At 32.3% G+C, this 253,504-nt stretch overlaps 6 protein-coding genes and 1 long non-coding RNA gene across 27 annotated transcripts; 5 read left to right on the forward strand and 2 right to left on the reverse strand.

Moving 5' to 3' along the window:
* Window positions 1-5,037: 5,037 nt before the first annotated feature.
* On the reverse strand, window positions 5,038-20,103 carry LOC148601118 (uncharacterized). The gene is made up of 10 exons (XM_088556875.1): window positions 19,988-20,103; window positions 17,115-17,198; window positions 15,240-15,385; window positions 13,971-14,099; window positions 11,003-11,183; window positions 10,086-10,256; window positions 9,109-9,231; window positions 7,705-7,833; window positions 7,077-7,229; window positions 5,038-6,271 (listed from the first exon to the last, which is right to left on the reverse strand). The coding sequence occupies exons 1-10, from the start codon at window positions 20,019-20,021 to the stop codon at window positions 6,111-6,113; spliced, it is 1,311 nt and encodes a 436-aa protein (XP_088413001.1). The 5' UTR covers window positions 20,022-20,103; the 3' UTR covers window positions 5,038-6,110.
* Window positions 20,104-26,134: 6,031 nt separating this feature from the next.
* LOC148601119 (rap1 GTPase-activating protein 1-like) lies at window positions 26,135-172,057 on the forward strand. Of its 16 annotated transcripts, none has more exons than XM_088556107.1 (21): window positions 26,135-26,246; window positions 49,595-49,792; window positions 56,046-56,385; window positions 106,157-106,189; window positions 150,889-150,973; window positions 151,368-151,454; window positions 161,115-161,171; window positions 161,523-161,714; window positions 162,262-162,444; window positions 162,825-163,063; window positions 163,632-163,761; window positions 164,051-164,206; window positions 164,836-164,907; window positions 165,149-165,235; window positions 165,773-166,003; window positions 166,596-166,675; window positions 167,079-167,189; window positions 167,695-167,812; window positions 168,765-168,852; window positions 169,352-169,437; window positions 170,114-172,057. In XM_088556107.1, exons 2-21 carry the CDS (start codon window positions 49,612-49,614, stop codon window positions 170,255-170,257), a joined length of 2,700 nt encoding a protein of 899 aa, XP_088412233.1. In that variant the 5' UTR covers window positions 26,135-26,246; window positions 49,595-49,611; the 3' UTR covers window positions 170,258-172,057. The 16 variants fall into 16 exon arrangements, with proteins under 16 accessions (XP_088412233.1, XP_088412235.1, XP_088412232.1 ...); XM_088556106.1 differs by lacking the exon at window positions 26,135-26,246 and adding an exon at window positions 33,295-33,523; XM_088556108.1 differs by lacking the exon at window positions 26,135-26,246 and adding an exon at window positions 33,304-33,523 and having other exon boundaries at window positions 168,777-168,852.
* On the reverse strand, window positions 96,948-101,386 carry LOC148601120 (uncharacterized). Its single transcript, XR_015917228.1, has 3 exons — window positions 101,365-101,386; window positions 100,292-100,396; window positions 96,948-97,241 (listed from the first exon to the last, which is right to left on the reverse strand). It is a non-coding gene; the product is annotated as an uncharacterized LOC148601120 (long non-coding RNA).
* Window positions 172,058-180,677: 8,620 nt separating the features above from the next.
* Window positions 180,678-191,431, forward strand: LOC148601121 (uncharacterized). The gene is made up of 14 exons (XM_088555941.1): window positions 180,678-180,838; window positions 181,952-182,074; window positions 182,365-182,459; window positions 182,595-182,755; window positions 183,627-183,756; window positions 184,177-184,303; window positions 184,801-184,895; window positions 185,369-185,529; window positions 186,095-186,212; window positions 186,747-186,825; window positions 187,227-187,318; window positions 188,119-188,288; window positions 190,293-190,398; window positions 191,290-191,431. The coding sequence occupies exons 1-14, from the start codon at window positions 180,781-180,783 to the stop codon at window positions 191,353-191,355; spliced, it is 1,581 nt and encodes a 526-aa protein (XP_088412067.1). The 5' UTR covers window positions 180,678-180,780; the 3' UTR covers window positions 191,356-191,431.
* A 2,219-nt stretch (window positions 191,432-193,650) lies between these two features.
* Window positions 193,651-218,185, forward strand: LOC148601122 (uncharacterized). 2 transcript variants are annotated; one of them, XM_088555146.1, is made up of 8 exons: window positions 193,668-193,785; window positions 195,002-195,057; window positions 199,642-199,987; window positions 201,655-202,086; window positions 202,713-202,838; window positions 207,888-208,661; window positions 211,282-211,584; window positions 212,126-218,185. In XM_088555146.1, exons 3-8 carry the CDS (start codon window positions 199,825-199,827, stop codon window positions 214,501-214,503), a joined length of 4,176 nt encoding a protein of 1,391 aa, XP_088411272.1. In that variant the 5' UTR covers window positions 193,668-193,785; window positions 195,002-195,057; window positions 199,642-199,824; the 3' UTR covers window positions 214,504-218,185. The 2 variants fall into 2 exon arrangements, with proteins under 2 accessions (XP_088411271.1, XP_088411272.1); XM_088555145.1 differs by lacking the exon at window positions 195,002-195,057 and having other exon boundaries at window positions 193,651-193,785.
* Window positions 218,186-221,006: 2,821 nt separating this feature from the next.
* LOC148601123 (techylectin-5A-like) lies at window positions 221,007-231,001 on the forward strand. Its single transcript, XM_088555179.1, has 12 exons — window positions 221,007-221,135; window positions 222,520-222,567; window positions 223,150-223,226; window positions 223,855-223,926; window positions 224,486-224,585; window positions 226,244-226,338; window positions 226,804-226,872; window positions 227,384-227,546; window positions 227,786-227,916; window positions 228,518-228,617; window positions 229,358-229,522; window positions 230,537-231,001. The coding sequence occupies exons 1-12, from the start codon at window positions 221,117-221,119 to the stop codon at window positions 230,788-230,790; spliced, it is 1,293 nt and encodes a 430-aa protein (XP_088411305.1). The 5' UTR covers window positions 221,007-221,116; the 3' UTR covers window positions 230,791-231,001.
* A 122-nt stretch (window positions 231,002-231,123) lies between these two features.
* LOC148601124 (uncharacterized) lies at window positions 231,124-248,297 on the forward strand. 5 transcript variants are annotated; one of them, XM_088555182.1, is made up of 14 exons: window positions 231,124-232,173; window positions 233,721-233,904; window positions 235,151-235,222; window positions 235,475-235,546; window positions 236,421-236,492; window positions 238,215-238,286; window positions 238,946-239,017; window positions 239,886-239,957; window positions 240,331-240,402; window positions 241,449-241,520; window positions 243,775-243,846; window positions 244,337-244,408; window positions 245,001-245,116; window positions 247,141-248,297. In XM_088555182.1, the coding sequence occupies exons 2-14, from the start codon at window positions 233,729-233,731 to the stop codon at window positions 247,149-247,151; spliced, it is 1,023 nt and encodes a 340-aa protein (XP_088411308.1). In that variant the 5' UTR covers window positions 231,124-232,173; window positions 233,721-233,728; the 3' UTR covers window positions 247,152-248,297. The 5 variants fall into 5 exon arrangements, with proteins under 5 accessions (XP_088411308.1, XP_088411306.1, XP_088411307.1 ...); XM_088555180.1 differs by having other exon boundaries at window positions 247,654-248,297; XM_088555181.1 differs by lacking the exon at window positions 231,124-232,173 and adding an exon at window positions 232,265-232,931 and having other exon boundaries at window positions 247,654-248,297.
* Window positions 248,298-253,504: the final 5,207 nt, after the last annotated feature.

Consider the following 253,504-nt stretch of genomic DNA (forward strand, 5'->3'; position numbering starts at 1 on the left):
AAAGGTCATAATAGAAAAGCTTGTAATATAAAATAAATAATATGCTGGGAGCAATATATAGTTTACTCCATAAAAAAGTACAAGTTAATTAGATTATGTCTGCCTATCTCTAATAATACACTCACTGTAAATGCTTTAAGCATAACACTTAATAAGTGTCAGACCAATAACTTAAGAAAATTATTTTCATGGATTTTAGTTATAGGCTACTGGTAAAACAATGTACTATGATAGTAAAAACTTTGAAACCTTTAGTTAGCAATACAATGAGCTTACTATATTCTGTTTAAAAATTTCGAAATCAGACCAAAAATAATTAAAAAATAGTTGGTTTCTTTTTTGTTTCATTTGACCCCTTATAATTCGAAAACGGTCCAAAACACATCAGATCTGCTGATACATTAGTTAACCAGATTTAAATAAGAAACACAATAAAAAGGAATTATCATACTCGGAAGAAAAACAACCATTCTTCAAACATGAAGGTTTTTATAACACTTATTATTACCCTTTTGAACACTTTTTTCTAAAATGGTAAAGGCCAATAACTACAAATTCTTTAGTGGTTAGTAAAATAATATCAAAATGACATAACAATTGGTCAAAAACAACTAAAGTTATCGCACGGAAACGAAGTATCTACCGACGACGACGACTGCGCCATAACATTGTACGAACGCAATTTTTTCAGTCGTATAAAAAGTACAGGTAGACTACTTTTTTTACAAATTTTGGATAGGCTATAGAACAGATCAAAACCAGTATAAACGTAGCCCATAGTCATCATAATACCAAAAATAATATGTCTGCATCCAGTTATCCTACCTATCTTATAATTTGATGCACTCCCTTATATATGGTAATTTTGGTTGAAACACTTTTAAATCCCCGTAAGCTCATTTCATGTGAATACAATATTAGAAAATATATGGAAAAATTTCCCTACCTACCAACCAATTTTTTTCTTACCGATAGCAGGAAACACGACTATTATTATTTAAAATGCAAAGTGAAAACAAACCAAACAAAGTTGCAAATGTAGTTTTCAAAGTTATATAAACTGCACAAGATTTGAAACTCGTGCGCACAAGTTTGTATCTTGTGAGCACAAGTTAGTAACTCGTGCGCACAAGATGAAAATTATTTTTTATTCAATAAATGGCACGTCAGGGCTTCCGTAACATACTAATAGTCAATTGTTTTGGTTATAAACTGAAAATTCAACCATGCAACACTGGGCTTCTCAATCTTACAATTTCTTAGCATTGTGAACAATAATGATCACAACTTTCCCCTCCTGACATATTTAAAATGTACCGGTATATAAAATTAAGGAAATTTACCATTATCTGAAATCAATGAAATTTGCAGGTATCTTAAATCAAGGACGTTTACCAGTATCTAAATCTACAATCATGCAAGGAATTCAAATTTAATATTATCTACTGTCAAGATTCTACTATACCAGAATGTTGTCTGAAATTTCCAGTAATTGTAGTACGACAGAAACAAAACTTTATTGGTACGGAGCGCGCCATTTCTTTTCACTCATTTGTGCTACGATAATGCACTTACCTGGTACAGTGGCCAAGCAGGTCGTCTTGAAACGCATGAAGTAAATTAATTTGCCACGTGACGTGAAATCAATCAATCAATCAATCTATGTGAAATTATATAACCCATTTATCGTGTTTCCTGCCAATTTTATGTTTTTTCAATGCTCGAATGCGTCACACGGAAAAAAGAGAATTCACAAGGTACATAGCCATGATAATGTAAGAGCTTGAATTGGAGTGCAACACTGACAGACAACAGGAGCGGTACCAGCATTTCAAGTATGGTGATGTAATTAGAATGAATAGACGAGGAAAGCGATGCTAGGCAGTTTGTGGGTAGAATAAGTGAAAAATCGACATAACATGCAAAATAATTCATTCTTTTTAGCCCCGTGCAGGTCCGGGTTTCAAAAGAATAGGCCTGCAGCAGCGCTAACCTTGTCGTAAAAGGCGACTAAATAGTGCTTAGAAACCTAGCCGGGGGGGCCTAGGCGCTCTGCCCACAGAACAACTGAGATATATGCCCCAGGTGGTGGAATGGGGTACCCCTGGCGTGTTACATGCTCGGGTTGTCAGGCTATAATACAGAAAACCTGACCGCAAACCATAGTGGTGTACCGTGTTGGGAAAGATGCCACGTTCCTCGCACGTTAAAGAAACCTGCTGTGGTATTCGATAGTAGGAACCTTTGTGCTCCGCCACAGAGGCTAAATTGTCCGACCCTACCCATCCTCCCTTTCTCTGGTGGCAATCGAAATTTGTCGACCCTATTATCCTTGTGTCCCATCCCTCTTTCCATTTCATCATCATCATCATCATTTCATGTTCATCGCCTGAATATAGCCGAAATATTGCTGCTCGGGCGTTAAACCCCAACAATCAATCACTTATTCTTTTTATATACACTGTTGTATGTAAATCTGATTGATAAAACAGGCAGTGATTTTCATGAGGAATCCAATAAAAAGTATACAAAATCGGACCCAAAAAATTTATTTGAGGCGTGGTCCCTTATTACCCCTGAAATTTCAGAGATATCTGAAATCTGATTGCAAAATGAAGGCATGAGGAATCTAATAACAAAAACTGAAATCTGACCAAAAATAACAAAAAATGTTGATTTAAGGTGTGGCCACTTATTACCCCAAAACTGTAAGAGATACCTGAAATCAGATTGAAAAAATGCAGACCGGGAATTTCATAAGGAACCTATTAAAAGAAAATTAAAGGTATTCTTTACGTGTCCCCATTTCGTACCTCTGTAACTCCAAAATGGTGAAAGATAAGTTTATTCATAAAACAATTCTTAAATGTACATTTTCGTAAGAATCAGGAAAAATGGAAAAAATCAGAAAACATGCATGTCGAAATCCTACTGATCTGACAATATAATTTCATTCAAGGATGCTTTTTTAAAGACCATTATTTGATCTCTGTATCACTAGATTTTCAATAAAATGTGAGAAAAATCAAGTTTTTGACCGAGTTATCTGCCCTTGAAATTTTCATTTTTAGTGCATTTCAATGAAATCATAATTCAGTTTACCAGTGCTATGAAAAATCTTGTCTCTTTCCCTTGATTTTGATAGTGGAAATAGTCAAAATGGTGGCATTTTCATACCATGTTTCACCCACTGCCTGATTTTTACAGAGACTGACACTTAAAACAGAATAAACTTACTGACATCAGAATCATCAAAATAGAATTATCAATCAGCTTTGTCTGGTAATTTTAATGACAACCCTATTTCCCCCCCCCTTTTTTAAAGGGGTTAGAGGGAAACCCTCCAAATACTATAGGGCCCTCTGCTATATCCCTAGGAACAATGTGTTAAAACCTCAAGAAAGTTTTACTCAAGTTATTGTAAATAATCAAAAAGTTGCAGATCCTGCCAACGACAGTGAAGCTAATGACAAGGTGATACCATTATAGGTCTACTAACTTTTTTTTGGTGATACCATTATACATGCAGGTCTGCTAACTTTTTTTCATGGTTGTATAAAGACTCAATCAGTAGCAACATTGACTCCCACCAAAGAGAAAAAAAGGTTAGCAATTAGGTAAAGATCAATTTAGTAAAACATGAAAGAATGTTAAGATAATAATATGAATAAGGTATTATTTGAATTTGGAATTATTTTGGATTTAAGAAAATAAGTAAAAAAATGATTTATAAAATTTACCCTACTAAGGGGGTTAGTCATGCCATCATGACTAAGGGGTTAGTACCGGTAAGTTTTCCTCGCTTTTTGTTATCCAGCTAACCTTACCCCTCAGCCATGCCGGCATGGCTAACCCACTTAGTAAGGGTTAGTTTTACAAAATATTTTTTTTTTTATCATTTTCTAAATTCCATATCAATTATTCCAAATTCAAATAATACCTTGTTTATGCAACGATTGAAGGCAGTGGTTCACAAGAGAATGATACAAAATAAATATGGCTTTTGTTTTCGCAAAGTTCACCTGTTCCTGTTGTACACTGACTTTCCTAATAGATGGAGGTTAGAGTCATGTAACATAAGCTTTTAAAGCAGAAATACGTTCAGCCCTTGTGCATATGGTCTTCAACACAATTTCATTGACTGTGATGAAGTTTCTATCTCATAGATGAGACAATATATCATATTGAGTTAGTTTTCATGTCTTACATATAGCAACAATGATGAAAGTAGTGCCATACCATAAAATGACCACAAATATTTTGCATCTATTCACCAGAAAAAAACAAGAAATCTGTGAGCGATGGACTAGTGATATCACCCGCTTTCAATCATGATATAAGGAAAATAAACAAAGTCCTCCGTGAACAGAAAGTTGTTGTCAATTTCTTCAGAAAAAAAGAATCCCACTATATAGCATACCTGCAGAAAGAATGTGTTAAGATTTCAAGCCAATGTGATGAGTAGTTGCTGAGAAAATTGTGAAGTAAAAAGTAGACTAAGTCCTTGGCAAACAAAGAGTTGTTGTTAAATTTTTCGAAAAATGAATCCCACCTCAAAGCATACCTACAAAAAAAAAATGTCTTAAAATTTCTAGCCGTTGTGATGAGTAGTTGCTGAGAAAACTGTGACAGAAAAACGTGTTACAAAAACATGGATACAAAGAAACAAAGACAAGGGTAAAATGGTATAAATATTTAATAACTCTGCGGGCGTTTTTAGAAAAGCAGAGGACACTTACCCTACCAGTGCACCTGGTCTATGCTCCCAGTTTTTAGTGGAGTCCAAGTTCCTCATTTGCTTTTGTTACTTTGTATGTATGATTTTAGTTACTTTATGTTCTTTGTTATGTATGTCCGTTTTCCATGTCTGGTCTTTGTCCCTGGATTACATTCTTTGATTACCGCTACAACCTTGGTTCCCTTGATTACTCTTTTGAAGCAAAACAATTTTTGGCCTGGTGGATTCTTAAGATAAATAGCAGAACACAATTAAAAATCCTTTAAATGATGGCAAATAAAAAGAAATTTGATTCATAATTCTATTCTTCTATGTTTATTGTTTCAGTAATGGAATTGATTATTATTTCATGACACTTCATGATTTCCATTATTCTAAAAACAAACATGATACCATCCATAAAATGAACTGTATTTACATGCACCTGAGCTAAAATTTCCCCATTATCCTTCATACATAAACACATGTAGATATTTTATTAAAAATACCTGAATTGATGGAAAACATTTTTTCACAAAGTTCAACACAACTTTACTGTTGTAATATTGATCTTTCTATTCACATTTTTTTTTATTGTGCCATTATTAACTCTTAGAGAATATGGATATATTGAACATCAAAAGAAAAGTACCCTTCAACACAAATCTTTATCTTCCTAGAACCTATTTATCTTTTTGTTTTCCACTTTTCAAAGTTAAAATTCAGTAAATTTGAAAAAAAATATAAGTGTAATGCATCAAATTGGATGGAAGTTTCTATCTCCAGGAAGCTATAATGTAGTTCTGTACCATATCATGAAAATGGAAATCATTCTGTCAATATACAGTGATTAGATCAATTATGATGATACATGAACATTTTTTTTAGTGTACCTCCTATTTCTATATACAGTAAAACCTGACTTAACAAAACCCTAAAACAAATTTCACAGACCCTTTCAAATTAAAGAACTAACCCATATCCACATATCTCAGTTCAAATATACTTTGTACCTGTATAAACTGAACACCTATATACACTGAACAAATTATTAAGTCCAAAAGAGATTGGATTAACTGAGGTTTCACTGTATTTCTACCACATTATAACAATATCTTTCTATGTTTTGTGAAAAGATAACTGTGCAATTACATATGTTTATATTTATTCTCAAAGTAGTACAAGGGCCAGGTTCAATCAAAACCCAAATTAAGATCAACCACTTTTTGAAATGTGTAATTTATAATGCATGTACATGTATGATAATTTGATAATAATGTTGAGGAATAATTACTGGAAAAACAAAATTAAGATTTTTTATGAATCTGGGCCCAGATATTCTGTCATACAATTGAACACAGGTTTTGAACGAGTCAACATTCCATCATATTCCTTATTCCCTAGGTGGAGGTGGAGGTCCTCGCATACTAGGAGGGGGTGGACCCCTCATTCCTCTTGGAGGTGGTCCCCTCGGTCCAGGTGGACCTCTATGTGGTCCTCCCATTCCAGGTGGAGGTGGTCCTCGCATACCAGGGGGTGGGGGTCGGCCACCAGCTGCAAATAAGATAAAATATGATAAAACAAAAGATTTCTATTCTTGGTGATGTAAATGCAATATTGTTCTACAGTAGCTGAATATAAAAAAAAATGAAATTCCTAACCATTTTTTTGACTGAAAAGTGGAAAAAACTTACAAATTAGAAAATTTCATAACAAAATTTATTCCTTAACAAATGCATAAAACTATCTTACTGCAAAAACAGAAGAAATATTTATACTTATTAATCATTTTCAATTTGTTTTGCTCTAAAATTTGCTAGATTTTGTTTAATTATTCTATAATTGGGTCCATTAAAAGAAGATAAGAATATGTTGGCTCAATTTTAATACTTTTGATATTGTAGAAATTAAGAATCTAATACTACTGAGATTTCAAGACAGGATGTTTGTGATTTCCTATTCATGCATTTTCTGTCAATGTTTAATTCTTTTTCTCACTAAAAAATTACTTATGGATAAATATTCCAACTCAGGACACCGTACTTGCCAAAATTCCATTGTACATTTGCATTTTCAAAACATCATAAAATGTTTTATCGTAACATCATAAACATTGTGTGTTTTCTCTCATCCGCTTTTTATTCAAGGTTTTTCAATTTTTGTAAGTTCTGCAAAGCAATCCTCTTACAATTCTAAACATTGAAATTTTAATCATAATTTCTTAATTTCTTCATTTATTTTGAATACATGAACAAATAGTGATCACAAGAGCCAATAAAAAAAAGACATCATTCAAAAACACAGGAAAAACTCTGGGACAATTAAATCATCCTTTTGTCAAACCCAATGAAATACTTACGGAATGGAGGTGGCCTCATACCAGGTGGTGGTGGTCCTTGCCAACCAGGAGGCGGCGGAGGTCTCATCCCTGGGGGTGGTGGAGGAAGACCACCTTGACCTGGGTAAGGGGGTCTCTGTTGATAATTTGGACCTGGACCTGGTGGTGGAGGGCCTACAATAATAATTCATAATCAATAATTCTTAAAAGAATTGAGAGGTATAATAAATCACATAAATGGTTATCATCTTCACAGCTATGGCAGGACGGCCTACCTGTGTTGTAGCAGGTAGTAAATTTAAATAAACAGGTGACTTGGCTAAAGGATTAATTCTTAAGCCAAATGAGTTTGTCACTGGCCTGTCACCAAGGACTCAAAGTTCAATCTTCAGTGGAATATGATAAATATTTTTCGTAGCAATATATTATCAGATTATTCAAACCCAAATCAAACCCAAGTTGACACACTTATTCTTCTTGTTTATTGAACAGAAAACTCACATAAATAGCACAAATTACATTAACTGATTTTTGCTACATTCACCAAAGCCTGGTGTGTGATTGGTCTCACACAAATTATCATTAGCAGAGGTAATGCAGAATTTATACACAGTACTTTTCATATATGTATACAAACATAATTTCTTACCTGGATACCTCATTTGTTGAGAATATTGAGGGGGTGGAGCTTGTGATGAGGGTGGGGCTTGAGATCCTGGAATCGATGAAGGGGGTGGTGGCCTGGGCATTGGAGGAGGTGGCAATGGCATCTGTTGACCTGCAAAAATAAATGAAGTGTGTCAATGCACATATTCTTCTTCACTGTAATAAAGTACTGTAGCTGAAACTCCTTAGATATGACTCATAGACATTGCATTAACAATATAAAAGTAATGTTAATTCAAAGTTTTTAATGTAATTAACAGATCAAAATGAGTGAAATTGTACTATTCAAAGAAAGGAATAACTATCAGGGAAAAATTGTGGCTATTAATGATCAGTGAAAAATAATGACCTCTAATAAACGGTTCTTCAAGAAAGATCATACATAAATCTGTCAGTTTTGTTAAGAAATGTGCTTTTAAAACAATATTTTCTTTTTGGAAGAGTAATCAAGAGAACCAAGGTTATAGCGGTAATCAAAAGAATGTAATCCAGGAACAAAGACCAGACATGGAAAACAGACATACACAACAAAGAACATAAAGTAACTAAAATCATACATACAAAGTAACAAAAGCAAATGAGGAACTTGGAGCTATACACAAAAATCTAATAAGACAAAAAAAGAACATATCCCACTCAAACATTAAATAATTGGGTAATATTCCTTGAAAGGATAATTTCTGTTAATTGTATGATTTATCTTGCAAACATGATTCTACTGCACCAATTTCAGTGATGTGTCAAAACTTTGTAAGTTCTTTCATTTCTGAATTCAAAGGTTTTGGAAAACATTTCTTCTATGTTAACAATGAATACTCCAAGGTAAGAATCAGGCAAAATGTGATTCATGGTTGGTAAGCCTATTTTCATTTTTGATATTTTGTTTATTGTTATAGTTAACAGAAATTACCAAGTGGCTTTACATATAACCCTTGTTCTTATGAGAAAAAATTAATATAGAATGTACTGTAGAATACAAAATTAAGGGAGATAACTCTTTAAATGACACTAAAATACAATAGAAACTGTTGGATTTTCAATGTGGATTATCTCCCAAGAGCAGACAAATTGGAATGAATGATTAAACATTTCACTATATAGACCCACAAAATAACTTAATATCAAAAAAAATATTTGTAGCCTTTTTTATAGGTGTATCACATTTTACAGAATTTGCATGACTCTAACAAAGACTGCTACATAACATTTTATTTGGAATTAGAATTTGTTGTTTTGAGAAATTCAAAGTCATGGCACCTCTGATAGCCTGCAATATTCCACTTGTTTTAGGATTTAACCCTTGTGTAAAAATATCAAATCTTTTTTTGGAATTGTAAAAGACTCTAATAGTCGTCACTTTGATGTTAATCTTTTACTAATAACTAACCTGGTGGTCCAGGAGGGAATGGAGGCATTCCCATTGGAGGAATTGGGGGTGGCGCCATCTGTTGAGCTGATGGTGGTGGTACTGGAGGCGGAGGCACATTGCCCATTGATGATGGAGGCATGCCTGAAATTCAAATATACATTAACTTGACATCCATATTTTAATGTCTATACATTACAAGAAATCAGTGTTTGGGTTCAAAATGTTGACTGTGGGTCATATTAGATGATCTTCAGATTTTCAACAGGCCATTCTTTAATATACTTAGTAAATATATCTGCTTTTAAATGGGACCTCTTAAGTTTGAATGTGATAAGTGAAGTACCTCAATCATATTATTAATTTAAAGCACACACAAATGTGCATTTACTTTTTTTTTCAGAAATTTATAAGAATTAAAAATGTACCTCTACCTTTCTTTCTTATAAGTTGGTCAAAAAGCAAACCTTTCTTTAAAGTAAATAAACTAAAATGATCATATGTATTTAAGAATTGAAGTGCAATAAAAAAATATGCACATGGAAAATTTATGTTATTTTTCAATAGACAAAATTTTTTTCATAGCCAATTCTTATAAATTAATTTTAAGATATTTTTATTTTTAAACATGAAAAAAAGTAGCTCTGAATTTAACTGAATAGGGGCGTGTCAATATTTTTTTTATCCATTGAGATATAACAAAATTATTTTAACCAATCAGATAACAGTATTTATCTCAAATTAATTTACTATGCAATAAAATAAATACATTTAGTTAGCTCTGGGTGGAGAATTCTATGTAATATTAACCCGTATATAAAGACTATTGGTTTTGGTGACCATATTCCAGTTCACTTACACAATTTTGTCTGTAGGACAAATACTCTTCCATTATGATTGTTTTTTAGTTGTACATAAAATGTTCATGACTGACAAATAAATCTGTATTTTTAAAGCCCTAATTCTTTTAACCAACAAAATAACACTGATTATATTACCTGGTGGTTGTCCTCCAGCTGGCATACCTCCCATTGGAGGAGGAGGGGGTGGGGCCATTGCAGAGTTTGGTCCTGGGCCTGGGGGCTGTTGTGGAGGAGGCGGGGCATCAGCAAACAGCTGATGTGGTCTGTCAGTTAGTGAAAGTGGATTCTTGGCTGCTAGCAATCTCTCTGAAAGGATAAATTATATGATGAAGAGATATGAAGATTATACTTAACTTTCTTCATGGCATGTCTACTTAAGAAACTTCATTATCAAAGGGAATTCTGATTTTGATATTAAATGCAGAGATTTATGTCTTTTTTCAATTATGCAGTAAACTGAACATGATTTTGTAGAGTTTTTAAGTCTTGATCAAATTTAGTCAGAAAATTTCAAGAATTGTCCAACCATGGCACATTTTTTTGTCTGAGATAACATTATTTTCAGCCCTTATCAGGGAGAAAATTTTCACAATGATTTACATAAAAATGTTAAGGTGTTGAGACATGATATAGATTTTTTCATATCACATTCAATAACATCTCCTTGACCAATATAAACCATTCAAGAAAGCTCTCAGCTAGTATGGACTATGACGAAATCAAATATGATATTATTTTTATGTGAAATGTCTAATCAAAATGCAAAGACCTATTTCAAGATGTGATTTTATGAAGCTAATAAAAAACAGTTAATTGACAAAATAGGAAATCAACATATGGTAAAAAGAAACAGAACAGTGAAATTTAGATATGAAAATGCAGAATTTTACTTTAAAGCAGAAGAAATTTCAAAAACTGAAGTATTGTAAATGAAACTTAATTGTATGAAAACAATATTATCAAATCCATTTGAATAGCAAGCAAATTTGAATTTTGCACAACAGCATATAAACATGAATAACATATGATTAACATATTCTAGTTTCCTATACCTGCAGCAGACCCATGTCTTTCTCCTTTTGAATCTTTTTTGAATGCATATGATATTGTTATAGCTCTATTACACAAGTATTGTCCATTCATAGCTTCGATAGCAGCATCAGTAGCCTCAAAACTGGCAAAATTAATAAACGCATAACCTTTAGAATTCCCTGAGTCTGGATCTCTCATGATCTAAAAAAAAAACAAAATGGATATGGTACAATTAACCAGGTAATGTAGGCCAAATATAACTTCTTACATTGCAGCAAATGGATTATCCACTTTCTGCAATCAAGAGAGTTCATTGATGGTATTTTCAGCATGAACTTCAGCTAAAGATATGATCATTTAAAATTAAGTATTAAGATTGCAGAAATCTAACAATCCAAGATGCTTTTTCTTTAATTTCTTTAATCTATAAAATTTACAATTGAATTTCAAATTCTCCCAACCTTTAAGTGTAAAGGGGAAAACAACTTTCTTTGATGATGTAAGAATGGAATTTAAACCTACCATCTACAAACAAACTTATATGTGAGATTATTAGTAGTTACACAGTGTGGTAAGTATTGTAAAACTGATAAGGTTTGTGGCAAGTTTTTATAACCCATACTAAACCAAAAAAAAAAAAAAAAAAAAAAAGAAATCTGTGAGCAATGACTCTCAAGTGATAGACCAGGTTTCAATCACTATATAAGGAAAATGAACAAAGGAAAATAAAGAGGAAATTGTTGTCAGATTTTTCTGAGAATAAATCTCATCGTATAGCAAACCAACAAGAAGAAAGTGTTTAAATTTCAAAGGTGCTGTGATGAGCAGCTGCTGAGAAAAGAGCAACAAACATTCCAACTTTCAAAAATATGAAGTAAAGAAATACAGATTCCTTTCGTAAACAGGAATTTGATGGAGAATTTTTCTAAAAATGGATCCCACTATTAGCATATACAGTATACAGGAAGAATGTGCTAACATTTCAAGCCCCTGTGATGAGTAGTTGCTGAGAAAAAATGTTGTAAACGGACACACTAACATACTGACAAGGGTAAAAACTGTATAACCTCTCTCTTTTGGAGAGGAGGTATAAAAATGCATTATATGTTTTCACAACATATGAAAAACATATGTTGTCATTTTTTTATATGTGTAGGTACAACACAAGAAATATATGAAAAACATACAATTTGAAACACACGTATAAATATCATTTGGTGAAATATGTTTACCATATGGTTTCACACAAGAAAGGCATATGTATTTCATATGTAATTCTTTGTTACATATAACACCCCATTAAATAACCTTATTTCAAAATCATATGAAATGTATATGCCATTCATATGACTTTCCAAATAAAGATATTTTAAAAGGAAAAATTGATCCCTCATCAGGTATAATAAAATGTAACTCCTAGTGGCTGGAAACAAAACCATTTGCATCAACATAATATATTTGTCAGCATATATAAAGTGTTTTCAATATGTTCATTGATGTATATAAATGCTAATCATGTTAAAAAAAACTATATCATGGGTTGGTTACAAATTTCTATGTGCAATGTCCTAATGATAGCATATACTGCTGAAAAATAACTATGTTCAACATTCTAAAAATGTAGAAAAAAATTACCAAACTTCTCTATAATAGGAGGTGCATATCTTTAAAATAATGTAAATAATCGCTATACAAAGTTTGAATAATATTGCTTTAATGGTTTCTAAGTCACAGATTACAACAAGAGGCTCCCAGGAGCCTGAATCACTCCCATGGTTGACTTTTGCCTTTCAAAGGCAATAAATTTAACAAGAAGTTGTCAAATAATTTTGACTCAAGAAGTCTTTGGTAGGACTTATCATAGGTATTATTTCAGCAATTGAAAGTTTCTTCCTATCTACCATAGTTCTAAAGATATTGGCTGAAAACTGTGAAAAACTCATCATTTTTGCCCTTTCCAGGGCAATAACTCTTACAAAGAGTTGTCTTACAACTTTAATCCATGAAGACTTTTATATTTCTAATAATAAGGATCATTTCAGCTACTGAAAGAATTTGGCTAAACCTAACGGTTTTGGAGATATGTGTGAAAAACTACTGACTGACCCCTATGTTCTATTTTTACATGGTGGCCATGTTTTTCGATGGATCAAAAATCCTCATGTGAGTTCTATGCAGGATAGCCAAAGGAACATTCATACCAAGTTTGGTTTCAACTGGTAAAGAAGTGTAAGAGGAGAAGATTTTTGAAAGAAATAAAATTAAAAATAGCAAAAAATGTTGAAAAAGGGCAATAACTCCAACATGGCTTAACGGATTAAAATGAAAATTTGACCGCAGATAGATCTCATCATGCTAAACACTTTTACCCACATCAGAAATTAGCTAAACCTAACGGTTTTGGAGATATATGTGAAAAACTACTGTCTGCCCCATATGTTCTATTATAAGTAATGGCAGCCATGTTTTGACGGATCAAAAATCCCCACATCAGTTCTATGCGGGATACCCCAAGAACCATTCATACCGAGTTTGGTTCCAGTTGATCAAGTAGTTCTAGAGGAGAAGAGTTTTGAAAAATTGTTAACGATGACGGACAATGACTACGGACACCAAGTGATGGCAATACCTCACCTGGCCTTCGGTGAGCTTAAAAGGTGCACATCTTCCATATGAATTAAATCACTGTGCAAAGTTTAACTATGTTTGAAATACAGATTACACAAAGTGATCATCCATGAATGTGACAGACAGACAGACAGAACAAAGAAAAGTAAAACAATAACCCAAGACACATAATGGCAAGGTAATAAAAAACCATCAAAATTCTTCTATTAAAAATATTGCCGAAAATGATGTTAATTTTACCAAACATTTGATTGGTTAATGCAAGCAATGAAAATATATTCATGTAGATCTTTTTCTCCAAAAACTGCAACAAAAATAAAGGACCTTCATGCTTCTATTTTAAATTTAATGAATCCTTACCTTCGGTGTCTGCAATATGACACCAAAAGCACTGAATGTGTCATACAAAAGTTTCTCATCCACCTCTGGATCCAAATTGCCAATGAATATGTTTGCACCTACATCTAAATTCTTCTGATGTGCTGAAGCCTGCAAAACACAAGGTTTTTCATAATTTTTGACACAGATGGTTTGAAACTGTATGATCCTGCAAAACTTAGGTTGGTAATGACTGTATTCTCCATAACATTTACAGATGAACATGCTGGTAACCTCTGAATTTCAATAGATCATCTTGCATCTAAAAATTATAGCATCACATTTGCATTAGACACTATGGGAAGTTCTTTTCCAATAGCATCCTGGTAAAAAAAATAAAGCATTCGGGCAATGCGATGCGATATGGCCCTAGGAGATTGCTTAATTATGTGTATTGTGGTAGAGCCAGCTGTCCGATGAAAACATGCTGCAAGTGTAATGATACACTTTCTTTACAATAAAATGTATATAAAAAATTTTTTTCATAATACTTATAGATTACTGCATTGCTTTAATTATCAGCCTGAGATCTTGATATCATCCTAGAAGGCTTTAGTCCAAAGCTCACGAGAAGCAGATATTGCCTTCATAGAATGTTATTTCCTTGAGGACATATTACGTACATAAAATAATGCCTTTATTACATATGATGTCATTTAAATGAAGTGTGTATTAATATCATTTTCAAAACAATACAATAAACTTTAAGCATTACTTAGTCTGCGAGATAAATAACCAATTTATTTATGGATACATGTACATAGTTACTCAATTTTGAATAGGTGGCAAAACTAGACTAGTACTTTATTTTGCATATGAAAAGTGACTTATGGTTTTAGATCCTGAATAAAACTAAAGCTAAAAACCTGCTTTATACATGCAACAAGAGTGAATCTTTTAGTACATGTATGTCATGAATTAAGGGGTTATTTTGATGAACTGACAAAGATAACTCCTCAGTGGATTTAATACTGTCATATTTAAAAAAATTACAATAAATTTTTTGGCACCCATTTTGGCTCCAATTTCTGATATTAGCGAAAAAAAATTGGCAGTTGGCGATTTTTCTGGCGACAGAATTTTGGAAGCCAGTGCAGCCCCTGAACAACAATGGAAAATGATAACCAATAACACATGATTATCCCATAATTAATGCATGCAAGAAATAATCATATTCTATTTACTATCAAGCGATAGTGAATTGTGCATACAGAGGTTAACCTTGGATTTCCTGACCAATCCATTCCATACCTTGTTAACCCGAACTGGTTTACCATAAAGTTTAATCATGTTCATGATTTTTATTGCGTAATCAGCATCTTCCTCTCCCATAAACTCCACAAAACCATACCCTTGATGACTCTGGGTCACTCTGTCCTTCGGCATGTGGACATTAACTATGAACAAAAATACAATTATTTTTAAAAGTGAAGCATATATTTACACAGATTAAAGTGGTAAATGTTTTCAGATTTAACTGACAGAGCAAAAAGTAAATTGCAATGCTCTATTGTCTTATTTTTTATTGTGATGTAGATTTGTATTTATTCCTAAGCTGTTTAATATGAACAAACTTTGAATTGATACACTTGGACTTTTACACTAGATTTATCTCCCCTTCTATAAATAACACCCTTGTATAACACAAAAATAAAATACAATAAACTTTTTATTAAGTCCATGTTTTCCAAAAAAGATGGTACACCTAGATACAAATATATAGTTCTTGGTAGAGATTCCTCATACTTTGTAAGAAATAATTCAAAATATGCAGAGGAAGATGTTTACAAAATGCTGGAATTTTTAATCGACAACATATTTGTCCAGTGTGGTGGACGTGTTTTTCAACAAACGGTCGGCATTCCAATGGGAACAAATTGTGCTCCTTTACTAGCTGACCTATTCCTTCACTCTTGTGAGGCTGACTTTATAGCTGATCTGATCAGAAAGAAAGAATATTGTTTGGCTAGATCCTTCAATCTCAGTTTCCGCTATATAGATGACGTGTTATCTTTAAACAATCCTAATTTCGGGGATTTGATACATCGCATCTACCCAAAAAAAACTTGAGATAAAGGATACTACAGACACTGTGAAGTCAGCCTCATATCTTGACCTACACTTAGAAATCGATGGTAAAGGAAAACTATTGACCAAACTTTACGACAAACGTGATGACTTTTCATTCAGAATTGTCAAATTTCCTTTCATCTGTGGCAACATCCCTTTGGCTCCTGCGTATGGAGTGTTCATATCACAACTCATACACTATACCAGAGCTTGCCGAAACTATGCAGACTTTTTGTATCGCGCTAGAATTCTAACAAATAGGCTTCTGGAGCAGGGTTATGTTGCTACAAGATTGAAGTCATTACTACAGAAGTTTTATGGTCGTCATCATGAACTTGTGGATCGTTATGGTGTATCCATCAGCACCATGAAAACTGATTTATTCAACGGGTCATAGTTTTCCTTTCCTCGTTTGTCTACCCCGGACTTGACTTTTTATGAGCAACTTGGCGGGTGTTTCTAGAAAAGCAGAGGATGCTTACCCTACAGGGGCACCTGGTCCATGCTCCCAGTTTTTAGTGGAGTCCGAGTTGCTCATTTACTTTTGTTACTTTGCATGTATGATTTTAGTTACTTTATGTTCTTTGTTGTGTATGTCTGTTTTCCATGTCTGGTCTTTGTCTCTGGATTACATTCTTTTGATTACCACTATAACCTTGGTTCCCTTGATTACTCTTTCAAAAATAAAATGCCATTCTGAAATTTATTCCATTCTCACTAATATGAACAGTAGATATACAATATCAACTATATGTAAATTTACTCTTATTCATCATGATTATAAATATTGGTAGATTTATTTTCAATTAGAAATACCAAACCACAGTAATTTGTGGGATGTTTTGTTTTCCTTATCATCAGTTTTATATGTTTATTTAGTTATTGTATTTTTATTCTGTTTGCTACATTGTGTATCTAGGTCATCTCTGTTTCCTGTTTCATGTCAAGGCCTTGTACTGGGATTTTGATGTCTCTGAATTGTTCTTTGGTATTTTTTCTATGATATTTCTAATGTCTAATGAATTTGAAGGTTTTTGTCAAACCAGAGATACAAACCAACTGGTCCAGCCTGTAAAAAAAGTTCCCATAATATGGCTTCTGTCACTTTATCATCTAACCCTCCAACATAAACAGTAGCATCTAAATAATGGAAATTATAAATAATTTAATAACAATATAAAATACATTCTTAACCTTAATTTTTTCTTTGTACTGTATCATCTGTATGTATATATAACAACCTTTACTTTTCATTACAATGAGTTCTCACAAGCAATAATTTAGACTTTTTGTCAATCTTTTTCGGGCTGAAGCAATACAGTTACCTCACAATACATACATATCATTTTACTTCCAAACAATATTACTACTTTCGATACAATATGATACATTTTGAGATTTTAACTATACTTATGGATTTTCTTTGTATCATTTTACTCTCCATAATCAATTTAAATCCAAAGTACTTCCTAACTTGTGATCAGAAGGTAGCAAGGAGATCTTTGATCTTTTTTTGATCAGAATTGATTAACCCTGGCTCAGTTGTGCCGTCCAAGGTCGCCAATTTGCTAATAAACTTAATTCTAACCTCTGCATTGAAAATTTCTCACTACCAAAAACAATGACTTCCAGTCCCGAGTATGTACGGTATTAAAAAAGTGGCAAGTTGCACTGTGTACCAAGAATGGAAAAAATATTGTTGTTTTTTCGGTACTTCAGAATGTTTCACCCTTATTCTGTTTTGCATTTTTTCCAGAAAAAAACATTGGCAAGAAAACTTATTACCATGTACATGTATATGTACATATACATATAGAGCAAATGTGCATGAAGATGTACATGACACATATATTTAGGCTAAAGAAAACACATTTATTTTTAATGTAAAGTTACATACTGATACCCTAGCACATTTTACTGGTACATGTATTATTTTTTTGGTGAAATGCTGCAATCAGCTAAACTATCATTTTTTCAGTGGAGACTTTTAAAGTAAAAAAAATCTTTCAAAGGGTGTCTTTATACAATAATTTAAAAAAAACAACATGATTTTACCAACCTACATTTACATGTACCTATCCCATTCCTTCATCCAATGCAACCTTAAACAGAAATGTTTTGTTTCCTTTGCCATATCTACATGTACATGTACACTCAACATTGCCTCAAAGGTCCAGGGTCTGATCTAGACATCGAAGACGAGGAGAAGTTTTAGTAAATTCAGTATTGCCACTTGTGTCTACCTATTCTGTTACAAAAACTTCTCTCTTTCAAAGACAAATGGGAGAAGTGAGGACAAGCAAGGAGAAGATTTAGCTTATTTCTTCGTCTAGAATAGGCCTAGGTCTGTTTATTTTATTTGAATAGTGATACATGTATGTTCGGTTGGATTTTTGAGTGAAATGATATGATGAGCTCCTCTGTCATACTTGGTTCTGATGAACCTACAAATCCATGAAGGTCCCATTAAAGCAAAGAAGCAACACAAGGCACGACTCATACCTGGGAAATTTCAGTTGAAGTGAATAATTTTCGAGAGGTGGAATATAAATTCCATATTGGAAACTTATTTTAAGGACTCAATTAGCTTTTGATTGATTTTTTTTTATCTTGAACTTGATAAATATACATTGATTTATTACCTAGAATAACTTAAAAAAAAACTTAAGTAAATGAAATGTATCTAAAATTATCTAGTTTTAATGGCAAAACAGGATGGGTATCGGGTGGTTTTGCCCTAGTTACATGTTCGCCCAGAGTTGTTTCGCCCTTATCAATTAACAGGTAAATGATTGATGTTTTAATAAATAAAAGGTATTGTTATTCATGATAAACTAATTAGTACTCTAAAGAAAATAAAAGAAATCGTTAAAAAAACATGTTTGCAGAAAAGAAGTAATTAATCCTAATTAAGGAGCAATTAAATGTAGGTATTTTATTGAAATTTTGATTGGTTTTTCAATTGTTAGGAAAATTAATATAACGGACATTGTTATTACAGAAATATTCTTCAAACAGTAATTGACAATAGATGTTATTTTCAGCTTTAACTCAGCTTGCAACCTTTTGATCTTCAAACAATTGCCGAAAATGTATAAAAGACATAAGTTCGAACTGGCATATTCATTCTTGAATTCGCATCTTGACATGTCCTTATGGCTGACGACTTATGTATTTCTTGTAACCAGATAGTCCGACCTCAAGACAAAATAGACCAAAAAAAAAAAAAAAACAGCAAAAACAAAAAACAAAAAAAAAAACAAGACATTATTTGGTAGATATTAATTGGTTGTGCAGTTTTACATTTGACTTAGTTTATTTCACTATCTAATTTTGATATACAAAATTCACCGTGAAACCACCAAGGGCGAACAAGATTTAGGGCGAAACCACCAAGGGCAAACCAGTAGTAGGGCGAAACCACCCAGGGTGAACCTGTAGTAGGGCGAAACCACTCAGGTGTGAATCTGAATTAGGGCAAAACAACCCGGATTCAACAGGATGGAGGGATCGGACAAGAACTGCAACTGGGAAAATGTGAGCCATAGGAGCTCTAATAGCTCAACATTGTTGCAATGTGTAGGCAAGTACAATGTACAATGATTTTCATGCTTTTTGTGAAGGTGAGCAAGAAGTACCAAGCTGGAAAATCATATTCATAGAAATATTACCAAGTTCAGTGGCTATCCACATAACTATAAATCAAGCACTTTCACAACACAGCAACCCTATTTTTGATTGTAAATCATATCAAACTCTAATTAAATATTACCTATTTAATTGCCAAAAATGGGGCTAAATCCCAAAACAATGGGTACCCTACCGTGTTAAATTAGTGTCATTCTGACAAGATTTTTATAATTCAATACAAACATGAATTCAAAATGGTTCCGTTGCTTAAAAATGTGTAAATTGCTACAATTGTTAACCTTGATTTCTTTCGGCAATCGGCCCTGCAGCCATCGTGCAGAGAAAACCGTGCACGTTGCGTCGGTTTGATGTTTTGTATAAACGTCTTGCTTCTTTCACCGGAAGTAGTTACAGAGTTATCTCTACCTTGTTTTCCCGCCACCACAAATTAGCTGAGGTAACAGTTATACTTCAGATAGTATAGAAAAATCTTGAAATTTCGAAATTAACAATCGATGTCGCTCTGCATATGTAATGAAATAATGTCATCTTGAAATGTTTAATGAGATGATTTTTTAACCTGCTCAAGACATACATGTATATTCATGAAAGGCAGGCATGTTCAAAACATACAATTTACATATATATTTACATTACTTCAAAACTTTCCTGCATTCTCAGACTATATAACATTCTCATCAATGGTATTTAGAAGATGCGTGTACCTTAATTCTTTTTTTGCAATTTGAGTTCAATTTTCAGCAGTCATGGCATTTTTGTATGCATAGTACATTTGAGTTTTACAATCTTTGAATAAAAAATCTTAAAAAAATCATTTTTCAAAATAATTCACTTTTTCAACTGCATTTGATTTTGTATAGTGCATACAAACACTTGAGAAATATTTTCAGAATTTCATCTCAGTAGACTTAAGAAATTCCCATGAGGCTTAATGCAATTTAACCTTATTGATATCATTAGAGTGTTGTAAACCTATCACATGTCATTAAGTCATACAAAAATGTAAACTTGTGAATTAATTAAAGTCTTTGCATATGATATAATTCTAGATAATCAATTTTCAAATGTGACCAAACAGCTGGGTGTTAAATGTTTGACCTTCACCTGAATTATTTTACTTCTTACTGTATTTCATTTCCTGAGTGGGAAATTCAGGAAATTGGAGATTCAATACTCCCAGCTTGAAGTTTGCCTGTATGGTTTAAGTTCAAAAATAATATTATTTAGACATATTGTTATTTTTAATATTTTCTATGATATACATATATCACTATCAGAGGACAATTTTTTGTTCTTTATAGGCCTGAAACAATAACCTGTGTTTCCCCATATCCCACCAAACCTAATTTTTTGTGCCTTTGTAACCCTTAAGTTTAATTTCCTAATTTAAAAAAAACGCTCTTAATTTCTAAATTTGTCTACAATACAAACCAGTCAAAAAGGTTTTGCCTACCATCAAATCCTAGTTAATTTAGAGCATGTTATAGATATTTTTGTAAACGTTTTACAACATGCGGCTATCTAAAAAATGTGGACAAGCTCCCATTATCTCACGATAGAAAAGGGTAGACATAGTAATGTTCCTGTTTCATAACGTTTGTGTAGGGTATGCAATTTAAGTCTTGTTGAAAATGAAGAACATTTCTTACTTCATTGTCCTCATTATGAACAAGAAAGACAGAAGTTAATAGATAAAGTAAATACTTTGGTTCCTGGCTTTACAGATAACAATAATAGATCCAAAATCAATATTCTTTTAAATAGTAAATCACAAAATATTTTGAGAATGTCTTCCACCTCCACATTTATACTGAATTGCTTTAAAATTAGAGATATAAGTCTCCAATAATATTGAATATGACAGAAATATTAAGCAATTATAATGTTATATCTTAAATTTATTATGTTTCACTGTAATGTACATTTATTGTTGTAATAGGCCATAACCATCCACTGTAATTGAGTTTGTGCCGATAAAGTATTTGTATTTGTATTTGTTAATAAAAGCACATACATGTATTTTATTTTGGCCTTGCTTTGTATCCCATAAAACTTTCACATGCATCACTATGTTACTGTAGAGCTCTCCTCTCTTGCTGTTGAACACTTCAGGGACTGGCAAGATAATTATATGCATGTGTAGCAAATGTACATGTATTTATGGGAGTTACAGTATTTCAAATATCTCAATCTATATATTTCTTGTAATACTTCTGTAACTTGGATTTTGACCAATCTGATTTTTTTAGATTGAAAATTTTCGGAAAAACTCCAGAAATTGAGGGAAATTACAATTTGAGATCTATTTATTCATGATACCAGTTCTAGCTCACAGTACTTCTAGTCTAGTATTTAATTTTTTGTTTATTTGCTTCAGTGTGTTTGGCAGGTTTGAAACCATAAGTTGATGAAAATGAAATAAGAACTGCATGATTCACAAATAATTCTTATATCCAAAGGAGAATAGGTAATATGCTAACTTTTCATTGCAGGATTGAAGAGCTAGTATTTCTTCACTTTTCAGACAAGGTCTTATAAACTTAGTCATGTTGGAAATCCTTTCCTCACTAAATACTGTGGTTTCATTTAATTTTGTGAGTATCAATTGTAATGGTTTGAGGAAAAAAGGCATTTCATAGGATACTTAAAATTAGTGGTTTGTGGGTATTTAGATTTTTTTAAGAATTGATGATTTGTCTGCATTCCAAGCAAAGCTTTTATCAAAAAGATTGAAAACCAAATCATTGTGAATTTCATGAAGTTTTTAAGAGGATACATGTTTTACAACATCATCTAGTGATCAGATTTAAGGGGAAATACTTGCTAAATTCAACAGTTATTGTTTGTGGTGTACCAATTTTTGTGGGATAAGTTGACCACAAATTTTGGTTCCCAATGAAAAGGAAATTTTCCATTCATTGTCAAATCAACGAATTTAGGAATCCGCAAACTCGTCATTTTCACTTAAAACCAGAAAAATTGGTACCCATGAATGATAGTACTTTCACAGAAAGTTTATTTACTCAAGTCATAGGTCATGATACTGACAAGTACTCAAGTAGTCTGACGAAACTTAGATGTTTGTGAACAATACTGCTTTTTTTGGGGATGTGATATTTTATGTTATTGCCTTTAATATACCAGTTAAACAATAATGGCGTTGATTTTTCTACATCTTAATGAAAGACATACAAATTATCCTGGAACTATAACTAGAAGACTAAAACCATGGCATGTGTATCGCTCTACTTTGAACAACAAAAACTAACCATGATATAAATAACCTTTTATGATAGTGATTTATTAGTTGTGTGATTATGTACCAAATAAGAGTGATGTCTAAAACCATTGTTACATTATTGAACTCCCAACTTACTAGTAATAAGCACAATTTATCATCAGATGTTCATGGGAAAGTTGCTATTCTGATTACTTGCTTTACAATTTGTCAGCAAAATATTGGACTTACTAAAGTGTATGTACCAAACAACATTTTCTCATAAACAGGGACTTTATATATTATCGTATTCTTCCATGTATACTGCACACTTTTTTTCAACTTTTTCTTTGTTTCAAGAGGGGTGGTATACACCAAAACATTGAGTTTCTAGATAGATTTTTTGCTGGAGACACAATTTTTGGGAATCAAGACAAAAGTCATCAACAAAGGGCAGAAATATAAAAGGTGAAAACTATTGTCACTAATCCTTTAATTTGCTTGATGAACTGTTTCCAGATGTCAAATAACAATACTCAAGCTTGGCAAATTAAAACATCTTTTTTATAAATGGTTGGACTTGATGCCATTGTTTTAGTGGTATACCTGATTTGCATACATGTACAAACAAGAAATGTAAACATTTCAGCTGACTCGTTGAATGGATCCAATACCTCACTGCATTTTAAACAATAAATGGCTTACAAACGCAGGGAAATATAAAAAAATATTTTTATTTAAATTTACCAGAAACCTTTCATCTCAACGTGGTCTTCTGCTGGTGATTTTTCCTTGCTTCCAAGTGCTTGTTTAACAAAGGAACTTTTTTGGTCTATTTCCCTTGCCAAGAAGGGGGTGCATGGTATACACAAATGCCTGTAATACATGAAAGAATGTGGTAATCAATATGCATTACCTGTCATGAAGTAGAGAACAATGAATGCATGTTCATTTTGTACCAATCACTGTGGCTTTTTGGTCAATGATCCATGTAAGTGTCAATCTTTGTACAAACACCTTCGCAAAAAAGTATCTAATCATTGGAGTGAGCTGTTTGTAAGTTGTTCATTGATATTAGTTAGTATTACATGGACATTTTGCTTGATTGGAACTTAATTGGGAACTTCATCAAAATGTTCATAAAACCCAAATGAGTATCCGAGCACATGTACCACATTGAACTGGAATATTGGGCTTTCCATTTAAGTACTCAAGTATTTGTTGATATCGCTATTATGAATAGAAGTTACATGATAAATCCTGTAATGGGAGTTTTCATTTCAATTATTACAAGTAAAAGTTCAGGTATGTCTAACTCTATTTTGTTAAAAAATTAAGGGCCTTGTTGAACAGAGTTTACTGAATGCCAATTTCAGAACAACTGTATACTTAGGAAAGATGGTAAATAAAGAAATAAATCATGGAAACTCCATTTTGTCATTGTTTTTACCACGGGCTGGTCATTAATGTCGCATTGTTTTACCGTGGGCAATAGCGTGGTTATCATTTTTTTTACCATGGCTGTGAGACATTAGAATCAAAGAATTATAAAAGTAATGCTACATCTAGGCTAAACTGGAATTAGTTAACCATGATAACTGGTAGCTTTAAGGCTATTAAGCACTAATAAACAATTGATTTGTCATTTAATTAAACAATTAAGAGGTGACTGAATATGGCTTTTTATGTCTGGTGAACAATTTAAAGAACTAATAAATTGACGTCCTCCTATCTGAGTTGATTTTCAACAGGAGTATGTTGCTACAAGAATTAAGTTATCACTGCAGAAGTTTTATTGTTATCATCATGAAAATGTGGATCGTTATGGTGTATCCACCTGCACCATGAAAACTGATTTATTCAACGGGTCATAGTTTTTCTTTCCTCATTTGTCTATCCCGGACTTGACTTTTTATGAGCAACTTGGCGAGTGTTTCTAGAAAAGCAGAGGATGCTAACTCTTCCGGTGCACCTGGTCCATTCTCCGAGTTTTTAGTGGAGTCCGAGTTGCTTATTTACTTTTGTTACTTCATATGGTTGCTTTATATTCTTTATTGTGTCTGTTTTCCATGTCTGGTCTTTTTCCCTGGATTACATTCTAGAATCTTGGTTCCCTTAATTACTCTTTCAATAACAGAGAGAATTGTTAGTTGAATTCTTGATTTCATGGTTCCAGAATACCCCTAACAACCATGAAAATATGTACCCTACACATAAAGTGAAACCACAGTAGACAAGAATATTCCTAATTTTAAGATTTCCTTATCTCGCCCATGGCTAATGTGTACCACGTTTGTGAAATCACAATTAAAATTTTTAAGACGTCTTGTTAATTCAAAGAAATTTCTGGAAGCAGGGCCTTTCTGAATTAGTGTACTAACACAAAAGCAATTTTAAAAGTGAAGAATCAAACACTGCCGGAAAATGCAAAAACTAGGAAATCTCGGACACCCTCGGTGAGATTTTGATGTTTTCTCATTTGGCAGAGCCTTATTAGAGAACTCAAATCTTTCCATTAAGTGTCTCTAATTTCCTTGTCTTGCACTTTCCGTGGTGTTAGATTCTAAATACATGTATTGCATTCACAGGTGCGATAAAACATGCAACATTTGTGATGTCACAGAATGACTATATATGATGTCTTGTAAATTCAAAGGAGTTTTGGCAAGAGGAGGGTTCTAGATTGGCTTACTATTCAAAAGGAAGAAAAATAATATAACACCACTAGAAAATGTATGACTAGGAAATCTCACACACCTTTGGGTAAGATTTCAATGTTCTTGAACTCAGCCAAGCTTCAATAGAGAACTTGAGATCTTACCCTTGGATTTTGTCTGTCTTGCATTCTAGTGGTGTTATATTTTATTATCTGGCCCATGGGGGAGATAAAAGTTATGATATTTGTGACATCAGAATAAATCATATAATGTTTTTAAGTGAGGAAAAGAATGATATTAAGAAGTTCATGACCTTTTACTCTTGTAAGTATATATTTTAACTGTTAAAATAGTATAGATATATATATATATATTCCACTCTGATTTTAATGAATTTTGCCTAATTCTTACAAGTACCAATACTTAAGAAATAACAAACATTTTTAGAATTACTAACTTTTTTCTCCAGTATAAATCAAAGATCCAAAGCCTTCACATTGCATTGTAGCTATATTTATTACATCAGCATGTTACAAAAATCAATTAGTGGTTTGACTTTATTATTTTATGTGAGGCATGCCAATATAATTAGTAACACTACAACATCTGTATACATTGTAGGATGTTCCATAGGGATGGGAAAGACCAGAGACAAGAATCAAGGTAGGTCCAAAATCTAGTCCTCTCAGTAGCTCATGGGATCCAGAATGGGGCTATTTAGACAAAATTATCCTGTCTGCAATAGTGCTAACAAATTTAAAGCAAATTTTTAACAGTTTAATGTTTTTTTTTTATTCAGTGGGGACCATGTTATAGGTCTGACCAATTTATACAGTGGAACTTGTCTAAGTTAAACCCTGGATGAACTGGTTACCTATGAAAACAAGACATCTGAAATTTGTTTCCTTTGAAATTGTGTAAAAAACGCCTGCCGTAACTCTATAATAATAGATGTTCTGTTTAGACAGGTTTTTCTGTATTATATGTATGTACAGGGGTAATGTAATGAAAATGAAATTAGCATCTTATATGCCGTAGAAAATTCCTATATCATGCCATTTGATTAGTCACTTCATAAGAAAACATAAAAGTGCATTTCAGTCTTTCTTGGATTTGTCACCCTCAATCAATTACATACTTATTAAGCTCTTCAGTATTTTCACAATACCAAGCTTTGATTGGTCAATTATGATAATATGTATACAAGTTGACCCCTGATGTGACCCCCAAATTAAACAATGGAATGTTTTGATCTAGGATCCAATATTAATATGACGGTAACAGTTGAGCCTCAGTTTTTATTAACTTGACTATTTTGGTCTATGCAGATGGCTTCAAATACTTATCTGCTAGATTTGTCTTTAAAAAATCCTTTAAAGATACTAGGTAATTAATTATTTATCCACTGGATCAAGTTTTGAAAAGCTGTGCCTTGACCTTTTAATTCTTTGATTTTTTTTTCTTTATGGAGAATGTGAGCATGGAAATATACAAGTTGCGTTATAACAAGTTTAGGTTGGCTGTACTTTCATACTGGTTTCTCTTTCATCCAAAAATTTTGACTCCCCCTTTTCAATATGATGTCATTAAATGTAAAAGGGTCTATTTCGGTTTCATCAACTTCCTGATTGACGATTTGGTTTATATTTTAACCATATCATTACTTGGGTGGGGAGAGTTAAGTTGCAGTTCAATATTGTTGGGAGAATTCAATCTTTTGATGGCATTCACTTCTTATAATTGACTTTTGTTATTCAAAATACATACAGAAATAGCCAAAACATTTGCTAATCCCTCTCATCTTTCTGCCAGTATTGATTCATTAGTGTTTTGCTACTCATTTAGAAAAAAATACTCCTCCCTATGTTTTTGGAAAGAAAATGCTCCTGCTTGGAACCAGTATCAAAGAGGCTTCTTCCAGTTTAGGTTTGAGACTTTATTACTCTTGCTCTTGCATATCACATCAAGGGGTGTATTTTCTACCACGTTTTGATATTTCATAACAGCACATATCAAATACCATTTCACTATGCTACAAGGTTATGAAAAACTTGTGGATTGCATTGACACTGTCATGTGACATATTTTTTTTATTACTACTTAATAAACTTTCTTCCAGTTTAGGTTTGAGACTTTATTTCTCTTGCTCTTGCGTATCACATCAATGGGTGTATTTTCTACATTTTTTGATATTTCATAACAAAGCACATATCAGATACCATTTTACTATGCTACAAGGTTATGAAAAATTTGTGGATTGCATTGACACTGTCATGTGACATATTTTTTTATCACTACTGGCTTAGAACTGACAAGTCCTATTTTTTTGAAACTGAAAAAAAAACTGTTTCTTTATGGTTGTACAGGGATATAAATAAGAAAATTTGTCCAACTGGTTATACACAAGTTTTTGTCCAAACTGAACTGACTGGGAGTTAAGGTTACTTGCCCTTATAATATGTTGAACAGAATAAACATCCAAAAATAAGCTGTTTGCCTGTCATTAGATTTGGTTGCCACAGTGATCATTTTGACTTCAGACTTGCTTGTCATGAAATTTGGTTGCAACAGTGATCATTTCAACTTCAGACTTGCTTGCCATGTAATGGTTGCCACAGTGATCATTTTGACTTCAGACTCGCCTGTCATGAAATTTGGTTGCCACAGTGACCATTTCCACCTCAGACTTGCCTGTCATAAAGTCTAGGAGGAGAGTCATCATTTTGACATCAGATATGTATATCATTCTGTCCATTCACACATATATATCTGTATGTATTTACTCAAAAATGCTTTGAATGGTTTAAATAATGTTTTGGTACAGTGTTTGTGTTGATTGAAGAACTTGTAAGTTTTTAATTCAAAGTAATGAGACTTGCAAATACTGAAAAAAGAGGATACAGGCTTACTTGTAACATGAGCTTAATTGGCTTGGCCCTCCTAACCTTGATTTCTATTATTCAAAACTTGAAAATATAAACAAATGATATAAAATCCTTTCAATATTGATCATATCTAACTATTAGATGATATTAGAGTATCATTCTGCTGCTTTAATATATTTAGTGACACCTTCTTGTACATTATACTATTAAAATCAATTTTCTAGAGGCTGAACTTAATTTTTGTTCTCACCATATGTTTGAAGATTTTGTTTTTGCAATATCACAAAACCCTCTTCTTCTGTGTTGTGTGAGCAAATATCTAAGCATTTAACATTGATTCAGTCTAATGGTATCTAATGAAAAGTTTTTTTTCTCTATTGAAATACTGCAAGTTAAAAGATAAATATTTGTACTAGAAAATAGAACCATCTGGTATTGATGCAATGTGTTGCATTGAGCAGAGATGTGTTTTTATTTGTCACACATATTAGTTAAATGATTGATTTTACTCTTTAAATAGGTTGAATGTATCATAAAAATCTTATTCTTCAGTATTGTTATACTGGTTTAGCTGATTTTAAGTAATATTTATACATGTATAACTGTTTAACTGGTGTTTTATGGGATATAATGTACTTTTGTTCATCTCTGTATATGATAACTCAGATATAGTTTGAAACAGTTTAATTACTTTTTGGTACTAGAATAGATTGAAGCCTCCTTTTGTATTTCTTGGTTTTCTATATTTTCTTTCGCTTTGATAAATAAAACACATATGTGACATTGAAAATAATCAATTGTGTGGCTTTAGTGTACCACTTATTGAGTATAGACACAAGTACAAGATTTGCTTATATTGGTCCTTAATATCATTGCAGTATCAGCCGGGATAATTAATTCAGTTTGTTGTCTGGGTGTATGTGACCTAAAAATGTGCAGCACATATATATTCTGTTTCCAAAAAATAATCTGATTTTCCCTGTAAGCACACTCCAGTTGATATGATTACATGTATACCTAAATACACCCCTTTAAAAAAAAACTGGGAATGGGCTGCAGCTTCCAACTTAAAAATGATTCTCTAATTATTAATGAGCAGGTGCCTTTTAGAGCTTTCGATTATATCATTTCTTTTATTGATATTTAATGTTGCAATATGTCAATATTCCCTGATTACAAAGTGCACACAAAAAATTAAATCTTGAAAAAATCAATATTAACCTTTTGTCAGTTTCCTTGAAATCTCAACCATTCATTTAGTGAACTTAATCCCAAGTTTATAAAACTGTTTTTCTCAACAAAGATAATTAAGGCCTAAAGTTCTTGACAATTAAAATTCTTTATGACTAACTATTGTGTTTTGTAACAACTTTATTGACTCTAGAGAGAATTGATTCTTGTCAATATAATGTTGTTATAGTCATCACTTCAGTTTTAAAATAGAAAGATTATGTGATCGTCTGAGGATGCACTGTATTGACAGCTTTTGTATACTGCAGTAGTTACTTCCTTTCCAAGTAATTTGCAGTCTAGGAAAAATTAAAGAATTTTCATGTTGGCTTGTATCTAGACACTGCATATAGACAGGACTGTATGTTTTCATTTACATGTTGTTCAGCTACATGACTGATGAAACTTGCATGAATTCACATTGAAAATAAGTCTACATTTGAAAGTATGTATTGTGTATTGGATTTTTAGGAGCTTAGATATTTATTTGTGGTACTGACTTTCCATTGATGATTTTTGCTGTCTAAAATGTCTTCATGTTGTGCTATTTTTAATGGGATTTTATTGTGATGTTTTCGAGACACAATCTAATATGTCAACAGAACTTTGAATGAAGTGTTAGAATCTACAGTACAAAGTAATAGGTAGGTGAAGATGTCATGCCACAATGTATGTGTACTTTATATCATTCTACTAAGTTTGGGTGGTGTATAAAAATAATCTGTCTGTCCATATGTCTGTCAACTTTGCTTGAAAGCCTATTTTCTCCTCAATAACAGCAAATTTTAATGAATTTTTATTTGAAGGTTATGTGTGACATGTGCATGATGGAATATAGTAATTGTGTAAGGACTCCAAAGGGTAATCATCCAGTCTCAGGGTTCTACATGCTGCCACCTTTTAAGTACAAGTTTTTGTTAACCACTGAAAGGAATTTGATGAAATTTGATAGAAAGGTTAGGCATCATATAAGATGTTGATAATGGCTGAGGACCACAAAGGGAGATAATCCAACGTAAAGGTTTAGCAATTAACTCCATTTGAAATGGGAAGGGAGCATTCTCTATGTGAGATTGTATTTCTGGTAATTTGACTGACTTATTACAATATACTGCCATCCATCCTTCTGTCAGCCTGTTTGTCTGTCTACTCATTGTAAAATACAATTTAAAAATTTGAGGTGTTGTAGAAAGAAATTTGGTAGGTTGTGCAGGAGTTCAAATTGGTTGTGATTCCAGTTCTGGGACCTCAATTCATGACCTACTTTAATTTATGTAGGTCCTACCCATTACATTGATACTTCATTGAGGACTTTTAGTTTTCTTCTGAGTGATTTTAATGTTTCAGTAATTTTTATATACCCACTATCCTTCCTTCCTTTCTTCCGTTATGCAGAGGTGAACCCATCCCTTATTACAAATGTAGCTCACCTGGCCATAGGCCATAGGCCAGGTGAGCTGTTGCTGTCACTTGGCATCCGTTGTCGTCTATCATCGTCATTAATAATTCTTCAAACATCTTTTCCTCTGAGACTAATGAATGGATTTTGATGAAACATCGTATGATTGTTCCTTGGAGTATCCTGCACAAAATCTATGTTTGGATTTTTGATCTGTTTAAAAATGTGGCTGTCATCACTAAAAATAGAACATAGAGGTCAGAAAGCAGTTTTTTGTATATATCTCCAAAACTTTAGGTTAAACCCAATTCTGACATTGGATAGAAGTGTTTCCCATGATGAGATCTATCTGTGATGTAATTTTTGTGAAGATCTGTTGACTCATGTTGGAATTATTACCTTTTTTTATGTTTTTTGCTGCTTTTGATGTTATTACTTTGAAAAATCTGCTCCTCAGAACTTCTGTATAGAATTCAATGAAAGTTGGTATTACTGTTTTTTTATGGTATCCTGCACATAATGACTGTTTGGATTTTTGATCGGTGAAAAATTTTGGCTTTTTTAGCTGTTTTTGATATTTTTACTCTAAAAATCTCGTCCTCAGAATCCTACTGTACACAAATTAATGAAAGTGTATTACTGTTTTTTTATTGTATCCTGCACAAAATTACCATTTTGATTTTTGTTTGATGAAAAAAATGGCCACTTTTACTGAAAATAGAATAAAGTGGTTGAAATACATAATTTTTATACTTGCTTTGATTTCAGTGATAATTTGTTTATATAGTAAACCTGGTCTGGATAGCGTGGTTTAACTTCATTTCATGTTCTTTTTTAGTAAATCTATACTGGGCTAATCCCCCCTCATACCTGGTGGAATAACAGGACATAGGGGGACCCCTGTCCAAATAATACTTTCCAGAGGTTCTAAAACATTTGAAGGCATCTCCAACATTTTACAGTGCCTTAGGTACTCTTTTGAACTTCTTTTGAAGCATTCTTCAATATTTGCTCTTTTTAGCATTTCTTTGTCAAACATGGTAACAAAGCATGATACCTTTACTTACTTAATTAATAGGGTATGGTTTGTCAGGTGACTGATTCAGGCTCTTTGGGAGCCTCTTGTCCATTTCCATTACTTCTCCTTCAACACTGAATGGAAATCTTGATGAAATATTCACAGAATCTTTTTTAGAAATTACCACTGTGCATCTCCTATTTAAGATGTTGAACCAGACCAATAAGGGGGTTTCACACTGCAAAACATTGACTTTTAATCTTTATGAAGATTGGTTACATGGGGTACCCATTTCTTATCTGTTACTCCTCTTTCGTCACTGTGTTGAATTTAATCAAACTTTCGCTGAATCTGTATTAAGAATTTAGATCATACCTTCTTTAATTTCAATCTGAAGCTTTCAAGGTCTCACATTCGCAAACATGGACTTAATTGTTCCTTGATGAGGAGGTATCCATCTGTAACTCATTCTGTACAACTGAATGGAATTCAATGAAACTTTTACAGAATTTTTTTTCATATTACCACTGTGCACCCTCTTTATTAGATTTTTGATCCACATCGGTTTGGAGGTCAAAAGGTGTATGTATCCAATGAGGGATTTGGGGATATCAATTTAGTGACTATTGCAGATTTTTTTTTGTATTTGCTATTTCATGAGAGGATGACCTGACCCTTGTACAAATGTCTTCCACGTTTAATTGCGATATCCTGGAGCAGGCTGGCTGTAATAACAATACATTTTATGACAGTGACTAATTTAGTAATGTAATATTATTAATTTCTTTTACATTAGGATTTTTTTTAATGAAACTTAATTCACATGTAAAGATCTTTTATGTTAAAGAAATAGATCTTATGTCATTGTGTGATGTTTTGTCAAATTTTTAAAAAGGTAGATTATTTTCCCAGCTGCTCTTGTTAAAAATATTCAAAGATATAAATCTTTTTGATATCTTGAATGAAGATAAAAGATTAAAAATGTCATCTGAAATGATGATAGCGATATATATTTATGAAGAGAAAATTGATCAAATCTGTGTATTTTCATAAGAGCTTTTGATAAAGGAAATTTCAACCTTATCATGTAAATCTGATAAATATGCATGTTTATTGCAGGATTTTTTATCAATTAACTGGCATTAGTTCACATCCGCTCATCACTTGGCTCAGTTCATTTCAAGAGTTTGCTAAAGATTTTAAATTACTTCAGCATGTAAAAAATTTTCCCATCATTATGCTCATGGAAAAATGATGACTTTTTTACCTCTACATTAGAGAGTCGCTACATTTCAGCAATTAAGTAAGCGACTGCTGTTTTGTTTTGATGGTTATGCCATCTGTTTTATTACATATTGGAATTCTTTTTTGTGTTTTGGATTTAACATTTGACTGACTGAGGCAAAAGGTAAGGATGCTATATACTTAAATTTAGAACTTAAAAAAAAAATGGAATTTTGTTTTTAATTTAACTCCCATTCAATAAGGTGTTGAAAACATATTAGAACTATGAAGTATGCCATTCAAATTTAATATTTAACTGAAGTAAACATGGTATAATTTTTGATTGGTGGTAGTTTTCATAACTAAGAATCCAGTAATTATACCCCCACTCAATGCGTAGTCGAAGTACATGTACATGTATATTGGAATCACCTTGACTGTCCTTTGTTCCTTCCATTTGTTCATCCTATTTTCATCACAATTATCTCAAGTAAAGTAATGGATTAGTAAGGACATGTATCATATGTTGTAAATGATTTTGGTACTGTCTATTACATGTATGTAGGACTGCAGTGTTGGGTACTGTCTATTACATGTTTGTAGGACTGCAGTGTTGGGTACTGTCTATTACATGTTTGTAGGACTGCAGTGTTGGGCACTGTCTATTACATGTATGGAGGACTGCAGTGTTGGGTACTGTCTATTACATGTATGTAGGACTGCAGTGTTGGGTACTGTCTATTACATGTATGTAGGACTGCAGTGTTGGGTACTGTCTATTACATATATGTAGGATTACTGTTTATCACTACATATAATAATAGAGTGATAGAGGAAATGTCTGTCACCAAAATCTACGCTGCTACTGGAAGGGTTGATTTTAAATGTAACATATGGCCTTATATATAGAACATTATAAATGATTTTGATTTCTGTCCAATATCTACTTCCTACAGGAGAGGGGCATGTCAGCACACTAATGTCAGCAAATTCATGTTTTCATGATCAAATGTCTGTCTTTTCTGAAAACTTACATAGGTGGGACTTTATTGGGGATATTAGCTTGACTGCATCAGATACAATCAGTTACATGATATAAAATTTTTCATTTTTATCACAGTGCTTCTTTTAATTTAAATCTTCTTTAACAATTGATATATACATTTTATTTAAATTGAGATTGTGTTTTCCAGACATTGATATTTAGTTTTTAGTAAATTTTGTTGTTGTTTCAAATTCTGAAAAAAATGAACAAATGATCAGATTGATGGATATGTCTGAATACAAGAATTCTCCAAATTTTGAGATCTTCTTGCAATATCTCAAACTTAACCTCAATAGTACAGGATCTGTTTTCCTGAAAGAATTCCATTAATTTTGGCTATCAACATTGATATTGCAGAATCTGTTTTTCCTGCAAGAATTTCTCAAAATTTTGCCATCAACATGCATTGATATTGCAAAATCTGTCTTCCTGCAAGAATTCCTCAAAAGAATAGCTTCTCTTGTCTGGTAAATAGAACATTGTGGTTTAGGTCATCAGCATGTTTTGTTCTTGTAAAACATTAATGTGCAATTCAATGGAAAAAGGGATAGGGGCTATACTGATTAAGTATATGGCAGAAAAAGTAGGAGCAAACTTGTGGTTAATAATATTAATTATGGGTTTGCAACTGCAATTACTAAAAGCTTAAGATGTTTTTAAACATGATTGATTATAAATACATGTCAGAACCACAATTATTGTGAAAGAGTAATCAAGGGAACCAAGGTTATAGCCGTAATCAAAAGAATGTAATTTCAGGGACAAAGACCAGACATGGAAAACAGACATACACAACAAAGAACATAAAGTAACTAAAATCATACATACAAAGTAACAAAAGCAAATGATCAACTCGGACTCCACTAAAAACTGGGAGGACCAGGTGCACCGCTGCTTTTCTAGAAACACCCGCTGAGTTGCTCATAAAAAGTCAAGTCTGGGGTGAACCAGCGAGGAAAGGAAAACTATGACCCGTTGAATAAATCAGTTTTCATGGTGCAGATGGCTACACCATAACGATCCATGAGTTCATGATGACGACCATAAAACTTCTGTAGTGATGACTTCAATCTTCAAAAAAACGAAGAGGAAACAAATTAGAACCCGGGCCCTATCTGTGTACTAGTACAGTAGATGTTCACCTAAAATGTGGATGTAAATATTCACCAATTGACTACAACAAGCCAAGAAATCCATTTTTGTAAACCCTAAAATTTTCGCAGCAGTTTTATTTTTACTTTTTTTCATGGCAAGACCCGTAATTCTAAAATTAAACTGTCGTGAATATTTCTATCAAAGAACAATATAATTCAATCTGAGGAGGGATTGCCATTTTTAAACTGCACAAAAGCAGATTGATTGCAGAAAGCACAAAAAGAAAGACAATTTTAAAATTTCAAAGTTTACAGTATGTAGAGATTAAAATGACAATATGAAGGTATCTACTCTATTAACAATGCAGAAAAGCCATCATTTGTTCTTCCAGTTGTAAGAATTTTATGAATGGAAACTTTCCCATTCACTAGTTCGAGTTGATAAGAATTACACCTGTTCATTGCAATCTGTCTGATTATTTATGTTCCCAGGTTATAGTTGTTTCAAGAAAAACAGTACAAGGAATTTGTTTGATTCTTTACATCTTTTTGAGGATATTTGCTGCTGTGAAATGTGATAAATGTATGGTGTACATCTTTCTGTGATTTAAAGCAACGGCATATCCAGTGTTGAAAAGGAGGGGTCAAGATGGTTTCAGATATAGAAGGGCGATCCAGTCTATTATATGCTCATTTTCATCAAAATCTGTGTGAATCAACAAAATTTTCAATCAAAAGTGGAGGTTCCAGCCCTGGAGCCTCTCCCATGTATTACATGGGGAGAATTAATAAACCATGTTTTTCTTTGAGGGAGAGTGCTAGGGATCTAGAATCAATTTTTTCCTTGATATTTTTGCAGATTTTAATATTATATCAGGACTTGTAGCAAGTTGGACCTATCTTTTGTTTTCATGAAACTTAGTATGCAAGTTTGCCATTATCCTTAGGTGGAGACCACATTAGAATTGACCCTGAATGAAGTGAATTCCTACATGCAGGCTATTGCTTTTGTGAACCAGCACAATAAACAACCAGCATTGTGTCAGACTGATATAAAGCAGGGTCTGTTTAATTGGTCAGACATTATTTCACTGAAATGCATGAAGTATATGCCTTAGGACATATAACATCAATCGACAGACTAACAATAAATGTTAGGTTAAAGATGTTAGATACAGGAGACAGTATTGACTAATACACTGCATTTAGTTATCTCTAAAAAAAATGCTTTCCAGGACCATCCACAATAACTGGATATTCAAATGAAGAGGGCTCCATTAAGGCTATCCTATGAGCTTTTAAATTGAAATTTGATACTTTCTCCCTCCAATGCTTCAGTATTCATAGATTAATCTCCATTAATCAGTAAAAACCCATTGATACTGGAAAATTACAATGTTACATGAAAATGCAGAAAATGCACAAGTACTTCAGTTGCCTTTTATCTCTGCAGCAGCTTCAATAATTAAAGTATATCCTGAAAGCATTACAAGTGCATACTTGAAATTCTATGCACTGGGAGTGTTTGATGAATGTGCTCTTTTAGTATATGATGTAGAGTTTTAATTCCAGAAAAAAAATATGATTGAGTGTGTTAATGTGTATTGGGCCTTAATTAAATTGAGCTTTGTTACATCATATAGGGGTTTGGGTTACATTTGACAGTTGATGTGGTGTCACTTCTTATGAAAGCTGTACATTAATACTGTTTGTTTATATTTGTTGCATTTCTTGTGAAATAGAGTCACCATCAAACTCTTCAATGTATCTTAAACCTGAAGCTGCATTTGTACAGTCCTTGAACCGATTGACTAATTGATCACTGATGAATCGATGACCAGTGACCGATCTGATCGCAGTTTTGTTATGTAACATGACATAAGATCTGTTTTAAATAAAAGAAATGTAAAATAAAATTATAAATTGATGTTTAAATCTTGAACATTTTTGTAAATATGTGTAAAATTGACAAAGAAAACAACAAAAACCGTATATTACATTGATCGCTTTGTGGTCATGTGATGTGATCACCATTAAATGGATCGGTTTGAAGGATTGATTACTGACCAGAAACTGATCGCTGATTGATCACAATTTTTGTTGCTCGGATAGGTTCAGGTACTGTACACCAAAGTATTGACAACTTTACTAGTTGTTATTGGTTTGGGATGTAATATCTCAATTATTGTCAGTGGAGGGGAACAAGTGGGGATACTTAGTTATATAAGTTCACATTATTGTGAGTATTTGAAGCATTGCAGTGTTTTTGCTTCATATAATTTATTTCTGAATAATGTGGCTGCTTCCCATAACAGTTTGCCACAATCAGTTATGGAGTGGAGTGGGGATGGAAAAATGTTAATTTGATCGACATCATATTTTCATTACTACAACTTTACTGAAGAATATCAGCAATAACAATGTCAGATTTCATCTTTTTAAAATGTATATAAATTCTAATGTGTATATATATATATGTACCTTTACAGCATATTAGGCCTAAATATACCTCATGAATTAATTGTCTTTTAAAAGATATACATTCAGCTTTGGTCATATTTCATTATTTATAAAACCATGATGTTGTAAAATTTTATATTGTGAAACCTGTGAAAATTGAGCCTCTTAGAGACAAAAATAGTAAAGTTTTCCATGAATCTCTTCAGGATACAATAGATTTTAGTTTTAAGTAACAGAAGATATTTGTCTTTCTGAGCATCATAAGAGATGTATATAATTGCATTCATGTGAACAATGTAATGATGGTTGAAATAGGATTTTATGTGTCTAATTTACCCAGAAAGTAAGTTTTTGTAAGTATTTGAATCTTCATTTCCTTTCAGGTTGTCTGTCCGTCTGTCTGTTTGTTAGTTCACATATCTTTAAATTAGCAATACTTCTCTTACACTATTCAGTGCATTTTAAGAAAGTTTTAATAAACCTAGGAATCACATACATGTATAAATATGTATTAATGTTTATCTTCAAAACAGTGATTATCTAATCATAGTAAGCTCTGTTACTGATTACCACTCAATGGATTTTGTTGAAATTTGATAGGAGGAACATATAATGTGGACATCATTTGATAAATAAATAAACTTGTCAGTGTAAGGAGACTCACAGGTTTAACATCATTTGAATCCACTTGAAGTAGATTTAGTTTTGTCATGTTTTCTGGTCCGTTGATCATTTCCAATGAGTAGATTTAGTTTTGTCATGTTTTCTGGTCCGTTGATCATTTTCAATGAGTAGATTTAGTTTTGTCATGTTTTCTGGTCCGTTGATCATTTTCAATGAATAGATTTAGTTTTGTCATGTTTTCTGGTCCGTTGATCATTTCCAATGAGTAGATTTAGTTTTGTCATGTTTTCTGGTCCGTTGATCATTTCCAGTGTTTTGTTTATTGAGAATTGATGTATTTTTCTAAAATTCAATTAAAACAGTTTTCCTGTTTTTTTGTCTAGTTCTTTAAACAGCTTTTATTTCTTTTTATACCAATAGAACGAAGTTGTGTCCATACGTCAGTCTGTCCATCACTTTGACTTTTCGTCAGCTCTCAAACTACTGCACATAAATTTAATGTAACTTGGTATGTAATAATTTAGGACACCATATTTACATATATGTAGTTGCGCTAATCAACAGGAATTTTTTGTAGGAGTTATGCCTCTTTGAACATAGTTGAGTTTTTCACAACTTAGTTAATACAGATTTCACTCTAACTACCCACATAAAGCAAGATAAGTGGTCCAAAATTTATGACCTTATTGCATAACATAACAAAATGAATATAAATGGGAAACTTATGTTAAACTATAAATTGTATCTGGCATAATGATTTTTGTCATGAATTGATTTAAATGACTTGAATAATTTCATCATTAGATAATTAACATTTTGATATAAGTATTAACAGGGTACCAGCAGAAAGGACCAGTGTTACACATTTACATGAGAAAAAATGTTAGTAGGACTTTTAGTAGAGAATATGAAACTTGGAAGGGTACTGTGGCATATATTGTATCATGATAAATATGCAAACTCATGCTGTACATTGTCAACTCAGATTAGATTTTTTAAAAACCTTGAAGATACTGGTAATTGAGATAGGGACAATTCCAGATTTGGTTAAAAATTATCAAGGACTTAGGGTTGAAGAAATGTAGATAGAAATATTGGACTGAGGAACCTTTTCATCAATATATCAATAAAGTTTGGATTTTGAAATGGCAGTAGAAAATTTTAGTTGTGTAAATGGTGAATGCTTAAAATAGAATCCAATAATTTAATTACTTGTATATAGTTAGAAGCATTAAGGAATTCCTTTTCGTAATGTATTTTCCATGATCTCAATACAGAGGATCATACACAGACAGATTTTCTAATTAGAAGAACCACAGCCATTCAGATAACAGTAATTGAAACTGTTTTGGAGTCAGTGTCATAGAGTTTTATGTCATTTGAGTTATAAGTATGATTAACGTGCTTTGATAACTCTGGATTTATGCTTTTGCTGCTTTATGTGCTTCTTTACACATTGAATTTGGATTTTTTGTAACAGTGTGGGTAAAGGTGAGGCTGCTGGATGTGCTTCTTTACACATTGAATTTGGATTTTTTGTAACAGTTTGGGTAAAGGTAAGGCTGCTTTATGATTTAGGTGTTTTAGGATTGGGGCTGATTCAAGCATCATCTCATTTTAGACTGGGTCCAAGGGTTGATCGGGAGATGTACAATAGGTGGATGAATCCATCGCTCTAAATTTGTCATCACGGAAGATGTACAATGGGTGGATGAATCCATGGCTCTCTTTGTCATCAGGGAAGATGTACAATGGGTGGATGAATCCATTGCTCTAAATTTGTCATCAGGAGAAAGTGTAAGATAATCATTATATTCACTTATGTTAAAAATTCAAATTGACTTGACTGTTTGTTGAATTATAATGCTTTCTGTTAACTTATCAAAGTCTAAAAAATCTAAAATCTAAAATTTTATTATAACAGACCCCTCAGTGCTCCCTTTAGATCTTCCTTTGCAGTGTTTGTACCCCCTAAAAAAAAAAGGAAATGATAAAAATAAAGAATAAAAATTAAGTTGAGATAGGCATAAATTTTTGTTCCATAATTGTAAAATGATTATGAAGTAATCAGGGCAAACCTTGAGTCCTTCATCTCTTTAGAATAATGAATGTATACCATGAACTAGTGAAAATCAAAACACTAGTATAAAGCAAGATAGGAAAGTTCAAAGGTTAATCAAGGGATTCAAGATTCTAGCAGAAATCAAAAGAATGCAAACCAGGGACAAAGACCAGACATGGAAAACAGACAAACACAATGAAGAACATCTAATAAAATATAATAATACATACAAAGTAACAATTGTAAATAAGCAACTCAGACTCCATTAAAAGCTGAAATCATGGACCAGGTCCACCGGTAGGGTAAGCATCCTCTGCTTTTCTGGAAACACCCACTGAGTTGTTCATAAAAAGTCAAGTCCGGGGTAGACAAAAGAGGAAAGCACATTAAAATGAACATTAAAATTATGTTTGTTTGTTTGTTAGGGGTTAACGTCTGAGCAGCAATATTTCAGCTATATTCAGACAATGAACATGAAATGGATGATAAAATGAACATGAAATGAAAAAGAAAAAAGGATGGGTCACAAGGATAATAGGGTCGACAAATTTTGATTGCCACTGGAAAAAGGGGGGATGGGTAAGGTCGGGCAATTTAGCCTCCTGTGACGGAGCGCAAAGGTTCCTACTCCTATCGAATACCACAGCAGGGTTCTTTAAAGTGCGAGGAACGTGGCATCTTTCCCAACACGGTGCACCACTATGGTTTGCAGTCAGGTTTTCCGTATTATAGCCTGACAACCCCAGCATGTAACACGCTAGGGGTACCCTATTCCACCACCTGGGGCACACATCCCAGTTGCTCTGTGGGCAGAGAGCCTAGCCCCCGGCTAGGTTTCTGAGCACTATTTAGTCGCCTTATACGACAAGCTTAGCGTTGCTGCAGGCATATTCTTTTAACACCGGGACCTGCACAGGGCAATATTAAAATTATAAATATGATTATAAAATTAGATGATACACCTTACAACCTTAGTTTTACAGTATGAAATAGATTAGAAAGTAAATATTCATATAAAAAAAGTTAGATTTTCAGGAAAGATCTAGAAAATTGTTAAAAATAAGATGACAGTTATTCTTGTTTTATACCTAATTTCTTATGCATTGTCATCCATCTTGAAATTTTATTGTGTTATGATTTGGAGATATATACCATTAAACCTGACGAAAGCATCATGCAGGGTATTTTTTCAATATAGAAACTGTTTCTGGTATTCCAAGTTGATGAATGAATAGTCAATCTAAATTGTACTGAAAGTGATTACCAAAATATTTTCAGTTTTTTTCAATGCTTCATTATCTTAGCTATTTTTCTTCTCATTGGTAAATTCTGAGTTTTTACCTTCATTTGACCTTAGTTTATCTGCAGGTGTTAAGTTGAAATGTTGTCTCTGATAATTGATACATGTTGGAAAGATGTGTGAATTTGTGATTTTATATTAATATAGAAAAATATGTTTTTGCCCAAATATAGACTGAACAATTTACTTTGGGCAGATTCAAGATTCAATATAAGGTTAAAGGGTATTAAAACCATTAGTTGCTGAGTATGGAGCTAATTTTGTCAAATATTTTGCCAAAAATCATATTTTCATGCTAAAAATATTATTTTCATTTGTTTTCTCCAAAGGGTAAGTCCACATATAGTACAACTGCTTACATGTACTATGTCTTAGATACAAATGTTGTTAAACTTAAGTTTTTTAACCCAATTTCTTAATGGACCTCTGAAATGAGAGGCATTTATGTTTGTGCTTGTCTGCCACGGACAGGGCTCACATATGTTAATTTAATTTCTAGTAGACATGTACATGCATAGATGGTGGTATCTAGAACAAATTTGACTTTGAGTGGCCTATTGCACATTTGGATATTATTTTGTATATCTTGCTATCATTTATGAAATTTTTGTCTGTGTTTTAAATTTTATGTGGTGGACATTAGAATCCATTTTTTACTTGAATTATACAATCTAAGAAAATCCAAAAATTGCTAATAGCAAATTGCATTTTGTTATGTTAAACCTGTTAGGGCAGAAGAGTTAATTCACCTGGTAGAAATCTTCGACCTAATCAGGCCAAGCTAATTAACTTATCTGAGATAAATAATGCAATAATTAGTTTTCCTGAGCACAGTTAGAAGTAACAATCAGAAATTGATAGCATATGGTGGTTGCTCCAAACTTAAAGTTGATTGAAATGATTATTTACGGTTCGTTTACAGGTATTTAGCCGTCAGGAGATCATAATGAATCCTAGTTAATGGAAAACATTGATCTCCTCCTTTTTAGCAGTTTGTCACCCTGAAAATTCTTGAAAGAGTAATCAAGGGAACCAGGATGCGGTAACTTGAAACCTTGAAACACGTCAGACAGGATAACCTTTTGTATCATTGAATATGAGATGGGAGATTTTGAGACCACAATATTTTTGATAGACAAATAAGCTGTTATAGGAAAAACAATTTCTTTCCCTAAAAAGGGAAAAAAATTAATTTATTTGACACTACTAGGATACTACTTACATTTTTGTAACAAAAATTCTATTTATATTGGACTTTTTTCTTGCTATTGTAAACAGTGGCTGGTCAAAAAGGAGGATTCTAGGTGTTTGAACCCCCCTAAAATTTGGGCAAAAATGAGCAAATAGTAGCATTGAACGCTTTTTTTTACTGGAATTCCTCTTTCCAAATTACATGGATGCCTCATTGGTATTTAACATCTTACATACATGTAAATGAGGGGTTTTGGGATGAGACTTTAATGTGAATAAAGCAAGTTAAAAACACTTAACTTCAGGGCATTGATTGAATGATTATTACCTGATGAATTTTCTGTGGTAGTTAAGTGGACAATTAAAGAGGAGATTTCAATTTCTAACAAAGATTCAAATGCCTATGGAATTACAGACAGTTTCAATCTGTTTTTAATTGTCCAATTATCTGCTGCCTAATGCAGCTCATCACGTAATGATCTGACCAATGCTTTTCCTGAAGTAAACTATTTTATTCGCTGTAAAATGTCTCTATCTTTTAACTGATCAACAACTTAATGACCAGCCACTTTGGACAAAAAACCTTATTTTTATAGCCTTCCACTTGCAAAAGGGGAGGGGGATGTTATATAGTGAAAGGTTACATAGAGGATGACCCATTTGTTACTCCTCCTACACTGCTGAATTGAATTTTGTGAAACTATTACAGAATCTTTATTATATATTCCTATTATTAACCTCCCATTTTTGGGGGATTTCACATAGAAAAATTTATAATTTATGAATATGGGGGCATGGAAGGACTCAACACTCATCCGTTACATCTCATACACCACTGAATGTAACTAAATAAAAATGTCACAGCATTTTTATTACATATTCCCATTGTGCACCTCTTATTTAGATTTTGAAACAAAACAAATCAGTTTGGAGGTCAAAAGGTGCATATTCTCCTTTTGGGGGAGTGGGGTATCAATTTAGTAATCCTTGCTCACAGTTTTTCTATATTTTATATTGGAAATTCACCTTCTATTAACAAAATTAATTTCTAATATTCACAAATCAAGTTTCAATTCTAAAATAAATCATTTTCCAATATTACCTATGCTTTTATTTTTAAATTTTCTGATATAAAAATAAAGTCCTTTGTCCACTTTAATTGGCTTGCCATACATCCTTACCAGGCTGTCTGCATGCAAGTACAGAACTTCCATGAAGACATCCTATTTATTCTTCCCTTTGTAATTATACATTGATTGCTAAAATGTCTCCTGGTTTGACATATATTGCATGTCAGTAATTATCTTTTATGTTTCTGTTAGAAGTTTTCCGTGATGTTGCCTTTGAAATAGTATTTACTGACAATTTCATATCTATCTCTGGGGAGTCCAGGGAAGTTGCAGGAAAATTGGTTGACTTTAAATGTATCATTCAACACAAGGATCATACAGATGTTGGCATATCCCATTTAATTAATAACAAGGTACTTTTACTCTCTTGGTTTTTATACCCTGCCACCTGAAGTGGTGACATATGTTGTGATACTCTCTGAAAAGTTGCATGTTTGTCTGTCTGTCTGTCTTAAAACAGTCTCAGAATGATATCTCCAGAACAGATCGGTGAATTGTTCTAAAACTTTGCACAATTGTTAATTATAAGTACCATCAACAAAGCTTGAGTTCAATTTTCAGCAAAGTGTAATTTTCAAGTTATGTCATTTTGACTCAAAAACATTATACATTGTTGTTACTCCAAAAAAGACGGTAGACGTGGATGCATATAAATATATATATATATATAGAGAACATATTTGTCCAGTGGGATGGACGTGTTTTTCAACAAACAGTTGGCATTCCGATGGGAACAAAATGTGCTCCTCTACTTCTACTTCGCATCTACCCCAAAGAACTTGAGATAAAGGATACTACAGACACTGTGAAGTCAGCCTCATATCAAGGAAAACTATCAACTAAACTATACAATAAATATGACTTTTCATTCTGTATTGCCAACATTTCTTTCATCTGTGGCAACATCCCTTCAGCACCTGAGTATAGAGTTTTCATATCACAACTCTTTCCTTTTGCCAGAGCTTGCTGTTATTACGCAGACTTTTTGTATCACACTAGATTTCCTACAATTAGGCTTCTGGAACAGGGTTATGTTGCCACAAGATTGAATTCATCACCACAGAAGTTTTATGGTCATCATCATGAACTTGAGGATTGTTACTGTGTATCCATCTGCACCATGAAAACTGATTTATTCAACGTGTCATAGGTTTCCTTTCCTCTTTCTTCTACTCTAGACTTGACTTTTTATTAGCAGGTATTCCTAAAAAAGTAGAGGATGCTTACCTTACCAGTGCATCTGGTCCATGCTCCCAGTTTTTAGTGAATTCTGAGTTGCTCGTTTTCTTTTGTAACTTTGTATGTATTATTCTGGTTATTTTCTGTTCTTTGTTCTGTGTGTCTGTCTTCCATGCCTGGTCTTTGTCCCTGTATTACATTCTTTTGATTTTCCACTAGAATCTTGATTAGTCTTTGAACATTTTTTTTTTGCTATCACCTTTTTTCACCATTACTTGGCAAGGTATTCCATTAATGCCCTACTTTTGATAGTTGAGTTGATAATTAGCTCTCCTGGCCAAAGGCCATGAGAGCTATTGCCATCACTTGGCATCCATCGTCGTCGTCGTTAACAATTATACAAAACTCTTCTCCTCTGAAATTACATGACCAATTGAAACCAAACTTGGTATGAATGTTCCTTGGGGTATACTGCATAGAACTGATGTGGGGATTTTTGATTCGTTGAAAAACATGGCCACTTTTACTAAAAATAGAACATAGGGGACAGACAGTAGTTTTTCACTTATATCTCGAAAACTGTTAGGTTTATCCAAATTCTTCTAGTAGCTTAAATGATCCATATTATTAGGACTACAAAAGTCTTCAGACTCCTTGTAAGTGTTATTGTCCTTGAAAAGGGAAAAATGACTTTTTTTAATAGTTTTCAGTCAATATCTTGAAAACTATGATAGATTAAAAGAGACTTTCAGTTGTTGAAAAGATCTTGTGATAAGTCCTACCAAAGACTTCTTGAGTCAAAATTGTTGGACAGCTTCTTGTTTAATGTATTGCCTTTGAAAGGCAAAATTCAACAAGATGAGCGATTCAGTCTCCTGGGAGCCACTTGTTTTTTTAAAGAGTCTCATTAGGTCATCACAGTTAAAATGTAAATTTAAATCTATGTTGGGAAATATTTTTGGCTTTACTGAATCATGAAAACCATGGAAATTGGTCCCCCTACATATGCAGTAATCATATAAAGGATGCACATATCTAAATTTGTTTTGTTTCCAAGTAACTTTTCCTGTGTATTTGGTGAAAAATAGCCAGATTCTTATACTGACTGATAATCCTTCTGGATTTTATAATGAATGTTTTGTTTCTTGCAATCAGTTTCAATACTTTCATCTCAATTATTATTGCATGCATTTGCTGTGGAGTCTCTTTTATTTTGGAAGACAATAGAAATTTTTCCTTACTGTTGTAAAAATTTTTTTTCAGAATTGTACTACAACTCACATTTTGTCAATGAATTGAAATAATTTTGTATTCTTAAATAATTTAAAATATCTATTTTAACTAACAGTGGTATTAAACTTGTTTTAGTTTCTAAATACATTATAATTATTTCATTACTGAAGAATATAACTTGATAAAATGAGCAGACAATAGTAGAAAAGTCATGTTAAAGTGTAATTAAAAGTCCTCATATTTAAGCAAGTCTCTCAAGTAAAAATAAAAATACCAATTGTATTAATATTGCAAACTTTGATGTGCTGTTCATGTGTTTCAAGGAGTAACATCTCATTGGCAGCATTAGAATCAAATATGTATGAAGATTAAAAAAAAATTGTATTCAAGGAGTATACAAAACCACAGTTATCAAAATAAGAAGAGCTAAATCCAGCACCAAGAGGTTGTATACCTTGTGCAATACAAGGATGGAAGATTCATGCAGTGTTTAAATTTGTATTCTAATATGACGTGCTTCAGAGCTCTTTAGAACACAGCCATAGTAAAATAGTGATAAAAACATGACCAACATTTCATGCAATATATAGGTTGCATCTATTAAAAAATATGAAAAATCAAAATAAGTCACAGAAACTCCATTTTGTTATTGTTTTACCACAGACTCGCCATTTATGTCATTATATAACCCATCACTATGGCTCCGAGTAAAACAATGCAAGATAAATGGCCAGTCAGTGGTAAAACAATGATAAAATGGAGTTTCCATGATTTACTTCTTAAATACTGCAAAAAATAGGAACTTAGTCCATAGCACAGTGAAACCTGACCTGAAACAAAATCCAAACTTCTTTTATATTATCAAATTTGTTTGGTTAAATGGGTGTTCAGTTTACCCAGGTTAAAAATCCATTTAAACTGAAATAAAGGGATTCAGAATGTGCCTGTTGTAGACAGGTTTTCATTTTTTTTTAAGAATCAGTTTAGAGAGTTTTCACTGTATATTAATGTGTCCTTTCCTGGAATTACAGGTGATGGAGAATCATCAAAGTTATTTTACCATTGATTATAATTAATTGAGTCATTTTATATGCTAGATTTACTTGGTTACATGGGATTAGTTCATTTCTGCCATTTTTTATTTAAGGATGGTTGCTATTCAAGGTTTTATGGGTGTACATTATTGATTACTCACTGAACTTAGTTTTTTGAGTTATTACCCTTTATATAGGAAATTGTATCCTTATCTTGAATTTGTGTGTACAAAGTTTGGTGCATTTTTACCCCCCCCACCCCCCATCATATATAATTTGAGAGCATTCAGTTTTATTGATGTCCTTATATCTGTTCCATCGAATGTTGGCAAACTTCTGCTGTTCCACAAATACACATCAATTCAAGCTTGTAAAAACATATACTTCTTCAGATTGAAGATCCATGTGTGGCTTCAGCGTTTTAATTTAAAAATAGGAGATATTGTATAATTTCCACTGATCATACACCAAAGCCAAGCAACGAACAATTGTACTTATACAGGTCATCACACGGTCTTCAATGATGGGCAGAAGTCATACCATAAAGCAAATTGTAATAGTCCCCAAAATATGCAAGTTTAAACTGTTCATAAAAGACAAAAAAATCAACCTAATCTATAGAAAAAATGTAAAACTAGTAACAATGAACATAAAAAGCAACGACAACGTTTGTACTGTGTTACGGACATTTTTCCAGGTCTGAATAAAGACATTAAGTAACACTCCAGCGAAGAATCATGCAAAATGTGATTCATGGGTAAAAGCCTACATATTTTTATTTTTGATATTTTGTTTGAATTGCCAGAGTAAACAGAAATAAACATTCAATTGTTCATATAACCCGTGTTCTTAGGAGATAAACATTATATAGAATGCACTGTATATTTCAGAATTAAGGGAGACAACTCTGTAAATGATACTCAAATACAATAGAATCTATTGGATTTTCAATGTTGATAATCTCCTAAGAGCAATCAGATTTGAATGAATAATTATACATTTCATAGTATAGACCCATAAAACAACTTAAATACAAAAATAAAAATATGTAGCCTGTTTTGGAGTGTATCACATTTTTCAGATTTAGCATGATTCTTACAAAGACAGCTATTTAATTCTTTAAGTTATATATGAGTTCAGAGATGATACATCTTGTTCATTGCAACCAAATTTTGATAGCCATAATTAAATTAATACCTACACTTAAGGAGGTAGACCTAGAGTAATGGGCACAACTCTTACAAATCATTGGAACGTTAGTATTCAGCATTTTACATCAATCTCATGTAAGCATCATAGTAGCTTGGACTGCTTTCATTCTGTTTCAAATGAAAGCTTGATAGACTTTGGCAAAATTGAATATCATACAAACATATACCTGATTTCAAGAGTTATATCCCTTACCCTATGGCTACCTTCTTAAGCTTATGTCTGTTGTTTTACCAGATTAGAATGAGCTTCAAAGTAGTTTCACAGAATAAAATGCAGTTGTGGTCGACCATGCTGAAGTACTATTCTCTTTTATTAACAGGCAGTTGGTGAATCAAGATGAAAAAAAAAACACACAAGACTTTCCATGAAATTTTGTTCAAACTTTTATCAGAAATGCAGAAATTACATTCATTTTATTTTTAACTGTCGGCTGTTCCAGGTGTAAATTCTATGAAATACAATACAAGTTCATCATCAAAGGGAGATAACTCACTTTTCCCAATCATTTGAAATGTCAATTCATCTTCAATAGACCATAAACGTTTTGCCCACATTGTCCATTTAGTGTGTTTTTTGTCTGAACATGATTTATTATTTTTCAATTTTGCTTTGTTCCTAAGTTCCAGAACTTAATTAACATCACATTGGTGGGATTTTAAAATCTTATAATTTAATTTTGCTTTCTTTTTAGGTCTCCAAGTATGAAGAATGCCAGCCCATTATGAAGGACAGATTAATCACTGGACAGACCGTTACCGAATATCACCTGGAATACCCAGAGTTCCTTGTAATAATGGCTACTATCAGATCCATGATGTCCCAATGTGGTACAGCTACAATGAGCCATCTTTCAGAGAAGAAGATGAAAGCTCAGCTTTAATTGATGTTTGTATGTATATTAACTGTTGTAGATGAGGAGGCCATCTTTGATTTGGTTTATGTATAATAAGAACGACAAATATTTCCTGTTCTGACCAAAACTGTTTCTGAAACAAGAAGAGGTTTGTTCCCGACATTCTTGTCGAATTGGTGTATGTAGTCAGTACTGCTTCACTTTTGTTGCCTATTTTATTATCTATGATTAATAATTTCACATAGATACAATGTTGGTTACAAGATGTGCCCAGTTGACTTTGAACTACTAATTGCTTGATCTTATTGAACTAAAATATTTATAATGATTGATGTGTGTCGTACCCTTGTTCCTATGGTAATTGATTGCTCTTTCAAATAAACCTTACACTGGGTGCTATTCATTACTAATCAGACGTTAACCAAAATTTCCAGAAATTGTTTCAAAATATATTATAAATATCCAATGATGCCAAAATTATAGATTTCCATCTCTTTATTAGATATATGTATTTATGTCCTTATAAAAGCACTTGAGTACATAATGCTTTTCATAGTCAAGGGGACGTAACTCTAATCAGGAAACATTTGACCATAGTCAGGAAGCCCATACTTCATGCTCTGTTAGCAAATCAGGATACGTAGACTTGTCATTAAGCAAAAGACATTTGTCTCCGTACCATGTGTAAAAAACATGTCAAAATTTAGATTTTTATATGAACTTGTTGTTTTGTCTTAGTGAAGTGTTGATTTCCTTAAAATTATCTTTACACTAGTTGTACAGTGTATGTTTGTTAAACATCTGCTTTAGTTTTCTCTAAAATATATTTCCAGCATGGTTTCTGTAAGGGAATTTATTGTTCTGAGATAATCAAGGTTGCACTGTAAAATTTTGCTACTCAGCATTTTGTAACTTAAATGCTTACACCTGTAATAGGGAACTTTTGCTTATGCCTCAAGTCAGTGATTTTGTAATATTGTTTTTTCAAAGTTTTCCCCATCCATTTTCTAGATTTTAGTTGAATACTGTACATTTTTAAAGCAATATGTTATGGGTAAACTAAAATATTGGGGAGCTTTTCATTATTTGAAAATTATTTTGATATTGAAAATAGTGCATGTCTTTTCAAGCAAATATTATTGGAAGCACCTGTACAAAGAAAAAATAAAACAAAGGAGATTTCATGTTCAATCAACCTAGTATGAGAATTAAAATATTCGTATTTTTTTTTTATATTTAAAAGTGTACTCCTTTTTTTTTTCTTTTTTTTTTATTAATTACAATTTCTCAGAAATTGTGGTATTTATTTACAACTAGCCTTTCTAGAAATGTGTTTTATAACTTTGAAATTTAGCCAAAAATAGATGTGAATTTGAAATGGCTATAGCAAACAACAGGAAAGTGGAGTAAATGTTACTTGGACATTCAAGTTTTATGTGATCCGGATTTATGAATTATTTATGGGAGATGTCAAAATATTCTTTTTGTCATAGGCTCAAGCTTTTCATGAGAATTAATGATATTATATACCATTAGTTAGAAATTAACTACTAAGTTATAGTATATGTAGGAATCACTGTGTGTCTGTCTGTCCACACCTCTAGTGCATTTAAATGATTTTGATGAAAATTATGGACTTGTATGAAGATGCACTTGATAAAACACTATTATTGTCAGATCCATGCAGGAATATATATTACAGAGAGACTTGTAGCAAGTCTAAGAGAGCACCAAAGGAAGAAGACTAATGGCTCAACTATATGACAAACTCAGTGTCTTCTCATTTAGAATTGTCAGTTATCAGTATGTCTGTGGCAGCAAATCATTAAGTCCCTATGTATGCAGTTTCAATATCACAGCTAATACATTATGCCAGAGCCTATTAAAGGTACTCGCATTTTGTACCATGTGTTAAACCTTTTACAAATAACTTTTAAACATTGTTATGATGCCACAACTCCAATGTAATTACTTCAAATTTTTTACAGTTGACATTATGAATGTGTTGATTGATTTGGTGTAGTCATCTCCACCATGAGGATTAACAACTTTGTTCACAATGTCCCTGTTTCCTTTTCTGTTTTTACCTGGATTTGAAGTCAAATTCTCAATTTTTTCTAGAAATGCATAGGACACTTACCCTACCAGTTCACCTGGTCCATAATCCCAGTTTTGTTTTCTGTTGTAACTATCTTTAGGTATTTCATGCACTGATGGTGCAAGACTTTATAACAAGTACATGTAGTTGAAATAATATATTATACCTCCACTCAACAAGTTGGTGGTGTAATGGAATCACCTTGTCTGTCCTTCTGTCCTTTGTAAGTGATTTGGGTTGCTCTCTGATATCACTTTCTTGTTTGGTGGCAATTTGCCATTTTTCACTATATGGAATGATAGAGAAAATATTCGTAACAAAGATTCCAGCTCCTAATGAATAGATTGATTGCAAATTTGTTGGGTAGCTTCATTTAGATGAGGTATACATTGTAAATGATTTTGGTTGCTTTTTTATTTCAAGTTCCTGTACTAGTAGTGGGGTTGCATATGCACACCAACATGTGAATCGTAAGGTTCAGTTTGACATGTAATTATAAAATTTTTGTTGTGATTATTATAATCTTCTCATTATTGAGATATACCCTATTTATAAATCTCAAGTGTACTCGTTTGATTGGCTTAACAAACTTTAAAGTAGGAAATGCTTGTCATAGCTATTGAGAATTTTTTCAAGTTTTTGACATGTTACAATTGTGTTTCATACGATGTATGAAGTGAAATTCATTAATTGACGAATATTAATTGTGGAAAATTATTTTGGAATTAATTACTTTTTTGAAAATGTCAAAGTATCCCTTGCGAAAGACTTCATCACTAACAGGTTGGTAGGTTTAGTTTACCGGGTGGGTACATGTATGTATGATTGTAATACATGTATATGTGTTTGTTTTAAATTTGCAGTAAGGGGTATTAAGAGCTGGATGTTTTCAACCTCATCTTAATTTCATGTGTAAATGAATAAAACACAAATTTTATTTAAATGTCATGTTGGAAGTGGTTTTCTTAGATGTTGATTTATTGAAATTTTTTTTTCTATATTTTGATATCCTTCAAAATGTCCAGTGAAGAGTTGAGTTATTGACAAGAAATTTTGATTTCCATCACCATACAATATCATTATAGGAAGTTTTTGAAATATTTGTCTGTAAATACGGTGACCTGTTTTGTTGCATTCAGGAAATGTTAGTGAGTTGTGTTGAGTGACATCTTAATGTTGGTCTAGTACATTTTTGTATTAACATTTATTTTTGCATAAAATCTTGATTTATCACAAATTTTACCCACAAAATTTTCTTTAATTCTATTTACGTGCCCATCCCCCTTCCCCCAAACTGAGATCCTGTGTCCACCCCTGGATACCTATCTGCTGGATAAATGTCCACTGGATAACTTGAATAGATTGTACTAGACTTTACCATTACATATATCTTTGGAACACATTGGCTCTGAAGATAATAAAGTCACTAACATCAGTTTAAATATGTAGTAGTGTTCCCTGCAATTTTTTAAAATGGCTGAGTAATCCAGAAAAAAATGTAAAATTTTACTACATGAATATTATACGAAAGTTGTATACTTGTTTTTGTTATTATATCCCCACTTAACGAGTTGGTGGTATATTCGTGGAATGACTGTTATATTTTTTTTTCAGTCAATAAAGAAATAACCTCAATCATATGGACATATGTGCACCACAGGCATTCAGGTTATTTCAGATAGACAAAAAAAAATACGACAGTCATTCCTTACAATTTAATTTTAACATACAAATTTAATGAGTAAATCACCACAAAAGGTTTATGAGATCCAAATTAAATAACATTATTTTGTCCATGAGATGATGGACAAATTTTTTTATCCAATCAGAAAGAATGTTACATTCTGAAGTTGCATTATATTTGAATAATCATGTCTGTCTGTCCGTCATTCTGTCTGTTTGATATTGGGTGCTCTTTGATATCTACTGCTGTTTCATTGGACTTTGTTATTGTTCACTATATGGAGTGATAGAGAAAAATTTTGGTCACAAAAATCATGGCTACTACTGGATGGATTTAGTTTAAATTAGTGAATGGCAATGTCATTATCTGTACACAGCCAAATGTGCCACATATGATAATCATATGATAAAAACTTTGGTAATCACAAGACAATCATATGACTATTCACATATGTTAATATATGATAATCATATGTTGGTAAAAAACATGGTTATCATATGTTAATCATCATATTATCATATGTAAACTGAAACACACAGTTATCATATGCTCGATTCATATGATAATCATATGTTGTTAACCATGTGATTCTCATATGTGGCACATTTGGCTGTGTGTACACATTTACTTCAATCACTTGAATGTAATTGTTGGACCTTGATAAATTTCACAAGGTTCCATTTTACCACAAGAAGGGTTGTATAAGGTTCATTCTGTGTGTCCATATTTACACCAACTGTTCAGGATTCAACCAGAGCATGATACCATGCTATGCTAAGCATTTTATTCTGCAATACTTTAGATCATGTTAGTGATTTCCTAGTGTTGCATTTATAGGGATGTTTAATTTTTTTCCAGTCATAGGTCCTGTCCATATTCAAGTTATTCAGGATGTCATTTTAATTGTGGGTTAATTATAAGGAAGTAGAATTGTGACATTAGTGTGGCAATTAAAAACTTGTTTGATATATAAAAATGAAGTGTTATTGTTTTTTTTTCAAAGTACTATAAAACTTTTAGGCTAGTAAATGCCTTGTCAAGGTCTGGTTTGATGATACTCATTTGGAAATAGCGAGTATCAATGACAATTCATGTACATATACAGTCCTTGAACAGATCCGCGCAACGATTTGAAGGATCAATGAACATTGGCTAATTGATCGCTGCCGGATCGATGACTGATGACCAGTGACTGATCTGATCGCTATTTTGTTTTGTAAAACGATGTAAGATTTGTTAAAAATAGAAGAAATGTAAAATAAAAGTATAAATTGATGTTTAAATCTATTACATTATGTAAAATTGACAAAGAAAACAACAAAAACCGTAAAATACAGTGACCGCTCTGTTGTCACATGATGCGATCACCAGTTTAATAGATTGGTTTGACGAATCGATGACTGACCAGAAACTGATTGGTGAGTGTTGACCGATCGCAATTTTTATTGCACAGATCAGTTCAGATACTATATTTATAAACTAAATTTTAGATACACAGAAGCTCTGCTTTGATGAAGAGAAAAATCTACATATGAAAATAAAATTCCTTTATGGTATTAACAAAATAGGGATTAGTAATGCTACAAAGTTTGGGTAGGTAGATGGTTCAGGCTCATAGAAATAATTCTGTTGATTTCTTTGAATCTCATGTCAACAAACTTTGAGCATGGGATAGAGTTTTGGTCAGTGTGTTTGTATGCTTTTCTGATGATGGAGTTGTCATGTAACATCTATCTGTATATAATATCCCCCTCAACAACAAATTCAAGAGGGGAGAAATTTGTGGGAAATTTTGCATTTTTGAAAAACAGCCAATTGGTGCAGAGGATGGAAACCATTCTAGTGAGGACCTAAATCTTTCCAGAAAGCTTAGAGTTTGCATTTTACACCTCTACATCCATAATTAATATGTCCACCAAGTTTTACCTTTTTAAATTTACAAAATTAGACCAGGTGAATTTTGTGCACAATGCTGTGCTCCTCAATCACATCTGTATAGTGCAACCTTACGTTTGCACTACATCTGTACATCCATTTGTCAGTCTGTCAGTCTGGCACATCAGTTTTTCTGGTTTCTTTTCGTCATGCGTGCAGGTATACAATTGATATTCTGTACATTGCTTTACCATGACAAACTACAGATTAAGTACATATTTTGTTACTGTTTGTTTAATTAATTGCTGAATTATGTCCCTTAGAAAATACATGCAATAACAAAACTTTCCAAACTTTCTCTTCCTGGTTGCAGGTATACATTAAATATTTTGTACATTGCTTGACCATGACAAGTTACAGATCAAGTTTGAAATGTGTTCTAGATCACTGTTTTGTTTTGGTTTGTTTTGCTAAGTTATATCCTTAATTTGGAATTATTGCAGACTCAGTTTACTGCACTCTCTCATTAACAAATGATGCATGAAGTTTGCATTCTGTTCTCTTCAACATAAAAGTTTTTGTCTTGTCAAGGGATCATTTTTCATTTTGCCATTTTTTCTCATATTTTCTAGGGGATGTTTATGACCCAGACCAAGACTCATCTAATGTATCCCTGAGATCAGTGAAGCGTATTGGAGTATATGGACGACCATTATCTCTGTATGATGAACCTAAACAGGAGAAACCAAAAGCTCACAGTTCACCAAGCACACCCCAAAAGTCAAGGTCACCTGGACTGCCAAGGAAGAGTTTTTCTCCATCTTTGTTGCGTCGGAGCTTCTTCAACAGGACATCAGGAGATGAGAAATGTGCAGGATGTGGGTTTCCAATTAAAGATGAAAAGAGGGTGTCCACAAACAGATCTAGCAGCTCTAGAGAAGTGTACCACCGCATGTGTTTTAAGTGCTCAGTGTAAGTACTTTTTTTTGCATGCCTAGAAGTATTTTGTGTTTCCGGTAACCTACAGTACTTGAATGGGGAATACTTCCCATTCTATGTTGTATGGGGAATGGGGATTTTGAATGGGGAGGATGGGGAAATTAGTTTTTAAAGTAGCTATTAATATGAAAAAGTTAAAATTTAATCAAAGAAAACAGTTAAAATGTTGAAGAATTTAAAAATATAACAATTTGGTATTATAAATATTTAATGTGATTAGTGGGATTCTATAGGGGATGGGGATTTTTCTATGGGGAATGGTATATAGTATATGATACAGTCGAACCTCGTTAAGTCGAATTCGAAGGGACCATGCAAAAATGTTCGAGTTATCTGAGGTTTGAGTAATCCAAGGTCAAGAATAAACCAGATATACTAGTAGTTTGGTCCATGATTCTTTCTGTAGTTACATCATTTGTTGTGCTTGTACATATACAGTCGAACCTCATTAAGTCGAAGTCGAAGGGACCATGCAAAAATGTTCCAGTTATCCGGGGTTCGAGTGATCTGAGGTCGAGGATAAACCGGAAATACTAGTAGTTTGGTCAATGATTGTTTCTGCATTTACACCATTTTTTGTGCTTGTACATGTAAATGCACTTCACTTTACACTGTACTTCGTAATATCTTGCGTTTCATTTCGGAAGATAGTTTTTGTTTTTGTTTGAAATACTGAACGGCACCGAGTGTTTTAGTGAAATTTCCTTTTTATTTTTTCTATATCAAAAACGTCATAGTTCATTACATGCTGCTTTGTTTGATTCACAATCAGGAGTATCGTCAAACCATGTGCTCTACATAATTTCGATAAAATTTCAAATTCACTAGCGAAACGAATGTAGTCGTTGAAATACCCTTACTATAGTTTCTTTGATATTTCATTGAATAGTCAGATACCATTACAATTCATCTGTATTTTTTAAAACTTTTTATCAAAATATCCGATATCACTGTTAGTGTAAATTCCCTTGTGTTATTAATACAAGTAGTTTCTTTTAACAACACACGCAATTTTAAATTAATTAAATAAACAAATCAAACCATTAAGAGTGTCAACAAATTTATTTCAAAAGCCACAATAATCGTTGTTAAAACACATTCCGATCATGGTGTGTAATAAAGCAATCAGTTTTCTGACTAATTAGTTGACTTCGAGACATCAGGATTAATTAACCTCGAAGTCCTATCGAGGGTACTGATTGATAACCTCAAGTTATCCGAGATTTCGATTCATGAGGTAAAATTGTATTGAAGTAAGGGGAGTTTTTTGCTGGGACTTTGTAATTAGTTGGAGTTATCCGAGATTTCGACTAATCCGAGTTCAGCACATCGAGGTTCAACTGTACATGTACTTCATTTTACACGGTACTTCGTAATGTCAAGAGTTTCATATCGGAAGATATTTTTTGTATGTTGTATATCATGTTTGAAATACTGAATGGCACCGAGTGTTTTAGTGAAATTTCTTTTTTATGTTTTCTATATCAAAAACGTCATAGTTCATAACATGCTGCTTTGTTTGATTCACAATCCGGAGTATCGTCAAACCATGTGCTCTACAATATTACGATGAAATTTCAAATTCACTAGCAAAACAAATGTAGTTGTTGAAATACCCTAACTATTGTCTGTTTGATGTTTCATTAAATAGTCAGATACCATTAAAATTCATCTGTATTTCTGAAAATTTTTATCAAAATATCAAAATATCCGATATCACTGTTAGTGTAAATTCCCTCGTGTTATTAATAAAATTTCTATCTTTTAACAACACCTGCAATTTTAAATTAATTAAATAAACAAATCAAACCATAAAGAGTGTCAACAAATTAATTTTAAAAGCCACACTAACTGTTGTTAAAACACACTTCGATCATGGTTTGTAATAAAGCAATCAGTTTTCCAACTAATTAATTGACTTCAAGACATCAGGGTTAATTAACCTGGAAGTCCTATCAAGGGGACTGATTGATTACCTCGAGTTATCTGAGGTTTCGATTCATCTGAGTTCGAGTCATCCGAGGTAAAATTGTATTGGAGTAAGGGGAGTTTTGTTGGGACTTCGTAATTAGTTTGAGTTATCCAAGATTTCGACTAATCCGAGTTCGAGTACACATCGAGGTTCGACTGTATATGGTATGTAGTTTATGGTATAAGTGGGTAGTTCATACCATTCAAGTGCTGTAACATACCCATTTTTCAGCTTGACTTGCAGTATTTATTTACTCTGAGATTACTTTGAATACTTGGTTATTAAAATACTGGGTTATACTACACACTCAAAAAGTTAAACTTGAAGTATTTACTGGCGTTGAAAATAGCCATTTGGATGGGACCTTTATACAAACAGGTTATTCATCTTTGCAATGGACAAGTTCAAAAATTTTAACTCCTATCCTTGTAAACAATCTTGCGCTTTTGAAGCGTATTTGTGAAACATGTCTTGACCAGACAGGAAGGTCATGAAAAATAGCAATCCCAGAATGCATTTCAGTTTCTGAATCTGTTCATTCAGAAAAGCACCTTAACTGAAGCCCTCTTTGTTCATTGTTTTCGTACATAAAGAACTTAGCTCAGACTTCCAAAACCCATCACATAGAGCCTGCAGTTTGCATTTTTTTTGCATGCTATTTTAGATAAAATTGGCACCAGAGTTTCTATAACAATAATGTGAAAATAGCATATTGAAATCATACCTGTTAACCCTCCCACAGTAGAGGAGACACTTCCACAAAATCACTGAAAATTTAGAATCTATCACATAAAAATATATGAATTTTGGAAGGTTTTGGTTAAAAATACTAAATAAATGAATTTTTACATAAACAAATTTCTTTCATGTAAAAATCTTCCACATGAGACAGTGTCAATGGGGAAGAAGATCCCACATTAACTGTTCCAAAAGTTAACAGGTATTTGATTTTTCTAACTAAAGGTATAGTTAAATGTACTCACAAAATTTATTTTAAGTACTTATGCAACATAAATGGCCAGCCCATGGTAAAACAATGATAAAATGGAGTTTCTATGATTTGGTTTGATTCAAATAGGACTAGTTTCCTTCATATTGTTAAATAGACACAGTCTATGGCATTGGTCATATGTTTATCACTGTTTTGTCATGGCTGTGGTCTAAAGAGCTTTGAAGCACTTCATATTAGAATCACTTGATATATCAACAGAAAGATTAAAAAAACAGAATTCATCTGCAAAAGGGAGGTAACTCTAAAATGCTTATGTGATTCTTAGTTTCAATGGTAGATATACAGGTCTCAGTATCGTATTAATTTTCCCATAGACCTCTATAGTGAAGTGCATATTTTTAGGATTTTTTAAAAAATATGTAAATTGATTCAATAAAACTTTCACTTATGTAGCATTTCTAAGGACATGTGAAAAAATAATTTCCTGCAAAGAAAATAGGGTGAGTCCACGAAGATTGGACAGAAAAGTAGTCTTGAACTATAAATAGCCATTTTCCCTACTTTCACTTTCGTTTTGCACTCACCTAACCAACCTTTTCAGTGGAACATTTTTATGATATTATGTTAGATTTTCTTTTAAAAAAGTTCTTCATCTTACAGTGTGATGTTTGCTCTATTTTTTAAGTCATTGTTCATGTCTTTTGACAAAACATTAGTTTGTAGAGAGGCAAAAAGAAAATGCACTATATTTTTATGGCATCCATGTTTTGACGTACACCCGCTCAGGGATATGCAATACGATACTGGTACCTACATGTTGATGCTGAAGAATTTATAGTAAATTGCAGACAGACTTGTAATTGGTAGGAAAGCCTAAGGAAATTGAAACATGATGGGATTGAAAGAACTGAAAGTTTAATGCTGTCTATTCATGAATCCATTGTTATATTCCAGAAAGCACACATTCATTGAATAAAAATAACTGTACAAGTAATAATTTCTTCTGGTGGTTGATATTCTTGTACTGAAGCTGTTAAACATTTTCATGGTTATCATTTTATGTGGTTTAGAAAAAATGAGTGTTTCATAGCATGAAAAATCAAATTTCTGTGTAAGTATTTTTGGTGCTTACTTTACCATAACAAAAAAGCAAAAGTTAGTACAAAAAATTAAACATTACAGTAATCTACGTATGATGGTATACACAATGTTTAGGGCTTGTTTTGCTGCTCGGGCGTTAAACCCCAATAATCAATGATTGTTTTTCAACATGTCTGTCTGTTCACAATTTTTGTTTACAGAATTGTGATGATGTCTTCTTTGAAATTTGAGTCCCAATTTCTTATGACACTGAATTTTGCAAAATCTGTTGTACTTAATTGTTTTGGGTAAAAGAACAGAATTACTTTTCATCAACATCATTGTTTTATTAGATGGTGTCGATGCTGAGGGTTAGCTTTCTACAATGAAGTTCATAGTCTTCAATGATAATTGGCAATATGTTTTCTGTGCTTTCTTGTGACTTCAATCAATACTTTTTATTTTTCCCTCACAGCAATTGCCAATTACCTCAAGGACAAATATAACTTTTGCTCAACCTAGAATACTGCTGTAAAGAATAATCTAATTTTGAATCAGATTCTTGGTAATGGTTTAAGTGATTTTCATGACATTGCAGTTGATTATGTCATCAACATAATATTGCAATAAAAATTGGTTTCTCCATCAAAATAAAGGTTATGTAAGTCCAAACTTGATTAATTATTTGTTTACTGTACCCAGGTTTACCTTATGGATTTAATTAATGGTTCACTTGATTATCCCATACAGTTATTTTACTTCCAGAACTAGTACTTCATTCCACCCTAATTACTATTTTAGGAGTAACAGATTTGCGTATTTCATGAAAATATCATAAAATGTTTGTTTGTATAGAGCATTTTGTCTTTCGAGGCATATGACCAGGAAAGAAACAATATTTTAGTTTTGGCCTATTGTTTTATCCTATTTCATCACTTTTTACCAGACCGCAAACCATAGTGGTGCACCGTGTTGGGAAAGATGCCACGTTCCTCGCATGATAAAGAACCCTACTGTGGTATTCTTCCGGAGTAGGAACCATAGGGCTCCGCCACAGGAGGCTAAATTGCCCGACCCTACCCACCTCTCCCTATATCCAGTGGCATTCAAAATTTCTCGACCCCATTGTCCTTGTGTCCCATCCCATTTTTCATTTCATGTTCATTTTATCATCCACTTCATGTTCATTGCCTGAATATAGCTGAAATATTGCTGCTCGGGCGTTAAACCCCAACAAACAAACAAACAAACAAACACTTTTTATTGTTTCTAAAATTCATTAGGACAGAGACAGAATTATTGCAATAAGACATAAAATTTATTGCAAAGGATATTAATATGGAGCTCAATTCCTATTATGTCATATTTTTGATTAAAAAGGATTTATAACCGAAATAATGGATAGAACTTAAGCTGTAAAGCAATCTAGTTCTGTTGTTGTTCTATTGTTTTTCTTCTCATTTTGATGAAGATGTAATGCAATGAACACAGGAATGTTTATTGTTATGTAATATGCACTGAAATTTTTTAGAATTTCTCCTACCTAGTGAATGGGGCAGGCAGGCAGGGCTGCCAACCCTTACTATTTTATCATGAATCTTCTGATTTTGGTCATTGAAATACACAGTGCAGGTTTAAAAGTCTTATAATTTCTGATTTTTTAGCAAAAAATAAATGAAATTCTAGATTTTTCATTGGCATAACTTTTTCTGGTTTTTAAAATTATTAATAATGCTTCCCAGTCTTTTTGAGAATTTCCATTAATGTATTTTACAATACAAAATGAACCTCATGGCTTTCAATCGAGCTCATGTAGAAACTTCATAAAAACTAAAAAGTCTGCTCCTCACTTAAAATAGCTAGCAGACCCCAAGCCTTACTGTTTTTCATGGTCTGGGTAATGGTGAGCAACTCGGTTTTCTTTGTAAACATGACTGGTTTTGAGAATCAATTTTGTGAGCAAAAAACCAGATCCTTAATTTTCCCAAAAAGCTGTCCAAACCAGATAGTCTTTTAAAATTCCTTTTACATCAGTTTAAATGTAGTTGGAACCTCAGTAAACCAAACGTTAGTCTAAACCAATTTTTAAGCCCCTAAAAGGGTCTGGATTAGGCAGATTTCACTGTATATTTTTTTTTACAAAGTAGTAAATGTTAAGATGTAAAATGTCAACAGGATTGGCTGACTTTTTGTAAACAATTGAGTATTCTAGTTTGGTGCCTTTAGTGCTATCAGACTGAAGTTAATATCTGTAGAAGTTAGCATCTCTAATGAGGATTATGAATTGTGAAGAAATGTCATTTTTATTTTAGAATCTTACAGCTGTTTATGAAATGAACTATGACATGTCCTTTTATCAATAAGTTCCCTGTAAATGCCAATTCTCTATAAGTGTAGTGCTCTCAACAGTGACTTATCTGATGTTTCTTGGCAGGGATCTGTTGATTTTTTAAATTGGTTTGAAAGATTTTATTTGCTCCTGTTTGTCCTAATTTTGCAAATTTATACTTCTGTGAACCAGTTAGTTCTTTAGTTCGTGGATACCAATGTTCCTGAATTAGGGAAGAAACACGGGTTTGTGGATTCTTGAATTCATGGATTTGAGGTTTTCAGTATACACATCAAAGGGAATCTCCTTTCCGTTGGGAACTGAATTTCATGGTCTGGCCTACCCATGAAAACCATAAAAAATTAGTACCCCATGAATGGAACAATAGTACTTTCGCAGTACTATTTTACAACAGAAAAGGGAGAACCAACCTATGCCTCCAACCACAATCAGTGTAAAATAAGCATACATCATTAAGAAAATTAAGTGATAATAGTTAATGGTTTTGGAATGCCAAAATCATCTCAATATCAGTCAGAAAATCAAATGACATAATTGTCATTTTTCATGTTTTGATCTTAAATTTTACAATAGACTAGTTTTTGCTATTACCATCACTGGAAATTAAGAGACATCTTGGCGAGGCTGACTGACAGCTTATAGAATCACTGGCCCCTTTTCGCGGTATAACAGCTCATATAATATTTTGTACCAATGCAATAAAATGGAAAATTGTACTGATATCATAAAAAGAACAAGGATTTAGGAACAATAAAGCCATAAATAGGCCAATTTATCCCTCAGTTACAGTGAATAAAGCAGAATTCTTGATCTATAGTTTAGAAATAAATGTATTTACATAAACCACTAAATTCTGTTTAAATGAAAATTATTTCAGGCTTCGATTGTAAAACAATAAATGCCAAGCATAAAAGGACTGAAGAATGTTTATAGATTTTGGGATTTTCTCTAATTTATTTAAATTTCTGGATGGGAAAGTTAGAATGGTTTTTTGCCATGACTTAGAATAAACTTGAATCAATTCCCAGGAAAGACTATATTTTTCTTTCGAACAGATGACTTTTGTCAATTTCTGGTAACAGATTCAATAAACTTGTGAATTTTCCTCCGGAAGTTCTTCAGACTTTGTGCCATCTTGTTGCAACAGAAAAGTGTGAAACTTTGAAGGAAGTAGAAATAGTTGAATTCTCAGATGGTTTGAAAAGTGACTTTAATTTGTAGAGCTGAGACAAGAATTTGTAATTAACATTCACAGTGCAGTTTTGAAACAGTCAGGGTTGTACAGGTGTTAGAGATGTCTGAAAGGTGTAAGTGAATACTGAATCCTCTGAAGACTCATTGGATGATAACATACTGGTGGCTGAGGAAGAAAAGAGCAGTGCTTTTATACTGTAATTGAAATTTATATTTGCAAAAGACTCAAGATGACTTTTGTCAATGGTTGGTTGTAGATTCCATGTGAATAGATGATCAAATATTTGGATTATTGATGCATGAATTAGCAGCAACTTGGTAAAGTTGGAAAGACTTGAATGCACTATTTCTACATGTGATGTGATTACTAAAATTAATTCTGTTTAAAGTGTTGAAGAAGTTTTAATTTGTGTATTGGAATATGTCCTGTTAGACATTAAAAAAATCTACTAGCAGAAATTACGGAAAGTTTCAATGAAATAAAAAAGCCCTTATTTACACTTTTGTCAATTTTGTTGTTGTGTGAATATATTTCTATGGATACCAAGCAAATTCAGATACAATGTCTTTTGGAGCTATCAATAATTTGCACATTAAGGTCAGTTTTTTGGTGGATATCAATTGTGATTATTAGTAAGTGCAGTATGAAAAGCAAATGAACTTACCAGTTTAATTTATATTTATTGAGCAAAGTCAGTTTTTCAGTGGATATCAATCATAATTATTAGTAATTGGGGAGTGAACGAACTTACAAGAAACTTTTACATTTACTGAGCAGGAAACAAATTACATTTATCAGGATTGAGTGGTATATTATTGTTGATTCACTAACAATTATTTAGTTGGAATTATTGACATCTGTATAAAATACTTTTGCCTGTCTTGGAGATGTTGAATTGTATTTTAGGGGAAAAAATTGACATAGTTTGAATATTTCATTTCATAAATTTTATACAATGCTGTGAACAGCTGGTAATCAAATATATAATGGTTTTCTATGAGCTGCATTGGACTGACATGCCATGAAAATGTTTGATAGATTTTGTGAATTGGAAGATTTTTTTGTCTATAGTACTGTTAGATGATTCGTCTTACATGTAGAATTAGTGAATTGGCAGATTTTATAGTGAACATTAAACCTGTGGAAGGAGTTCAGTTTTTTAACTGTAGGATTTTATGGTAAAAAATGATGTTGGAGGTGGTCTATAGTAATTATAATTCTGATATGGACTAGAGAATTTTGAGATGAATATTGAAGTTGATATTCATACCAAATAAGAGGTATTGATACTCAGTCAGTGTTGCCAGACTAAAATTTGACACAAATGCATTTCATTGTGGATGTATTGATACAGGTAGACATTTTTATAGGATTGCTGCCTTAATTTCTTGCAGTTTTATCAAATTTTAAAAGCTTCCTGGAATTAAAAGGGGAAAAATGAATATATGGGGTTAAAGGTAATGTATTATAGATACTAATGATATTGATACAGTGTTTAGCACAAAACTAAGTCATTGGCAATGTCTTTTATGGAATAAAACTAAAATCATAATTACCTTACATAATTTGGCATGCAAGGATTATAGGAAATTAGCAGTTTGATGACAGCTGTGGCAAACATAGACTATATCGTTATTATCTCAGTGAGCATGTAATGAAGAGTTTGGATACTATTGACTTTTTTTCTATTAAGATATCCAAAACAAAAGTTTTCAGTTTTCAGTTTGTATTGTCAAAGTCAGTGTCAGTGGGTGAACCTTTTTGGCTATTCTTCCACAATAGGGTATGTAAGTCTCGTCATGTGACCCTGTGATTTCATGAGATTGGGTCCTAGTCTACCATTCAAAAGCATGGAGATTTGTCATTTAGAGAGTGTTGAGTTCGGTGTTGAGGGCAAAACATCTTTTTGTGTAAAAAATACAGATAAAAAATAACAAATATATATTTCTACATGATAAAGGTATTAAGAAAAAAAACATAAAATAGAGGATTTTGCCTTGTTATACAGCGTTTCGAATACCCGGAAGTAAACAATAAAATGCAGATCAGTCCTCTGTTTTCAATACGTTTTACGTCGTAAATTCTGGTAAAGAAAATAAAACAAGAACGAGACTAACATACTCTATATATCATTGGTTGACCTAGAAGTTGAAAAGTATCTAATAATAAAAAATTAGTAAAAAATATTAAAAAGACTGATCATTGATACTCCAGCAATATCCTGTATTTTCATTGATTTTTTCCATTGTTGTTGAATGAATAAGACTTTTAGGATGCATGTCCAATATCATCTGACACTCATTAATAACAAATACTACTTTGTCACATTATACGAGTCTTTGTAAGAATCTGGTACAATGGGAAAATCTAAAACATGCTTGTCAAAAACCCACCAATCTGATACGTATTTTAACTGAGATAAATTTCCTCTTATTGAAATGTCTACAACACTAGATGTGTTTGGGAATTTTTCATTTGAATGTTAGATAACACCTATATCAGTGCAAGATAGGGAAATATCAGATGTGGAGGATGAGACTTCTGTCTTTCCTAAGGATGTCTGAGATTTCCCAATCTTGCATGAGAAATGAAGATGAATAGGAATGTTCTTGTCTATTTAGTGAGAAATTGAGATTTTTTAGTTACTTACCTTTGAAATGTTCAATTGCAGTGCAGTTCAATGGAATAATAACATAACTTACCAAAAATGGTCAAGTGTTTGTTTTTAATTGATAATAGTCAAGTGTTTGGTTATTTTGTATCATGTTTCACCCACTGCCTGATCCTTACAGAGACGGACTTTTGATAACTATGCAGTGTATTTACTTCCAGGTTACATGTTTGACATTAAAACATTTTTTCATATGTAATTCCTTTCATTTTTTATTTTCTTTAAAAATAAACTTTTTTTGTTTTAGATAAACAAAATAGCACAAAAGTTAAATGGAAATGGAAATTTCAGAACATTCGATTTATAACCAGCCAGGAAATATGGCGATATTAGGAGTTTGGACTTGAACAAAATCTATTGAAGAAATGATTTAGAACTTCTTCAACATACAAATATACAGCGTTTAATTGAAAAATCTAAACCAGTGAAATAAAGTATCATAATTGGAGAAGACAGTTTCATTAGATGAAAAGGTTTTGAAATTGAGTTAAATGAGACATTGTTTTTTTTTTTGTTGTTTACTTTTGAACACTAAAATAAATCTAAGATTAGCTCCAGGTAAAAACCATAAAAGACAGTATTATCTTTTATAATGGTTACCATGGGAACATCCTTATGGCTTTGGAAATTTTAAGACTAGATATATCTGGACAGGAAATGAGACTGCAATGAAATGAAGTTTGAATTGTAATAATGACAAGGTAAGCAGTACATGTAATTGTTTTAAGACATATTTCCAGTTGTATGTGAGGAATATTCAGTTATTTTTTTTCTTTTTCTTTTATAACAGTTTTTTTTTTTATTTCTCAAAAATGATATTTTGTATAAATATTATTTTAGTGTAGTTAACCTCAAATGTGTTGGTTTTTATATCTGATGATAGAGAGATAACTAAATTTCTTGAAATTTCATTATTTTCTCATGGTTTAAAGCTAAAATACTATATTTTCAGATGCAATGTTGCAAAAATGTTATAACACCGAGACTCGTGTTACTGATTTGCATTGATTAGTTTTATTCACAAAATTTCATAAAATTTTTATTGGAATCTAGGTTATCAATCTCCAATACATGTATCTAAGAAGCATTTAAAAAAAAGTGTTTAAGTTGTACCCCTGCATAACTAACCAGCATAAGTCTATACTGAAAATAAGAACATCAAAGTACAAAAAAGTGAAAAAAAGGACCCTAGAGAAAGTCTCTTATTTCAGACAAAAGTATAGTTTACAGTGAATTAAACCAACTGATTTAAAGCTTCATCCTTGCAAACCTTACATACAGATACTAGAGGTCATGGCAGTAAATAGCACAATAAAAGTAGTATGAAAAGTTAATACCTAAGAAACAGCTTACTGTAACCAAATGTAAGTCAACACAAGACTATCTAATGAACTCATCAGTAAGTGGATCATTCATCAGACATGCTTAACAATTGTCACTTCAAAAACATCAGACATTATTCTTCTATCATCATCTGAGATTACTTAGATGTTTATCTGTAGTGCCTTGATGAATTTTATAGGAACTGTCATATTTTCTTCCAGGTGGATTTCTTTAATTAGGGGATGGGAGAATAATCTTTTCAAAATCTTGTTTTTTATTTGTTGTTTATAGTTCTTTATATTATGTAGATTTTTCTGTGTTTGTTTAATTCTTCAGATGTTGCAGATGTACGTCCCTTAAATATCTATCTTTACCATAATGAGAGGTGAAACTTGAAATGCTACTGAAGAAACATAAGTTACCGTAATATGGCTAATTAATTGAGGCTGGCCCATAGTTGGTCCATCTTTTAATTTCTTGTTTCGATGTACTTGCTTGCTTATCCTCTTCAGGCCTACAGGAACTAATTAGGCTTTAACCAGGGATTTTCAGGCATCATGGTCTTTGGTGAATCCCCAGGTCTTTTCGATACTACTGAACTGACTGGTGATTGTTCTTCAACAGATCTTTCCCTGTTTCTTGTGCCATTAAGTGGTGTCCATTTTGCTTCAACTCATGTGATGTTAGTTTTGGTCTGTTATAGTAATGTCTTAATTTCTTCTTTTGAATCTGGTTAATGATGTTAGTCTGACCTTTTTTTTCATACGAAGATGGATTGGTGAATATTGTCGGCCATAGACTTTACATATCTTCATTAGGCATATTATGTATAACCCAAGAGTCTTACTATCTTTCTATTCCATTGTGACATCATAATACTGCAGTAATCACATAAATTTTGTGTCCTCTATGATTTGTATATCAGTCCTGATTTGGGTTCCTTTGTGATTTGTACATCAGTTTTGATTTGGTGTCCTCTATGATTTGTACATCAGTCCTTATTTGGGTTCCTTTGTGATTTGTACATCTGACATGATTTGATGTCCTTTGCAACTTATACACATGACTTGATTTTGTGTCCTCTGTGACTTGTACTTCTGACCTGATCTGGGTTCCTTTGTGACTTTTACATCTCACCTGATTTGATGTCCTCTATGATTTGTACATCAGACCTGATTTTATATTCTCTGTGACATGTACATCTGACATGATTTGATGTCCTTTGCAACTTATACACATGACTTGATTTTGTCCTCTGTGACTTGTACTTCTGACCTGATTTGGGTTCCTTTGTGATTTGTACATCTGACCTGATTTGATGTCCTCTATGATTTGTACATCAGACCTGATTTTATATTCTCTGTGACATGTACATTTGATATGATTTGATGTCCTCTGTGACTTGTACACATGACTTGTTTTTGTGTCTTCTGTGACTTGTACTTCTGACCTGATTTGGTTTCCTCTGTGACTTGTACATCTGACCTGATTTGGTATCCTCTGTGACTTGTACATCTGACCTGATTTGGCTTCCTCTGTGACTTGTACATCTAACCTTATTTGGTTTCATCTGTGACATGCTCATATTTTTGATTAGTTAATCTGCCTAAATGTGACATAAAATCATCGTGGAATGTACTGGGAAAACACTAAAAAGTCTATCTATCTATCATAGTAGGTACAGACATCATGACTTTCTTTCTATATTTGATGTTTCAGTATTATTTGCAGATATTTTAGGTAAAATATTTTCTTAACTGAGGTTTTAGGATGTCATGGTATGCATGAATTGAAATGCTAGGTTACATGTGAAACTTAATTGTGAAACTTTCTCAAGCTGGTATATGCACAGTCCTTGCATGGTGTGCAGTTCAAATATTCACTTTAAAATTGTGCGTGGAGCTCAGTGTAACAACTGCGGTTCAGAATCTGGATATGAGGTATATGTTTTGAGACACAGTATTACTACATGTACTTTAGAACTGCTTGTGTTCTTTTAATATTGGAACCGGTTGGTATGATATTGAACACTGTTTGTGGGCCAACTTGAATGAATTCTGAGTTTCTCAGGCTATCTAGCATCTTATACTACATTTTGATTGCCATATCAATGATATATAAACAAAAGAAAATCCCTTTTATCAGTAATGAGTATATTTACTATGGATAAATAGTATGGTAACTTTTGAACAGTTTATGAAAGAAATCTTTGTTTTACCGATGGTTTGTTGGATGTTTATTATCATTACCTGTATGTCTGTCTATCTGTCTGTCCATGACTTTGTCATTACTTTTTTTTTTTTTTTTTTTTTGCAACTTCTGATAACATTCACTAGCTTGTATTTCACAGAAGCTTTATATAGTTATGCCATACTCTCACAGAAGCTTTATATAGGTATGCCTTACTGTTGGATTAAAGTGACATGTACTTCCTGTTTGACAATTTGTTTTGACCATATGGTTACTGGACTGGGAGCAGGGGTATTGTTAGGTGAGCTTTGCTCACAATTTTTATAGTTGTCTTTGGAAGTTGACTTCTTCTATGGTAGTAGTTTTACTATAACACAAAACCCCACAGGTCCAACAATGCCTTATTTATGGTCATTAGAATGATATATCAGAGACAAACTTTCAAGGCAGCTCTGGTTCCTTAGGGATGAAATGAATGATTTTCTATGAATTGTAATTTGTTCATTATTTCAAGTGTAGGAGTTCCATAAATCATCCTGAAACCTTGACAGATTTCCAATGGAATTACACAGAAAAGTTATTGTCAATAATCATTTTTGTTCTTTTCTGGGAAGAATGTGACAGACATATCATGTTAAAAAAATAGTTGGAAACATTGAAAACTCCAGAGTTCATGAACAGGGAAACTTACCTTAACCAAACCCTATTGGAAAGATTTGTTTGGTGAAGGCAGGTGTTCAGTTTACACAGGTTCAAAAAGTATTTAAGTAGCACTCCAGATAAGAATCATGGAAAATGTGATTCATGGTTGGAAAGCATATATATTCTTTTAATTTTTGTATTTAAAGTAAAGGGAAATTAACAGGTGGCTTTTTGTATAAACGGTGTTTGTAAAAGATAATAAGTATATAGAATGTTCTGTTGAACTTTAAATTAAGGGAGATAACTCTGTAAATGATACTATAATATAATAGAAACTGTAAAGATTTTTAAGGTTTATTATCTCCTAGAAGCAGACAGATTGGAATGAATTATACATGTAGACCTATAAAACAATTTAATAACAAAAAGTAAAATGTATAACATTTATAGGGATGTATTATAGAATTTGCATGATTCTTACAAAGTCTACTGCTTATACTTTGTATGGTATGAAGGGTTACTGGTTTATCCAGAGCTCAGATGTGTTCCACTATGTATGTTTGTTTTGCAGCAAGGTTCTGTATTATGTTTGATTGATTACAGTAAAATGTCAGTTCCATTGCAGGACATGTTTATTAACCTTTTTCAGTAGTAGACTGACACTTTCAATGGGTATGAATGTCATTGTTCTTAGAAAATTCTGACTCGCTCAACCAATCATCAATTTCCCTTCAATTTGTACCACACTTTTCTGTAAAAGAGTGACTTCTAAATTTACAGATTGGAGCCTTTATTGCACATGACACTTGTATGTTTTAAGTTGAGAAACAAGCTACAGTTTGACTTACACGTAAGATGAATGCACTATAGCATTGGCTTAATGGTTTACCTTGTTAGAACCAAATTACAGCAAGATACTAATATTGTTTAAAGTTGGTGATACAAACTACAGCATGATATTAACTCAAGATGACTACTGAGAAAGTACTTTAATTCATCAATACCAATTTTCATGAGTTAGGGAAGAAACACAAGTTCATGGATTCTTGAATTCAGGGTTTTTAGGTTTTCAGTGTACACATCAATGGAAATCTCCTATTCTTTGGTAACCAAATTTCGTGGTTTGGCTTACCCATGAAAATCACAAAAATTGTTACTTCACAAACTGTAGTTCTTTTTCAGTACACTTTACAACTGGCTTAATGGCTTACCTAATTTTAGGTATTGTTAAATCATTGCATCCATACAAATATATTTTGGTTTTATAATAACAGCTCAATGAACTTGACAGATATTAATTTGATTTGAAATCTCATAAAAACCTACAAGAATTTATGTAATTAGTCAGCCTACCCAAAGTCTTTAAGTTTTCATATGAATTTGCTGTCTTCAAAGATGAGTTAAATGTGAAAAACTTTATTCTTGAACACTAAGTTTCTTTAATTTCATGACTACTCTGCAGTAGATTGATTGTGTCAGTATTAATGTATTTTGAGGCCAAAACAATAATCTATCTGTTTCCTGTTACCCTATTTACTGTTTGTTTGTGCTTTCCCTAAACTTTTTGTGGTCATTTTGGCTCAAGCACCGGTAAAGTTCATATTTCTCCCAGTTAACTCATGTTTTTTTCTTACTGGTAGCAGGAAACAAGACTATCTTGCCTTTGTATATCTTGTTTCATTTTCACCTTGAGTTTGTTTTTTCATGTTACTTGAGTTTATAGGGGCAACTCTTTTGCTGTACCTGTGTATGATGATGTTGTGGGGCCAGCTGCTGCCTGCCCTATGGTTTAAGGGTTTCCTCCTCATTCATTGAAGACCAGTGTGTGTCCTTGGACTGACATTTTCATCCTGGTTAGGTTGTTGTCGCTTTGACATATTCACCATACCTATTTTCGATATATTCTGTTTTGGCCAAATTGGATAAAGTCGGAAAGTCACACCATTCAAGTAATGTATAACTTATTTACTCTGAGGTTGATTTGCTAATTACTATAATACACAATCACTATACTGAAGTAATGAAATGTAAATATAACTAAGCCCACTTCATCTCTCCCTGTTTCTCTCAGCCCTTCTCAGTTGGGTAAATAAATAAATCAGCTGATTGCCTAATTACAGGTGCATTATGACAGGTAATTATGAGGATGCATTTAGATATTTAGTTATTTAAATCTTATGTTAGCAGGATCACCTTGGCTATGATCAGATGACACTCAAGATTACATGTTTATTATGATGGTTAATTATGTCTACCCTCACTTTGTTTGGAATACATTTTGTTTCTATTGAACTCCTCAGCCTTTCTAGTTACACATAAGAAAAACTGCTGGGGCATTAGGCAGAAGAATCTGTCTGGACTTTGTCCAATCCAGTTCCAAAATTATAGTTTTGCTGTTTTTACCATTATTTTTTTTTTCGTAGCTCAATGCTTTGCCCCAAAATTCTTGACTGAGTTATTGTTCTTTATTTTTAGTGATATATAAGAAAAAAAATGTTTAACCGCCACCTGGTGAAAAGAACGACTTTGAGACGTGTATGACTACATTTCCGGCAAATGTTTCAAGAATTCTTCTTCTTTCTGAATCTGTGGTTATTTTCTAGTGTTCTGGAAATGGCCCAGTGTTTTCGATTGATTTTGCCCTGTTTGTCCGTCACATTTTTAAATGCTCTGATGAATCTACTGCACCAAATTTGACAATACTCCGTAGGTAATTAGGACATGCTATGCTGTTGTGCATATAACATAAAATTTATGCTTGTAATTTATACTTCATTGCATTTTGTTGGAGTTATAATATCCCTTTGAACTTTGGAACAAGGGAGGGACATACTTTTTGAAGGCAAAAACAAATTTCAGTTTTTTTGATGCATTAAGAATTTAGTTGTTAGAGTTTTACTTTTCCATGATCATCTTGACTATGATCAGCTGATTTCTAATGACAGGTTCATTATGATTGAAAATTATTGAGATGCATTTAATATCTGAAGAAATCTAATTCTATGAGTCTTACTTTCATTCCAATCATCTGTGCAATGATCCACTCATTACGTTATTATTGTTGCATAAGTACAGGTAATTACCAGTATTTAGAAATTCTGTTCTTTGAGTTCTTAGAGTTTCCCCTTTATTACCTGGGTTAGGATCAGCTGATTGGCTAATTACAGGTGTGATTGTACTGTCATCCAGACAGGTATATAATTACCTGTCAGTTGATATAAATCCTCTAATTACTATGCTTCTGATGTAGATGTAGTTCTGTTTAGTCACCTGTGCATTATTAATCTGTAGCCTTTGTTTTACTTGTAAAAATTACATCATTCACTAAAGATAAGTATATTTTAACAATTAGTGATTCATTTCGTGCTTCGTTCTCTGTCTGTCTTGCTTAGTGTAACCCATTACATGGTTATTGCCCTAATATTTGATTATAAAAAGACAAATACAATTTATAAACTTCAGACAGCAATCCTAAAGGAAAAACCATAATTTGATAATTTGGTATACCCTTGGAGAAAGAGGTTATATAAGAAACTGAGGGGAAACCACACACAGTTTCACAACATTATAATAGAAGAAGGGAAGAGATATGGTGAAATGCAACAAATGCATCATAGTATAACCTTTATGAAAATAATAAATACTTACAGAGATCACCAAAAAGTCTGAATCATTAAAAGTAGGTTTGCGTAATAATGTCATCCCTTATTTCACTGAAAGACACCAAATTGCAGCAGACCATATAGACTAATACCAAGCATTTTATATTAAAAAACTTTAAATTATACATGTGTGTCCTTTACTACGTGTATTAGTGTATGATTGACTAAGGTCATAGATACTTGAAGTAGCTACTCACTTGCCATGCTACCCTCACAATTGTAGAAAAAAAGCAGTATTTTGCATGCAATATTTATCTTTCTACAATAATGTTATACCTTAACGATTATATTTATGGCTTTGATCTGCTCAGCCATTTTCCATACCCCCTCTTTACCAAGGTAAATCTCTTGATTCCTCGTGTGTTTATTTATATCAGCTCCTACTCTGAGGTCCGTTAAGTACATCTTACCTCTTCTGTCACATGGAATTTTAATGCATCAAATTAAATTGATAGATTATTTTTTACATCTTTTGTATGAGTCATGATCTGCTGCCTTATCGGAAGAACTGAACTTTTTTACACATAACTGTACATCATGTTTACTCATTTTCTTTTCACACTTCTATGCAGATGAGCTGATTCTGCCATAATAACCCAAGTTGAATGGACCTACAGTACCTTAGTCACATGTGAATCATCAACACATTGTACCATAACCCTATAATTCCCACTATTTCCATAATGTCTCTGTGTCTACTGTCTTTTATGCAAGATCTAAGTCACTGCTCCATTATGGCTCCTGTCATTTCCAAACTTTTCATGGAAATGAAGTCATCATTAGGTTATTGCTGTTCAAACTCATGAATAAATGGATGAATCGTTTAAGCCACAGCTTAGTGATATGGCTGTAACATGGTTTCTTCCATATTGAAATTGGTCATATTGGTAAATGGCATGTAGATTGTTTCTTCATACACTAATATTGATGTATTTCTGTGGAATTACGTCTGTGTTTTGCTGAACATTTTTTATGGTTTCAATAAATATTTCAGTTGTAACTTTCTTCATTGTACCCTTTCATCATATCATTTGTTCAAATATAAAACTTAATTGCCATTAGACCCTTTTCTGGCCAAATTACCTATATTTCTGTTCAGTTTACTGCTCTGATTTAGTAATTTATAGAAGTGGTGGTTGCAGGCTACCTTTTCTCTTTATTGCACAAATTTTGCTCAAAATACAAAATTAACACTATGTTCTATCAACAATAAAAGGGGGCAGATCCAACCCCTCGAAGCCTCCCCCTGAATCCTCCACCAGAATGAATAATACATGTAAAAGTATTAAGTAAAGATAAAATACTTTAAATACTGGCCTTCTTAGCCAATGGAAAAATATCTATCTTTTAAGGTTACATTGGATGAACAAATAGGGAAGTCATTTTACTTTTAAAAGTTATTGTATATAGACACTTATGGGAGGATTTCTTGGTGCTCATATAAAAAATGATAAGGGGCACTTCATAAAAAAAATATCAATAAAATGTAGATAGGGTAGGTAGGTAAGGTAACCTTTGACAGACAATTATTTTTTTCTTTGGCCTTATTACAAGACATTGAGTTTGATTATGTTCTGCCTTGTAATGATCAAAGTGATTACATGGTAATCACAGTTAACCCCCTCACTGTAGCACAAACTCTCATTGAATTGCCATATGTTTATGATTTTCTTGTGCAGGTTGACAAGGGGAAACAGAATATTATCTCTCTCAGATGAATCATCTTATATCAGTCAATAGTTTGTATGATTGGTAAACATTGTTGGGGGATTAGGACAGACAGGGGAATGCTAACAACTAGGAAACTTGTTTATTTTATGGAAGTGTCTTGGAAATTTGTTATTTTGTGAAAATTTATTCCAGGCCATGTGGCAAGTGTCAGTTTTTCATGGGAAAAGTGGTTTTTGTCAAATTGGATTGAAATTTAGCTCAATTTTGTTATGAAATTCAGAAATACTTGTTGCAGAGTTTGTTATAGGAGTTAGCCATATTAATGGATTGGTTTTTAAAGATTTTTCTAGTGACACATGATACTCTTAAGCTGTAGTGGTTATTGCAAGGTACTGCAAAGTAGGATTGCATGCTGAGGTGTCTTTAAAAATAGTTGGATACTTAGCCTCTTTTGATAATATTATTTGAGAGTTAGCAATACATGATATTTACTTGACAAGCTGGTCACTGTACAGCAATGAGTGGTACTTTTACAGCTGATCACAAGGTGTATATGAAAATATTTTAAAAATTGGGAACTTTTTCAATTTATTTTTTATTTTCATATTTGTGGATATAAGTGTCTATTGGTCAGGATTTTTTGTAACGTCATGAAAACCAAACATTTGAGGAAGACAGTTTATTTCTCAGTAAGGTATTTAATTTTAATTTTTTTTCTGTAAAACTTGAAGGAAAATATGAATTTGATGTATTGATTTATTTATTCAATTTTATTTCCTGATTTTATTACCTCTTCATTTTCATTCAGTTCTTGGTTTTAGATTGATAGACCTCACATGCAACTAAGATAATAATGATAAGTCTATAGCTATTTTAAGTAACCATGCATTTAATTAAATATGGAGGAAATTAATCTTGGCCAGGTATTTTACACTATAGGTGTACAAAACTCATTAGTGGTAGATGTTTATGAGCCCATATTTATGACCAAAACTTTGTTTACAGAGGTGTGAACCAAATTTGTTACCTTTAAAAAAACATAATTTATTCTAATTTTGGGATAGCTGCCACAAAGAATTGCATCTAGGTGAAGTGTAAAGCATGTCTGAAGACAATGTGTATTAGGATAAAGAATTAAGTGGACTGAAAATGGTAAAATTTGGATATGCATTTTTACAGTGAATAATATAGTTAACTTCAGGTATTAGAGTTGATTAATTGACAATCATTAAGTACTTGACTGTCAGATTAAAACTATCTACCAAACTTAGATTGAAATACTATGAAATGATAAACGTTAAATCTCCATGTCCAGTCTAATATCGTAGACAATTTATTCAAACAAGGGAATATCAACTCTGTTTCTTGAAGTATATGTATATTTCTTGCTATAAAATGTGTCTTTTTTTTTTTCTTGAAAATTATATTGCATGTTAATTTTTGTTGGTTAAACTTTTATTATAGATGCTAGCTGATTGTAGGTTATCAGCTCAAATTGACCTCTGCATAAAGGAATAAACATTCTTACGATACAGTGCTAGTTGAGGAAATACAATGACTATTTATATTGTGGCTCTCAGATCCCTGCTGTACTGAAGGATTAGTAGTGTTTGTTTTGTACTTGTCATTGTTTTTATAAAAGGAAATATACGAGATTTTAAAAAGTAAATTTTTATTGTGTATGTGCACCTGTCATATAAGGATCATGGAGATTTAGAATGACTTTATAAACTAAAGATCATCATCCATTGACGGTATTATAAATTTATAATATCAAGTTTTCTTGTTGTATTATCAGAATTTGATTTTATATATTTTGTCTATTAATTACAGTTTCAGTCTAGACTATTAACAACAGTAAATTGTAAAGTGAAAACTGGACGTATAGTATCGATGAAAAATGAACTTTGCTAACTAACGTGGAAGTTTTTGAAATTTGCATATCTGAATTTAGGAATCATATTCCTGCTTCCCTGTGCATTGGCACAGTCAATGAAGGGTTATTCTCCATAGGATTTCTTTATAAATAGTGGTATTGTCTCAAATAAAATTGCCACCTGACTTGAAAAATACTGAGATGCATATTCCTTCTGTTCGAAAGTCATGACATTGACAAGAATATGGCTATACATACACACAAATCATGGCCTGTGTTCTAAGATGTGAGTTAACGTTACAATGAGTTTGTAGTTATCATCAATAACTAACACATGCCTCGGACTAAAGGATCTTATAATATCAGTATGCCGAGTCGGAAATATGAAGTACAGAATCATTCAAACTACTGGAAGTGTTTGTGCTGTTGGTCAACGTCAGAAGGCAACAATGAACAGTAAGTATGGTCTAATAAAAATGGAAAATAATCAGCATGGTTAGAAATTGTAATTAATTTGGATTATCAGAATTAAAGCTCAAAATACCAGCATTGTAACCTTTCAAGATTTAAAATGTAATATGGTTTATCTCTGATTTCACCCATCCTTTATGTGTAATGTTATAAAGCAAAATGAACTTGTTTTGATGGCATTATAATTGAATTTAAACCAATCATCTGCTAAAAACAAACAAGAACCTCACATGCATGATAATCAATTTTGGTATAAGAATGGTAAAATTATAATGGGACGGGGAAAAGTAATTGAAGTACATTTTATTTTGGTTATTTTATTTTCTTTGTTGTGTGTCTGTTTTTCCTCTTTGGTCTTTGTCCTTGGATTACATTCTTATGATTTCTGCTAGAATCTTGGTTCCCTTGATTACTCTTAATGCAGGCACAGACAAATTTGATATTACCCATTACATCAAGTGGTGCTTAATCAACAAAGTAGTTATTTGAGTATGAGGAATTTTCCTCCATATAGGCAAAGCCTTGAATTGGGACACTAGTATATAATTGCTTATTGAAAATGGCAAAAACAACATTGATTTTATCATTAACCTTTAGTCTAAAAAAGATAGAAAAGGTTAACCTTTCTGAATATACTGTAGACATGTTTTGAGGACAATATGATTGGAGGCCTAGTGTTTTGTTTTGTCAATGGACATTCAACTACAATTAATCAAGCAATCAATCCAGGAATACTAATTAATTTTCATGATTTCATGGATTATCAAGCAACAAAATTCAAGTCCAACTAAATATTATTTTCCATGGAAACATTTAAGTAATTATAAAAAATAAATGCTCTCATCCATTAACAATGTGCCCTCTTATTCATCTACTTTTGCTGAAAGGGTAATATTTGGATCAATCAAACAAGATGTAGGTCAGTTTTAGTCCTTTTTAAGTTCACTAGAACTGGTAATACCTTACATTTTGTTGGTAAATGTATGGGAAGACAACACAAAATGTGATTGCCCACATATCTCTTTGAAGTAGAGGATAATTATAGAATTACCACAATAGTGTTCTATTTACCTATATGATATGGTTTTTTTCTATTGATGAGATGTATAACATAAGGTTTTAATTAATAGCAGATATATTCTATTATGTATATAATGATGTCGCTGTTGAATAAAGAATATGATATGGTAGAATTAAGCCTGGCATTGTATTGTCTGCTTCATTTTGATTAGATTAATTACTAGCCTACACCACAGACAAATCTTATTGATAGACTTCTTATCCATAATTTGCAACTCAATTTCTTTTCGTAAAAATATGCACTTAAAGCAAAAATCAAAAATGAGAAAATTAAGTAAATTTATTTGAATTATTAGCAAATTGATTCTCCATGAACTATTGCTGTATATATTTCAACAGTTCCGTAACAGCTAGAATTCTTCCCAACTTCTGTACAATGCTTCATGTTCAAATTATCTGTTTTTTTTTCTTTTTTTTTCTGTATACCATTGTAATATGAATGATTCTACCAGAATAAATCATATACATACCAAATCAGGACTCAGTTGGGGTCGTTTCCAAAATCTGTACATGGCCTTCGGCCAGGTGAGCTATTGCCATCATTTTTCATCTGTTGTCCTTTGTCGTTAACAATTTTTCAAAATTCTTTGCCTCTGAATTGACCAAGTAGAACCAAACTTGGTATGAATATTTTTTTAGGGTATTCTGCATAGAACTGATGTAGGGATTTTTGATCTGTCGAAAAACATGGCTACTGTTACTATAAATAGACCCATAGGGATCAGAAAGTAGTTTTTAGCATATATCTCCAAAACTGTTAAGTTTAGCCAAATTTTGATTCAGGTAAAAGTGTTTAGCATGATGAGATCTATCCGTGGTCAAATTTTTGTTTGATTCTGTTAAGCCATGTTAGGAGTTTCCTTTTTTGATTTTTTTTTTGCTATTTTTAATGTCATTTCTTTCAAAAATCTTCTTGACACTACTTGACCAATTGCAAATAAACTTGCTATTCTGCATAGAACTGATGCCCTTGAAAAAACATGGCTGCCATTACAGAAAATAGAACATAGATGTCCAGACAGAAGTTTTTCCCATATATCTCAGAAACTGTTAGGTTAAGCCGAATTGATCTTCATTATAAGGCTTACAAAAGTCTGCATTGGGTCAAAGTTGTCAAATGACTCTTTGTTAGAGTTATTGCCCTTGAAAGGTGAAAAACATTTTTTTTTCAACAGTTTTCAGCCAATATCTTGAAAACTATGATAGATAGAAGGAAATGTTCAATTGCTGAAATGATCCTTTATGATAAGGCCTACAAAGGTGTGTGGAGATCAAAGTTGTTGGATAACTCCTTGTTAGAGTTGTTGAAAGGTGAAAAATGTTTTTTTTTAACAGTTTTCAGCCAATATCTTTAAAACAATAATAGATGTAATGGAACTTTCAATTGATGATATGATCCTTATGATAAGTCCTATCAAAGTTTTCTTGAGTCAAAATTGTTGGACAACTCTGTGTTAGAGTTATTTACCTTAAAAGGCAAAAAATTAACCAGTTGAGTGATTTCAGCTCCTGGGAGCCTCTTGTTCCTTGATATTGCCTTTTTTTATATTGACTACTGCCTAGAGTTTTGTTATTATAATTTATTTCCATTACAATAAGGACGCTACAAGCATTTCTGTCTTCCTTTGACTTATATTATACTTTATATCCATTACAATTAGGACTCTACAAGCATTTCTGTCTTCTTTGACTTATATTATACTTTATGTCCATTACAATAAGGACTCTACAAGCATTTCTGTCTTCTTTGACTTATATTATATCCCACTGAATGTATGGTATTTTGGAATTACCTTCTCTGTCCGTCATTCCTTCTTTCATCCATCCATCAGATTTTTTTCTTCGCTTTTTAGTGGAATTCTGCTATTTCAAATCCAGATTTTACCATTACGATTCTTCTTTTACTATATATTCACTTCTGATTTTGCCAATTTTTGCTTTGTGTGTAGACCTCGTACAATCATCACAGATCCATCCAAATTTTGTTGAAATGATCTCAGCTCCTTAAGCAATGTTTATAATTTTAATCCCAGTGTGTGGACTTATCAATTTTGATGATGTCATAGTACCAAGCCTGGTTATACAAAATAACCTGGTTTGCTCAAAGAGAACCAGTCAATCAGAAAGCTGGTTACAAATCAAATTAGATTATAAATAGATGGATGGGTTTCAAATATTGAGTGATGGTATATAAACATAGAGTATACTTTGTTTGTGTATGAAACATAGGTGTTAACTTTTGAAAATTTTAAAGTGAGAGATCTTCATCTAAAAATTTTCTCAAAGCATGAGATTTGCAGAGTTTTTGTTTTAAAGGAATTAAAGAAATTTTTAGCTGAAAATTAAGATAAGACTGGAAGAATTTCCACTGTTGTGGTTAAATCTCCCCTTTGATGTTGGCGCATAAGAGGGAGAATGATAATTCTTTTCATGAAATATCTGGAGGCTCCCTCCAAAAGCAGAATAGTTAACACCTTTGATATAAGTGCTGTCCACTATCAACTTTCTTGTATGAGTGGGATATATCTTGCATGACAACACATTTAACTTTGTCTATCGACACATTTGGGATATGCTGTGATCTGTGTACATACTTAGCCTTTTCATCAGTAACATGCAGTTTCATTCTTTCTCATAATATGACAAATAATCTTACAAGATTGATTGATTGATATCATAAGGTTTACTGTATCAGCACATTACTGTAATGTTGTCAACACCATTTATTTATCAACAAAGAAGCTAAGGGAGATAACTCTAGTACAACTCTCCAGATGTCTAATGAGACTTGTCAGGTCATCAGTTGATGATTTGTTACCATGCAGTAACTACAACTTACTATTTTTGTGCTGTTTTTTTCCACCTTGTGGTTCACACTTTTGTTTTCTTTTAATTGTACAGTTCTATAGATATTAAATATCAATACTTACTGAGGCCTTTTACCCCTCCTTGGGCATAGGCCACCAACAAGCTGCCAGTAAAGGAAAAAGAATCATCAGTTTTGTCAAATTTCAGTTTTTTATGATGTATTATAATTGACATTTCAATAAAAGCTTAAATCTATGAATTTATAAAACAAGAGAAAAATGTGAAGATTTATTATTTTTTGTAACTGGAGGAACTTCCTATAACTGTCTCAAGTTTCAGACATTTTCATGAAATATTATGGTTGTGATGAGATTTAGTGTTATAAATTTTTTATCTGTAGCATGATTTTTATCACTCCTTCCTCATTTTAGGACTCACTAGTCCTATATTTAAAACTGCTTGTGAACTTTGTACAAATCTTTTTAAGTTGTCATTAAAAGAGATATTGCTATTTTAAGAAAAAATATGAAATAACATGTTTTTTCTCACTTTTCATGCCATTGGCAGAGCAGGCCATGCTTACCTTTCCAGAGCACCTGATGTCACTCCTACTTTGGGGAGTTCATATTTCTTGTGCTTTAGTTTTTTGTGTGATGTCTTGTTTCTCTTATCTTCAGTATTATGTGAATCTTTTTTATTCAGTTTGCTCTTTCAGTTTGGACTAATCAGCACAAATAATCCATTACTATACATACATTACTTAGTACAATGTCTGGAAGTGTGCATAGTATGTAAATTGTCTAAACCAATCAAATGATTTGATGAGATTATGAGTGTATGAGGTGAACAAGCCAGGTGTCAATAGGGGTCATCTAGAGGTAAGGTCATGTTTACTAATGAAGTAGGTATCATATCTGATATTTAGACAATAAGAAGGGGGATACATATGGTCAGCTCATGAGAATGCTGAAATGCCTGAAGTGCCCAATTTTTCTTAATTAATATTGCAAAAATGGTAAATTTTATTTATCACAAATATTGAGTTTGTAGTTTTCTATGATATTGGCCATAACTCTATCATTTCATTGAACATATAATTAATCATCCAAGAATTAAATTTTTTATGGTAAATGTTTGGCAATGATTTGATCAATTGACTGTTCCCAGCTTTATCAGTCATTCTGTCTATCCATCATTGGTTACAGATGCTGTAGTAATAAGCAGGAAACTTTAATTGATTTTGAGGTCAGTTGATCAAGTCAGGGTCACAATTACAAATACAATATTAATGTGAAAAATTCACTCCCCCACATAACTTTGGTTCCTATATGGTTATGTCATCGTACGACTTAAAGTTTTTTTTTTTTAAAATATGCAAATATGCAGATTTGTATTGTTTTTTCTATTTTTTTTTTCATGATTACACATTCTGATTAGTTGATGGTAAAAAACACCCTAAGATTTCCTTGTCCTTTTAGCTTGCTAGCGGAAAAGTAAAAGTCAATTGTTCCTCTCCTCAAAGTTAGATTGTTGCAAGTGAGATTGATCTTGAGGTCAACTCTTTTTTGATTATTCTAATTTATACATAGACATCCTTTACAAAAAATTGTTGTATGTTTAAATATTTTTATTATTATATAAATAGCTGAGGTACCAGCTAAAATAAGGAGATAAAACTTGTCACAGGAAATGGTCCTAAAGGATACAGGAAAACAACAAGGGTGTCAAGATATTTATAGAATGTGTCACCACCCATAGCTAAATTGACACAAATAAATGTATTTGCATGATTTGTGGTAGAAGGGTGGAAATTATCAAGCATTTTGAATATTTTCATTTTGTTAATTTTTTTAAGGAGCTGTTAGTGGAATCAAAATTGATGATATTCAGGAGTTGTATATGAATTGCTATTTTTATCTGTGAGTAAAATGATGCATGTACTTCATAAGATGGTCAGTGGAAACAATCATTTTCATAAAGGTTAAAAAAATCATCTTGATTGATCAAATGTGACAGCTTTTTATATTAGACTACCTTGCTATTGGCAATTCATATATTTGGTCAGGGTTAAGTGAACATTGATGATTTTTTTCATATTTTGGTTATTCACTCATTTCAAATAATTATCCCAATACTATTCCTGAAAATTTTTTAATCTTTTAGTGTACTGTTAATTGTTATATATTTTTTGAGCGGTCATGGATGGGTAATAAATTTACTTCTTCCAAAACAGACTTGACAAATCTTTTACGTACTGAACCAATGTCTTATTTAATATTCAAAAATAAATTGGCCAAATCATGTTTTATCATGCTGTATTAGATGTTTACATTGTATGAGGATAAATCTATAGAACACCTGAACTTTGATTGGCCAATGAGAATAAGAGGGGAAAAACATGAAATATGAGTATGGCACTATAATTGTTCAGGCTAGTTGACCAGGTCAACTGAACAATGCTGAGAGTTTAGAGTAATTAGTGAAAATGTTAAAAATAAGACTATAGTAACATTGTTTATTTTAATTTTGAAAAAAAAATTGTTTTAATGTATTAGATTTACTCTGAATTTACCAGGTATAATGCATGTTGAAAGTTTTTCTTAAAAAAATAATCTTAATTTTTTCCTGTTTTGAATAACAACATGAAAGTATTATTTTATGAACAGGATATTTGATGCCTACATCACAAATATTGAAAAAGGTATATCATAAAATCAGAAGTTTTATTGCTCAATACTTTGTCTTGACAGGTGTGTTAAAGTAAATGTATATTACTTTCTGTTTTATTATCTTCAGTGTACGATTTTTCTTTGATAAACGTTGTAGTACGCATCTCCTTATATATTTAATGTTAGTTAAAACATTATGAAAGATATTAATAATACTTGAGGATATTATATTGACACATTTAATATGACAGGTCTATAGCATATATTGATACATTCACTGACCACAAATACTTAAAAAAATATATTTTCCATGATACTTTCAACAGAAGAAAGGAGGTGGTTGTTTAATTTTGAGTTATCTCCCTTTGCACAGTGAATCTCATCCTCTGTAAATCTTGTTTTGCAAGTTTTACCAGTTTTACACCTGTGTGAATTCTTTTGATCTTTCTGTTTGAAAATTAAAAGTAAATGTTTTACAAACAGACATAATCTTATTGACTTTTAAATACTGGAGTCAATAGCCAGATTATAACTGTTACTGATAAACATGACTGTTTAAAAGGAATAAAATAGGCCAAGCAAACATAGTAAATGTAAATCGACAAGGTTTGTATCAAATGAACATATGGACTGATTGGGTTTGTTTGGGGGGAATTTTTTGCACTATTTACTGGACAGTTTGAATTGCCCACTTTCACATTCGTGATTTATGTCGAATCTAATGAAAACAGGCTTATGGTTTGATAGTAGACATAAAAAAAGAATTATGGATTTGAAGAATACAAGACCATGAAAGGGGGGTGGGGTCACATTCATTTATTTGTCTGCAAGAAATACATATCCATTCATATATTCTACTTCTCTGTACCAGGGTCTTTATATTTCACTCCCTGTGTGTACCTAACATCTTTTTGAATTAAGAGACCATTGAGGTCTCTAGCAGTATGCAGAATATTCAATTGATTATCCTGAATAACCCAAATATGACCACTCATGCCAAGAACAAATTTACATTTAACTTGTGCAGGGAACAAGTTTGGCACACTCATTACATTTAGACTTTCTTTGGCACTCTTGATCATATTTTGATTATTCATTCTTTCCAATTAATTATCCTATCTTTTTTGTATTTTTACTCAAACTTAACTTTACAATCATTTTTTATGAATCAACTGTATAATAAGAATTTTACCTGACATAGTAAATGTATTCAAGTGATTATTAAGTCCTAGAAATACAGTGGTGAATGTAGGAATTTAGAAAACAATGGTGCAGACACTGACTGGCCTCATGGCGGGAGCAACTCCAGTGAGTTCTATATGAAAGACCAAAGTTTTGAGCATAAGTCTGGCTCACCTGACCCACTCCCCTGCCCAGCTCTCTTGGATCTGCTTATTGTACAGACACTTTATATTGGTTATATTATGAGGACAATATTTATAATATTTTTGAGTCATTAAGCCTGCTCCTTTGTCCCTTCCACAATAAAATGATTGTACATGTATTACATCATTTTAATTGGTTTATAACTTGATTGAGTTTATACATTAAAGAGTTAATGAAGTTTATATTATTGATTCAATTCACAGATTCCATGTGAATGTAAATTTAGCATATTATCTGTACATGTTGAGAGGTGATTTACTTAAGATTTCTCCGTTATTGATACTCAGTCATTTACTATTGGGATTCTAAAGTGTCGTGGGTCTTTCTCCAAATAACTTCTGTTTCACTAAGCTATTTCATAACCTAACATGCCTGGGTGTTTCTATTCATAAAAAGATAAAACCTAATAATACATTTACCAGAGCCTTGATATAGAAGTCACTTATCTTGGTGTATTGCAGGTTTAACTTAAGTACTGGTTTAAATGAGGATCAGGCCTTGGCATTATATCTTATTTAAGTCTGAGAATATTCTTAAATATTTTTATAATACCTGTCAAGTTCTTGGTATTTTTTTTTATGTAACAGTCTAGAATATTTTCAGACTTTTTAAAAAGCTTTTTGGTCTTCGGCAGGTCCTTTTACAACTGGTACAGTCTGTCAATCTGTTCTTTTTCTGTCTCATTCTTCAACTGTTTTCTTCATATAACCTAATTTCATTCATCCATCCATCCATCCACACTGAAGTAAACATCTTTTAATTTGTATTTTAACCTTTCCTGATCCAGTCTTAGTTCGCAGATAAATAGATCATTAGTCAGGATTTTAGACAGTAAGTAGATATTTTACTCCCCCCTTTTTTTAGGAATATACAGTTGTCTTGTATTTTATTGTAGATAGGTTAGTTGTTGTATTCTTTACCTGACTATTACAGGGAGGTGTAGTTAAATCACATTACAAGAGGGTTAATTATCAAACTCTTGTATAACTTAATCTACTAATAGGTAATCTTATTGGCTTTTGCCTTTGATGTTGAATGTCTGCCACAAATCAAGTTAAGTCTGTCTACCTGTACAGGTGTGAAAACTTAGCCAAAATGCAAAGTGAGCTCAGTTTGGAAGGTATAATTTGTATTGAACTTTTATAGAATGAGCACAATTTGGAAAATATTTAAATATTGAAGTTGTGCTTTTTGAAAAATTGAGCCTAAAAAAGATCTCCTTAGTTAACTGCTGATTCAGGTGTAAATTCTGAATGAGGTAAACAGAAGACCATACTAACAACATTTTCAAGTATAAACTCCCTCCTAGGAATAATAAGCATTGAATGATTGAAGCACTTGGTTATAATTAAAGGAAGACCTGCTTATAATGTGGATGTTAACCTCATGTTTGATATCATTCAATGTTGGAATAGTTTACCAGTGATCGGCTGAGGAAATAAAGTGTTCTGGTAGATTTGGCTTTTGATTTTTTTGCACTTTGGGTCAAAGTAGTTTGGATATTTTGATGGATATTTAGTTACTTTGCTTGGAAATTGAACAACAAGGAGAACCACATTGAGGTTGAATTAACCTAAAAAAATCTCTTTGGTGTGTGCTATTTTTGGCTGTTGGTAGTTAAATGAAAAAACTGTTGGCATTGACTAACTTTTCTGGAACAGTTTTGGTTTTTATTGGGCAATTTAACACTCCTGGCAATTGTTTTAGTACATGTATAATGAAAAGAAAAATTAAATTTTGATATGGTTTGCAACTGGACCATAAGGAAAAGTGTACATTTAAAAAACATGTGTACTAATTAGATGAAGTGATTTTAAGTTCAAATTTGTTGTACCTTGAGAATTTGTGTAGGAAAGTATATGACCTGGTGATAATTCCTGTAATTATACAACTCATTGAGATCAGAAAGATGAATATAACTTAATGGAATATTCCTTTATCTGTCATTGCTATAGGCATTAATGTGTGAACTATTGAAATGTGTCTATAGAGGCTTTCAATACCTGATTATGACAAGGACATAGTAAGGATGTGTATTGCTTTCAGTGGACATAGTAAGGATGTGTATTGCTTTCTGTTTCGGTAATGATTATGCATAAAACCATTATAGCATTATTAAGACCAGCAACTTTCAATTCTGTGACAAGTTTGAATGATAACAACATTGATAAAATATAAAGTGGCTTTTGATCATTATTCTTTAGTCTTGTTACCTTGAGTTATTGGAGACAGGAAGTGGAATAAGTGGACATCATTTTACAGTGATGGTTTATTGTTTTCTGGTAATATAGTCTTGTAATGGAGATTAGAAGATGCTGATCATATGAAAGTAACTGCTGGAAGCTGGAGTTTTTGTTGTTATTTTATTTACTTCTCAGTGATTCTGTCATTTTGATGGACTAGAAATGCAATATTGATAAGAATTCCTTTTATCATTGGTAGTAATTATTATAAGGGATTTATTTCTTTTGTATTGCTATTTTCATAGCTTACTTTTGTGCTGTATTCATACAGAATTTGGAAAATAATTTGATGGAAACTTGTAACTTGTAAGGAATACATGTAAAATGATGTTTTGTAAAGTCATTTTTCAAAGACTTCATAGGTTCTATATCTATACAGAACTTCTGTATTCATCCTGAATGCTTTTATGGACAACTACAACTCATATGAATACATTTTGATGATTATGCCATTTTAACGGAATTCTATAGTCATATTAGAGAATGCTTCATTGTCTGTAATCATTTACAGCTTGTATGAACTTTTTGCAAGAAGTTTACTGTATAGAATCTCTTGATATTGTTGTATACGTGAAGTGGAAAGATGAATGTAGATATACCAAAGAAGAAGAGCAAAACCAGGTATAATATTAGTCAATATTATACTTAAAAGATTTGTGTCTATCTATTTTCTTTGATATAAATGCCAGTCCATATTACGTCATATGGAACAATAGACAATTATATGAACTGCCTCGCTTTCAAATTAAGAAGGTGACATCATAATGAAATTCAATTGTCTATATTTTCTCTTTTCTTTAAAACTAAAATTTCAAAGGACCTCAGCTACGCTTAGTTCCGCATCATTTTTTTTAGCGATCAATCGGCCCATATTTTGCCATATGACCCTCAGCATCATGAAGTATTTGCGAATTACTGTACATGAAGTTAAAAGTTTAAGGAGCTGGTTTGGGAATAAACTTGTCCTCCTGTTAGTCTGTCTGTCTATCAGTCATTTCAACAATCCATTCATATACTGTGAAACTACTTTAATTCATGGATACCATTTTTCGTGGATTAGGGAAAATACACAATTTCGTGGATTCTTGAATTTGCAGTTTTAAGGTTTTTTCAGTACACACATCACTGAGAATCTACTTTTTGTTGGGAACCAAATTTCACAGTCTGGCTCGCGCACGAAAACCTCGAAAATTGTTACCCCACAAACAATAGTACTTTCACAGTACCTGATAAGCACAACCCTTGCAAAACTCTTAAATGGAATTTAATGAAACTTTTAATGAAGATAATTCATCATATACAAATGTCAGTGAAGTGAATGTTTATTGCTGGATGCTTTGAAATATCTTCCATAATCTTTCAATGGTATGTTTTGAATTTTTCTTATGAATATTGGGTATCATATGTAGATGTGTATAAAACATGCTGGTTATTGTTGCAAGGATTGCATGGTTGCTTAAAGCAGAGAATGCTTATCCTACTGAGGAACCTGGTCCATGGTCTCAGTTTATAGTGGAGTCCATATTGCTCATTTACTTTTGTTACTTTGTATGTATTAGTTTAGTTATTTTATGTTCTTTGTTGTGTTTGTCTGTTTTTCATGTCTGGTCTTTGTCCCTGGATTACATTATTTTGATTTCCCCTAAGTTTTGCTGGTATAATGTTTTTGACCTCTCTGTCCATCATGTTATGTAATTTGAATAACACCACCATTTTTGACAGATTTCCTTCTAACTTTTCTTTCAATAAAATCTTTGATGGAATTGATTTTCACAGTAATTTAAGGACAGTGTTTTCACGAAGTTTTTGAAATTAAAAATGAATAGGAGGAAATCCAAAGTACGGAGAGGGCGCAAAGCCCCCATCGGGTCTGGGGCAGTGCCCTGGTAGGGGGCCCAGGAGGGAGAAGCCCCCCCCATCAGCTATCCTAAAATGAATTCAAACTTAAAAAATAATGATTTAAGGTTGTAGTCTGGATATTGCCTCTATTTTTTTACTGATTTCTTTTAAACTTTGGTTAATGGTAAGGAGGTATAAAAAAGTTAGGAAGATGGATTTCATTGAAATAGGTTAAAGGTGGCCATTTTGTATTTGGTATATTGGCTGAATTTTTTTTATAAGTGCAAATGTATGCACGGTGTGTATTGTGAGGATGCTCGCCAAGGTTCTTTAATTTTCAAAATTTTGGAGGCATGTGTCTCCGATGAATGGGTTGCCGTGCATGTCACTTTACAGAAAACTATTTGCCACAAATCCTTTTAAATTTCACCGATTTTAAAACACTTTACCAGTTGAAGATCAAGGTCAAGTAGTTGGTGAAATATGTTTACTTAAAATACTTCTCATTGATAAATAGATAAATAGTAAATGGCATAGCAGTAGAACTAGTCAATAGCTGTATGTAAGAACTTGTATCACATCATGACATCCTACTGTATGTATATAAATATGCCAGTCACAAGTCAGGAACTTGTCCTGTGGTTTTCTACTCTAGCTCTATAATTGCCCCATTTTTCAGTGATGCAATTTGTTAATTACTAGAAATATTATGGAAGGCTAATTAAAAACTTATTGATAATAGATTTATATTCCTATTAATTTTTCAGCTGGATTAAGGCAGTTTAATAACAGATTTTACATATTTCTTGAATCATGCAGTTCTCAGATGTTTTGTGTGAGTTATTCCCCTTTTGTCTATGTTAATTAGTAATACAAGGTAGCTTGTTAAATTTCTCCCATTATAAGTAGTTGTAATGAATTACAGTCTACAGTAGAATGTTGCTATTATTAAAGTCATTTTTTTAACATCTTGACCCCAACGATGACCTTTGTTTACATGTTTGACCCAATTTTGAGATGTAGATAATGCTTATGTTGCATTTTTTCTCCTAAAACAAATAATTGTAATGAATTTTTGCCTCAATTAGAATGTCACCTTTCTTTTAAGGTATATCTTCTTGACCTCTTGGCCTCTAGGATGACCTTTGTTTACAGGTTTAATCCAATTGTGCAGATATGATTACATATCCTTTAAACACCAACAAAGTGCACATTTTAATCCTTTAAAACCAGGAGTTTAAGTTATAAATTGAATTACATATTTTGCATTTGTCAACATAAGTTTTAAACTATCCTTGTAGATTTGATTAAAATTTAATCGTCATTTAATATAAATATATGTGGTCTCTGGATTATATTTTGTGAAGTATACAGTGAATATATGTGGTTGAGGATTATCTTTATGCGGTTTAGGAGATTATTACAGAAGCCTGTACCAAAAGTTCTTTAGTTTTTGATTTTTTAAGATGTCATTTCGAAATTGTCAAAGCGATTTGCAATGTTTGATACGGTATGTTGCTTCCGGTATATGTCAGATTGCTGCCAAATAGTTGGGGCCTCAGATCCTTGTAGTAAAAATTTTCAGTGGAAAGTTTTTTAACTTTATTGTGTTAATGATTTGGATAGTATAATATAGAAGCATGGATTCATTCAAGTTTTTGTAAGAGATAAGTGCTTACTACAGATAATAACATTTAGCCTTGATTTCAATATTAAATTTAACAGTAAAATAAGAAAGTTAAAAAGATGGATGACGTTAGTAAAATGATGGAAAAAATTATGTTGTATAGATAGGAAAGAAAGAAAGGCATGAAAGAATGGGGAGAGTAGGAGACCCCCTCCCACCTTCTTATCTTATAATCCCTTACTTCAGTAAAGCCAAAATAAATTATGTGTTCCCCGCTTCCCAACCTGACCTCTGTTTACAATAGAAACTTACCACTATTTCCAATGCTGACCCTACCTCTGTTTCCAATGTGGATCATACCTATGTTTTCAATACCACCCTCAAATCTTTTTTGTTGATTGAAATTTTTTGTCTTATATACAGATTTTTCGGGTCATTTTTTTTTTTTTATGTTTTTCAGCAATGAAATGGGAAACACACAATTAATTTAATTTGATGAATTAATTTATTTTGGACTAAACAGAGTTTGTTTTGTATTAATAGTAAAGTAAACTACTTTTTTTTTTTAAAGAAGATGAATGTCTTATATAGATGTTCTTGATAAAAAAAATGTTGAAAGCTTGCAAGGGGAGATAACCAACCTAAAAGGGTTTTTTCTTAAGCAGATGTTATCCTCTTTAACCCAACTCACAGTTCTTTTTACTATCATTCAAGATTGTGGATAAGCATGAATTTATTGAAGGATTAAGGAGATAGTCCTAGGGTAAGGGACATAACTCTTGAAATCAGTGATACGTTTGTATGATATTCAATTTCACCAAAGACAATCATGCTTTTACTTGAAACAGAATTAAATTAGTCCAAATTACATTAATACATACATGACATTGATTTAAAATGCTGAATACAAGTTTCAATGATTTGAAGGAGTTGTGTTTTCCTTTGCTTTTGTTACTTTGTTTGTATTGTTTTAATTACTTTATATTCTTTGTTGTGTATGTCAGCTTTACATGTCTGATCTTTGTCCTTGGATTACATTCTTTCAGTTACCACTAGAGCCTTGGTTTCCTTGATTACCCTTACCCTAGGTCTACCTCTTTAAGTGACTGATTACAGTGAAATATGAAAAGATGATATCATACCCCACACAACAGCAAGGTGGTACATTAGTACATCCCTCAATATGTCTCTCCAAATCTTGTCATAATTATCTCAGTTCAAAGCAGAATTAATGGAAGGATGTGACCGATTAAGATATTTGAAGATGATATTTTAGATGTTGACGTAAATATTTTTAATCTTGGATGTTATCCAAACAGGAGTTGACAATTTTAGACATTGTCTTTTTTTAATAGGCAGAGATGAACTTTCAGATTTTATAATGTGGAGAATTCATGAACTTCAGTTAAAAGAAACTTCTGTTTCTATAATTCATTTAGAAATTCATTGACAGATTTTGTTATTATTTGAGGAAGCTCCATTTCATTTTTTAAAGAACAACTTTTGTTTTGTTTTAACTTTTTACTTATGGAAATTCATAGAGGAAGAGACAATTCCATGTGATTTTATCCAGCTATTTATTTAAGTTATTCACACTTGCCAAACCAGATTTAATGGACCTATGATTGCACATTTTTACATTTATTCCATGATATATTGAGGAAAATAGACCCTTGGTCCACTGAAAAATGTATTATTCAGGGATATTTTTTTCCACTTTTTAGCGGAATTCCGCTATTTCAGGTCCAGATTTTACCATTACAATTCTTTTCTTAATGTATATTTACTTCCGATTTTTGCCAATTTCTGCTTTGTTTGTAGACCTTGTTAAACCATTCCTGATTATTTCTAACTGAGCCAAGAAAATAGAAATACTTTGTAGCCATCTTTGTTAATATCAGATAAGAGGTGATATGTATGCCAAAAACCAACGGAATATTTCAGGAACTGTTAGAGACCATATACTATAAAAGTATTTATTTTCAGGGTGTACTAATTTCCACTATTTTTAGGGTGAACAGAAAAGAGCAAAAAATTGTTCCAGCAAAATTGACTTTTAGTACTGTAGAAGGCTTATCATTTTTTTAAACTGCGAAAATTTATACCTGTGAATATATTTACCTAATAGAATCCATGAAAGTTAGGAACTGTGAAAATTAAAACGTTTACAGTAGTCATTTTGTTGTTGTAATTTTCAGATAATATATCAATTTTATATTAAATTGGCACTTTGCAAGAGTTATTGTTCTTGGTTTTGTTCATTGAAGTGGGAATTGATTTTCTCAAAAATTCAGAATGTATACTGAAAAGACTATTGTTATGTAAAAATTTGGCATATAAAGAGTGAAAAAGCACTGTTTGTTTTTTTTTTTATTTTTCTACACTTAGTATCTCCTTGACCACTGGGTGTGTTGTAATTTTGTATGGATTAGTACTGAATAATTGAGGTCTTTGATTTCTATAATAACTTATGTTCAGCCTATAATTGAAATGTATTTTCACAGCTGGATGTTGATGGTCAGGCTAAGTTTGAAAAAAAAACAACAAAGAATGGGATCAGATGTTTAATATAGATATCTAATTAGACCCAGATTACTATTTACATGTCTTTGTAAGAATCAGGCAAAATATGAGAGAGTAATCAAGGGAACCAAGGTTCTAGCAGTAATCAAAAGAATGTAATCCAGGGACAAAGACCAGACATGGAGAACAGATATATACAGTAAAGAACATAAAGTAACTAAAATCATACATACAAAGTAACAAAAGCAAATGAGCAACTCAGACTCCACTAAAAACTGGGTACATGGACCAGGTGCACAGGTAGGGTAAGCGTCCTCTGCTTTTCTAGAAACACCCGCCGAGTTGAGGTATGGCATATGCATATCAAAAACCCTCTGATCTGGTAATATAATCACTCAGTTTGAAACAACCTCTATTTGATTCGATACGATTATAACATTTTAATGTTAGAAAATTGAAGTTTATTTTAGATTCATCTCAGTTTTCACTAAATAGATGACATATTATCATTAAATAATCCTAGTTTCTAGGATTTTATACATGTATATTGCAACTACCCCAAAGAACTTGAGATAAAAAATACTATAGACACTGCAGTCAGCCTCATATCTTGACCTACACTTACAAATTGATGATAAAGGAAAACTATTGACCAAACTATGATGACTTTTCATTCCATGTTGTCAACTTTTCTTTCATTACTTTGTCATTGATTGTAGACTTGTTCAAACCATGCTTCACCCACTGTCTGACACTCAGCTATCTTCAGGTTAATAGAGCTGTTTGATAGTAAGCTAAGATAGAGACTTTGACACCTCAGAGTGGATTAAGTGTTGTTGATATTTATTTTACATTGTCATGTTAAATATAGTCATAAAAACTGGTTAAGAAATTGTTTTTTTTTTTTTTTTGTTAATTCTATAAGTTCTCAATAATTTGTCCTTTAATTAAATCTTCAGTAGGGTGTTTAAGTAACACTTTTTCACCATTTTTTAATGTTTTTGGTATTTTTATTATTATTTAATGTTTCTTGTTGCAGTTTGTTATATACCTTACTTGCAAAATGGGGGTTTATGTTAAAAGGGGTGCCCATCCCTCCTTCTTTTCTTTGTCCATACTTCCTTCCTTCTGTTACACACAGGAGGTGTCTCATCTCTTGCCCATTGTTCCTCTCACACCACTGAATGGAATTTGATCAATCATTCACAGAAACGTTTTTTACTATACATTTTTTTGTTTTTGTTTTTGTTTGTTTTTTTGTTGGGCGGGGGAATGCTTGTACATCCAATTGGATCTTCATATCTTGTTATTTTGGTGTAAGTGTTTTGTCCAATGATTTCTCCCTCACTTACACTGTTTACTCCCTCCTCTGGTTCATCAGTGTTGGATCAGATATAAAGAGTTTTGAAGATCCTTAAGATCCATTTTGAATATGGGACAAGTGAGAGATACCTGATTTTACAATGAAAATTTAGATCTGATAAGGGCTTAAAAATTATTACCATATTTTTATTATTGAAGTAATACCTCTGACTGTTGATTGTACTAACAAAAGATCTGTCTATCTGTCCTTCTGAACTTCGTTCCCATTATCTCACAGTAGATGGATTTATTTCCTATTTTGTGTGTAACTTTAAATAGATGGGTATAAGTTGTAAGCCATTTTGGTGTGGTTAGATATCAACTTCCTGTTTTTGTGACACTTTGCCACTTTTCACTATATGTAAAGTTAGAGAAAATTTCTGTCACAAAAATCTTGGCTCCCAATAGATGAATTGATTTCAAATTTGGTCTGTGGCTTCATATAGATGGGGCTTATGTCGTTAGTGATATTAAAATCATCTTCCTGTACAAGTAGAGGAATGCTTAGGCCAAAATAAAAATTAAATTCTGTTTCCCTAGACCCTACCTACCCATAAAAATGGACCCTATCGAAATCAATTTATTGCCATTCTGTTACAAGAATTTTTTTTCAAAGCAACATTTTTCACTTTTTTATTATGGTTTTTACAGAATCAAATGAACTTAGGGAGAAAAAATATATTTTCCCTACCTGCCTACCCAAAGCTGGGAGATAGTGTCGGGTTTTGGAAACAAATACATGTATAATTTTAAGTGTGGCCCTAAAACAACGAGTACAACTTCATTTTAATGCATGCAATACTTTCTGAACTTACAGTAATGGGCACAATTTAGACAAGTTGTTACGTAATGATAATTCTGCTCGCTTTCAGTTATGTTAAGTAATTTCTGTTCAGGAGATAAATGCCAGCTATTTTAATGTTAATAATTTTGTCGTTCTCAGATTTTATTAGATTGCTACTAGAATGTAGACAACATTTCATTAAAGTTTTATGAAAATTGGTCTAATGTCATCGATTGATTGGAAGTCAGGTGTCACATTACAAATATCAGGCTGTGTCAATTGATGAAGTTTACATCATCCAAAAGGTCAGTGTTCGGTGTTTTGGTTTTTGTCTTCCTGTTTTATCTTTCAACTGCTCATATAAGTTGATCAGTGAATCCCGATTGGTTGGGTCTCTTTATTTTGTATAAACAAATTTGGTACTGTGACATCTTGTACTTTGATTGGTCCAGTCTACAATTCAAATAATCCCAAACAAAAAACCATGTTTCGATTAAGGATTATATCACAATTTAGACTGTTTGTTCATAAATCACAATTTCTATTAACAGAGCATAAACTGATCCAAAGTTGGTTGTAGGGTATAACTTTATATTAAAGATGGACTTTAAATATTGTTTAGCTTTTCTGTTTGTCTCATGGAGGTGTGAAATTAGTGATTAAATCAAGTTTACCAAAAATTATATCAAAATAACTTGTAGGTACTTTTCAGGAGTTATTGCTCTTTATAAATTGTGAATTAGCTTTGACATCAGTTGTTATGTCATTTAGTTATGGTTATTGACAAGAAAGCAGTTCTTGGCATTATTGATGTATTGACTAATATTCTTAATACTGGTACAGAAAACTAAGATAAAAACAGAATGAGATATGAAGTGTCAGTCTTTGTAAGAATCAGACTGTATGTGAAACATGGTTTAAAGTAACCCAACACTCTAAAAGAGTAATTTTTAAAAAATTGTACCATCAGAATCAAGGAGAGAAACAAATATGTTTCTATTTCATCTGATTCTGTCTAAGATTTGTACTTAACCAAATGTCTATAGAAATCACAACCACAATTTTCCAATCACTGTTGTAACTTTACTGTAGAGCATTAGAAACATGAAATCAACGAGCTTTGTAAAACTCATTATAACAAGTTTACTTTCAAATCCCTCAGGAAAGATCAGAAAGCATTTACCATAGTAATGTTCATTGGGAGATCTGTAAGATAAGTCTATTTTATGTATTACATCTTCATAAATACAAGTTCAAAGCAATGTTAAGGAAATGTTTCAATCCTTAACTCATCATCCCTAATGAGCTATACTTTCTGATGTATTTTGATGTCACTTGGGCAATATAAAAGGGGCAAATCTCTGAATTTCTTGGTCATTATTTATGAATATAGAGATTGATGCATGACTTGTGTGTCAAACCATTTATAATAGCAATCAAAGGGATTAGGGCCATAGATAGATTGTTATTTCACTCTAGGTCCGCTCCAGAGAGGAACAGCCCTTCTTAGGTCTAAAAGCATGCAAAATCATAACATTTTACACATTCTGGGTTACTAAATGAACATATAATTTGGTGAAATCCCACTTTGACAGTATGCTTCCTTGAATTATTCATAAGAAGATTACCAACTCATTTTACTGAAACTATATTGTAGATCTAAGACATGTTGACATATGAAATGACATTATACTGTTACTTCTGATCCTGTTCCACTCACTGCCTGATTCTTACAGATGTTAATCATGTTTGTCTGCCCATCATTTGTTTTTTGTGTCTCATCAGGTTGAGGTTTATATTTGAACATTATTCAAAATAAACTCATTAGAATTAGAAGTCCTTCAGTGTGTAGTTGTTTTGTGCCCCAAAGATATATGAATGTCATCATAAGTGGGAAGGGGTGGAGTATGTGAGATTTGGAGGGGGGTTCTTGTATTAGAAAATATTTTTTTTATAAAAATATAGAAAGTTACTAGTAAGGACTCCCTCTTAGGTCTTGAGCACTTAGTCACACCCCCATCTCCCTTTCTTTTAATATTCTAGGTCCAACACTGATTTTGGAATTGTAAATGAGGTAAATCTTTAGACTACTATTAAAATGATAAAATTCTTTATATAGCAATTGTTTAATTATCCATATCCAGTATTGTTAGTATTCCTGTAGTTCCTGGTAGATCTTCAGGGACAGATTAGTACAATATCAGACTTTTAATGGAGATTTTGTCACAGATCATTACCTTGGGTTTCTTGATAAACTGATCAATATAAATTGGTGTTTCCAAAGGATTTTGAAAATTTTTCTAGTCTTTTGTTTATCAGTCTGCCTGTAAATCATAGTCAGCTGGACACTAGGAGCTAAATGTTGTCAGATTTATTGTTGTATTCACTGGAGACCAGAGTTATCTAAGTCAAGAACTTCAATGTTCAATAGAAAGATTAGATGTTTTGAAAATGTAGTATTTTTTGTGGTGAACTAATTTTTTTGCAGTTGTAATCTTTTCAAAATTTGTAAATTTGTTACTTTACAAATAATTATAGTTTTATATATATTTTTTGGTAATATTAAAACATTTTAATTTACATTAAGCAGAAATGGTTTAAGGTCAAATGGTCATATGAAAACTACATTGTCCATTTTGTATTAAAGGTTCTGGTTGAAACAAAAAATGGTGATGATTGGGTTTTTGTATGAGCTTGAATACCCATACAGGTCTCTCACAGTCGATGTTAGTATGTTAATAGAACCAACTGGTGTTAGTAGCAGAGCCCAGCCTTTGAGATTCCTGACCGAAGAACTCAGTCAGAGTATGTGCTACAAGCAGCTGGGCTGCTGTTTAGACGCTCTTGGCCTACTCCCAGACCCCATGTGGGCCTGGGAGCGTTTTTCCACTCTAACTGTAATGTACGTCTACGGAAAAAAAAGGGTTTGGATGCATCCACAAGTATGACCTTTAATATGCTATGGTCAGAAATTGTTTATTTAAACCTATTAATTTATTTATCTTCTTTTGGTACTTTCAGATAAGAATTTGAAGATCATTGTGTCAGTGATGCATCATATACATAAATATGGGATGAAACTATCTTTTTGTTGGCCTATTTTTACACGATTCACCCTTGATGCTAATGTTTCCCTATTTACTTCCGTTAGAAGTTATACTTCAAACAGCTGGACTAATTAGCATCAATAGGATGCTTGATCTGTGTAGAGCTTTGAAAAGTTACAAATATTATATAGGTTGGATTTTTTATAAATGACTGGTTTATATTACTGGTGCAGTTATTTCTTGGTGCTTTTATAGTTCTCTGAATTGTGGAGTTTCTAAATGAAAAAGTAAGTTCATATGTACTTTTAGATGTTGATGCAGTGATTTTTGCTGTAAAATATAATGTAAAATTATGTATGAATCATTCAGAGGGGGCTTATATCATCTATCTGATTTTTGGCCGAATTTCACTAGTGACAGTCAGGCAAGTAGGGAAATTATTTTCATAAAACTTACCCAGCAACAACTGTGTAATCACAGCCTCTTGATATTTAGTATCCACCATCAGATATGGGTCCCACATCGTGGGATCTGATTTCAGGCCTGTCAGATGTCTACTTCCTGTATAATGAAATTTAGCCATTTCTGTGTTTGACCATTGTTTATTAGTATGTTTTATGAAATTTAAGAATACTTTGGATGTTCAACAAGGATTAATATCCATTTTGATATTTCTTTCATTTTCTCTTCATGCTTCCCGTAGATAGTATATAGTGGTCATGCAGTCTGTTTTTCTGTTCTCAGAACTCCCAGTGGTTTGATTGATACTAATTTGGTATGTGGCTTTAATGTGGGTGTTTCTAGAAAAGCAGAGGACGCTTACCCTACCGGTGCACCTGGTCCATGCTCCCAATTTTTGGTGGAGTCCAAGTTGCTCATTTGCTTTTGTTACTTTTTGTGTATGATTTTAGTTACTTTATGTTCTTTGTTGTGTATGTCTGTTTTCCATGTCTGGTCTTTGTCCCTGGGTTACATTCTTTTGATTACCACTGTAACCTTGGTTTCCTTGATTACTCTTTTAAATTGTCATGGACACAAGTTGTAAGCAATTTTAGTTGCTGTTTGATATCAACTTCCTGTTGAGTAGGTTTTTCTCATTTTTCAATATGTGAACTGTTAGAGAAAATTTCTGTAAGTAACATCATGTCTCTCACTGAACAAATTGATTTCAAATGGTATGTACATGTAGCAAGATTTGACATACCCTTCAGTCTCTCACTGAACAAATTGATTTCAAATGGTATGTACATGTAGCTAGATTTGACATACCCTTCAGTCTCTCACTGAACAAATTGATTTCAAATGGTATGTACATGTAGCTAGATTTGACATACCCTTCAGTCTCTCACTGAACAAATTGATTTCAAATGGTATGTACATGTAGCAAGATTTGACATACCCTTCAGTCTCTCACTGAACAAATTGATTTCAAATGGTATGTACATGTAGCTAGATTTGACATACCCTTCAGTCTCTCACTGAACAAATTGATTTCAAATGGTATGTACATGTAGCTAGATTTGACATACCCTTCAGAACTTCCTGTCCTGCATGTAGCTATAAAATTATAAAAACCTATGTAAACCATTAATAAATGCTATGAATTATGAAATACATGTCATTAACTTTGTACACTGTCCCCGATGGAAAATGTCAGAGCAATTTGTGGAAAAAATAGAATGAAATGAGCTGTTAATGGCCCATAATAATTCAAAATGTTAAACTTTCTCAACTGGCTGTCACATGTCTGAGGTAGCAAAGTAACATTGTGTTTTTTTTAATTGAGGATATAAATGGATAGTTTAAGGTAGGCATGTTTTTTTTATTGAGGATATGAATGGATATTTCTAGGTAGGCATGTTTTTTTATTGAGGATATAAATGAATAGTTCAAGGTATGCATGTTCTTTTTTATTGAGGATATAAATGGATTTTTCAAGATAGGCATGGTTTTTTTTTTATTGAGGATATGAATGGATTTTTCAAGGTAGGCATGTTGTTTTTTTTTATTGAGGATATAAATGGATAGTTCAAGGTAGGCATGTTCTTTTTTATTAAGGATATGAATGGATATTTCTAGGTAGGTATGTTTTTTTATTGAGGATATAAATGGATTTTTCAAGGTATGCATGTTTTTTTTATTGAGGATATAAATGGATATTTCAAGGTAGGCATGTTTTTTTTATTGAGGATATAAATGGATATTTCAAGGTAGGCATCTTTTTTTTATTGAGGATATAAATGGATAGTTTAAGGTAGGCATGTTAATTTTTTTCCAAATACTGTGAACATATTTATTTTGCAGTGGACAAGTGAATATATATTCAGCAGGTTTCAATTTCTACAAATTCAAAATGTGGTCAATGATTTAAGAAGCTTATACATTTGAGTACAAGCTTTGTTTATAGATAATGTTTGACCTCTAGAGTAGATAGTTGTTGTGGTGAGTCAGGTTGCCATTGGCAATGACCTTATTTGGTTCCCTGATCGCGTAACACTACAATCAATCACTTGACTCTTTTCTGGCCCAGTTTTGGGGAAAATTTCGTCATTTACAAGTTCTAAAGCTCAATTTTTCTCTTCCTATTGCATTTTCGGTTGCTTTATTCTATGATTTTTATTTTTCTTTCTGTAGTTCTCCTCCACATTTCTTTGGGTCATCCCCCCTCCTCATTCAATAATAATTTTGCCATTAAAATGACCAAGCTGTAAAATGCTAGTAAAAACTGAGACATTTTCTGATCTGTGGTGATGACATTACACTGGAATTACTACATGGGGAATATCTGAGAAGAAAAATGCCCGATTTGATGTCATGGTTTTTATTAATAAGGAAGTTCCACTTATGTGGGCTTTAATGAAAATTTGAGTAGTTTTATGAAAATCTTATTTCATGAGTTTTTGTAATTCCTAAACTTCTAGGAGCAATATATTCGGGGGCAGTATATCAGATCAAGTTGTCATGTAACTGAGACAGCGACTAATATTCTGAGTTTATTCTTCAGGCTAAGGATCTCAGATGTTATTCTGTCATAAAAATGGAAGTAACAATGCCCTTCATATATACAGTATATTGTTAATGAATGTAATTCGAGCTTTACAAATTTTTGTTACCTTTTTTTATGTTTAACACACAAGTTCCTTGTCATTTGGTAACTGTATTTTGCCTTCAAACATAAACTTGGTGTTTTTACAGGTTGTAAAAAAAACTAATAGGATTTTGTTTAAAGCATATGTATGTATATTGACACATGTAAGCTTTGGGTTTTTTTTTTTGGGGGGGGGGGATGGGTTTGGGGGGTTCAAAATTCTGGTTTGGAAGACTAATATTGTATGATGAGTGTTCTGATGTACTCATTTGTAAATGCATGTCCCTGACCCAATCCTGAAAACTACAGCTATGTGGTAGAATTACCACAATTGGTCCAGTCTCCTGATGTAGAAGTGAACATCAATTCCTTTTCCCCCCACAATGGAGGCAAGGCAATATTACAATGCTTCAATTATTATTCTGAAATGTCAGTATGAAAACTGTAGAGCAGTACAATTGCCCATGTATTTTGATTTAACTATGCAAAGCCCTAGCAACATGAGTATTAACTTTCAAGGTCACCTAATTTTTATGAAGATGTTAAGGGATGCCATACATCATTTCAGATACTATTATTCTAATGTGGTAAAAATTGAAGTAGGTGCAAAATGATAATACCCCTTGGCATTATTTAAACCTTGATTCTTTTAAATAACCACAGGGAAGCTAATTGACTTTTGATTACAAATTCCATTATGTGTATAAAGTCAAAGTCTCAATCCAGGTTACCTTACCACAAAAAACTAAGAAACTCTGCTTCTAATAAGATGTGTTTTTTACACATTTGAAATGCCAAAGCTTTTAGATAGTCACTAAATATTTCTCTACATAACAGTGGTATTCTATACTATTAGAATGCGTGGCTTGTTCTTTGTGTTCCTGATTCATTAACTATTGAACATGTAGGTGGAATATTGGAGCCAAGTATTAAAAAGCAAGGGTTATTGTACTGATAAAAGCTTAATGATGGAAGTATCTGGTCTGGTAAGCTATAACTGATTAATTTTTCTAATTCTAATTAACCATATGTGATTAAAGATTAACAAGCTTGTTCGATTGTTATGTATTAAAAAAAAAGTGAATTTAGATATTATGGTCAAGCAATTTGTAGTTTGAAGTCAGTTGTATTTTTGTATCTTCCTGATCTTTCTTGATTTAACCTAAATCATTATTTTGTTTTAACTGGCTTTTATTTTTTCAATAATGGATTTTTAACAATGTATTTAATTTTGTAATTTGTATTATTATATTATTTCAGTGTTTGTCATTTTTATTAACTGTGCTATAGTTTCTGGGGTTTTTTTTATCCCACAAAGGTTTGATATACATTGTAGTAAATGCCAAGTTAAGATTTGCTTCCATCCCACTTTTTTTACTACTGTTCATGATTTGATATCTGGTGATTTTAAACCTCTGTTGGTCTAAGGCCAGCAGTTGCTGATATGCTCTTTGCAAAAATAGTGTCAGACACTTACTGACTTCAGTTTTCTTAACGTCATTGATAATCTCTCGGGTCTCTCACAGACAGTTGCACTTGCTCCAACTTCCATGGTTTATTAGTAGTTGTCATATACTCTAGTGCTTCATGTAGCATTTTACTGTAAGTTGTTGGGATTTGAAGTCCTTTATGCAAATGATCTGTTTAAAAGTGAGATGCAACAGACACCTTCTGATGAGTTCATTTGAACCTATTTGAAACAGGAATTTTTTTTTCATTTTGAATCTGTGTTTACCAAACAAATCATTCATTCTAAAAAGAATTCTGATTTAGACTCGTTCTTTTGTACATTCATATTGATGCTATATTGAAAAAGATCTAGAACTATATATAAACTTACTAAGTGCTTAAACCCTGTTGGTGACAATATTTATTTTCTTCCATTAAAAGGATTTTTTCCTGATTTCTAGATAATTACACAATATGAGGTTGATTTTCTTTTATAGTGATCCATGTGAAAAAAAATTCTTAATGGAATAAACCACATGACAGTCCAGAATTAAAGGATGATTTTATAAGTTATTCACGACATGGTCGATATTTGTGTTTATCATCCTCAGTATGATATGAAGATTATTAGACCAAAAGTGATATGTTGACTTTTTTAGAAATGCAAATTTGAAATGACATAAGTTATTTACCATTAGTGATTAGAACTCAAATTAGCTTTTAAATGCAGCCTACAGGCGAATCCAGGTTTCAGGTCAGGAATGGGAATAAAAATAAAAGCTTGAGTCATTATTGAAAATGGGAGTATCACTAGTGAGCCATCACTCACTGATCTGTTGTTTTTCATTGCTTCTGCATTTCATTTCTATGAAACACCAAAAAATAAGTCAGATATATTATGCTATACCTAGCTTGGCCATTTTTTTTTCTCAAGTCTTTTAACATGGTAATGATAAGTGGAAGTGTCAGTTGCTAAATATATTTTTTATTTTAGAAATAGGAGATTGAATCAGTGATTACTGTGGTTTCATTTATTTTCGTGGCTATCAATTTTCGTGTCTAGAGGGAAAAGATATTTTGGTGATTACTTAAATTTGTGGTTCTTTGGGTAAACAAAATGTAATAAAATCAACTAATTTGTCTGCAATTCTGGCAAATTTTTCACTAAAGCAAATATATTTTTGCTAAAGATTTAAAACTAAAATAGTTGTAAGCATTTAGTTTTTTAGTTTATGTCTATGTATTTAATAGTAGACATTTAGAAGGTGTTCCTTCATACATAGATTATTAAATATACAAATGAAAGTTTATACATATGGGGTATCAAGAATCCTGATTCATTTCCCTGATCTGATTAGTCAGAATTATTGAGAATGAAACGGCACCATAACTACTTCTGTAGTAACAGAAAGTGGTTAGATTTCCTAGAACAATTTGAATAATCGGTCTGCATAAATATTATGATTTGGATGCATAAATATAAATTTTGTCCTGTCTGTCTGCCAAAAAAAGTTCAGCTTTTTTTTAAGATTTATTGGATTTCAATAAAACTTGGAATTAGTTGGTGCTGATTGTCGTGGTTTTTATAGTTTTGGTCAAATTTAAAAGGAATTACACTATATTCTGTTCCATTTTCAACTCGTAAACTTAATGATCTAGAAAAATTAGGACAGAAACTGGAGTGGATATGAATACTAAAAAAATATCTTTTTGTTTAGTTCCCTTTTGAGAAAATTCTTTGAAAAAATATGATGTATTAAAAACAAACTGCATTTCTTTTTCAGATGTGACACAGCTCTCAGTCTCAAAAGTTACAAGTAAGTGAATTTTATTTTTTTTTTAAATAATTTTATATTATCAAAGAACTCCTTTGATTATTTACAAATAAATTAATATGAGATAAATACTGTAATCTGATTGGTTAAAATAATTTTGTTATATCTCAATGGATAAAAAAAAATATTGACACGCCCCTATTCAGTTAAATTCAGGGCTGCTTTTCTCATGTTTAAGGATAAAAATATGTTTTAAAATTAATTTATAAGAATTTGCAATGATTTAAATTTTGTCTTTTGAAAAATAACATAACTTTTCCATGTGGATATTTTGTTTATTGCACTTCATGCAATAAACAAAATATGCACATGGAAAATTTTTTATTTTTCAATAGACAAAATTTTTATCATTGCAAATTCTTAATAAAATCTGTCTGAACTTATGTTGCTCACTGTAGAATTTAAGTGATTAATTAGTACAAATTCAACCGGACTAGATCTTGATGATTATCCTCTATTATATAGTATGATCAGTTCTGGAAGTGATTGCCCTTTCTCTTTATATGCTCACACTGTCAGATGTTTAGGGTATTGTCCTTGACATCTTGAAATATTATATCATCTAATATTTGGAGCCAGTTTGGAGTTTTGATTTGACATTAGGTATACAGGTTCAGTATAAAGGAATTTTATTGTTGGTGGAACTTTCATTGTGTTCATACTTAACCCCCATTTGCACAAACTGTATTTGACACCTTCGATCCAGGTTAGCTATTGCCATCACTTGGTGTCCGTTGTCCTCGTTAACAATTTTTCAAAACTCTGCTTCTCTGACACTACTTGACCAATTGATAGCAAACTTGGTATGATTGTTCTTTGGGGTATCCTACATAGAACTGATGTGGGGATTTTTTAGGGACATTTGGAATAACCATACAAAACCTTGAATTTGTAGTTAAAATCTTTAATATTATAGAGGGTGATCTCTGTCTGCTTTCCCCTTTATTAGCACTTTGAAATATAACCGTCTTAGAGAGTTTGTTAGATTTGCTGAAATTTTATAGGGTGGTAATTAGATAAATATGATTGATCTGTTATGACACTTCCCCTCCCCCTCCCCCCCCCAAATACTTTGTTCCATATTCTACGTTACTTTCATGTCCCATCTAAACTGAAATCGTAGATCTTACAGTATTTAAATTAGTGAGCTGCTTGCAATGTATCTCCACCTATGCAGTTTTGTGAAAGTGTGCTCTCCTCGAGTTCAGGAAGTCATGGGTTTGATCCATTAAGTCTTGCATACTAAAATATTATATGAAATTGGTAGTCACTTGGTTTCCTGCTAAGAATGCAGGATTTTGGAGATAAAGTGACTGTTGGTTAGTGTTTGAGTTAGGCAATATTCCTGCAGACTGTTGCTTCTTTGTGCTTGCACATCTAAAATCTCACTGTGTCAGACTAACATTAAGTAGAACCTGTAAAATTAGTCATTTACTCTTGTCTTGATGGGTACAACATAGAAAGCACAATCAATCTGATGTTTTGTCCTGTAACATGTATGAAACAATTGCTGTAAAAATCAGTGTTCTAGGATTCCTATTTCCCGTTACCCGGGGCAAGTGAGATTTGGGTCAGGGAAAGTTAGGTACTTAGTTACACTTTTCCGTGGCAAGTTGAAAACTTTATATGCTGTAAGGATTTGTTTTGTTAGGGAAGCAGTCATTGACTGTGGAAAAGTTGATTTTATATGGATTTTTCCTGAGGAAACCTCAATTTCTGAAAAATCCTAAAACACTGAAAAATTTAATCAAACAGTCTATCAAATATACTGGGATGTGATTTTTCTGTATATTCACTGATTTATTTTTTTACAAACCCATATTTTGCCTTAACAATTTGAAAAAAAATTTTTTTTTTATTTATTAAGCTCTTCGTAAAAAAAAAATGTCTCGATTCTCATCCAACATTTTTTTAAAATAGGGGCAGGTAGCAAATTTTACTTCTTATTTTCTATCACTTTAAATTCGGAAGTGAAAAATGTCACTTTGATAGAAATTGACCTAAATTGGGAAAAAAATTAAAACAAAATTTTTCAGGGAGGGTAAAAAAATAAAATCTGGAGGGGATGAGAATCTAGGGTAGATTTTTTTTTATTTTGGCCTTACCTTTAATTTTTTCATTTGTTCCTGGTATTTCATCCCTGAAACCGAGTCTTCCTATATTTATGTAACAATTTAATACCAGTACTAAAATTCTTTCTTTGTAACACAAGGAAGTAAGCAATGAAGTGAATAGAAGACAATCTGACTTAGTTACCTCAAATTTCATTTTAAAAGGATTATACAATAGACTATTAAGATATTCTTCCTTTCTATCACTAATGGATGAAGAGAATCTTATGAAGCTTAAACCAGGAAGGTAGATATACAAAAAATATCTCTAAAGAAAGTATGTTCCCGGAAAATCTGGCCCCTGGAGTATTGCTGATGAATCAGTGACATCCATTTACAAAGGGTTCAAATAGAACTAAAACAATTGATCTTTCTCAAAAGGTTTTCTGAAGAATTAAGATTATAGAAAAAGAAAGGATAAAAATTTGGAAGATAATTAGTTTTATAAAATTTGACATGTAAATCACAAATCTATTAAAACATAAGAAAACAACAAAACATTACCAATAACAACTCGGAAATTCGGGTCATAAATTTTTAGTGACAAAATCATTTCTGCTGACTGTATGTATAAGGAGTGTTTTTTTGTTCTTGAAATCTCTAAAACACTTGTCACAATGAAAGTTTTTCATTAAAAAAAAATTTCACACTTTGATTGGGTTGTTGTCTTTGACATACATGTATTCCTTATTTTTGATATTTAAGTAGCTAAGAATCTTGCCAAAATGTGATACATGGTTGGAAAGCCTACATATTTTTATTTTTGATATTTAAGTAGCTAAGAATCTTGCCAAAATGTGATACATGGTTGGAAAGCCTACATATTTTTATTTTTGATATTTAAGTAGCTAAGAATCTTGCCAAAATATGATACATGGCTGGAAAGCCTACATATTTTTATTTTTGATATTTAAGTAGCTAAGAATCTTGCAGAATGTGATACATGGTTGGAAAGCCTACATATTTTTATTTTTGATATTTTGTGAAATAACATGAAGCTTTTCATAGAAATCTTGTTCATAAGAGATAAAAATTATGTAGAATGCACTGTAGGATTCAAAATTAAGGGAGATAACTCTGCAAATGACACTAAAATACAATAGAAACTATTAGATTTTCAATGTGAATTATCTCCTAAGAGCAGATAGATTGGAATGAATGGTTAAACCTTTCATCATAGACCTTGTAATAAAGCAACTTAAGCTAAATAACAAGCCATGTGTCCCCAGCCCTCACAAATAAAGTTGACCTGCAGAAGCCCCACAACTCCTGTCTCCTGTAAAATTCAAATCTTGTCAAAACAAAATTAATCAGCTACCTACATGTAATCCTACAAAATTTGAACAAAATCTGTTGAGCTGTTTCTAAGAAGTTACGGCCACAAAATATAGTAAGCCATGTAAAAAAGTCAACAAAAGTATCATAACTCCCATGAAATTAGCCCCACCAATATGGTGGTTAAATATGATAACTACATATGGTGACTTAATCAACCTTACAAAGTTGAATAAAATCCTTTCAGCGGTCTCCAAGGAATTGGGTCCACAAAATGTTCCCATAGTGAACCATGTAAAAAATCAACAAGGTCCCATTCCTTCCCTAAAATTTGCCCCATCAAAATGGCAGTGAAATATGATCAACTACATATGATGACGAACAACTATAGAGTGATTGAACAAAATCCATTTAGCGGTATCTGAGGAGTCGCATCCACAATGTGGGACTAACGGATGTATGCACCCATGCACACACAGGTGCACACACGGACACATAGACACCGATGTTTCCAAGTCCCTTTTGGCATTGTGGCGGGGGACAGAATGTGTAGCTTTTTTTGGGGTGTATCACATTTTACAAAATTTACATAATTCTTACAAAGTCTGCTACTTAAGATTTCTTAAACGAAACTATATCAAAGTTAACTTGGAGTGTGAATTCATTGAAAGCACATAGACTGATCATTGGCTGTTTTCTGTTCACTCTTTGATAGAGTTGTTGCCTCTGTGACACTTTCCCATTTCTACTTTTGTCTCTGATGTAATATAAAGTTTTTTGGATGGTTTGTCAGAGAAATGAGGTACACAGAGAAAATATCTCTCAGAATGACTCCACCTTGCTCATTGACTATGTCTTTCTTGTGTTTTCATTTCAAGGAACAAACAAATTCGAAGTTTGTGTCACAATATTCTTTGGATTTTATTTTCCATACATAACAGATCTGCACTCTTTTGGTACCATTCTTGTTCAGATATTGACACCTCTTCAAACTGAACTCAGAAAACATGTCTTAACAAGATTAGATAATTGTTTTAAACTCCATTTATATACCTTTTAATGCATTATTAACCTTTATAAACTATCACCTGTCTAAACTGAACCAATTTTGATGTCCTAAAGAGGGTTTGGATTAGACAGTTTTTCTATATATATATGTGTCACTGTGAGATTATTCATCCTGTTGAGTTAAAACATCTCTTGTTTGTTTTGTTTTGTATAATATGCAGCATTCCCATACTCTTTAAGTTAACACCAAGGTTTTAGAAAAATACCATGCACTTCCAAAGGCTAAGTTTTTTTAGCTGACATGGATATTACAGAAGTTTTAACAAATGGCTGGTCTGAGCATATACCAGATTCACACGTTATTGCCACTTATCTTTCCCTAGACTTAAGTTCATTATATATTTGGGCTAGATATTCCATAGGTTGATAATATCCTCAGATTAGGATATATATTGTCTTTTATAATGGAATATTATGGGTTTCCATGACAGAGGATCACATGATGGTCATATTGTTGCCCTGACAACTAGGTAATGTTGAGTAATCTTTCCTAATGGATATACCTTACTGCTACTAAATTAAAGCGAAGTCTTTTTAGCTGACATGAATATTACTGTAGATTTAACAAATGGCTGGTCTGAGCATATCATCTTAAAATCATTGACTGTAAGTTGTCGAAATTCCCTGTACTAATGTTGCTTAATGAAAGCAAATGATTTATCGCCTCAGTACACAATGACTAAAATCAGGCAAAAGTGCGAATTGCCTATACTTGTTTTCAGCCAATTGTCACTACCCTGTACTGTGTTTCAGATATTAGTCGCATTTTCATAGTAATTTTTTTATGCTCATATTTCATTGGAGAAAAAGGTTTACTGCTGTCTATTCCACGCCTGTGGCTACAAGTGTTTTAAGAGAGGTTATTTGTACAAAAATTATCCAGGCTTTATATTGTTGCAGAATATTTATACCTGGAACAAATGTTCCTTAAATACAAACTGAGAAATTTGGTTATTTATTAGCAGAAAATATTTGCAGCTTTGAATGAAAATTCTACTCAATTTTCATCCTTGCTTAATGTAGCAGTAATGTGAATGAAAACTCAATCTTGCCATATCCCTTTCTTACAAAATGGAAAAACCACTTGGAAATCAGTCTTTAGTTAATACCTTAATGAATTTTTATTAAGAACTTGTCACATCATTTCATTAGCCTTTGTCTAGCATTGTTAGCGTAGGAATTGACAGATCTTACACTGTATGTAAGTTTCGTTTCATTAGGAAAAAATTGATTGCATCTTTTGCAGTTATGTATATTGATGTGGTTGATTAGTGGAAAAAATTGATGGCGATTTATGGGAATTGCGCTGAAAGTTGGCAAGTTTAACGACAATGTTAATGGAATACTGCATTATGGGATCAAATATTCAACATTTTGTGGCCGGAATTTCCTAACGGTGTGATTGAATAGTTCTAAATTTGGTGTTGGAAAGAACAAATTTTGTAAATCTGACATAACGTCGCTGTTTGTAGTCCTAAATATTTTTTCATGTCATTGATTTTGTGGAAGACTGATTTTGTCATACCATCTCTTGGATAATTAATACCATGTGAGAACACACAATGTTTTTATATACTATATACAGCGAAGAATTTCAGGTTTATATTTTGTAGTTAAATTAGATGAAAGGTCAGCATTAGTTCCAGTATTATTTGTATTACAATGGAATCAGTTATAAACTAATTATTCAAACTGCTGTAGGATTATTTTATCTGTGCTGATCAGCTGGTCTTCATTTATAATATCTCTATAAAGCCATCAATGAGCTCAAAGAGCTGACAGAATAGAGCTGGAATTTTAAAGAATATATCAAACACATGTTGTAATTTTTGTGAACTGATTACTTTTTAAATATTTCTCTCATGGATTACTTTGTTTACTTTTTTTCCACCTTTTTATCACCTCTTGGTTTGTTGAAATTTTGAAATGTTGCATTATTTTTGAAGTTGGCATTGCTGTAATGTTCTACTAAGCTAGTTAATATTCAATGTTTTAACCATGATCTGAAGCATAAAGACTGGATTTTGAAGAGTATAAAAAAACTTTCTATCTAACTACAATTAATTAGTCCAGATAATGGTCTGTAGGCACAGTAATGTTGGATGTTTAGGAAATCGTTTTAGTAGAAATGTGAGGTGTCTATAACATCAAAATGTTTTCAAGGACTAAAAGAGACAGGTAAGATTTTCTTAGAAAAAAACATTTTATTGATTTGGATTGATTTTGTACTTAGCAACCTATGTTTGTTTGTTGTTTGGTTGTTTTTTTTTCCTTACGATAACTTAATATTGAAGAGGTGTGCAGATCTATTTTTTAAGTATATTCTTTTCTTTCTACATACAAAACTTCAAATAAGATTGTTTATCAATCAAACCATATTTTATGTACTTTGAGGCATTTAAGACAATTCCAAAGATTGCATTAACTTGTCTGTCTGTCTGTTTGTCTGTTAAAACTGTGAAATAACATTTATAAGCTTTTACAGGACCATACAATTCAATATTTGATGTACCTGTATATGGCTTTAGCATAATGACTTCAGCCTTGGTTGGCCTTTTCCAAGTTTCCAGTACTACTTCCTGTTTACCGATTTTCAGTAGAAGTACACTTTGTATGCAACATCTTGCTCTTTACTTATAATGTGCGCTGTTTGAATCTGGTTTTTCTTGAGTTTTCTGATTTTTTTTTACCTGTGGCGTCAGGCAGTTTGATTTGTCAATACTTACAAATTTTCAGAACAAAATCTCAGTTTGAAATGTTTAATGACAAATTTTTCCAGAAATATTTCATTCATCGAAACTAATTTTCTTTGGCTTCATGCTGGCTGGTAACCTGAATATTTTCATTGTAATTTTGAATCAAATCAACAACATTGTATTGACATCCTTTATTATAGTTTTGTACCTTGCAAGTCTCCCACAACTTCCTAAATTACATTCATTTTCTCTCATAAATCTAAGTTTATAAAGATGATATTACGAGACTGAATCAGTTTTTCAGCTATAACAAGCTGCTATATTTCCTTATGAAGATTTTTTATTAAAACATATATACAACTTTTTGTAAGAGTCATGCTGAATAGTAGGTAGTTTCTCACCCAATGTGTGAACTTCATGCAGATGAATGATGCATGTAACATTCTTTTTTTTTATCAAATTCTGCAATAATTGCTTATTTCTTTTGTGTTGTTAATATTCAAAACACTTCCAGCATTATTTTTGTATACGTGGATCAGCATGTTTTACGGTATTTCTATGAATGTTTTCCTAGTAAAGAGCCTTGTTTGTTTAACAGCCAGCATTCTGTATTAAACTTGCATCATATGAAATGAGCTTTGTTTGTTTCAAGCCGTATTGAAACACAGGAACATAGAAATGTTGCACATCCATCTGACTGTCACACCCTGTATTAAAATACTTCTCAACCTGTTAGGATAAAATTTATGCCACAGGTTACTGCCATGAATCTCTGATGAGTTCAGAATTACAATAATGAAAAGTTAATATTGTGAGAGTTATCTCCCTTGGTATTCAGGTGGGGACATGGAATGCTGTTCTTTTACTGTTGGTCCTTTATGATGAAATTTTATAATCACAAAGTTGAATATTGTTGATATGAATATCCATAGAAGAGTTAGCATGAGATCTACCTAATACCTATATGAGAGTAGTTGCTTTATAAAATGTCACAGGAACTTCAATAAATGATCTGTATATGTTAAAGAGTCCAATTGAATTTTTTGTATATAGTTGTGTCGTTTTCTATCTTCATTTTCATAATATATTGTAAAACTACATTAGAAAACATTTTGTTTACTGCCATAAAGGTTTATACACAATCTTTAAAGGCAAAATATCAAAGGTTGTTTTTATGGGTTTTCACATTTTGTAAAAATGTGGGCTTTTCAAAGGGAGATAATCATTATTTTGCAATATTTAAAATCTGAACTTGAGGTATACTAACATTATGTATTGTATGCATTATTTAATATAGATATATTTGTAATACTGGTCTTTGTAGCTAGGGACCTTGGTTTTCAATTGTAACTAGATTATAGAGATATATTGTACCCAATTTATTTCCCTTGCTAATGGCTTGCAATAAATGTCCATTTGTTTTGGATTAAAATGACACTAGAAGTTAGTTCATCTATGTCATTGCACTCAGATTTGATTGCAGATCCAAGGAACACTTGCAGGGAGTACACTCCCCTAAGCATGGAGAGGAGGTTTGCATTTAGTTCTGATTGCTCACAAAATCCACCCATCCCCCCTAAAAAAATTCTTGGCTTGCTTTGCTGTCTGTTAATTCTATTTTTGCCCATTGTTTTACCCCCAATGCAAAATCCTGAATCTACCTAAGAGGTGGCCTTAGGAATTTGATCAGATCTAGTATTGATTGTGACATTTCTGCATCAGCATTATAAGGCTGTTTTTGTCTGTATTAATTAGGCAGGATCTGTTGGTTAATTAGTCTTCATACTTGTTTACAGTGTTTGATTATAATGGAATCAGCTGATTAGAACAGGAAGTGTCAATGATTAGGTTGACCAGAAGATTCACTTTTCCTTTTCCAACTGATGCACATTTGCTTGTTTATCCCTTTTAAGCCCAGGCCCATGACACAGAGAGTGTGGGATGTTAATTTATGCAGGATCTCTTTGAAATCTGCTTAATAGCACTACTTTACAGTCATTTCATATTTTAATTGGTGCCTTTTTATGCATTTAACATCCAAAAGCATTCCTGAACTGTTAACTTTTATGGTATTAATATGGTATCATGACATATAATTTTTTTTTAAATGTTATAAATTGTTTATATTTCTGATTGCCATTAAATATTTATTATGATTAACTATTTTGATAATTGCATAATTGTTAAAATATTGTTTTTGTTGTAATTAAAACTTACTGAATTTTTACTTAAATAATTTGAGGTTTTCTCTATATGGCAAAAAATGATATCCTGCTGGAAAAATTCTGAATTGCTATCATAAATAGCCAATAACTTCTGGATTTACAGTTATTTGAAATATGGAAAACATAGGACAATGTTGAAAAAAATGACAATCATAAATTTTTGACAAAAAAGTTACTTGATTCATATTGAAGCTTGGCAGTAAATCAGGATATTACATGAATGCTAACACATTCCTGACCAAGATTACATGATGCTCCAAGCTTGTGGTGACATTCAGTAAATCAGTAAAAGGTTATTTACTGATAAGCTTAAGGCTTTGTAACAGATTTTTGACTGACCATTCATTGACATATTTAATGTCCATGCTCACTATACATGACACTATGGTACACATACCAATCAAAGTACTTCTGTACAGAATCAAATTATATAGAATATGATCCATGCATATAAATTGATTGATCAAAAATATCTTTAAGGAGGGTTTAAATAAGAAGTATCAGAAAGGGGTTTCAGGCTATTGTTTGCTGTGTTTTTAAATCATATTTTGTTTAAAATCACAAAAATTTTCCAACCATTGGATCTACCAATGGTCTTCTGTTTAGAATAAGTGTAATACTAGTAGGGTACAAGTTAGAAAAGCCCATTCATTGGCTGAAGTATTCATTTTTTGTGTGTCTGAGATCGAATATTTTTTGGAGAAAATAAATCACTGCTGTATTAGTATCTATAAACAAATCCAGTTTACTTATTTTGAAAGCAGAAGAGCAGAAAATGAAGATACCATGCTAAAAAAGAATTGCAAAAATTTAGAAAAAAAATATGTGCTTGGTCTGACTTTTTCAAGAAGGCACTTTTTGTTCCCTGCTTAATTTTTGAACTCTTGGAAATGTTGAGCATTTAGTTATTTTGACCCAATATTATCAACCAGTCACTAAACTTATTCAAACCATATGAAAACTATAGTACAGAGGTTTCTTAAGCAAGTTAGTACATTGTAATTTTTTTCATCCTGTCAGACCCTCTAGAGATGTAAAAAGTTCATTCATGAGTTATGTACAGTGATTTACTATCCCCTCTGAGATATGGGACAATAACATCTAGGTTAAACTAATTTGTCCTAAGTACACATGACTTGAGACATGGTAAAAATCTTACTTATGAATGTTTGGATAGACCAAAGGTAGCAGTTTCAACTTCCTTTCGTTAGTCAAACTTCTCTTTATTGAAAAAAAACTATTGAAAAATCTTGTCTACTTACTTCCCACCGTTCCCCCCTCTATTCCTTGTTCTTGTCCCTGGGCCCTCACCTCTATTTCCAGTCCCCCATTACTACCAGGCACTTCTCCCCTGGGTCACATTCCTAATATAAAGTCAATAGACTCTTTGATGTGAACTGTGTAGTGTGGCATGTACTTCCATAAGGTAGGGCTTGGGATAGAACAAAAGAATTTTCCTTGTGGATGTCAATGTAATTTTACTCATCCATTACCTCATAGTAAACACAAAATGGTCTATTCATACAGACCAATAGATTTTCAATCTTAACCTAGATATTGTTTTATTCTTTGATATACAGTGAAACCTCTATAAATGTAATCCTGTGTTGACTCTAGAAATTGGTTTTATTCCAGATGGAACTTTATAAAGAGTAATCAATACCAGTAGGGTAAGCATCCTCTGCTTTTCTAGAAACACCCGCCGAGTTGCTCATAAAAAGTCAAGTCCGGGGTAGACGAAAGAGGAAAGTATGAACCGTTGAATAAATCAGTTTTCATGGTGCAGATGGATACACCATAAGATCCACGAGTTCATGATGACAACCATAAAACTTCTGTAGTGATGACTTCAATCTTGTAGTGTCTAATTTATACTGGTCTTTAGATTATTCAGGGTTTAAGACATGTTTCACTTTTCCAGATTCAACATACATCAAAGGATTTTGACCCAATTTTGTTAGTACACACTGGCAAATTGTTGAACTTTAAGGGTCATGGGTCAACAGTGAAGTTCATATGGTCACATTTAATATGTTTGGTGTTGCCCTTGTTATCTATGAGTCTGCCTGCCCATCTGGCATGTCTGTTTCTTCCCCATATTTCTAAATTATTTTATGTATTTTTGAAGCAATGCATCAACTCCACAAATTTACTACATAGTTTTTTTAAGTGGTTGTCATCAGGAGCTATTGAACAATGCTAGGGTTTGTGCATTAGTTATCATCAGCAGGTACTGACATGGATATGATTTCATATGACATCATTTGCTGTACTGCTTTCCTGTTTCAGGTATTTTGGTTAAGGACAGGTCAAGAGTGGTGATAAGTGTAAAAGATGTAAGGGTCTGAAAACATTCAGTAATGTTATAATTCATAATAATAATTAATTCTGTCACGGTATGATAAGTATATATATGGACACCACTCACTATTTAGTAGTATGTTTTGCCTCACATACAGAATCAAGCCATGGAGATAAAAGTCTCCGTGTTTGTTTGTTTGACTAAAGTAGAAGTATAAGTTAAAGTAAGTAAAAGTAAAAAAATAATTTGCATTTGCTAATTTTCGCTGATCATGTCAAGTGAATATATTTGCTGGTATCAACTTTAGCCTGATTTGTATAGTAGTGTTAGAAATCAATTTCAGTTGAACTGTTTTTCATGCTTTCCTATCCACTGGAAAAATAGAGAAAATTTGTACAGGAAATTTACAATACTTTTTTAGCTACATGTACTGTTTAAGTATTAATTTTCGCAGTGTACTAATTTTTGCTATTTTCACGGTGGATAGAAAAGCGTGAAAGTAAGTACCCACAAAATTTGATTTTAACCACTATAAAACGGTTATAATTTTTTTACCATTAATACCTGCAAATATGTTCACTTGACATAATCTGTGAAAAGTAATATGTAAATAGTATTTATTTAAACATGAAAAACAAACTCTAGTAGACCAACCACACATAACATGGGAGGATTTAGAAAAGGTGGTTTCCAAGATATCATATGGTCATTTTTGCCCTAATTTTGCACGAAGTTTTCCAACAAAAAGGGGAACCCTTCTCTAGATCCACCACTGTTCAAAAAGATTCTACTTCAGAAGAATGAGAAGGCTTTTACCAAATTTTGGAAGTTACTGAATCCAAAGATCCTGTTAATCTCTTCCAGTGCAGATCCATTTTGTCGTTATACATCTCAGTTATCTCTTACTTGGTAAAATGAACATTTCTATGTCAGATAATTGAGTCATTTGCATGTGACCAGTTAATGAAACTGCATTTTTGGTTACAAATTTTTATTTCAATGCCGTTGATGTGGAAAAAGAAGACTGAGTGAAATTTGTAATTTTGATTACAATAATGGTTTCCATTCATGCATGACTGGGCTGACTGAGTACCACACAGTTATATTAATTTTGTTTTTGCTGAGTGTGAATTTTCAGCTTCATTGACACAAACTTAAATCTTTCAATTAAAAGGTCTTTATTTCCTTCCTCATTTAATGCAACTATGATAAACATAGAATTCACCAAGGAGAGATGCAATGGTGAACAATGAAAGTCAGTCTTTATAAAAATCAGGCAGGAGGTGATTCATGCATACAGTTCCTGAACAGATTTGTCCAACTATAATTGCAATCCATTGTAGCTTCCTTTTTTTATCACATGACTGCTGACACTGAATTGACTACAGTACATCTCGTCAATTCTTCATTACGGAGACTTGTACATGTAAGTCTGACAGCTTGTGGAGGGGAGGGGTAATCCATATGTACATGTAAGTCTGACAGCTTACTGAGGGGAGGGGTAATCCGTATGTACATGTAAGTCTGACAGCATACTGAGGGGAGGGATAAACCGTACGTACATGTAAGTCTGACAGCTTACTGAGGGGAGGGATAAACCATACGTACATGTAAGTCTGACAGCTTGCGGAGGGGAGGGGTAATCCGTATGTACATGTAAGTCGGACAGCTTACTGAGGGGAGGGGTAATCCGTATGTACATGTAAGTCTGACAGCTTACTGAGGGGAGGGATAAACCGTATGTACATGTAAGTCTGACAGCTTGCGGAGGGGAGGGGTAATCCCTTTGTACATGTAAGTCTGACAACTTGCAGAGGGGAGGGGGAATCTGTATGTACATGTAAATCTGACAGATTGCAGAGGGAAGGGGTAATCCGTATGTACATGGAAGTCTGACAGCTTGCTGAGGGGATTGGTAATCAGTATGTCTAAGAAATGACCAGAGGTACTGTAGTGTAACCTGTAAGCTAGAGGACAGAGTTTTAAACTTGAGAAAGGCCTGAAAATCAATAGAGATATGTCTCTTATCTTAAATTGGGTATCCTTCTAACAACTTGTCTGGGTGGCAGAGTAGTTCATTACTGATATTTTTTGGCATAATTGGAAGCCACTCTGCCTAGGCTGAATTGTTCTTATTTAGTGCTTTTAAGGTCATAGGTTAATTACTTTTTGTCTATCTTTAATGAGTTCTATTAGTAAAATCTTCTTATTTAATCAAGAAATTGTTTGTTAAAAATTTGTATATACATGTACACTTAATATTAGTTTACCTATCAGTCGGAGATGTATTACATAGATGATAAGACATGGCTTCCTTTCTACCTCAGACTGTGAAGTGATTCTGGTTTAATTAATTTCATGGTAGAAAATAACATTACTATGGATTCCCTTTACAGCCTTCAAGTAGTTATATAACTCCTTAATTTTGTTACAGTATTGATGCTGACATATTCTTCTTCTAAAGAGGCAGGTTGACTTCATATTGAAATTCTTCATAATAATGCCTATCGCCTCAATGGTGGGTGGAAAGCATGCTGGCATTAAGTTGGTAGATCATGGTTTCAAATCTCTGGTTACACCAGGGACATATTTGAATGTTTGAATTATATGTCCCTCAGGTCACATAACAGATGTTATTAGTGGTAGTGTCTGCGGTTGCCCCAAAATCAGAATGTGTCTGTGTGGGATTATATGCCCACTTGCTTCTGTGGGCCAGCTCAAAAAACATCCAGCTTACAAAGTAGGTCGGGATTACATGGCCTTTTCAATTGGTCTAACATTAATGTCATTCTGAAATACATGAAATGTCTGCCATAAGATATTAAACCACAATCACATTGCCCATTCCAATAAAAGTACTAAAAGTACTAATTGTGAGTAATCATTTTCATTTTAAAGAAATTTGGGTATGCAAAAACAAAAACAAAAAACAGTTTTAGTTGTTTTTTTCCATATTGTATTATCAATTGCCTGACTCTAAGAATGATTTGTATTTAATTTAAATTGTGCAGGTTTTGGAAATAGCTTTTGTGCTGGTGCTGCATACTAAGAACGTAATCAGCTACAATGCTTAATTTTTCCTTAAATCTATAAGGAAAACGTTCCTGGGATTACTGTGGTTATATTTTTGGTTAGGGCATTCTTTGTGCTATTAAGATGCAATTTTGTTTTAATGATGTTAAAATGTTGATTGTGGCCATGAATTGATTCTCTATTTCAAAATATAATACACATCATGAAACATTGTAACATTTACCGATACATGTATTGTTCAGCTGTGAACCATTGCTTTTCAATGGACCTCTTTATGACTCCACCTGAATACTGTTTTACCCTTGTTACTATTTCCATTCATCAGTAACGATTTTTTCCATCACCGTTTTCTCAAGTACTTGTCACAGCAGCTAGAAATTTTAAAACGTCCTTCCTGTAGGTATTGCTATATTGTGGAATCCATTTTTGGACAAATTTTACAACTTCCTGTTTATATTTTGTGTGACATCTTGTTTTCCTTATTTTCATTTTTTTTTATGTTTTTTTTTTTCAGTTCTCTACAATTTGTATGTAGATGTCTTTGTTTCCTGTATACATGTTAAGGCCATGTTAATGGATTTCAAAGTACTTGAATTTTCCCCGATGCTGATGCTTCAGTATTTTTTTGTGAATATTAAAGACAAGATTACTGTACTTGCTTTGTAACAACACTCAAATTATAGCTGTAATCAGGATTATCTGAAGGAAAAATACTATTACTTTGACTCAGAACTGTCCCCTGATTGAATTACTGATAACGATGCTTCAGAAATCTGTAATCAGCACATTGCAAGTTTGACAAGACATGAATTGATCAATTGATAGTCATTAGATGGCTTGACTAGATATTTTGTTGCGTAAATTCTTTTAATTTTATAAAAGCCTGTTCTAACATTGGAAGGATTTAATTTTGGTGAAACCAATAGAATTTTGAAATTTGGTAAATGTTGATATGCATTTTAAGATGTCTAATTATGTAGAAATGTTGTATCTAAATTGGTAAGATTTGACAGATCTTGACAGTGAACATGAAATTTATAGATTTCTCATCCTAATTTGTTGAACACTGCCTTGTATTTGAATAAGTTGACTTGTTAGAACAAAACAATAAATTAGGAATGAATTGCAATTTATTATTATTGCAAGTAAAGCATCAGCATTGTGATTGAATAAATTAAAGCTTGCATACAGTCCTTGAACCGATCCGTGCAACGATTTGACGGATCAATGACCGCTGACTGATTGATTGCTGACGGATCGATAACGATGACCGGTGACCAATCTGACCGTAGTTTTATTATGTAAAATGACGGATGATCTGTTTGAAAATAAAAGAAATGTGAAATAAAGGTATAAATTGATGTTTAAATCTATTACATTATGTAAATATGTGTAAATTGACAATGAAAACAACAAAAACTGTAAAATACTTTGATTACTCTTATGTCACGTGATGTGATCACCAGTATAATGGATTGGTTTGACAGATTTTTGATGGATTGGAAACTGATCAGTGATGATGACTGATTGCAATTTATGTTGTACAGATCGGTTTAGGTACTATATAAGAATATTTCATTTGAACAAACCTGTACTGTGGGTTGCTTATTGTATGCAGTTCATTTAGAACACGTTGTTTTTTAAGGACTAATTTAGAACAAAATTTCTGTTGGTTGAAAATTTTGTAAATTTCTTGTACTTTATGGGCAATAATCACCTGTGACTCCCCTGTCTAATTTTCTGGAATTTTAAACTGTTTTGAAATGGTTAACTATTTTATGGTTTTATTTTACCAAAAATATAACACTCTTTCTATTTATAGTTTTAACAAGTTATACAATGCTATGATTAGCACCCATAACTTTCTCAATTGTAGCTTAACTTATCTAATTCTCTTCTTGAGATGACCAGAAATTGTCATCGAGAAATTTTAATGATTTCAGCATTGATTTATTTTGAGATGACGTAGATGGAGTTGTAGAAGCGGTAATGTAATTTCTCACATTGTATGCACTTGACAAGAATTGCCTTTAAGATTTGATGAGTAGTAATGAATTTAGTACTTGAAACATTGCTGTACATGACAGTTTCTCTGCTTTGGGTTTTATATCAGTAGCAACTAAACTTGTACTTATTATTATAATCTATTAAGATGCTTGTTCAAAGGGAATTCAAGGGAACCAGGATTTGAAAGTTAATCAAAATGAAAATTATCCAGAGATAATAACTAAACAAAATATAAAAACGAAAGCAAAAAAATAGACACACAAAGAACATCAAATAACGAAAATGAGAAACAAAAGTATAAATGAGCAACCTGTACTCATCTAAAGACTGGGAACATGGACAAGGTGCACTGGTAGGGTAAGCATCCTCTCAAATTATGACATTTCTTCTGAATAATGTTCCTTATAGTTACTGCATTGTTATCTATCAACTGTTAGCAATTAGGGGCTAAATAAGGTTTCAGAGATAAATATTTGTTTCCTTATCTTATTTCAGCTGTGTCAAACATTTATTCACAATCCTAATTTAGAGCTGTATCAAGATTACTTGCCCACCGCAGCAGTCATATGCAAAAAGATATATTGTGGATTTTTTTGTTGTTGTTTTTTTTTATATTTTTAACACTGTTTATCCATACATTTCCTATCAGTTTTTAACTTAATCTGCTGCATTTAGTTCTCATGGAAAATTCCTGGAATTCAACTAAACATTTTTTATCTATATATATTGTATAATTTCCTTGCATAGTTAATCGTCTTATTATATACATCAAAAATGTTTCTGCAGAATCATTAATAGTTAAATAAGATCACTTAAGTGCAAGTTCAGGACTGTTATTAATATTTAGAATAAGGAAAATAGCTTCAAAATTATAGGTAATAAAAATTACATATCCTGAAGATTCAACCAGGTTTCATGGAGGGACAATAGTGCAAAAAAGAGTTTAACCACAAGTTGAGACATGTGTCATTTGATTTTCATGGGGGGTGGCTTGAAAATTGTTTCCAATTGGCAAGATGTTGAAAAAAATGTTAATATTCTGTAACCCAGATGGTATTCTTTGAAATTTGTCAGAAATTGCGAGCAACATTGATTGTTTAAACGGAACTTTTACTTTGCACACCAGCTCATCATTTCATACACTGAGCTACAGAATGCAAATGGCCACACCCACATGAAACCTTAACTCTTCCTGAAGGGACTATATTTAATTACCAGTTACTAGCCATGACAGCTAATTTTTCTGGTAATGAGACAAGTCCAGTACAAAATTAGCCTGTTGATAACACTCATTTTAACTGAAAAGGCGAAAAACTAATTAAGATTTATACAATATACTGAATGAAACAGGGAGAAAAAAGGTAGCCCACTACTTAAGACTGATACAATATACTGAATGAAACAGGGAAAAAAGGTAGCTCATTTGTTGCATTGAAGGGAATCTATATTTGAACAGGTCTTTTGTGAGAAAGATGGTAGAGGGTTTCTAAAAGGAAATTTTTTTTAATGTGTCTATGTCGCCTATAATGACATTAATGTGTGAAATACAATCTGTCCTGAGAAGTTATAGGTTTTCTTGTTAATGGAATTCTTATTTTTTCTATTCTGTGGAACTTGATTAAATATGTCGAACAGATAACTCTATCAATAAGGTTATTTCAGATACTACAGCTGCCAACTAGTGGCAGATCCAGAGATTTATTTTAGAAAGAGGGGCCCAATCTAGTAAATAAAAAAGTGGAAGGGAGTTACATTTGCTCAGTTTTGCCCATGTTTCACACAAAATTAAGTTTCCTAATCAAAGAGGAAATGGGAAGGTTTAGGACCTCAGAATCTTCCCCCTGATTCCGGACTGCCAACTGATCAGATTATGAGGTAATATCAGACAATATCTGTTTTTGATGCCAAGAATTATCATCAATTGCAAGTCATCTGTTGATTATTATTAGCATTCAAATCATGGTTTGAAAAAGGTCTTCATGCCCAATGACCTTTGCCCTTATTTTGAAATAAGGGTCATCATGGTCATATCACCTATGATGGGTTGGCAATTTTCCATGTATGATAAAAAGTGTGAATTAATCCCAAAGTGGTATTTTCACTTATGATGGGTTGGCAACTACATATATTGTAAAAAATATGGATTAATCCCAATTATGTGTTCAGTTGACCAAAAACACTACAAGAATCTTAGTATTGTTTACTGTTCAATAATGAACAGGATGAAATGGAAAATGCAAAATACATTGTGAGAAAAAATGTCTTGTTTTACTTATGTGATATACTATTTCAGAAAAGTAATAATTTTAAATGCATATTATGCAAAATTTGTCACTTGTTAATTATGTTGTGTTTCATCAACACATGGCTGTGGGAACCATAGGTGTAAACTCTTCTGTTTCCTGTGTCAGAAAATAGGACCATGTTGGAACTGGTGTAATATATGGAGGGGAACAGTATCATATCATTTTGATTTGACCATTATTATTATTAAAGATACCTTGACCTGATGAGTTAGATTCTCATGTCTGTTCGTCTGTTTGTTTATCACACTTTTGGTTGATAATTTGATGAAATTTTAAAACATTGACAAAATGCTACGTTTGAAATAAGACAAGTTTAATTTTGATGCATATTGCATTTATCACTCAGCATTTTGCAGGGTATTTGTTTTTACCAGGTCAACCCTTTTTTTTTTAGAATCTCAATTTTACTATCTTCAGTGGAGAAATAATTGGAATCTTACTTTACTAAAGGGGAAACATACTAACTTGTCCATGTTCAAGACTTAAATCATGTATGTTACATTTCAATGAAGTTATGTAACATTGTAAAAAAGGCTTGAAAAATAGGATGTCACTCAAACAGATTCCTAATCCTTATAGGAGTGCAATGATAATTCTTTAAGTAATTAACTATATTCTCTTCAATCCTGGAAACTGACAGTTCTTATCTATGCTTCTTCTGTGTAGGATGTATTTAGGAATAAAATTACATGTGTGTATTAGTCTTGATAATTTGCATGTATACAGATTGTATAAAAGAAAATTGTGATTGTTTTTTGTTGTTGAAAAAAATGTGACAAGTTTTCATTGCTATGTTTAGACAGAATTAACTATTAACATTAATGAATCAGAATTTACCTCCATATCACAAAACAGAATCATAAGTTTTCCATACTTTTAAATGGTGTTGTAAATTTTAATCTTATTTTTATCTGGAACGATATGAATTGAATCCTCAATAAAAAAAATTCAATCAATATTTCAGACATATTGTATTGATACATCTTAATCCCCCCTTTCTTTGGATTAAACATAGGATGTTTTCCTGACAAAGAAATAGAGATTGATTGACATCCCATTAGACTGTAGCTTGTTGTCTTCCCACTTGGGATTTTTTTTCCATTTCAAGGGAGTTAACTCTGTCACAACTGTGGCTTAGAAATTGGTATGATGTTATTTAGCAGAGAATTGAAAATATAATTTCATGTGCAAACAGTCATTTATTTTTGATATTCTAATGTTTAACTGCATGATTGGAATATGATATAGTTCCATTAATTTTGGAGAAAAAAATTCTTTTTTTTAAGGATGATCCATTTCATTTTTTTTTCATCTTTAAACTAGTTTTATTTGAGATTTTTAAAATATATGTGCTTAAGGGAAGTTTTTTGTTCATTGACAAAGCTATTTTAACCAAACTTCTTTTAAAAGAAGAATTTTCTAGTTTAGATCGGTATCAATCACACTGCCTTAAGGAGATAGATCTAGGTTAAGGGACATAACTTATTAAGAATCATTGAAACATTTGTGTAAAGCTTTTTATTTCAATCTTTCTAAGCATTAAACTAACTTGGATTTATTTCATTCTTTTTCAAATGAAAGGTCGGTAGGCTTTGATGAAGTTGAATATGATGCAGACATATCACTGATTTCAAGAGTTATGTCCCTTACCCCATGTCTACCTCCTTAATACATTGAAACTGATTACTTAAGCATATGTCTGGTTAATACAAGTTTCTGGTTTATTAAGGGACCGCACATATCAATTATAAAAATTGTTAACAAACTATTCATTGTGTAACAAAATAGACTTTTGTGGGGAGGCCCTGTCTTAACATAGTTATTTAGCCAAAAACTTACAGTGGATTGGTTTAAGTCATGTGTATTTGGAGTGATTTTCTAATTAGATCCAATTATTAAACTATAGATATTCATTAAGTTGACACATAAGGTTCACCAATGCCCTCAGTAGATTTCATGTAACAGATGAATGACCTTCGTCATGTAAGGTATGACCTTGATATATATGTAAACATTTAATTGAATCTGATAAATTTATGCTGATTACTTTTTCAGTATTACACCATAAGTTTGTAAACATTTATGCAACATCAGCAAAAGTTTTATAGTATACAGCTAGAAAAGCAATCATTTAAAGTGCATTGATGGATCTTTTATAAAACTTTTTTTATTGTTTTTCCTCATTTTTCTTTCTTTCTTGTAAATAAAGGGTAAATACAAAATTACCAAACTGATAGGCAAACTCTTGGCAATAGAAAAACAAAGGGTAGTCTGTTTCAATGGCAATTTCGAAGCAAAAACTGGAAAGTTGGAAACAACCACAATGGTCCTGATGAATGGTTCTGGTATTACTGATGGAGATGGTGGGTTAAACCATGTTTTGTAGGCCTCATGGTTAGTTGTAGTATTTATCCCTCAACCTTATTTAATGCACTATATGACAAGATTTTAGCTTTCTATCTGTTGTGGTTCTGTCACTTTATCTTAGTTTTATTTAATGGATTAATGGAAGTTTTAGTAACAAGGAAAATTTCAGGTCATAAAGTAGGTGAAGATGACAGTCCTTCATCTGAAAAATTGATTTTAAGTGCTTCTAATCCTTGGATTTGAATGGTTCTTGTACAGAAGCTTAATCAACACATCTGAAGAATTTGAAGTCTGTGGGTCAAACATCAAGGTCACGGTTACTAGAAATAGATATGGTTGTTATATTCTCTATAACTAGACATACAAGGTGTCTAAAATCTTGACCTTGAAAAAAAAATTCGTGAAGAAAATCTGAAGACTCTGACTGGGATTACCATGAAAATTCAAAATATTTTTCGATTGAAGAAATTCCTTCATTGAGCCCAGGCCAGAAATGCCATACAAGGTCTGTTGAGTTGACTTCAAAGCATGATCTCAGTAAATAAACAAGTAACTATAAAGACTTTAACTGCAAGTGTACTAATCAAGTACAAGACCAGTTGTGTTTGTATTTTGGTATGACTAAATACCTGCATCAATCTCTTTGTCATTTCAAGTGGTGTTTGTTTATTTATAACCACCTAACTTTCAAGTACATGTATGACTAGATGGTAAATCCAGCAAAACATGTGTGTTTACATGTATATTATACAACTTATTATCTCAATCTTTTGTTTACCAAATGACCCAATATGTACACTTAATACTGAACAAATCAGTAATAAAAATGTCCTGGTACAAATCATCAAGGATTCATGATCTCAGTGCACAAGAGTTGATTTGTAAGATACCTGTAATTAATTAAGGTGATCAGTAGTAATGGTTGTTGAATGGTTAAATATGACTGATTACATGGTCAATGAACTGTGACAATCTATGTAAAAAATTATCAGTAAATATTGAAAAATAGTGACCTGTGTAAATACCTGTGACAAATCCTTTAAATGTTTCGATTCATGAGATACTCTATCAGTGCTATGAATACAACATACTCTTCACTTCATCTAAGCAGGTCCGCCATAGTCTTCTAGTCTCGTAGACTTCAAAGGATATTTTTTTTAATGGATTTTGATGGATAAGAGCAGAATTTCCTTAAGAAGACAAAAGAAACATTGATTGATCACAGTTTGATCTTAAGAAAATAAATTCCTATCTTATGAATTGGTAATCTAATTCTATTAATCAAATTTTTTTTAAATTGAATGGCTGAAAAGTTTCTTTCAATGGATTGTGGCTTGTCCATGGTTTTATTAGATTAAAATAGTTGAGATATATATAGTGCTATGTATGGTATTGATTGTATAAACAATCAGTATGTATTTGATACCCAGTTATAAGAATGTTTTACTATTGTTTTTTATACTCCAATTTCTATATGGATTGATATAACAACTCTTGTGAATGACCCTAAGTATGGATTTATTTGAATGACTTTGACATTGAAATTCCAATACATCATTTATCAAGGATTGGAGTTTTTTCTTGAGTGGTATGCAGACTCTAAGGACAATTAATTGGCCTTAAATCCACAGTTTCACTTGCTGGGATATGCATGTAATGTAGAGGAAATGGCTAGAACTGCAGTCATAGTCACTTGCCATTTTGCTTCGGAATAAAAGTTCTAATAAAAGGTTACACCAATATTTACTGAATGGAAAACTTGCATACATAATTATTTGTACATAAAGAAACCAAGACAAATTGCAAGTCAATTTTGGCAAGTCACGTAATTTTGATCTAACTTTCTAATTACATAGTAAGTGAGATTGGATTTCAAAGGACTGACTTTTGTTTAGCAAGAAATTTAAATGTGTGTTATATGCTTCCAACATCTTGTCAAAATGTCATTGCAGTTAGACATAAGAGTAAAGTTTCCATGAGGAATTCATGGTATAAAAAATTGGAAAAACCCAGGAGGAAATAGTCTTAGGATTTTCTTTATACCGGGAAAGTTCATAATTTCATGACTGTTTACTTTTATAAAAAAATATACGAGACTATATGTCTGCTTGCATGGTTTATAGTTAAAAAACTTACTGTAGTAGGTATATAGTGTAAGATTTCAGTGACTTCATTTCTCAAGTCAGTGTAATATAAGTGTACATTTACTCCATTCAAAATGAGAAATATGAATATATTGTGGATACATAGTGCAGACCAGCTGTAAATATTAAATTTTGGTTTTGGACAATTACAGCAGATATAAATTACAAATTGTTTTTGTCATTTTGTTGAAATTTATATATTTACATATAAGGTGACTCCCTTGAAGCAGTGTATTTCTACTTTATATGCATAGCAACAGCTGGGGATGATAAATGACAAAATATGGTATTGTTTCTAGGTTTATGGATGGATAAATTTATATCATTTTATTGTCTTGGGATGTTGACATCAATTTATGGAAGGATATATTTTTAAATACAAGACATAGTTTTGCAAGATATTGACTTTACAGAGGCTGTCAACAACTTTTGTAGATATAGTGTTGTATCTGCTCTATTAGGTTCATATAGATGGATTATAGGCATTCACATACAATCAGTGATGTAATCAATTTTTAATTTACATACCCTATCTTCTAGCTTGTTTGTTGAAAATTACTTTTTAAGTGAATTTCAAGGTATTCTTGTGACAAAATCACTCAATTTAAAGACATTTTACTGTGTTCCAGTTTTTATTTTAGTGTGAAATATACATTTTCTTTATGCTTTGGAAAAGCAACTTTATTTCTGGAATGCAGTCAGTATTTACTATTCCTCAGTGCAGAGATTGAAAGAATATCATTTTACCTCAAACCGAAAAGTATAAATAAGATTTGCTGTCACAAATTAGGAAGTGCAGGCATACTGGTATGTAAAATCCATGTGCAATGTCTTATCTAATCCACAACATATTTGGCATCTAAAAATATATAATCGTTGAAGGTACATCTGAATCTGTTGCTGTAGGCATCGACATATGCAGTTAGATCAAATTTCTCACAAGGAGTTTTTCTAAGTAAAATAGAATATTTTATAAATTTGCCACTGGTCAATTGTATCAATTTTATACCAGGATACTGATTCCAAGTCAATATATGGAAATGCAATACATCTGACCTGGAGTAGATTTTACATTGCTTTTCAAAAGCAGCTGGCAAAACTTGTTGTGGTAGAAAAAGCCTCTAGTGATATTTCTGTAGAAATAGGACTTGGAAAAGTTCTGCTTTACTCAAGAGATTGACAATGTATAACAGTATAAAGTTAGGAATGCCTGCTCACTTGACTTCAAAGTGTAGCAACCTGATGAATCGAGTACACCACAAGAGGTAGGTGAAAAAAATATTTCATTGATTATCATTTGACTGATTGATTCATTTATTTCTGTTGCAATAAATTTATCTTTTCAAAAAGATGACTAGAATAATATCATCACAATGCATGCATGGAAGCAAAGTTTTGAATGGTTGTGTAATACAGCCAAAATATTAAGCAGCTAAAAATGAATATGAAGTCTGTGAGGGGTCCACTTTGCCATTTTCTCTGCTTCTGATATGCCAGGTAGTGCTAATGTAACCGCTGGTTGGCTCAGAGTCTGAATATTAGGTTTGAGTGGGGGACATTGCTTTCTGCAGTCTCTGCTTCTGATCTGCCAGGTAATGTAACCACTGGTTGGCTCAGAGTCTGAATATTAGGTTTGAGTGGGGGGACATTGCTTTCTGCAGTCTCTGCTTCTGATCTGCCAGGTAATGTAACCACTGGTTGGCTCAGAGTTTGAATATTAGGATTAAGTGGGGGGACATTGCTTTCTGCAGGGCCCCGTGCAGGTCCGGGTGTTAAAAGAATAGGCCTGCAGCAGCGCTAAGCTTGTCGTAAAAGGCAACTAAATAGTGCTCAGAACCCTAGCCAGGGGCTAGGGCACTCTGCCCACAGAGCAACTGGGATGTGTGCCCCAGGTGGTGGAATGGGGTACCCCTGGCGTGTTACATGCTGGGGTTGTCAGGCTATAATACGGAAAACCTGACCGCAAACCATAGTGGTGCACCGTGTTGGGAAAGATGCCACGTTCCTCGCACGCTAAAGAACCCTACTGTGGTATTCTCCCGGAGTAGGAACCATAGGGCTCCGCCACAGGAGGCTAAATTGCCGATCCTACCCATCTCTCCCTATTTCCAGTGGCAATCAAAATTTGTCGACCCCATTATCCTTGTATCCCATCCCTTTTTCATTTCATCATCATTTCATGTTCATTTTATCATCAATTTCATGTTCATCGTCTGAATATTGCTGAAATATTGCTGCTCAGACATTAAACCCCAACAACAAACAAACAAACAAACTTTCTGCAGGCTGTTGCTTCTGTAGACTAGCTCGTTAAAAACTTGGCTCAACATGTTGGACTTGTTCACATCAAAGTCTGTTCAATTGATGTTTTTGTGGAGAAATGCATATGATATCTGCATTAGGACGTTAAACTACAATCAATTGATCAATATGCCTGTTCTCATCTTTTATCTTATGATTAAGTAACACCTAAGTAACAGCAAGTCATAATGGCATGATTGGATTTTTTTATTAAATTTGACAAATGTATTTTCTCTTTTCTCCAAGCAGAAATATCAAATGCATAACATTTCAATTATTGAAGAAGAAAATGCTAAGAGCTAATTGTACTTATTAAAGTAGATTTTTATGAAGTAACATTAGATAAGTTTGTACTTTAAGGTGGGAGAAAGGATGACTTCTGATATAAAAAACTTGTTGATGTGTTAGTAGATAATTACTTATCTGGCCATGGTGTTTCTGAGAATATGCAATTGGTCTCTACAGAAAAATCCTTAATAAAACACAACTCTAGCTCAATATGGTGATGTAATAACCAGTGAGATGTATCGTTAATGGTTATTTCTACAAGTAATTAAGTCTTCTTGAGTTTAGTCTGAAAGAAGACAATTTTTCTTGTTGATGTAACTGTATCAGGAGATGAACATGATAATGTCTGTCTGTCTGTTACTCCTAGAATAAGTGAGCTTATTATTTTTTAACTTGATCTACACTCAGACATACTTATCTGCTTCATTATGATACGTACCGATACATCAGTAGGATATTGCTGGCAATGTTTTCCTTGTACAGTAATTTTCAAAGCAGTTATTGTAAGCTTTTCTGTTATTTTGCAATGGTTTTTTTTTATGTTTGTGTAAAGTTCTTGTTCTTTCTTTACTTCCCTTTGTCTTAAGAAGTTGTGAAACAGGTTAGCTATATTTATCTGGAACCCATACTTAGACCCCCTTAGAAACAACGGTCTTCTGTTGATTTTGATGAAGATTGGTACAAAATTTAGGCCAGGGAACCTATATGATTCTTCAAGGTCAAAAAAGGTACTTCTGATCTTAATTTACATATCGGGTGTATTTCGCTTTGCTCTTAAACCTGTTGACTTAGTTGTATTGTATGTCAGGGTTGTAGATGAACTATATTTCCATGTTCTGGATGCTTGAAGAAGTCTGTACCATGGTGAATGCAGAAATTATCTAACAGTGCAAACATTAGCCAACACCTGTCAGAATAAAACTGGGGGGTGGAGGGAGGGGTGCTTTTGTTGTCACTTAGTGTTAGCATGGAAACTGTTGATGTTTGTTTGACACTTAACTTTTCTAATGCTATTTTTGGAATTAAGAGGCAGGACACACCAGGTGCACATGTCCTGTATGATGCTTTTGACTTTGGTCCATACCATTTAAAAACCACACTTGAAGTTTGTGTTGTAATGCATTGGTGAAAAACTTCACCTGTGTGACAGATGTCAATTATATTGTTGTACTTTTAAGAGAAGTGAAGAGTTATATTGACTTCCCTGTAAAGATAGAAGGTCAAATAGTCATAAACTAGAGTTCAGAAATGGACCTTTCCATAGTAGTGTGAGCCCAGAGTACTTAGTAATTATTTTATTGGTACTTTTCACACCTCTGTTATTATCATATGGGTTTGTTATGTCCTTATTGATGTAGGGGGCAGATGAAGTCGTGGTCAGGAAATTACTTTTTAGAGTACATTTCTCATGTGGTTTTGAAGATGGGTCAGTGAGTGTGAAAATGTGATAAAAATCACAGCATGAGGTTGTTTGTCCTCCAGTTTAGACCTTAAAAGGGTTGGTTTTGAGTTCAACAAATAGGTATATCGACATATAACAGTATCAGCAAACACATATGGAAACAAAACATCAAAAATCTCATTAATGATTGGTATTTAACTATGCTGTGTAATTTGGTGACAATTCTTTTCTTATTTCTAAGAGGGGTCCAGAACCTTGACTATTGGAAACCGCAATGAAGTCTCTACCATGTATACAAGCAAATTAAGGTTTGGATTTTAATAATGGAGATGAATTATGGACAAAGTAGTGCCAAGATAATAATGTGTGACTTGTCATGTGTAGATCATGTGACTTAAAGGAGAATTCCTGTGATCTCCTCCAGTTTACATCATATTTCCGACATAATGTTTTCAGCACAGCATGAAAAACTGCAATTTTGAAACCTCTTTTTTTTTAGGGGAAGTTTTTTGGCTTGTGGGTAATACAAAGCACATGATTTTTTTCCTGCAAAATGTAAAATACCATTGATACATGAATAAGAAGTCAATAAGACTTTACCAAACCAATTATTACAGTTTTTGTGGTATTTAATTATCGTTTTTCAACATTTTCAGACCAATTATGATAGAAATCCAGAACTTAAAGAACTATCTAAGTATTTAAACCAATTTTCATCAAAAAATAATGTCTATCAGAACAAAGTCAGCATTGACGAAGAAAAAAGTTTACTACTTTAAATGATAAATACTTGAGAAAGTATTAAGATATTTATAAAGGTTTTTAGGTATCATAAGGAAAGTTGTCAGCTGTGACAAAGTCATTGTCAAAATGTGTGAGAAAATTATATGTGTACAATGGCTCATTATAAACCGTATATAGTAGGATGTCCGGTCATGATTTGGTTTTTTGTTGACATGGTTATGATCTGTGACAGGTTTTTTTTTTTTTTTTTTTGTGGGTGGGGGGGTGCATGTTGGATGACACAGGCATTAGATGTGACAGTTTCTATAGTGTCATTAGATGAATATTCTAATTCTGGTTTTTTTTTTTTTTTTTGCAGACATTATAGCACAAAAATGATGATGTTGCAAATACTGAACAATAGGAGTTGATAATATAATTTGAAATATTATAATCATACCCATACTGGAGGGGTTTGGGAGGGGGATTATGATGACCCCCACCTATAGAAGCAACAAAGAAATAAAAAAAAAAAACTCTTATAAAGTCTGAACAAATTTCTTCCAAATAATCGCCTTCTGAACCCTTTACAATAAAGTTTTGGCCATGGGTCTGATAATTGTGAATTTAATGCCGCTTGATTGGAAAAGTTGAGAAAAAAGATAGTATTAAAATTTTCCTGCTTTGTAGTTAAACAATAAAAGAAACAGAGTTAACCTCATTACATAATAATCATATTACTTGTTTAAATTACTTTGTAAGAGGGAGATAACTCTTGCAAAATATTGTCATAAATTTTCTGTTTGAGTAATTTACTATGTGGGTACAATTGCTTATGGTATATAATGTATGCATATTTTACGATGTAAAAAGCTGTGTCATTTATCAGTGGGTGTTTCCCACTGGATTTACAATTAAATAATTACATCTGTTCCAAATATAATACATTTATAGTGAAAAGAAATTATTTACTGTTATTTTTTTTAACAAATCATGTGAAATAGTTTAACCCTTGTAATTTTAGTAGATGATTTATGCTTGGGAAATATTTTGTAGTGTGTGTGAATTAGATTTGTCTCAGAAAGGTGACTATTTCTTGTTTATATTTCTCTATTTGAATATCACTTATTTGAATTGAGGAATGGTTGTGGGAAAAGTCTTTTTATTTTAATCCATTTGGCAATAACTCAATTAAAATATTGTCTCTAATTCTATACCCTTAAGTCATAAGTAGAATAATCCTATAAAAGTCAAGTCCTCTTTTCTTAAAAGATTATAGTATTTAAGTATAGCTCTGTTGTAAAACCAGGCAAAAACTTATGAATAGTGATTCATGCATTTCTTAATTCCAAATATTTTTTTATTGGAAATTTTTCAGTAGAACTGTAATCAAAAATAAAAATGCAAATGAAAGTTGGTCACTAAGATATTAACACTTACAATTTGGTTAAGTTCTTCAACAAAAAAGTATGGAAAAATGTACTGCCAGAATTTTAATACTACAACCAGTCAAAAGATATTTCACATTTTATAACAGATCCAAGGAAGTGAATGAAGGAAAAGTTTTTATGTCCTAATAAATGTATTTGAGCAGTTTCATCGATCATCTTGAGATATGATGAATCACCCTCTGCCTGATGTTAAGACTGACCTATCCTTGAAATAGCAGTTTACATTGAATATAATTTTTTTGTACATATTTGAACTTTGACTTCATGGGGGGGGGTATATATAGCAAGATTTAATAGGATTCTAAAATTTTTATCTCAAGAGCTTCAAATTTTAAATAAAAAGGTAGGGCAATGATGTATGGTTAAACAAATCCAGGACAGGCTAGAAAAAATAAACAGTCAGGACACATATTCTTGTCTTTATGCTGTTAGACTCTTTAGTAGTACCCCATCTAAGAATCATGCAAAATATGATTCATGGTTGGAAAGCCTACATATTTTTATTTTTGATATTTTGTTTAAAATGTTGTAGTAAGCAGATATTAACATGTGGCTGCTCATAGGAAATATTAAATATAAAGAATGTACTATAGAATTCAAAATTAAGGGAGAAAACTCTGTAAATGGCAATGAAACACAATACCAGTAGATACTATTGAATTTTCAACATGAACTATCCCCCATAAGCAGACAGATTAGAATGAATGATTATGCATTTCCTAATATAGACCCACAAAAACAACTTAATTACAAAAATAAAAATGTGTAGCCTTTTTTTGGGGTGTATCACATGTTACAGAATTTGCATGACTTATACAAAGGCTGTTGATGTCTTGCTGTTGCAATGGTAAAAGCAGATTTGAAAATTGTTCAATTTAAATCTGAAGTCTGATTTTTCAAGTACAAATTTTTGTGTTTTGTTTCTTTTGTTTTTACTGTATATTCAGGTCCAATTTCGTCAATTTCTGATTCATTTGTTGGTTTAATAAAATCGTGTCTGTGAAAGAGACTTTACAACTGTGAAGAAAACAAGCTATAATTAGACAGGAAGATTAGACACAATCATGTTTATGTAGAAATCGTGTGAATTCTTCATTCAGTATTCATGTCGATGACCAGATATTTATGAATACTTTGTATGGATTATGGGATACTAAAACCCATGTTATGATTGTCAATTATCTATTTATATATATATATATATATATATATGTTGTGATGTTATATAATGATATAACAGTGAAGTTATTAGGGATGTACATGTACTTGTACTTGGCTGAATTTGGTTCTATTTATGATTACTGGATTTGAGATAAATAAAACAGTGTAAATTTGGTAAATTATTATGTAGGATAAGCAAAATTGTATGGTCAACTTCCAAACATAACTTTTAAAAAGACTACAAACATTTTTAGCAATGAATCACTTCTCTTTGTGTAAATATTATTGAATTCTTATTATAATTGTTATTGTATGAGCAACAAGAATTTTAATTTGAAAATATTTCTGAAGATAGCCTTATATGTCAAAGTCTGGTATATTGTATGGTAAACACCTGGTTTGACCCTGATAATTAGATTTAGCTATCTTTTAATCAGTTTAAATTGATACTATACACACATGTACTACTTCAGTTTATGTTCAAGATTTAAATAAGTATTGTTTTGTCATATTATGTTTTCCTTAGAGAGGGTTTTTTTTCTTATTATACCCCTACTCAGTGAATTTGTGATACAGTGGAATCACCTTGTCCATCTGTTGTTCTGTGTGTCTGTCTGTCCAAATTTTGGTGCAGTTATTTCTGCTCCTGATAGATATATTGATTTCAGATTTGGTGTTTGGCTTCATATTGATGGGACATTTGTTGTAAGAGATTTTGAATGCTCTCCAGTATCAACTTCCTATATCAGTGGGGGTTTACCTAGCATGGCTACACATGCAAATTCATGTTTTTGATGTTTTTGTTTTGGTAGCATGTACATTGTAGAGTAGGATACAGGAGAGATACAAAATATTTAATAAATAGGGACAACAAAATGTATGACGAATGGGAAGGATTGTGTATCAGATATATACACTTTCAGCTACTGTTTATCAAATGAATTTGAACTGCATCTATACTGGAAAGGGAAGTAGTGGGAGCATATATTTCTTACAATACATCATGATGCATAACTGCAACACATGAGAATCATATGCAGTGTAACATATGATTATCCTATAAATCAAGCTTGATGTTATGATTAACATATGTTTCAGCATACATTTTTCACAAACATATGATAATCAGATGACTCTTGAAATGAAGTATTATTATAATTATTATTATTATTATTATTATTATTATTACTACTACTATTGTACATATTCTCTGGAAACTGCCTTTGGTAGAGGTGATTCACCAAACATTTTTTTTGCCTTCAAATGCTTTCTTTTTAGGTAAAAATAGTCCTTTCTGTATTCAGGTCTGTATTTTTGAGAAAACTATACAGTCATCTCCCACTAAATTCACCCAGATCAAACCAAATCAAGAACAATAACTCTTACAAGGAGATAATTTCGTACACAATCAAATATAATTTTTATCTCAAAAGTGCACTGTTCGAATGATAAACTAATGCTGGTTATGCTGTCTGTTTCTGAATTAGGAATAATAGGTTTTTGACACGAATCATCTCCTGTCTGCTTTGTATAAAGACTCCTGCTTAAGTTACACTCCAGCCAAGAATCATGCAAAATGTGATTCATGGATAAAAAGCCTACATATTTTTATTTTTAATGTTTTGTTTGAATTGCCATAGTGAACAGAAATAAACATTCAATTTTTCATATAACCCGTGTTCTTAGGAGATAAAAATTATAAGGAATGCACTGTATATTTCAAAATTAAGGGAGACAACTTTGTAAATAATACTCAAATACCTAAGAATCTATTGGATTTTCAATGTTGATTATCTCCTAAGAGCAGGCATATGGAATGAATAATTACACATTTCATAATATAGACCCATAAAACAACGTAATTACAAAAATAAAAATATGTAGCCTCTTTTGGGATGTATCACATTTTTCAGATTTTGCATGATTCTTACTAAGACTTCTGTTTAAACGTTTTCAACTTGTTTTTATTACAACATAAAAACATAAAGTGTTAAAAGATAATCAAGCACTTGCTCTGACTTATGAAACAGCGATGAGCACTCATGTTTTGCATCTAATACTTTTATCATGTCTTTAATGATAATTAACACCACACCCAAATCTCAATAGGTTTGAATATGTCCATGACTAAATACTTGCTATCATGTGTCTAAATTAATCCAAAAAAAATTTCCAAGCACTTTTTATACTATTAAAAATGTGAGTTGTTCTTGACACAGTTTACACTGAAGTCCTTATGAAAGATTTGTTTTCTGCCAAAAATTATTTCTTTACACAAACAAGCGGAAACATTTTAAACAGGCATTTTTCTATCAAAATTTTAAATAGATGATTCATTCAATTTTTAGGTCCCATGTTGTGTGACTTTTAAAAACCAAATATAGAATATCAACTGGAAAAATATAATTTGAGATTATCATAAAAAATTAATGGATTTAAATTTTCATTATAAGAGAATAATAAAGCTTATCCAGAAGTTATTCAGTAAGGACTTTAAATTTTGAAACTATAATAGAGGATGGAAATAAAAAAAAAAAAATTATTGGTAGAATTTTATCCATGTTACAATCATCCCTTCATATATTAAAATTCCAGATTGTTTATGCCTCTAGAGGACAGTAGAATATTTTCCCTGATTTTATCATGAATTTGTTAAAGTATTACTGTTTGATGTTGGTAATTTTGCTATTAACCTGAAGCTAATGAAGGTGATGTAGTTTTTATAGGATAGGTCTATGGTACTAATTTACAAACCAGCTGTTAAAATTTTCGTACATTTGTTATCTTAAAAAACAAGGCTTTGTTGTTTTACCATTCAATGTTTTATGATGGTAGTATTTCCCATTCAAAATTCACCATACACTCTTGTTCAAGGTCTAACTACAAATTTCATTCATTTTCACTAAGTTTTTTTTCATCATTTAAGGCTTTTACCATTCTCATTCTTTTTTTCACTGTTTAAGGTTTCTATACCCCCACAAATGAAGTTTTGGGGCATATATAGATTTCAACCTGTCTGTCTGTCAGTCTGTCTGTCCATTCATCAATCTGTCATTTGTGGCATGTAATATGACTACATGGAGATGTGCATATATTTTGACAAAAAATGTCTAGTTTGTACCATTCTCATTCTTATCACATTCAAGGTTTACCATCCATGTTCTTTTGAATTTCACCAATAGTGAAACTTTTTAAGTTTATTAAAAATTATACAAATTTAACATTCAATATTTTCTTAGGTTTTCTGTAATATGATATTAGCCTAAGCCTATGATAGGTGGAGCTCATTCTTTGTTTACAGTGCAACAGTGTGGTCTCATTCAGAGAGGATAATATGTGAGACTTTCTTCTGGGAAAGCTGAATACATTTCTACACAGCCAGTAATTTCCAGATTATTATTGAATAAATAGATAAATATGAAATTGTATCCATTAACATACTAAATGACAACACATAGCCTCCACACTTGAGCAAATGTCTGCTTCCATCTCGACAAATTTCATCACTTCAGTCAGAATACTTTAGGCCATTCATAATTCTGGTCCTACATTCTACATATATATAGGACGTTGCTGATGGTCCATCCATATTACTAAGAGACATGTGGCAATTTTAGTAAGTAAGCTTATGTGGTTTGTGAATTAGCTAAATCAGGGCTCTTATAATCTACAGACATGATTTCCTTATACTAAATGGAATTCTTGTTTTTGACAAATCCGGATTTTACTGTCACCTTTCTTCTTTTACTGTATGATTACTTCAGATTTTGTTAATTTCCACTTCTTATTTGTTGGTTTTGAAAAATGTTGTCTTTTTATTTGACTTGGGAAGGTCTTGTTTCAATTTTATTAAGCTAATAGTCTGTTTTTTTTTCTGTTCATTTTAAGAGTTTAGAAGAATTATTTGTACTCATAATTTCCTATTATTATCTTCTAATAAAGTGTTAATCTTTTAATCCAGGAATTAAAGGAAAGATTATAACACTCTTGACTTTAGGACATATGTATAATTGTATTAATCTGTAAAAATCAAATAATTAAAACATCTTTTATTTACTTTTCTCACCTTACAGGTAAAAAATCAACAAAGGAATTACATAATTTTCATGTAGTTGTAATCAAAATAGTAAAATAGTTTTTGTACCTCGATTCCCCCGGGGTCATTTAAATTGTGAAAATTCCATAATCGGATTATAAAATCATTGAATGCGACTTCCTTCTATAAATATATATTGTTCATTCATGATAAACTTTACGACATACTGCCCCTTTGTTGGGCCTTGTGATAAGTAGTGAGACCATGAATGAATGACCTGTCAAGCGGGCTTTTATTTGCACTGTCTCTGACAGTTTCATTGGTGAATATAAGAGCGCACCTTTCACCGGATGTAAAGGTGTATTTTTAACTTGAAATCATTTACATGATTAGTTCCTTAAAAAGGGATATTTGTATAGGGAAAATAAGTGTAACCGATTTCTAAGTGATTTTTGGGAAGAGTGTATCTCTCATTGAGTTCTGTAATACAATATTAAAGTGAGAATTAAGTGATGTATTAGTAATTTTTAGAATCTACTAACTTTGGCATGAAAAATATCTGTTTTGGAACGGAACACATAATTGGATGTGATATTTACATGATGTGTTTTTTATAAACAATGGACTTGCAGATTTTTCTCTATATATTGTGAAATTCAGTATTGTATATCTTGAACATGGACACTAAAATGGAATTTATCAAGACAAAAGGACGATCAAGTTTCAAACTTAAAAACTTGTTATCCATACTGAACTTAATTAATAAAAATTATGGGTAAGTTCCGTTTCAATATTTTGTTGGATTTGCATTGCTTTTTGGGTGAACTTAATTTCATGAAATAAACAAAAGTGTTTAATCTTTTTTATTTATCTATTTTCATGAAAGATAGAATTCAATATGAAGTATAAATCTGGTCTAGAATTAGAGATAATTATGTAAAGGATAGAATAATTACCAATCTAGACAATTTGAACCCAGCCTTCCCCTTAAGAAATGAAAAATAATGGTAAATCGTACAAGATTCATTAATTGGCAAATCTTAGGAAGGGTATTCAAAGCCGTCCACCTTTTTTTGTTGGAGAATTTTCTTGCATTATTTGAGCAAACAGTGGCAAATATAATCCAAACTGCCTGAAATTAATAACTCTATGTATTTGAGAGCTATTAAAATTTATCACTGAATTATGCCTATATACTTTTCTTAATTTGAATATTGATGTGTGATAGTCTATGCTTAAAAGTGTAATGTTTGAATGGAGTACTTCTAGGTTGTGTAACTAAAATGTGGTCTTCAGTGTCTTATTAAACCCTTTCATATTTATCTTAAAATGGAAAAACTGTCCCAGGTGTAGACCAGGACAACATGGACAGATTAATACAAATATGAAAAATTAATTATGTCAATTTCTGTCTTGTTTCTAGTGAAAAATGGCAGAATATGTCACGTTATTACATGTAAATGAATCTCTATGTAATATTTCAACACCTCATGACAATTGTATTTATTGTAAGATAAGAAGGCTCGAAGGTAATTGTCCTACCACTGTTAGTCCTTCAGTTCTTGTATGGTGTGATCTGAACTGGTTCTTCTCTTATAAATCAACCATAATTGATACAGTCCTGGAAAATCAGACACCTGTTTTTTTTGTTTTTTTTTGTTACAAGTGCATGTATTTGTTGTAAACCAAATGGTTTATTACTAGATAATTTACATTAAATAAAAAAATGATCCAAATTGTTAAGAATGAGGTAGATCTATGCAGGATAGGGTACAATAGACATTAGTCAAGGGTAGGGGAGACGTAGAATCTGTCCCCTTTTTTCACACATTATTTCTATTTGGTCTGTTATTTTTGGTATTATAGGATAAGGATGTAATCATTTTATTAAGGAGGTAGACCTAAGGTAACAGACATAAACCTTGAAATCAGTGATATGTTTGTATCATATTCTATTTCACCAAAGCCTATCAATCTTTCATTTGAAACAGAATGAAATCAATCTAAGTTACTTTGATGCTTACATGATATTGATGTAGAAAGCTGAATACAAATGTTCCAATAGTTTGTAAGAGTTGTGTCCCTTGCCCTAAGTCTACCTCCTTAAAATATAAATACAAAAAACACCATAAAACGACTGAGGTGATTTTGAGTATAGGTCAGGTGTGATTTTCTGACTGGTGCATGGTCATTGATTCCAGATTTCTCTGTTGGTCCAGTGGTCAGTGGTTCTTTTTCTGTTTTGGTCTTGTGATGAGAGTGATTCTTTTTCTGTGTTGGTCTGTTGGTCAGTGATTCTTTTTATTTGTTGGTCATGTGATCAGTGATTCTTTTTCTGTGTTGGTCGTGTGATCATTGCTTTTTTTTCTAGCATTGGTCATGTGATCAGTCTATGATTTGTATTCTCCATTGATCATTGCTTTATTACCTTTTGTGTGATTCAGGGACATTACTGTGACCACAAAATTATCTGAAGCTGTTTTGTGGTCTTTGGTTGATAAATACTTTCATTCTGGCAGTTGACCAAAGGTAGGAGGTCATGTCATCAAGTGAAGTAAAACAATAACTTACTGATGGGCCATTTATTATTGTTTCCATGAAAAAGAGAAGAAAAAAACAAATTCTCTATTTTCATTAAACCAATCATAATGTGACTAAAATCGTTTTTTTTTTTGGTTTTTTTTATGTTGAGTTATTAATAGTTTTATCCAGGAAGCTTTTATATTGAAATTGCTTAAGTTTTGGTTGTTTTCTGTCAATAATTTGGGCCAATGAGATTGGGATATTATGTGTCATGATTATATAAGATACTTGATATGACCTAGTTCAGGATATGATTAAATCAGAGCTTTATGTCATTTTTTGAAATAGAATTTCTCCTAGAATTAGGAGAGATAAATACTGCTCCTTAAAAAAAAGTTGTTACCGAATTGTGAAAATTTTCTCTTTCAATATCAAGTAATATGCATTCGGATACACTAGCAAACATTGGTTCAATCCAGTACCAGTTTTCCTTTATCCTCATTAGCAAGGCAATTTAGAAATATGCTGAAAATGTCATAATATTTGATTAGAAAACTGAAATAAATTGTGACATAATTTTCTAAGAATAATCCAACATTCAGGTTACTTGCTCATTATTTAGACTTAACTTTAAACTCTGTAAAGGTTGGTTTGATAATTTATTTTAGTCAGTTAAAATAAGTCTTTGATTCTAAGTTGCAAACTCTACAAACTTCCTCATAAGTTTTATATTATATCATTTTTGGCAGGAAATTTTTAATTTTGTTTATTTAATAAAGGCTTTTAAAATCTGTGCTTGCTTTCAATAGAATATTTTCTAGCCTCTCTTCTTCCTCACCTGAACTCTGGGGTCTGCATGATGACATTGGCATCTCAGAAAGTTAAGTAGTTTACTTCTCCACTTACCCTTTTCTTGGACCCCACAAAAGTTGAGAGTTTAATGTATGGCTTATGGAATGACTAATAATGAAATAAACAAAAGAAATTAATTAGGCTTGAAAGATAGAGCACCTTAAAAAAACATTTTATTATAATTTATCTGTGTCGAAATTCATGGATGTCAACTGGAAGATTAATTTACATAGAAAGTATCATGTTTCTTGTGAACTCTGTCGTATAAAACAAGATTAAAAAAGCTTAAGACAAACTTTCATTTCCGCTGAAGGACAGGAATATCTTTGGTCAAAAGTTGAAACTCTTTAAATGTCATTACCAATTTGTAGTTTTTGACCTGATTTGTATAACATTTCTTCTTCATCAGTAGTTAAAGGAAGATTTGACATACTCTGCATTATATAATGATATTATCTAACTCTCTTGACTTTTCTACAATCTGTCTTATTTAAATTCCTTCAGATTTAAGACTTTGTTCGGTTTATGCAGGTGTTACATTTATACCTTAGGAAGTATTTGATCCACACAGGTTCAGAATACATTATAATTATACCCTTGCTCCAAAGGAAAGGTGGGTATACTGTTTTACCCTTGTCCTTGTTTCTGTGTTTCCATGTGTGGTAACAACTTTTTCGGTCACACTTTTCTCAGTAACTAGTGATCGCAGCATCTTGAAACATGATGTGTTTGGTTTAGACAGGTTTCTTGTTTCCTCAGTGTTTTATTTAGAAAGGTCATACTTTGGTTACATTTGCTTATTTCACATGTTAAAGTTTTGAATTCATCTTTAAAAAGATCTATTAAAACAATTATGACAGCTTATATTGTAGTTCATAAAAACTGTGGTCAAAATTTAAAAATCTACGATGGATTTCAATGGTTTTTAATTCTAAAACTATGTCAATTCTTCTTTATTGTATTTCCAAGTATAAATCCTTCCAGTTGAAAGAAACAGTAATTATCAGCACATACTACTTGATACCCCAATCCATGATATAAAAATTTCAATGTTAGAGTTTTTGTTTGATGACTAAAATCAGATCGTGATTTTTCTTATCTTTTCCTTGGTATTCCTACCGAAGTGTTACATGTAAAGATTGACTTGAACTTTAAAAATCTTTATTAAGTTACAGAAATAACTGAGAATAACATTATTAAACATGAAAGGTCAAGGGTTAAATGAAGGCCAAGGGTCTACCTAGCAAAACATCTGATTCTAGAGACACCATCAACATTTGAAAGAATTTCCTTATTTTATAGCCTAAGGCCATTGGTATTCATCATCAATAGGTCATTTAGCCATTTGTAACTATCTGATAAAAGTTACTTTTATATGTCAATGTTGTGTAAATATTAAGGTCAGTCAGCAGTCTCATTTTAATCCTTAAATGCTAAGGTAAGTTATTACAGCCTTTTGGCTAAGTAACTTTCTTGATTTTTTTACGAGATACAGCTACAAATCATAAAGATGATGAGAATCTGTTAAAATCATAGTACATCCACAGGCAATGTGACAAACACTCTTCCGATTGTAAATTTTCAGATATTTGAAGTACCGCCCACAAAATGATTAAAGTTAAAAAGATAAACTTATTATTTGGGTGGCGTTTGACGCATTCTCTATCACAGGATACTATGGTAGAGATAAATATAGATACAATGTGACTTTTTACATAACCATAAGGATATTAACATACTTAACTGTTATTGACAATATTTTGGGGAAGAGAGAATACATGTACTTGTAGAGAGTTGTTTTTATTTGTATGTGGTTCGATCCATTATAGTTAAAAGGATTAACATAGGATATATAGGTAAAATCAGAGGATTGCTTAACTAGTTGGTAACTTTATTAGATTGGATCATACATTGGAGATAGTAATTATGAAGCAACGAAGGTACGTGGTAGAGATAATAATGTTAATTACTTTATTTACACCATCATATAAGGCCTTTTTAGAAAGTTGTGCAGTTTATAGAATAATTTTTCCCTATTCTAATCTATATTTTTAAGTATACAGGTCCTGCTAAGAATCATGCAAAGGTTGATTAGTTACTATTTTTGTCAACATTCTTTATTATGATAGAATGATGATTTGAGATTCAATTTTTGGGAAAGTAGAGAAAAAAATAACTCTTATGCATAGTGATCTTTAGTATTAAAATTCCGGATTTTTTTAGGGGGGGTTGAATTCAACAGAGCTCTTTTAAATAATCCATAGCTTTCCTAAACTTAAATACAACTCTAATCCATATTATTTGACTTTCTGAAAAAATTAAGGTCGTTATGAAGGTTGACAAATATTTGTTGACTTGATTCACATCTTTTTCTATACTGGCATGATTGTTAGGTGGGCCTGTATTTTACAAGGATTATGAATATGTGACACGAATTTGTCTGTACTCTTTTAAGTTAGGAGAGTATATATACTTTGTGAATATACCTTTAAAGAAATATTGTCTCTTTATAGAGTATAATATGATCTGTTTAGATAAGCTTCAATTTGTGTAAGTTTTTGTTTCGTTTTGCTATTGCTGAAGTTAAATTTTGCAATATTTTTACAAATATAATATATTTAATTTTTAAAATAAATCAATGTTATATATTTAGTGTCTTTTCAGGCTGTTTGACTGTCTCATTTTTGGTTTCCAAACAGCATTTCATGAACTGCTTAACCTACTGTTTTAAAACATTGATACAATGTTTAGGATCACAAATTTTAGGCCTGGTCCAATTATTGTTTATATTGCATGTACCATACAAGAGTTACAGTATTGTCCTTTTTATGTTGAAATTTTTCCTTTTTTTTTTAAGACTTTGTCATTTTCTTTATTTAAACACATTGCGTTAAAAAAATGATATTCAATCCTCGAGACTTGACACATTGGTTCATCATAATAGTAAGACTTGACACGTTGGTTCATCATAATAGTAATTTTTCAAACACAAGTCATTTTTATCTGACCTTACAGTTTCCAAGTGACTTTGGCATAAAATTAATGCTGGGCATTATCACAAGTTAATTAACCTGATCAGATTACAACATGGTCCTCCATATTCATACACACCATAATTATTTAAGACCCTAGTTAGGTGATAGAAGGAATGTATTTTATGGGCTGCTTGTCAAAACTGTTCACCGTGTCACTTGCAGAGGGTGATTTTTATGGTCATAACTTGGTCATATAGTCCAACTTGGTCTTATGAGTGTTGATATCTTGACTTGTTTTTCTCTTGTGAAAAATGTTTTCTGGAGATTTTATTATGAAGTTGGAAGAATTTAAACATTTTCTTCATCTGTAAGTAAACAATGCACTAGTAAAAAAGTTTGGTTCAGTATTGCTGTTATGTATCTGTGATCAAAATGTACCAGATTTTGGTACAACAGTTAGATCTGTGCCATTAAGTTATTTTTTTTCAAAACAAATGGGTGATTACTTAAATTACATCTGCAGTACCTGAACCAATCTGTGCAACAAAAATTGTGATCGGTCATCGATCACCGATCAATTTCCGATCAGTCATCCATCCATCATACTGATCCATTAAACTGGCGATCGCATCACGTAACCACAGAACGGTCATTGTTTTTTCTGGTTTTTGTTGTTTTCTTTGTAAATTTTATACATATTTTACACATAAATTTAAACATCAATTTATACTTTTATTTCTCATTTCTTTTATTTAAAACAAATGATATGCCATTTTACATAATAAAACTGCAGTCAGATCAGTCAGCAGTTATCGATCCGTCAGCGATCAATCAGTCAGCATTCATCGATCCATCAAATTGTTGTGGACTGTATAAGCATAGATAGAAGCAGTAAGTAAATGTTGAGATCAGTAATGATAAGCAGTTTTCATTACTAGTAATATACATGTGTGATTTAAGAATAATTATACACTTTGTGTAGATTGGTCCATGTAAAAGTTAACCTTAATTTGTGCTGAAGATCATATTTTTTTAAACTTTTATGTCTGGACAAGCCATAGCAATTAATAAAATATGGGGATTCAATTGGATTAGGAAAGGGAATCATTGGATTGATTTTACTTAACTTCGGGATAGTTGATGAGCATGCATGACATATACAGGGGTCCAAATTTACTTCCAAGACCTAACTAGAAGGTCCTGGACTATTTCAAGTTTCAAATCAATGGTCCACTTTTGTAATTTTGAAAGTACTCAATAAAGTGTCAGTGAATATATTTGAAGGTCCCTGACCTGGGTAAATGAAATTTCAGATGTCCTGTGTCATAAATTGAGGGTTCAGGACCTCAGACCATTGCTGATTAGGACTCCTGCATATACTTCTGTACAAAAAGACTACTCTGCAGTTAAGACAAAAGTGTCTGTTGCTATTAAAGGACAGTGAACCGATTTAATGATCACGTCAATACGCCAGTAATCGGCTTTTAATCATCATCATTAAATCCTTATTTAAACATATTTATAGATAACTTTTGTTATACTGATCTTTATTAAATATTTGACCTAACCAGAACATTCTTGTCCATTTGAAGGAGCAGATACTGTGCTCTTGTGTGAATTAGTTTGTTTTTCTATCATATGTAAGTGTTTTGTTGTAAATATAAGTTTTGGTAGAAGTATCTGGGATATTATTACTTCTTTACTGTACCTATTGTGTTTGAGTAATAAAAATGTATACATAATTTAAAAAAATAGGTTGTGGGGAAGTATTATTGTAGTAGGAATCTAAGTCTTGAATATTTCCTTTTTAAATATAAATCTGTTGTAATGATGCATCAAAGTATGATAACTGAAACCCAGAAATTTTTATGTAAGATTTTGTAATGGAGAAATGAAGCAACCAAAGCTCACTGACATCCTGCTGTCCCCAACCCTATCATTTTCTCCAGAAAAAAGAATATCAGTCTGTAAACTTACAAGTGATTCAGTTATACTATATTTTTTTCTGGGAAATTGATAGACAAACTTGGTAAAAGACACTTATTCATCAAATTGAATGTACTTGTAGTAGTTTATTGAACACAGAATGTGTAAAAAAAAAGTTTCCTTGTACGTGTACATAGGCTGTTTGATATACAGGGAAATGGTTACTTAGGTTAGCCATTCAGTTATTTGGTAGGAAGATATGAAATACTGGTACTTATAGTACTTCTCTTTGTGAAAATCAGGCAAAAGATAGAATTTGGTGGAAAAAAGTAGTTTTGTTTCACTACTTCTGCCATCTTATCTTTGGTGAAAAGATCACTTTTCAGTTTCACCAGAATTTGTAAGTGAAAAATTTTAATTTTTGATGCCATAATAGAAAATAGAATAGCCACATCACTACTGATTTTATTGTGCTCTGGACCATAGCTTCACCATAAAGTCTGTCATTAAAACTGATAAAAAATGACAGTCGGTATATATTCAGGGACTATATTGATTGCCAATGAACAATTGTTAGCACATTTTTAAGTTTTTTTTTTAATTAGGCCTGATTCTAACAAAGACTATTACTTAAAACTTGTATGAATTGACAATCAGACTTTTTCATTATTATTTGTCTGACTCGATAAAGGATTGGTACTTCATTTTTTGTGTATATTTTCTGAGAAGGGTTGTGGTTTTTGTGATAATTGAACAACTATAGGAATGGTACTTCCATAGTAGCTACTAGTATGACTATTATTTTTAGTGTATAACCGTCACTTTATATCCATACTGCAGGGATGTCAGTGTATATCTGTCACATTATATCCATACTGCAGGGATGTCAGTGTATATCTGTCACATTATATCCACACTACAGGGATGTCAGTGTATAACTGTCACATTATATCCACACTGCAGGGATGTCAGTGTATATCTGTCACATTATATCCATTCTGCAGGGATGTCAGTGTATATCTGTCACATTATATCCACACTGCAGGGATGTCAGTGTATATCTGTCACACTATATCCATACTGCAGGGATGTCAGTGTATAACTGTCACATTATATCCACACTACAGGGATGTCAGTGTATAACTGTCACACTATGTCCACACTGCAGGGATGTCAGTGTATAACTGTCACACTAAATCCATACTACAGGGATGTCAGTGTATAACTGTCATACTACATCCATACTACAGGGGTCTCAGTAGTATTTTAAGTAGCAGGGAAAAAAAGAGAAAGTAGCAGGTGACTAATGAAAATTTTGTAAGATTTAAGCCATTTCTATGAATAGAGTACAGTAAAAAAATGAGCAAGTAGCCATCCTATTTTGCAGGTTGAAGGTAGTACAAAGTAGTATTAAGGTATTTGGTTGATTTTAATTGCAGGATTAAAATTTTTCAAATCATAATTGAATATTGCCATTGTTTTGAAATCCTTTTTTTTTTCTTTTTCCAGAAAACAAAACATGGACGGGCAGCTGTACTGTGAGACCCACGTCCCAGTTCCTAAGACATCCCTCAGTCCAGAAACAGATGATAAGGTTAAGTCATTGTATATACAGTAAAGCCTATCTAAACCAAACCTGTATGGATTATTGAATTTGTAAAGCAAAGGAGATGTTTTAATTACACATATACAAAATAATTTAAAGTTACCTATTTGTTCAGTCATTGGATTAGACAGGTTTAAATTTTCAGATAGATATAGCAATATTGAACCTATATACAAGGAACAGAGTTATTCAAAGGATGACAGTTTATGTTATGAAATAAAAACAGTTTGTCACATGCACAGAGTGTACTATATGTATCAACATTGTGTTGAAGTTTAATGTACATATTTTTTAACTCTCCCCCCCCCACCCCCCACACTGAAAAAATCAAAATCGAAATAAAACATAGTATTGTGTTAATTCTTATAAAATTATGTTGTAGACACAAGCACTATTTGAAATGCTTATACAACTGAATGAAAGAGGTCGGATTGATGACCAAAGATGTGACATGTCAAATTTACTGAAGGTAGGATTTATTCCCCTTATATATATATATATTGATAGTTATCTCCCTTGCTCCTTTACTAAATGCTTAGTATTCTGACAGATACATCTACCATGCTTATCAAATGTATTTGGTGCAGTGTGTTAATGTGGAATTCTTACTAACAAATATATTTGAAAAATTATATTTCAATTTATTTTTTTTTATGTTGGGGGAAGGGGGACAAATATTTTACAATTTCTTTCACTGCTGAAATTTCTGGTATAAATAGGTAATAACAATACTGATTGACTGAAATGTCACCTGCAATATTTTTTTTGTAGACAGACTGATTTAGATCTCATATATCATGAAAATGTGGGGTTTCATATGGCATTGAATTGAATATAAATACATCAAATTATTGAATAACGATAAATTGTCAAGTTTATGAGCTTGTTATGATATTTTTAGCTACAAAGGTGACATATTTTTCACATCAAGCTGTCAAAATACATGTTCATGCCCTCAATCCTAAGAAAACATCCTACATGTAATTTACGGTTAAATGTATTATTTTAAGTTTTTTCCCTTCCTGTGAATTTCTGATTGGCAGGAAGTTAGAAAAATGTGCCAGATATTTGCCAAGGGCCATTTTGTAATTTTTTACATGCATGGAAAAAATTACATGTACCAAGAATACATATGTTTAGACATGCTGCAAGGAATAACTTAATCGTTGCTGTTTTCAACTTCCTTATGACTTTTTCTTTTCTTTCTTTTAAGCTATAAAATATGAAATTGTATTTTTGCACATAATGAGAATCTTGTGACCTTATTGTATTCTGACAAGAGAAATTTTGAAAGAAGTGTACTGGTGCCTACCCCAAAACTGATAACCATCCTAGGGTAACCATGGTGAAGTGTTGATGACTAAAACTATTCACCATAACGGACATGACTTGTCCACGTCTCATCATGATATTTACATGTACTTGTAAATAAAATGATGAAATGTTTAGATTATCAAAAAATCTGGTAAGTTTTTTATTCACACGTCATGTTACATTAATGCAAAATTTTGCAATTGTAAACATTTTGGATTTCATAGGAGAGTTAAGAAAATGAACTAAGTTGGATTGAGTCAAGGCTTATATCCTGTTGTAATGTATTCATTTTGTTCGAAGGAATAGTTTAGAAGAAAAAAAAAATTGTCTGTTGTCTCATCTTCTATAGGAAATCATGACCAACTTGTCTACTGTGCAATCACAATTTTTCTTTACTACATTTCAATATATTTATCATGTCAGATCTTCAGCAAAGGAGGGGTGTGTGAAAAATCATGAACTACATGTATATGTATTTTGATTCCCATCATTGGTCTGCTGTGTTATCATGATTATTTTTTGAAATCTCAATATTAACCTCCAGTGCTGATCCAGAAATTTTGGAATTTTCCCTCAAGGCAAACTGAAGGTTAATTAATCCCATTAACACTTGCTAACACTTGACCAGCTGTCCAGTTTAGGATTTAAAACTTAAAAACTTACCTGGTGGCTATAAATACAATATCAGCTAATCATGCATGATCATAGATACATGTTGTATGTATCGAAGAGTGTAAAATGTTTACAAAATTCCTATGTTGAGCCAACAATTGATTTAAAATGAACTCCCTCATAATAAAATGAAGCAGTTTGCAGATTAGAGATTTAAATGATGCTATTTAAACTGAAACATTTTCTTGGCAATGTCTTCACTTTTATACCACTTAAGCATGCAAGATAACTAACCGGGATTCACCTTACAGTAACTGCACAAACATTTTTACCCAGGTTCGCCCCCAATTCTGGCGTTCACATTACTTTTAAAAATGATCAAACATAATTAATTTATATCTAACCATGGTTAAAAAGGAAAACTGTGAAAATTATTCCAAAAGTGGGGATTCTAGTGCTGCGAAACATCCCCCTCCCCTACCAGCCTGGATCTGACATTGAGAACCTGGTTGATCTTGATAGTGTATTTTAGTTCACAATTTCCATTTCACACAATTCACAATTTCCTATTGTTCATACAAGTGTTGTGGAAACACATTTTATTGGTAAGAAATTAATTGTGAGAAAAAATGTTATTAAGGAAATAAACAATCCAGAAGATAATTTCATTTCTAGAGTGGTATGTCCGATTACCAAGTTGATGGTGGATGGTTGATAATAATATAATATATTGATCTACATTCAGGATTACTTTTCATCTTTTTTGGGGAATGATGTAACTTTTATTCATCTCTTTGTACATATAAATGATGAAGATATCTTTTGAGTATAATCTTTATTTGGATTGACATAACTTTTATTTGTTTATACGAGTAAATGTTGAAAATATCTTTTGGGTATTTTTTGTTTTTTTTTAGGAATGATGTAAGTTTTAGTTGTTAGTTTGTACATGTACATGTTATCCACTAAGGAGCAGACATAAATTCTAATCTTGATATGGATTGATGCATCATAAAATAGTTATTTACAACTTACAGTATAAATTTCGGAATATCAAACAGCAAAAATAGTGATTTTTATACCCCCTGCAAGTAGGAGATATATCTTTGTGTCTGTCCCCTGTTTTTGTTCAGAACTCCTCTGAGGCTGCTAAATGAAATTTGATGACACTTCCACTTACTCATAAGATATTACCACTTGATGATGAAACTATAATATAGTATATAGATCTATGTTCAGGAACTTATCACATAATATCATTGTGTACCTCTTACTTTGTTTACCATCTTTTATGACTTTTGGGTTTTCTGATGCAAGAATGCACTTAATCTTAGGTTGAACAAGGGGAGACCACTCCTTAATTTAATAGACGAAAGTCCACATTTTCTTACATATGATGCCATTGTTCACCTATTATTTTGTTTTACTACCTCAATGCATTTTGGTGTTTCCTTTGTTTTTTGTTTTGTTTTGTTTTTTTGGTTTTTTTTGGGGGGTGGGGGGTGGGAGGGGGGTTAATCACCAAGTAAGCTTTGCTGACAGTATTTTAAGTGCTGTATGAGTGTACTTAATGCAGAATCAAGTCTTAACATAAGCCCGTGCATGATTGAGATATTTACTACATTTGAAAACTTCCGATTTGAATTGTTGGCCCTACATGAGGTTACTAGCTGTGAATCATTCAGTATGAATAGCTTTGTTGTAATGATAATAATCCTGTATATCAATGAAATACTTGATAGATTACCTTCTTCAGTGAATGTTGTCGATCATCAAAATCTCTAAGATGACAAAAATAATCTTTTTTATGACGAAAAGTCTTGTTCACAGCATTTAAATTTTAATGTACAATCAATAGGCCTTTTGTATACCTCTTCCTACAAGTTACATTTGGGAGGATTTTTTTATTGAAAGTCAGATTGACCGATCTAGCATGATTAAGTTTGACAGTTCACTTTTATCTTTCATAAAAAAGGATTATTTGTGTCAATTTTTTTCTTCCTTCATTTAAAATCAGATAATAACATTTTGTGTAAATATTTCACCCTGTATTATATAATATGATACAGTTCCATGTTAGAATCAGGCAAATTTAAGTTAGGTGATGACATGTGTCCTACATAGATAAATCAAGAACATGCTTTATTGTTCAATCAAATTGATTTGTGTTTCCTTATACAGTTACTGAGCAAGGAAATATTGGAGCCAATTTTTTTTCTTTATACATTTAGAAAATAATTTTTTAAACATACATGCATAAATAAAAATCATGCTGTGTTTGATTTTTTTTTTAAATATTTGCATTTAAGCATTGATCTAGATTTTAGTTTGTCTCTGCCTGACTCTGGAAATGAATGGTACCAAAAAATTCCATGGTAATTAGGGAAATAGTTTTTTTTTTTAATAAAAGTGTGTCAGGAAGAAATTTGTAAAGATTTGCTTTTCAAACAGAAAACAAGGAAATATTACCACATGACTGATAACGTCCTTGATATCAGCTTACTTAGATTCTAATATTCAAATTTATTAGCATAGCATCTCTGAGTTTTTATTTTCTATTTGAACTTTTGGATATTACTGTACACCTTTTTGCCATGGTGAGTTTAATTTTTCTTACTTATCAAAACTTTGAGGAAGTTAACTAAAATGTCTCCGGTAAAAACCTAATTGTTTAACCTTAAATATATGAGTTGTAGTTTTAACATTAATGATTCATTGATGCGTTATTGTAAATGTGAATTTAATCTGGTATATCTCTTTAATAATTCCTCCCCCAACTTTTATCTGATCATTCAAGATTTTAATATTTATAGCCTGAGGAACAGCAATATAAGTTGTATTACCTAAAATTAGAAGTTTCTGAAACATAGGATGAATGAAATAAACAGATGATGGGAAAATCATTTTGTAGGAGAGGCAAAAATCTGATAAACTATGAACTTTATGTCATCGAGCTTCTGGGTAGATGGACTAAAAATAGAATTTAAGAATAAATGATGCCTTCAGAAACTATATATATTCCAAATTTAGGATATCATTAAAAAATAATGTACTTGTTCTGGAACAAATACACTGAAGTAGTAAAGTCACATGTTGTTACTGGTCCATCTAAGCATTAGGCGAAAATGCTGAAATGCATTAAATGCTGCAAGATACAGTCCCTATATACATTTAAGTACAAATCTTGAATCAAAACAAAAGTTACTACTGCAAGAGTATTTATTATCTATACATTGTAACTTTAGAATTATTGTGAGGTTTTTATCATTGCTAAATTAATGCTGTATTTGCATGCTTTAAACTCACATTTCATGCCTTTTAAAAGAAAAGAAATGAAAATAAGATCGCAACGATTAAAACAGCTTTTGAGTAAAAAATGACAAAATAAAATATAACCTTAGTTTACAGAGAGCAGTTGACAAATATGTTTCTCATTGACCATTTTGAGACATTGAAGTATGTAGTAACCAGTCAACAAATATGTCTCTCATTTTTATCATACCATATAGCTGGTGTAAAATTTGACCATTATGAGACATTGAAGTATGCAGAAGATTTAACTTCCCCATGTAGTGCATCAAGTACTTAAACTGAGTTGATATTTTGCAGACGAAGTACTATTAAAAATACACATAAATTAGCACAATGCAAAAAATACCTGCTTTATGATACTATATCTCAGCAGTAATATTTGTGGCAAGAGTATGATGAATTTTCAAGGCATGTTGCATGTGATTCAGCAGTATACAGTTCTGTTACTGTTTTAAATGAACAAGTATCACCTTTGCCAGATTTTTACACTGACATGTACACAATGGACTTAATAATCACTTCATAAGCTCTGCATTTTCTATCATATATTTTTGTAGTGTAAACATATTGTGAGGTTGTACAATACTGCACTGTTTCTAGTAACTAACTTTCAATGTTTAGCTGCGCAAATAAGTGTTTCCTTGTTTTTTTTAGAAGGAATATAAGCTATTTCATAATCTTGTTTATCAAGTTACTATGTTGGAGAAAACTTTTTGATAAGGCCTACTTTAGAAGTGGCTTTGATTTCCATACCTATAAAACCCAGAATTTAGTTTTTTGATATACTGCAATATTTTTTGTATGTCTATTGAACATTAGATATTACTAAGAAAATTTTGAAGGTAAATCTAAAGCTCTGCCAACTATTTGATATGTTTATTGATCATTTATATGGTCTGAATAACACGTCCTTTTATTTGGGAAATATAGAATTACTTATCATTACCTTCACTGTTGCAAAGATGTTCTGATTTGTTCACTATTAAGTAGCTGTCTATGTAAGAATCATGCAAAATCTGAAAAATGTGATACACTCCCAAAAAGGCTACATATTTTTATTTTTGTAATTAAGTTGTTTTATGGGTCTATACTATGAAATGTATAATTATTCATTCAAATCTGCCTGCTCTTAGGAGGTAATCACCATTGAAAATCCAGTAGATTCTATTGTATTTGAGCATCATTTACAGAGTTATCTCCCTTCATTTTGAAATCTACAGTGCATTCTATATAATTTTTATCACCTAAGAGCACCAGCTATATGAAAATCCACAAGTTAATTTCTGTTTACTATGACATATAAAAAAAAAATATGTAGGCTTTTTACCCATGAATCTCATTTTGCATGATCCTTAGCTGGAGTGCTACTTAATAATTTTGGCTGTTTTCACTGTTAACAGTACATGCAAAATATAATACACTAATCCTTTTTTATAAACCATGAAATTTGATTATTAGAGAATATGTGCATTTTGCAGATTCCCCCCAATCCCCCCAGAAAAGCAATTAATCGCAAAAATTAATACATTGTACATTAACAGTATAAGGGAACCAACTCTAATTTATTGGTTTGTTCAACTGTCCACCCCTTACTTCTATAGGTATTGTTGGATTACTGTTATAAACTAACTCTGCTTTTTAGGGTGCTGATTTCTATGAACTTTTACTAAAATATCAAAGTCGTCGACTTGAAGATCAGCGTTGTGCTCTGCCAGTTACTCTTCAGGTCTGCTTCTTGTTGTAGTTGTCTGCCCTTCTTGTAATAAACTCCCTTTGTTGTGCATGCATGAAGTAGTTAGTGAGTATCCTCTCTTTGATCCATTGTTGTGATGTAGAAGTTATCCCTCTTGGGTCATGAGAAAATTATGTGTTGGTGCCATATGCTTGCATGTATTTGTAGATACTTCAGATTGAAATGTTATTTATATTAACTATATACTGTTTTAGTTCTGTAGACCAAATAATTTTTGAGGTTATGCCACATCATTCTGATAACATTTTTACAAAATGTAGAATTGAGAATTGATGCTGCTTGATTATACCTTCTACGCATACCATTATAGGCAACTCAGAGTTCTTCCAAGACCCCAGATTGGATTTTGTTTAAATTTTGTGGGATTGTTACTCACCATATGAACTTGATTGTCAAACTGCCACTTTGATTCAATTGCTGAAATGAACACAGACATCTTTTGTATGCCCCTTCAAGATTAAAGAACTTATAGTAAAAAAAATTCTTTGAATTTGCTTGTACATGTTAATACCGGTACATAAGAATATAATCTGCATAAGAATAAATGGTCTGTTAATTGAGTCAGCGAGAAAATGTACAAACAAAATAAACAAAGAAGGAGTCTTCTTTGAACGAAATCATAAGTGTGTACTCTTTTGAGATTTAAAATACTATTTTAAGAGTTTTGATTTTTTTGTCACATCCAATTATGGCATCTAATGGTTGACAGTACAAGCTCGAGGTCATACTAAGCCATCTTACTATGGTAGCAAAATATATAGTTGAAGTTTATGACAACTCAATAAGGATGTCCTATATTGACAGATCCTTGTAAGTGAATACCTACAAAGCAGATAAATAATGTATGGTCTGGGAGAAATGATCTTCTGTAGACTTGATGATATGATTTTGTGATGTAATTAATCCCAAACAATGGGATCAGACAGACGTTGGACATTGACAATTTCCAGCTGAAAGGAAAGCTTCATTTTGAATGATTACTGAAAACTATCAGTTCAGAATGTCCTTATACTGCATTAATATTCTGTAGACACCAATAAGACATTTTTTTCCATAATTATACTCAAACAATAAGATACAACTGATTTCAATGGTAATAGTATGCCATGGCCATATACAAGATGGTCTTTTTTTTTTATGTCTTCTCAGATACAACCAAATAGACCGCTACATCAATTCCAAAGCTTTTATCTATTTTTATGATTATTGATAAATTTCTGACTGTTTTCCTGGGAGAAATTTGGTGCTATTTTATTCTAAATTACAATAGAAATATTATTACTTTGTCTCTGGCAGGACTTAATGTATCCAAACAGCTCGGGAATAATTTTAGTCTGTATAGACCACTGGAAACGTATTAATTCTCGTGATTGCTAATTTTCGTCGATTCTGTCAAGTGAGCATTTTTGCAGGGTTAAATTTAAGTGGTTTCAAAAAAATGATAAGTGTTCTATAGTGTAAAAAAATCAATTTTGAGGGTACTATTTTTCGTGCTTATCTGCCTTCCATGAAAATATCGAAAATTAGTACACAGCGAAAATTGATTTTACAGTATTCTTTAACTTGCTGTAAATGTTCTTACTGTATACTAACTATCATTATTTTCATGATCGAAAGAAATTGACAAAAAATAGTACCAGAAAAATTGATAGCTGCAAATATTTTCACTTGACGGAACTCGCTAATATAACAACCATGATATATTTAATAGGTTTACAGGAATTATTTTTGCCTGTAACTTTTCTTTCCCTTCATAATGGAAACATGTTAAATAGGGAGTAAGTTAATTTTTGTTACAGTTTTCTCCGTGTGGTGTGATCTGCAATACACACGTAAAGCTGATATATACTGTAAACATAATTATTTTTACACTTGCTAATTTTTTTTGTAGATTCTGTCATATGAACAATTTCAAGAATAAAAATTTTCATGGTTTTAAAAGTGAATAATATTACATAACTTTGTTGGTAATATTTTTTGTTGAACATGAAAATAGCGAAAATTATTACACTTACAGGATATAAATTATCTCAATAAATAAAACAGTCTCAAATTGTGTTAGATTAAAAGCAAAATTAGATTGACTTGAAAAACACAGAAAGGGACAGCAGAAATAATATTATTTAGCAAAAAAAAAAGTCTTATTTTTTTTGCAATTGTTTGTCACAGCAAAAACAAATGACTGAATGTTGTGATTTTTTTGGGGTATTTCTAAATAATATAAAAGGTAAATTACTAACTGTCTAAAACATGGTAGTATAATGTGTATATGTATGATAGTTCTACTTGTTTCATTTTCCTACATATGAATTGTTCTATTTTTATCTAGAATAAGAGATAAAAAAATATTTGATTGCCCCCATGGTCGTGTATTATCTCCCTTGTACTGATGTAGTAAATCAATTATTTCTCTGTTTGTGCTGCCACTAAATCTATCATCAAGTCCAGTGGTGTAGAAAAGTTGACAAATGTCACTTCCAGAAGGTTTTGTCCTTTGTCTTTTAGAAATCTCCTGAAAGGAGGTTGTTTTCATCCATGACAAGTCATTTACGATTTTATGCCAGAGCAAATGATGCTGGTGGTGTTCTATTTTTGGTTCAAACTATATTGATTTTATATCATTTGAGCTTTTTAAGGTAGTCAAGATGGAGCATGATTGGAGAAGACTAATTATTTTATTACTCTGTTGTGTTAGAGGCCTTGATGAAATCAAGTGCTGGGTGCAAAATATAAATGTTGTTGTATTTTTTAACATGTTATTGTTTATGCCATAATTTATTTTTTATCCAGATTTATTTTTGTATATTTCCAAGATACAATTACAAAGTTTCCTGGTCAAGCAATTTAATCATTTAATTTTCCACTTGTGAATGATCTTGAATTTTTCAACAAGTGAATGTTTCTAAACTTTGAGCTAATGAATGATATTGAACTTTTACAGGTTGATGATATTTGTCTGTCATTGGTTAGAAATCTTGAGCTGTTTCTGAATAACTAATCTTGAACTTTGTATTGATGTTTGATCTTGAATTTACTCTTTTATGGACAATCTAAATACTTTTCATTGATCTTTCACTTTCCACTGTAGATTGATCTTTAACTATCTGTCTAAGTCTCGTTAATATCTTTTACTTACAGACAGCACCTTGTGTTACACCCACGGAACAGAGAAAGTCTTTTGAAACTCTTGAAGAGGTAATTTCTTGAATAACTTACTTAGTCAATGAAAGGACTGACATACTCTTGAAATGTTGCATGTTTGAAAAAAAATCTGTCTTTGTCTTTTAAGAATGATATTTCTTGTTTTCTTAATGCAGTGACTTTCTTTAATTTGCCAACTTGTTGTGCATAGACTTGCATTAGATTTCCTTGTTGGGGATTGCTTAGAATAAAAAAACCTGAGTTGTTTTGTTTCATTGTTATTTCATCCTGCCTTTGTTTTTGACTAAACAGCATTTTGTAAAATAACCTCCCCCTCCCAAACCATAAATGGTTTCTTCCTTATGGAACCTATTTGAGTTATATTGATAATTGTTGGTATTTCAGGTTTTACGGAAGCCTGGTCCTTATCCTATGATTGTGCTGCCAGAAAATGGCGGGTACTGGATAGAAGGTCAGGACCAAGAGGGACCAATGGGTGAAGATCGACGGTCCACAAACTCTAACCAGAGTCTTTCTGCAGTGGAAATCGAACAAAATGAAGTGGCCCACTGCTATAGGGACTACTTTCTTGGCAAGGTTTGTATCTCAAAATGTTAAATAATAAGACATTGTTTCTTCAAAGCAAAAACATAGGAAGCTTTCTCCTTCATCTTGTGGTGAAGTTAAAAAACAAAAATCACATATACTGAAAAAATAAACCATTAAGTGCTGGAATCTGGAAAATTGTTAATTACGAATCATGCCCAGAAAAAAACATGAATTTGACAGTGTAGGTATGAAGATGAATTGGTGGTTAGTTTGTCTTAGAAGTGTCAGAGGATGTAGAAAAGTGTGTTCAAAGTTACAATAGAGAATTAGGAAAAAAGTGAGTTATATCCCTTTGATGATAAAATTGCAATGCATTTCATATATATTATACCTCGAATTACTGACACTTGGAAAAGAAATGAATGCCATTTTTGCATTTCAGATAACACTTTGAATAAGATTTCATTGAAAGACTTTTCAGTCGCTGCCTTATAGAACAAGGGTAATCATAACATGTATGTATTTGTGTACCATTCATTACAAAAACTATTTTATACCATTGTACCACTCGCATAATTCTCCACTATTTATTCAGGAACATTTTGATTTTTATGCCAACGACGAAAACATTGGACCTATTGTTATGTCGGTGAAAGACGAGAGTACAGAAGATGTACAACAGCAACGTGTTATGTTACGGACTAAAAGGTGCACAGAACAAAGACTTGTAACAATGGAGGAGGTCGATAATGTACCAAACCCTGTCAAAGTAGCCAAGGTTAGGGGCAGATAACTCCTTGATATTCTTTACACCAATATTTTTTTTATTTCATATTAAGAATTTATTGCCATTTCAGGAAGAACATAAAAAGTAAACAGCCATGATTACATGCCTTTTTAACCTATTATTATGTCACTATTAGGAAAACATGTGGCTATTTATTAGAGAAAAGTAATATAGCATTAATAAATTGGCTTAACAGTAAAAAATAATATTTAAAACAAATGTGTGTACTGGAACTGTTAAAAAATCTGGCATATTCCATTGGCACATTTTTTTTTATTATTTTTATGAAAATTTGTAAAACCATTTTAAGTCTATACTGTGTAAAGAGAGATAACTCTGACTTAGAATATTCTATCGTGCTATTTTTTCAGATTTTATATGAAGAAATTGCCACAGAGCGTTTTCATCCAGTCTTATCAACAAAGGGATCGCAGCTTATTGTGAGCTATGATGAACACAATATAACAAATAATTATAAAGTTGGTATTATTTACCAAAAGTTCCATCAAACTAAGGAAGAACAGCTGTTCAACAACAAAGATCACAGTCCTGCTATGGAGGAATTTCTACAAGTAATTGGAGATCGGGTCAAATTAAAAGATTTTAAAGGGTAAGATTCTTATATTTAGAAAAAAGACATGGAATTCTGCAATAAATTACTTTTTAATTAATGTGAGCTATATGGCTATGGTGAAATTTTCACAAGTTTGCAATGTTCAGTATTAAAAATATTAGACTTTCTATCATCAGCAGTGCACAATGGCTGGTTGGATCTAGGTACTGTACTACAATTTTGTACAGTGTACTAATCTTTTCTGGTTTGTTCCTTTAAAATATTACTCAATACACACTAAAAACTATTTGTGTCATCATATTGGTAGCCCTTGGACTGACATACAAATTAGTGTTTGTAAAATTACCATGACACAATCAATGTAAGTTGATATCTCAACAAGAGCTTTAACCTAAAATTTTGGCGTGGTAGCCTACAGGCTAAATGTAGGTAACCAATATGTACAGTTCTTTACAATAACAGTAGAAATTTTAGTCCCCCACACCAAGTTTTAGGGGCTATTGGCGAGTATGCCCCTGCTAGCAATAATAATTATGTCTTATATTTGGTGTTAAAAGGAAAATGGTATCAGAAGATCCTAATGTATTATGTTGCTATTTTCCAGATTCCGTGGCGGTCTAGATACATGTCAGGGACAAACAGGAGAGGAATCGGTGTATACTACATTTAGAAACAAAGGAATGATGTTCCATGTATCTACACTGTTACCCTACACCGAGGGAGACCCCCAACAGGTAAGTAACTGGACTAGAAACCTGTTCCTTTTATCTGTTTGTGGCTTGTTGCAAATGTAACAAACTCGGGTCCTAACAATGCCTTTAAAGATCGGAAATATTAAGGCCTTAAAAAGGTTTAAATACCTTGCTTCTCAGGCCCTCCCCCCATTTCTTTTTAGGGTACTTTATCAATAAAGCAAGAATGAAATAGTTTCAGTTTTCAGTTCTCATATGTACAAAAATTGCAGTTACGAATGTATGAAACAATATTGAGATATTGATATAATAGTAGTTATGTATTTTTCAGTTGCAAAGAAAGCGACACATAGGGAACGATATTGTTGTTGTAGTTTTCCAAGAAGAAAATACTCCATTTGTGCCAAATATGATTGCCTCACACTTTCTGCATTCCTTCATAGTGGTACAACCCATTGATCCAAATACTGACCATACCAAATATAAGGTAAGTCAGGTTGATTGTCAGACAGCATTGGACTGTACCAATTTGAATGTACTGTAAATAACCTATGATCACAGAAAAAAACTTAACTCTAAAGGAGGTCACCAAAAGCAAATCACATTTATTTAAATGCCTTTTTGTCTCAGAAAATACATACCTTTTGAGCTCGAAAGACAACTAAGAGAGAGTTTTCCTCCATGCCATTGTAAGTTGGGATGGGGGAGACTTAACTTATTTTAGCATAATATCTGGGGTGAAACTTCATCACCAGGCTGATTAGGTTTTCACAAATTGTTATCACAAAAACATTCAACCCTGAGTTTGCTTATCAAATGTGACAGTACAAGGGTATTAAATGGATTTTTAAATACCTTTAGTTCAATTCGGGTCTCATATGTGTCTGAATTGTATTTTGAGATACAAGAAGAAAATCTGCTGAAGAAAGGGAAGGAAGTGTGATATTCCCATCTTGTAGACTGGAACTTTGACATAGGAAGAATAACATTTGAATTTCCAGAAGTCTTACAAACAAATCTTTATGGTTAATACTTGTGGTGAAAAGATATGCCAAAAATTATTGAAAATGAAGTTGTTTGCTTTCTTCCCTTTATATTCTGTGATATTATTTTTAGGTGTCTGTGGCAGCTCGTAGTGATGTACCTAAGTTTGGACCAACTCTGTCAAACTCCGGTGTTTATGAAAAGGTGTGTTTTAATGTCATCTTGCCATAGAAGTCACAAGTCAAGGTCACAGATTCAAAGTTTTTACATAGCTAGAGGAAAAAAACATGTTCACCATTGACTTTCTACTTAATTTACATACAAATAAATCCAACCATTTTATTGTAATTTCGAAATGAAAACAATGAAGTTTTCTTAACTGATGTTATTTGTTTTTAGTGATATTCATTAGTCTTAATTTAATGTCTTATAATTTAATTTACAGGGACCAGAGTTTAGAGAATTTTTATTAACCAAAATTATAAATGCTGAGAAAGCAAGTTACAAAAGTGAACAGTTTGCTAAATTGGAGGTATGTTACACAAAGATGTTTATAAATATTGACTCAAAAAACAGAAGGGATTCGATAGTTCCTGTTAAAAAAATGTAAAGGAAACATTTCCCAACAATGTACAAATACTTCAAGAGGTAGACCTAGTGTAAGGGGGATAACTCTTGAAATCAGCAATATGTTTGTATCATATTTAATTTCACCACAGCCTATCAAGCTTTCATTTGAAACAGTATAAAATCAGTCCAAGTTACTTTGATGCTTACATGACATTGATGTAAAGTGCTGAGTCCATATTTTCCAGTGATTTGTAAGAGTTGTGTTCCGTATCCTCAGTCTACCTCCTTAATATGCAACAGACTGACTGTATCTGGTGGAATTGCTTCATCAAATGTTCATTAATCTTGAAATGCAAGCTTATCTAGGCAGTGCCCAATCTTTCTACTTGAATTAATGCTATTCAGACATCAAGTTCTTTCAACAAGAGATGAATCACTCAGTAGTAAATATTTACTTCTCAACTGTCTTGAAGTTTTTTCATTAATTCTTGTTTTTAAGGAGAGGACTCGAGGAGCCTTATTAGACTGTCTCCACACAGAGCTCCATAAGAAGAACATAGAGCTGTTCGGTCTTTCGATGGTTCCTGGGTTTAAACAGGAAAGCAGCAAGCTCATTGGTTCATTTAAACGGGTATTGAGTATGGGACGGAACCAGAGTGAGACAGGGATGAACAGGAAGTCGAATGGTTCAGCTTTGTTGCCTGTTGGTGAAGAAGAAAAACCTTCTAGTGTGAGTTCACTACTAGTATTTTTTAATGTGTTTTTTGAGTGTTTTGAACTTAATCAAACCTAGAAAAAAAACTTAAGGAGTTTCCATTTTTTTTCCATGGGTTTTTGATATGCTTGATGAGAAAAAGGAGCTGTAATAAATCATGGGTAGATAAAGAAAAATGAAAATTTTAAGTATTTGTTTTATGGTAAAAATAAGGAACATTATTGAAATTACTACTAATTAAATAAAAGTTATCAGTTTTGTTTTTGTTTTTTTTCAATGATTTGATACTTTTCCTAATTTGTTTGCATCATTGTTTGATTATCTGGTTATAAAACACAATTATTTGTACACCAGAAACAGCATTTACGTCATGGATTACCTCCCTTTGATACTGTTTTTTTTTTTTTTTTTACTATTTATTTATTTTTTGTTGTTTTTGTTTTTGTTTTGTTTATTTTGTTGTTTTTTTTTTGTTTTTGTTTGTTTGTTTGGTTGTTTTTATATTTTAAACATCTTATTCTGTCTAGAAATACATGGATATCAAGTTTCTAGATGCTGTAGAAATATTCAGTTTTGTTTAAATGTCATGCCACCTTTTTTCCTTCAGCCTAAGAGATCTCCCTCCTCACGCAAGAAGTATAATCGTCAGACCAGCTCAACTTCTGAGAAGAAAAAAGAAAAGGCATTGTAAGTTGCTTAAAGCATATGCTGTTGTAAAATATTAAAAAAGAATAAGTTGACATCTGCATGGGACATCTAAATTATAATAGTTTTTAAATCCACTGTTTTTTTGTTTTTGTTTTGGGAGTTGAGGGATATATGATATCTCAAATACCAAAAGCTTTGATGGTTAAGGTTTAGTCTTCCCCCCCCCCCTGCATTTTAGCTTGGGTACTGGAGAATGAATAATTTGTTATTGAGGCAATTGACAGAATCTGCATAAATTAGCAGAAACAAAACTAATATGTTCACAGTAAACATTAAAAGAGATGATATACAATTACATACATATTATTAAGCACAGCTGTTAAATTTGAAGTATTTCTTATTTTATAATTGTCTATTGCATTTTATAAATTTTGTTTTACAGGGCTCAAAGAAATACTCTTTCAGACAGTCAGAGTAATCAATCATCATATAAAACATGTAGTGCTCCATCCAGTCCACAATCTAGTCCAAGTAGTACAGCCTCAGCTCAGAGGTAAGTCAGTAAAGTCCCTAATTAAGTCCTCATTCTAGTGAGAGTTGTTCGGCTTTGGCTCAGTGGTTAGGTCATGATTTCAAGCCTAGAAGTACAGCCTCATATCAGAGGTAAGGTCAAAGTCACCAGTCTGCCCTTAAACTAAACCAGTAGAAGGAGTATGCCTCAGCTCAGAGATAAATGTCTATTAAAACAAACGGGGACAGATTATAGAACTAGGAGAGACCAAATATGACCAAATGTGAAAAACATCAATTGGATTTCACAGTTATAAGCTATTATACCCCAATCAGTTAGTTGATGGTAATACTATAATGGAATCACCTTGACTATACTTCTTAAAAATTTTTATAAGAAAAATTTTGGATACCACTTGATGGAATGATTTCAAATTTGGTCTGAGACTTTATATTGATAAGTTGCTATCAAATTCCTGTACTTAAGAGTGGAGGTATACATAGCACAACAACACAAGCAACTTCATGGTTAAATTTTATTATTTCAGAGCAAGTAATAACAGTGTTCAGATCTCACCATCCAATTCCGAGAGTTCATTCAACAGTATCGATGATTATGCTCCTACCCATGTCATTCATAACCATGAAGATTCTGATACAGGAATGGTGAGTATTTATAGTAATGATGTTGCCAAAATAACACAGTATTACTAACAGAAAATCCTTCTTACTTAACTAATAAACACCTTTTTTTTGTATCTTTTGAATTGTAGCTATTATATATGGTTTAATGTCCAAAATGTATATTTTTTAAAGCGATGTTTGGGAAACTCAAAATTAATATTAAGATACTTTAGATAAAGATAGTTTGAAATTATGTAATGTGATATTCTATTAAAAGTTTTGAAGTTTGCTTGAAACCTTGAAATGACACAAAAATCAGATTTCTGAAAATTTTCTGTTAGACCCCAAAAAAATTGTTTAGTTTATCAGATACTACCGTATCCTCTTAAACACTCAGAAGGGGATTTTATCCCATGGCAAAAAAAAATCTAGATTTTTTTGGTTTAAAGTCCAGAAAATGGTTTCAAAAAATTCTTTGGGAATGTTTGTGCACTTTATGTGAAGGTTTATATAAGTTCAGCATGTGCAATTATTTGACATCAATTAAAGTAGGGCACTATAATTATACTAAATTGTTTACTCTAGAATTTGATGTCATACAGTATCATTTCCAGCTTAGCTTCCACTTGCACGTTTTCTGAACTGTATGATAAATATTTATTAGCTTTAGCAGTACATATGATGAAATATTATGAAACATTAAACAAAGACTTTGACTATTTTTTTATGACATAACTCCCCCCCCCTTTCCAAAAAAAAAAAAATGCCATTGGCATCAAAATTTTTTAAAAGTGGTCAGAGAAACTAGGCATTTTTTGGTTTAGCATTATTCGGTACATCACAGGTAGATTCAAATTTCTGTCCTTGTACAAGTCACAGATACCAGTAGATTTTCTTTTTTGTGATGACTTATGCTCAGTTTGGATGCTACAAGTAGTCAATTATGTTTGTTTTGGAAGGGGAGATAACTCTTACATCACCTGATCAGCTACAGTGTCTTTTTCAGGAGAGTCTTTCGTCGGTAGGGACCCCTAACAATAACTACATCAGATCTGATGATTGTTTATATCCAGAATATGATGGTAAGTCTTTTTAGAATATATTAATTTTAGAAATATATCTGTACCATTTAATAGGAAAATATGTAGAATTCTGTTTGACATTTTTCATGGCAAAGAAGGGGACATATTCCCTTAGTGTACTGATGGTCCTGGCTACTAGAAAAAGTGAAGGCTATAATCCACTACAAAAACTGCATGATCTCGATTCTGCCGGTGTATTGCTGAGTACATTATCTGTCTTTTTAAACTATACCTATCATTTAAAAACCAAGCTATTTTACATGGACATCATATTTTACATAGCTGTGGCTACCATACCAATTATATAGAAATATAAGGTGTACAGTGTATTCTAAGGGATGGGATATTATAGGTTTCATATTAAGCGAAAGTTTATTATAGCAAAATATCAACTCAAGCTTGTTAATTTCAACTTCAAAAACAAACAAGCCTTGCTTAATCTAATTATATGATATAGTATGATTACTAATGATCAACATATGGTCTTTCATTGTTTTAGCTAATAGTGCTCAGCATCATGAAATCCTACGATATGAGATACATAAACTAAAAGCAGAGAAATCAGATCTTATGAAACAGAATAAGGTAATTAATTTAAAGCATTTGAAAAAAAGACTCTCCTGAATAAGACACTGCAGCTGATCAGGTGATGTAAGAGTTATCTCCCCTTATGTAGTGAATATTGTATAACTTGTATGTTTGATCTTCTGGAAAAAAATATATAATACTTTATTGTACCTTTCATAATAATAACTCATCTGTGTGTTTTATATACATGTTATACCCTAAAGTCCTGACTAATGGCACTCAGTATCACAGTCAAGATGTCTGTTCTATTGATTCTTTCACCCAAGTACAAGAAATTTGATGTCAATAAGACATTATGTTATTATTAGCACCCAGTGTTCTTTTAAGGAACACCAACACTGTTGCTTATAATTGTCCCTGCTTGCAAAGCAGTGTTGATCTAGAAATAGGTCGTTCTTTGAAGTGTTTGTTTGTGTTGTTTCACTGACATGGATAATCCATTTGGTTAAATATTTAATATGTGTGTGATAATTTGATAAAGTAACTAGCTCAAATATAGCATATACATGTGTGAAATTTTCTGATAAATGACTGTCGAGGATGTTGACAATGAGAGAAAAATATTACTCAATCAAGCTATTGCTTAAGATGCTTTTTGCATTAATTATTTAAATTTAGATAACTGAATGCAGAATGTATCAATTTAAATAATCATTTCTATTTTTATTTTCAGACTTTACAGAAGGAGTTAAAAGAGTTTAAAGAGAGAGAAAGATGTTTAATGTCCCAATTAACTCTATCAAATTTAGAAAATAGGAGACTTTCAAACACTTCACGGACACCGAACATTGAAATAAGTTCTGAAGCTACAGTGTAATTGTTGTCAAGCTTTCAGTGTTTATGTTTATTGTCAGCTGACTGTTGCTAACCAATGGATGTACTAGTCAGTTTTCAAAGAGAGATGTTTTCTGATTGGATATTTTTGTTGAAGAGGAAAGTTTTCTGTGATCTTTGAATGATTGGATGACAATCTGGTCAAATGGGGTAATGTTTTGCCTTCTTTTGATTGGATAGTTGGATTACCTGTTTGTTACTCAACATGTATGATAGCTAGATAATTGGTTAATTTTCAGACGGAAAGTTGAGCTTAAAACAGATTTTTGTAATCAATGTTTTACTGTTAATCAAAATGTAACAATTTTATAATATTTTACTGTAAGCTTTCTGACCAATGGTAACAGTTCATTTAGAAATAATTGTGTTTGAATGAGTCACAGTTCGTGGGGTTGTAACGTTATCAACCAGCATCCTCCCTGCTTTTTCTGGTTTTTTTTAAACTATTATCTTTGTGACATGGGAATGCTGGCACAGAACAAGATATTTGAAAAAGGGATGCCAGGCTGTGATTGGTCAACTTCTGCCTAAGTTATTTAATATTTTATCCCAATAATTGTCATGAACACTTTTCTGGATATTGCAAGAAGTACAAGACAAAGTCCAATGACGCTTAGTTTTCTGCTCATGAAAAAATAACAGTATTTTAATAGAAGAATTGAATACTGGAATTGTTATCTTTGCATTATGTAATGTATCATTATAATACAATTTATCTGAATATACCAGCATTGAATGTCAGATATACTGCTATCGAAACATGAGCTGTTTATGTGCTTGAAATCTGTATCTGGAGAGGAGCAGACATTTTGTTAATTTTTCTACTGGAGATTTTAATTTCTGATACAATATGGCATGTTGTGCATGTGGATGATTATTTCAGAATTATTCTTTATTATGTTTAAAATTGTTTTTTGTTTTTTTTTTCTTGTTATTTGATTTTTAGATCTTCAAAAACTAAAAGAGAAACATAAACATTCTGTACAATGTTTTAATTATTTCTCCACTTAGTAATATTTCGATCAATGGCATGTGAGCTTAGCTAAATCTAAATTTTACTATGAAGAGTGAAGATTTATTTTAAACCAAGACTTGTATGGAGATTCATCTTCTCTTGTGTAACCCTTTTTAAAACAACAAAATCAGAGAATTGAATCAGAATACAGAAGAAAAGTCTTTTGTTTGAAGTTTTTATTGTTAAAGAAGTTCTCTTCATTACATGTTAATTTGATATCACTAAAATATGTTTAAATCAGCATCTCAGCAATCAAGAAGAAGATTATTCTGGGGTCAGGAAGAAAAGTTATGTCACAGTTACTGACCTCTGTATAAAATAAACAGGACCCAGCATTTTAAAAGTATGAATACTGGAATTGTATTGACTGGGAAAAGTTGAAATATTTGTTAGTGGTTCCCATAAACAATTTCATCTTTATTACTGATCAATCTCTTAGTGAGAGATTGTTTTTTAGGCCAAATTAAAAAAAATATGTGTGTTTCCTATTACTCTACAATTTGTTTTGCTATTTTTCAATAAGTACTGTTCAAATCAGAATTTTTCTCTCAAAGACTAAGTGTACAAAATATAGTAAAATGAAAGCATGCTTACCTTTTTAAAGGTGTTATAAGAAACACACATATTATTTTTTTTTTGCCTTACTGGAAGGTGCTATGACTGCCTATTACAGTGCAATATTTATTGTATATAGATGGACTAATTTAAATTGTTGTATATATCAGATTATATTTGTTTCCCTCTGACAAAATAAAATCTAGTCTCATATATACGTTTTATGTTTTTGGTTTTGTTTAACAACCAGGGATGGATCTAGGATTTCAGGTTGGGTAGGTGTTAGTAGTATAGAGTGAAAAAATAGAAGTGGATTTTGTGATAAATCAAGATTTCATGCAAGAAAAAATTATGGGGCATATGCTCTGCACACCCTTCCTTGGGTTTCTGACAACTGCCAAAAAAATGCTTGTGTCCACCTTTTCATATATAAGAGCTGTACCAAGCTTGAATGTTACGTTTATACTTTCCTGAAAGTGTTCAGGGATTGACCTTTGCAATTGTACCAAAATTTGCCCTGCAAAGAAATTTATAATAAATTTTGTTCTTTAAGAACATGGGTATTGTCATACAGCTTACTAGGGGAACATCACAGTTGTATCCAGATATACAGCTAATTAGGGGAACATCACAGTTGTATCCAGATATACAGCTAATTAGGGGAACATCACAGTTGTATCCAGATACACAGCTAACTAGGGGAACATCACAGTTGTGTGTTTACTTAGCTGACAAGTTAAGCATCTATATTCTATGCAGGAATATAGCTAAGTGAACATCAATGTTCTATACAGATATATAACTAGTGGAACATCAAGGTTCTATATAGATACATAACTAACTGGTGGAACATCAATGTTCTATACAGATATATAGCTAACTAGGGAAACATCAAGGTTCTATACAGATATATAACTATTGGAACATTTATGTTCTATACAGGAATATAGCTAACTGGTGGAACATCAATGTTCTATACAGGAATAAAGCTAACTAGGGGAACATCAATGTTCTATGCAGATATTTAGCTAACTAGGTGAACATCAATGTCAATATCACGCTAGAATTCTAACAAATAGGCTTCTGGAGCAGGGTTATGTTGCTACAATATTGAAGTCATCACTACAAAAGTTTTATGGCTGTCATCGTGAACTCATGGATCGTTATGGTGTATCCATCTGCACCATGAAAACTGACTTGTTCAACGTGTCATAGTTTTCTTTTCCTCTTTCGTCTACCCCGTACTTGACTTTTTATGAGCAACTCGGTGGGTTTCTAGAAAAGCAGAGGATGCTTACCCTACCGGTGCACCTGGTCCATGCTCCCAGTTTTTAGTGTAGTCCGAGTTGCTCATTTCCTTTTGTTACTTTGTATGTATGATTTTAATTACTGTATGTTCTTCGTTGTGTGTGTCTGTTTTCCGTGTCTGGTCTAGATCTTTGTCCCTGAATTACATTCTGTGGATTACCGCTATAACCTTGGTTCCCTTGATTACTCTTTCTATACAGATATATAGCTAACTAGTGGAACATGTTCTATAGAGGAATATAGCTATCTAGGGGAACATCAATGTTCTATACAGATATATAGCTTACAAGGTTAACATCAATCTTCTATACAGTTATATAACTAATTAGGTTTACATCAATGTTCTATCCAGATATATAGTTAACTAGGTTAACATCAATATCCTATACAGATATATAGCTTACTAGTTCACATCAATGTTCTATACACATATATATATCTTACTAGTTTACATCAATGTTCTATACAGGAATATAGCTATCTAGGGGAACATCAATGTTCTATCCAGATATATAGCTTAGTAGGTTAACATCAATGTCCTATATAGATTTATAGCTAACTATGTTAACATCAATCTTCTATACAGATTTATAGCTAACTAGGTTAACATCAATGTTCTATTCAGATATATAGCATACTAGGTTAACATCAATATTCTATACAGATTTATAGCTGACTAGGTTTACATCAATGTTCTATACAGATATATAGCTAACTAGGTTTACATCAATCTTCTATACAGATTTATAGCTAACTAGGTTAACATCAAGGCTGCATCCAAATATATTGTTTATTAATGCTGTATCCAGTTATATAACTAAATAAGGAAACATTAAGGTTCTATATATCCAGATATATAGCTAACTAGGGGAAATGACGCCTTGGGTTGTATGGTTATAAATCTAACTAGGGAAACATCAAGGTTGTATGGTTAATATATAACTGACTAGGAGAACGTATAGCTAACTAGGGGAAATGAGGCCTTAGGTTGTATGGTTATAAATCTAACTAAGGGAACATCAATGTTGTATAGTTGATATATAACAAATAGGAGAACACCTATACTGGCTGAGGGAACATCAAGGTTGTCTGGTTATATAACTTACTAGGGGAACATCAAAGTTGTATCCATATATAGCTAACTACGTGGACATCAGGGTTGTATGTTTACATAACAAGGTGAGTATATAGCTTACTAGCTAGGGGAACATCAAGGTTGTGTAGTTATATTACTAACAAGGAGAGCATATAACTAACTAGGGGAACATCAAGGTTGTGAGGTTATATAACTAACTAGGGAAAGATCAAGGTTGTATGGTTATGTAGCTAACGAGGGAAAATATGGCTAACTAGGGAAATAAATATCAAGGCAATATTCAAGAGGAACACATCCAAAACTAAATGTACCAAGGTTTTGGATGGATACTTTGGAATTTAAGAGGGTCCAGGCAATTTAGCTCGTGTTGCCCAATTTTTTTCACGGATTTTGGGGAAAAAAATGGGTGTTCTAACTCCCAAAGACCCTGAAAATGATATACGAATTCTGCACGAATCGGAAAAAAAATCAAAGATTGAAGTCTTCAAAGTTGCGAATATTCTATGTCGCTAACTTTGGTTTGCTTTCAATGCTCTACTAAATTTAACACCCAATCAATCAGTGATTTCCTCATTTTCATCATATTAAACCCTGGCGTAGATATGTATATGGACTTGGTTTCGAATTTAAAAAATCACAAATTTTAGTGAGCTGAAACTTGAAGACTTTAGGTCGATTTAAGGAAAACTATGCTAGGGTGATGATTGGTAATACACACTCATGTTCTTTTCTATTTCATATGGCAAGCCAAAGTGGTCAAAAATCATTATTTTGTTATATTAGAAAATGAATTTTTAATATTACAAAATCATTTTTTTTAATATTAGAAAAGATTTTTTAAAATTAGAAATTCATTTTGTAATATTACAAATTCATTTTCTGATATTACAAATTCATGATTTAGTAATATTATAAAATATAACACATTTTGTAATATTAGAAAATGAATTTGTAATATTAGAAATTGAATTTGTAATATTAAAAAATCCCTTTGCAATATTGCAAAATCAGTCACATTTTTTGCTATTACAAAATGATTTTCTAATATTAAAAAATCGCAACTGAATATGACAAATCCATTTTGTAATATTAGAAAATCAATTTCTTATATTAAAAAATCGTTTTTCAATGTTAGAAATTCAATTGAATTTTTAATATTAAAAATGTGTTTTGTGATATTAGAAATCTAATTTGTAATATTAGAAAATGAATTTGTGATAATAAAAAATCATTGTTTTAATATTAGAAAACACTTATATTTTCTAATATTACAAATTCATTTTCTAATATTGCAAATTCCTGATTTAGTAATATTATACAATATCACAAATTTTATAATATTACAAAATGATTTTCTAATATTAAAAAATGGTCATTGAATACGACAAATCCATTTTCTGATATTAGAAAATCATTTTCTAATATTCAAAAATAGTTTTTTTAATATTAGAAATTCATTTGAATTTTTAATATTAAAATTATATTAAAAAAAATGTTTTGTGATATAAGAAATCTAATTTGTAATATTAGAAAATGAATTTGTAATATAAAAAATCATTTTTTTAAATATTAGAAAATGCTCATTTTTGTCCACTTCGGCTTGCCATAATTTCACATCGTTTGACATCGAACATTTTTACGTTACTAGCAAAACAAGTATATTCCCTTTTCGAAAATAATTATACTTGACATTTAAGAAAATTGTCTATATTGTTGTGTCACTCAACAGCTGTAGTTTGTCAATCGGCTAACTTCGAGTGAGTCCGAAATGGTACGAACTAAAGCGAAGCTCTAAAATCAGGTAACATCTTAACCGAATTGGCAACTTATGCGTTCCTCTGCTACATAATATTACAGAATGTTCACTGTTAACCAATCATTTCATCTCACGCTCTCATACAAGTAAAAACACAATACAAGAAAAGTCGCTAACAATATTAGCAACTTGAAAAAGCTTCGCGAGGTCGTTTTACTCCCATTCCATGTCGTATCTGAATATTGTTCATTTTAAGTTAATACACCGTTGTAACTTGCCTACACGTATATATCAATATTGCATTGATTACATTTATAATGCATATTCCTAAAATGCATGTGAACAAAATTTTACAGGGAAATTGTTAGCAGAACAAAGGATGTTAGTATACAAAGAATAAACCCTTCATACATGTACATGTACAATACTTTCCAAAGTTGGCCAAAATGTAAAGAATGCGGTCATGCACATGCGCCGGAATTATAGATTTATGTCAGAAAATAATTTGAAACTTAACGACTTACACTTGACTGACATGCTTTGTATGGTGCATATACGAATCTATAAATGACTGGAATACAAATGCAAATATCTGATCTAGATCTTCATACAAGTTCGTTTTACACTGATACGTAGTACATCACTCCGAACGCAATAAAGCAGTCAACGTAATTTATGGACTACACGCGTACGGTGATTACACATTGGTCCAACATTTAAGCTCTATAAAATTTTAGTGATAAATAACAAAATGCCAATGGATCCTACCATCTGATTCCTGGCTTGTGTACAAAAGACCCTTCCGTGTTATTTTTCTCTATGAGCAGCCTCAGCCAGTACTTCCCGTAATAGATGTTACACTTTCCTGTAGAAATTCTAATAGATTAGCGTTCAATAAATATTTGCGAGAAAGTAGTGCATTTTATTAGCAGAAGCACTGGTGATTGATCATGACCTTGTTAAGAAACTAAAATATCTTAGCACCCCCCTTTTTCATTACCTACATTTGCGAGAATGTGGTGCATTAATTAATCGCGGAAGTACGACTGAATCAGTCTGGCCTGTTCGGAAATCAGCACAGCAGGAAAAAGTCTACTACATTTAAGCATGTCCCTTCTTCATCAGGCCAAAAAAATGTAACCTCTGTTTTCTGTTACGTCATGTCAGAAAAAAAATGATCGGTAGGTCGGGATTTTATTTTATTTACTTTATTTTTCAAATTTCATAGAAAACAACTTCAAAAATATGTAATTAACCATTAGAACTTTGTGTAATCCGAAAATTGACTAACATCTGTAAAATGTCGGGTCGTTTTTTTGGTACTTTTTGATGTTTGTTAACTTTAAAATAAGTCAATCGGGAGGTCAAGGCATGAGTCGGCCTGGTATAACAGGAAACAGAGGTATAATATTATTTGACCTTATCTCCCCGCTGTTATGTACAAACTACAGTGATACCGTAAAAAACTAAAACAAACAAACAAAAACAAAAACAAAAACAAAACAAAAAAAACAAAAACAAAAAACAAAAAACAAGCGAATTTAAAACCTGAAAGAATATAAAAAGAATATTAGAAAAAATATTACTAAAATGTGCATAAAATTATTAGGTATATGTAAGAACCCCCATTTAAAGTAACAAACGCATACCATAACTTTCTTCAAAACCCTCCTACTCAAACAAGAGGCATCGAGTACCAACATAGTTTGTAAAGAAAGTTCCAGGTAATATTTCAGATTAATTGTATATCTTTCAGAAAAATATAAGTAAGATGGAATATACACTGAAACAATGACCCCCCCCCCCCCAAAAAAAAAAAAAAAAACCAAACAAACAAACAAACAAACAAACAAAGACAAAAACAAAAACAAAAACAAAAACAAAAACAAAAAACTAGCAGTTAAGAGTTATTTCCCTTCATTTTAAATTTTGCAGTGCTTTCTATGAAGTTAATTCATACAAACGGATGAAATTGTATTGAAAACAGAATTTGGCATGTGCCACACATAGAAGGGAGTACCTGGCGGCAGTAATTTTGTATGTACGGCATGCCATACTTATATTCTTGTAAAAAAAAACGAGTATTTTACCACCCCCAGACCACCCCCACCCCAAGGTATAATCCTTCCTAATCAAGATTAGGGTGTTATGCTTCTGTATTTGAGAAACAATGGGAGTCATATCAAAAGCGCATTTAAACGTTTTCTTCACCAATTTACTAATTGCCACTTAGTTTAAATTCTATAATTATATACTACAAGTGTTAACAATCTTCATAAGTAATGTCGACATTTCATTAAAAACCTGACCTTTTAGGCAATTAAGTACAGTTAGGTCATCAAAATAAATATAGAATATGCTGATAGGCGAAGTTGCAAAATGAGAAAAAGCACTTGATACAAGGCCATACATGTACTTGTAGGCTAGTAGCTATGTCACTTTGAATTTCCGATGGGCTCACATTACCCAGACATCTTTTGTTAACAAAAGAGTTGTTTTTAGTGCAAATATAACATTTTTTTTAGTTGCGTGATGTAGTTTGCCAACTCCATATGATAATGATATTGGTAAAGCTAAATTACATTTTGTACAATGGCATGGTCTTCAGCATAAATAATTACGTGGACTAGAGAATATTAATTATATACAACATTTCCGAAAATATTTAAGAGCAATACAGCTAAAATTTACGTGGTGCGGATAATCGTATCGATCTGTGACAAAAATATTCGTACGAACCACGGTACCCTTTTAACTTATTAAATCGCAACTCTCCCTACAAAAAATCTGTTCACGATTCTTTTAGCGTATTTCGGAATTCAGTCATCATGAAAAAAGTGAAATAAACTAAACACTTTGCTAAAATTTCTTAAAATACTATCTGTTTCAAATTAACAAGAACTTTCAAACATATGACATAGAAGTTCTTGCTTAAACTGCACTGAAAAAGTGAGATAGAGTTATAAACTACATTACTTTATACGGAAGCTAAACTTTTTTTCATTTCATTGCGTTTTACGCAAGGTTTTTAAATAAACAAAATATGTTTTAAAGACGAAGAGTCTGAAAACGCATGCATGATACTTGTAATATATCTAAAAACTATACCGTAGCATGTTGGAGACCATTATGGATGTTCTGTTGTAACTGACACTTGCAAAGTTGGCTGGACAGACTTAGCATTTTTGATTCATGCAAAGAATGTGGATTCGTCTAAACATCTTTTGTAACAAATTGAAAATTAATATACCCCCTGTGCACCTACGCATTAAGAACTTGTCTTCAATGCATTTGCTGAATTCCTTTAGAAAAACTAAGGATTTCAAGAGGTTACAAATGAAATGAACCTACAAATAAAACCATTTTAGGCGGACCTCACGTTGAGCCTATATTCATCGAAAACAGAAAATATTAGCTCAAATTTATCTGCAAACTACTCAAAAGCCCTAGATAAGATATACACTTTGGTGAAAAAATGTCGTTCAACCCCTAGTTACATGCTAGGAAAAAATCTGATTGATAAACACATTAAGGGATGTTCTTGGGAGATTCTAATGGGCAAAAAAATCGAAATCACACCAAAAATAAAAGAGCTGATTTCTCTCTGTGTGCGTGTATGTGTTGTCTCCACCCACTTCATAGCTTTGGAATGGCCTAAGATAAATCAATGATGTTAATACATCATTTGACAGATTTGTAAAATGAGCAATATGAATAAAAGAATCACCACAATCAGATATAAATAAAATTACAACTACAATTTTCTTCCATGACAACACCAATGTTCTTCCATGACAACACCAATGTTCTTCCATTACAACACGAATGTTCTTCCATTAGGCCCCTTTTCTGAAACGGTAGGGGCCACAAATCCCAAACGAAACCTTCTTAACTGGTTAGCAACATTGCAGTAAACCGATTTTTTAAAGTTTAATTCATGCTAATATACTTCCGTAGAAAAGTGTTAGGAACATACGAATATTTGAAAAACTCAAGATTTTAACGTAAGAAAAAAACAACATTTTTATGCCTTTAATTTTTAATTACGTTACTAGAAGTTCAAAATTTTAATTTTTTGAAAACGTTTAATGTCGACTTAAAAATATTCGTATGTTCCTTATACACTTCCGTGTCTTCATGTCTACATACTTATATCGTAAAACATTTGTCTCTTATACAAAGTGGTAATGTAGACTGGTGAAAAATCTCGACAGAATCTCTAGCATAGGAGACAACTCTATAGAAAATGTTGGAATCAATTAAATTACTTGTATTGTAGACAAGAGTGATCAAGTAATTTATAAGAGAGGATCGCACCTAACAATTTGAAAGGGGGTTCTAAGCCGTCATTTTATCACATTCGTCCACATTTTGCACTAAACGTTTCCGTCGAAATTGGGTCCAGCTCTCGGAACTTTTCCCTGTATCCATCACTAGTAGATGAATGTTCTTCAATACATGGTCTATCTTAAATTTCAGATTTTGTCCAGAAAGTAGAACCGAGTTAGGTTAGGTAACTAGATCTATTAAAATATTAGTACACATTACAAACTCCGCCCTTATGTTGTGTCACAGTGATCTGACGGCAGCCATGACCTCTGACGATAATCCGGATCATTTTTTTTTTTTACATTTGGCTGCAAAAGCAAAATTTCCAGCAACTTCAAGGTCTATCTTTTTATGTCAAGTACACACATGACCACTTTGGGGGTACATATTTAAGCAGTTGCAGACTTGATGAAGTCATCTGTTCTGTGAAGCCGCCCGGAGTTCACAATGAAGCTTTTGATGCTTTCACTCGTCATCTTTGCTGCACTTGCTCTGCAAGTTAGAGGTAGGTCAATTTTATTTCTATAACAAAGTACTTATTTTTCTGTGTCTTTCCGTTATTTTGAACATAGAGCGCGTCGAGTCTGGTCCGTATGTCCTTGACTGGTGACGGTGGATGATTTACGTACTAAAATTTACAGTTCGATGATATCGTTCCAATACATGTAATTCAAGCCTCCATTTGAAATTGTAACATTCTATCTCTGCACATATATACATGTATATATAAAGGTTCTAACAAACTGGAAATATTCTACAATCCCTTCTATTTAAATGACCGTATTGATCTACTATTCGTATTGTCAAACGCATAAGTTGCCTTAAATCCTACAAGTGAGTTTTGATGCTTCGTGCTCTGAAGATATCATTGTAAATTTTGCAACGAAAATAATACATGTAAATGTATGAATGTTATTGGCAGGTAATTCAACTACAAATCTGGTTCTCTGGTCACTATCGATAAAGAATATCACATTAGATCTAAAGGTAGTTTGACTAAAATTAAAAAGAGGCTTCTGTATACAGTGTTCTGGATATAGAAATATGAAAAATGTAGCCATGGTCAATGACATACTGGTTACAGTAGATGCCAAAATCAAGAACAGTTTATTTTTGTTTCTGTATTTTTTGTAAAAATGACGTGGATGCTTGCAAGCTACGCCATTGTCGAGTGTTTTCTTTCTGTCTTTATAGTTACCTTGTTTTTCTTTCTTCGTTTCTTTTTATTCGTTTTCATTTATCGCCTTTCCATTTTTAATGTCACTTTACCAATGGTCAGCTTTTCATATGCAAATAAGACATAGGTCATTTGATTGGCTTGAAGGTATTTTTTAGAAAAAAATCTGGTACAGTGTTTTATTTTTCTCCCCAAAGTATCTGGAGTACACAAAATTATGGCCCTGATTATTGAACAAATGATTTGTTACAAACAAATATCTGTTAGATTGTTTATATTGTTAACGAAACACAAGAATTTAATTATTAGCTTTTCATCAGATAAACAAGACTTTATCAGACAAATTATTCATTTCCGAAGAAGGTTCTGATTTTCTCTTAGAGAAAATTACACAAAAATCCACATACATGGATTATGTGGCAATTTTTGTTTTTGTTTCAGCGGATGGCCAGTGTACCCCAAATACATCCAGCAAAAACCATGATGATCCCCATGACGACAACCACAAGGACGACCAACACGGTGATGATCACCACGATGACGATCATCACGATGATGATGAAAGTTCGTACTACATTCTACGAACTGTGATGTTTGTGCCTGACATTTGTAACGCTGTGCTTACCGTTTTAAAGTGTTTGGGAAATTTTAACTAATATATAAGTATCTTTTTGTTTCAACATTCAAAACTCAACATAGGTTCTAAAATCTTTAAACCGATATCACATAAATTTTCATTATTAGAGTAGTTTTCTAAGTTATCAAAGGCGTGCTTATAGGGTTCTGTAACTTAATGTGATTTAAAGAAGCGCATGTTAAAATAAGTCAACTTTACTGTGTTTATTTTTTAACAGCTATGCACTATGCCCAATGTGAAATGGAACCAAATCCTCATATGGCTTCCAATCTTCATCACCATGTCCATGGCAGCATTGAATTGTCACAGAAGGTAAGCTTGCTTGTGTGTTGAGCTATTGATTTAAGTTATTAATGAGTTCATTGTAAAAATAACCATGAAGTTTGCATTTTACTGCATCTTGTTTTTGAAACCTCTCTATTTCACTTCGATATTTTTGCTTTTCAGGGACATGGAGCAGTTTACTTAGAGGTACATCTTGTTGGATTCAACACAAGCGAGGACCACGCCGACCATCACCACGGGCTACATCTGCACATGCTCGGTGACATGTCTGCAGGTTGTGATTCTATTGGTGACCTCTACAATGCTCACCCAGAGAAGCATGCGTAAGTACTAGTACCTACTAAGTAATTAGTTCCATAATGGGTCATGCAGAATATTCCACACTTTGAAATCAAGAGCTTGATTTTGTTAGGTTTTATTTTTATGCAATAAAGGATTGTTGATACCCGCTTCAATCAGCCTACGTTTCGTCATAGGGCTTGGTGGCTCAGCTAGTGGCTTTGACCAATTATGATTTCCACGGAGGACGTATGATGCGACAGGTTTTGTAATTAGCGCTAATGGAAAGCCAATGATAAACTAATTTGGCAAATGGTTTATAGAAGGACATTTGTTAATGATTTATGTTCGGTTCCGTTTTAATGTTTGAACAAGATGGTTCCAAGGGTCAAAAGTTTAATTTTGCCAATCTTCAACAATCATCAGTTCCTCATCTGAAACCACAGGGGGAATATCCTGAAACTCTGAAACTTTTTAAGGTTGTTGGTCTAAATAATTTCTGCACACTATGTATGATAAATGTTTCGTTTGACTCGAGTAACTGGCCATGTAACCAGTTGCCATAGCGACTTCAGGAAAACGGATTTTGCTTTTTATGTTAAATCTTGCAACAGGGATTACCAAACTGGACAACTTTCAAAGGTTAACATTCAAATGCTGTATTGTATTGTCCTGTCCTTTTTTACCATAAACAAATTCATTTTAGCATCAAATCATTAAAAAGATTAATGGCGCCTCAGCCGCAATACAAAATGCATGATATTGACAAAACAAGGAAGCGTGTTACCTTTGAAATTAAATTATGTCGAAATATCATGTTGGTCAGATCAATATTTTAATCGCCACAGTATTTAGTTATTCAAAGAAAGCGTTCATGTTTGTCTACGTCGAATAGCTTATCTATTCCTGTTTCAGTAATCCTGGTGACCTTGGTGACCTAGTTGACGACGATAGGGGCGTGGTTAATGAAGTGCACCATTATGATTGGTTAGACATTGATGGTACAGCGCCAAACACAGAAGCTCTCATTGGTCATTCAATGACAGTAAGTACTGGTCATCATATTGTATGGTCTGGAGCTTGTTCTCAAAGTATTCGTATTTTAACAAAAATTCATGATTCATCAATGTTTTACAAAACTCTACGTTTATACACTGATCAAGATCTTTGGAGGTATAGTTCGTTCCAAAAGAAAAAAATGTGAAACCAGTAAAGAATAGATGATTTTCGCTTTTCCAAAAGGGTTTGTAGTAGATATGGAAAATTGCGAATTTTTCAGCACTAATAAAAAATGTGGAATTCCAACAAACAACCGGAATCCTCCCTGGTTGCGCAACTGTGACTGTTAGGAGGTGTTTAAAAACAGGATTTCAAAGTCAACATTGTTTAGCTGTGATGATACCAAATGAAATAATGCTAGATTATTTATTATTTTAATATTTAAATACTTTTGTTTTATTATTAGATTTTACAAGGCAGCCACAAGGACCCTGATACCCCTGCAAGCAGAATTGCCTGTTGTGTTATTGGTCATGGAAAAACTCGTCCTAAAACTGCAGCAGCTCTTCATCATGAACTAGAAGAAGATAAAAGTATTGATATATATTTATTTGTTCATATAAGTGAACTAAACTTTTGTTTGCATGTCATTTCAGTGGTAACTTCAAGACATAAAAATATGACTTTAAGAAAAGTAAATGAAACTACATGTAACAATTAAATCTGTCTATTTAGACAGTAGAATAGTTCATTTTAATATGTTCCCTTCTTTTTTTCTACATTTGTGTCGTTAAGGGCACGAGATGACTAGCGAGAATCGAAGCCTCGGTGCGAAATCGTTTTTGGATAATTTTATGGAAAAACAAGTTTTGGAGGGGCACACATTCCTTCCTCCCTGCACGAATCTGCCAACTTGCTATCAATACTATGTTTACCCAACATTTGTTTGTGTAACCTAAAAGCGTTTTGAATACGGTTTTTTTTTAGTTATAAATTGATATGATTAATTAAAAAAATACTTCTTTCACTCAAATAAATGAATAAAATATAATTTAATGTTTATGATGTGGTGATCATGTTTTTTTTTCAGCTGAACATTATGCTCATTGTGATGTAAGATCCAATACACACCAACCAAAGGCACTTCATCACCATGTTCACGGAACTATCGACATGAAGCAAGTGGTGAGTGGTGACTATCTTAAGGGAAACAAAATCTGGAGGAAAGTAACCGATTATTTTAATTGACTATAAGATCCTTGTTATCAAACTAAATGTTGTGTGTTTTTTAGGTGTGTAAAATATGGTCTGGCATCGTCTTCTAAGACTTTCTGGGTTCACTATTGAGAGCGCTCTGTTTTAATCTTTAATGAAAATGCCGCAGTCCTTGAAGGAATAACGTTCAATTTATGTCAATATATGACAATATATATATTAAGTAGAACTTGACAAGTCTTACAGGTAACTTCGTGACTTTTAAATGAGCGGAAAAGGCTGAGTTACTATGTTACATTGTATAGTAATGATTAAGCAGTTAATATATTAAGTTTTACATGTGTATATTTGGCTAAAATGTTTACAATATGACCCATATAAGGAATATTTTTATCCTTAAATTTGTAAAAAGCTCTTTGAATTTAATTCTATTACAACCCCAGGGATATGGTGACCTTGAAGTGACCTACCACCTAGAAGGATTTAATGTCAGCGACGACTACAAAGACCATCTCCATGACGTACAGATCTACACCAATGGTGACCTGACCAGTGGCTGTGATAACCTTGGGGCCAAATATGACCCCCACGAAGACTACCACAGGTAATTAAAGGACAAAATCGTACAAAATGTCGACACATGTGGTGTCAGTTAGTGTTGTCTCGTATCCAAATTACAATATTACTTAGTCTTTCTCGAATTTTCCCTTAAGTAGACATTTGATAACACATTCCTAATACCGTCGAATCAGCAGACTGATCGACTTTCTAAAGGCGGCTTAGACGACTAAGTTTGGCCTCAAATCTATATTAACAGATGAAGATTTCGTAAAAACAACAAAAGAGCGCGTACATATTGGGTTTTCTTTTTACACTGTATTACGTAGCAATGATAGTCAATGTCGTATTGTCTTCTTTCTCAAATGTGAAGGATAAAATGCTCCAAACCTAATTCGTAAGAGCAAAGTAACTTCAGATGCGGATCAGAAGGTTGGACCTAGACCTACAAAAAGAAAGTTCAGTTAATTTTGTGATAAATTTAGATAATAATTAGCACATTATAGCCTAGAATATCCCCTTGTTACAAACTTCTTGATCTGACCCCGGCCCCTTTCTTTTAATTTAGTCACGGAGTAGATCCAGAACTTTGTTAGTTTTGATAATTTCAGTGATTTGGGTGATCTTGGAGACATCCATGACGATGACTACGGTGTTGTTAATGAGAGCCATAGATATTCATGGATCAATATCTTCGGAGACGATAGCGTCCTTGGACGATCTATTGCTGTAAGTAAAAACAAAAAAAAAAACAAAAACAGAAACAGAAACAAACAAAACAAAACAAAAACAAAAAAACAAACAAACTAACTAAAAACAATGACTTGAACTTCAACATATTATTTCCATATATTAAACTAGCAATTCAAAAGATTATCTACATTTTAGAAAGTTGATCTGGTAATAACATATCCCAAACATTTTGAAAAAAAAATACTGATGAAAAATGTCCTTCATTAACTCAGGATCGATAAATTGAAAATATACAGAACATGTAATGGATCTTAATCTGTATTTGATGTTTCAAAAAGTTTCAAATTGGTTGATGCTATTAAACAGAAACGTTAACGAAACGAAGAAGGAGCATGAACTCATAAAAATACAGGGCAAATGCAAAATTTGTGGCGGACAGACGGACGGACAGATATGAAGTTCACTGTATACCATGACACTCAACTCTTGTCGAGTAAAGTATAAAAATAAATCTATGCTGGTACATTTCCCATTAGTATAACATGATCAATGTGTCTATTTTTTTTAAAGATTCACCAAAGAGACCATCTTCATACTAGTGCCAAGATTGCCTGTTGTGTTATTGGACGTGGACAAAGCCATCCAGAAAGTGAGTTGTATCATTTTGTTCATTCTTGTTAATAATCATATATATTTCAGGTAATTTTAGAATCAATACAGAAACTTAATTAACTTACAAAAAATCTATTCTATTTATTTTTTTGTGCAGTAATTTTAATGGTATAGGACCAAACAATTTTAATGTTCTAAGTAGATGTACATGGTTGCAGGCGCAGATTTATTAAAATTAATTTGCATGAAATCTTGAATTTGCAAAAATTCTATCTATCTTGCTTAGGTCAGCCATAAGGATGGTCACTGGGCAAACAATATTTATGCTATGAAATGGATAAAACCAGGGAAGTCAGATTACCAAATCATTATGCCAAATTTAATATCCTAGTAAAATAGAGATTGTATTTAATCAATGACAAAAGTCTGTATTTCCAGTTGTCCATAAAGCTAAGTGTGTTGTCAGACCAAATACAGAATCCACTGGTTTACATCATCATGTTACTGGAAACATCACATTCGAACAGACAGTAAGTTCATGGCTAAAAAATACTGTACAAAATAACCATGTGCATATAAAATTTATTACCATATTATGGAATTCCGAGGAGCAATTAAGAATGAAACCAATCAATTAAGTATATATTGTGATGTTAAGTATTTCGAGTCTTTGTAGGAATTAGGTTAAAGTGAACAAATTGAAACATGCATACCGACACCCACTGACATGGCTGTTCACTTCCACTCAGAAAATTCATCTCTACAATTCGATGTCATCATCATTCATTTTGGAGAAATTTTGATTTTTTGTTCATCTCCATGTCAGAAAATGGAGAGTTTAATAAATCATTTATGTATCTGCATCCGAATCGTTCTCAAAGAAATTATGACTCATTTTACCGAATAAAATACAAATCCAGTATATCTTGATTTTTGTGGTACACATAGTAAAATTTAACTGGGAGTGTGGTGGGAAATTTCATCACCGCCTGGTTCTTACAGACGACGAACACTTTAAAGATAAAGCGTGCGGATTTGGAGAATACCAAAATACCTTCATTAGAATGGTTTGCATACAACGTTTGGGAAGAGCATGTATAAGGGAACACTATGGTTCCACATTTGAGGCACTTTCATGGGCCCTCAACTTGTGCAAAATACACATGAAAATACACCATCAAGCATATGTATCGTAGTCTTCTTTGTGTGTGTGTGTGGTTTTTGTTTGGTTATTTTGTTTTGTTTTGCTTTGTTTTTTTTTTTTTGTTGTTTTCTTTATTGCTTGGATATTTTAAAGAGCACATTTGTAATACAGCGTGTCTTTTTACAGCCCGGTGGAGCAACACATATGACTGCAGATCTGACAGGATTTAATGTCAGTGAGGATCTGTCCCATCACCGTCACGGTGTACAGCTCCATGAATGGGGAGACATGTCCAATGGCTGCCACTCTCTCGGCAGGATGTACCATGGTCATGATGATCCACATGCCCCTAAAAGGTAAGGCCAAGATTGTGTTTTGGTGTTATAGCGAAGCTCTATCTAATCAAAGTGTTACCTTATCCTTTTCCCAACTGATCGCCTTTTTTTTTTTACCAAAACTAAACCACCTACCAAATTATGGATGTTGCTAGTTTCATGTACATTTATTTCGTTAAAAAATACATGTTCGCTTATGCTTCAACAAGTTACAAACACAAATGATAGATGAAAGTTACAAGACCAAATGACAACTATATTACAAGAAAGTCGTTGAAAATATAATCACTGTGACCAAGGTTTAGCAGTAAAATCATACATTATATATAAAGGTTTAATTTGATTAGGTACATCTAGGTATAAACATTATAATTAAACAGATACATTACAATAACTAGCGTATGTAATGCACATTAAGGTACAAAAGTGGGGGGGGGTAAATCAACTCGTAAAGTTTCTTTCTTTCTTTCTTTCTTTCTTCAAATAGAGATTTTATGAACTACATGTAGTTTTTTAACAATTGAATTTGTAATACAAGTAATAGGTTCATCCTCTGATGACATTATAATTAAGCGATATAATTTCTATTTTTTTCACCTTCGGCCAGGTGAGCTATTGCACTCACTTGGCGTCCGTCGTCGTCGTCTGTCGTCGTGAACAATTTTTCAAAACTCTTCTCCTCTGATACTACTCGACCAACTGGAACCAAACTTGGTACGAATGTTCCTTAAGGTACATAGAAATAATGTACAGGAATTTTTAATCCGTCGAAAAACATGGCTGCCGTTACTAAAAATAGAACATGGAGTGAGACAGTGGTTTTTCGCACATATCTCCAAAATCGTTAGGTTTAACCAAAATTCTGACTAAATAAAAATAATCAGCATGGTGAGATCTATATGTGGTCAAATTTTCGCGTTAATTTGTTAAGCCATGTTGGGGTTATTGCCCTTTTTAACTCACCTGATGGAAGGCCATGTGAGCTATTGCCATCACGTGGCGTCCTACATCGCCGTCCGTCGTCCGCCTTTGTTAATAATTTTTCAAAACTCTTCTCCTCTGACAATACTTGCCAATTTAAACCCTGATGTGGGGATTTTTGATCCGCCGAAAAAGATGGCCGTTACTAAAAATAAAACATAGGGGTCAGATAGTAGTTTTTCGCATACATCTCCATCACCGTTAGGTTTAGCCAAATTCTGACATAAGGAAAAGGTTTTCCAGGGTAAGTAGATCTATCAGTCGTCCAATTTTAGTTTTAATCTGTTTGGCCATGTATTAGTTATTACCTTTTTCGACGTTTATTTGCTATTTTTTTATGTTATTTCTTTCCAAAATTTTGTCCTCTGACACTACTTGACCAATTGGAATCAAACTTGGTAAGAATGTTCCTTGTGGTATTCTGCATAGAACTAATGTGTGGATTTTTTATCTGTCAAAAAAGATGACAGCCGTTACTAAAATAGAACATTGGGGTCGTACATTATTTTTTTTTTTTCGCATATTAGATCTCTAAAACCATTAGGTTTAGGCATTTTTTTCAGTTGATGAAATGATCCTTATTATAACGCCTACAAAAATCTTGAGTAATCAAAGTTGTCAGACGACTCCGTGTAAGAGTTATTGCCCTGAAAGTGAAAACGGATGTTTTTATTTGTTTTTTGTTTTGTTTTGTTTTGTTTTTTTTTTTTACAGCTTTCAGCCAATATCTTGAAAACTATGATAGAAAGACATCTTCAATTTATGAAATAATCCTTATGATGAGTTTTACCAAATTCTTCCTGGGTCAAAACTGTTGGAAAACTCCTTGTTAAATTTATTGCCCTTGAAGGCAAAATTTAACCAGGTGAGCGATTCAGGCTCCTGGGAGCCTCTTGTTTACAAATATGTTGAAGTATAGAGTTTTATGAATATTTTAAAGTGGGCATCTCATTTGAAATCTTGTCAAGCCGTCTTTTCAACAAGTCTGAGTTTTTTCTCGAGAAACATTATGTGGTGACAAAATGTTTGATTTTCTTTATTTAGACCTGGTGACCTTGGAGATGTAATCGACGATTCCAATGGCGACGTCCATGCAACCAGAACCCTCGATCACATCAATGTGGAGGATCTCAACGCTCGCTCTCTTGTGGTGAGTCAATCAATCAGTTCAGTGGCAGATGACAGGGGCGGATTCAGATACTTTGAAAAGGAGAGGTGCCAGCCGGGTTTCCTCAGAAAAAGGGGGTGCTAGAACCTTATTTGACATTTTTTTGTCAATTTTATACATGAAAAGGACAATTTTTTCCGATAAAAAGGAGGGGTGCCAACCCCCTGCACCTTCCCCTCTGTATTTGCCACTGTATGATAAACGTACAAGAGTAGACACTTTAAAAAAAAAATGAATGGAATGACTTATTTTTACGGTCTGTGAGGAAATAATCTCAATCACGTGGTGCACACTAAATAAGCTGCATAGCAGGTTAGTTTCGAATGTGCACCACGGGCATTGAGATTATTTCAAATAGACCGACAAAATATAACATTTCTTGTAATTTAATTTTAGTATCAAAATTTAAGAAGTAAATCAGAAAAAAGTTTGATGACGTCACTGTCACCTTACAAAATTGAGTGTTTGAGATGATAGACATTTTTTGTATCCAATTAGAAAGCGTGTTACATCTGAAATTAAATTTTTACCAGGTATGGTTTAATTTGGCTAATGCTCCAGATTTCTAAAAGTAGTTGGACGGTGAATTTCCTTACAAAATGACAGAATATGTAATACATTTAGCGTGATATCATGTACAATTTTAAAGAACGTTATATAAAGAGAAAATTTTGGGATCATCCCCAGGTCTACTCCCTTAATACGGGAATACTACAACGAAAAGTCATTGAGAACTACTACTAAATATCAAAATCTCATAAAATATGAATTAAAAGAAGGAACTGTCACGCCGCTTTTTGAATTGTACATGAATGTACTAATGCATTACAACTTAGTATTAAAACTGTCATATTTTTTTCTTTTTTCATACAGATCATGCAGGGCGGGCATGAGGTCGAAAGTGAGAGGGTTGCTTGTTGTGTTATTGGACGAGCATAAACTACCTCAAAGCAGCTCCTGTCTGATATGACATTGAATAATTAATTACATTTAATAAATAAAAGAGTGAAAAACACTTTATAATTATTTATTTAATTGTTGAAAAGAAGAACATAAGAACAAAATATTTTCAAGGCAATTATAATCATTTTTTTTTATTCAGTCAATCAAAAACAGATATACATGTATGAGGTTTAATTTAATAGAGAACTTCTATAATCTTAAAAAAATATATAATTAATCCTTTTAATTGAATATTTTGAAAAACAATTATGAAAATCTGACATTCCGAAAATTCCTATTTTTAAGGTTAGGTCACATTTAAACTGAGAACTAAGTCCCAGAAATGAAAAGATACACCAGTATCTAAAGTAATAGTGCCCAACTTGTCTTTTTTACAACGTATATATGCTAAAAATTAGCAATTGGTTATGTGGAAATAATTTTTTTTCAGGGGTAGGGGTTGCAATTATTAACCTAGATGGACCTGCATGTAATAGTTCGAACATATATTGCTGGGCTCATTTGAAAGCTAAGACACTATATAATAATGGTACTTTTTATCTTATAAAATCTTGTTTGAACTACGGTATTAATTGTAACAAAAAGACCAAAACGGTTGAAATAGAAGAAAATCCGAAATTATTCTGGAAATTCTCCAATTGCATTTATATAATAAGAACGAAATACTAAGCATCTAAATTATTATAAATGCCAAATATTTAAGTGTTTACAGTGTTGGTATGTTGTGAATGAGCATTTAATTTCATACTGAGACCTGTTTTCTAGGATTGGAGAAAACATTTTTAACTTTCAAGGATAACTTTTACAAGAAAAAAAGTTGTTCATGATTTCAAGATACTACAGACACTGTGAAGTCAGCCTTATATCTTGACCTACACTTAGAAATCGATGGTAAAGGAAAACTATTGACCAAACTTTACGACAAACGTGATGACTTTTCATTCAGAATTGTCAACTTTCCTTTCATCTGTGGCAACATCCCTTCGGCTCCTGCGTATGGAGTGTTCATATCACAACTCATACGTTATGCCAGAGTTGCCGGGACTACGCAGACTTTTTGTATCGCGCTAGAACTCTGACAAATAGGCTTCTGGAACAGGGTTATGTTGTTACAAGATTGAAGTCATCACTACAGAAGTTTTATGGTCGTCATCATGAACTCATGGATCGTTATGGTGTATCCATCAGCACCATGAAAACTGATTTATTCAACGGGTCATAGTTTTCCTTTTCTCGTTTGTCTACCCCGGACTTGACTTTTTATGAGCAACTCGGCGGGTGTTTTTAGAAAAGCAGAGGACGCCTACCGGTGCACCTGGTCCATGCTCACAGTTTTTAGTGGAGTCCGAGTTGCTCATTTACTTTTGTTACTTTGTATGTATGATTTTAGTTACTTTATGTTCTTTGTTGTGTATGTCTGTTTTCCATGTCTGGTCTTTGTCCCTGGATTACATTCTTTTGATTACCGCTATAACCTTGGTTCCCTTGATTACTCTTTCATAATGTATAAAACAAAATTATCTATCTATGATACCTACTTTCGGACGTTCAATGTGCTAAAACATGTAGAGTCGAATTTATAGGACTTTTCATGAAAAAATCGAAAATCTAATATTTAGCCGTAGTTGGTAAATTCTGAGTTTGAAAATCGCCAGTATCAATTGTGATAGTGATAAATAAGCCTTGTTTTACTAAATCATAAATATTCTATATAGCTAGGGGTTTTGATATAAAAAAGTATGTAAATTTAAGCGATTTTTCGATGGGGTAGGAATATATATTCACACCCACATGTATCTCAGTCCCAGAAAGTGTCAACGCAACTTTCGTGGTATTATTAGTTGGGCTGCCTAATGATACCTGTATATGTGTATTCACTTTTTCAGCAGAAAGAATGTTGAAGAATAAAAAAATGGATTTTCGTCTCAACTTGGTATAAGAAATTGCAATCACAATTTACAACAAGTTTGTGTTTACGTATGTTTGAAGTCGCCCCCAGTTCTTTCCTTTTTTCTTATAATTTGACGAAAAATTCAATCAGTCGTTATTAATCGATTCATTACATGAGTACTATGATAAATAGATACAAAGGGTCGAGTTACATCAAGGATTCATATATCATGAATAACATAAATAGACTAATTTTAATGAGTACAGTACACCATAGAAAGCAAACTAGAGAATAATTGGGCAACCCGGACTCCACTTATGAAGAGACGAGTTAATATTGGTACGAGATGGTACGAAAAATCTGTCCAATCAAACGTTTCGTAACAAAGAAGCTTTTTTTAATATTTGGGCGAAATTTGGGACGACGTAAACTACTTCGAGCTCTCTATGAATTTCCTTGGGCTTGGGTTGCTAACACCATCTATATAGATATTTTCACAGTTCCACGTAACAACGGTAATAAATCAACAACACAAAATACTTATCAATTAATGCTGTACAAAACTAAAAGCCTTGAACAGGAAGAATCCCTTCTGACCGGTCTGAAATGTTAAACCCTTTTGGGATTCGGCATTGGGGATGTTTTTTGTTTTGACCACCACCAATGGTGTACAAAACAAAAAAAATATCTCCAGCGCCGAATCCCAAAAGGGATTAATTTGACATAATATCAAATTTTTTTATTGAAGATAAATTAAAATCGCATCAGATTCTTTTTAAAAACAATATCAAATCTTTCAAAACTTTACCCAAAGTCTTAGGGTGAAGTTTCAAGTTCTTAATGATTTAAAAAAAAAACGTAAAATTGGGACAGGACAGTGAGAAATGGTCAATAAATTGTTGTGTATGGTATCTTCTGGTTTCACATTTTAGACCTTTTGACTTAAGAAACCGATCAAACGAGAAATATCAGAAAAATATACATCATTTTCTTGATTAGAAATGAATTGAAACAGATTTTTTTCACATCTCATGCAATTTTCAGTTCTTGACACACAGTAAGAATGATTATTTTAGCAAAATATTATTTGGGTACAGGGAAAAGTTGGTATGGGTTTCACATTTTAGACCTTACCAGGGAATAAGGCTTAGTCTGCCTACATTTTGTAAGAGAATGATATGGGATAGGCATTGCCTAAATCAGCGAGCACCATGAGCTTTACCATACATGCACCATCTGTGCGAGACTCGTAGAAATAATAAAGGACATTACATAGAGGGGGTCAACCCTGATCAAAATTTTTGCTTCGCAAGTGCAATATTTTTATTTATATTTAAGCAGCAAGCAAAATCAATAATTCTATTTGAAAATCTGTCTTGTAAATGAATGGGGGAGTTTTTTTTAATAAATGAATAACAAATAATTTTTTCCCAAAAATTCCAACCCCATACCTCCTTTCCCTTCGCCTCAAAATGGTCAATAACTTTATAGCAATTCACAATATTGTTACATTTTTTGTCCCTTAGGGACATCTCTAGCAATGTCCATTTCAGACACCGGAAATATTGCAGTTCTCCACGGATGGTGGGAATATTTTACACATATCATGTGGTGTAAACAAAATGCAGATGACAGCTGCAAATTCCAAACAAGAAAATGATTGCCTTTCCTATCTTAGAAAAGCTATGCTTCAATTTTGATAATACAATCGGAGTAATATTTTTTTTCAAGGCGGGTTAGGTTCTTGACAACAGCAACAGTGGAACAGCGGAGATACACCGTAACACGTACGTACACATCCACATGTTTCCTGAAGTTTTTAAAAAAACATGACATTCACTTCTTTAAATGCATGTAAGTAAAAAAAAAATAGAAAAAGACTTGAAAACAGAACAGATGAATTTTTTTTTTACTGAAACGTAATCTTGACCTATATTTTTTTATTTGTTTGATGGAAGGAAATGATGAATTTTCTTAGTTAGGACAGTCACTTTTTGTTACTTCCGGGACATGACTTTATTTTCGTTAGTATATTAGGGAACCTTAAGGGAATTTAGAAAGTACATGTGATAACCGTAGAGCTCACACCGCTTCGCGATGCTCGCTACTAGAATATAAATGTACATTGTATTAACAAAAGAAAGTACATGTTATACATGTGTTTCTGCCAAAATAAGGCAGGTGTAAATGGTCTTTTTAGCATTTAATACAACCTAGTTTAGCTTCATTGTGGGAGATTTTACATGACAACATTATTGACATATCTTGTTATGTTATACATTGTACATGTAAATTGAATAATACAGAGGATTTCAAATTTTTTTTTTTCAAAACCAAGAATACATAATATATACACAGGAATCAACAATAATATGATGAAGATGAAACCTTTTAAAAAGAAACATTAATTCCAAACAACTTAAATAATTTTTGTTAGTTCTGATTTGATGTATTATACTTTTAACCTTCAAATGTGGTAAATTTTGTAATCATATGTGTCCTAAAGTATTTTACTAATACTAAGAGTAATCAAGGGAACCAAGGTTCTAGCGGTAATCAAAAGAGTAATCCAGGGACAAAGACCAAACATGGAAAACAGACATACACAACAAAGAACATAAAGTAACTAAAATCATACATACAAAGTAACAAAAGCAAATGAGCAACTTAGACTCCACTAAAAACTGGGAACATGGACCAGGTGCACCAGTAAGGTAAGCGTCCTCTGCTTTTCTAGAAACACCCACCGAGTTGCTCATAAAAAGTCAAGTATGGGGTAGTCAAAAGAGGAGAGAAAAACTATGACATATTGAACAAATCAGTTTTCATGGTTCAGATGGATACTCTGTAACAATCCACAAGTTCATGATGACAACCATAAAACCTCTGTGGTGATGAATTCTTGTAGCAACATAACCCTGTTCCACAAAACCTACTTATTGTCACGGTCTGATATGTCTACTCAGGGATCGAATTTTACTGGAAATACTCACTAAATGCAAGTGGAATTTCAATTTAGCGAGTTGAAGCTACATAATGTATATCATGCCTGCAAATTTTAGCGAGTGTTTTTTTTTTTATTGCCAAGTTTCACTTTTGAGCGTCAGGATCATTAGAATGTTTGATACAAGGGTTATTTCTGCTGCCTTAAAGCATTTTACTGACCTGGGTAATACACAAGAAAATTAAACGGCCTTCAACTAGAATGGTCAATATTTATTATGCCGACATGAGTCGACAAATTACGGCTTTTTTTTATTAACAAACAGAATTTCTCAGAAGTAGGCTTAGATCATGCAGATAGTGGCACCACAAGCCAGCCAGACAATAACAACAACATTGTCATTAATCAGGCTGTTACTGCTTCTTTGAAGACATTAGGAAATGGGAAAAGGAATTTCAAATCATTTAATGAGAAGTAACATGAGTGGTAAGGCACTGGACAGTTTCAAGTCAAGGCCATTTGTTACACACTGATGGTACAATGGACAGAAAACAAAGAGGCCTAACCAATAGTTGTTTGTTGTATTATACCGCCCCTTACGGCCCTAACCAATAGTTGTTTGTGGTATTATACTGCCCCTTACGGCCCTAACCAATAGTTGTTTGTTGTATTATACCGCCCCTTACGGCCCTAACCAATAGTTGTTTGTTGTATTATACTGTCCCTTAGGTCCCTAACCAATAGTTGTTTGTTGTATTATACTGCCTCTTATGGCCCTAACCAATAGTTGTTTGTTGTATTATACTGCCCCTTACGGCCCTAACCAATAGTTGTTTGTTGTATTATACTGTCCCTTAGGGCCCTAACCAATAGTTGTTTGTTGTATTATACTGCCCCTTATGGCCCTAACAAATAGTTGTTTGTTGTATTATACTGCCCCTTACGACCCTAACCAATAGTTGTTTGTTGTATTATACTGCCCCTTACGACCCTAACCAATAGTTGTTTGTTGTATTATACTGCCCCTTATGGCCCTAACCAATAGTTGTTTGTTGTATTATACTGTCCCTTAGGTCCCTAACCAATAGTTGTTTGTTGTATTATACTGCCTCTTATGGCCCTAACCAATAGTTGTTTGTTGTATTATACTGCCCCTTACGGCCCTAACCAATAGTTGTTTGTTGTATTATACTGTCCCTTAGGGCCCTAACCAATAGTTGTTTGTTGTATTATACTGCCCCTTACGACCCTAACCAATAGTTGTTTGTTGTATTATACTGCCCCTTACGACCCTAACCAATAGTTGTTTGTTGTATTATACTGCCCCTTATGGCCCTAACAAATAGTTGTTTGTTGTATTATACTGCCCCTTACGACCCTAACCAATAGTTGTTTGTTGTATTATACTGTCCCTTAGGGCCCTAACCAATAGTTGTTTGTTGTATTATACTGCCCCTTATGGCCCTAACAAATAGTTGTTTGTTGTATTATACTGCCCCTTACGACCCTAACCAATAGTTGTTTGTTGTATTATACTGCCCCTTACGACCCTAACCAATAGTTGTTTGTTGTATTATACTGCCCCTTACGACCCTAACCAATAGTTGTTTGTTGTATTTTGATTGTATTTTAGCTGTTTAAATTGTTTAATATTACTACATATTAAAAAAATCAGCAGGTGACAATTTATTTTAGCAAGTAGAAAAAATCAGCACTTGCTTCCATTAGCAAGTGGTAAAAAATGGGAAAATCAATCTCTGTGTCTATTGGCAGAAATGTCCAGCATTCATAAAGAATTATTGGTTGTCATGGTTGGAAATGCCTTTGGGTCGATTGTCTGGCACTGGCGTTTGTAATTTTCCAAAACATCTTAGAAGATTTCTTTTATTCATTTAAGTTTTGCTTCATTCAGTTTTGCTTTGTATCGTTTAATTATGTTTTTGAAATGATGTGATTCATTTTATCAAATTATTTCGTTTCGATTCTTTCTTTTCTCGATTATTTTTGTTTCGTTTTCATTTCACAATTTTGGGTAATATTGATACGTAATTTTCGTAAACATCTTGGAGCCATACTGCAGACTATTATGGCCAGCCCTATCTTGGAATAGTTATTATTTTATTTGTATTTAATTATCGAAACTAGTGAATATTTTCCGAGACTGGTTTGGCTCTTAATAGTATATGCATGAAAATTGAAATGAAGCTGCCATGATGCTGTTTTTAAGCTTCTGAAAATGTAGGTACAAACCGCATATTGATGCTTTTTCTATACAGAACCAAGTTAATGATACAACCATAAACAATCCCAAGGGAGCGTATGAATTATACATGTAGTTCACAGAAGTGGTGCTTGGTATGACATAAAATAGACTTTGCTATGTTCACCACTGGCATGTCAATCAATGAATCTGGTTTTGATGGACCTGCTACCATCTTTGAAAATGTGAAATTTTTGGCAGCCCTACCATTGCTTTCATCTCATAAAATACTGAATGGTTTCTCTTTAGCTTTCAAACACGATTGTAACCTCAAGACTTGGTACGATAGCCTGTTATATGATTTAGGTGCATTTAATCCTTTAACATTAAAATTCCTCTGCAATTTGATTGTTATGAAATGTTTTTTTTCACAAAGTCAGTAAAATGATTAGCCACACAGAACGGCAAGTTGTGTTCGGTCACAAAGTTCATAAAATCTTGACATATCTAGTCGTTCGAAATTGTAAATCATGCAATTGTCGATATGAAAGTACATGTAGATAATTCTAGACAGATTTGTATGTCTATCTCAGTCTTCACTATTAAGCAGTAGTCTGAGACCCAAGACTTGTCAAAATGGAAGAAGGCTGATAAAATAAACTACTACAGGCCAACAGTCACTAAACAAAAATTTCTGAAAAATGTATTTTGGGCCTGTGAACTGGAAAGTTAGTTGTGAAGATGTGATTAGCTGTTCCAAGTGTTTTGATGATAAACGATTTCACAACCTACGTCATAAACCAATAAATGGCGGACAATAAAAGATAAAAAATTAAAAATTGATAAATTCAATAACGGGAAATTTTTTCAGGAGAAATTCTTTAAATCAGGAGATTGATGCCTCCTGCGTGGGAGACTTTCTTTTGTGGGTCTAAAGGTAAAATTATGGGAGGGTTAACACCTATGATTTTAGTTAAGAAGATACAAAATACTGAATAGCAGAAATACAAATGTAGTAAACAGATATTTGCCATTTTTCAAATTTAGATTGATGACAATAAAAAAAACCCTATGGTTATCTCTATCCTAATGCAAGTGTCAAATATACATTGTCAAAATATCAAAATAACCATTAAAAAGCTAATAAGAAAAAATCTGTTCATGTGTAAAAAAATGTGACAGTTATAAGGAATGTTGCATTTTCTTAAATTTCTTTACTATATCTAGGTACAAACACAGAACCTAGACATGACATCACTGTGGATCATCATCATACTTCATTTAGTAATGTGATATGTATAACAGTTCATCCTTGTGTTACCAATAGCAATGCCATTTAGATGTACATCACAATGGCCAATAAATAACTGATCCATACCACAAGTTGTTGGTTCAATCACCACCAAAACAATGGATGACAATGTGGTAACTGACCCACTTCTTTTTGAAAATGGGTCACCAGTTGTAGCAAGTGGCATTCTTACTCCCACAGCATCAGAATATGACACTAAATGTATTTCTCAGGATGTTTTAGAATCTGATGTGACCAATGTGCAAATAACAACAAATGGAGGTAATCAAGTCAATTTGTCAATTACTTTTGTCTTAAATGATTGCTAATCAGATCTCTAGATAATTTTCAGTTTACATGTACATGATGAGTATGTAATGTTTTTTTTTTTTTTTAATTAATGAATATTTGTACATGTATGTTTTTGTTTTGCACAAATTTACTTGTACTTTATACTTCAGAAGAAATTGCTTTAATTCATACACTTTGAAAATGACTTTTAGTAGTAAAATCTTATTTTGCTATTCCACTTGAGCAGTTTTTACTACCAATATAATAATGTTATCAACTATTTCTTTAGACACGAACCATTTTCTTGTGGTGAGGGGGCCTAGGATTATTAATATTTTTTTTTTTTTTGAAAATTCTGAATTATTTTATTTTTTTCAGCTCTTTTCAAAATATTTTTATTTTTTTTAATCAAAATTTGAATTAATATTTAAAAAAAAAAAAAATCCCAGGCCCCCACCATAAGAAAATGGTTCGTGCCTTAACTATACTGTCACTGGACATGGAAGAGACTGATAGAAACTATAAAAGAAGAATTTCATGTAGCTTTCTTGTACTTCATGCAACCCTTATTCATTTTCTACAATCGTTGAATGTGCTTCATTTTCATTTTAGTGAAACACTACTTATTTAGTCCATTCTGTATAAGAATCAGGCAATGGGTGGCTCATCCTAATTATCAATTTGGTCTTTTTTTAAACAAATACACATTGTATTCAATACATCTAGAAAACAACCGAAAGGTTATCTAAATTTATCCTAAAGCATATTTGAGGTGCATTGTACATGTAGATATTTTTTGACTGCTTATATAAGGGAAATGTGTGGGAAAATTTTCCATCCATATTCAACTAAATTTTACCTACATGTATCAATATTTGAAAAAGGCAAATTTTACAAACACTGATGTTATTTCTGGAGGTTATAAAATTTTTCTGTTTTTTTTTCTTTCACATGCCACACCTTATAAACAATTTGCCTGATTCATAGATGAATAAGTACTAATGTACTGTTGATATTTACTGCCATTGTGTGATTAATTCAAATCATCGGTCAGATCTCTTTTGACATTTTTGCTTAAAAAAATGAAAGCAGAATTAAAGTAATTTCTCCAACAGAAAATGTTATTAACATACAAGTATGATCCAAATTGGTTTGTTTACATGGCTACATGTACATGTATGTATATGCCTTGTGTACACCTGATTTAATAGCAGTGGAATGCTCACAATTTAACCTAATTTTATTTCATATAGCAATATAGATATGCAGCTTATCTGGAGCTTAGCCATTGGTAATAGTTTTTATGCATCTATTACCACAAATGCTACATTTTAAAACCTTTCACATGGTTAGACAGTCATCTAAAAATATTTGACTAAATTATGCCTTCTTTCCTTTGATCTGTTTAGTTTTATTTAAAAATTCATTTTGTTGCAGAATTATTCGTAGAATGGTTTGTTATTAATTGTACAAAATTGTATATCCTGCCTAACATGGCATACATACATGTTTGTACAATAACTAAAAAAAACCTCTTAGGTATTTTATTATTAGATACTTGTATAACTCTGGGTTACCTCACCCTTTTTATTTTATCATCATCAGGAACATGCTTGATATCAGCTTTTTTCTATATTTCGACTGTTTACTTTATCCAGGTACACACATAGAAACCAGTAATGGTACATCTGTTACAGTGGATGTTCATTGCTCTAGGAATGTGACAAGTACAGCAGTTGATTCTACTGTTGCCAGTAGCAACACCATTTTGATGTCCTTACCTGAGTCCAATAAATCATTGAACCATAACAAAAGTCCTGGAATTAGTTCAAATATTACTACACAGGTGGAAATTAATATGGTTAGTGACCAAGTTTGTCTTGAAATGAAGTCAAATGTAATTGCTGAACCAGAAAACAATGTGGTTAATTACCCAGATATTCTTGGAGCTGGGTCATTGGAAGTGGTATTAAATGGAACTGTTGACCCCACAACAACAATATATGACACTCGGCCTGTGGATGTTTCAGCATGTGACGTGAACATTATGCATATGGCAACTAAGGGAGATAATAATGTTGACTTGTCAGGTAGAATTTGCAAAAGAAATTCTTATTTTTATGACACAATGAAATTGATAACTATAATAACCAAGCTACATGTACATTGTACATGTATTCTGGTTCAATTGACCCTTTTTTTTTGCTTATTAATTGAGCAGGCTCAGTCTGTAAGTAGAGTGGGGCAACATTTTCCAGTAAAAATTTGTTTGAAAGTTTTGACGGGAAAATAAATCACATTTACCTCATAGATAAATCAACTGAGCCTGCCCAGAAAAGTAGCACAAAAAGGTCTATATTCTATTCTGAATATCCGGGCATTTCAAAAGGAAGAGTAGCGAGGAGGAAGAAAGAATTTTTCCTTCTTGGCAGGTGAACATGGTAGTTCCGACTGGCTTCAAGTCAATTTAAATTCCTTCACTTAACCATTCAAATTAAAGTGTGACGTCACATCAAAAATGAGAATTGTCTTTGATGTGAATGTTGTATACATGTACTTTTCATTTTTAACATAAATGTATACATGCTTTAAGTACCCTATACATGTGCATTGCAACATGCACATTTTTATAACATGACTTATAGTCAAATGAGCAATGATAAAAAAAAATCAAGAATTACAAAGTGCATATCATTAATTTTGATTGATGTTACAGGTGATAAATTTGGTATGCCTGACAGTGCTGTTACCATGGTTACAGGCAGTGGTGATCTAACACTCAAGACAGAGTGTGCTGAGAATGACATTGTACAAATTAAGACTGAACCTGGTGGTAATAGTGGTAAGCTTCATGTGCAAGTATTCATAATAACTGATAATTAATTAGCAGTCTTTGTAAAAATTGTGCAAATTCTGTAATATGTGGTACCCCCTAAAAAAGGCTACATGTTTTTAGTTTTTTTTATGAAGTTGTTTATGGGTCTATATGATGGAATGCATTGTCTTTCATTCCAATTTGTCTGTTCTTAGGAGATAATTTACATACAAAATTTTATAGTTTCTATGATTTCTAGAGTTTCATTGTCATTAGCAGAGTTGTCTTCCTTAATTTAGAATTTTATTTTAGTATAACTTATATCTCCCAAGAACAGCCACATGTTAATTTCTGTTTAAATATAACATTTCAAACAAAATACCAAAAATAAAAATATGTAGGTTATAAAACCGTGAATTACATTTTGCATGATTCTTAGGTGGAGTACTACTTAACCTGTAAAGGCATACATCTACAGTACCTGAACTCATCCTTGCAACTATAATTGCGATCATTTATTGATCACCGATAAGTTTCAGATCAATAATTTATCTGTTAAACCGGTAACAGTTTCCCTTTTACATCATGTGGCCAATGATCAGTTAATATATTTAACGGATTGGTTTGTTACGATTTTAATTTTTACACAAATTTACTTAATTTTATAAAATTAGACATTTATGATGAAGAACTCAGTACAGCTAATTTGGGTTCTTTGGTTTCCAAATATTAATATTTTGCTAATTGTGCTATCAAGATATTTCCACCCAAGTCTATAAAAACGTCAATTTATGACCTGTGGCAAGTCCATTTTTTCTCTCCGATAAGTTGTAACAAGAACAGAAAAAGAAGCTACACAAAAATATCAGCTATTCTATGTTTTTTTTTTTATTTTGTTTTTTGGCGGCAATCGTCATAATTCCTATATATTTAAGACATTTTTATGAAATATGTCTTCATAATTAGTAGATAAGATGCAATGTTGGCAAAAAAAAGGATTTCACTTTCTATTACAAACACTAAGGCTCACTTTCACCAATTTTATTACTTGATGGCAATAGTAAAAATTGTAAAATTATTTTCTACCCATATTGCAGGGATTATCCTGGGATGGGTCCTTTCAATTTTACGGCAAAATGTGTTGAGATAGAATTAAATTGGTCATTTACTTGGCTTGGCTTCTTGATAAGACACAAAAATAAACTGTTTATTTGTGCCTTTTGACAGTATTAAGAGATTTTTGGCCCATAAAAATTTTGCAAGGGCCCATCTTTTTTTCCAAATGCCCCATTGAAATCCTGAACAAATTCTGAAATTTTAAAACTGCGATCAGGCCGGTCATGAACCTTCAACATTATTCACTTGACACTCTGTTGTGAACTTATTGTTTTTTCCTGAAAAAGACCATTAATTTGAATTGATATTTAGAAAAGTTCTGAAAGTAAAGTTGAACCCCTTAAATGTTACTGGTGTAAAATTTATTGTAAGCTATAATTTTCCAATTGTACCAGTCATCAAAATCAGCACAGGTTCTGTCAATATTTAAGCATTTAACAATTTTTATCGAATAAAAAGTAAACAATTTTACTTTGACTTTGGTCATTAAAATTCAAACCCTCGTCTTAAAATTGTTGTTCTGGAAGAATACTGTTTGTAAGTCTAGTTCTAGTTTCCCTTCCGGAATCTCGGATGTAGAACGCATTGAAATCCAAAGACCAATTTGCATTTTATTGTTTACTTCCTGGAAATCAAAACGCTGCATCACAATGCTAAATCCTCTATTTTATGCTTTTCTTAACATTTTTATCCTGTAGAACAAGATATTTGTCATTTTTTTATCGGTATTTTTACACATAAAGATATTTTGCCTTTTAGGTTTTTGATCCTTCAGGAACAAAATGCCTTATGTCACCGGTCTCTTACTGGAACTTTCCTACTATTTCTGAACACTACACAAAACTATAGTCCAAGTGTAATTCCTTTTATATCATTCAGTACCTCTTTTATAACAAGTAAATATCTTTCTTGCAATTTACATGTATCTGCTCAATAATATTCTGTTATTTACGCAAATAAAATTAAGATCTAGTCTTCATATCAACTGGAGATTTGAGGGACTCCTTTTTGGCCTTGAAATATATTTAGTAATAAATTTACATTAATGGAATTTATTCTTGCAGTAATATGTCTGGGAGGATAAAATGTGTTTGATATTTTCATTTAAACACACTGACATGTATAGGTCAAATTTTCCATCCTATCATTAATATTTTACCATTTATGAGCAGGAAGTGGAGAGCTGTGATTTTAACTGAGTAAATTGGCGGGAAAATTCAAATTGATTAAAGTGTCTAGATTTTAAAAATCTTGTGTTAAGGAAATTATTTACTTAAGCTGATTTTGGTTTTATTTAAGTAAAATTTTTATGTAGGATAAAAACTCATTTAGATTTAAAATTGAGGGAAAAGATGAAATGGAACATAAATTCGTGAATGTGTGTGAAGTTGGATCAGTAGTATGGATTAACTTTCAGTTTATACATATTAAAAAAGGACAGTTCTTAACAGTATTCTAAATGCAATGTATGATTACAATTTTTTTTTTAACATCATATAATCTTTGAAATTTTGTTCATGCTACATTTTCACAAGAATCAAAAACCACCAGCCCTATCAGCACTTTGATTATATTGAACTCAATGCTATGTTAATGACGAATCTCCATGCATTTGAATGGTAGACGAGGACCCATTCTCATGAAACCATGGAGTCACGTGATGAGACTTACATACCCTATACAGGATTTAATTTTATATTAACAACTTTTTATGAATTTGACCACAAAACTGGTTCATTTGAGAATTTTTACTACAAATTCTGTATATATTGTCAGATGATTCATCAAATTTTCTAGTATGCTTTTTAAATCAAATCACATGCTCACAAGATGTTGTCCAAACAAGGCTTGTGTAATTTGGTCAAATACAGATACTCATGAAAAATAGCCTAAGAACCACAAACATGAGTTTCACTTCGTCAGATCAGCATTTTACTGCTACAATCCTTTTTTATTAAGGCCTTTCCCATTTCAATGGGAAGACCTTTTTGTATTTCTTCTGATTATTATTATTATTATTATTATTATTATAATTATGCTTTTTTTTTTCTGCCAGGCATTTTGCCAAAGTTTTGGTTGAACATATCACGACAAGATTTTGACAATCTTTTGCAATCTGACAGGGGACTTTGGAATTCACCCTGTGAGACGTGATAATTTGTCGGTCCAGAGTTATCTGCCCCGTAGCGGAAAAACTAATTTTGCTAAAATTTCTTAAACCGTTTTAGATACACACCAACCGAAAGCTCCATATTTTTTAGAAACCCGGGGCAGTACTATTTGACAAAGTTTCGAAAAGATTTGAGGTTTCCCTGGTTACGCGATTTCACAACCTAAAATGAAATTGGTCGGTTGGTCACTAAACTTTTAAACCGTAAGTCGTATAGACTTGGGACCTTCACTGTTGATCATAGATGATTTGCAGTATGTTTTTTGCATTTCTTGGTTCTTTGTCAAACCTTGACAAGATATTTTACCTCATTTGTATGGTCATTTCTGAATCTCTATTAGGCACTTTTTTGCTGTAGTTTTTTTTGTTTAAGTCTTTATATTTACTGGTACTGCGGTATTTACTGTCTAAATATGTATCTATGTAGGAAAACTCTCCACCGACATTTAGAACTATATTCGTATACAACGAATTCCATTAGTGGTGTCTTTGTCGGTTTTCGTTATGGAAAATCACCTCTCTCTTTGAAAATTGGTGCACACGTTAAAAACAACAGTTCTTACCGTAATTAATGCATTTTTTTTTAGAAAAAAACTCGCAAGCTTGTGCAATATAATATTCTGCTCCAGACGATATTCACCAGTATCATGTAATAACCCTATATTATAAGACAATAAGTAAATAATGTTAATACATGCGTGAATGTTAGTTTCTGAAAACTATCTTAAAAGTATACTTCCAATAAATTTTTTTTTAAAGTGGCCTTAGACCTATCATGGGGCACCTAAATCGCGGATGTCCAGCTTTTTAGCAGTAAAAACCACTATTTACGATCTTTAAATGCAATACAACCCCATGTATGGCCTAACATTTAAACAACAACATAGCGAGAATATCACCATAAATAAACATGTATTAATCATTTTTAATTGTCATGAAAATAGGAAAATCAAAGTACTCATGTACTGAATCAATTTACATTAACTCTTTTCGTTGCCTTAAAATAGCAAGAACAGAGACCGAATTCTTGGTTATCAAAATATTTAAACAGTTATTGTACAGTAATATTGTAAAGTCACTATGTTCCGACATTGTTTTTCCAACTTACACAATGCAAGCACATTATTCACACAAATACACAATACTCATACTTTTGTAGAGACTTAAAAGTACCAATTTAGAGTCCACAATCAGAGTTTTATTTTGACAACATTTGTTCAATACACACTAAAATAATACCTTTACAATGCATAATTCTAGGTTAAATGTGTTTCAGTACTTCATAGAGGGGTGGCCATTTGACCTAGAAGTGACAATTGAGACCTTTTGCTTTGCAATACTTTATAATTATCTCCCTTTGAATTTATCTATTTTCATGAAAATCACAAGTTCATTTTGTTCTCAACTAATTGTATTGATGAAATTGACAGGAAAAAATAGTTTATTACAACACAGTTACTACAGAATTCATCTTTCTTACAAGAATTAGAACTATTTTGCAAATTTAATAATTGTCAAAAACCTTGCCTTTTAAAATATATACAAGAAATAAATACTGTCGATCGAGCTGTCTCTACAGGTTAGAACACAAAAAGCCAATGGCCGTGAGGCAAAGGTCATTTCTCATGAACATCATAATTATCAGGAGAGAATTGGTGGAAAAGACCTTTCAATAATTCTGGAACAATTGACCTTTTAATTGTTAATTACTTCTGATTTTAAAACATTTAACATCTGGGATAACACATTGGCAAGCTCATCTCTTATTTCAATTTTTTTTAAATTTGTAGAATTGGGGAAGCATGGTATTGACCAAGAAAAAATGTTGATGTCAAAAGACTACTTTAAACAAGAGATGAACAGTGAAGACCTTCATCCTAATGGTCAAATATATTTAAACAAAAGTGGTTGCCATGACAACACTACACTAATGACAGTTGGTTCTGATATTGCTAGAGGAGTTTTGGGCAGGAATCAATCTAGAAGGAAGCAGAAGTTTCCTCCCTGGATTTCAAAAAGTTGTGACAAAATAACAGAGGAAAGAAGTACCATTACCATTGTGGGAAGTGTGAAGAGAGGGAGGGGTCAGCCTCCAAAGAATATAGAAGGAGAAAGAGAAAGTCCAAAAACCTTTAAGAGAATACGGAGTCATCCAAAAAAAGACGATGCATGTACAAGTAGTGGTTCAATTCACAACACTAACAATATAAGACATGTAACAGCAAAAAGTATGGTTGCTAAGAAGAAACGAGGAAGGCCTAGATTATTAAATAAAAATTATAAAGATAATACAGTAGACATGGACAATGGAGCTATACAAACACAAAGTGACCATTGTGGTTCTTACATTTGTAAAGTCTGTGGTAAGAAATTTTCAACAGAATCCAAAAGAGATAGTCATTATGCAGTACACACAAGAAAAAAGCCTTTCCAGTGTGGCAAATGTGGAAAGGAATTTGATTTACAGCACAAACTGAACACCCATCAACAAAGGATGCATAAAACTAAGAGAAGAGGATTTTCCAGAAAGAACAAGGAGACTGCAGACAAAGGTCCAAACAAAGGTACTGATGTTAGTAGGAATCTTTATCACTCTGATTTTCATTTTAAGGATGTTCCCTGGCCATGTTCAGCCATTTTTGTCTGATTTTTTGACTTTTCGATTTTATCCATTTCATGACATTAATATTTTTTTCTGGTGACTTCTCTTTTCTTTTCATAATCTCATTAAACACACCTTAAAATGTTATTTCAGTGTTTTTAATAGATAAGACTAAAACAAAACCCATGGAAAGTCTAGAGAAATCCTTTCCCCCAAAATATCAGACGCTTACATCTTAAAACCTGCACACTGACCCATTTTTTATTGCCATCACTTGGCGTCCGTCATCATCGTCATTAACAATTATACAAAACTCTTCTCCTCTAAAACTACTTGACTAATTAGAATGAAACTTCGTATAAATGTTCCTTGAGGTATACTGCATAGAACTGTTGTGGGGATTTTTGATTCCTCAAAAAACATGGCCGCCATTACTAAAAATAGAACATTGGGGTCAGACAGTAGTTTTTCATGTGGATCTCCTAAATCATTAGGTTTGGCTGAATTCTGACACAGGTAAAAGTGTTCAGCATGATGAGATCTATCTGGTCAAATTTTGGTTTTAATCTGTTAAGCCATGTTGCAGTTTTTGCCCTTTTTCAACGATTTTTGCTATTTTTAATGTTATTTCTTTAAAAAATCTCTTCCTCAGACACTATGTGACAAATTGAAACCAAACTTGGTATGAATGTTCCTTGGGGTATACTGCATAGAACTGACGTGGGGATTTTTGTTAGAACATAGGGGTCAGACAGTAGTTTTTCACATATATCTCGTAAACCGTTAGGTTTATCCAAATTTTTTGAATAGCTGAAATGATCCATATTATTAGGACTACAAAGGTCTTCAGACTCCTTGTGAGAGTTATTGCCCTTGAAAGGGGAAACATGACTTTTTTGTTAATAGTTTTCAGTCAATATCTTGAAAACTATGATAGATTAAAAGAAACTTTCAATTGTTGAAAAGATCTTGTTATAGTCCTACCAAAAACTTCTTGATTCAAAATTGTTGGACAACTTCTTGTTTAATTTATTGCCTTTGAAATGCAAAATTCAATAAGGTGAGTGATTCAGGCTCCTGGGAGCCTCTTGTTTTTCTTATATTGTTGTAGCATGAAAGATCTAAAAAGATTTCACAGTCCTTTAAAATCCTAGTTACATGTATTTGTAAGTAGACCAGCGAACATCCTTAAAATATGCTTCAGTCTAAGAAAAGCCAAAAATGGCAGGCCATACAGTAGACTGTGATCAAAGATCCAAACACATATAAATGGTACGGGTCACCTTGCCCTTATTTTAAGTATTGGTTTCTACTTGCACAAAAAAGTGAATGTATTGAAGAAAAGAACTATACTGAACAAAGCTTGATTTTTTGCTGTGTTTTTTATACCGCACGCAACAAAGTTGCGAATGTTTTTGGCCCGTTCGTCAGTCTGTCAGTCAATCTTCAGTTTTCCTGACTTTTTTTCCTAAACGCTTGCAGAATTAGACATATTTTTTGGTTTATAAGTTCACCATGATAAGTTACAGATCAAGTTTAACTTTCGTTATGCTTTGATGATTTTTACCGAAATTACGGGCCTTGAACTTAGCAAATTCACAGAAAAAAAATGTTTTCTGGACTTTTTTTCTAAACGCTTGCAGATATCGACATGATTTTTGGTATATGAGTTCACCATGATAAGTTACAGGTCAAGTTAATGTTTCGTTATGCTCTGATGATTTTTACCGCAAGTATGGGCCTTGAACTTAGCAAATTCACTGAAAAAAAAAACGTTTTCAGGACTTTTTTTCTGAACGCTTGCAGTTATTGACATGATTTTTGGTATATAAGTTCATCATGATAAGTTTAAAGTCAAGTGTACATTTTGTTCTGCTCTGATAATTTTTACCGAAATTACGGGCCTTGAACTTAGCAAAATTTACAGAAGTAACAGTTTCCTGGACGTTTTTTCTAAACGTTTGCAGATATTGACATGATTTTTTGAATAGAAATTCACCATTATAAGTTACAGGACAAGTTTGTAGTTAGTTCTGCTTCGATGATTTTTACAAAAATAATGGGCCTTGAACATTGCTAAATTCACAGAAATAACTGTTTTTTGGACTTTTTTTTTCTAAATGCTTGCAGATTTGCTTTGGTATATAAGTTGATATATAAATTATAAATATATAATTATAAATTATAGGTTAAGTGTACGTTTTGTTCTGCTATGATGATATTTACTTTGGATTATTAAAAACTCAAAGAAATCAGTCTGGAGTTTGGAAGTACCATTCTGAGTAACAAATTTAGTTAAAAGATAAAGGTCTAAAGCCTAAAAACACTCATTCCTTTTCTTATCTTAGTAACAGAATTTAGTTAGAAGATAAAGGTCTAAAGCCTTAAAACACTCTTATTCCTTTTTTTTATCTTGGTCCTTCTACATGTATTTCTCTTACAAACAAATTCACTTGAGTATCCAACATAGGGACGTGTGGGGTATGTGAGCATGCTCACTAAGGTTTTTTTTATTTTTTTATGAAAAAATTAAGGCATTTAATATTTAGTTTAAATAAACAAACATTTTTTTTTATTTTTAGATGGGGCAAAATGGAAGACAAGACCATCCAACCTTTCTGCTAAGATTGGATCAACAGCCATTTTGAATTGTCAATTGCAAGGCAACCCTGGATTTGTCACATGGAATAAAGATGGTGTCACCCTTGCCATTGGAACATCTGTCATAACTGGCGATAAATCCAGGATTGCTGTCCCCGAAAGTTCTAAATATAACCTTGTGATTAAAGATGCTAAAAGTTCAGATGCAGGAGATTACACTGTCACTGTAGAAAATTTATTACCAGAGGAAGAAAAAGTTGTGAAAGTCTCTCTTAATGTTGATGGTTAGTTGTACATGAGGTATTAGATAATGATTATTAGCTCGACTGGACCAGGGGTCCATGTAAAGTTATGCCATGGTGTCCATGGTTGTTGCCCATCAGTCATTGTCTGTTGTCTTTAAAAAAATATTCTTCTCAGGTCTTAGATAAACTTAGATAACATTTTTAAATAAAGAATCCTTTGCTTTGTAATGAATTATATTGAAACCTTTTGAAACCAATCCCTGTTTGAACTTTTGTATATATTCTGTTAAGAGAGGTGTTTGGTTTACCAAGGCTAAAAATACATTTTTGTACATATATATTTAAATTGATATGTGAATATTTAGAAATTTTCCCCATCTGGATTCTGCTGAAGGCTGGTCCCCGCATTGTAAAATACATTTATACTGGTTCAGTAAAATGCCCATGACATACCGGTACATACAAGGTATTTATGAAAAAAATGAAAATAAATACACATATACATGTATGCCATGAAAATAATCCCAATTTAATACATTATCTGTACATTAGATTATCTTTATGATGTCATATATTTTAGATTCAAGTCCTGATAAAATTCTTCCAAAAAAAAGGGGGAGACATGTCCTGAAAACGAAAGGAAAAACATTTAAATCAAGTGTGAGGCAAAAAGATTCTGAAGGGGAGAATGTAGAAAATCATGAAGAGAAGAATAGGCCCGGTAGACCCAGAAAAAAGGTTAGAAGACTACAGCAAAATGATGAAATAAATACAAAAACAATGGATATTGATGGTTCAAAGGTCAATCAAATGATTACTACTAGCCATAACCCTGATGAAAAGTTGGATGCCTCAATTTCAGGTCAGAAAGGTCATGAAATACCAAGTGTAGGTAAGGTCAAAATGTTTGTAGTTGCAGACGTGCATAAACCCTACAAGATGAATAAAACGTCTGATAAAATGAAAAATTCAGGCAGTCATGATGGAATTGTTAATGACGGCTCCATGGATAGGAATAAAACAGATAGTTTGAAAACAGTGCAAAATAAGAACGATTTATTCAAAAGCAACAGCTTCACATCAATAGAAACTGAAACCGCGTGTGAAAAAGAAAACATTGATCTGGTTAATGAAGGTACAAAGCCAGACATTGAACACACTGTTCAGATTACATGTATCTCTAAAGATGACCTTTCAAGGTCATGTTCAATTTCTTCAAAGTCTGCCATTGGTGATATTGATGGAAGTGACTTAGATGACATTGAATCACTTGTGCATGATAGAACAGAAAGTGAAGAGTCTGATGGTAGTGATACTGAAAACTATTTCTCAGATAACTCAAATAATGAATGGAAGACTTGTATTGTCTGCCATGAAATGTTTAAATCTCTAGTCAGTCTGGCTAAACACATGTCAATACACTATAAGCCAAAGAAATACATGTGTTTAACATGTGGGCAGGAATTCAATAAATATAGAGTCCTTTGCAGACATCGAATCAAATTTCATGGGAAAAAACTATTTCAGTGTCATATTTGTGACAAAGTATTAAATTCAACGGCAAAATTAAACAATCACATTGAGGCTGTGCATATTGGTTCACATGGATATGCCTGTCCTGTATGTGGGAAGAAATTTAGCTATAAATCCTCAATGGTAAGACATCAAATTACACACACAAGTAACAAGCCATTTTCATGTGTTATCTGTGGAAAGAGATTTAACGATCGTGGAAATGTCCGCAGCCATACGTTAATTCATTCAACCAGTAGACCGCATAAATGTGACCAGGAGGGCTGTAGTAAAACATTTAAAACCATTACACAACTGAAAATGCACAAAGAATCACACCAAGAGAGAAAAAGGTTTATTTGTGATTACTGCGGCAAAGGGTTCTTAAAGAAAGGGTATATGGAGGACCACATGAAGCAGCATAATAAAGATTTCCAGTGGATCTGTTCAGTATGTGGGAAGTCTTTTGCCAGTAAACATGTCTGCAAGCGCCATGAACGAATTCACAATACCACTAATTCGTACCCATGTGAGATTTGTGGTAAGACGTTCACAGATTGGACATATTTGGATCGTCACAAAAAGATTCATGTTAACTATGAAGAGAAAGCTTTTGAATGCAAAGAGTGTGGAAAAAAGTTTGCACTCAAAAATAGACTTAACCAACACCTTAAGACCCATAAACCAAGAGAGAAAGTTAGAAAGTATAAATGTACCTTCGCACCGTGTGGGAAGGGCTTCTTCTCCAAGGGTGACCTCGATCGGCACATGGTTATACATGGAGACACTCGTCCATATAAATGTCAGTACTGTGATGCATCATTTAGTCAGAAATATTCTTGTGTGTCTCATGAAAGAAATCATACTGGAGAAACCCCTTATGAATGTCATATTTGTGGTGCCAAGTTTGCTCGCACGGATTACCTTAAAAGACATTCAAAGTGGCATGATGAAAATTATTTAAAGTCAATATCGAAATGGCGAAAAATAGACAAAGCTTTATATGCTAGTGCTAATCAAAGGAAATCAAACACAAACAAGAAATCAGGGGCAAATATAACAAAAGAAAATACCAAACAAGTTGAACATGTTGAAGATAACAATGTTAGGAGGCCAAACAATGACACCAATATAGAGGAGAATGAAGATTCAAGACTTTCTAGTGACAGTAATGACCAAACCATTACAAAACCTTCAGAAGTTAATAAAACTCCTGAAAGTGCTCTCTCTAATAAAAATAGTGAAGAAAGTGATCTTGCCATTGATACTGCAAGTAGTGAAATTACAGTTGATGGTCAGTATCCTGATGTAGTAAAAGATGTACTCTCCTCAGCCAATAACAATATACAGTATGATGAACAGCTAGTGGTTTCTGATAACTCCATCCTTGACAATGATTTACAGCCATATACCGCTGTGGTGTTACATGAAGAAGTAATGGAGTAGAACTGTCTTGGCTATAAAGTTATTGTGTACATTTATAACTTTACAAGAATTGTGCAGGAGATAATATATGGATCAAATTATCACTTATTTTTTAAAATTTTTAATATGTTCCTTATAATGGGCAAGAGTATTGAAATTCATTTGGTATTTAATTAATCTTGCTTCTAATGACAGTGGGGGGGATTAAATTTGCTTAAAAGGCAGATAAGGCCTTAAAAATTTTTGTGTTTCAGGTAACAGCTCCTTCAGAATTTTTTTTTTTTTGGAAAAATTTATAGATGTGCAGGACATCGAAACGTACTGGTTTGCTGCCTCTATTACGACACCGCTGAATACCGAACTTGTCATAGCCATGGCCATGTTGTTTCATTTTTTTAAATAAATTTTGAACCTCAACATCAGAGAACATGGCGATTCTTGTAAAAAATTGATGTTGAAAATGACATATATCTGTATTTTTTGGTTTTTGTCTTTTTTGACACAATAAAAAAATTAGGTTGGCAGGGAAAAATAGGGTGTCAGGTTTAACTTACCGTAAACACAGAATTTTTTTTAGGCCTAACTCGGTCTCAAGTACATTCGGTTATGACTTAATACCTCAAATGGTTAACTTAAAGGCTTTATATGATGTGGCAATTTATTTTGAAGAATAAATTGAATGATTCTTAGGTAGACTGGTATTGAAATCAGAGAAGGACTACGTATACATGTGTACATGTATTTGATTCTAAATAGGATAGAGGACTAGATTAACAAATTTTTTATTGTGGATAAGTTTCTTTCACACTTTTCTTATCTTTTTCTTTGTTTTGTTTTTTTGTTATTTTGGTGAATACTTCTATAAAGATGTTTGTCTTCCCATGATTAAATGACAACCATCTGCTGAACTGTCTTATATAAAGTTCTGCACCCTCGTTAAATCTTAATGCGTTTTTGACATGGGGGTCATATTTTGGTTATTCAAGATGACCAATTGATTATCATATTTATTATATAGATTTCCTTCATTTTTGTTGCTACATTTTTAATTTTGTTAATGGCGGATTAATATTTGTTTTGTGATGTTTTGGCTGGAGAAAGTCGCCAGATTGAAATTACTAATTTATTTCACAATGTGAATTATCAAAACCTTTACACAGGGAACATTTTGTTATAGGAAGAATTAAACTATGTTTTGGACTGTAAGTGTCTTAATAGAAAGTTGACATTGCTTTTGTTCAGTTTACTAGCTATTGCTGCCAAAAAAAGCAGGCTAGGTGTTTTACATATTGTTTCAGGTTCAAGAGGAGTACCAGAAAAAAGAAGGGTTTATTTGCTCAATTTTTTTCCAAATTGCACACAAAATAAACAAAAATTTTCAACTGTATGCCAATTGTATCTTCTGAGCATCATGGTTATAAGAGTTATTGTTCAGTGACCAAATGTTTATTTACATTTTTATATGCAAATTTCTTTACACTGGCAGGGAGAATGACAAAACTTAGCTCTGTTGAAATTTACAGTTCATGGGATGCATGCAATATTGTAGTGATTAAGACATGAGTTGTTTTATGCATGCAACTCTTGCCCCAGGGCCACAAAACTTTAAACAATACCTAAGTCTCAAAATAATTTTAACTCCAGTCAAAGTCTTTGAATTAACAGTATCACAAACAGTTCAGAATTTTCTCAGACTTTAGCAAAAAGTTTTGTGGTGCTGAGGGTAGGTGTTTATCAAATTGTTTATTTTTTGATATATTATATCTAGTGAAAAGCCTTTATGATATTTGTATTTGTACATGTACATGTAATTTAAAATTGAATTTGGATTTCAGATGATATACTGAATATGTTCAAAGTTTTTGAGGCTTGTTCTTTTTACAAATTGAATATTGTTTAGTTCAATTCGTTAATTTTTTATGGAGTTTTGAGTTTTTTCATGAGTAGAATATTTCATATTAAGATTGGTATGATACAGACTTCAAAGTCTTGATATTTTCTTGGTACTCGTGACCAGATGACCTAATAATTGAATTTCAGTTATACATGTATTATATAATGGTGGACAGTGTTACAATCCATTTAATTTGTATTTATACCCCCTGCAAACGAAGTTTGTAGGTTTCTCCCTGTCCGTCTGTCCAAACTATTTTCTATGAAGCCTGCTGCATTGTTACGAAACTTTGTTGGATGTAATAGAAATACATGGAGATATGCATACTTTCTGGAATTTATGATTGGACAAAAATTGTTAAAATGATGGCTGTTGAACTTTGGTTTTTTTCTCAGCAAAACTTGGTCTCATACTTTTCTGCAACTCCTCCTCAATGACATGCAGGATTGTTATGAAACATAATAGGGTGTTAAATTACGATATTGGGATGTGCATAACATCCAGGATTTATAAATAACAAGAATTGTAGGTGACCGTTGGAACTTAGGCATTTTCCAGCAAAATTTTGTCTTATGGTTAGCCACAACTCTCTTAACGACCTGCAGGATTGTTATGAAACTCAATATAGTGCTAGTTTACTATATTGAGATGTGTATATTGTCAGGACTTGGTCATATTTTGTTTTATGTTGTCAACACAAATAGTACTGATCGCTGTTTGGAGTTGGGTGAGTAAGAAACGGCAGCAAATTGTGTGTCAAAAGTGTGTAGTCTATCCACCATAAAAATTGTGTCCAATATGAATGGTCCCAAAGTATACAGGGTTCCACAGGCTGAAGGTGGTGTAAGTCCCATTAGTGGCAATGTCTTGTTTTACTTGCATTGCCACCTGTGAAAGCAGGTCTAGTAACTACTCAACTTCGCCATGTATAGGGGGTACATATTTGATGTAAACTTTAACTCAAAACGTTTTGCATCAATATCATTAATATCAATCAAACTTTGCACAATGTTTATCTAAATATTTAATATGTACATCTCTTTTAATGTCCTAATTTGAAGGCAGAAAATATACATTTTTACCTGCGTCAGCTGGTCTAGGAGTTATGTAGGTCACTCCCTCCGTCTGTAACACAATAAGATATCAGCTTGATTTCGAAACTCCTCTGAAACTTTTGAACAGAAATTCTTGAAACTTAATATATAGTAAGAACACCATATGTAGTTGTGCATATTATCAGGACATTTTGATTCTTTAATTTTTATGGGAGCTGTGCCCTTTCGAACTTAGAAATTTATCATAAATCTTCATGAATCAGCTCTCTTAAACTACCCAACAAAATTTCATAAAACGTGGTATGTAACAAGAATACCATATGTTGTGCATGTTGTCCAGGACATTTTTATTCTCGAATTTTTATGGGAATTATGTTATCCTTACACTTTTTTCGTCGCAATTTCCTCGTCAGCTATTAATCACAGCTGCAGTGCGATGTAGGTCCAGACGTCGGTTTGTCTAGCTCGTTTGCATGTTAACCCGAGCAATAGTTTGTAACTCTTTTGGAAAGGCGTTGTAGCTCTGTGTAAATGGGTTGAAAGTAAGTACACAAGCAAAGTAATTTTTTGCTGAGTTTGATATAGACAACAACATGAACAATATTTTAAAGTTACTTTTGTTTATAACACTAAATGTTAGTAAACTATTGTCTGCATTTTGTTTTTTTGTTGTAAAACAAAATAACAATTTAACTTTCAATTTTATGACATGGTGTACTGTTCTGCTTCGTTCATATTATAAATTTTACAAACATGTCTTAATTATTATCACCCCTTTCTGGCACCCAACTTTGGGCTTCAAGTTAGTACTGTTTCAGTGGCCCAAAGTTTTGCTACCTCACTAGTTTCCTGACTTTTTTCATGTACGGGAAGTGAGTGTATTATGATAGGGTACAGATCAGGTAATGCATGTGGGTTTTGACAAAATATTTTAGTCCTTGAATTCGGTAGAATTCATGAAACTTACCTCTCTCTGGATTTTTGGTATTTAAGTGATTATAAGAACGAACAGATTTCATATAAAGTTTTTTTTCCCACGCAAATGTGCTTATACCCCACGCAACAAAGTCCGTCCATCCGTCAGTCCGTCATAACCTCTTGTTGACTAGAAAACTTCCATTTTTTGACTTTGACTTTTTTATGGAAGGGGGGCTTAATAAAAAAATCAATGATTTTGGCTTATCTCCTGAATAAATACAAGTAGTTCCTCAAGTCTATAGTGAATTTCTCCTTACTTTGTGAATGGTTAGTAGCAATACAATCTTTGGTGGGATTGATTTTTACAGAGATCTGTTAAGAAGAACAACCTTTTAAGTTGAAAATACCAGCCCAAGGCCACCCGTGGGTCTCCAATGAATGACGAGGAAACCCTCACACCAGAAGACGTGGTGCAGCTGTAGTCATTAGATCATGGATAACAAAACAAAGACACTGTTCTTACAAATCTCGCGGAAAAAATATATACATGTCCAGCAACAAACCACATGCTATTGAAGTCCTTAAATACCAATTATACTTTTTTGTAGACCCTTTTAAAAAGCGTTGATTTTTTTCATAGGTTAAGCCTAGCAAAATACAATACTTTGACCAAACAAATAAATTAAACTGTATTTTGCTATACATAAAGCTGGGAAAATGATACCAATAGAAACAAAAACGTATATATGATTTAACCTACATAGAGGACTAAATAGGTTCAAAGATCACAAAAAGTCTCCAACAAGTGTAAAAACACATCAAAAATCCTTAAGCTACATGTAGGCTCTCAAAGGCCCTGGCAACAAAGTTATTAAAATACCAGAGACAGAATAAAGTGGAGAAAATAGGCGGGGAATCTTAAGAAACGCCCATTCACATACGTTTAAGCCACAAGAATAAGCGCACACCAGGTCCATTCAATGAGTTTGAATTGCACGTATTGCATGCATAAACAATTATTAATCATCTTGAAATATATGGCATGTAGGTTGGTTTCAGGACCGGATCCAGTAAATATTCCGATCTAGATCTAGAAAATAAGGTAAAGCGAAATATTCATTGCTAATTTTCCAAACTTTTGCATAAAATGATCACATCTGGCCTTCAAAAGTTGAGTACCAACCCTTGTAACTCCACTCAATCATGGGTCCGACGCAAACGATGAAAAAAGTGCGTGCAATTCAAAGGATATTTCATTGCCATATTCAAAATTACGTACTTTTGTTTTATTTAGTCACTTAATTTACAAATGAATGTAGATATTCGCATACATTTATTTTATACACTAATACTAAGAGCCAAACTGCTTTATGCCTCGGAATATCGGACATGTGGGATGATGTGCGGTCATCGACATTCTCACTAGTACTGATAAGAGGAAAACAAATTATAAGAAGGTTGTCGACACGTGTGTCGCAGAATTTGGACAAAAGTGTGCTTTCTACAACGTCGGAACGACAATTTATTGAAGTAGTTGACTTACCATTCATGTTACCAATATTCATTTAGCTTGAATAAATATAATAATGTTTTTTTATTCCACCGAAATGTTTTTCGGTCATATAATAATTTCACTCTTTCGTCGTCGTCGTCATTGTTAATTGACGTCGGTTCCTATGGTCACGGCGGAGGTTCCTATACTTTTTGAAAGATTTTGTCCATTCCCTTTTGAAATTAAGTGGCTAAAAGGAGGAACATTGGTATTATCATTTGAATTGGTAGAAAAAAATGTAAATTTTGCTGATTCAGTAGTTAATAAGTACCTTTTGAAATTTTTGATGTAATCGTTTTTACAGGGTATCTTTATAAAAATCTTTTAAAGTAAAATGGATGGGGAATTTGGATACGTCCTCTAAAAATCCCCTTTTTAATATACATGGTACGGTTTTAAAATAATTTATTAGATTCTCATCAATTTTTTAAACAGATTTTTGATATCTCCTACAGTTTCGTATTATAAGACGGCAAAAGGAACCGAATCCTTTCAAATTATTTTTGGGAGTTTCATACGAAAATCGCTGCTTGGGTTTTTCGATCAGATTTCAGATATCTCAAACGTTTTTCATGTTTTAAGGGACGAAACGGGGACACGCATAAAAATATCACAATTTTTTTTTTACAATGACAATTTTTTTCAGTCGTAAAATGGTCGTCACGGGGGTGGCGGCATCGTCGTTATTATGTTAACTTTCCTTTATTTAGTATAAGAAACTTGAGTTATTAAACTTTTAACACGACATTCCTAGGATATGACAGAAGACCCCACATTTTTGTAGTGTTTCCCCTTCCTTTTTAGAAAAAAGGGATTTAAAGGGGGAAAACACACTTCGGTCGTATTATCCTACGCTCCGCGAAGCCCTTTATTTGAAATACGTTAAAAAAATAATACATGTACATGCTTTTTGTACTGATATGTAAATAGATTTGAAAGATTTCATACATCACTTGACACATTCGGCGGTCACCATTAGAATATTTCTGACAAAATTAAAATTTTGGAAGTGAATATTCTGACCCAACAAAATTTGTCAGCCTTCTTGTCCCCTTACACCTACTTTTATCACTCCTAACACTGTTTATATAATACTCGTAGAAACGTTACCTGGTTCAACATGTGCGGAAATTCCGGTGCCAGGATAAGATATAAAATGACCTCAGATGTAGTCATTTACCGTAATCCTGTTTTCATACTCAATCTGAATGTAAAATGAACCAGTTAACGTATGGTAGGTCAGACACGAATTATTTATGTATATAAAAAGCTCCTTTGAATATTAATTTATTTCTTTTTAAAAACTGAATCTGTCTTTGGAAGTATTTTTTTTCTCGTGGTTGTACATGTATATTAAACAAGTCTGAGCTTAATTATTGCTAACTGTTAGCATGTATTCTTAATTGTATTAAAAATATCCATCATGGTTGATGCAAAGCGAAGTAAAACAAACTTAACCTCACCTTTCTAGACTGTAGAAAATGTACGGTTAGAACAGCTCTTTTGTTTACTCATACATTTAAACTGAAATTAAGGGTCTGCAAAAATTGCTTCTTTCAGATATAGTATGTCCCTAATTGCGTACGTTAAAGTAGTAAATCTAAACTGCTAAACGTCTGTGCGATAAGCGACGAGCAGTAAACCTTTTTAAAGTCTTAAAAAAAGTTAGTTCTTCTTTCGGAAGATGTTAATGTACAGATTTTTTTCTTACAATTAACTAAATTGATTAACCCATTCTACATTCTACAATAGAATTTACAGATACTTTTTGTGCCCATATTATGTACACTTTTTCCCTATTTTTGCTATTCCGAATGAATTGTTCTGTTTTCGTGTCCATGTTTTGTTCGCTGACACCAAGTTAGGTATTTTTTTTTAGATATTTAGGAGTAACTGACCTAAAGTTCAGATAAATATATATATCTCGATTGTTTCTAATGACCACCCAGATTTTTTTATATACTAACAAAATAAAATCTATAAAAGTTTGGGATTTACCAAATCATTATTTCATAATCAAATATGCTGTTACGCATTGAAGTATGTATTTATGTTTTTTATTGCAGACGAAAAAGAAATAAAAATCCACCTAATAAAGGAAAAACAAATAAGTAAACGAACAAACAAAAAAGGACAAAAATCAAATAAAAACAAACAGACAAACAAACACACACCCACCCATAAAAACAAAAACACGTAAACAATCGAATTGAAACAAAATATGATAAATAAGGTAAATTAGATAATTGCCATATTTCTGTGTTTGGTCCTTAATTACATGACACAATTATTGCAAGGACATCTGCAAAGTATATCTACTTCTAAAAGCAATTTAACAAACGCATTAGGTGTTAAGACCACAAAGCTCTTCTTCAACAACATAAATCTGTAGTGACAGAGAAATCAAGGGAACCAGGATTCGAATGGTTAAAAAAATATATTCCATGGATAACGACTCTACGAAGAAGCAAGAAACGCACAGCAAAGAATTTAAATAACTAAACTGACACACCTATATAAAAGCAAAAGTGAATGAGACTCCAGTAAAAACTGAGAGCATGGACCCAGTCCACCGGTAGAGTAATCGTCATATAATCAGTCGAATCATTTGTTTTCAGTGTTAAATCTTATAACATGGATTTGTGCCATGATGTCTGCCATGCAATGTAAGTAAAATGGTAGTTCTTCATAAGTGTAAACGTTCTGTGTAAATTTGACCAAGTTGTAATTATTGTCTATACCAAATACTCGGAAGTTGTTCATCTTGCGAGAAGCATATCACGTAATCGTTGAGTGGTACTCTCTTTAAAAATCAACTTATATGTGAGTCAACAAAATGCATTGTCTACTTTATGAAGTTGTAAACAGTAGTTTGACAAACACTGTCTCACGACTTTTTTTATTACTTCGACTGTGTATGCAGTTGAGATCTAAAAGTTTTTATATTGTCAAACTAAAGGCTTTTAAATCTTATCAGAACCTAGAACAGTTCCTGAAAATTGTATTAATTTAAATCAATGAAAAATGATTTCTGACAAAACTAGCCTGAACGATGTTCTGCTATCTGCGATATATTCACCAGAAAAATGTCTTGCAAATTTGGTTTAGGTAATGTCAGGAATATCATATCCCGGAACAGTTCCCGAAAAATTTAGGCTTTAACGATTTTTTCATTACCTCAGATAAACTCCTGCAGCTCTATTTTTTGGATAATATCTGACTTGTCAGAACTGACTATTTTTTCCTAGGTTTAACATGTTTGAATTGCCTAAAGATCAACCATCCCCGATTTTGTACCCATGTTACCCACTGTAATACTGGGGAGGTATGTAACCCACTTTAGGTACTAGGTAATACGCATTTCTGAACGTCATAACTTTTTATCTTAATACTTAATATATCTGAAAAATTCTAAACGCCTAAAAAATATTTGAAATTATTACGTTACAAGAATACGAGAATACGCAAATGCTTAAAATATTTTACTTTTGCAAAATTCTTTCATTAAAAACATGGTCCGCATATGCAAAACCATAGACAAATACTATAATTTCATTAATAGAGTCAGTTTACAATAGTAGCCAACGTCATACAGAATAGTTTGTTGTGAAAGAAAAACAAATGAGATGGTCACACGGCAAATACCAATAAAACAGCTGTATGGAATGCAACACTTACTCTATTATACATACTTTAAATCATCCCACGGCTCTTCTAATGATTCGGTATTTAGTACATAAACACACAAAGGCATAATTTTACAGACTGACAATACATGCTAATATACAATACTATTGTAATTTCAGAAATTACGATTAAAATGATTAGTCGAAAAGGTAATTTTAATTTTTGCAATTCTGATAAAACAAATCTCGCACTAGGGACATTTAAAATTCCATATTGCAATTCTTAGTCTTTCGCTTTTTCTCAATAGTTTCTGATTCTTTTATTAGGAATGTGGCATAGAAAAGATAGTATATCCATCCGGAGAGACGGTGTTTAATGTAGGATGCTTTGCTGGAAATGTAAGATTTCAAACATAATAATTAAAAATATACCTCTGAAATTGGAAAAAAATGTGTACGTGAACATTGCATGGCCGAAAAATGCAATACAATTGATGTAGAAAGAACAAAAGCCATAAAGCAAGAATAAAACTGGTATGTTTCCTAGTAGAATCAGTCACATGGTCACATGAAATCGAACAAAATGTAATTTTAAACACTTCAATAATTCAAGTAAATTGACTTTTTGATTGCGCATGTTTTTGAGGAAAAAAATAAAATGGCTATAATTCGCCTGTTTAGGCCACACATCGCCTGCGCTTAATTCTGCATATGAATCCTCATTCATTGCTAGTATTTCGAACATCAAACGTATTTATGGACGTCGAATTATTATATTTTCACTTACCTTTCAAAACCCTTACTCAAGTCAATTGATTGCATGATTCGTTCCACTTGATTGAACGCATCTAGTTGATGGAAACGTCCACCAGAATGTCAACACATCCGTTAATCAAGCATGTACATACTGAAAAAGTCACTCGTTTAAAGCAACTATAGACAGGATGTTCTTTTTCAGACCTGTTCTGTTAACGACTCTGTAGGATCATCTCAAGACACTACCTGCAGACAATGCTGTTCTTCTAATCTGTGTAACCAGGCCGGTTGTGGAGAATCAGGTACTTATTATGTTATTAGGTGAAAGTAACAAAAATAGATAAAAATATAGAAAAAGTAGAAACATTGTATTGTCAGATAAGGAGACAGATCTCAACGGGTAACATAAAAAGGTAACAGTCGAAGAAAAGTCACAAACAACACAATGGTTTTAAAGCAATTTCAATCTTGTGAACTTGAATACAAGATTTGTCAAATGGATCATAATCTCTGTAGTCATGTTAAACAAATTTACAGTAAAACAACTGACGGTAGGATATTTACTCATTCAAATTAGGAAATTTTAACCCACAATGTAGGAGGTCAAATGTTTGGGTTAAATCGATATAAATGATATACAGAAACTGGCAACGTAAACCTAGTAAAAAAATTGGGGTTGATCACACTTGGTTTTACAGAAGGCAACAAGCAGTTTCTCCTCTTTATAAAGACACCACAGCCATACATCATGTTTAAGGTCATGTCCTGTAACACTAAGACGGGTAGCAATGTAGACTTATATAATACTGAATACAGACACTTCATATCGGCCAATCATACAATAAAGCTAAAAAAAAAGCAAAACAAAAACAAAAACAAAAACAAAACGAAAAACCAAAGAAGTAAATGTCGATGGGAAAATATATCAATGAATAATAAATATATTCAACATTGATTCACACCCATATATTTACTTACTTTGTCATAAAAATACATACCTTTAAACTTCTTGTGGTATCTAGGACCTGCATCTGATTAACATGGCGGGTTAGGAGTAAATAGCCTGTCATTAATTTTGTGGTAATAATCTCTTTCCTGTCCGGACATTTTTCCTTGTTTTCGAATATTTAAAAAAAAAAAATAAAATATTCAAACATTTCCATTCTGCATGTTTGCACTGTCTTGTCTTTCGTAAATTTTAACCAAGACTAAATGAAAATCAAGTAATAGCTCCCTTCAATGTTAACCCTGTACAAAACTGCATGAACTATTACGGGTATATATTATAATAGTTTCTTTACCAAGTGTGATCACAATAGACCATATACACAAACTGTTCATTCGGAGACTAAATTACGACTCCATATAAAATTCAGGAACTGCCTATTGTTGTTGTGATTTACGATGCCTTTTCAGTATTCCGATCTAAATCATTCATTCATATCCTATTGAAATTTAACAAACCAAGAGCAAGAAGTGCCTTTTGCATATAGATACTGTATAATTTGTATCTCGAAAGTACAACAACGGGAAAACAAACTAAGAATGATTATGTGGTTTGTAATGCTTTCTGAATAAGACAAAAATGTGATTTCGGTGCGTTTTTGACATGCATTAATCCATCTCCAGTCTGATGTTTTTAAAAAGTGAAGACTGCAATGTTAGGGTTAAACGAAACAACTTACCGAAATGATCTGAAGCGTAGCATCCAAATCAAGATTGGTACGGGGAGGATGGAGCATTGCTCGCGGGTTGGGACATTCTTAAAATACACTATTTTTTCATTTTGGACATTGCAAGAAATTAAAGTACGGCCTTCAGGCAATATGTGTATAATAAAACCTACCTGCCAAATTAACGTACAAATAAATATATCTCACTTAGTTTCATTTGAACGCAATTTTAGTGAAAAGGACACAATTCAACTAAAACAAATGAACCATAATGTTCATATTTACAGGTATAACTCATGCCCGGGGACCAATATGCTACGATTGCGATGGAATGATGACGTCAAATGAATGTAAAACAATATCAGGGTGTGAAATAGATCAGGTTGGTAAAGATTCAAATAAAGTTGTTTTTGCCTTGTTTGTGAAGAAAAAGAGTAAGTCGTTGACTACAGATGGTTGGTTATCTCTTTCAGAATGTATATCTATATTTGTAATACAATTAATTCACTTAAAAACTAATACGATCCATAAGTAAATTAAACATTTATCATTTAAAAAAAGAAAATTTCTTTTTTCGATGTTTGAAGATTTACAAGGTTGTTTTCCAATATAATCATACTCTGATATCAACAAGACAATTATGTTATTTAACGGCCATGTTCGTCATCTTACATCTGACATATATACCAGATTCATTTTATTTTAGACGTTAAATTAGTCATCTTTGAATTTCTGTACGTGTACGTGAGTACGTATTCTATTTCAAAATGCTCTTCTTATATATAATTTGTTGTTCAATATTTGTTTGAAGCTTCTGTGTTTTATGTTTAGTATTGTATTTGTATAGGCCTGTTATATTGAAGAACAGCGCAATTTTGGAGAAACTTTCTACTCTACCAGTTGCCAGAACAAGAATGTAAGTTGCATTTGTAAGCAGCCAATGGCATTGCGTATCTTTGTAAAACACAATATAATGTTTAATTTGGAATTTATGGAATACTTTGCAATCTTACATATACAGTTCCAACGCTCCAAACAGAAGACTTATACAAAATACAATGTCAATGTTAGAAAAAAAAAGAATTTCTTTCGTTGTATTGGATACTAAGACTTCATAAGTGTCCAATAAAACAGCATTTCATTGCAGGCTCTGGCAAGTGAACCACCATACCAATTTCGAAGCTGCACACTTTGATCGTATCAACTATGATAACTGGTTTTCCAGGTCATTGAGTCAATTTCAATGCCAGAAATAAAATTGATCAAAATTGGAGTATGAAAAACTCAAAAAAGAATTTCACAACTAGATATATTTCTGAATGCAAGAATGTTGATTCTTTCTCGAGCTGTTGTAAAATTTTTCATTGAAGTGAAACATCGATCACTACTAGTAATATCAAGTAGAACATGTATAAAATACATTGCAGATTTGCAACTCAGTGCCCATTGTAGGAAAGAGAGATTGGATGACTATCAAAAGAAGCACGTCGTGTCACCGTTGTTGTGATAATGATTTATGTAACAATTGGTGTTCTAATTCTGTTACCACGGCAACAACAAGTACTACAAATCAACCTACAACAGTATCAGGTATATTGACTAAAGACTTATTCTCTACCTTACACATGCGTATCTTAAAGATAGAAAAACATGATTATAGTTAAGATGTTTTATAACTAGAATGATGCATGTAAGAATTTATCTCGAATCATTGTGTTAAAAATGTGTTATACCCGTTTGTACTGAATTTTGGTAGCATATTATCAACACATTAACTCCGTTATATATACAAAACGAATAAAACTAAAATTAAAAATAATACATTACAGAACCAAAGGCAAGAGACTGTACTGACCTTAGAGGCCAATTTCACAAAAGTAGTATTTACCACATTTACCCGACAGGAAATCAAGGGTATCGTATCTACTGCGATATGGTGACCGACGGAGGCGGTTGGACAGTAGGCTTTATTATTTGAATTTATCTAACGACCAATTGATTGTAGATTTCACAAAATATATCAAAGATTGTCAATTCAGTCAATAGTTATGACGTCACAATATTCTTAATGTTATCTTTACTTACGACTGACAAAAAAATGGGCATAAAATGATTTCTCGAAGATCATAGCACCAAAAAAAAATTTGGTCATGTTAATAATTGATTTAATAATGTTACACAATTACTTGAATCAGACCCGAAATCATTGGCGTTTATAAAAAAACCTACAATCCAAGGTATTAACCTTTAAAAATCAATGGAAAAAAATCACGCTGTGTAATTACGTTGTTTAGCGACAAAGTCAGTTGAATGTTCCGATAATGGAAAATATTAGATTCCCACAGTGACACCAACACATAAGCAGGATATTGAATTTGTAATGTGAAACTTCCACTGAAAACGGAAGAGTTCACATCTATTCACTTAACATATTTATGAAACTATCACATAAAGCACTTCGTTTAAAATAGTAAAGATTTATCATCAACTGTTTACCCAATCGTAATAATTCTTTTGACTGGTAATATCATAAATATGTTTTTTTTTCTAATCATTTGCAGGTTTTCCAGCGCCGATTTAATGGTACTGTCAATTTTGTTAACAGGGTTTGGAAGGATTATTCCAATGGTTTTGGAAGTCTTTTACATGAGTATTGGTTGGGTCAGTAAAATACAATGACGTTTACCTTTAACTTAATATACTTCGAGTTTCTTTCCCCGTACTCGAGCGTGATAATTGCACTTAAAAAAAGATTACCAGACATCTTCATTGTAACATAAGTAAACATAGGGTAGCATTAGAAAGCAAGGTTACTATTGAAAATTTCTTTACACTTCAATATGCAGCCAAATAATAAAAATGTACCAATAATATACAGTATAGATGTAAGTGTTTATGTATCCGCTGATATTATTCAAATGGACCGATTTAGGAACCGTATGGAATTCTGGAATTGCTATTGTCCATGACGTCTCTGATGGTCAAGACATATTTAACGAGTACGTTGCGACGGCGCAACGTTGTTTACGAGGACGGAAGTTTAATTTCTCAATTATTCCATTATGATTTCATCACGTGGAGTGTTTTGGAAAAAGAATACAACCATAAATCAATAGAATGAGTAATTGAAAAAAAAACTATGATGCTTAAATATTTTGCATGTGTAACGAGAGAACATGAAGTTACGCACAAAATTATTACAACGCACGAGGCTGCTCTGTGAACCAATTCGACCAATTAACATGATTGATTTTTTTTAGCTATATAACGTTGACCGCCCTAAGGTCAGAGGGAGAATATTCTTTACACTACTTTGGTACTAGATCCCATTAAAAATCAACTGTTGTGAATTGCTGGCACCCTTAACTCACCATAAATATGATGATGATTCATTTTTTCAGGTAATGAGAGGGTGCACCAAATGACATCACATGGTCGGTATGAACTTAGGGTCGAGCTCACCGACTGGGAAAATAAACACGCACATGCTGTCTACAAATCGTTTATGATTGGCACCGCTGCTTCTGAGTATACTTTACATATTGGAAACTACTCCGGCAATGCTGGTTAGCTTTGCTCAAAATTATTGCGTATTTTGAAAAAAAAAATCTGCACGATGAATATGTGTTACAAGGTATAGTGCGGCTACATTAAAACCAATGAAAAAGAACTTTTGACACGTGAGTTTATTACATTAGATATTTAGCGTTTTTATGGTTACCTAGTGTAAAGTACAACGATGTGTTTTCAAATACTGTGTACTTGATAAAATATGACATTTAAAAAAAGAAAAAAAATTGTCAACGTTTACAATTATCACAAATATTGGTTTGAAATGCACTTAACAATTTAAATTTTATGGGGTCTAGGATCAAATTTGAAATACACAAAACGATTATGTATGGCTACAATATCCAAAATGAATTATTGTTTAAAATAAAAAAGGATCTTTTTTGAAAAAAAAATGCGGGTTAGGCTAGAGTAATAAAATAAAAAGTCGGGTAAGAAAATATACTTAAACAATCCATGACACAAAATTTGATCATAGTCACTCTCATAGAAATGATATCGTTGCTCCCTTTCTTGTTGTGATACCTGTGTAATAAATTATTTATTATTTTATTATTTAAGTAGTAGTGTTAAATGGGCTATGCATCGGTTATGTATAGGTTGTATTATGGTCTTTTATTTTATTCACGGCCCCAAATTGAAACCATTGATCCACACTGCTTTGATTGGCCACCAAAATGAAATCCAGCAAATTAAATTATCGAGAATTATTTTCATGTACCAAGGTTAACCATAGTATAAAGTATACGTATCCTATACATAACAATTTACCCTCCATGCATGCACAGATAATTATCATAGCATTTTAGAAAGGTACACTGCTAACTAAATAATAACTGATAAACAATCAGATGTCCGGAAAGGTAAAATGCTAATTTAAGTACGTATTTGATACGTAGATATATAATTTGACAAATGGCACATATATAGTAGAAGGGTACTAGACTGCAAGACTGGAAAAAGGCAGATACATCCATTTTTACCATTTATGATCTAAAATTTTACTGTAGGTGATAGTCTTTCTGTTGACAACAATAACAAATTCACAACATCAGATAATGACAACGATGCTTTCAGTGGTAATTGCGCTATTAAATATAATGGTGGATGGTGGTATGGATCTAGTTGTGGAAATTCAAAACTGACCGGAATGTATGCCAATTCTTCTCATGGTGTAACTAAAGGATATGGCATCTTCTGGCATTCATGGCGAGATTACGATTACTCATTGAAAGAAACCAGAATGATGATAAGGAGATACTGAAAATTGGAAATAGAAGTATACTGTACATTTTTAATCTTTTAGCGCAACTGCGAATGGATTGTTGTGACTTATTTGAAGTTGTCTTTTTTAAGCAATAAACTACAACTTTTCACGAAAACATAGAATTATAGACCTGACACAAATAAGTGTATTGTTGAAATGTACAATTATACTAATTATCGTTTAAACAGTTTAAACAGTTACACATCTTCTTATGTTGTTTAATTTTTTACTGCAGCAAATAATTCATGTTTACTAATTGCACTTCGAAAGATCGGTTTGGAGATCAAAAACTGCCTGAAAAAACTGTCCTGATTTGACAAAACAACGTTTCACGATCTCTAAAACACTTTAATTCCTTGTATTGCACATGGTAGTACCTGTCGGTGATGAATTTGCCTTCCTATGTTGACAATTTTGGTTTTGAGTACTTCTTGTATACAATGTTTTTGGATTGAGATCTTCCTATATATTTGATTCTAATGCTGCTGATGAGAGGTTAATCCTTGAAACACGTGTACAGCATATAGAAGTTTGCAATATATAATTGATATTTTTTGTATTTTATATGATTAAATATGTTATATTTCATGTAAAAAGTTCAAAGTAATTTAACTTCCAACACAAAACGTGATTATATCTACATATCAATTTACAGTAAAATAAATTGTTATTATAGATAATTTAAAGTTAAAAACCGTAAATTTATCTTAGTAAAACTGCAAACTACTACAAATACTTATCATAGTGAATCAACAAACTGTTACAGGACAAAAACAACTCAACTAATCATCGGTATCCTGAAAGAAAGATGTTTATATTTGAAAATACAGTACTAGTATGAAGTAAACTTTCCATTCCGTGATATAAGGGGCGGGGTGGAGAATGGAGATGGAGAATGGAGGATGGGGATTTCCAATGGGGAGTATGGGGAAATTAGTTGTAAAAGTTTTAATTTATATGAAAAATGTAAATATATTAATGCTATGAGAAATGACAGTTTTAATGTTGAAAATATGAATATTTGATAAAAGAAAATGAATGAGGATATTTGGGGGATGGTGTTTTTCTATGAGGAGTTTATAATTTTCTAAAGTAAACGGGGATGGGGACAATGTGAATGGAGAATTGTTTATGGTGTAAATGGGAAGTTTATACCATTCAAATACTGTGTAATCAAATTGATTTGGTTGTTTCAAATACTATTAACATTTTCATTAATTTTATCTTTATATATTTATCAAATTGATGCACAAAACAGTTAAGATACAACCCGTTACTATGCGCTTATATTTGAAATATTGTTCTACAATTCCACATGATCCTTGCAAACCACAGAATTGGACCGTTGATACACAGAACAGATAATTCAACTACTGAAAGGTAAGAATATACCTTCTCTTTTTAATGACACTAAGACTATAACGGTTAATAATTTTCGGTTTATTGCAATGCAAACAGTAAAATTCAGTGGAACCAATATAAAAACAGTGCAGAAGATAAACTGCTTATTATATGAAGAAAAAAGTACATTCTTTGATTATTTTTCCCGCCCCAGAAGACAAATGGTGAGATATCGTCCTGACCTTCACTACTCTAAACATATCTTACGAATCGTTTAATAAAATATGTGATATTTGGACCAATACATCATCCCTTTATGACACCCAGAAGGACATTACTTAATGTAGTGGATATTTTTATAATTTATGTTGAAACAGCAGATTACGACGCGTGTTTATTTAATCTTTTTATTTTGGAATTTATAATTTATACCCATACATGGTATGCTTCGTTCTTTAATTCAAAACAAGTCCTTTACGAAATGAATATAACAAATTCCTTTAAGAAGCGTATTAGCATTTCATCGACAAAATGAGACCAACAAACGTTTTCAATATTTTATCGAATATTCAGGGCTTGAAAAATAATGAGGAGAATGTTTTTAGTTTTAATGTATTACAGATATTTCATTGTTTCCAAACTCCTGACCAAACTACACGACAAACTTTAATTCCGTATTGTCAACTTTCCTGATGCCAACATTACCTGCATATGGAGTTTTCATATCACATCTCATACTTTATGCCCGAGCTTGCCGTAACTACACGGACTTTTTGTACCATAATCGACCTGTTACAGTAAGGTTACTAGAACAGTGTGACTCTGACCCCACCTATGCACCTGGTCTATGCTCCCAATATTTAGAGGAATCCGAGTTTCTTTTGTTTCTTTGTCCGTGGTATTTTTGTTTTTTTTATTGTTCTTTGTTTTGTCAAACTGTTTTATCTGCCTGATCTATCCTTGGATTATATTATTTTGATTTCTGGTCTAATACTCGTATAGAAGTATGAACTAACAAATTATGGCTTCGTGTATCTGTGTAAACTTTTTGCGAGTTAACATATTTAAGCTAAGCTGGAAGAAAATAAATCCAAAAATTTGTTTTGTATTTTCCTTTATCTTTTGTTCGATCAAATGTAATTGTATATTCACTAATAATGTCGACAGTAGGTCCAGGTCATGCGGGCCTTACAAGACGTTGACGAAAACTAAAGCCTTCTCTGCTTCCTTAGATTCCTTTTGCTTCTTTACAGAATATTTGGAAAACAAAATTATCATAAAATGCCTGAGGAAGTATAAAAGCTACCTGTCACATGAATTCAAGATGTGATATGATTATAGGCAAGAAGTTTGTCCCCCTACTTGGCCGCCATATTAATATTCTTTACATGAAGAATGTTACACCTTGCATGGTTTGTAAATATTCAACTTATTTATTAACGGTCAAGTATTTGCGATAAAGGATATTGAGGTGTTGCCGGCATTATTTTGTGCAATGAAGTCTCCATGTCTCTAGCGTCAGAGATGTTAAGTACATCGTATTCGCTATACCCTACTCAGAACCACCTTTTATATTTATATTATAGCACCCAATATGGACAAAAGCGTGCTTTGGACATTCAGAATGCTGGTCTTCTGTCAGTTAACGCCAATATTTTTTACTCTCAAGGCCTCCAATGTGTGTAGTGCAACTCTTAGTAGTTTAATTTGTTCAAGCAGTGGTCTTACTAGTATTCCCGACGATATATGTTCTGCATCAAAACAAGGGATGTAAGTATACGAATTTTATTGTAAACTTATTAATCAACTATTTGCTTTTTTCTAAATAGCGTGTTAACAATATCCTCTTTTTGTAATATAATCAGATCGATTTTCCAGCAACTTTATATTGGATATATGAGTAATGTAATTGATTTAAAACAAAATCCTTAATTGCGATTATCTGATGTTATATAATAGTTTATAAGTACATAAGGCAGCTGATTTTCCGGAGGGGAGCGTTACGGATATTTCTGAGACAAAGGGTTTTTTTCGCGACCATTGAAACAAAAATTATTTCAATATACGGAGAAAGCCAAAAGAAGCGGAGAGTAAATTTTACAATGTTTTTTTTTTCAAATTGGAATTTTGCCAAAAATTGGAAAAATGCGTTATATTTCAAAATTCATGATCTCTGCCAAGAGTTTACTGCCTAATATACTTAAGTTTATCTTAAAAGCCGATACTTAAAAACAATAAATTTTTGCCATTCAATGTCAATACAGTTAATATATTTAAAAAAATATAATAATGATAATAGTAAAAAGTAAATAAATAAAAAAATAAGAAAACAAAAACATGTTCCAGCTCTTGATTGGTAAAAACGACTAGCAACATATATCACAATTGGTACACCCTCCATCAATCCCGGCAAGGCTAGGAATCAACGTGATTGGCCTCTAAGCACCATGTTCCGTCCTCATTCAAGTATTGCATTTCTAATTACTCTACAACAGATTTATTAGAAATCGTTTTTTAGACTTTTTCATTGTTTGCTTTTTTGAGACTTCAATAAAACGTTTCATATACTACATGTAATAATCCGCGACTTCATTGGAATTCTTGACCCTCCTTGTCTATACACCATAAACTTTTCTTATTCTTCCTTCCCATATTTCCTTGTACCAATGAACCGTAAAATAGGAATGTTTTACTATTTAAAGTCTGTACCGTAAATTTGGATATTTAATTGAATTAATTTGGTTTATTTGGTGTCCCTTTGAAAGTTGTAAAATTAAACATACCAAAGCATAACGTTTGCAAAAGTTAGAAAACCAATATATTTTGGCGTATTGGTAGATGTAGATGGCACCAAATGATGTGAAAGCCTAACAGTTTTATGATTTATTCAACCAACGATGGTAAACTGAAAAAAATGGTAATGGTTAACAAAAATGTACTTTATTTAAGTTAACTATCTTGTATGGAGAAGGTATGTCTAATAAGAGCATAGTGTCAATTTTTATTTTAATTTCAGATACATTCGGAACAACAAGATACCAAATATACCAACTGGAATTTTTAAAAAGTGCACAACTACTACCGAACTGTAAGTATATGCTTATTTGCAAACATAAAAAAAAATATTTCTCCGTACATAGCAAAGATTTGATAACGGTCAATCATACAAAAATAAATGCTGTTTGTACATTTGTTAATTATGTCATACTTTCATACTTGTTGGTTAACATGCAATGCCCTATATAAAGAGGTTATTAGTTTTTACGTGACAGAAAATGCTTTCTTTATGGACAAGCATTGTACCTACATAGATGGGATTGTAAACGTAATTCTGTTGCAGATGGATTATTAACAGCCAAGTTTCAAGCATAGATGTGGACGCCTTCGTAGGACTTGTAAACCTGAATAACTTGTAAGATATGAAGTATCAGTTTATGGCACCTTGATTTGTTGTGACATTTGTTTGTAAAAAAAACAAAACAAAACAAAAGATCATTACATTATAATTCTAATCATGAGATTCTTCATGCTTATAGCCGTTTTTGATTGGACGAGAATGTCGTTGCCAGAAAGTTCATACATGCATGTACTTCGCCAGATCGTTCATTCCTGCATGAACGTCAGTCAACTTGAAACCAATATGGCGGCCGTGTAGTTCGAAAGAGGGTGGCAACGAACTGAACGGCATAATATAGCCGTAAGAATAGTTTATTACATGTACAATGATTTTACCGGTAAAGTTTGTTTACAGAGAGTAATTTTCAGCTTGGGGAAAGAACCTTATAACTGAGTCTGACTGAACCCATGAAAAAAACCTTGTTGTAATTTTCCTTCTTTCTTGTTGTATTTCCTTAATATTATATTCCTGTTGAATTGTTTACATCTCGTATTTATCAATGCCTACTATCACTTCGTCTACGCCGCCTTCACTGTCGTTGTGCAGACGATTATGTGTAAATATTCGTTCGCGCTTCCGTACGTGTGTAAAGGAATGTGTGTATATTGAAGCGTAAACATAAATACAGTGTATCAATATAACCGACTGAGGCTCTCAGAGGGTAACTTTAACTGTCGGATAGAATTATAAGGATTGAACAGCTATTTTTGGTCGTTCATGCATATATGAACGGATCTCTCCACTCCCAAACATTACATGAACAGCCTTCGGCCGTACATTGAGCTTGGAAGATCCGAGATCCGTTCATACATGCATGAACGACCGAAAATAGCTGTTCAATCCTATAGTAAAACACCCGATGGTAAGCCAATCTGTTTTATCTTTACAGAGATCTCTCTTTCAACAAAATATCTAGTGTTCCTAAAGAAGTTTGCAAGCAATGCACCAATCTTTCAGACTTGTAAGTAAATGGTGTAAGTCCACTTGCAAAATCGTTACTATTAATCTATCTGTAGTCAACATAGTTTTAGATACTACCATTCTAAATATACAAAAAAATACGGACCACCAGCTTTCGATGACATGCAAACTATAAGAACGGGGAGCTTGAAACGCGCGAGTAAAATAAAGATCCGGTCGTCTTAAATTAATGTGCAGGCACAGTTTGAACTTTCACGATGTAATTGCCACACAAATTTAATTATAATGTTCCAATTAGTCACTACATGTAGGATCTAACAATACTCTATTCTTTTTTTAGTTCTAATGACATTACTAATCAGCCAATCAGATTTTATTTTTCATGATTTCACGAAAGAATCATTGAAAGGGAAAAAAACGAGTATTCTGAGGTCTTCTGAACAGAAAAGTAAAATGGATTGCTGTTAGATTCTTCATGCAGTGACTGAATGAAACAATTAATAGATCTAATTTTTATTAGATTGTTGCTACACCGTCTCGCAAAAACATTAACAGGTTTAAAGTTTTACGGTAAAGCATTTTATTATCTCCTCGAAGTACCAACATGGCCTGCTCAGAGAATTTTCACGATAATGCCTATGTCATTTTAGGAGGCCTATCTTATCTCATAGATACAAACACAGTAAATTTACACATGAAACGCTGTTTACAAATACCATTTGTCAAGAAATGCAGACTGGTGGCCAAAAGGTGGATTAAAAAATCGATCTAATATATTTTGAATGCTATCAAGACATTCCAGTGATTTGCTTTGTATTTCAGTATTTTTTTCAGCATCCTGAGTTGTGGTTAACTTTCTCACATGTTTACAAATACCGCGTGATCCTATGTTTTGTGAGTTGCAATAGTTAAACTTACAAACAGAATTATGATCATGTGACTTGCATTTTTAAAGTCAGAGGGTAATAAGGTAAAATATACCGACTGCATCGATAAATGATATAGGCTCTCAATCGATACCATGTACATATACTTGTATCGATCATCGATACATATACATACGGAAACATGATAAACATATGTACGATAGACCGGTAGTACCTTGTCTTCTTTTAAATTTACCGATTGATGCAAGACATTTATCAGTCCTAAATGTCAACTTGGAAGTGAGAACTGTCAAATTGAACTGCGAAACGTCAACTTGAAGTGAGAAATGACAAGTTGAAAGTGAAGCATGTCTCGCATCATTCAGGCAATGTGAAAGACGTCATAGCACTGTCGTCAGTACATGTGATTTATCTTTTTTATAATCTGTCCAAGAGCACTATCTAATACATTTAATGTTTAACTGAGTGGGTGTTTCCGAAAAAAGCATAATAATCTTATCTTATTTCTTCACCGGATCCAATTTCCCAGTGTTAAGAGGAGTTCCGGTTGCACATTTACTACTATTTCTATTTGGTTATTTCATGTTATTTGGTGTGTGTATTATCTTTGTATGGTCGTTATATACGGATTAAGTCCTTACGTTCTTATCTTGGTTTCCTGAATTCTCTTTAATTAGAATTTGTCTTGAAGCACCAGCTCTCATTTTGGCTTGGCTTGAGGAGAAAAATACACTATCACGATTTCTGTAAATTTTATGATAGTACATATGTACCTCCACATTTACTTAACTGTTTGTAATGTTCATAATACATTTAGCAATTGAAGGACAAATGATGTGTCCCTTGAACGATCCTTATCATTTCTTTATTTAAAGGAACTTTCATAGCAATAAGATAACAGACATAGAAGTTGACACCTTTAAAGGCCTTTCTAATTTAAAAATTCTGTAAGTATAAGTCAATATCGTTATTAACAATACAGTGTCTTTAGTTCTTGTATCATTTACATCTAAATAAATCAATTTTGATTCAAAACTAAACACCCACCCGTTCAAAGAGTTTTTTTACTACAAAATATTATGAGTAGGATCTAACTAAAAAAAACCAAAAAACCAAAAAAAAAAAAAAAACAAAAACAAAAAAACAAAAACAAAAACAAAAACAAAAAAAAAAACAAAAAAAACAAAAAACAAAAAAAAACAAAAGCAAAATCCCCCCCCCCCCAAAAAAAACAAAAAAACAAAAAAACAAACAAAAAAAACAATCAATTTTTTTATATGGAGCTCAAATTTGTGTTTTAGATTCATATCAATCATTGATAGTAAACTGATGTTTAATGAATAACCACTGTAACTTATTCCAAAGATGGTTAAGAAAAAGTTCAGCGTCACTATTTTCTATGGGTTTGTTATTTTGTGAAAATTGTGTATATATGAAAATCATCCAGACGTTGTTTTGTCTTGAAATTTACAGGATCATTGAAAACTAGTCTTCGACTGTATATGCTTTTAGGTCAATTATCGGACCAAATAGGCATTTCTGGTAAAATAAAAGAGATTACGCGTATTATTATTATTATTATTTAGTATTAAACCTCTTTTTTCAGACATTTAAGTAACAACAAGATAGAAACTATTGAAGGAGACTCCTTTAAAGATCTCTCAAAGCTTGAGACGTTGTACGTATTTTATTGCTGTAGTGTTTTGTTATCGATAGAATTATCTTTGTCTAAGATATCTAGAAATAATAAGGATCTCTTTAATGATTAGAATGAAAATTCATGCTGCATGTTCAATTTCAATAGTGCTACTGTAATGATTTCAAGAATGTTTTGATGTAGTATTATTTAATTTATCAAAAGTACATTTTCAGTATTATACAAAGTATCAAAGTTCCACGGAGCGGCAGTTGTTCGTCTCCTCTCTTACTAACCGCTGCAGACAGGCCTTTCGAAGCTTTCGGACATTTTTTAAGGAGGTAGACCTAGTGTAAGGGACATAACTCTTGAAATCAGTGATATGTTTGTATCAGTCCAGGTTACTTTGATGCTTACATGAGATTGATGTAAAATGATGAATACAAGAGTTCCAATGATTGTAAGAGTTGTGTCCCTTACCCTAGGTCTACCTCCTTAAATCAAACGTGAAAAGTCTTGAATTTTCTGAGAGGACTGGCTGTAGCGTTTAGAGTGAACATATAACATATGTACCAAAATAAATCGCGAAAATTTGACCGACTCAACCAATACCATTTTTATTGTTGACATTGTATCAACCTGTAACATATAATATTTTATCTATTGGGGGAACATACAATTGAAGCTACTTTCAAATTAGAAAAGCAAATTTAAAAAAAACATATTGAGTACATTTATTATTGCAATTTTGTTATTTCATACAGAAATGCTCTTTGCAGTTTTGTTAAATTATTCACAATGAAGTTTTATATTATTTTGATTTATAGTCAGTCGCATTTGTAACATTTGTAGCAATATGAATTTCTAAATTAACATTATACAGTTCTGAATTCATTTTACTTATTTGTAGATATCTTTACGGAAACCAGTTAAGAACAATAAATAAGGACACATTTAGCGGCATTGTTAACCTTCGATACTTGTAAGTAAAAAAGGGCAATAATAACAGACTATACCTTTTCATGTTAAACGCAAGGTAGTTGATTAGCAAGTTAAATGCACACATCCGTAATCTTTTGTACTACCCCAAACCCTTTCTTTAAGGAGATATAGGTCACGCATGTTCATAGGCTAACCTGCAATTAAAATGAAAAAGTCTGTATTTCATACCTGAAATGTGTACGAGTGCAATGTGCGAAAGTATTAAACGGATGGTATTCTTCACACATGTCGTTATGAACAAAACATATATTCAAATATGAGATTATTTATTATAAGCACAGAAAGAAAACACTTTATACTGACTGTGTGTGTTCAGATATATATCAATGTAATGAGATACAATACCTTTCCAGAGATCTCGATAACAACCTAATATCGTACATTGACACAGACGGCTTTAAGGGTCTAGTAAAGCTACATGACTTGTAAGTCAACTATATTTATAAATTTGTGTGTCAGGTATCAGCATGCATGTACATAAAAAAAACAAAAAAAAAAAATAAACAAGTTGCATGCATAGTATAAAGCGGCTCAATAAACAGTGGGGTGAAAAAAACATGATCTTTTACTGAAGTTGACTGCTTTTCTTCTCATATATATATATATATATATATGAAAATGAATGTACAAGCTTAACCCAAAACTGGGGAGACAATGCAAGAGATGGTCGAAATATTTCCTAGAACCGTCCGATCGTATTCTTTTGCACAAAAAAAAACATTCATATTTCAATATGACATAAGCAATGCTCTAATAACATTATTTACCGAAATCTATTGCACATTCTCTCCTCTCTTGCATGTATATTCTACAATTCACGACTCGTGCTTATTGTCAGCTAAAAGGAAAAGCGATTGTCTGCTATTTGCATCTTGCACTATTTACTTTTGTCATGAAATAAACAGAATGTTGATAATATTAGTAAAACAAAAACAAAAAACATAACAAACAATTAAACAAACAAAGTTATAACTTACGTCTATATGGATTATTGACTAGAGCAAAAATAAGACTTTTAAGCGTCCACACCAAGTACACCTACAGACTGTTTTATGAGTTGATGACGCCACAATTTCACAACAAAACTGTATCGATCAATTGATGGAAGAAGCTCTGCATCTTATTAGCATGTTTTTTTTTCTGAAATAAAATTATAATAAAGTATCAAAAAGTAAAAAAGTAAAAAAAAAAAAAAAAAAAAAAAACATATGGAACTTAAGACTGCAAAGTTAATACACAGAAAAAGTACGTGAACTTAACAATATACCATGGTTGTTCATACAGTGTGAGCGCCATCTGCTTCTTGAAATTGCCATTTTTAATTGAATTCCGTGAAATATTGAAACAAATAATTACGTTATAGTATCTCGTTTTTGTTTAGCATATATAGCTCGCCTGTGGGAATAAATTGGTTAACAATGCTTTACATTATAACAATAATGTTCCTAATCTTTCTCTGCTTTCAATTCAGAACTTTGAATGACAACCAGTTATCCTCCATTGATGGAAATATTTTCAGAGAACTTTCGAGCATGTCATCGTTGTAAGTTTTTTTTAAAACCATTATACATTTTGATTAATTTATTAATTTATCTATTTTATTGGGGAAAGCGTTCTAACATTAGATCTTTTCTAGTACAGTCTGTAGTAAATGACCATAAGTCTTTCTAACTTAATATCATCTTGGGGTAAAGACGTTGTAATCTTGAATCATCCATTGCAAAACCAGAAATTGTTCTAATTTAGAATCGTCTTTCGTAAAAAACCAATAAGTCGTTTTAACCTAGAATTGTCTCTGGTAAAATGACCATAAGTTGTTCGTACCTAGAATTGTCTATTGTTGGATGACAAGTCTTTTTTTACGATGTATATTCTTTGGTTATATGAAAACAAGTCGTTTTAACCTAGTATAGTCTCTGGTGAAATGCACATAAGTCGTTGCAACCTAGAATCGTTTTTGATGAAATGACCAAAATCTGTTGCAACTTAGAATCGTATTTGATAAGTCGTTTCATTTGAGGCACTTATTTTTGGAGTTTTCATATCACAACTAATACGTTATGCCAAAGCTTGCCGTTAATACGCAGATTTTTTTTTTATTGCGGTAGACTTCTTACAATTAAGCTTCTGGAACAGTGTTATGTTGCTATAAGACTAAAGTCATTACTTCAGAAATTTTATGGTCGCTACCATGAATTCATTGATCGTTACGGTGTATCCATCTGTACATGAAAACTGATTTATTCAACGTCTCATAGTTTTCCTTTCCTCTTTCATCTACCCCGGACTTGACTTTTTTTGCAACTCGGCGGGCGTTTCTAGAAAAGAATAGGACGCCTACCCTACTGGTACACCTTGTCTATTCTCTCATTTTTAGTGGAGTCCAAATGGCTCATTTTTTTGTAACTTTGTATGTATTATTTTAGTTACTTTATGTTCTTTGTTGTGTGTGTATTTTTCCATGTCAGGTCTTTGTCCCTGGATTACATTCTTTTGATTTCTGGCAGTATCCTTGTTCCCTTGATTACTCTTATAAAAATAACAAGTCTTTCTGGCTTAGAATTGTCTGTGTTTAAATGACACCATACCTGTCTTATCATGTATGGTCTGTAGTAAAATGACCATAAGTCGTTCTAACCCAAAATTTATGGTTGTTAAATGTTACCAGGCAACGTCTTTGGTAATATGAACATAAGTCTATAGTGAAATTACCATAAGCCGTTCTTACCATAGATCGACTGTAGACAAATGATCATTTGTCATTGCAACCTAAAATAGTTTTTAGTAAAATGACTACAATCGTCAGTAGAATAGTTGGGTAAAAGAATTACACGTTTTTTTTTAAATTTGTTTTTATCGAAAAGGGTAAAACGAGCATTCAACAAAGAACCGTCAGGGGACTAATTTACCAGTCTGAGTAAATATTACAATACATTGTTTAAATCTAGAATCGTGAAAAAAAAATGAATGACCATAAATCGGTCTGTAATAGAATTGCAGGGGTAAAGTGATCATAAACTGTTATTACAAAAGAAATGGATAAGAGTGCCAAGGGGTCATTCTAATCTAATTCGTCAAGGGGAAATAATTAAATGCTTCTCACTAAGGATAGATCAGATTAGAATGATGACAAGATTTTTAGTTAGAACAGTCAAAATAAAATCATTGTGTGCCGTTTTAATCTTGAATCTTCAGAGGTAAAATGATCGTAAAGCGTTTCACCCTAGAATGGATAACAATCAGTATAAGCTCTTTTACGTAAATACAAGGTGAACAAGAAGCATGCAAATGGCGATAAGTTCCTTTCTTTGAATACATCCAGTATCATTATGTCAAATAAATGATTTACAGGACGTATCTAGTGTTAGGTGCAGAAAAGTTCTCTTCCGCAAATGCATTTCTAATTATGATAGGACACCACTGTGTCAAATGTTGCAGTTCTTGTCGACAATATTTTGTCGAGTATACAAGTAAAGGTTTTGAAAATTGCTTGATCTGTTTCAAATATTTGTAAGAAGTTTTACTTTTCATGTCTTATTTTTAAATGCTAGTGTCACCGTCAACAACATAATGAAAAACTAAGACTGGTTATGTTGTCTCTTACTATTACTGAAAACAAACGGTGGTTGGTGATGTGCATGAATTACTCCTGTCTGTTTTTATCTTATAAAGACTGCTACTTAAGCGTAAAACCGTCCCATAACTCCATCTGTGTTCACTAAAACCGTTCCATAACTCCATCTGTGTTCTTGATACTGTTTATTATTATTATTAGTATAAAGTATATTTGATTACAGATGGCTTGGAAATAATACTATCGAGCGAATCAGTGGTGACACCTTTAAGGGCTTGGTTAATGTTAAAGAGTTGTAAGTAGATATGATAACAACCGTTCATGACAGGAACACGTGAGTTTAGAACAAAACAAAAAAAAAAAAAAAACGAAACAAAAACCAAAAAAAAAACAAACAAAAAAAAAACAAACAAACAAACAAAATATGGTTATTTAAACACACATCGGCTACAATTTGCTTTATCAGGATGTTATAATTACACAAGTTATAGGAACGGAATGTTGGCAGCAACGTCCATTTTATGTTGATGCCCTGAGACATGAATGACTTCTGTTTGGTCTGACAAATTTCGGAAATGACGTATGCTCACAGGAAGTTATTTTTATACCTTTCGAAACAGCCGCTCAGCGAGTGTTTCATGAAGTTTCGCATATTCCAGTTGGCAGAGACATCAGCATCAAAACAAGATAGTTGGGCATTATAAATTGTTAAATGAGTACAAGTAGCTTCGTCCCTCATAATAAGGAAACGTTTAAGTTCTTATCACTTTTAACTTTCATTTAAGGTTTATCTTTAATAACAAGCTGAGATCAATTGATTGTGACATGTTTAAAGGTCTACCAAAAGTAGAAGAGATGTAAGTATTTATCTCACATTACAATTGTATACGTTATTAATGCTCAGCATATACTTTCGATCCTTTCCCATTACCCCATTGTTCCTATCCCCATTCCAATTTAGGATTTCCAATATCCCATGGAGAAATCTCCATGTTTAATTTTTGCGTTGCATGTCTTACCAGAAAAATAGCGAAAATTAAACTGTCGCAAACATTTCACGATTTGCAGTTGCTGTATAAGTAATATTTTGGGATTGGAAATATTTAAACATATAGAGAACGCGTTCATCGTTTATATCAAACCCAAAACAAACTGTTGTCCATTACCAAAAATCTCAAATAATATTCGACTTTCAATAGTTTTCATATGAAAAACCGTGGGGCATCATGATATGTAGCAAATAAAAACAGTGTTTACTATATAATCACAAGATCACTCAAAGTGGATATTAGTTTTTACATTCATCTCTTAGGTAATGCATTGTTAGCATGATCATTTTTAGAATGGTGCTGTTGAGAATATATAGCGCTACACAACGTGAGGACACTGACGTTATTAACATGTATTGTACATCGAAATTTCCTATTAAATTGTGTTTAAATATTGTAGTTACATTGCTTCTGATCAGCTTACATGCGATGCACAATTACGCGATTGTCTGAAATCATTGACAGAAAAGGGGATAGAAACAGATGTCTCATGCAACGGTTCCAAGCTACAAATTAGTATGTATAGACCCTTTAAAACTATGCACTTTTCTTTTACTTTTTGCTATGCGGGAGGAATATAATCGTGATAGTGTCCGTCCGTTCATTCGTCAACAAAATGTTTTGCTTCAGTGTTCTTTGGAACTACTTATCATAGAGATCTAATTTTGTCAGTAGATTTATCTAAGTATAGCTATATGATAGAAATATATCATATTATTGGGTTGATTTCTTACTAACACGTCATCAACTTCTCTTTTGACGACTTTAGTTACAATTTTAACAAACAAAATTATTACAGGGATGGGAAACGGGGTATTCTTTGGTATCCGTTAGTGAACACTGGTTGCAGTTTTATTGTAAAATGTTTTTACATACATTTTCCGAGCATCAGCTTTATGAAATATGATTTGGTGTTGGAGTTGTTGAAAGAGAAAGTTTAAGGATGTAGACCTAGGGTAAGGGACACAACTTTTAAAAAATATTGGAGCGTTTGTATTCAGCATTTTACATCAATGTCATATAAGCATCAAAGTAACTTAGACTGATATCATTCTGTGTCAAATGAAAGTTTAATAGGCTTTGGTGAAATTGAATATGATACAAACGTATCACTGACTTCATGAGTTATGTCCCTTACCCTAGGTCTACCTCCTTAAGTATATCAAAGAAACAAAGATTCGAGCAAAAATCAAAATAATATATTTTCAGTATAACGACAAGCCAAGGGAAAATGCAACAAAGACAACGAAACTACCAAAAATAACCAGTTAACAAGAAGTGTAAATGAGCACTCCACTAACAACAGAGAGCATTAAACAGGTGCATCGGTAGGGTTAGCGTCCTATACTTGTATAGAAATACCTACCGAATTGCTAAAAAAAGTCACGTCCGGGATACCGGGTACACGAAAGTGAAAAGGAAAAATCCTTGACACGGTGAAGAAATTGGTTATCATGGTGCAGATAATAACAAAATTGGAAAAACTTCTCATACTCTATTTTTTTTCTCCAATATTCAGTGGAAATAGATCAGAGGGTCACGATTTGTCAGAAATTTATTTGATCATAAATAACTTAGGAGATCATAACTCACATTAACAAAATTGCTATATTTTTTTTGACAAAATAAAAAAGGCAGAGACGACTAAATGCACGATAGCACTTTCGGTCGAAGATGAGCATCAACATTTGTCGTATATTCATTACTTGCTTTTTACAAGTATTGTTTTTTTTTTAAATGAAAACAAAATCTTTATTGTATTTTATTTTCAATTTCATTATTTCATTAGTTGCAATTGCAATTATTGTTATTTTTCATTCTTCTTTTTTATACTTTTTTTATGAAAACAGGAAGGGAATGATAATATGCAAATAAATTAAAATTAATGCAAAGACCACACAAATATCATGGCTTTGGTCTAGTTGTTTTATTGTTATTTGAGCATCTAGAGTAATAAATAAACATAATAACAATCATCCGTTAAATCATGAATTTTTTTTGTTTTTGGCAGCAACCACGAGAGGCATGAATGACATGTTCATTTCTGCCCCTTTCTTTAAAAAAAATATGTAATAGGTCCGGGTTTTTTCCCACGCAAGCATCAAAATATTTTAAAACCAATAACAATAAACATTAGGAGAGGAACAGTTTCGATTTTTTTTATGTATGATTAGTCCTGTCATTATTTCTGGAAAGTTGAATCTGGCATTTCTTAAAAAAATATTTCCACCTTGCCTCGCATAAAATAACAAATGGTAGTTCCAGCTTTTTATTGCTATATGTAAAACATTAAGATGCTTCCTATAGACATTTTGTTATGAAGAAAATAGTGTAGAGTTACTGCTCCTATATCGCTGAATGGAGTTTAATGGAACATTTACGTAGTCATTGTTATTGTGGAAGGCAAAATGTGCATGTTATAAAATCGGGGATTGGGGGATAAATTAAGTTAGCATTGCTCACAGTTTTTCTAAATATTGAAATAGAAAATTGCCTCCTTTTAAAATCTTAAACCATTGTGAATGTTATTTTTTTTTCAGGTTTCCGATAATCCGATTCTTGCTTTTTTGTGAATATTTAGGGGAAATTTTAATATCAGTAACTTTAGATAAATATCAAAGTATAGTTTTGCTGTGTTTGGAATAATATTGTTTTTCGATGTAGATTTATCTAAAATAACAAGTTTATTTATACCAAAATTTTTTAATATTTACCAAATTTGCTACTTTTATGTATTTAAATGTATATTTTATACTGCGTCGACCTGGATACACACAATATCCTAGATATAATGATCTTACCCATTTCTAAATTTCTATTGAGACCACCATTTGACGGTGTCATAATAAAAGCACAAGGGACCATATAAGAGTAGAACACTTGTTTCCACATGTTTTACCAAAATTAAGTTTTTTCACTTGAATGTATGAAAAAATTCTCAACCTAGTTTTTAAATAAAAACTCTGTATTATTTAAAGTCAATTTTATTGGATACAAAGCAGGAAGTTTGTATATAAATGATAGGAATAACATGTTTTATTTGTTTGTTTCAGAAGTATATGATTAAGCAATGTGATGTGGTTGTTGGTTGAATTATTTTGACACATAACGATTGCCGTCTTTGAGTAGCGTAGTTACACACCGACGAAAGTTTATTGGTTTTAATCTTCATCGTTAAGATATATTATATGTAAATGTATTTTAGAGCATGTCACATGCAAAATGTATCTTTTGGTGGAATGGGACATTTTTGATAAATACATTTACTTTATGAATTCATTCTAAGAACTGTTTCTTGAAAATGCTTCTATCAATTGATTAAATTATACTTCTGAATTACACTAATAATATTGTTTTGTATATATACCAAAAGCTGGATCACCAACATGACAATTGTTATATTGGTGATGCTTTTATCTTTGGAAAAAACCCTCTATTTGTTATTGTAGAAAAGAACTTCTCATCTGATGCAAAATTAAAACATATAAAAATAAAACTTTAATATGTTTATATTGTTTTAGCTTATATGCTTTTCTACTGCTTGATTTCACTGTACTGAAAACTGTTTACATTAAAGCCTTCTAAAGCATTCCCCTTTTACATTAGCTCTTTGTTGGTTTTAGACATATAAAATATATATTTATTATGCATATAATTATCTTTAAAAGGAGTTGTGAAATAAAATGTAGATATCATTGTTTTTTATTTAAATCATAAATTGCATATGACAATTACGAAGACAAAACATATATATTTTTTAAAAAGTCCGTTAAGCCAATATTTGATTTCATTTTACCAACATTATAAATGAAAATCAGAACAACGTTGATATTTCACTTTAAATCGGTGACGTCACTTGGTTACAAGTAGAAAAGATCATGCTTTAAGTGTAAGTTTTTGTAAGAATCGGACAAAATGGGAAAAATCAGAAACACGCATATCAAAAACCTACAGATCTGACAATAAAATATCAAGGTGTATTTTAATGCCGCAGATCGGGTTAATATATGTTATATCACAATGACATCGTTGACAAATGCGTTAATTTGATAAAAGATGATTTATTTTCCCCATATTTGGGAAGTGTTACCGACAGATTGAAAAAAATAAGATATCGTTGTGAACTTAAATTAATTAAAAAAAACTAAACAACTAAAATGCCAAAGCTTCAGTAGTGAGATGATTGATTTACGTAAAAATCCAAACACATGATTAAATATAACACAAACATAGACGATGTTCATACACAATTTAGCGAACCGAATAAAAAAGACTACAGATATAAACTAAATACAAGAGAAACAAGACGTCAACCCCCCCCCCCCCAAAAAAAAAAAAAAAACAAAAAAAAAAAACAAAACAAAACAAAAAAAACAAACAAACAAAAAAACAAACAAAAAAAACAAAAAAACAAAACAAAACAAAACAAAACAAACAAACAAACAAACAATAACAAAAACAAAAACAAAACAAAAACAAAAACAAGACGTCAAATCCCCCCCAAAAAGACCAAAAAAAACAAACAAACAAACAAACAAACAAAAACAAAAAATAAAACAAAAACTAAAACAAAACTAAAACAAACAAAAACTAAAGCTAAAACAAACAAAAACCAAAACCAAAATAAAAAAAAAAACAACAAAAAAACTCCAAGGTACTAGCTATCTAAACTCCCTAGAAACATTGACTTCTAACAGCCAAAAAGTTCGAAAATTAACCGAGCACGAAACAGTTTAAACAAAGACGAATTCAGCAAAATACCAGCCATGAGATAGAACTGTAAAACAGACGAACTATGCACTACAGAATAAGAAAAAAAAGTATATGAAAAACTTGTTACAAAAAGAGAGATTCTCGATTCTCATCGATATTTTACGACCCGTTTGTAGATATGGAAACTTGGATCCGATTGGGTATAATCATTAGAAGGCAATATACGAAGTGATGAGAGACAAATTGGAGAAAGACATTAATAAAGATACACAATTTATATCCCAAAGATACGGATAGCAACTACTCAGATAATCTTAAACTACATATATTTGAAGATGCAAAATGTGTAAAAACATTTGGAGCAAGGGCATATGTATGTAAAGGAGCTGAACTTTTAAATATAATTGTGAAGACGCGAGTAGCGCTATTGAAGGAACTTGCACGGACTCAACTTGAAGTCATAACTGTAATAGTTGGTGCATGAGTGCATGATTAGCGCATATTATCCGATCCGCGATTGATTGCAAGACAACAATAATGTATTCACTCAGCCAGATAGTTCTGCATTGACTAAGTTCAACAAATTCGCTCAAACATTTCATTTACAATCGTATAAAAGAAATACAAAACCTACCAGAATCAAGATGTTGAGAATAGTGCCATACTAATGCTTTACTGACGCAAGAAATTATGAACAAACGGATCACATTGGTTAACGGACATGTCGGTTTAATCCATCGAACCTGTTGTTGAAATAAAATTATCTACATTCGAAACACGATGACACGAAAACAAGTCAGACGAAGGACGACTCTGAATCCGTGACAATATCAGGTATCCACTGGCTAGTTGAAAATTGTAAGGTCGCCATGACAAAAACCTTATTAGATGTGTTTGGCGGAAACATAACGCGCCGTTAACACCCATAACTAAATTTCCGCAATTCTTCCCAAAAACCATGCATTGACAAAAAGTTTTGTCATAGACGCCCAGTAAATAACCGGTTATTTAGGAACTAACGCAAAATTTATTCAAGTCCGGCAATCATTGTGGATGCCACTACTTAGACAGTTTTTACATGTAAGAGTGTGTAACTTGTCAGAAGATCATCGGACAATAATTTTCAGCTCCAGACCCACCACCATCACAAGAACTGAGATTACAAGAGACACCGCCGTTAAAAAATCCTTGTATTGACTTTACTGGAGCCTTATTTGTTACATAGAATGAGAACGTTTTAAGCATATATTTAATTTGCTTGTTCATGTATTTGTATTGACAAAGGCGAAACATTTAGAAATTAATTGTTAAAAATCTACAATTTTCGAAAATTTTGTAGCATAAAATCAACAACAAAATTAGTTTAGTCATGTCTGATAATGACAACACATTATAAGCAGCTTCAGAAGATATGCACACAATTTGCAAATTAGAAACAAAACAAAAAGAAATTTTCCAATAAAGGAAAAGGGTTAAAATGTATCCCCAAACGCTGCGCAGAGGCTTGAGGGAAAGACTAAACAGATTGACACAGACAAGTTTGAAAAAGTGGTTTGAAAATTACTAATAGTTTTAGACAGTCTGCAAACTATTGTTACAAAGATAGACAGTCTGCAAACTATTGTTACAGAGATCGACAGTCTGCAAACTACTGTTACAGAGATAGACAGTCTGTAAACTATTGTTACAGAGATCGACAGTCTACAAACTATTGTTACAGAGATAGACAGTCTGCAAACTACTGTTACAGAGATCGACAGTCTGCAAACTATTGTTACAGAGATCGACAGTCTGCAAACTATTGTACAGAGATCGACAGTCTGCAAACTATTGTTACAGAGATAGACAGTCTACAAACTACTGTTACAGAGATCGACATCTGCATACTACTGTTACAGAGATAGACAGTCTGCAAACTATTGTTATAGAGATCGACAGTCTACAAACTATTGTTACAGAGATAGACAGTCTGCAAACTACTGTTACAGAGATAAACAGTCTGCAAACTATTGTTACAGAGATCGAATCAGTCTTAAACGACCAACTATTAACCACCATTTTGACCAGAAAGACCTTGACCTATTAACTACAGCCCATTTACTTTTACCGACCCGAAAGACCTTGATATATTAACTGCAGCCCATTTACTTTGACCGACCCGAAAGACCTTGATCTAATAACTGCAGTCCATTTACTTTGACCGACCCGAAAGACCTTGACCTATTAACTACAGCCAATTTACTTTGACCGACCCGAAAGACCTTGATCTATTAACTGCAGTCCATTTACTTTGACCGACCCGAAAGACCTTAATCTATTAACTACCATTTTGACCGACCCGAAAGACCTCGATCTATTAACTGCAGCCCATTTACTATATGGAAGAAATGTGCGTACATCCGTACTAAAGTACAGACAATGTAGATTATCAATACATGCAAACTGTTGCAAAGAGTGAATGGAAACAATACCAAAGGCAAGTAAATTGTTTGAACATTCGTGGAGTTGGTGAAAATCAATTTATTGAACTGCCTTTGAGAGTATCACAAAACAACAGGAAATCACACAGTGAGAATCATAATCAGAGACATAGTGTAAGTGTACGGTTATGTTGAAAACCCTAGAAACGACGGTTTAGCTCGATCATCGATTGTACATGCGCACTAACATCGGAATAAAATCTCACCAAATTATATCCCCTAGAGTTAAACAAGAACAATTACCAGAACCCGATCACTGCTTTAAAGAATGAAGACAACGACAGAAAGATTCGTACCAGTCCGCAAGGGTGCGATTAAGGCCAAGGAGAAAATCTAAGAGTAAGTAAAGGGCTCAGTGATTTTCTTAATGTTCAAAGAGTATTTAAGTAAATAGAGACTTAGGTAAGGTTTTATCAAGTTCAAACAATCATTTTTTTTAAATTTCAATATTTGTAATATGATTCAGAGCTATATATTAATTAAAAATTTCGCTGGAATATAACGTATCGGTTACCATGTTCGACTTCTACGATGGCGACTTCCTAATAACAAAAATGGAAATCATATAGTAAACATAAAACCATGCACGATATTTTTCTTGTCTTAAACTGGATCATCGCCAAATCCCCGAAAAAAAAACTATAGTTCTATAATAAAACTGGAAACGAACAGTATACGGTTCCACTATATAGATAGGTCACTGCAGGTAACTCTATGACAATTTGTCGAAATAAAGATATATTGAGACACTAAAACTAAAGCAAATCCAACATTTATTTTCCTGTAAAAAGTATATATTTTTCAAAAGAGTAATATGAAGGTAATCAATATTCTAGCGGAAATTAAAAGAATGTAATCCAAGGACAAAGGCCCCACATTGAAAACAAACAAACACAACAAAGTACATAAAGTACCTAAAATAATACATACAAAGTAACATAAGCAATTGAGCAACTCTGAGTCCACTAACAAATGAGAGCACAAACGAGGTGTACCGGTAGGGCAAGCGTCCTCTGCTTTTCTAGAAACACCCGACGAGTTGGTCATAAAAAGTCAAATACGGGTTAGACGAAAGAAGAAAGGAAAACTTTGACACGTTGAACAAATCAGTTTTCATGGTGCATAAGGATACACCGTAACAATCCATGTGTTCATCATGACGACCATAAAACTTTTGTAGTGACGACTTCAATATTGTAGCTACATTACCCTGTTCCAGAAGCCTAATTGTAAGAAGTCTAGCGCGATACAAAAAGTCTGCGTAGTTATGGGAAGCTCTTGCATAACGTATGAATTGTGATATGAAAACTCAATACGGAGGTGCTGAAAGGATGTTGCCAAAGATGAAAGGAAAGTTGACAATTCTGAATGAAAAGTCATCACGTTTGTCGTAAAGTTTGATCAATAGTTTTTCTTTACCATCGACCTTTATATATTTACCCTTTTTACGATCTCTAAGTATAAGTCAAGATATGAGACTGACTTCACAATGTCTGTAGTATCCTTTTACTTCAAGTCCTTTTGAGTAGATGCGATGTATCAAATCCCCGAAACTAGGATTGTTTAACCACAGCACGACATCTATATAGCGGAAACTGAGATTAAAGGATCTAGCTAAACTATGTTCTTTCTTTCGGATCAGATTAGCTATAAAGTCAGGCTCATAAGAGTGTAGGAATAGGTCAGCAAGTGGAGAAGCACAATTTTTTTG

Source organism: Perna viridis, chromosome 12, assembly GCF_037379345.1.
Source record: "Perna viridis isolate PV_CMFRI_1.1 ecotype Kerala chromosome 12, ASM3737934v1, whole genome shotgun sequence".
NCBI classification, from domain to species: Eukaryota; Metazoa; Mollusca; class Bivalvia; order Mytilida; family Mytilidae; genus Perna; species Perna viridis.

What these genes read in the sequence shown, in the direction of transcription:
- LOC148601118 (XM_088556875.1), bottom strand. Translation starts at nt 20,021, where the DNA reads ATGGCTGCAGGGCCGATTGCCGAAAGAAATCAAG. An exon ending in GATTGCCGAAAGAAATCAAG is followed by an intron (nt 17,199 to 19,987) that starts GTTAACAATTGT and finishes TCCATTATTTAG; the next exon opens with ATGCTACTGTTTATGTTGGA. An exon ending in AACCAGTTCGGGTTAACAAG is followed by an intron (nt 14,100 to 15,239) that starts GTATGGAATGGA and finishes TGTGTTTTGCAG; the next exon opens with GCTTCAGCACATCAGAAGAA.
- LOC148601119 (XM_088556107.1), top strand. Translation starts at nt 49,612, where the DNA reads ATGCCAGCCCATTATGAAGGACAGATTAATCACTGGACAGACCGTTAC. An exon ending in ACTCCGGTGTTTATGAAAAG is followed by an intron (nt 164,908 to 165,148) that starts GTGTGTTTTAAT and finishes TTTAATTTACAG; the next exon opens with GGACCAGAGTTTAGAGAATT. An exon ending in AAGAAGAAAAACCTTCTAGT is followed by an intron (nt 166,004 to 166,595) that starts GTGAGTTCACTA and finishes TTTTTCCTTCAG; the next exon opens with CCTAAGAGATCTCCCTCCTC.
- LOC148601121 (XM_088555941.1), top strand. Translation starts at nt 180,781, where the DNA reads ATGAAGCTTTTGATGCTTTCACTCGTCATCTTTGCTGCACTTGCTCTG. An exon ending in TCATCACGATGATGATGAAA is followed by an intron (nt 182,075 to 182,364) that starts GTTCGTACTACA and finishes ATTTTTTAACAG; the next exon opens with CTATGCACTATGCCCAATGT. An exon ending in TGGACAAAGCCATCCAGAAA is followed by an intron (nt 186,826 to 187,226) that starts GTGAGTTGTATC and finishes CTGTATTTCCAG; the next exon opens with TTGTCCATAAAGCTAAGTGT.
- LOC148601122 (XM_088555145.1), top strand. Translation starts at nt 199,825, where the DNA reads ATGGATGACAATGTGGTAACTGACCCACTTCTTTTTGAAAATGGGTCA. An exon ending in GCAAATAACAACAAATGGAG is followed by an intron (nt 199,988 to 201,654) that starts GTAATCAAGTCA and finishes TACTTTATCCAG; the next exon opens with GTACACACATAGAAACCAGT. An exon ending in TGAACCTGGTGGTAATAGTG is followed by an intron (nt 202,839 to 207,887) that starts GTAAGCTTCATG and finishes TTAAATTTGTAG; the next exon opens with AATTGGGGAAGCATGGTATT.
- LOC148601123 (XM_088555179.1), top strand. An exon ending in CCAGTTGCCAGAACAAGAAT is followed by an intron (nt 226,873 to 227,383) that starts GTAAGTTGCATT and finishes AATACATTGCAG; the next exon opens with ATTTGCAACTCAGTGCCCAT. An exon ending in AAACTACTCCGGCAATGCTG is followed by an intron (nt 229,523 to 230,536) that starts GTTAGCTTTGCT and finishes ATTTTACTGTAG; the next exon opens with GTGATAGTCTTTCTGTTGAC.
- LOC148601124 (XM_088555180.1), top strand. Translation starts at nt 233,729, where the DNA reads ATGGACAAAAGCGTGCTTTGGACATTCAGAATGCTGGTCTTCTGTCAG. An exon ending in TCTGCATCAAAACAAGGGAT is followed by an intron (nt 233,905 to 235,150) that starts GTAAGTATACGA and finishes TTTTAATTTCAG; the next exon opens with ATACATTCGGAACAACAAGA. An exon ending in CTCTCAAAGCTTGAGACGTT is followed by an intron (nt 239,018 to 239,885) that starts GTACGTATTTTA and finishes ACTTATTTGTAG; the next exon opens with ATATCTTTACGGAAACCAGT.